At 39.1% G+C, this 281,794-nt stretch overlaps 2 protein-coding genes across 3 annotated transcripts; one reads left to right on the forward strand and one right to left on the reverse strand.

Annotated features, from left to right (window-relative positions):
• Window positions 1-12,742: 12,742 nt before the first annotated feature.
• GRM1 (glutamate metabotropic receptor 1) lies at window positions 12,743-193,903 on the reverse strand. Its single transcript, XM_036379625.2, is given in 10 exon segments — window positions 12,743-16,094; window positions 16,096-16,528; window positions 43,851-44,781; window positions 50,193-50,319; window positions 52,205-52,373; window positions 58,558-58,804; window positions 82,285-82,520; window positions 158,689-158,938; window positions 191,130-192,027; window positions 193,552-193,903. Coding segments are annotated over 9 exon segments (3,558 nt in total). The 5' UTR covers window positions 191,893-192,027; window positions 193,552-193,903; the 3' UTR covers window positions 12,743-15,692.
• A 19,625-nt stretch (window positions 193,904-213,528) lies between these two features.
• SHPRH (SNF2 histone linker PHD RING helicase) lies at window positions 213,529-261,333 on the forward strand. 2 transcript variants are annotated; one of them, XM_036380541.1, is made up of 30 exons: window positions 213,529-213,629; window positions 216,031-216,700; window positions 217,121-217,250; window positions 223,217-223,435; window positions 223,754-223,832; window positions 224,614-224,764; window positions 226,063-226,168; window positions 226,633-226,889; window positions 228,245-228,940; window positions 231,397-231,648; window positions 232,428-232,506; window positions 234,407-234,570; window positions 234,661-234,917; window positions 237,669-237,790; window positions 240,282-240,370; window positions 242,118-242,207; window positions 242,781-242,888; window positions 243,390-243,532; window positions 245,732-245,905; window positions 246,222-246,284; window positions 247,303-247,528; window positions 248,412-248,555; window positions 249,753-249,854; window positions 250,635-250,706; window positions 252,440-252,628; window positions 256,081-256,173; window positions 256,719-256,805; window positions 257,250-257,428; window positions 259,290-259,370; window positions 260,583-261,333. In XM_036380541.1, the coding sequence occupies exons 2-30, from the start codon at window positions 216,062-216,064 to the stop codon at window positions 260,677-260,679; spliced, it is 5,088 nt and encodes a 1,695-aa protein (XP_036236434.1). In that variant the 5' UTR covers window positions 213,529-213,629; window positions 216,031-216,061; the 3' UTR covers window positions 260,680-261,333. The 2 variants fall into 2 exon arrangements, with proteins under 2 accessions (XP_036236434.1, XP_036236435.1); XM_036380542.2 differs by lacking the exon at window positions 213,529-213,629 and adding an exon at window positions 214,244-214,320.
• The last annotated feature ends 20,461 nt before the right edge of the window (window positions 261,334-281,794 follow it).

The following is a 281,794-nucleotide window of genomic DNA, read 5'->3' on the forward strand; positions in this document are numbered from 1 at the left end:
TGGGTGTTTCAGCAGTTCTAAGCTAATCTCCAAAAGCAGCAACATCATCTCTCATTTTTGCAACACCCTCCTCTTCAGTCTAGGCTAGCCATTTGTCTTGTTCTCAACAGGTGTTTTAGATAATACCCTGTCAATCATGTCATTATAAATCCCAATCACCAAATGTTTACACAAAGATTATTAACATCCTACAGTTTCTCATGTCTCATAGTTTTTATTGGAATGTTTCCTTCTGCAAAACCCAGACAGGCACCCTGACCTCAGCACCAGCAGTGCAATCATAAATGTATAAATTGCAAACTGCTGCTGCAGATGGTGAGAGAGGTATATCAGATGCTGCCTTTGCTCTGACTGAAAATGTGGAGGAAGGAAACCCTGGCATAGTGGGAAGATACAGGGGCTTGGTGCAAGGCTTTGCCTGCAGATGATAAAGGAAACTCAAAGCTTTCAAACTACAGCTTTCATCAGGCACAGGCAGATGCAGATTAGCAGCCAAACCACTCTAAAATAAAGCACTCCTGTGGTTTCTTTATGCAAAATGATGGTAGCTCCTCAGTACTGAGGACTATTCCACGTGGACAATTTTAAATGTGCTGAATGCTCATCTTCCTCAGATTAAGCAAGATCCACAATTCTGAGCTGTTTTACCTGGAGAAACAAGGCTGTGTGCATTCATATTCTGGATAAATGTATGAAGCTTCACAATTAGATATTTTAATGGATCAGCCAGTGCTCTACTTGGCCTGGAGGCATGGAGAATTCTCTAGTTTAGTTATCCTCTCATGTAATTTTTCAAGTTACGATGTGTCCTGTGATATAAAAAAGTGGTGATGTATCTCTCTAGGCAAGACACTTAACTACTTATTACAGAATTCCTCCCTATCTCATGCGGAATTACAAGTGGCTGACTGGCATGGAGCTTTTAATGAAATATATATTCAGAAGAAAAACATATTGCTTTGTCAGTTCCAGGTTCCACCTACCTTCATTAAACCCTGTTCTTGCTCCTAGGTTCAGGAGAGAGACATTTAATAAACACTGAGGAGGTGTGAAGTTTATGGTCATGACCATGTGGCCATTTGCAAAGCTTCTGGGCTTGTTGCATGTTGCTACCAGAGACTGATTTTATTAGTTCCCACATTTACAGTCAGACTTGCTATTTAGCTTCTTGTTTATCAAGAGAAGAACCATTAGAACCATGTGCTTGATGGTGTCTTTAGAACTTTAGGACTGTGCCTTTGGACAGGATTCCTTTGCCAGAAATTTATGGTATTCATTCCCTTTTTGGGAAAAGAGGATTTTTCAGTGGTGTCGTAGTAGAACGGTACTGGAAACAGGGCAGTGGTAAAAGCAGCAGTTACCGTCAAGAAAAATTTAGCAAATAAATATTAATTAATAAATGAACTCAGAGCAAGTTTCCAGAATTATTAAAAACTAATAGCTGAAAAACATTATCACCTGTGTTTGCAGTCTCCCTGTTAGTGTGGGAGGAAATGTGTTGCAGGGTACATTGTGCCCTAAATTTAAAAGAAGCTGCAAATCTTTTTGGAAGAGATGCCTCCTGTGCTGTGGCAGTAAGGCAGGAGATGTGCTTGGAGCTTGGATCTTTTATAGAATTTCGCTCTGGCAAAGTTTCTGTGGACAAGGCAACAGTTACTGAAGGGATTGCCATATTCTCTGCAGGCTTCATGCTTGTGCCAGTTTGAATCATTTAATATTATTTGAATAGGTTTTTAGATGCATATTGAATGTGTGTGTGTGTGTGTGTGTGTGTATGAACAGATATTTTTATCTTACTGGAGATTTAATACTTTGGCAGTCATCTCTCAAGTGCTTGGGAGCACAGCCAAGATAATACTTTCTGAAATCTTTTTGAAGTTTTTCTTTTTTGAACCATGAAAATGCTTCATTTTTTTCACCTCAGATTTTTTTTTTTTTAAGAGGATACTGCTAGCTTTGTCAGCTTTGTCAGCCTCACATTATGTATCACCAACCACACTTTGTGAACAACCCCAGATGAAAAGAGGTCTGGCATTCAACTGCATGTGTACATTGGCATCCTATGGAGAGAATGTGCTCAAGGACTCCCTGTGGATGTCTGGAGTCTCAGTGCATCACTGTGGAATAATAAAATCCTGCCTTCTTCCTGATGTTATGAGACCACAGGGTCTGATCAATGACCTTTTATGAATTCCACTGACTATGAGTGATTTACCTGTATATTCCACTGACCCTGTAGGTGAGATACAGCAGTCAAAATGGATTCATACAAATGAATCTGGTTTTCTGTCTTCCGATAACAGAAACATTATTTATTTATTCAGAAATAATGAGCTCTGCATTCATGGAATCCTAAAATGTGCCAGATTCCCCATCTATAGGATAAAATCTGCAATTCAGAGAGAATCACAAAATGAGAGAAAAAGGGAAGGAGCATCCAAGCAAACAGATAAAACCACATCTACTGTTTCTTCCTGATTGCCCTCAGTACCACTTGCTGTGTACTTGGAAATTACATAAAATCCCATTTGATTTATTTATCTATTTATTTAACTTTCCTATTGGCTGATATGTACATTCCTTTTAAGTTCAGGTGAGTGAAAGGGGCAAGAGATGTACTCTTTTAAAGCTAATAGAATGTTTAATTAAAATTTTAAAAATCCCAATCTTTTTGACTCTTACTTCTTACATGTTGCTAAAGCTATGAGGAAATTGCCTAAGTAACGAGAGTTTACAACATTTTCTCTTTTTTCTCTCACTGTTTTTCTTCACTGAGATGCTTGTCTGTCTTATTGAACATGGGATTTCTTCTATTCCATTTTAGACACATAGTACTATTTGATTTTTCTTCCTTTTCAGATTACAGATTAGAAGGCTTTTTCCTTGCCATAGAGAAGTTCACTGAGTTTATTTTAGATGTGAGAAAAGAAGAAGTTGGCAATACCAATTACTTGTTATTTGTTAATCATCCATTAGAGACTATTATATCATGTTACATCTATCTGCTCTAGGTAAGCAGCATTCCTACCAATACTGTAGATTATGAAGTAAACTTTTTTGGTGTTCTCATATGTCTGTCATTTATTTCACCAAAACAGAGACACCAGAGATCTTATGGCTCCTCTATGGCTTCTTACATCATTCCCCAGCAGGTCCCTTCCACTGAAGTGACTGATGAAATACCAGGGCCCCACTGCACATACACAGAACTAAACCAAAGGGAAATGGATGGGAATGCTGTCAGGTGGAGCAGGCTGGATGTGCCTGCACATGGAACTAGCCATGGGGGAAAAGGAGCTTCATCAGTCTTTGCAGTATTTTTTACATCCTTCATTTTATGTCTTTCCCATTAAGCCCGAGCATGTGACACTATTAAAAGCTGCTGCAGAGTCCTTCTTGCTAAATTGCTAAAAACTGGCTTTTAACGGGACTGAATACAAAAACTAGCACTACTTAGCAAAGGAAGTTGCCAGATTTCTTAAATAAACTATAGAATAAGCAAAAAAGAAAAGAAAAGAAAAAAGCAAACCACCAAACTGATTGCCTCTTGATTAATTGTAGTGGCAACAAAAGCTCAAAATAGCACCATTTATATTGTCAAGTGATTCCCAGATGAATAACTTTTCTTTCATCATAATAGCACACTGTCACAATAAACGTCAGGGAAATGGATGCATCTAGATTTTCATCCAGAAAGACTGCTTGACAGTAGATTGGGACCGAAAAAGATATGCCACTGAGCAGGAATTACAGCAGGAAAGGAGCTTTCCTTTACTTCTGAATTTGGCTGATGGTCTACTCTAACATGTGTTGCTGAGGAATGCTACTTGGCATTAACTTAAAGCTTTAGAGCATCTCCTGCTGTAAGATTTTTCTTGAAGCTGCTGGAAACATCATTAAAGTATTTGGGCTGTGATTTTCCAAGAGTTCAACCAACCCGAATTTTAAATGTTCAAATAAAAGACTTCCTTTTGTTCACTTAAAAAAAAAATAACATCCAACATTTCTTTAACAAGCACTGAAATTCAGTCTGAGTTTACTATGGAGATTGGGCCTGAGCTGTGTCTGCCAGAGGGATATGAGGTACTTGGCATGGAGACTGGGAACTTCTCCCTGGAGCAGAGAAGTTCTAGGAGATCAGTGGGGAAGCAGACCCATCTGACACAAAGCACTTCTCCCAGGGTGAGCCAGAGATCCCAACACATGCTGTAAACTCCCTGGCAAAAGCACCCCACCATCCTGTAAGGCTGGGCTGTGGTGGGGTGAGGATCCCTTGTCACCACTCAGGTGCTGCAAGGACTGAGCAGTGAATCAACACAGCCCAAACCATGAACAGCAGCCATGAGGCTGGACCTGCTCTGCTGGTGAGTGCAAGCCCAGGCCATGTCACAGCTTGAAAAAGATGGTCAAAATGGTCAAAAGATGCTCCCCATATAAATAGTTTATGCTTAAATAGCATAACCTTGTTTTGTTCCTTTTGTATAGACAAGTGAAGACAGCTTTTAAAGATGGGAGCAAACACCATTTTCCTATGGGCTATTTTTCTATTCTGTAGCAGGATTAACTTGTTTTGGGAGTGAATCACGTTCATGTAGTAAATAAAAATTATGTGGTAAGTGAAAATCATGTAGTAAATGAAGAGGGGAATTGAAAGACATTAGACAACTATCTTTCATCAAGTTAAAACATTAGGCTTTATTTCCATCTCTGGGCAGCCATATGTGGTACCAAAATAGCAAAGCTGTGATCTTATTTATGACTTCCTTATAATATTATAATATTATGTAAATTGAAGTAGCTTAGCCAAAATGGGGACCCACAGTTAATGGTGTGACCCTTCTCTCTCTGTCTCAGTTTTATATGTATCTTTGTGTGACTAAGCCCCATGCCTCACAGGAGAGTTATGGCACAAAATTAGTTTGATTAATTTGAAAGAATTTGAATAAAGAAAGCTTACTCCCCTTCTCATCACATGTTGGTGGAAACCAACAAAGCATTGGGAATCTGCTCACTATCTGAGCACATTCTCTGCACTGCAAGAGAGGGAGAGATCCTGTAAATGACAGATGGTTATGTGGTGACAAAATTAAAGTCTTTGACCTAAGCCATGTCAAAAAAGAAATCTGAACTACAGAATAATAATCAGTCTTATTTTGGACATGCCCTGTTCCAGAATTCTAGATCTGGAACTAGATCATACCAAGGGACATTAGTGTAGGCTTTAATGTTCAAGATGAGTATAGATAAAAAATCGTAGGGTAGAAAGAGAAGAATCTCTTCTCTTTTTGCTCAGTGCCATCAGTCCTCATTTGTGCTACAGGATCCTTGCCTTGAAGCAATAGTTTGAAACATTTTTGCAGAAGAGTACCTAAAACCATTAGAAGTGAGACCAACAGGTCACGTTTTATATATATGTGCTTAATATCTGTAGCTGCAATTAATTTCAGGAGAAGATAAGAACTGAAACAGGCTAATTTTTTTTTTCTTTAAATGTCAAAATGAGAACTTACTGCTTAGCTTTAGGAAAATATTTGCAAATGTTGGTGTTAGTATACGATGTGTCAGCCTCCTCACCTGCCAAATGGGGAGGACAGTGCTACATCCCACACAAACACACTGCATTACAGACAGACTGAATCCATAACTATTTATGCTCTGTAAAGCTCTAGGAAAGGAGTGCTCGTAGCCTTCCAGATGCCTTTGAAGAGTTGGAGTGTCTTGTACTGGGATGAATAAAGACATGAATATCAGAGGCAGAAAGGACCTGGGGCGTAGCTGCTCAAGTGTAAACACATACTCTGTAAGATGCCATGCCATCAGTTTAAAAAATCTCAGAGGCAATTGTGACAGAAAATGCAGAGGTTCATGAGGCTTAAATCTCTCTTGACTAACTTCAGTGTTTCAGTTCAGGCATGGGAAGGTAAATTTGTTTAGTTCCTGTTTTCAAATTAAAGTTCTGATTATCGACAATTGAAAGGTGGATTCATGTCTCTTAATTACTGGATTAAAACCAGTAAGTACCTTTTCACCATGACTTGATGTGATTGTCAATGATGAAGACAAATGTAGTTCAATCGTTTTGCAAAGATATGGTGTAAAGTGTAATTTTTTATGGTTTTATGCAGAGCTTTCCTCTCAAAATAAAGGAAGTCCCCAGCCTTCTATTGAGGACTCTTTTTCTTTGTCTTAACCTTGACAACTGCATGTTAGCCACTCATGGCAGGTATGAGTTCCCTGCAAGAGAGAGAGATTTTGGAAAAGTTAGCAAAACTGGCCTGACTGGATGACTCAGCATCGGGCTTTAGCTGAACACATTGTGTGTTAGGCAACGTGGAAGGCCTGCATACTGAATCTTTACATGTAGTTGCTTTTGTAGAGAAGAAAACATGACCAAGTGTGTTTGGAAAAATACTCCTCACTGGAGAATCTTCTCCCTTTTCTTCTTGAGATCAGGTAGGACATAATGTGCCCCCCAGCTGATATGACACAATTTCTATACATACTCAATGGCCTGTAGGAGGCTAATTTTTTACATTATGGTAAACTAAAAAATAAAATTAATATTTCACTGCTTGAGTGAACCTTTCCTGGTCGGAAATAATACAGGTTTCCTTTGAATTACTCTACAGATGCAGTTATACTTTCAAATACGGATTAAAGGAGAAGATTACTTTTTATCAATATATCTCCTGTAACTTTAATATTAAGAGCTGGATCCTTATTCCTCTGTCTTGGTCATTTGACATTAATCATCCTCGTGAAACTTGGGTGTTAGAGTTCCACTTAAAAATTTTTAAAGGGTTCAGATTGTCTCAGAAAAGCAGAAGATGGAGAAATTCTTGTCATGGTGTTACTACAACAGGACTATGAGTATTTTAATTTCTTGATACTCATGCTAAGAATTACTCCTAGCCTTTGGCTGGACTGAGCCTAACACAGTGGTAGAAGAATAACTCGTAACATCTCAGCTATTAAGCCCAATAGCTCTTTTAAGAATTAGCTCTTCTTGCTGACAGATGCACTTGTTGCCTAATTGGGCTCCTTCTCTTCTGTGTTTTCGTTCTGTTGTCTTTGCCACTGTGACAGTGAGTACAAACTTGGAGAGAATCCACTGCTGACAGGGATGTCTGAGCTTGGGCCATAAGGAGCAAGATATAAAGGTATATTGGACAGCATGCAGCATGCACCACTTCTCTCATCCAGCCCAGTCAGTACTCTGGATTTTCATGATTTAGCCAGGATTTCATGGACATCAGAGTGAAACAACTCACAGAGGCCTTTCATGCAGCTCCTCTCCCTTTGTTTCTATCATGTGCTTTGTGTGGAATACTTGCATGGTTGGGAATTGCTCTCCCTTCCCAGCCAGGTCAGGGACAGCAGACCTACCCCTGCCACTTGTGCCCACAGGGACAAACACTTGTTCCCATTTCAGCTTGCATTTTGCTTAGAAGCCAGATGAAAATGCATCAGCAGAGACCTCTGGAGCAAGCAAACAAAACAGCCAGAGTCTTGCAACTCCCTACAGGCATCTTCCCCTGTGGAAGGAGAGAAACATGTGTGAAGAGCTAGGGCTGGAGCTCAGGAGGGTCTGAAGGTGAAGGGAGGCTGAGCCTTGGTGGGCTGTAGGCCATCCCAGACACAGCAGGAAGAAGTGCTACACTTACACAGACCCTGTGACCTGAGTCCCTTGAAGGAGGATGTCAAGGGGAAACTTCCCATCCTTGTCCTTTTCAAAGCTCTTTGTCCCAAACTGGTCCCACATAGATCTTGATTGTCTTGGTGAACAGCACCTGTAAAATTCCCTGTGGTCTCAAGGAGCCTGAGAGGGCTCCATGTGCCCTGTCTCTCATCCTCAGCCAGTGACAGTGTGGGCACCTTGTCTCCTGTGCATGTGGGGGACTCTCCTGTGGGACATGCCTGATCTCTGTAAATAAGTGTTCCCTGCCTTTAGCACCAAGAGGCCTTTGCATAAAGTGTTTGTCTCCCCTGTTTCTTCAGTCAGGCTTGCCCCTTTGTGTCACAGGTGACAAGCTGTTTGTGACAGCAAGATGGAGCACATAGATAAGGGAAAGTCCCAGCAACAGAGCAAGTAAATACTGCTTGCTGTGCTGTTTTTGCAAGCTGTGTGTTGTTCATGCTGCTATGAACAGAGGTGCTGGGGCTCAGAGAGCTCTAAATGCAGACAGGAAATACAAACACAAATGTCTAAAACAAGAACACTGTGCAAGAAAGCTTTTGCTACCCGGGTCCTGATCCTGCTTCCAGCACTGCCCCATGCCCAGCCTGCCATGGACAGGGTATGCCTCGCACAGAAGCTGATAACATCTACCTTAAAAAACAGCTTTAAGGAGAGAAAGGCTTTGAATGTTTTGTAAGTGCTGGGGAAAGGTCTGTGCACAGCAGCCACTGAAGATGATGATATCTACCTTAAACAAAACAACCCAGCACTAAGGAGGAAAAGGCTCTGAGTGTTTTTCAAATGGTGGTATTGCAATCTGACGACACAGCTTTATTCTGGAGCTGAGACTCAAAGCCTGGATTTTGCTGGGAAAATTAGTTCTCCTTAGACCTGCTAGCATTTCTGTCCTCCTGAGGATTAACTGTGTTGTAGACTGTAGTCTTTTTGATGATTTTTATGGCTGCAGCATCTAAGCTTGCCCCAGCTGATGTGACTGTTGTGCCTTCTCATTTTGTACTCTTTTTTATTCCTTAAGCTTTCACAGACATCACAAATCTTCCTTTAACACTGATCATGACATAACTGTAAATACAGAAAATGATTCAAAATTATTGAACTGCATGGTGCCACTTCCACAGTTATGCCATGTATGCTATAAAAAGAGGCTGAGTAAGAATGAGCTGGAGTAAACTGGCATTGAGATCAAGGTGAGAAAGAGAGTAAAAGGACTGTGAAAATTTTCTTTTATTTATACACCCTTCTCCTGTGTTCAGGCCTGAGTTGAAAGGAAAGACCAGCTGAGTTTTTAAACATATCTAAAGGTTTCTAAGCTCAGTTTTCTCTTGTGTCCATTGTAAGGGAACACAGTTCCCTTATGCAGCTTTGAAATACCCTTGAGTAGATGAACATCCCGAAGTCATTGAAAGAATCAAGAGCTGAACTGGGGTCAGAGCTGAGGGCCGGGCTGTGATGCACCACATTCATGCCTAGCAGTGTGACTTGTGCCAGATTGCCCCAGAAGAGCACAAAAAACACATTGGAGGGCATGCAGCATAGCCACCTCTCAAAAAGGGAAATGGAACTCAGAAGGAAAATCTCTTGGCACTGTTGGGGAGCTGCAGCCTGATGGGCACTTCCCCCTGTAGTTGTGCCAAGGCTGGTGCAAAGGCATCGCATCAAATGACAAGAACAATGAGCAACAGCAGCCTCAAAAGCAGAGATAAGAACAACATCTTCACAACTGCAAAATGGAGCTTGGGGTGGGAAATGAATCTTGAAGAAACTCAAAAGTTAACAGCACAGGTACTCAGCCAGCTTCTCAAGGAAAATGACATAATTCAGGACTTAACGCTGATTCACACACATTGAGGATCTTGGCACTGAGAGGCTTCAGTTTCTAAATTAGCATCACACAGATGCCCATGAAAATCCTGGCACAGTTAATAACCTTGCTAAGTATTCTAGGCATTATTTTTAAGCAGAAAAGAAAAAACATCAATCCAATGCCCCCCCCCCCCCCCCCCCAAAAAAAAAGAAACAAACCAGCAAAAAATCAAAATAATTACCAAGGTGCCTGCCAAATTAAAATACAGTTTAATTGTTCTGTTTAAGTGTTCAAACAAAACATGTATAACACATCCCAGGAAAACACACTCATTTTTGCTTCCTTCCCTAAATAAAAAGACATTGATTTGTCAGTGCATTTTCAAGTCTAAAAGATATATTAAAAAACTCATATAGCATACATTTTTGAAAACATTGCTCAGATTCAGCTTCCATGAGAGACATCGCTCCCAGCAGTGGTATTTAAGCATTTTGCCTTGATAATTTTGCAGTTTGTCTATTATAGTGTTACCTAACAAGAGTAGCTAAAGAATGAAGAGCCAACTCCTTATGTCTGTTGAGATGCAAACCCCAGGAGCTGTCAGGACTTTGTCAGAAGCCATAAGGGACACACTGCTGGCTCCACAGCACAGTCCTGCCTGCCTTTCTTGCGAGGTCAAGTTGTTGCCTTTCTTTTTGCTCCATCACTTTCCCTGTGTTATTGGGAACAGTGAAGGCCAGAGTGGGCCCTCAGTGCCACTCAGACCTCTGAGTGCCAGCAGCTCAGGGAGCAGCAGTGTGAAGGTCCCCCCAGGCACCTGCTCAGGGCTGTATGTACAGCACCGACAGGGCAGCACGGGCTGCTGAGCACGCGGAGAGCGATGGACCATCACAGCCTGGATTATGGCTGTGGGACTGACAGTCTGTTCAGCTGTGGGGCACACCTCACCAGGGGCTGCTGGAGGGCAGCTGGGGAAACAGCTCCTTTTAAACTATTGACTTATTTTGAGGCATTCCAAGGCACCGAACTTCCCCATCTCTAGGTGACACTTGCAAGGAAAATACGCTCTTGGTGCACTGCAAAGATACCCTGTGTTAGGAAAGCAGGGACCTGACCAGAGACTGGTCTGCCCTGAGCCAGTCCTTCAGGCACACCATCTTTCCAGGAGGGAGGTCCTGCAGATCTGTTCCTGGTTCAGCCTCAGAGCAGCACGGGGAGGTAGGAGTCCCACACACCATACTGTGGCGTAGGTGGGGGAATGGATCTCATGCCACCTACACATTGAACGGTGTGCAATAAATAAAGTGGGTGGATTAAATGTCATAGATACATACCACTCCTAAACTCTTATCTGTCTGCACTGGTATCTGTGCCAGCTGCTTCTCCACCTACCTAGAGGCCTTTTGGTTATGGAAACCCACAACTCACGACGATATTTTACTTCTGTAGAGATACATTGCTTACGCCCACAGTGAAACCAAGTAGAAAACAAATGCTCTTGCTTGGTGCCAAAGAGTGACCTGCTCTCTTGTGGGAGCCATCCTGTTTTGTGTGATTTACTAAGATCTGGAAGTTAAATTAAAGGCAAAGAATAGTTTGCTTGTTTTTTTAGTAGGATACAATTTACCTGTAGTACTGGAAATGGCAACCAGTCACTCCTGCTCTCTTCTACCATCTCTGCTTGGGAGCTTGCAGGGTTTGCCAAAATTTGAGTCCAGGTCCAGATATGGGGCCTGTGGTAGTACCACGCACTTGGCAGTGTGGCATTCCTTATCTTCTTCTTTGCTAATATCCCTGTTGGGAATCTTACACAGATAAAAATAGGCTACAGTGTCTGCTTCTCCTTCCCAATGATTTGCAGACAGATACTTGCCAAGTGTCTAGTGACTCATTTATTTGGTAAAAAAAAAACGACCACAACAATGCAATCTGCACTCTTTTCCCACTTCCATATAAGAAGCATTTTTAACAGTCACTCAGACCTTGTGTAGTATAGATATTAGCAGCCTGTTCCTGTTTTTGTCTAAAGAGTGATGGATACAAGCCCAGGGGCCAAATTTCCACTGCCTTTTTCTTTTGGTAGCCACTTACTCCATGCACAGTGTACCTGACACCAGTCTGGAGACCCAAGTCATTGAGTAGAGGTTGGGTGGAGGGGCATGGGCTGGGCTGGTGGAGCTGCCAACACTCTGTCCTTGACAGCAGGATGGAGACTAAATCTCAAGTGTGCTTTGCTGCTCCGTGGTTCTGGTCCAGCCATCCATTTAGCCAGTGAAAAATTGCTCTAGATTTTTTTTTCACCAGCTTGTGCAGCATTGCACTGGGTGCTCTAGAGGTGAGTAAGTGCTGTGTTTCTCTGAAGATGTTTTTGTAACTGAATACACTTGGCCAGCAGAACTCTTACTAAGACATAGACAGAAAAGATTTTGAAAACAAAAAGAAAAAGGGATAAAAAAAGAGAAAACCTCTATGAACAAAGAGACCAAACTTTTGGCACTTACCACAGAATGAAATGTTACTGTCTGTACTCCTACATTGCAGTAGTTGTAGGTGGACTGACTCCTCAGACACGGGCTCTTGCAAGGCCAGATCCAAACAAAGGAGCCACAGGCCTATTCACAAGTGTAAAGATAAAAAGATCTAGGTTTTCTATGTTTAGTGCCACTTGTTTCTGAAAAACCCAGCAGCCCTCCAAGAAGCATCTTGCTGAGGCACAGAGCAGTTCAGGAGACAGCCAAAAAGCCACAGTGCCTGTGAGTTGCAGAGCAGGAGTCCCAGTACTTTGCTCTATCCAGAAGCAGTAAAGGTAGGACACAAAATGCCAGGGTGGATCAATGCCTATCATTTATAGCTGTCAAGAAAACATATTGCAATTTCCCTGATGGGAGAAGCAGACATCTCAAAGACGATTTTTAGAGAAGGGCTGCTGTTTTCCCATGTCCTTGGGAAGCAAAGTTTTCTGTCATTTCCTATTGAATTCTCTTCTACTACTTGTCTGCCTGAATGCATAGTTACAGTGCTTCTGAATTTTATTAAGAAGCCAAAACACTGAGGATTATTACCTAAGCCAAAGTCCTCCAACCCTCCACCATCTCACCTTCATGACACAATTTAATCAATACCTACCTCATTTAAATATCCCACTGTCTCTTATTCATGATGCTGAAAAGCCCTGGAACAATGAACTACTATACATGACTACTTCCTACTCAAGAAACAAATAATTAAAAATTGTGGCATTCTATTTTTAAATAATAAATAGAAAATATTTATTTTACAGCATTTTCAAGATCATTTTGACAAAAAGGCAGTTTTCATCAAGCATTTGACAGACCAAAAGAAAGAACTTCTACAGAAAGCTTTGTAGCTCATACAGCTGCATACACAAGGTGAGTTCTTGCTCTTTAGATATATTTACGTATGTGTATGTTTCCAGTTTTAACAATTACAAACTAAAAGCTAATATACTGAATTTCAAGAAAACTCCTACTCATGATATAATTACATTGCAGTAATAAAATCAGTGCTTAATATGCTCAAAGCAGACAGATATGAAAACAGTATAGTACCTTGCCACATTGCCATCTCCTTGTCTATACAAATCTGCTGAATTTCTTTTTCTTATCTCTCTCAGATCTTCAAAGACTTGCTTCTTAGTATCTGTGCTACTGACAATGTATGTTTTTGGAAACAGCACAGCAGATCTTATACTACAATTGTTAGCAGATAGAATTCATTGCCAGTGCAGTGATCAGAAAAGATGGCATTTTTCTCACTGCTTTAAGGAGTAATCAGCATTTTAAATAAAAGAAACAGCAACAGAAAATATCCCCCTAAAAGCCCCAAGCAGAGCAAAAAAATCAGCTGACTAACCCTCAGGTGTCTTCAATTCATTATAGAGACATCAGTATACTGACAAAAACTTGTCTTTGGGCAAAGTCATTTCATGCTTTCCACATCAGGACAATGATAGCAATTGGCCACAAGTAATATTGAAAGGACCAAATATTGTGAAAAGAGGATGAGAAAAAAAGACTGTCTCTGGTTTTGAATATGAGCCAAACATTCCAAAACCAATACTGCATAATTAGGGAAAAACTATGAGATTTGGATCTTCAGAGATGAATTGATAACAAGAGGGACTTTTTAAAATTCAAGTGAAAAGAAAAAAAAATACTCGAATTATGATTAATTCAGAAAAGCTCTGGTAGAATATTCAAAAGAAACATGGTTAAAATCAAGGTTTGCAACTATATTAACAGGAAGACATTCCTTTAAAATATTTTTTGAAATAAAGTGTGGAACTGTGGGACAGATCATCGTCCTCAGCTGAATTCAGCAGCACTAGCAAAGATCATAGCAGCTAAAATCCTGATCTGTGTATGTATAATAAGCACATTTATAAATAGGTAATCATCATTATAATTAAGTTCAGATCGCAGCAATTAGACCTGGACTTTTATCACGCCAGTCATTTGGGAGCTTTAGATTAGGACCATCTCTAGGAAACACATGAAAGATAGAGGAGGAAGAGGAATAAATGACAGAACTACAAATGCCTGGAAGTGACCTTTAAGCTATATCGTATATTAAACACAAGAAGTGAATGCATAAGAAAAGAACATGCAACCAAACATCATCAAGGGTTTAAAAGAACTGTCAATAGCAAAACCTGGGAATTTATGCACACATTAAGCACTGATGAAATTTCCTGTCCTGACATGATTTCATTTTAAATTATCTGAAGCAGTGAAATAGTTGGTTTACTTTTCCTGTGTCTCACCTGCAAGTTCTAAAACAGCTTTCTTTTTGGTTTTTTTTTTTTTTTTTTTTTGTTAGCCACACTTGCTGCAAAACATGTAAAATAACAAGTTCTCAATGCACTGGTTATTAATATCATATATCTACTTCATAAAATATCTGCAAAACAAAGCACCCTATTATAAGGGTAACGACTGTCTCAGCTTGTATATGAAAAAAAGGATGTGTTAGCACAGCATACAAACCTTCAAAGATCTATCGAATATTTGTACCAACGCGATATAAAAACATGATTTAAACATAAAAATATTCATAGTATATAAGACAATCTTCCAGTGGTAGTTATTGGACGTTACTCTTCACACACACCGTACCCACGCATACAGATACACAAACGTACCCTCACTCTCCTGCCTGGAGGCTCCATAACCCCCAGCGTGGAATTGCCCTTTCTCCAGACTAACAGTTGTTGCTCTAAGTAAACAGCTATTTCTCAATGCATTTGTTTCCAAAGTAACACAAAGGAATGATGCAATGGCATGGCAAAATATGTTGTTTTATGAAAAGATAGTCAATAAATATTGTTCTGCTACAGGAAATGTTGTGTAACAGTTTAGCCACGTGGTTTACAACCTTTTACAAAAGGGCAGTTTTTCTAAGTCCTTATCATGTTACAAGTACTATGGCAAGGCTTTCTTCAGAAACCTCTTGAGTCTTAACTTGATCATATTTCTTGCTCTGTTCACAATCAGCATTAAAAGAAGCCCAAATCCCCCAAAAAGCAGCCTAGTATGAAGAACAAATCGTTCAGATAGGAGTCAGTAAGATCCATGTGCTTTCACATTGTCTCATCTCCTCTCCCCAAAATAAAGTTCCACAGTTATACTACCTGTAGAAACCAGGAAAAAAGTATTTATGCATATATGTCTCATATACAAGTAGCTTTGTTCCCCCGCACCACACTCTGCCCTTACGGCTCCTGGGGGTGTTACTCCCATAGCAGACAAACAGCAGTCATGAGGTGTGCTAATGACTTCTCCAGGTCACACTTACCAGAGTCCTTTTCAAGCATTGCCAAGAAAGGGTGTGACGAAGTGTGATTATATTTTTTTTCCTGCGTGTTTATTCTTTTTATTTTTTTTTTTTTTTGCTATAGAAGTTGTTCCTTTAGTTTGTGCTTTGTTGTGGTTTCCTAACATTTTCCCAAAGTACTTTTATTTTAAAAGATAGATAATCTTGAGCCCTCAGAATGATTTTTTTATTATCTTTTTGTTTCATTTTAGTTATTTAAGTGCAGGATGAAATTTTTGCCCTGCCATTTGTCACTTTGTTCTCTGCTCTCTCTCCTGCAGCCCTGGGAGGCTTGTCTCCACAAGTCCTCCCAGTGGGCAGCTGCCAAAGTCCTTCCTGTCTTGTCTCTTGCAGCATCTAGAGGGTGGATGAGCTTTGCTTATAATCCCTCAGGATGACAGAGGCGTAGGTCACATCTGGGGGTGTGCAGAGCACCGACTCTGACACGGGGGAGCTGGGCACGGAGCTGCCCGAAGCCACTGAATCCCGGAAAGGGGATGGGGGCGTCAGCGCCGGAGAGTCTTCGAGAGTCAGTTTGCTGGTTGCCGGCTCCTCGTCCTCCTCCTCCTCTGTGCTCTTCTCATACACATATCCCTGAATGAGCTTTACCTTCTCACTCTCGGCTTCCTCAGCTGGGGGAGACAGGGGCTCCTGGCTGAAGGCAGCCACCTGGAAAGGCTGCAGGGGCGGCTGCTGCGGTGGCGGGGGTGGGCAGGGGGGCTGCATGCCGTTCCCTGAGCCGGGAGTGGGGAGGACAGCAGTTGAAGTCAGGGATGCCGGTGGCAAACTTGTTGACCACTCCTTGCAGCTGGTTCATGAGAGACTGTGGCTGCAGGGGCAGGGTCTTGGGGGACTGCTCAGGTAAGAAGAGTTGAGTTTCCTCTGCCGTGGCCTGCAGCGGGGGGGTCGTTGCCACCCGCCTGTGCACTACCATGGAAGGGCTGTTGGACTGGTTGAGGTGAACGGGCTCTCTGTCTTCTTCCTCCACCACATTGTACAGAGTCTTAGTGCTGATGTCAGTAAAAGTCAGACTTTGGCCGTGGCAGTCTTTAGTGAGGGGTTTGATCACCGCTGTCTGATTGCACCCTGTCTCCTGGTTCTTCACATGCACTGAGAGTCTGTGCCACGTATGTTCCCCCTTTGGATCTTGTCTTCCACCTGGTTCAGACCATGACACAGACTTTCCATTAGAACTATGAATAAAATAAAGATGGTTTATTTGCATTTACATTACGAAGACACAGGCAGTATAACAAACAAGCCTACAAAAATACTAATTGCTTTGCCTCATTAGTAAGCCTCCCCCTCCAGTTTTTCATGTCCTCCCAGAAATACTACATGAGAAAACAACACTACGATTTTCATCCAAAAGTGATGTTGGTTATCCATCCTACAGCCAACCTGGAAAGGCTAGCCTGCGGGAAGGGCTCTGGGAGAGCCATCTGCGGTTTGAGGACTTGAGCTGTCATTTGGTATCTAGGTTTGCTCACCATTTTGCAGGGGAGAAGAAAAAAAACACAGGAAAAAGGTCACAGGAAAAGATTTAATTAAGCCTGATTTGCAGCTATTAGGAAATATTTTCAAGCTGTTGGAAGAAAAACAATCCACAGTCATAGCCTTTGGCAAACTGAGTAGAGAGATAAATTGTTTCTAACCCCCTCTTTCCCTTTTATTCCCTCTTCCCCTTAGAAACAGATTAGCTAACAGAGAAATGAAGGACTCCCAGGGCTTCTATCAGGTGGGAGGTAAATGCACTTCTTCCCGGGTGACTGTTTATTTACAATCCAGGCTAAAATTCTGGGACTGAAAACAGTTGGTTTGTGTGGGAGGAAGAACCAGCAGCAGCATGACCATGGTGAGTCAAATCCTCTTACTCCTCATAGGGGCTGTGTCCCACCAAAACGCTGGGCAGTTTGGCTGAGTGAAGATCTGAGGGTCAGGTCCCACTCTGAGGAGCTGTACCCTTGAAGTGAGCAGCGCTCAAAGCTAAGTGGCAGCTTGTGAGCAGCTGGTGGGACAGGGAGCTGAGCAGTGCTTTAGAGAACCAAGCAACTGTTTAATTGCAGGTCAGGCAGTAGAGATGGTTCACAAAATCTAAAATACATCATCTGGGTGCAAACCAGAGATGGAGAGAAATTCTGACATGATTTATTCAAATCAACCTTATCTCGGGGTTTCATCCCTCAGGGACCAGAAGCAAACAAAGAATTACATTTCAGACCCTGAGACTGTCATGCAGATGGGAGACAAAGTGAGTGGGAGGCTGGCACAGCAGCCTCACCTCCTGCTACTGCATACACTAGAGGAGATCGTTTCCCCTACAGTATTGCAGTATTGTTGTAAGCATTTTGCTTCCCTTGCTCAGACTCTCATGGTTCTCTTTTTTAAGGAGTAAATAATTGCCACTTGTATTTTATAAAAAAAAACCCCCATATTGACTGACTTTGTCATAGCTGGAAGAGACTGGTACAAGACATACAGCGTTGTAAATCTGTCAAAACAGAAAAGAAATATACATGACAATGTGTCATTTTTCTGTCAAGCAGTAAGTACTCCTGGAGGAAAAAAAAAAGAATTTTAGGTGGATCCAAGCTGGGAAACTCAACTCCAACTCCAGACTCCAAATGCTGGACTTGTGACTCACCACCTCTGTTGGAACTGGGGCATATGAAAGGGCCAAACTAAAAAATTCATAACTCCCCAAAGCGTGTAGTTGGTTGGACCTGGAGTTGTTTTGATTTAGAGCTTTAACCTAAGAGATAAGAAAGTCATGTTCACAACTGAAGAAGGAAACATCTATATTATAGTGATCAATGAAAAGATAAGAATGAAGGCTTAAAACTATTCCTGTTTTGATCAAATAAGCTATGGTATTACTTTTTTTTTCTTTTTAATGTGCTATAAAGATAAGCAAATGAGTGTAACTCTTGGGTGTGAAAGTTTTTTAAAGTAATGTTTAACATGCCAAGAACTGCAAACTCTTCACACAGAAACACATTTGGTCTACTTTAACTTCAAAACAAGTATCTTCTTCTAGTGAGGAAAATAAGTCAAGCGCTCTTGTATTTTGCTGATGCTGTAGCTTACAATAACTGCAAACAAAAAAAATGTTATGATTATCTGCTGCCTTTTGTGCTAAGTCCACTTCTGCATCACTTATTTCTTCACATCTAGTTCTGGTGCATCACCTCACTTTTGAATCCTTCCTCACACCATCTGTTTTTTCCCTATCTCATTTTATTTCCAAGATTTTGTATTTTACATCAAAGGCAAGCACAGCTATTTCAAGGAGCTCACTACCTCTATCTTCAAGTCTTGCTCCTATTTACTTCATTTCCTTCTCCCTCACTCTCAAATTCTGCTCTTACTTCTTTCTTCTGTAGCACTCTCCATAGTCTCAAGTCAATGGCCATGCTTAAACTGTGCTGGGACTGCAATGTCCAAATGTGAGCTGACCATTTCATCTAAATTTGTCTGGTAGCAACTTGCTCGCCAGGGAGAGCTGGTCCTGCTTGCCTCTGCTTGCCAGACCTTACTGCTCATGGGTCCAATGGCCTCATGACAAAGTGCTTTAGGGCTGCAGTGGCTCTCTGTGGGATCCATTTGACAAGATCCATGGATTATTTGCCTCAGATTATTGTTCCAGCTCTTTCTCTCTAGTTCCTCTGTCCAGGCACTGCTAGCCTGTTAATGAGTCACATTTTGAGATGGAGTCCCAAGACTGCCATAGAAATACCTGGGCTCTGTCTTGCTGGATGGCTGGCAGGGGGTCACATCGAGTTTGACACTTTCAGGAAGAATTAATCATTAAAATGCAAGAAGAGCACTTGTTATGCTGGAACAAAGAGCAGCCATCTTGAATATCATTAATTCACATTTAGACAAAAACAAAGACGGGTCTGGAGAAGCTCAGACCTGAACTGAGTCTCTGTGAGAGAAGGAGCTGTCTCACTTGTGCAAAGCAATGATGACAATCCTGACTGTGTGGTCATCACTTGCTAAGTGATTGCCATCTCCTTTTTTGAAGGAAACACCCATTGGAGAAGGCCAAGATCAAAATAATCTGCCTGGGTTAATGGTAGAAGGGATGGTTTAACGCAAAAAGGCAAGAGAGGGTACCAAGCCAGGTCACAGTGGGGGTATTGAAAACCTGATGTTCATTGGCACAGTGACGAGACGGCACCAAGTGGTGGTTTCTTCATTTTATCAGTAGGGTAATTACCCAGTTCATGTCCACCATGTGTTCATTTATCTTTCCTAACTCTGTCCTTTCTCCTGACAATTTCTCATAGGATTTAGACTTCACACTTTCTGCACAGAAGTGAACTTCTTGGAGTCTCAAGGGATCGTAAGGTTTGTACTTGAGTATACCCACTGTAACACTCCACTTACTATTTCTCCAAATCCTCCCACCTAGTCTACATGTACAGGCAGATTCCTGGGTATCCTATCAGCACATAGGGTGGGTTTGCTTTTGCTTATAGGCAAGAACATGCTTTGAATTTAGATGCTTTTTCTCAATTTTCACCACAACTTTATCTATGTGTTTTGTATTTTAGGGGAAATAGAAGTAAGTATATTTTTGGTGTGAGTTATTAATTTCATGAGCAGAGGTTTTGCTATTTTTGGTAATTCAAAATTTTGCTTCTAATGCATGCATTGATCTTTATAACATACTCTCTGTATGACTCTGGGGCACTTTCAGCTTTCTTTCTTTATTGTAGACACTAAACAAGATGCAAAACAACTTCAGATCCTAATAGTTACTTCCTGAAATTCTTTGAAAGAACTGATGCACCCAAGTCTGAGACTATGGTTCAAAATGGTTCAAAATGCCTGCCCAACAGGAGGACATGCCTATAACTTGTTAGACAGCTCACTGTTCATAGTTAAGTATCTCCAGATGACCAAAATCTGGTCCCTCCTTGTGACCAGGAGTTCCCCAGACCCAAGTCCAATCTCAGGCCAAGAACAGCGTCCTGCTCTTGTCAGTTCCTGGAGGATCTGACCTTTCTGGCTTTCTTGGAGCAGTGTCAAGTCTGAGTAGTCCACAACAGTTGGCTTCTCTCCATACTTCAGGATTCTGAGGATGACTTATGTTAGATGTTGGATAGAAAAGGTTTCTTTACATCTCAGAGGCCGAATGCTTCTGAGATGAAAAATTATTGTCACATTGGTCTAAGGTAAGTTAGACCTCTGATCCTTTTACCAGAAAAGTTGTAACCTGATATCAAGCATAGAGAATTAAATCACCTTTGAGTCCTGTGGGCCTGAAACTTTGTCTCCTTTTTTTTTTTTCCTTGAATGTTTTATGCATAACAACCCCTAACTGATAGCACATGAAATAGTTAAGCACGGTAGTATGTTTTCTGAGGAGGTTAACTCCAGGAACCCACAGGCTGGAAAATGGCTTCAGGTCTGGCTTCAGATGCAGTCAGGCAAAGTGTTTGTGAAAGAGCCCTTCCTGTTAAAACAGGAAGGGACATTCCTTGATCTGTTAAGAGTTTATACCCTGTTTTGTCCTTTCAGGATGCCAGAGTTGTGGTCTGCTACCTTCTTCAAGTGGCCATGAGCTGAGGAAGAACCTTAATTAAGATTCTTAATCTTGCTGAGATGAGTGATGCAGTCATTTGAGCCAGCTTGGTGGTGTTAGACAAGACACAGAGCACAGATTTAATATATTTGGCTGTTTGTGTTTTTTTAAACAACAATGGTAATTACCCAGAGGAAGAGGAGAATATTATGGGAGAAATAATAAACATTACCCGTCTTTCATTGCCAGCCCAATGTTTTGGCCCAACCTACCTCCTTGTAGTCACTGTGGTAACTGAAATGCCACAGCCAGTAGGAAGCACTGGGATAACCTGGCAGTCCCTTCTATTACAATAAAATTTTAGGAATGAACATAAAACGTGAACTGAGAAGCCTATCAACTTTGTCAGGAAAAATTAAGTCTGAAACAAATCCTGAACTGTCTTACCAGCAGCCAGAGGAGGTCAGTGTCAGGTACTGCCCAGTGACCAAATGCTGCACCTCCCTTCAGAGGGCCCAGGTACAGCCATTGGCAGCTGGCTCTGGAGCGTAGCACATGCAGAGCTGTCCCTGAGCACTGACACAGAGGTGACCAGCATTTGGAGGCATTGGTGTGCAGAACAAAAAGAAATGCCCTGTTCAAAAGCTTTGCATTGGACAAAACCTTTCTCATCCCTACACAGCACTTGCTGATGGATGCCATCCTAGGGAAGCCAGTGGAGGAATTTCTGCCCTGCCCAGAGAGAGGCAGTCAGTAAACTACAAACTTTCTCCAGCCCTGCAGTCAGGTAAGTGGTAATGAGCTTGACTAAAGCTCTGTCCCACTGCTGCCTCACAGTTCCCAGGGCCTAAGCTAACAAGCTGAAAATTTAAGGCTAATACCTGCACTACAGCACACTGCAGGTGCTTTGTTGGTATCCCCAAGGTCTCTTCTGTTATTGTCTCCATTTCAGTAAGGCCACTGGGGCATGAAATGTGATTAAGGGAGTGAGCAGGTTTTAATCCAGGGTAGTGATACCTCCCTGCACTGAGCAGCCACTCTCAGAGCTGCCACAGCCAGCTCTGCTGCTCATTAGCAAAGCAATCCGTGCTGGTCTGTGTGTGCCTGCAAGTCTAACCTCTAGAGCACTGGTTCTAGGGACCCATCTCTTAAACCAGGGTTGGTAAAATTTCTCGGCACTCTCTCATCAGTGAGGGAGCCATCACCAACCACAGTCCCTATCTGGTGTATACTCAGGATTTTTGCCTCATATAATCACATAAATGAAAAAAGAAATCACAAACCAATTTCAGCCTTAGCTCATTTACACTATAATCTCTATCTTGGTGACAAGAGGAACTTAAAACTGTTCTCACAGCATGGCTCCAATGCTTTTGTTAGTGCTGTGTAATTAGAGCAATGTTTAACCTCCCACTTGTGTTTCTGGAAATTTAAATTACTTAACTAACTTTTACTTGTTGCTCCCCTCCTCCCTTTACCTGCCTGCCCTTGTCCCTCCCTCCCCCTTTTTTTTTTGGACAAAATTGCCTTGAGCATTGGACACAATATTCTATGTTAATTAGAGCACTGCTTTAAATGTACGATGCAAACAGCTACAAAAAATACAGGAAAACATAATGATGTCATACTGTCTTGCCAGGGCAGAACCTGATGATACTTAGAGATGTTGTGAGTGAGCTCAAGTCCAGAGCTGCCTTTCCAACTCTCTGTCTGGCCACTGGTTTATGTAAAACTAAATGTAACCAAATAATTTCCTTCATAAGCTACTCTAATGCAGAAGTTAAGCATTACTTTATCTGAGTTGCAAATAGGCTTTCTAATGTAGATTCACCCTATTGATAATTGGGATATTTTTCTCTTTTTTAAATTGAAATCTTAATATTATACAGTCTGTAATGTGGATGCAGTAGCTGTGCCTAGGCTGAGTACCCTGTGATGAGATCCTGGTTTCCATCCACAGGGTCTCCAGGTTGGGATCAGACCCTCGGGCAGGATCAGAGGTTGACAGCCCCCCTCACCTCTCTGCTCTGGTCACCCAGACGGGGAAAGCTGGAACCAGGGCTGGGGTCACTCACTTTACATTTGTGCTACCATAGAAGTGGGTTGCTGCTAGGCTTATACCTGGCCCTAAGGGTAGGGAATTACTTCCAAATCAAACAGCTCAGATGTAGCCAAATGTCCCAAAATAAGTAGATTTATTTACTTTGAGACGTAACAATAATTTTTATGTACATAAGCTTTTGTAGAGTTGTGAATATGGGGAGAGTGGGAGGTGGTGAGAGAAATGGTCAGTGCATTGCTTCAGTGTAGTTGAAGTCCCACAAGTTCAGCATGTATCACAAATCTACCTAGCTCAACAGAGGTGTGAGACTATTACGCTGATAATGTGTATGAAGGTCTGACTACTCATGATAATTACTACTAGAAATTTGTAGTCTCATCTGAAATAAAGAAGCTGTGTCATATTTCAGTCATCCAATATTAGTGAAAAAAATTTCTTCTCCTGTGCGTTCATTAGGTGCTTTGGAAAAAAAAATCAAATAACTACTAAAGTGTTGCTTTGAGAAAACAATCTAATAAATAATAGAGAGTTCAGGATAATAAACAATTTGTCAGAAACAGCAAGAAAATTCATCCAGTGCTCAAGAAATGAAGATGAGAAACCTGCAAATCAAAGTGAAATTAAAAAGTGTTCTTAGTAGTTAATAGCTTTTGAATCTGTTTATTTCGTTCTTATTAAGAAGTAAAGCCCACTGAATATTCAGAATGAATTAATCCTACTGAATCGTTTTTGTAATTTTTTTAAAGATAATAAAGTTAATGCATGGGAAAACATGGTGTAAGTCATCATAGGTCCTCAGGAATCAGCGGAGAAGCTCATTTGGGTTATCTGAAGGTGTGTTTCATGCTGCAAATTCAAATAAATGTTTATGACAGTGCAGCCAATGCCAATGCCTGACCTGAAGCATTTATTCTTACAGGCTCAGAAGGGAGCACAGTTGATAGAACCTGAAAACTGAAAAGTACAAGGTTTTGAGCTAAGGAACCTACAAAGAAAATGCTACAATTAAGTTCATTTACAAAAAGTGTAGGTGGGTGCAACTAAGGCAAAATAATCTGTAGGACTGGGAGGCTGTGAAGATCAACAACCTTCAAAAAATATTACATCAAAAGAAATGCCATGGAGTTGCTGTTGAATAAGAAATACTAATTAATGAACTTGAATAGAATAAAACCACAAAAATTGCCCATGAATTCTGTATTCCCCACTGAAAAGCACCACACCATGGTGCAGAGATCAGCAGATCTTTCCTATGAATGCAGTTTAATAGTAACTAGGACAGTTGGAGGTTTTTCCTTGCTTTCTGTAATCCTCTGTGGTTCTGATGGAAAATTATTTGGGCCACAATGTTTTTTATCAAAAAGATATTGACAAGCTGAAAGCTGTATAGTGAACAGCAATAATAAAACACTGGGGACATAAGACAGAGTGCATGAGATAAAACTAAAATATGTGAATATATTCTGGATTTTTTCAAGCATCTTGAAGGCAGTAACACCAAGGCTGAAAAGTATTTCACATGGCATAGAGATGCCCAACTGAGAGCTCTAAATGAAGCTAAAAAAGGGCCAAATTATACTGCATGGCCAGAATATTTCCTAGTCTATAGCTATATCAGAAAAGGAGCAATTCCTTATGAACAGAAAAACCTGTTTCCCTGGATATTTCCTGTCAAAAAGTGTGCAACCCTTGCAGGGGTAGTGGTCAATGATGTCATTCTTCCACAATAACTTGTCAAACTCTCTGGTATACTTGAGAATAAAATAAATTCCCAACAGTTTAAACGGGGCTTAAAGAGCCATCATAATTGCCTTAACATGCCAGCATTTTGAGTGCTTGACCCTGTGGCAAACTTAGCCAAGTTGCCACAGGAAGCTTAGTCATGAGGCCTCCTGTATGTAGTGTACAGCTCTCCCTAATATGCTGCAGTAGATAAAGCAGCCTGTAAAGCCTGTGGGTTTTTGGGTGTATCTGAAAGTTTCCATGGTAACAAATGTGCAGCTTCAAAAGAAAAAAGCCCTGAAACTCCAAGCTAATACTTCTGGGTTTAATATGATAATAAAATGTTATGATTCTATATTTTGATGATTCTGCATTTCTAACCATCTACAACATTGCACAGAGAATGAAGATGAAGATTGGTGAAAAAAATGATGCTAAGTATTATATGCATCAAAACACAGGACAGTTTCAAGAGTTTACATCTACTTGCTTGTAGGTGGGAGCTAAGGGAAACCATAGCACATGTGTTGATTTCCAGCATGTTGGGGTGATGAAGCAGGGCCTCCTAAGGAAATTCTGGACTTACAAATTGCTGGAGTTCTGGTGGATGAGACTGAGGCTTGAGACCAGGTGGTGGTGATGGGCAGCTGGTGATATGATGGACAATTGTCTACTGCTCAGACTGGGCTGTATGGCCACAGGGAGCTCAGACTGCAGATGGAGGACGTGCCCTTCCTTGAGCCATAGTGCAGCCCTGCCAGGCCTCTGAACACATCAGTCCTGGCTGGAGGGAGGGGGAAGCCTGAGGGGCAGAGGCAGGCAGAAAAGCCAAAATAGCAAGCTTCATGCTCAGCAGATCTGAAAAACTCCCCTGCTTCTTGAAGGTGTTCTTATCTGGGCAGCTACCACAAGCATTTGCAGACCCATTGACAGGTTGTAGTCCCACCAGAGGTGTTTCTCAGGAGCAGATAAGGATATTTTTTCAAAACTGAAAAAAAAATATCCAAGCAAAGTGGTCATGCAAAAAGCAGGAGGTTCAGCTTTCCCTATGCTCAGGAGTTTCACACCTTGTGTTCATGCTTTTTTGAATAGAATCTGTTGTTGCAATTGCTTTTACGTCCTAATGGTATGCCTGTGTTGGACTCCCATTTGAATTTCCAGACAGACAATTGGTGATCTGTACCCTGAGAATCTGCAGCACTTGTTCCAGTTCAGAAAAAAAGAGGCATATTGTTCTGACTAGAAGATAGAAACAAATAGTTTGTGCTGCTCCTTACACTGCCTATGTACAGTTTGCTTTTCAGGGCGCCAAATCTGGTTGCTGCACAAGCCCCATAAAAGCCATCACAACTGCTCCAAATGTATGATGCATTTGTGGATTTCTTCTGATCTGCAAATCAGAGAGGCAGGTTGGATTGAATTAACATCGTTGCTACATGCCCACAGATTGCATAGACTCTCAGAGACATACACATACTCAGAGCAGTGCAACAGCATCTCTGGTTGCAGCGGGGAGCACTGCCCAAAATGCTGTGTCAGTGGATCACAAGCATCCTTCCACCGAGTCACTGCACAATCTTCCCTGGGGCAGGGAGCAAGACTGTTACACATCTGCTGCTTATCAGATGGAAAAGAGCATAGATCTGGGAGAAATGAGGTGAAGTCTTTCTGTTTTTGCAACAGCTTGCTTGTTTTCTGCACCGTGTTTGTGTTTGCTCAGAGAGGGCAGTATTTGCACTTCTTGCTTCTGAAGAGCAGAACTTCGCTATTGTTTGCTGAATGCAGAATCTGAACATCTTTCAGAAATTACAACAGAAAAAAGATTCACTGCTGTTATTTTGAGATGCTGTTTGTTTCTATACAAAATCCTGCTGGTTTTATTTACATGTGCCTTTTTGTGATTTCCCTGTTTTCTGCAAATCCCACCAAAATAAATGTTTTCTGTGCTCCCTCAGCTGGGTCTGCAGCCTCAGTTTGTTAACAAGCATGGGTTAGCAAGAGCTGTGCACAGCAGAGGTGTCTTGCCATGTAAAGCACACAGGATAATGTCATCTCTATGCAAAACTACAAAAAGGAGAAAAATGTTGGCTGAATGGAAAAAAGAAGATAAAATTAGTACAAGAAAGAGGACATATTTGCAAAGTTGTAGGCATTTAGAAATAAATGTAAAAGGTTCAAAAAAATCATTTAATGTCCTCTTCATCACATCTGGACAATGTTTAAAGTATTGTGTGAAACAAAGGGACATAAGCAAATTTCCCATATTTAATGGCATGCACCACATTTGTCCCATCATTAGACATGATAAACCAATGAGAAAAAGAAAGCAAGGGGTAAAACCACTCTTTGTCATGCAGCTTCTCTTACACATTCACTGCAGGGATTTTTCAAAGCTGCACATGTGCCGACGGACACTGGCTGGTGGGCGAGAATTCTGGCTGCCTCTTCCTGAAGATTGAAAAGAAAAACATACCCAGTGAGTGGCTATACACATGTGCACACATGGTGGCTATACCACTCAATAGGTGCCTGTCCCTGACCTATGTCTCTGGGATTTCCCATCTTTCATCCTCTTGTCACCTCAACTTCCACATAGCTATCTCCTTGGCTCCAGCACAATACTGGTTAAAACAGATTTCCATGATGTTCATTCTGCTTCCTGTGCTGAGCCTTGATGCACTTTACATACCAGATGGCAAGGGCTGCTGTGCATCTAGCTGTCAGAGGAACTTCTCCCCTGGTATTCTCAACTTAGGATGAAATGATGAAAAAAGGAGCATCTGCCCCTCACATCTTATTTACAAAAGAATTACCAGACGTTTTTGTTGGTGGAGTTTTTAATATACACTCAGCTGCTGCTTTTTCCTCTGTCTCTCTTCCCCTAATATGTTTTTCTAAATGTTTCTTTTACTTTGGAATTCTGGCTGAATAGTCACTAGCTTTCATTATATGTGATTTCACTGCTGTGCTTCTTTTTTTTTAAAGGAAGCATTGGGTTTATTGAGGTAGACACAAAATGAATAGTCTCCTAAGCACTCTATCTGCAATGGTAATTTAATACAGAATTGCAGATTGCAGTTTGGGCTGTTAATATAGGATGATTTCTATTTAATTTTTTTTTCTTCCTTGCCCTGTCAAGCAGATGCAAATTCTCATTTGTCTTCCCCAGTATCAATAAAAATAATATACACACAAGCACGTGCTTTGACAAAAATCTCAGGTATTTTTGCAACTGAAATGTATCACTGAATTTCTGAAAAAAAAAAAACCAAAACAAACCAAAAATCATTGTATTGCAAATAAAATGCAAATAGAAATTCAGCATTTCTCCCCATCAAACAGTCATAGTGCATGCTTGCCAGACCAGACTTCTGTGTACCTCCAAATGACAGATTCATGGATGGTGTGTGCATGTAATACGTACTCAGCACATGAGCCCAACAAGCCATTCCTCTCACCATGTAGGAAAGCACAGGAGCACAGCATGATGTACACAGAACACATGCATACCCATTTGGAAGCAGTAGATGCCTTGAGATGACTTCTGAACTATTATGAATAAAACACAAATAAGACATTCTGCTGAGCAATTTTGCCAACCTGATTACTTTGAAGCCTCTAGAAAAATTTAATTCCTTACCAGGTTGTAATGGAATCACTGAGATTTGGAAATTTAAATGTGATCATGACTAGGAACATATCTAGCATGCTCTCTCCTCCACCCTATTAAAGTCGCAGGGATTATTAGGCTTCTGATTGGACAGAATATTCAGCATTTCTACAGTCTTCCATTTTTCTTAATCAATTGAGAGAATAAGAGCTTTCTACTTCCTGTGCTTTTTGTTCAGTCACAGGAGCTGATTTTACAAAACAAGTAGTGACACACAGTTGATTATCTGAGAGAAAAACCCAGAGCTAAATGTGCTTCACACACGTTTTGCTATGCACTCAACGGAGGGCACACAGCCACAGACAGCCCTGCTAGGACCATGGAAAAGGTTTTGTTTCAGAACATGGCTTGGAACTTGGATCCCTCTGAGCCAACAGGCTTTGGCAGCCATCATTCCTCAGCTGCTGCCATTTGCTGTCACTTATGGGTTACTTAGCTGCACCCCCTTTGTGCTTCTTCTTACTCATCTATATCCCTGTAGTGAGCTCAGAGCAGTTTGCTCTCCAAGCTTTGGGCATTTGTTGGTCTTTTTATGAAATCCTCCTAAAGTGAAAGGAAGAAAGAAGCCTGCTTCTTCAAGCAGTTCAAAATGCCTCAAAATATGTTCAAAATACAGCAAACTTCTCTCTTACTGGGATTGCAGTTGTGCTGCTCAGCTAAAATCAGACACAGACATTGCATCTAATAGAGTTTGCAACCCCCAGATGCCTGGCCAGGTTTGCATTCTGGAAATTGGTTTGCATTGTTGTTGTTAAAATGCTGCCAAGCTCCATCAAAGCAGTGGTCTGACTTTTGATCAAGGTCAAGGGTGATCCCCACACGGTGATGCACAGCATATACCTAGCAGAAATCACCTAAATCTCAGGGTTCATGCTTCAGTAGAATTTGAATTTACAGTGAAATTTATATTTATAAAATGGGAAATGTAGTACATGTGTTGATAATATTTTAGTTAATTATTTTCCAATTATAAAATCAATGACAAGTGTGTAAATATTAATAAACACTTTTGATGCATTGAATAAGAAATATCCTTGTAGGCTTTCTTTTATCTTCCTAGTAGTGTGTGCTAATATTACAGAGCTGTGAGTCAGAATTAATGCCCACATCTATACACCTTTATTTTTTTTTCTTTTATTTTTAATGATGGCAATGTATCCCTGCGTCTTTCTCCTAGCCTTGCAGCCAGTAACAGCACTTATACATTTCTCTGGTTATAAAACATTAGATACTCTACCGATCTTTACAATATGAGGATTAATGAGTCATTTTGGGGGCAATCTTCTCAAGGGTAATTCCTGCTGAGTAGTTATCTGTATCCTGAGCCCAGAGGCAGGATGGATCTTCTGTACATTTGAACAAGGAGCTGGCATACCATCATGAAAGTGTCTGAGTTGCTTTATAAGGAACCCCTGGGTGCAATAAAAGGGAGTCTGGCAGAGGAAGCAGGGTGGCAGTGCAGAGGGTCCCTGAAAGAAGTGGCTTAATTGCTTTACTTTATGTTCTTTGAAGCAGAAAAATGCTTCTGGCTAGTCATTCAGAACAGGGTAGGTAACAAGCCTGTTGAAATCTGCAGTGAGGAATATAAAGCATCAGAGGGAAGAGTCAGTCTTGCCACCATTTTTCCTCTTAAGTGTAAATGAATCATCCCACGAGGCAAACAGCTGTGTCAGGTCTATAGGAAGTGTAAATTCCTATCTGCAATGTTTTATATCTGTGCAGCTGTGAAACTAGAAACATTCATCTTCTGCTCTGGAATTATCCCCTCTGTTCAATCAGACTCTCGAAACAGAATGAATCTATCTGGTGCCCAAGAAAACTGAGATGCAGTACACTGTGCTACTTATCATTTGAAGTTGTGGTCAGAGATCCCCCTCCCTTGGTGTACTTCAAGCTGTAAAAAATCTTTCTCATTCCCCATGTGAAAAAAGTACAGAATAGCATATCACCAGAATTTGCACAATCGCATTTGAAACAACTGACCATCAGCAACATCAGGAAAAAAAGTAAAGTGGGGAGGATATTCAAGGGAAGTTGAGTGATAGCCCTGAATAAACTCGTTTTTAAGAACTTATATATAACCCCTAGCTTTAGTACAGGAAAGGAGAAACCTTGTACCATAAACTCTTGGCACACTGCCTCACATTCAAGAGTGGTTCCTGCTCCAACACTCAGACTGGCTGCCCTCTGCACTCCCAAGGAATATCTCAGCAACACCAGAAACTTTCTGGCCTGCATTTCACCTCCTCAGTGCTCCAGCAGTGTGCAAGGTGACTGAGAAGGTAAGCAAACCTCACGTGATGAACCAGACCACTGAAGTGTTCAACTAAACTCTCATCCCAGAGCCTCATGCTTCTCCAGTTCTAGCATCTTCCTAGGAAGAAGCATGTTCCTCTTCAGATGTTTGTGTCTTTGAAAGATCAGGTTTCATGTAAAGTTGTCATGGCTGGATTAAAAGATATCTACAAAAAAAGAAGCAAGGTCAGGTCCTTTTCCTGTAGGATGAGAAGCTGAATTTTCAATGCCTTTCGTATGACCTAGGACCTGATAAAAGATTTCTAAGCCAATAGAAGTTGGGAAGATGGAGAGATTCTTGGTACAATTTAATTTTTTAAACACAGGGCCTGAATTCCAGTCTAAGTGATGTCTGGAAATAATTGCTCTGGGTTTAAAATTAATTATGCTAATCAATGGCATAGCGACAAGTTTTGGAGAGAAATGAAGAGCTGTGGAGCAAAGAGCAGTACAAGTTTATAGGGTTATTCACCCTCACCCAGCAGAGTGAGGTATATGGGTAATTATCACCCACAGAGGACTGAGAAGCAGGAGGGATTTCATAGCACATGCTTTCTGTTGAGGTGTGAGCATCTGCTGAAAAGGACAGAAGGGTCAAGATCACCAAGGAGAACATAATCTCAGAAGGATGCTCAGAAAGGCCTGGCACTGAGCTGGATAGTGAAGATGGAGCATAGGCTGTGTGTACTTCAGGTCACCCCAGGGCAGCAGGAGCCAGCTGTGTGCTGGGGGGGTGCTCTGGCCCTCCCCAGTTTTCCCTTCTGCTGCTCCACCTTCTCCTCTGTGTCAGCACAACCCTTGGTGCAATTATTCAATCATCTGGCAGGGAATGACAGGGACAACTAATCTAGGTCACAATCACGCCAGAAAAAGAAAGGAGAAAAAAATCCTCTCTTATTTCCCAATTTGATTTCACAGCATGGCTGTCCAGATTCTTGTCCCTGCATTGGCAAAGTGATGGCATAGGATAAAGGAAGGCTTTGAGTGTCAGTTCTGGCTTAGGGCAGCTTAAAGCATTTGTGGATTTACAGGCTATGATAGCCCAAAGTAGCTGCATGAAAATCTCTTGGTTGTCTGGGATGGTGGCAGGAGAGATTTTTGAGATAACTTATATAACACTAAGGATTAAGAAATGTATACAGCCTTATGTTTCAGAGGATATGGGAAAGCAAAGGAGGAAGGACTGCTCCCTGGCTGGGGAGCACAGAGGTGCCTGGGGCCACACTTTGTGCTCCACCAGAGCCTGTAGCGCCCAGGCACACGAGCTGTGACTGCCCACCCACGCAGTCCCTGCTGAGCCCACAAAGGAAGCTGCCAGCTGGGCACGGGAGCCCGCGGCTCAGCGGGGCTGGTGCCACCCGCACCCTCATCTGCTCGCCGGGCACCGTCTGCACGGGGCTGTGCTGCCCTGGCTGCACTTTCAGGTGTAGCTCCCTGCCAGTCTCTGTCAGCCTGCCCGAGGTAGATAATCCCTCTGTAGGGGTTTCCACAGACTGTGGGATTTGCTTTCTTTGGTTTGATTGTTTTTTTCCTGGGTGTGTTGGCTGTCTGGTTATTCAACTTGTCGGGGGCTTTGAGATGCAAAAAATATGAGAAATGTGAAATAAGACCCAATTTCCAGACAATCCTTTCTCTGGGAAGGCAGGGCTTGCAAGCCAGCCAAAACAGGCTGAATGGAACCATCTGAAATTTGGGTTGTGCCAGGAAAATAAATGGCCAGAAGATAACATTAAAAAAAATCCATTCAAGTAGAGGGGAAGACTAACAAGAACTCTAAGTAAGTGTGTGAAGATCTGGCTTTAATGCACCAAGGATGAGGAAAGATGAATAGTGTTGGGTCAAGAGAAGGAGGATCTACTAACTAGAAGGTGGCTTGTAGATAGTTATTTAAACTGAACCTGGGATTCTCTGGGGCTGATCAGACTGAAATTGCAAACACCAGCAAACAATTTACTAGCAAGGAGTTGCTCTAATCAGATCAAGGGGCACTTGTTTTGATAGAGTTTATGATCAGCTTTGACATCTCTGGCTGTGGTGCTGCAGCACAGCTGTGCTAAACTAATAATTTGCTGCTGAAGGGGACAACTCTCACCCTTGTTCCCCAAACCATGGGCATCAGGCACAGTTTCGCTGGTGCTGACATTAGTGTCTATCTGACCTTGAAATCTGGCTCGAGGAATCCAGCAGACAGTAATTCATTTTCTTTTCTTTTTTCCTCTTTGTAAGGATAGTTTTATAGGGTGGAAGAAAGCCACATCCTGCACACCACAAAAGTAGAACCAGAGAGAGCAGAGAAGGGGAAACAGCTTAAGAAGAGATAAACTGAAGCACTAAGCTAGAAATGGTAAATTATCTATAATGAGCTAACAAGAAACCTGGTTTTAGTTGTCAAGTGGGCTTGAAAGTGACAAATTGTGTGATTGCTTTCAGCCTGCACAATTGTTTGCTGTTTACAGTGATAATAACTTTTAACCTGTGCTTCTCAGGTGTGGGAGGCTGAATGCCAGAGCACATATATGCTCTGAAGAATTAGTTGACTTGTTATTTCAAAATTAAATAGTCTCTTAACAACTTTAGTGTGGAGGCAGATGTTATATTGATACAATATATTTTCAACCCACACTGAAGGTGGTTTCTTAGAGTCCTTTGGCACAGGAGAGAACCTAGCTTCTCATGCTGGCCATGTTTATTACTGACTCTTTGACAGTCTATTTCTTCTGTGTGGTGGAGTCTGTTCTACAGCTATATCTTGGTCTGAAAACCCTAAAAGAGATCTGACAAGGAATGACAATAACATTCAGAGTCCTTGAAGCACAGAGGTAAGAACACACAGAAGAGAGGGCAATGTGCTCAGATCTCTGCTCTGGGTGTGAATAGTTTTCAGTGTGTTTGGGACAGAGGAAAAACAGAAGACAAGCAAAAAAAAGCATCACTCCATACTAGCTAAAAAAAAAAAAAAAAAACCAAAACAAAACCAAAAACAAAGCAAAAAAGAAGTCAAGCAGAAAGCCAAGAAAGAGATTTTTAAATTTGTCACTCTTCCCTTTACGAACTCTTAAAACCCCAAGAACAAAAATATAAGAAAGCAAGTTGCCCATTACACATGTCTGAGGGATAGATATTTAGCAAAGACTGCATCCAGATTTTGGACTGAGTAGTGCACCAGAAGTTAGTCCTTGCTTTGCCATATCCATAATATCCATTTGGAGGTATTTGTAAATGAACATGTCTGAATGTGCAGATTTTATTTCTAAGAGGGTGTAGAACCATACTCACCTACATTCCCTTAACAGAGACAGACTACCTTCTCTCTCTGGGGATAGGATTCATTTGTGAATTACAGAGTCTGGCTAAAAATCAGATGCTTTTTTGGCATGTGATCATAATATCTGCAGTTTTTCTTGTGGTGTTTTGCTTTGTGGGGCATCCCTGAACAAAGGGGTGAGCACATCACAAGAAGGGATAAACTCGGTGGACAAGCCAGAATGCAAAATGTCTTTCACACCAGTGAAAGAGAAGACATGCAAATTTTTTCCCCTTCTTGGGCTCCTATGTGCCTCTTATGTGCCCCTAAGCAAGGAAAAGGATTAAATAAATAAGCAGTACTTCTGCATTTTCCATTAGTAACTTTGCACTGAATTGCTGGGATGAATCAAAAGTATTTTTCAGATGTCTTAACTTGAGGAAAAAACAAACTCCAGTATTAACTGTATATAGATGTGTATAATACTTCTGCTGTTTTACAGTCTTGTTCTTATTTATAAAGAATATCAGGGATCCACATGATACCCTTCAGTACCCAAATTTTTTCACCCCTAAACTAGCTCAATGATGTATGAAATCACAAGGCGGCTCAGAGACCCCTGCAGAATAAATGCTTGCAGAACAGCCTGCATGTTTATTCTAGCAAGTATTTTTACATGAATTATCACATGTTTGTGCAATGTCACAGCTCTCTCTTAGTTTCTGCTGAGGTGAGGTGAGCACCAGTGGCATAGGCTGAAACATCACACTTTGAGAATAGAAAGGAGGTAAATTGCATTCTTCTCTTAAAAATTTTCCATTTCAATTTTACATTTCAGAGCAACACTCACACACAACATGGGTGTGGAGATTGGTTTTTTTCAATAAGGGTGTGCTTATGAGAGTTGGAATCTGATTTCTATATGAAATATAAAGAACTATCCAGGGGTTTAGGTGCTTAACTGGATGTAACCTTCAACACCTATTTATGTATCTGACACTCTTTAAAGGTGAAGTTTTCTTCCTTATTTCTCTCACAGAGACAATTGTAACCAAAACAACGTGTGAGTGTGGTGCTAAGCAGATAAGCAACACTTGCTTATCCCTACATGGGAACACAATTGTTTGTATCACTCACTAATGAGTTGATGCACTTTTGCAGCATCTTAACTGGATATGAATAATGTATACAAGTACCAAAATACAAGGAAATGTAATAAGTGATCCAGTCAAGCATGAAATTAAATTACGAGTGGTGTCCTTATTCCTGTGGTTTATGCCAAGATAGATACTAGCTTTCCCCAGGATTTCTGTAGTGCTGCCTTTGCTTCCCCTCAGTCAGGAAGCAGAGATTGTGGTAGATAACTGCAAAGCTCCCCTCTGATGTGACTCTGTATCTTTCTGTCATTGTGCTTAAGTATTAAGATTCATTAAACAAAGCTGCCTGGTGCTACTGCAGTGCCCCCAAGCAGAAAAACATTTTGTGATTCAGCATCTTGAGAGCTGTAAAACAAGAGGAGGAGTAATAAAGTGAAGTTCTCCAGCAGTCCTTTGGCAGGAACCAGGATGGACTTGGGGACTGTGCCTTAGATATATGTCCTGTCAAAATCTCCTGGGAGAACAAAGTTGTGCCCATCCCTGAAAAGACTGTGGTAAAACTGCGATAGACTGGGAACTTCTGACAAAAGGAGGAAACTGCATAGTACCTTACACAACAGCCCTCTCATTTAAAGTACCCTGGACATAAAATGTGACTCTGGTGATAAAGGAGCAGAAGTCTGGATGGGAGCTCAGGGTGTAGGCAATGTATCCTGTAAATTTATTCAGTATATGGGTTTTTCTTAGGGGGGTTTATCCCCGCTCTTCTTTCTGGGAAGTCACTGCAGAACTTCATAGCTTTTTCCAAGTTATTTCTCCCAAATGTAGTCTCAGGCAGCTTCTGTTTGGCTGTGCAAGCAAGCCCAGAGGACTGAAATTAAATTGCCAGGCCTTTTGGTTTTGCAAACATCCCAATCATAGCATGTCTTTTTGTCCACTTCTTCTCCTCATTTTGTTTTAGGAATGGCATGTAATCAGCTATGCATGAGCTGGGACCCTCTTCAGCTGGTATAATTTGCAAGGAAACCTTTTACAGTGCTTTATGCAGCTATGCCCCTTATTTCTCATTAGAAGGATTAAAAAACCCACTATCACCAGACTGGTTATTTTGCACTGGTTGTTTTGTAGATAGACACATTGTCTATCTACACCCAGATAGACAATTTGGTGTATAATTTGATATATGCATATGCCATGCCTGGTTTTTAAATAAGTATGGGTTTTAGTAGTTATTTAAATGAGAAAGTCTTTTGTCCCTTATTCTGTATTTTATTTTTGGTCTATGGGCCAGAACTAGAATATATGTGCATCATAATCCAATGCAAATTCAAGGCTATGGAAGACAATATTAGATATAATTAATAGATCAAATTTAACAGAGAAACCCTGCAGCAGGCTGGAAAAGATTGTTATTGGAATATTAAGTTTCACACTCCCCCATTATTTTTTCTTTCTTCCCAGTTCTTTAACTGTGGTCCTAAGAGTCTCTTTGGAACCATGTAACTGTCCTTTGGGAGTTTTAAATCAATCTGGGAGTTTCACTTAAATCAATATACTGACAAGGACAGAACAGCTTGACTGGGTTTGTTGTATTTTCTTACATGAAATTCACATCACATTCACAAGAGAACTGGGTAAGAGCTGTTACAGTGCTACGTGTCTGCAAAATCTTTCATGGTTTAAGACCAGTAAAGAGCCCAGCATAGCCAGCAAACATACCAGCTGCTGAGAGAGAGATGTTTGGCATTAAAACCTACAGCTATCCTTTGTGAGCATGCAAGAGGCTTTCCCAAAAAGGCACTGCAACCTCAGAAAAGGGTGGAGGACTACACTAAATATAGAAGCTGGGTAAATGTTAGGGAGGGCTGAAATAGGAAGATGAATCAGGCCAGGCCAGGGTGCCCCCTGCCTTCCCTGTGACAGCTGGGTCACCAGGAGCCCTTCTAGAGCTGCCACATCTGCAACAACCTGTGAAGGAAGCAGACTCCTCCTGAGTGTGATGCAAAGGTGAACCAAATGTTCAGTGGTTTTGGAGCCCTATGCCCTGGTTGGGAGCTGGGAGCCTCAAAGCCATGGACCAGGACAGCACCTTGTGCCCCATGGTGCCTTTGCCCCAAAAACAGGGTGTGGCTGTCAGCATTTTATTGGAGACTAATGGAGAGATCAGATATACAGCAACGAATTGTTTAAATAAACAACCTTCTCTGTCCTGTACAATTTTGCCAATTTATTTTTTCTTTTCAATCTCTGTGTAAACTTCTCACTGGCAGAAGCTCACATCTTTTCTGCTGTTACAAAATTCTCTTTCATAATATGCCATTTCCCTCTGGGGTAAGCTTCAGTAGGATGGCTGTGCAGGCAAAGCAGGCTTAAGGGTCTTCTTGAAAATCCCTTGGAATATGGTGTTTTCCAAGGCCTGTAATGGTAAAAATTAGGGTCTGTCTTATTGTGTCTGCAATACTAGTGCAGGACACAAGAAGTTTACCCGCTGCATCAGGTTTCTAAATTGCAAAGCAAGGTAGTCTACCATCTCCTATCAGATTCAGCAATTGTCTCTATACTGGTTTGGCACTGTTGTAGGAAGGTAAAACTACATGAGATGCTAATTTGTGTAAGAAGCATTTAAAGATAATTCTTGTGTGCTGCAGGCTAGATGACACGCTTCAGGACCAAAGAAAATACTTCTCACCTTGGACCTGTCCTGAAGCACAGGATTTAATATATCACTTTTACAAGAGAAGGTACAATGGCAACCAGTTTTTATTAATCCTGCTTGCACTTTCCACTAAACCTACTCAGAAGTTTTGATACATTTTAGCCAGACTGAGTGAAAAATTACCTCTGTGGCTGTTGCCAGGTTAAAATAGATTGGTTTGTTTCCATTTCACCTACTTTAGCCTGTAGAGATCAGGACAAAAGGCATTGTTTTACTTACATTGCAAGTGCTTTCATGTATTCTGTTCACACTTTTCTCTCTCCCTCCTTGCCTCTGTAACCCCTGCTTAAAGACAGAATATTGACTGTGCAGAATAATAGCATGATAGTGAGAAGATGGAGTACTCCTGAACACTATTTCTGTGACAGGGCTGTTAGGTTGGATTAAGTGACAGTCTGTAAAATATCTACATTTGAGCAACTGCAGCAGAGCATGCTGAACATTTACTCTCTGGAAGCTACAAGCCTTGCCATGCTTCGTTGTGCACTTTCCTCCTCCCACACCATAAAAACCAGCAAAACAAAATCTTCTGGACATACTTGTGCTAAGATTCCCCTCACCACGTGTCTGTGGGAAGCTTTGAAAATGAAGGAGGTGAAGAGCCCAAAAGCCTTTATGGACTGTGAATGGCCAAGGGAAATGAGCCCAGAAAAGCACGGCTTGTAAGTACAGTTTGCTCAAGATGAAATGGCAACTCAGCAAGTCAATGTAAAGAGAAACATCAACTTCATAATACCTGGAGATAATTTTGTAACTGGCAAGACAAAAAAGCAGGTGGTTCCCTAAGCCATGTTAAGGAAGAGACATGTTACTAGACGTCAGTGAGAACCATGATTCTCAGTTAAAAAACTCTGTAGGAAGCCAGCACACAGGAAGAAAGGATAAAGGGAGGCAGAAGAAGTTACTAGGGGATGTTGGGTTGTCTGCAAATTTTTGTTGGAATAAAATAAATACATTTGAGATTTCTGTGGCCCAGGTGACTGGATGCCTGTGACAGCAGTCTAGAAGCATGGACTGCTGAAATGTGTGAAAAAGATAAATTACATGTTTAGAAGTACTTTAAATCAGCTATTCATTCCTAAAGGCAGACAGCTGGATGAAAAATAATTAAATGTAAATATACTAAAATTATAAGGTGTTGCAGTGTGATGTAATACCCTGTTTCAGCTATCCCAGTTCCTCCCTCAGGTGTGCCAACAACCTCTCCCTTCCCCTCCCCCTTGCCCCCTTGCTAAGTGCTGTCCGTCAATCTTAACGTTCCAGCAAGGGCATCGTTTGATTGGCAAAGTTCTAAAGATGCCTCTTTGAGCATCTGGCAACATTGGGCTATCCAGGTGTCACTTGTCCCCTGAGACTTCCCCCCTCCCACCTGGTTGGTGGCATACCTACCCCTTCCCTCCCCCTCTCCCCGGGCTTAAAAGACACGGCGACCACATGGTTTGTTGTTCTGTTGGAGCTGTTGCTGGATTCAGAGGTCTGTGTGCTACGAATAAAGCTCTGGATCAAAACCCTCCAGCAGGACCCATCTCCTTTTCCTTCACTTCACCTAAAGCCTTTCCACCAGAGGTAAACCTGAGTTCCTGCTTGCCTGGACTTGTTCCAAGTGCCAGCTGAAACATCCAGCAGCCAAAGGTGTCTCTGAGGTGAAACCACCACAGCTGCCACCCCTGGTCAAGCAGCAAGGGTCAGACGAGCCCAGGCACCTTCCATCTGCCAATATCGGGATCTAACTCCAATAATAAGGGAAAAGCAGATAGCCTATGCATTAATGTGGAGTCCTGGCCATTCAGTAAGTCTTGCTAGTTGGCTTCCTTTTAACTCAGATTTTGCTACATAATGTATATCAACAACTAAATCCTTACTAACTCTGATTCAAATTGCACTAAAATTGTGTCCAGACCTGGGGTCTCAACCATAAATTTTAAAATAACTTAGATGTGAAGACTGAGGGAGCAGATGAGCATCACTGCCAGACCTGGAACTTATTATCCAAAGACAAAAAATGAGCTTTCTCTCTGTGGCAACCCCCTACAGCACTCCTGGAGAAGTCATTTCCTGAACCCTCATCAGAATCAGCATCTGAAGTGTCACTGTTTTGTTTTTTTCTTCATCTAGTACAGAAGGGAGCATTCAGGCACTGTAGAAGTGTCTTTCTCTTCAAGCTCATTGACCTCCTCATAGACCAAAATAACTTTTGAGACCGAGAAGAAGGATAAAAATCTTAGCAAGATCCATACACAAATGTTTCCCTCTCACATCTGGAAAAAATAAAAAATAGATGCAAAAGGCTCTCCTAACAAATGCTGCTATGCCATCATCCTGTAACAGCCAGGATCTTGTAATACCTTCAAGCAGCAAAAGAAGAATAAATGTCCCCACAAAGCTTCAGTACAAGCAGCAGATATCCCTCTCTCTTCATCTCTCCTGATGGAGCTGCTCCATTTTTTTATACATATTTAAGTATTCATTTGACAAGAGGGAAAGAATGACAGTTGCTTGGTACTGAGGACACTCACAAGGGATCCCTCAGACCCAGATTCAAGCTCTCTCACAGAATTATACCAAGTATTTCCCAGGGGTCTGCACCACAATATTTTTATCTCTGTTCCAAAGTACTGCTGGACAAGTACACACAGAAAAGAGACTTGCCCTGGACAGTGCACAATCCAGTTATAAATCATCTACCTGGGAAATGAAGGAGATACTCTTAGCCTAAGTGAGCACTTTAACTATTGGGGTAAGATTCCCTCATAATTTCCCAATGTCTTCCTCTCTCCTTGGGGAAAAAATGTCCCCCCGGCCCAGGGTAAATACTTATCAGCAAAGACCAATTCTATGAAGTGTTTTGAAGGGCCAGAATTTTCTGGAAGTTTCTGGTAGTAGAATTTTCCACTGGAAAATTCCCAACCAGCTCTATGGAAAACAGTGCTGGTTGTAATTGCTCCTTGTTTAACTCAACCAAAGTAAGAGCAAGATCAAACCCCCAAGACTGCACATAACATCTTGAGAGTGCAACAGATCAGTAAAGGCAGTGTGCTCTGTTATTTATGTGAACACCAGTGTTACTAAGAAATTTATTTTCACTGAAACTGTTGGCAATGCAGCTGGGAGAGATATTTTTCAAGATTACTTTTTTGACCACTATGTCAGCACCAGAGGCAGCTGAAGGGTTTGAATTGATTAATTGATCCTGTGTTAGGAGACTTCCCTGGGGTCTGTCTTAATTCTTTTGCTCTACTTTAGGAAGGAGAAAGTAAGAATGTCTCATCTTGCTCTAGTCTCCAAGCTATACTAGTTAAACTAACAGCACAACATTGCATGAAAATGCTTTATGAAGGCTTATATAAGTTTTATCTGTCTTTGTAAATGTAAAACAGTTTCCATTTTTAAAACTAATTAAATTTAACTCTGTATCTCCACACCAATTTAATTTAGATTGATGCCACTTTTCTGTTTAGGAATTGGAATTCAATAGATTAAGCAGAGAAGAGATTTGATACAGACAGGAAAAGAGATGAAAACTGAAAAGCAGAAAAAGAAAAACAAACTAGGAAGAGGAAGAAGGCATAACAAGAAGATAGATTAATACATCTAGAAGAGAAATCTTCTGAGTGCGGAACTGCTGGCCTCTTATAGACAGAAAAATGTGGCCACAGTGAGACACTACTGAAGATTCTAGAAACAGAGCAACATACTTACAGAATTACTGAAAACATCACAAATAAATCCCAGATTTTGGTGTTTGACAAACAAACCAAACATAAAAGAAACCCACCCAAACCAAACAAAATCAAAACCATCAACAAACAAACCAAACCAAACCACAAACAAAACCATTGAAAATCAGTCTGAGATCATTCCTGTGGGCATTGAGCATGTACCAGCAGCTTTAGGTCCTGTTTCAGGAAGGACCTGATTACACATTTGAGTTACCTAAGTGCTCCCAAGGCTGCAGCAAATTCTACTTTTTCCTTCTTGATTTCCACAGCGACTCACTTTTTTATTTGTGTTGTCACAGTGTCCTCAGAAACTTTGCAATGGACTCAGCTAGGAGCTAAAAAACCCATCCAAAGCCCTGAAATTACTTCTTGTTTTGCCTTGTGACTTTATTTCCAAAGCTTCATGTTTATCTATTAAACTTCTTTCAGTTCTGCATGCCCATGAACAAAGCTGTCCTTTTCCATCAGCAATCCCAGGGTGCCTCTGCACCTGAGCTGGTTTAGGTGAACAACATGCAGTAACTGCACAAGAGCTTTAGGACAGAGGTGGGAATTTGGCTGTATAAAAGACACAGATGCTTAACCTGAGGGGAAAAAAGGCATATTAGCTAGGTATTGAGCTTTTAGTTTAGAAAAGCAACTTAAAACTCTGTAGACCTTTTTTTGCTTCATAACACTCATGCAGGCTTAACATAGAGGTCAAGAAAATCTTACTAAAATGATGTAACAAATAGCTAAAAAACTCAGGTAAGCCCTGTTGAGTTTTAAAGGTGACAATGATGAGGAAGAAGCTTAACTTTTGAACAAGATATAATATTCTCTCATAATAAGATCCGTATTCTAAGTATATCACATTTGGATCTTTTAAATTACTTTTTTTTTTTTAAATAAAGGTAGAAGAAGAATAAGCAGAACAGAGAATTAGTTATTAAGTCTGTCATGACCTAAAATATTCAAAAGTCCTCTTTTTTTGACAGGCATAACTTAAAGAAACCAACACTGTTAGCCAAAAACCACACTGCAGGGACACCACACTAGTTTCTTACAGATGTCTGAGTCCCTAGATAACTATAACTAAATAACTACCATAGAGTCAGAGGAAGGTGGATCAGGCTCCATCTTTCTATTTGCATGAAATTCATGCTCTTGGGCTACAGAGAGTTTTGGCCACCTCCCTGTAGGTGGTGGCTGTTAGGGCTGCTCCCTGCTCTCTCTCTGGCTAGCTCAGGAGTCAGCAGCCTTGCCTTGATGTGGCCTCTGTGGCACACTGAGCTGTGTATTTGGGTCCCTTATGTCTCCATTCCCTTCCCTTCTGACCCCCTGTCTAGCAAAAAAAAAAATAATTTAAAAAAATGTACTGAAGTAGCATAAAGACAAAATTGATCACAGCATGGGTTTTCTACAGCATTACCTCTATCACCAGGACAGATCAAAATGGTTCTTATGAAAACTGAATCAAAACCAACCTGAGTGACTCAGAAAACTACAGATCCCAAAAAACTGGAAATTAACTGAATTTTCGTTCTATTGGAAAGCTCAGAAATGTAGGTTTCACTGGTGCTTTTTAATTTTTTTTTTTAATTGAGACAAAAAACATCTAAGCTCATATGTACCCCTATAGTGCTTCTTTAAAGATTAAAAAACAGTAAGATAATAAAGAATGCAAATTTTCAGACGGCTCCTCACAGGGAGATGCTGTTTGAAGTAACAGTTCTACCTCCTGCTCTGCTGCATCTGGGTTGCTTTTAATTATTAGCAAGGAAAATAACGAGTTCCACAGATGTGAATGCAAGTTCATTTTCACCATCAGTTGACTTCTGCAACTTTCACACCAACGCTGAGTTTGAGAACATGGAGAGATTTACACAAATGATGAGTAAGAGTATTGCTCATAATGCTGAGTATTAAATAGAGCACAGGGATAGTATGGAGGATGGTTTTGAATCACAGTCATGAGGACTGTCACAATACACTACCTTAAAAACTTATGTTCAGTCCTCAGCTTTCACACACATTCCAGTGGCCTTAGGCAAGTACATGTGATTTAAAATCATTTAGACAGAGATTTCTTTTCTAAAAGGCTAAAGTAGCACTTCAGTTTGAACATAGTGCAGAGAAACTGCACATCAGGGCGTGAGATCCCTGCACACATGCACATGTGACAGGAAGATGCAAGAAGCTTCTATGGAGCTTGGTCACTCTGCCACTGCCTGACCTGCCCCAGCAGTACAGGGAGCTGAGCACAGGGCTCCTTCAGAGTAGGAGAGAAGATAATGAGCAACGTACCAATATCCATCTGAGGCTTAGAAATAAAGGGTCATTTCCACCTTCTCTGCTACACATGAAATGAAAAACTATTACATACCTTACTATTCAGCAGACTACAGTCAACCAAGAGAGGATGGCAAAGAGAGGGACATATATAGATAGATGTGTACCTGCAGTCAATCCACTTACTTTGGATTTCCAGCCCCTGGCTTCTTTCTCCGGAATATGTTGAGGAAAGTGTTGGACTTGCAAGGTGCCTTGCCATCCCCGACATGCATACGCACCACATCTGAGGTGGTGAAGGCACTGCGGACGTTCCTCTCGGGCTTGGCTATAATGATATACATCTTGGGAGTGAACATGCACCCCAGAGCCACTGTCACGCTCAGGCTCACTGCGAAACAGGTGGTGATGATCTTGTAGTTGCTCCCAAAATAGATGGGCACAAAGGCCAGCCAGATGATACAAGTGGTGTACATGGTGAATGCAATGTACTTGGCCTCATTGAAATTGGCAGGCACGTTGCGAGTCTTGAAGGCGTAGTACGTGCAGCTCATGATGAGGAGTCCATTGTAGCCCACAGGAGCCACGACGCCCAGGTTGCTGGTGTTGCAGATAAGGTAAACTTCCTTAATGCTGGGGTAGGAGAGGATGGGCATGGGGGGCTCCAGGATGATCAGCGTGATCACCAGTGTCAGCTGCACACTGATCAGGATGGAAGCGATGACCACCTGGGCCCAGGCGCTCATGAAGCGGGGCTTGCGGGTGCAGATCTTCTTCTTGCTGCCCGCCAGGATGCGCGCAATGCGGTTGGTTTTGGTCACCAGGGCGGAATAGCACATGGCGGAGGAGAGGCCCACCAGGAGGCGCTGGAGGTAGCAGGAGGTCGTGGTGGGTTTAGCTATAAGGGTGAAAGGGCAGACGTAACCCAGAAAGATGCCAGCCAGGATTATATAGCAGAGCTCGCGGCTGGAGGACTTGACAACAGGGGTGTCTCTGTAGAGCACAAAGATAAGGGTGACAAACATGGTGACCAGGATCCCCAGGCAGGAAAAGACCACAGCCACAATAGACTCTATATTGCTCCACTGGAGATACTTTACAGGGATGGGTTCGCAGCCTGCAGTGTACAGAAGAGAAACAGAGTGTTAGAAAGGCAGCTCCTGGAAGAACCTTTTTTTGCTGGATCTCAGTATAACCCAAGCATTAGCATATGTCTATGTGATGTGGATTATTAAAACCGTTTTACAAAGGAGTGAACTGCATGAAGGAAAAGTTTGGATTAATATGTTCAAAAAACAGCCATCCATTTTAGGTGTCCCAAACATTTTCTCACGATGCTGCAACAGGAAATTAGATTTGGAAATATCTGCTTTTAGAGGTACCTGATTACAAGCACAGAAGACCAAAGGTACAGCTGGGAACAGAACACAGACAAAGTCACCATCATCTCTTCATTTCAGCAGGGAAAGCATTGTTGCAAACAGGTAGGTTTTTTTACCTTCTCAGATTAACTTATTCAATCATTACCACAATCACTATAGTTTGATCTACTCCATTTTTTTTGAGAGTGATTTTATAAATACCATAAATTAATCAGAGGTCTGTGGATGGAAAAGTGGTAATAAAGCCAAAATTTTAACAGAACTATATCATAGATACTACACCTTAGCACACTTCTGCTTTTTTTCCTCTTCACAGTATCTCATTCTTATTTTGTCATTGTTTTCCCTCTAAATAATATAATTTAATTCTCTTGGAAGAGTCAAACCCACAGAATATGCATGCCTTTAGATAAAAACTGGAAAGACTCTCCTTTCTAACTAGTACAGATGTGCAAATATGTGAATCTAAGACAGATACTTAACTGCTCTCTCCCACACTCAAGTTAAAAGGAATCTCTGGATATCTTCCTCACTGTGCTGAAGTTATACCAGCAATAAACACTACAGAGAAAATAAAATCCTTGTGTAACAAGATGTTATGGTTGAGAGGCTGTTATGGACATCTTTCATTATGGCATTTTCTAATTTCTGTTCTTGACTTAGTAGTTCTAAAATGCTTTTAACATGTTCCTTTATCCCAAGGGAAGTATCCACAGCCTCTTCTACTTCTTGTTTCTGTCCTCCTCCAGTTTCCCTTTGACACAACTCAACTTTTCTGCCTTTCCCCAACTCTCAAGTATCTTTCCTCCCAGTCCCTCACCATCCCTGTCTCTGTTCACCTAACAGTTCAGGTTTTTTAGCCACCTCTCCACCCAGATATCTTCATTACAAACTGCTGCTCCAGCTTTTCTGGTCCTGGACTGGCTGCTCACAAACTCTGCCTGAGTTCTTGGACATGGCCCAAAAGAGCAGGGAATAGATGGTAATGCCAGCAAGCTTGTGAGAGAAGCATATTTTCCTCTAATTTTTGCTGCTAGATCTTAACAGGGGCCCTGATGTTGTGATGGGCAAAAGTTGTGCTCAGTCCCTTCCTCCTGAGTGTGGAGTGTATTTGCAGAAACCATCTATGAAAAAAAAGTTTCTGAGTCCCACAGTTTTGCCTAATTTATATGCATCTTCCATATGGTGACAAAAAGTACCACTAGATATTTCTACTCTAATGTAGATACCTGTATTGTAATGTAAAGTCCTTCCTTCCAAATAATTGAGAAGTAAGACAAGGTATGGATGAGGGTTGAACAGTTTTACTGTAACCTCATTTTGAGAAACAGGAGAGAATTTATTTTTTTGTTTAAATTAAAAAAAAAAATTAGCCCAAGGCAAAGTCCTGACATGGAAAATTTCTGCTTGAACTTTTAATGTCTGCCAATGTCATGTGAACTGAAAGAAGGTTTTGTAATTCTGTCCACTTTGTCTCCAAGCTGACTTAACTACAGGTGCTGTTCTTACATATGCCCGTAACATGAAAAACATTAGAGATTATAGCACTGGCTACCAGAGGTCTTATTTTATAAAGAAAATATTATAAAACAAAGAGAAAATTTTATAAAGAAAATTAATTTGCTCAATATGGTCTGTTCAAGACTCAGGAAATCCGTACTTCTAACCAATACTCTTGTGGTGAAATAGGAAGGAGAACCTCTTTATTAGAAGTGTGAACCTTTGGCCATTGGCTTTAGCAGCCCTGACTGGAAGCTGGCTCCTCTATGATTTAATAAAAGACTAAGGATCAGAAGCTCCTGCTCATTGATTAGTACATGTGAAGCTCTTCTCATACAAGAATCTGGTCAGTCATTGTTGGAAGGGTTAAGTTTTAATATGGACTTTAAGCTTAACAACATAAAGACATACTCATATTACTCCATTTTAAACTATATTTTCAGGGGCTTAACCCAGATCCAACATGGTAGTTAAGCCTATCATTTACTCTAAGCTTATCCCATGTAAGATTTGCTTAGAAATGTTTCATTAAACCAGTGTAATTCCTGTGTACCAGCAAGCCCAAGAACCACATATTGTACAAACTGCAAAAAGTTCCCTAGGCTGCTTATTACCAGCTAACAGTTGTTGGTTGTCAGCACCTGTGAAGGTGGGTCATTTCCCAGCTAGGAGAAAGTGGGCTCTGGACCCCCACTGAGACTGGGGGAGGACACTCAGGAAATTGTGCATGCATTTACAAAACAAAACAAAACAGCCCCCTCAACAATTAAACCAAACCACAAAAAAATCAGAGCAAAAGCTTCACAGTTAAAATTTTCTGGTAAAAGCTATCTGGTAGTTTTCATGTACTATTTTCCCTGCATTTTGACTGTGAATAATTTCCAAGATCAGAAGGCTAATAATTTTTTTTTTTTTTATTACTATAATCATAGCACAAGGACGATAAGAGATACTATGATCTTTTGTGAGGTCATTAACCCATCCCAGGGAACTGTTGGCTCCAAAACCTTATGATTCTTTTCATAAGACTATAAAACTTCATTTCCTATCTTGTTTTATTGCTTATTTAAGATGATTTATGTAAACTGAGTTTACTAGTTTGACATTCATCCATCTTATATTCTGGTACTATAAAAGATTTCTCTTGGCACAAGGTCTAAGGTACTGGCTTTAGTGACTATTTCTCAGGTCAGGTTTTCATCATCTATGGTGAGAAATCCTTTGTGTCCACTGAGTCCATTTCACTGCATTCATATTTAAGGGAAGCAATCTAAAAAAATTGTGTACATTTAAAAATAAAATTAAAATGTCATGAAATGATTGCTGAGCCACAGAGACTGATTTCAAATGGAGAAAATGAGCACCTTGAAAAGCATGTCTTACAAAATAGGTTAGTATGTGCATCACATTTCTTAAAAGGATTAAGGATTTTAGAGCCTCCATCTGGGATGGAAAATGAGTCTAAAGCCACATACATGTTTAGCATTTAAGATTTAAGGCAAAGGGAAAAACAATCTGCACTGTGATATGTTACCGCCTGTGTCTAGATGCTATGGTGACTGTCAGGGTATGAATACAACACATAAAATCAAGCTATAAAAACACATTTGATGGGAGTCCTGGCAAGAAAAGAGAATTCCAGATTAAATCATACCAATGGTGACTCCCACAAGGTTCAAGAGACAGAGTTTATCTAGATAAATCCCCTTCTTCTAAAGATTAGGATAGCATCAGCTTCCTTTCACAGCTTTGTACTTTGTAGTATAGTTCAAGTAAATCAATTTTAGGGGTTAAAAAAGAAGGTTTTTTTCTTCAATTAGACAGACTGAAGAAGCTGTGCGGGAGCAGACTGCCATTTCAATGTTCTCTAGGAAATAAGTCGATGGCTATGCTGTCATTTGGCTGAGGTTACTGTGATTTCAGAACAGCAGCAGTCCAGTCTCCTTGCTGAGAAGAAACACAAATCAGCAGGTCATCTACTGATTTCATTAAAAGTTAATAGATTGCAACATGCCCTGGAGACTTTTTCCAGCACTGATTCTTTCCGCAGCTCTTTTCAGCAGTGCCTGTCATTTTGACATGACCCCTTTTGAGCAACTCTGAGCAGCTGGTAGCTCTGAACCATATTCTTTCAAGTGCATATTGATCTCTCACCAGGTTTTTGTTCTGGCTTCTTTTTAATCAATAGATCCCTTTTTCTTCCCTGAAGAGTAGGTACAAGCAATTCTGTGAACCTCCAAGACCAGCAAAACCTGATTGTGTATGGATATGTCCTAGGAGCAGGAATTAAATATGGGCTTTTCAAATAGTCAGGCCATGTATGAAAGGTTCTGTGGATTTTTTTGTGTTTATTAATACCAGATGTGTTTCTGTGATTTAGGCCCTTACAGAATATATTTTTCATTAACTCCTCTCCTTACAACCCCCTGACCTGAAACCTGAAGAGTCTGAGAAGATTTCTGTATCCTGACAAATCTGTTTGTTTAGCTGCATACCAGAGCACGGGCAGAGCAGGGTGGTGGGAGTGGAAGGTATGGAAAATAGACATTTACACACACACATCTGGGACACAACCATAACTTATTTTCCATGGAAAACCAAGTCAGACAATGGGTCACATTTACCCGTCTCTTGTGATTAATACTGTATTTTTACCTGGAGAAGTAGATAGTTTCCCTCTCAAAATACATGCTCTGAGAGCTCATTTGGCTTCAATTACTAGCTTGAAGTATCTTATAGAAGAAAATAACTGAAGTTTGAGGATTTTGTCTATGTGCTAAAAGTTGCAGCAATATCTGTCAGCCAGTCATGGTAAAGACGTGTTAAGTTGCACATTTGATCTTTGGCTAGGTGTTTAGATTGTTTCTGTGACTAGAAATAATGTCCTGCTGAATGCTGACATCCAAGATTTGCAGAGGTGACATGGGGCAGAGGTGACTCTAATCTTTCATAGTGATACAAAGCAAATGTTAAGGTCACGGTGATGCTTCTCAATGTGTTGTAGCTTTTTTTGGGGGATAGTGGCTGCTGCAAAGCCCAGAGCAGAAGTGGAGGTTGACCTTGATAGGTAAAAAATAAACAGAAGGGTGCCAAAGCATGCAACTCATTTAAGGCATATACACAAGGGCAACTTAACTTATTCCAGACAGCTTTTCTCAGGATTTTGTTAAAATTCCTCTTGCTGGTGGGTCCAGTGAGAACGATCTTTATACCAAACAAGAGTCCAGTAATCAGTTACTGAAGGTCCTGAAATCCCAGATAAAGTGCTACTAATTGCATGGTAAAATGGTCAGAGAAGAGTATCAAGTCAATATGACAAGAATGCACTGAACTCTTGCGACAGTCACTGCTAAATTGCAGCAAATGCTGCTGAGGTCACTAGAGTCTAAACAGCTTTATAAATACTTGTGCTGAATGAAGGAAAGGAACAGACAGACTATAACATTTCTTTTTGGCAGAAATTTTGCTGTCTTTATTGTCTCTGCTGTTGCACTAAGCTGAAAGACAGTCACCCTAAACTGCAGTGGAACATGTGTCCAAATATGTACCTTTAATATCTCTGCGTGCTGCCACCTTACTGTCCAGCACACAGCACTCTCCTCTTGTCCTGCAGGAAAAGAATGTGTTTGGAGGGACACACGCCTACCTGTCAGGTCAGCATTTGGCCACCAGCCGAGCTCACAGGCTTTACAGGTGAATTCATCCTGAACAAATTCATTCTCCTTGCAAGCAGTGCAAATCCAGCAGCAGCTCACTTCTCCTTTCCTGATCACCTGCAATACAAAATACATCCTCGGTTCTGATCCTCTATCAGAAAACAAAGAGGCACACACCCTCACCCCCCAGCAAACACATTACACAATACAGTGTTTAAAACAAGACAGGATTCCTGGGTATGGCACATTTCAAACAGCTAGAAAACACCAATCATGACTTTGTATCGATCCCTGTATTAAAATCTGTGCTAAGGATTTCAAGGATAACCTCTAGGGCCAATTTTATTTTGTTTTGAGGAGAGCTGTTCTGAGTTAAAAGTACAAAACCATTTTCCCTCTCTACAGAGGCATGGTGAATGTCATATTTTCAATCAAACTTGAGGTTTAATCTGTGAGATGGCAGAGGTCAGGACAAGCAGCTCAGCCCATGCTTAATATCTATTGCATAGTAAAAAGCAGTAAACAAATTCAAAGGTTAGAATCAGGAGAAATAATGCATATAAATACATGTCTATACAGGTACACACAAGCACATTCACATAAACATACATTCCAATTGATTTGGAAGTCTCCTTGGGGTTCATAACACAAGTGAAAATAGAAATTAAAATAAGAACAAATTACAAAACATCCTGCTAAAAGGATCTATTGGGTTTTAGCAGAAAAAAAAAAAAAGCAAGCAGTGACCAACCTCATGCTTCACAGCAGCTCTTTTAGGGACAAATGTCCCTGAAAACTTTCTTTCTTTGCTGTGAGGGCTGCTAAATGTCATGATCCAATGCTGAAAAGATTATTTCTTTGTCTTGATTCCTAGTTTCATTACCCTGAGGCTGAAAGAAAGATTAAGGATATCTCTGGCTCCTAGGGCTCTGACAAAAACTCTGTCCTTGTTTGCCAGGAAGGAGGAATCCAGTCTTTTCTTCCAGGTCTTCCTATCCATCTATATGCAGAGATGAGTACAGTAATGAAATGCAAAATTTTGTTTTATTGAATACTAGCTTTCTGGGCTTTTTTTTTGTTTGTTTGTTTAACATTTCCTCATGCAGTCTGTGGAGAGAGTCCAATAGGCTTCAAGAAGAGCTGAAGCTGGCATTTTTTATGCATAGTGTTTACATATACACACATACACAAACTGCACAACCTCAAAAACAGAAAAAAGATGTTTTGGAGGGTGGTAAATACCAATAATGTTTCTCCTCCAAGATGTTGGATTTTGTCACTGTGCCTTTGCCAAATCATCAGTTGCTTATTCTTTAGAGTAGCAATATAGAAATAAAAAGCAGCAAATGTGCTTATTAAATGAAAATAGAAAGGGAAGTCTACTCTAAGGAGATTTTGCTGAATGGCTTCATGCCATTTTAAACGTAATGCATCCATACCATTCTGAGAGTGGTGAAACACGTCTTTATATCATCCAGACATGACTGGTAACAAATTATTTGTAGCCTGATGCAAGTGCTACTGTTTGGTGAAAACAGAGTTATTTCATTTGTGTTTCCATACATCCTGTTGTGAACATGAGATATAAATAGGCAGGGGGCTTGTTGGAATTTTTTTTCAACTTTTCCTTGCAGGTGTAACTGCTGGAACAAAATACTGGACTCCTGTGGGTCACAATATTTTCAAGATCAGCCCCCAGGTGAATCACAGCCACTGAATGTTGTAGGCAATGACTAAGTGAAAATCTTTCTCACATAAGGTGAAACTCAAATTCTGTCACACTAGAAGATTCTGCATCTGTACAAAGGGTAATTTTAGAAAACATAGGCCTGTATATGCTGTTGTTAAAGAAAGATATTAGTCTAGGATTCTATCATTTTGGCATTCCTGAAGGAAAGGAAGTCCTACCCATTGGCTGGAAAGGAGCTTGCTTGGGTTTAGGTAAAAAACACTGACTGGATATTCCTATTTCTACAGCAGAAAGTAAGTGTCTGAGGCACACCTTGATCTGGCCCTTCAGGCAAGGCTCGCTGCACACTGACCGGACCATTCCGCTCTTATTCATCTGAATCCTGTAGTCATCAATGTTGAGCACGCCCTCGTGCCAGGTCCCAACGAGGACATAGTCGTAGCGGTTGGGCTCTATGTACTGCAGGTTCATGATGTCATATCTGCAAGGAAAAAAACAATGAGTCACTGTTCTGCAACATAAAGGACATAAATTTACCTTGCTCTTCTTCTTCTGCCTCTAAATATTCAAGTTATCCCCTAATTCCAGGGACTTGTGTTTCACAAAAACCCAAAATCCTTTAGGATTTGCAGCAGAATCACAGGAAGCGTCAGCTCCGATTTGCACACAAATGCTGATTGCCTGCCTTGCTTGCATAAAATTATGGCTAAAAAGTTGCATGTCCAGGAAGAACTGTACACCAAAGACAGTAAACTCTGCTGAAGATGCATGTGTAGGCAATGTCTGGGTGCTGCTAGTTCAAATAATTTGTGAAAACTTCTTTAACCTTCACTTTGTGTCTCCGTGCAGGCTGGTTGTAAAATATAGCCCTTGCTGGGAGCTCTTAAGCAGAAATGCTCAGACCAATCAAATTGGTTTGCCGTAACTTAGCTGTAAGCCCTAAGTTCGACCATTCATTTCATGCAGCCCAGTGATCCTGTCAGGAAAAGTTAGCACCTCAGTCTCAACATTTACTTTCTCACCCTAGGCAAGGAGGAAAGCACTTCCCAAGGCTAAGGTAAGGGAAGCATAAAAAACTGCTACAATAAACATCCAGCCTGCCCCATTGCCTTCAGTGTGTTGGACCTGAGGTGTGTGCATCCCTTCTTGATATTTATTATATTCATTCTTTCACCCACAGAATGTAACTTGATTCTTAGTAGAAAATAAGCAAGAATGGAAGAATGAATGTTGGAGCGTGTACAGAGAGGAAGAACCACAAAAGAGGCTAAACCCACATCCTGGTCTCTTAAGATGGGAAGGGGGAGGACTTTGTTTAATAAATGACAAGAGAAAGAGCACTGAGAACAAGAAATCAGCATTAAAGCGAAAATAAAGCATCTTATATTTTCCAAGCCTGGGATCTACTGCCTTGCTCTTCTGTACTTGGATTATCTCAGTCTCCAGAGAAAAAAAATCTTTTGTTTATAAACGGGCATTGCTAATCTGTACATGTGTTAAGAATGAAAGGTAAGGTAAGCAACGTACAAGCCATAAATAAAATTGGGATGTTTGGTTGTGAGCAAAGAGAGACATCCTTTTGTTTCTTTTCCATTTTGAGGTTCAAATATGCAAAATTTCAACTCTCTCTGCACTTCACAGAGGGAAGAGGTGCTAGATTTATTCTCTAGAGTAGAACAGAGTAATTTTCTTAACTAAGTCTTTGTTGAAGATGATTTAAAGAAATGCATATTTACAGCTGTAATTAGACCTCAGTTTTGCAAATACGCGTGCTCAGATAATGCCAGTGCCACTGCAGAGCTCCATTGAATCATGTGTGAAAAGGACCCCTGCCACTGAGTTCAATGGAGCTCCAAGCAGGAGGCAGCTCCATTGGCTGGGAATTGGGCACTAATCAAGGCATTGCTTAGGAAACGGGTAAATTTCAAATTCATTGGAGAACAATTGCTTCTCATATCCCAGCTCTAACACTAAAGGAAGCGCCTAAAAAAAGAAATGCTGTTTCCAGGCTTGTGAAGAATCAGGATAACAAGAAGCAGTGAAAGTCAGGCATTTCATAATGGATGCTCAACAGACAAGAGTAAAGCTCAGTAGAAATGTGCATTCCTCTTCCTAGCAAGGAAAATGTACTTGGATTTCAGTTTGACCTTATATTAAACTGATACAAAATCAGTTACTCTGGGCTGGAAAATTAATTCAGGAAGGGGAATAAAAGATTGCTAAAACCTCACATTCCCTTAATGGAATTTTTGAGTCCACATACTTTTTTCATTTTTACAAAAACACATTGCAAGGCACAGAGTGACATTAATGCAATATCAATTAAGAGGTTCTCCTGTGTTCTTGTAAACTATTCCCTTTCCTATAGGTTACCTGTCAAAGAATAAAGTATGTAGATTAAAAGCTCTTACACAGCCTTGCGTTATGACAAGTTGTAGTACAATGTTTGCAGCTTTGATATGCAGCTTGAATTTTAAGTAGAAAAATGTGGTCTAGCAAATACACTTGGTATATGGAGATGTGCTTAAGTTCTTTATCCTTTCCTTCTTTCTTAATGAAAAATCTGTGCTTCGGGCAAAGACAAATTCAGTGCTGGAATACCTCTTCCCATCCCCTTTCTCACATACATACAACTTGAACAACTTTGGGCTGTGTCCATGCTAATAATTATTACCCCAAAAGAAGATTTGACAAGAGTTGTGAGGCTCTCAGAGAGTGAGACTTCTTGGAGGCAGTTGTATTTCACACACATGGCAGCATTTAAAGAAGCCATTGAAACATCCAGCAGGAAAAAAATTAATCCTTCTTTTAACATAAGAGCAAGCTCTCTGGTATATTGGGAAATGATGTGACCCAGTAGGTGGCGTCTTATGAGCAAGTTACTTGTAAGGCAAACCAGAATATAAATCAGCTGGTCACAGGCACACTCTTATTCCGGTTAATCTGAGATAGCTGAAGTTACCTTTTCCCACAGCCATAATACCTGACTGATACTTATGTTTGCTATCCTGAAAGACAGGAGGGAAAAGAGATGCTGAGCAATGCTGGGATGTAAATGGATGAAATAACCACCCATTAATCCAAATTCTGAAATAAAAATGCATATTTGAAAAAAAAAATTGTTTACATGCAAGTTTGAAGGCCTTGCATAAGGCAAAATTTGATTATTCATTCAAAGCACTGGGGTAGGTAGCGTTTTCATGACTGAAGCCTGAACAGCTGTTGGAAATTTTGAACTAAATAGACTTACATGGTTCTAAGTCCAAGTCTAGTTAAGATGAAATGTTAGTTAGGTGAAACTTTTGTCTTAGTTTGTGAACCTCAGCATTTCTCCATATATCAAAGGTTCATTGTTGAGGCTGAAAGTTCTCCTGCCTGTTGTCACAAAGCATTTTATGGTCAGAGGTCTATGGAAATCATTTGCTCTAGAGGGGAAAGGAGGAAAGGTTCTTCATACCAACCACAAGATAAAAGGAGGCAATTACCTAAAACAGACCAAAGCTAAAAGATATGTCTTATTCCAGAGAAGGATGTTGTGTTGACTATTGCATCCTTCACACCTTCTCCAGCCATTTCTGGAAATTTGAGTGATGTGATTGCTACAGAGGAAGTAAATGGGAGATACGCAATGAAAGTAAAAAGTGCAGTAAATTTACCAGCATGTTCTTAATGACAGTATAGAGAGCACAGACAGCTGAGTTTCCAGAGTTATATCCATGGCATTTTTTCCCAGAGGCAGTGCAGCCAGCTAAATGCTGCATTTGTGCCCTTCCAATAAAAGTTTCCTTTGTATTTCTGCATAAGAGATATTCAAAGAAAAGATTCTTCACAGAAGAAATACACACTTTGTGTTTTCCAATCTCATTTTGATAAAAACCTTGAAAGAATGAATTGAGCCTGAGACAGAAAAAGAGTTGTGTCTAAACAAATGGTTAAGGCTTCATGAAGCTGTATGGGTTTCAAAACAGAAGATTATGGGAGTACCACACTAACATAATTATAGGCAACTCTATCTTCTCTGCTCATCATGATGACAATTAAGATTTTGTGGGAGTCAACTGCTCAAAGAACCTCACAGATTTTGAAAATTATGAGAAAGTTTGCTGCCTTCTAAGAGGAATATTATTTCACCTTGGGAAGTTGATTTGTTCACATGATTTGAGGACAAGATGTGTAAAAACATTTTACACATTTGTGTGACATTCTTGCACTTGCATAGAGAAGCCAAAAAACAAAGAAATTTCATAGCAGACTGACTTTGCTATATTTAGGTTTTGTATGTGGTCCATTTTGCTAAGGTACAAAAACTCCTGGGAATTGACACTGTGCTATGGTCTGTTCACTGATGCATGAAGAGACTTTCCACACAAAGCTGTGGAAGCACTACAGCCATCTGAAGCTACAGATGAGTCTGTTAAACTGCTGTTGCCATACAAGGATTTGACAGACTGTGCAGGTCACAGTTCATATACACACAGCAATTCTCTGATACCATATTGCCCATGTTATAAATGCCACAGATTGATTCAAGGATTACAGAATGAATAACAAAAAGGTTAATTGAATTTCCTTGCCCAAACTTGCTAGCTGCAACTGTGAAAATATAAATGAGGATCAATAACAAAAAAATCCCTACCTAAAAAAAACCTATCAAATTCTAAGTAGGCCAGGGAATCAAGAAAAATGAACCTTGCTATAGACAAAAATGATGGATGGAATAAATTCTATCATTCTGGCATACTCAGAGGAATATCCTGGTATAAACTCTCCTATGTTTTAAATTCAGCAACTGTTCAATCTAATTTTATGCTTGGTACAGATGAGAGTTGTGGAAATGCTCTTGGGTGACAAAATAATAAATCAGAATTAGGCTAAAATTGGAAAATTACATCTAAACATCAAACCAAATAGCTAACAGACAGAAAACGTAGCATGTGCAAAGCTGGAGTAATGCTTTTATGGACACGAATAGTGTTCAAAAAGCATAAAGCTACACTAAGCAGTAATTTCTCTGTATTATCTAAATTATAAGTGCAAAGACTTGATTTATGCATTTATGATGATAAGTATGTGGTCAAATGTAAGGGAATTTCTTGCTTTACTTTCAAAGTCTAACCTCAACTCATCTGTATCTTCAACTAAAAAATTCTGAAGTCAATGCTCAACAAGACCAAACTGACTAGTTTTTTGTCACTAATTAAATGTAACAAACTGTTTAAATGTATATATGTTGTCATTATATTGCAAAGGTCCCATATTGCTGTCTCCTTCGTGCAAGCATTTCATACCTCCTTGACATTTCCTATGGGCAGCTCCTCTAAGCACTGACTCTTCCTTCTTCTCACAGAAGCCAATGGACTCCAGCTCCCCCTCAACCAGCCAATCCACTCTTTTAAACCACTCTTCTTTTTATTGGTTACAGCTGTGGCCTGTTAAAGTCAGGCCTGCTCCTAATCTTTAATAATTGGCCCAGCTGCAACTCTTTAGGGGTAAGATTACTTTCTATACAACCTTTATTTTCTTATATTCTATCCCCCTACCTATATACTGTTTAAATATGAAAATAGAAAAAAAAAAAAACAATCTAGAAAATGGCAAAATATTGGCCAGTTTTGCTAATAAAACCTAGTAATAGAGATAAGAGTTGTTTTAAGACCACTGTGTCTTATGAATACTCATTGGAGGCATGGAAAGACATGAAAACTCTTGTTTGCTCCAGAGCCCTTCTTTGTGTGGTGCTGGCACTCAGATGCACTTATGCAATAAGCCCAAAGATGGAGTGAGAGAGCCTTTTATAGCACTTCAACAACTCAGTAGGAAAACAAACTTCAGTGAAGCAATCCCTGGGTAGGTTTCAATTAATAATGGACTTTGTACTTCAGCAGCTGAATTAAATGTATTTGTAAAAAAGAAAACAAAGAAAAAAAATCCCTGTGTTAAAATGGAACGCACAAAACTAAATGAAAGGAAAGATCTCTGCCAGTTCGCTACCATAAGAGAAACAAAGGTGACATCCAAGTCCACAAAGGTGCTGCCTTACCCACTGCTGGGGTACATCCTGTGTCTGCTGGGGAGGCTAAACAATAGCAGCTGCCACAGCTGGGACCAGACCCCAAATGAGTGAAACACAGAAACTTCTGCCAAAAGCCCCCTATTATTTGTCCTGCTCTACACAGACCTATCTTTAAATTCAGGGACTGATCTGATTCTATTTGGAGTGAAACAGCTTAAGGAGATCATAAAGGATCTTACCAATCAACACTAGTCTCTCGCAAGGTTTCAGCAGAGCTCCAGTTGAAATAGATGAGCTCTACAGCCCTCTATTCAAAACCATGTCAGGTAAATTCTTTATTAAATTCCAATCATTTGTAATAGGCTTTATACATGCTAAAACCCTGGTACTGAGACCCAATAGTACCTTGCACACCAGAAGTCTGTGAGTTAGAAGGTTTTTCATCTCCTGTAACACCAGAAATTTATAAGCTCTACTGTAGTTCCTGTCCCAATACAAGATACCATGTGTTACCAGTTATTCCAGGCTATTGGAAAGAATGGTCCATGCTTTATGCTTCAGGAAAAAAAGCCAAAGAAATCTACATCACCAAGCACAGTAACATTCCCACTTCCCACCCTCTGGTTTAATAGTTGAGATGAAACCTCTTTACCTTCCAGGGGCATCTCCCTTTTCATCAAACCAAACTTCTTCTCCAGAAACACCAATGAATGAGGATTTGAGGAGGAACTCCAGGAGCTTGCTGCCATCAATTGGCTTCATAGCATCACACAGTCCAACGTGTCCGGGGCAAAGGGAATGATGCATGTTCTGCAGCCCATAAGCCATAGCATATATTGCATTGATGACAAATCCCATTTTACTGTCCTGCACATAATTTTCTTCTAAGCTCTCGTTGCCTACAATGGTAAGAAAAAAAGGGTTGTTATAAAGATCAAATTACATGAAAATATGAAATAACAACGATATATAAAAGGGATTTCCTTCTTTCTCTTACTAAGCTTTAGAGGTATAAACAAGGTGCCAGTCAGGGATTTTTAAATAAACAAACAAACAAACAAACAAATAAATAAAATACATAAATACATAAATAAATAAAACACATGCCCACCACCACCCCAGAGATCTTGAATTCATTAAAAGTGAAATGCTTCATGAGAAATCAACTATTTAATCAAGTTGTCATCTTTTGATTCTCTTTTGTCATTTTTTTTAATTTTTCCTTGTCATTACACAATATTATTTATTTTAGGAAAGGTTAATCAAGAAGATAGATTTCCACTGAAATAATTTTAAAGTGATTTCTTTGAAAAATTGACTTTTTGTTACATTTGAAGTTTTTATTTTTAATCTCCTGTTTTTGAGGGTCAAGACAGCAATGTCCCTTTCAGTGTTAATAACTAAACAATGTAAATCAACATCACTTCTCCAGTTACCAGAAACAGTCCTTTTAGTTAAAAGTGGTACTAGATATGCCAGTATGGGGTTGCAAAAAAAAGTCAGCCAAAGTTTGAAACACTAAGTTTTTGTGCAACTGCAGCAGGAGCAGACACTGAAGTCCCCTTCCTCTGATCAGAAACAACATGGCAGCAGTGGTTTTCTCCCCACATAGGTTTTCCCTCTGATCTGCAGCTGGGCCAGCACTGTCAGAAGGCGCTATTCTTGGACTGCACTTCACATCAGAGACCCTGCTGGGTCCTGGGCTGCTCCCTGCTTGCCTCCTGCTAGCTGAGCTGCTGCAGGGCACTGCCAGTGCTGACCCCACGGGACTGCAGACCTGTGCTGTGGGGCCCAAGGCAGCTTGGAAGTAAGAAACCTTCCAGTTTTGCTTGTTTCCCCTTGAGTCATTCAACAACAATATGCTCCAGACTGCAAGTTGCTTTTATCTGCAGGCCTCCCACGTTACTCGATGTTTAACAGGCAGTGGCAATCCAGCCTCTGTTATTTTGTCTCAGGAACACCTTGTGTACACCAGGGAAGTAGGATGTGTGAGAGACTAGCTGTTAACTGGGACTTCTTGAATCCAGGCTGGAGAAGATGTTTGCCATTTTAATATGATGGAAGGAGGTAAAAATCTGCAAGTTCACCAAAACTTTCAAATTGAAAAATAGTTCCTTACCCCAATGCAGCTATTATATGTCTTTCAAATCAAACCATGAAGACTGTCCTTACATTTATCATTGGAAAAGGCTCTGATTTGGTAGGTCTTTTCAGCTTGCTTGCCCTAAAACTCAGAAATTTCAGTTGAGAATTCATAGGACAGCAGAGAGTGCAAATGCAGGCATGTCTATCTTGCTTTCCCTGGGTTGCATTGCAGCTGGGCAAGAAAATTTTGCCTCAGTAACTATTTCACATATGAGCTTAACATAGCAAACAGACATGATGGTGAATTTAAAAAGCTTTGTGAATATAGCATAATCTGACTGAATGAGTTCATGTGCTCCTCACTACCATACATTCACCACCAGCATCACCAAGCAAGGAGCAGCTTGAAAGAAAGCAGAAAAAAATTCTTTCCAGAGGCAATGTATCTGTAGCTTTCTTTGTGAGAAAAGGTTCACAGCTCCCATTCAAATCACATGAAACAAACACCACTCAGATTCATGTTGAGAAACACAGAAAAAATAAAAAATTCTTGTATGCAAGATGACAGAACATTCACCCAGGGAAGCAGAGAGCATGCCAGTGCTTGTGCACCCTCACTTATGTACAGCATGTCCTGACATTTGTATGCCTGTATATGCTAATATATAGTCTCAAAAATTTATCTGCCAGGGTGTTCTATCAGCTGATTAGTCCCATAGGACTAGCAGACAGTGAATTTATCACTGATTCTGCTTTCTTCTAGCTAGAAAATGAAATTGTTCTCAGTCCCTAAGTGAATGAGACTCAGGAAGAACCTGGGCTTGGCACAGCATTCCTCTTGTGAAGCTTCTAAGCAGCGAGTTATGGAAGAGGTCACAAAAATCAGATAGTGCACAGCACCCACTATTTACCCTTTCCTACATGAAATTTTATCTCAGATCTTCCTCATTTTTTAAAACTAGTTTAAAAAAAGAAGCATAAACATCAGTAATGCTGGCAGGAGATAATGATAGCATCCATGTGTTTCCTGAGGCAAGCCTTCATGTGGGTGATGGAGGTAGAAAACGAAATGTAAAAGGATTTGCCAATGTTTAAAAACAGGCCACTCCCTTAAGTATGTATTGACTCAGTAAAACATGCTTTGGATTATCATATTTCAATATGATATGCACACCTCCAAAGAGAATAAATAGTTGTTGATTGAAGAATTTCCTTTTGACTATTTTGGAATGAAAACCTAAATTAAGGTTGCAAGCATATAGTCTGACACTACAGAGGTGACTGCCTCAATGTCACCTATAGAAATAATTGTATTGTAGTGGAAAGCAACATGTAAATTTTCTGAATGAATTGTCTCCAGATCAGTAATATAAAAATCCTTATATGTAAATAAGATATTTTTCAGTAAGTCCAGAATGAGAAGTCATGTTTTCCCTAAACTTAACTTCCCAGAGTCAAAATCCACTCTATTTCATTTTCATCATTATAAATTATTGATACATTTATGCATTTGAATTTGTAAAATTCACTTAGGACAATTAGTTAGAAATGTGTGGGGTTTTAAAACAAAAGAAATCATGTAATTGTGTTCAGCCAGAGATAAAACAGTGTTCAATTAAGTTTTCATAGGGCAAGTTTATATAAATGCAAAAGTATAACAATATTTGTCATTGGCCATCTCTATAAAGTTGTATTTTTCCTCAGTAAGTCTTTGAAATATAACAAAAAGCAAAGCAGAACCCTGAACAGTGAAACTTCTTTTTTTTTCTTTGTTTCTCAGCCCTTGGAAGAAAATATCATTGATCTGCAGAGACTAATAGAAAAATATTTTGTTAGCTTTCTTACTTTTTTTTTTAATTTTAGAGACCTTAGCTTTCACTAAGCAAAGAAAAGCTGTAAGTCATAAGTCCTGTGAATATTGGATTAATTGAAGTCACTCAAATTAGACCATTAATTTTTGAATGACCTTGAAGAATTCAGGTGTCCTAAATATCATACTTAATTTTCTATTGGGCGTAATGCAAATCTTCCTTTAATAATTTAAGTTTAACAGCTTCTCAGTACTCTTGGTCATTTTTTTTATCACAGCTTTGATTTTAGTCTCTGTGTCTGTCAGTAAATCTTAGAGGATGAGGGCACGTACACACATACACTACTAACCAGAAAGGAAAAGAAGAAAAAAACAGCAAACAAATCCCAACAGAAAACCAAACACCACGTCCTAGCTGCACACTGCTGAAAAATCTCCCAATAGTGCTAAAAGGGATACTGAAGGACAGGTAGAGAAGGAAAAGAGTCCAAATTTTCATGAAAATCACTATTAATTTTTCCATTTACTGTAATGCATCTCACAGCTAAATAATCCCAGCTTCAGCTAAGTCCTTAGAAGGATGTGACTGTGAAGCAGCCATGAAATTAATTTAGTGCCTTTATTGTGAATTCAGTGTGGAGCTAACAGTGCTCTCGAGAACAGAGAGTGTATTTTGCGAATCCCACTTAAAAAACTGAAATAAAGAAAAAATGGGCTATTGGAACTATGGAAAGCCATGAGTAACTATCATGTAAAAGTAAAGATAGGAGGTGTCTCTTCTCTTGATATTCAATATAAAACTCAGCACCAAATATTACTTGTTTGCAGTCCTCAGAAAGGTTAGGGCAGGAGGGAATTTGTGATGGAATAAATGTAAAAACATTTTGGTTGGGGAATCTAGCCAGTTGGCAAATTTTGAGCAAACATAGACATTTGATAAAGAACACAGTCTGTTCATAGATGACTCTTGATTAGCTTAAAAAGCCAAAATCTCTTCAGCAAAATTGTTATAAAGGACAATATTTCATCTGGAATAGGCAGACAGTTTTATCATTTGCTATGGTCATCTGCTGAATATTTAGGGTGAAATAAAAAAGTTACCAGCTGTCATAAAAACTATCTTCATTTCTGGTGATCCTGACAGAGGTATGATGGTATTAAAAATTGTATAGACTGCTTTCTCAATTTCCAGTTGTCCTTTACAGGACTGCCATGCTTCATAGGAAGGCCAAATGAGATTTTTGCTTTGTTGTAAGTTACAACATGGGTGATGGCTGCATTGAATATGAGTGCTAATTTATGCAAAAAATAAATAAATCTGGAAGGACAATTGGGGCAAAATTTTATTGGGAAAATGAAATGAAACAAAATGAAATGAAATGAAATGAGATGAAAAAATCTGCCATACTTCGGTTGCATAACCCAAATATGGATTATGCAAGTATAACAAGGAGTAAAGAGAGCACCCCTCCAAAAATACTGGGTATGAACTGGTAGAGCAGCACTCAGGCTGCTAGCAAACATCCATATCCATTGGACAAATTGTGGAGGCAGGTTTCTTATTCTCCCCTTCAGTCCCAACAAACACTGCCTTTACCATGGGGTGGCCAAACACTGGAAGAGGCTTCCTACAGAGGTGGCCAATGCTTCAAGCCTGTCAGCAGTTGGAGCCATTTGAACAAAGCCCTTAACAATCTGCTTTAACTCTGGTCAGCCTCCACAGAGTTGAAATTAAAAAGCTCCATTGAAACCAAAGAACCCCCAGTGGCTCTGAGAAAATTTGCTCATCTTCCTCTGTGCAGGTTTGTGTGGAGAGGTGCTAGGGTAATAGCATGTCCTTGGAAAGCACTGGAAGTCACATATGTTGCAGTGTCTCATGCTAGAGAAGACCTGACAGACTTCAACCACAACAAATTTGTGTCATAGGATCTTGCAAGGAGCAGGGCAGAAGGTCAGTATTTTGACCTGACCAGTCATTTTAAATCTGGGACTCTAAAGGTAATAATTAAAGATTATTCTAGAAACCAAATGGCATGTTAATGGTGATGAAAAAACTTAGTTAATGGTGATTTTTGTAAAATTTTAGGGTATTTGGCTACTTAGAAAAGTTGGAACAGTTTTAGTTAGATGCTTAAATATTTAATTATGGTTTTATCTTTGTACACATAGGAAAGAAAATGTGCTCCAGATTGTGGTCCAGTTGGGCTTTGGCCCCTCTAATTTTCTCCCTGTATAACCTAATGAAATCCTTGTAGTCTTGCTGAGTTGTTTTCCCCTTTACTCAAATGCCATAAACTCTCCTTTACTATCTTGAGTTCCAGCCAAAGGTATTTGTTCAGACAGGTCAGTCTCCTTCCCTGGCTTATCTTTCTGCACATGGGAACATTCAATAATGGCTAATCCTCTAACAACCATGCCAAACTATGATGGTATAAAATATTTTTTCATTTGTTTTAACTCATTTGCCATTATTGATTCAGATGTTTTAGAAACACTGCCAGCTCACTCCCTCTTATATTCTATTTGTAACATCTTTTTACATTACCTAACTTCAAAGATAACAACAAAATTATTTAACAAATTTCACTTCAAGGCACTGCAAAATGAGTAACAGAGGTTATAATTTCTCTAGATATGATAAGTACAATGATGGTCTGCTTAAAACCTGTGCATCTTTTGTTTTTTTCTCTTTGTATCGCCTTTTTGATAAAAAATACATTCTGTTCATTACTCTTGTATGGCTGAATGAAATCTGCACATCTTAAGAATAAAAATGAACTTTTGTACCTGCTACTGTACTCACTATGTCCAAAACCAAGTCACAGGCTACAAGTCATTTATTCTATATGAAAGCATCCAAACACTTTTTCCAGCTCACAGTCAAATATGGAGTAACAAGAATTCCTGAAGTTTTATTTCCTATGTAACCGCCTGCTTTCCAGGCAGTTCAAGCTGTAGCTCACTACCTCTGAGGAAGAGGCCAGGATTTGGTGACTAGAACAAGCAATTGTGGATCAGGAGCACAGGTTCCACTTGTTGTGGGCTGTCTCAATGACTTTGCTGTCTCTATGTGCAAGATATAATGTGACCACCAATAATTTGTGGAAAAATTATCTGGGGGGAGCATATTTTCCCAGCCAAAATATGTTCAGAAAAAAACAAGGCTTTGCTTCGTTCTCAATTAAAAAGAACTTTTGCAATTTTCATGAGAGAGAATTGATAGGCTGAAAAATTTCACACAGACCATAAAATGTGTTTCATTCAACCTACCACAAATGATCCCATCATGGTAAGTTATTGTTTCTTTTATGGTTTCTATTCCCAGAAAAACAGTTACTATTCTGTTTTCAGACAGAACAGGATATGTGCAATGGTTACCACTTTACTTCTCACTTTGGTGTCTGTATTCTAGCAGCAGGGAAGCAAGTCCAAGAGGCAGCTAAATACAGTGAAAGAGAGGAGAGATCCCTTACAGGGATCCCATGCACAGAGGATAGAGCTATCAGAAAAGCACAAGATGAAACAGGTAACTCAATTGCCTTTGTATGTGAACTATTTGTTTGTCTGGACAGAGCTCCTGTATTTGTAAGGTAAGGCTGAGGAAGGATGAGTATATTTATATACATTAAGGAAAAGATCTTTCCTTAACGTCCCCCTGAGCATCATGTTGCCACTCTAAAGGAAGCAATGCATTTCTCTAGAACTGCAGGTTCTTCCCCCTTTTGGCAAGAGAGGAAGCAGAGCTTTCACAGGAGAAGCTAAAAGGAAAGAATATCTTACAAAATGCAGGTTCTACACCAGATTTTGAAACATGCTGATAAACATTTGACATCTTACAGTACTCATGAAGCAATAAATGAAGTACACGGGGTTTCAGACTTTGTTTTCAGAATGTCATTAAATCAGAAAGGTTTTGCTTCCATTCTTCAAATGGTTTTTATTTCCCCAAGCAAAGATATTAAATTCATGCAATTACATTTGATGTATTTTTCCCTGAAAAGCTAGGATACAATTACAGTTACCAGTTGAGACACCCTGCTATTTTCTTTCTGAGCATGGTAAAATCTATGAGACTCTCTGATACTACTGCTTTGTTACATCTGGTGAATGTTGCTTTTTAATTGGGATTACTGTATTTCAATTCTTCTATATAAAACTAGAGAGAAGAGAATAGAAACACCCATTTGAAAGCTGGGTATTCAGCAAAAGCTCCTCAAAAATTTGCACTAGAATTCTCTAAGGCATTAACAAGATGGTAACTGCAGCAGTATTTGTATGGAGGGTTTTTCTTTTTATCATTAGCAAAGTTATCCAAATCACTGATGAAATGTCTTCTCTTGAAATAAAGTTGATATTGAATTTAAAAGGATATGGGGGTTTTAGATTTATTTTTACCAGCATATCTTTTACAGATGTCAACTCCATGGCTAAAAGAAACCAGAATGTGAATTCAGCCATCAAGGTGCAGGTTCTCCCTCATTTCAGATATCTAACACCTAAACCTTTGAAGATTAGTACTCGTTTTATATATAGTATACACCACCAGTGTCTTCAATTTCCTTGCTGCTTTTGTGAGTATGCCACGTTATTCCCCAGTGCTCTAGAAGAAGTTCCTTTTGTCTCTTCCTGTGTGTCAGAAGAAGTGGGGAAAGATTTAATTAAATTTACTTTCTTGGTTCTCCATATCATGTTATGTAAGCACATTAGGGCTTTAAGAGCTTAGTGTCAAAGACTCTGGAACAAGTCTGGCATACACAAATACAACAGTGCCACAGTGAAGCTGAAACATTGTGAGGAGAAATGACTGTACTAGTCGCTGACTCACTCATTAGTCAGATGTAGAGCAAGTGTCAGAGTCTCTAAGCACAGGGCAGGAGAAAGGGGACCCAGCAGTGCTGCCAGCCCTATGCCAAGTCTGAATTCACCACATGACTTGGGAGAAAACAGAAGGAAACTGATCTAACTCCTCCTTCATCTCCCAGTCTACGGACTTTGCTAAACAGATACAAGAGTCTGAAGTTTGCTCCACCCTCTGCTCCTTCTGCCTCTTTGCATGGGCATTCAGACTCTCACACAACTATATGACTCCAGGAGCAGCAGCAAGTGACAATGCACATAGCTCATGCTTATACTGAGGAAAATGATGAAGATGTGTTGTAGTGTGCCTTTGTCCAGGAGAGTAGACAGTCTCCTTTCTGTGACCCAGAGAAGCCAAGCAGGGGATGAGAAGACTGTCACCTTCCTAGGGCTGTCCTGCCTTCAAAATCAAGTGAATGTGAGGCCTGGGCATGCCTGATGCCACAGGACAATGCAGGGATGAGCAGACAGGGCATGTCTGAGTGAGATATTACGTATTCACCAGCGCTTACAGCTGATGTGCAATGCTGCTGCCCCTGTCTGCCTTCAGGAGAGGCTGGAGGAAGACTGGAGGCCTTTGCAGTAATTGCCAGTATGGCTTTGTCACAACTGCATCAGTGGAGTGGGAAGCTGTGTTGGAGAAAAATATTCCTCTTCCCCTTCTCCATGAATCTGCATTTCCTACTCTGTCTCTTGTGTTGTTTAGCAGTGAAAGAAAGGACTTGAAGGCAAATATAATGCATCACCTGAGGGCTATGCTAACAGCACATCTGTCTGCATGCCAGGAGCCCCAGGAGAGTGCTGTCTCTTCCTTCATTAGGCTGCCCCTGGCAAGGTGTAGCTTTCCAACACCACGGGCTTTGCAGTCTACACAGATTGTTCCCGTGTGTTTAAAACTCCTGTCACTGAGAGCTGAAGAAACTGATCACAGAGTTGAAAAGTTGCAAGATGTAAGTCCACAAAAGCAAGAGGGAAAGGAGAAAGAAACTAGGTAACAGAGAAATTCCACAAGTTCATGTACAGGGGGACATGCTGTTAAGTGCAGGTCTGGAGAAACTGACTTAGAGCAGATGGCTTGACAGAAGCTCATCAGCCTAATAAAGCTTCTGTAAGGGATGACATGGCCTGAAGCCTCTGAGTTTCTTCCCATTAGGATAAAGTTCCTCATAAGAAATTTTTCTTACCAAAAAATATAGGATTTATCACCCTATGAGGATGATATGCTGAGATTCCTTCTTCTCTAAACAAGCCTGCAAGCTGACATTTGAAACCCCTTCTGTATACATCCATTGCTATGGACTGTTAAAGGTTTGGCAGGACATTTTTGCATTACTTCCCCTTGTTCCTAGCTTTCAGTGGAATGATCTTGATGAAATAGTTCTGCAGCAAGGACTGGTTTTTAGTGAAATAGAAATAGAAGGATCTACAAAGTATAGCTCAGTGCAACGTGAAAAAACTCAGCCCACTTCAAAGAATAATAAAAAAAAAGATCCATAGTTGTGATGTTTGTGTGTGCACTTCAATGAAATCAGCTTGAGAAGTACAATTCACAGAATGTTCGACAGTGAAGCAAGATAACAAAAACCTACCAAAAATGCTAAGTTTTGAAGTTATTGTTTGCCTCATTTTGGCTATTATCTTAATTCCTGTTGTTTGGAATTAAGACACTGGGAAACAACAAAAGAAAATAATTGCCCCTATTTAAAAGAAATCACTTCCTGTAAGCATCAGTACAAATGGTTTGAAAAGAAGCATGACTTTGTATTGATGTGCCATCCTTTTCGTGGCTGCAGTCATGTGCCAAACCAGAAGTATACTTAAAATGCCATAATGAAATAAAGTTATGGACATTCATTTTTCTGCACACTCTAATAAAAATGTTTGGAATCAACTCCATCATGAAGCAAGTACGCTGTAAAAATATTTCATCTACTTGCAGATCATAAAAATAATCAATATTCAGCCATTCTAGCTTATGGAAGTTCATCCCTGATTAAAATATTGTGATCACATATTGGAAGGCTCATGGAACTGACCAGGAAATCACATGGAAATACAGTGGCTTATGATGGTCAAATACTCAAACATGATACTCAAGGCTTTAAACTGGAAATCAATAAAATATTGATTCTGAACTTGGGATTCCATCAAGTCAGAAGCAGTTTAGGCTTAAAAGAAATCTACACTAATTCAGATAGTTAGGACATAACATTAAATTACATATTCATTCTAGAAAAAAAAAAACAACATAGAAGAGAATGTGATGTGATTGCAGCATCTTTTTTTTGAAACAGAGAGCAATTACTATGAGAGCTTGACAAATAATTATTATGATTGTTTTCCTCAAATGCTGGACTGTGTACAGTCTGCCTGTAAAATGACCACAATATGTTCTTTTACTTATTTGAAATTATTATTCACCTTCTGCAGCAACATATTATTTCTCAGTTCCTATTTTAATTGGAAATTAATATCTCATCCTATAATCAGGAATAAAATATGCCAGATGATCTTTTTCTTTGGTTGAATGTTTTGTATATGTAATCAACAAAGATGCTGATTTCAAATCCTAATATAGCATTTGATATCCATCTTGTTATTTCATTAACTGGCTAAAATTTAATGCCAACAAAGGCATTTGAACAGTCAGGCTCAGCCTTTGCATTTAAAGGACATAGGCAGCAGCACAGTTACTTTAATGGAAGATTCGCAAGCAGTGGAATGGAATGGAATGGAATGGAATGGAATGGAATGGAATGGAATGGAATGGAATGGAATGGAATGGAATGGAATGGAATGGCTTTTGATCTGTCTCAGCCTGTTCAGAGGCCGTATTCTCATCTGGTGTCATGGGTTTTGTTGGGTGGTTTTTTTGGGGTGGTGGTATACTTATTATTATTATTATTTTCTCTTATTTTCTTCTGTCCCCTTTCTTGGGAATATGAAAGCAGAGGATTTAATTTGTTGCTATTACTGTGTGTCACATAGCTACCTCTGTCAGTTAGAGCTCAACAATAAACTATCTCTGAGCCTCTCTCAAACTCTGCAGGGTCCCACAAGTGTCCATGCTCCCAAGGCCTCAGGCACCAATTTAATCCTAATATTATTTAATCTAGTTATTATCACAGAGACCTTGGATCTGCCTTCATCTTTTGCTTTCTTCACAGCCTTCTCCCAGTGCCATGTGGATCCTGACCAAGATTCCCTAAGAACAGGATTCCACAGAGACCATTTTCTACATGACCTGAACTCCTGGGGAGAAACAATTAAAAGAAAGAAATCCCAATCTTGAGTCTTCCCCTCTCCCTTAGGTAGCTACATAACCTTGCTGCCTTACTCGCACGCTCAATTAAAGACATATTTAGAACTACTATTCTTAGCAGATCAGTTATTTGGAACAAGCCTAGCAGATAATAAGTTGCTGCTATTCTTACATGAGACAGGAATGAACACACTTAAAATCAAATTCATTTGCAAATGTAAAAGAATGTGTACAGATTTTTATGCTATTTGGCTAGTTTTAATCAAGTTTTCACTCTTAATAAAAAGAAAAAAATTGAGTCAAATACTCTTGTAGATGTTCCATTGTAACACACTAGAATAGAAAAATAGAAAGTTCAGGAAATAGGACTGGTTATATTTCAGGTGTCATGCTTTTTATATGAAGCCTGAGACCTTATCTGAAAGAAGGAGATGGAACTCAGTAATTGTACTGCAGCTTTCAGAACATTATCCACCATGCAATACTTAAATTAAGAACCTGAATACATATTCAGGCACCTAATTAATTGACTTGATTAATGCCTGAACTTCTCTAGCTGCTGTTGACTTTCATAGAAATTATGGGAGAACAGTACCCTTAAAAATCAGGCCAATTTTTCTAGGTCTCAGAACATGCACTTGAGGAGCCTAATTTTGAGCATCTTCATCAGAAAATGCTGGTTCAGAGCTGAAAATAAGCAGCTTTCATATGAACCACAGAATGTATTACCCCCAAATGGGGCAAAGAAATTTACAAGAGGACTATTCTCAGTATATGTTAAATATATGGCACCAGTACAAAACCCAAAACAAAAGTCAGGGTCTTTAGATTGGAAAGTGGAAAAATATGATGATTGTAATAAAATACACATATTCATCTCTGCCCTATGTGGCATGGAGACAGAAAATGGAACAAATCACAAAATCTCTTCCCTCCATTGATATAGATTTGTAAATGTCTAAGTAGTGCCAGTTGTTGTCAGTGTATGGGCATGAGATTCTGAGGACTTCAAAAGTGTGAGTCAAAATCTCATGTTAATAGACCAAGTACTCCCCTTATGGTAGGACACAATCTAGCTGGCATAACTGATCTTTTCCTATCTTAAATTCCAGTGGTTCTGCATAAGTACAAAGAGTAGCCAGGAAAGACACCCACTATTTACTGTGGATATCTTTAAATCACTATTGATTTTAGAAGGGCTTCAGAATTGTCTGTACTACCCATCAGCCAGTACTACTGGTTTTTTTCTTTCTTTTAATGTTTTTTTTATTATTATTCTTAGAGTACAAACCTTCTTCCTCAGTTCTGTTTTTAATGCTAAGGTGCTATTAAAACCACCAGCATTAGCTGTCAGAATACAAATGAACACAAACACCAATGTGCTTTACTTCTGCAGAAATATAGCTTACTCCAAATTTCTCCTTTGCCAAGTTTGCTGTTGGTTTTGGGTTTTGTTTTGTCTTTAATAGTCCATATCCTCACAAAGACAGCCTCTGTGTGAAGGGCTGGATCCTGGAGCCACCTGAATATCCAATATGCAAGGACCAGGCTACACAGCAGTCCTGCAAACATGCAGATTCTTACAGAAAAGCTCCTGGCTTCCCAGGACCAAAGCCAGATGATGCAGCTGCTCTGGAGCTGCAAAGTGGTCTTGGCCACCCTAACCAGCTGGGCTATGTTATAAATTAGCAGAGTACACTCACAGTTTTTGGTGAAATTAAGCATCGTTTTGAAATGATTGTTAGGAGCATCCATGGGTTCCCTTTAAACCTTGCAAAATGTAATCATTTAATCACAAATACACAGATCAAAAAGACCTACTTTATTTTCCCTTCACCCAGACACCTGCCCAGGGCTGTGTTCAGTAACACAGAAATGATCCTTCTTAAAGCTAAACTAAGATTAGGAGTTTCTGAACAATGTCTGCAGAAGGACAATGCATCAATGACTAGCAGCAAAGTAGAGCTAAGCAAATCAGAAGATAAAATAAGTGGCCCTAATCTGTAGTCACATGTTGAATTCAACAGAAAAACAGAAGCAGAATTCTTTCTGATCTGAAAGAATTTTAAAAGCATCCATTTTAGCCCATCTCTTGTTTTCCTGGGTGTAGCCAAATGTGACACTGCAGAAAACACTCAGGTACTTGGGATCTCACAAGAAAACAGGCCCTGTAGTATGAATTTTTAGACAAAATAAGCCTAGAAAAAGCTGAAGATTAAGCTGGCCTCTGCAGAAAGTGAAGAGTTCACTGCCTAGCATGATATGTACAGTGCTACTGCTTCGAAGAAAACAGCTTTGCTTTCTCATTCCTACAGAGCTGAGCCTGAATCCAGAGCTAAATGGAAGCTTTGAACTTGTGGGTTCCTCCAAAGCTACTTTCTACTGTATGAATCTCAAAAATCTCAGCTGGAGGAAACATTTTGACATCATCTGGTCTAGTGCCTTGCTGTGCTACAGTGGATTTCTGGCTCAGCCAGCAACGCAGTGTCAAGGCAGTATCTTATCATTTTTCCCTAACTCTGTCCACACAAGCAGACTTCTGCACTTCCCCAGACATCCCAGGATGAATGGGAAAACAGAGATTTATTCTAGCAGCACTGCTTTTCAGACCACACACCTTCCATCAGATTATTCTCCCTGTGGATACCAACACAGCATATTCTGAATAGGAAATTCTGTGGTTTTCATGGTTTAGATTTTACCACTCAGGCTCATAATTTATTGTTCTTTATGCCACTACTTGCCCACAATCTTTTAAGAGGCACCCATTTATTTTAAGAACGCTACTGACTATTTTTCAGAAAATATCCTTGTGTGCGAAGAGTATCTCTAATCTGCAGCTAGACAGGTGTGAGTATGTGGGACTGTGCCTACTTGTGTTAGCCTCCACTGCTTCTCCTTTGCACCTGTATTTATGGGGTAACACGGCCAGTAATGACAACCTGTAAAATTGCAAGCTGAGTTTAAAACTTTCCACCTACAGGTAAATGAGAAAATGGAAGATATAATCTAATAAAAGACATGGAGGGCTGACAGAAAGCAGCTTGCTTTGTATTCAGATCAGTTACTTGTGCTATTTCATCTGACTGACTTCCTGGTTTGGTTAAAAGTTTATATCTCTTCTAATTGTTCTGATGCACAACCTGCACAAACAATTGATTTCTAGGAACAAGTCAATTTTTGTTTTAATTGTGTGCTCTTGTCCTCACTGTGCTCCTGATAAAAGTTTAAATCATCTGTGGCAATCTGAGCAGTCAGGAGTGGCCCTGTCTCTCTCTAGGCACAGGAGACCAAAGCCTGAAGGTGGCACAAGGGAGCATGATTCAGGTGTCCTCTTCCTTAGTAGCACCATCAGTTTATCCATATAATGGAGAAGGCTCAGTGTTACAAGCCCATGTGAGGACTTTTTAATCCCAGAAATGCAAACTTTTACTGTTAAAATTCAGAATGGAAAATGTAGGTCTAGATTCTGAAAACTTTTGTCATATGCTGCTGTAATATGCATGGTTCTGTAAACTGTCTTCTATGCTGTTTACAAAGGCACATGTATATTGTGCCTCTCCTTTATTTCATGATGATGTCATTTTTTTGTTATGGGTCCCAAAAGAAGAAAGATATTTATTTTTATTGTATACTTGTAGACAGCCTGGTTTAAAAGTGTTTTTGGAAATAGAAAATATAAGAAAAATATAACTGCTTTTTTTTTCCAAACATGGACACAAAAATGGAGAACGAAATGAACAAAAACCTGGCCATTATCTCTTTTCTGAATAATTCACATGATTTATCACAGTAAACACATTATTAATCCTCCTCATCTTTAATCCTTAAAAGCTGCCTGTAACATTGGGAAACAAAATGAAACTACAACTCTCCTGTCTTATCTGCTGTAAAAAAGACTTGACTAAGAAAAGTAGCAACTAGAATATTTTCAGACAAGTTGTCCCCAGTAGGCTTTGTTCTAGGTGCCAATGAAATTGCTATCAGTTTTGATCACTCCTGGGATCACTAGGATGTTCTGCCTCATACTGAGGAAAAAAGAGTGTGATACAGGACCTAAATATGTAATGAGAATGCAAAGCAGAGGTGAGCATGGTCAAGTCACAGGATACTTGATGTAAAATATATTTTGAAGAAATTATGGCATGTCAATAACTTGATTCCTTCTTCAAGAGCTTAAAAATATGTCTCCTATACACCACAAAGTTGATTTACCAGCAGTGGCTGACTTGGGAGAGTGTACACCAGGCTGTTGTCTTATAATTACTTTTTCTGAATTATGTAGTGGCAGTAATTCCTACTGTAGGTGCTTCTGCTGATGAAGAATCTTATGGGAGAGGTGCTCCATGGGGGAGCCCAGCAGATGTTGAGATAAAAAGAATGTTCTTAGAGAAACACCTGCACACTTGTCTGACACAGCAGGATGAGCCCTAATAAAGTCTGCTGGATCTAATTTGTTCATCTCTGGAAACAATTCAGATCAGCTCTCACTGGAAATGCATTCTCTCCTTCAGAAAAGTGTAGAAAAATCAAGTAGACATCTGGAGTGCATTGTCCACTGAGATGAGAAAAGGAGAACCTCATGTCATCTCATATAAATTTATTAAAAGTAGGGTGGGTCTTGAGAAAAAAGTTCTTGATTTAGAGAAGCTCTGAACTCCATTACTGGTGGCCTGGATGTAATCTGAAAGATGCATTGGCCAAGTACAACTGTGTCTCAGGATGGGAATAGGCAGCCATCAGTCTTCTGTCTCCCCATCTGGTGCAATAAATGCAATCAAGGAGAACATCACAAACAAAAACAGAAAAACAAACATCATGACATGAGTAGGGGTCCTGTAGATCTTCTAAAAAATGTGTTATTATCCTTGTCCTTTTTCAGCCAAAATCATTGGGAGGGGCTGTAGCCAAGACTGTAATGTTATTTGATATCATCTTACATCATTGCCAAGGTGAGGGAAAGCAACTTTCTCTTCTGTTCCCCTCCCATGGGAGAAAAGGTGGTGTGGTGGGGAAGAGTTGGTTGGTATTTGTTGCAGTTTTTCATGTAAATCATCTCTTTGTTCCTTTGTCTTATACCTTCCATTGCTATCATTGTACTGCTGTTGTTCGCTTTCTTATTTCATTTTTGTTTCCAGTAAATTTTTTCTTATCTTGAACCATGACTTTCACCTTTTGTGCCTCTAATTCTCAACTCCATTCCTGGACCAAGAAGGGGAAGGGGTGAATAAGTGAGTGGCATCTGGTTTGGGAGAGTCTTGGTGGGGGCACTGAACTGGGGAGTACCATTTTTAAACCACAGATATCCTATGTCAGGAAAAAACCCAAAACTTTTCACTAAAATTATAAGAACTGTGAGTATGAATAGGATAAAACTAGTTACTTTTTAATGAGTAGGTGATAATGGTGGCAAACACTTAGGGATGCTTTTCAGAGAAATCTTAACTAGAGGCTAACAACCCCACCTGACTTCAGAACCAATTGTTGAAATGATTGGATAATATTCCACAGATATAAATACGCTATTTGAGCTGGTATGTCCATGTAACACTGCACTGCTTTTTGTATTGCTGTGTGGGTCACTAATACCTAAACCACCTCTGCCCTGTGTTCCACATCTCTTTCAGATTATGGCCATACCAAATGTAGCCCAAGGTCTTTACAGTCACAAAATAATCTATATTCACTGACATTTACATCTCAAGAAGTATGACTCTGTTTTATTCATATCAAAGCATAAATTCCTCTTCTAGAATATTTAGCCTTCTTCCCAAGCTTCTTCTACTATCATTATGTTCTGTGCATGATTTAATATGTTACGAAAATTTGTGGTGGTCTTTCAGAACTGGCCAGGTGTGCTGAAAGCTTATGTCTGCTGCAGAGAGGAGATGGGAAAAGATACACCTTCTTAGGTCCAATTTTGACACAAGAATATGGTGGACATACAGATTTGTGGCAGGAGTGATGGCAAGCAGCATCCTGTAAGCAGGATGGTAACAACAGCACAACCAGTGACTGAGGCATGTGATTATGTAACCACTACCACCATCCTTAACTTGGCACTCATCAGGCTGCACCTAGAACCCTGCATGTGGTTTGTGAATCCCTAGTACAGAAAGACACTGTTAACCTGGAGTACCTGCAGCAGAGAGCCATCAGGATGACCTGGAGCTGCCATCCTTGCCTTTGAGGGCAGGCTGAAGGGCCTGGGCTTGTTCAGCCTGAAGAAGAGATGGCTGCAGGGGAACCTTACAACAGCACCTCATACTCATGGGGTGGTTGTGAAGAAGAGAGGGGCAGGTTTTTCATATTGAGGCCTGGTGGAAGAATAAGAGCTGATAGGCATATCTTGAAACGAGAGAGGTTTAGACTCTTTCTTTAGATCTGAGGCCAAACTTTTTCACAGTCAAGTAGTGGAACAGGTTGCCCAGACACACTGCCAACTGGAGGTTTTCAAGGCCTGATCAACCTGGTCTGTACTGATGACTTACCATGCTTTTACAGGGAGTCAGACTACAGTCTTCCTGAGCTACCTTCTACACTGAGTGATCCTATGATCCTTGTGACTCTGGATGCACTCAGACTGATTGCTTGCAGTTCTCTTGGGCCAAGACAGGAATTAGCAGATAAAGAAATCCTTATGGCATGACCAAAGTATGAGTAAGCATCCTGAAGGGAACTTGGACTATGACTTCCTTTGGAACAAAAAATGTCTACATTTCTTGTTCTTATCTGCAACAAATACATTCACTGACAAATAACCCTTCATCACAAAGATCAATTGAATCGATGAATGAATCATGAATTGCCCACTTTGTTCCACTTTGCTCTATTGAAAAATGTTTGTGCTGATTGCCTGCCAATGTATTTTGTTGTCCCGGCAGATGAACTGCTGTGAGCATAATCTGTTATTTGCATCAGTTCCATTACCAATTTCATAACTGTCTCTTGTGGTGCAGAGGAGGACTCAGCCCACCTGGTTTACATAAACTCCAGCCACTGTATTATCTGCCAGGAGGAGGATAAGGCATTTTGTAAAAGAGCTTTCAGACATCCCTACAAGTGTTTGCACTGCACTGAGTTTTATATAATTTCTGTGTGAGTATGACTTGTATTTAATTTTGACCTATGTGGGCTCACCACATGCAACAGAGAAAGATCAGCCAGTGTATTTTTGTGTGGAAAGTAAACCCCCACCTTCGTTTGGGCTATCAGATCTGGGAAAACATCCTACAAGTCTGTTGGAAAAATATCTGAACTCTGTTGACTGGCATACACAGTCTATCATCTGTGTACAATCTACAAAATGCAGAAAAGGCTGTTTTTTAATGAACTGAGATAAGTAGGGACTGTTCCTTGGGGCAGTGCCTAAGGCTGTGTGCTAAGGGAACTTTCTGTCAGGTCCATCCTGAGTCAGATACTGTCTTAGTACCTCAAATTCAGAAACAGCCTTTTTTATTACAGTTAAAACACTCTGTTCTGTTCTGACTTCTTATCTGAAGGGCATGAAGAATGGTGTGAATTTCTGAATTCTGCTGTGTGTCAGGGGTCCATGCAGAGTTGTAAGATGTTTCCTACAGAGTGTAGCAGCTACATGGGATACATTACAAGTACCTTAGGGGCACAGACAATTTAAGAACAACTTTGTACTGGAAGTGGTTATGGCCTGCTAGATATCCAGAAAACTCTAGGAGAATATCCACATACACAAATGTGTGTTTTCTGCTGTGGTACATTGACTTCAGCTGGCTAGCAGGTGCCCACCAAGAATTTTCTCACTCCTCCTCCTCAGCAGGACAGGGGAGAAAAATACATTAAATAAAAATTAAAACAGCATGGGTAAAAATAAAGGTAGTTTCATTAAAAAACCCCAAAGACCTTGTGTGGTAGAAAAGGAGAATGTATTCTCTAACTATGTCAGCAGATGATGTCCAGTTTCTTCCCGGGAAATAGGGCCTCAATGTGTTGCTTTGCAAGACAAATGCCTTAATAACAAACACTCTCCCACCTTCTCATCCTTTATTGCTGACCATAACATCATATGATGTGGAAATTTTAGTCAGTTTGGGTCAACTGGTTTTTCCCCCTCCTGCTGTCTTGCTCACTCCCAGCCTACCAGACTCTGAGGGTGGGGGTGTGGGGTGGGAGAGAGCTTCAATGCTGTGTGAACGCTGCTCAGCAGTGCCCGAAAAAGCTGTGTGCTACCAACACTCTTCTAGCTACCAATACAAAGTACAGCACTCTGAGGGCTGATGTGGGGAAAGTTAAGCCAATCTCAGCCAGATCCAATACATCTACATGTAATAAAATTTCTATACTTGAATCCTATTGAGGAAGAATATTGCCTATAGCAGCAGGAGAAAGAGGGAAGGAGAGAGGGATAGGGAAAGGCATTCTGTTACAAGAGGCGCTTGGCTAAAACATTGCAAAGAATGAGTCAAAAAGAGCTCCCACTCATTTGGCTGCCACCCAAGTGGGAAAAGTAAGTTGTTAAATTTTTGCAAGAAGGGATGATCTAAATGAGCAGTAACTGCAATAGTCTTGATGGATTTCTTCTCTTCCCAAGAATTTTTTTGCTACTATTACTTAGTTCTAGTAATCCAGATGAGCTATTGTGAAATTGCAGCAAACTGTTAGGCATCCTACAGCCTTCACGGAGTAGAGCACACTCGGACTTGCTTCTTTCCAATAGCGCTTAGAGCAGATATACTTTTTTTTTCTTTTCCCCAAAATATGCATGTGCATTCAGGGCTCAGTGCAATATGAGAATTTCTGAAGGACAGCATCAGTCTTCTCAGAGACTGAATGAGGGAATTCCAGCAGTAATTCCTGTCATCAGAGAAGGGAGATTTCTAGGAACTAGCTTTCCCTTGCTTCATAGGGAGTATGCAATCCTGAGCTAATGCTGACTCAACAGTAATAGGGTGTGAGAAATTGCAGATGCAGCAGCTGTAATTGCTCGAGGAGAACTCCTTGCCTATCCATGAATGATAAAAATTGAACCTCACATGCCAGTGGCAATTTTCAATAAATTACTCAGTAAACTGATTAGATTGTATGCGAGTAAATTATAATGGGCAGGCAGTAACTGAAAAATCTCAACAGATACAAACTTTGCTTTAATCTCCTTTTCAAAATATAGGTTGAAATATTGTGAATATATTTTAATAAGGTATTCAAAGAACAACACTGTCTTTTCTATTTTTTTTCTTGCTTCTGTCTGCTCCTAGGAAACCCCTTACTCTGTAAATACAATTACACTATGCTTGCCTATCACAAGAACTTTTGCACATAGTTCTTTTTTTCATGATATAGTTTCCTGAGATGTTAGCTCTCTAGACATGGAAAACAAACTTGAGCAGTATTGCCTTCAATAATTGCTGTCTGTGTTAAAGTATGGGTGTGCTTTGTTCTGAGTAAGGACTAACAGAGCACTTCTGTAGTACAAAAGAGGTCATGACCCAGAGATAGTCACAACACCTGTTAATAATGTGCATGGACCCCTGGGACCACAGAGGACTTAACTTTTTCCATGATGCATGGCCCTACGTTCCTTTTCATAGGAATATTGAGGTTGGAGAAAAAGCTCTTAGACATACTGGAGATAAGGTGCTTGATACCAGTACTAGTTACTGATTGTTTTCCTAGGGTGATACAGGAGTGGCAGCAGTACTTAAATTTGTAGTACCACAAAAATTCACATCATCTATTGGCACTTTTAATGGGTTTCAAATAATAGTGCTTATTGTTTATTGAGCATCATGGATTTTCTCCTTCAAATTTGTGTACATAGATACTTTGTGAAGAAGGAGAGAGGCTAGAGACTCCTTTTTTTAACAGAGAGTTTGTGAAAAGTCCTGCCTCCAAATCTGTGAGAGATGAAGAAGGCGGTTTCTTGGCACTGTCATACTAGACCTCCTTGGAGAGAGTGTCTCCACCAAACAGCTTTGAAGCTGCTAGTATTTAAAGTGACATTCTTAACCTTCCAGAAATGTCAGATAAAGATATGTTCACAGAAAGCTTTGATGGTGCCAGACAGTCAGCAGTCAGATCTGTGTAGTTAAGTAAAAATAAGTATTGTATTGCCCACAGATTTGCTGGGGACATGGAGATCCTTTGATTCTGTAGGTATGTCATTATTGGGAAAGATACATTGTGATGCTTCCCTTTGGTGACTTGAGACATTTACGGATTATTTTAGTTGTGTGTGATAAGCCTGAGGGTTGTCTGTGGCACACCACCAAATTTAAGTGCTGATTGCTTTTCAGCAAAGCCTAAGAAGTATTGCATATTTTGAGGTTTCATGCAAAAATTGACAGCTTTCTAGAGGAGGGAAAGATATCTGAAGGCCTGACTTGACACTATTAACTGTCAGAGTCTACCAATGTAGATAAATGATTTTGTGTTTCACTAGTATTGTCAGAATTTAGTGGTCCCTGACACCTTGAGAACCCAGAACACTGGGCAGGCATGTGATGATACCTCTTCAGAACTCCTCCAATGTCCAGAGACTTCAAACCTGGGATATCCTGAAAAGTTTGGAGTAAGACATTTTTTTAATAAAATTGCCTCCACTACTTTTCTTCCATTATATTCTTTTCGGTTTTTTGGCTTAAGTACAATTTTAGGGTCTACAGCAATCACTGTCTGAAAGCTCACCTACATATTCTGTGCAGAAATACCCCACGTTCATCATTTTGAAGTCACCATCTGGGGAGTTCCTTTGCTTTTGAGCCACCAGATAAAAGGTGACTTTTATCACCTTTTAGTGATATCAAGTTTTTAGTTTCATAACCAAAGAGAGGCTGGATAACAAACTACCCATGTTTATAACAGCTGCTGAGATGTCTTGAAATGGAACCTTTGTTCATCAGCATAAAATTTATTTGTGTAAATGGAATGAACAAAACCATGCAATTTTAAATTTCTTTTCTTACAAAAGAAGTCTGTGCATTTGCACTGTGCATAAATCACTCAACTCTCCTTAGCAATTTTTGCCCCTGTTGGCCTATAACAACTTCTTTGTCTGAGTTGAAGCATTTCTAAAGCAGACTAAATATTTACACAAAAAAAAATCAACATTTTGTAAAGTCTAAAGTTAGTAACTTATCGAGGAAAAATTATCACTATAAACTCAATATGGATTTAGCCTGTCTGGCCTGCTATTAGTCCCTCAGCACCCAGACAGGCCAGCCTGGCTGCCAGTCAGCACATCAGGCCTGTTTAAAGTCAGTTGGTGATGTGCCTCAATGGTGAATAGAACAGGGGAGAAACAAAAGGTACTGTGGAAGTCCTTATTAGGAAGTATTTCTGATGGAAAAGGGAAGAACTAGAAACTATGGGAATGCAGCTCAGAGAGCATGAGACCAACTGAGATTTCTGCTGGGCGATACAGGAGGTCAAAATGTAAAGAATATGAAAGAAATGGATGAAAAGTAAGGCTTCATTAGTTTTCTTTCTAAGGAAATAACTTCCTTACCATCAAGTATATATTTTCAACTACAAATTAAATATTTGCAAACTACAAACAAAATATTTGCAAGAATAATTCAGGAAATATTTCATAGAAATGTAATTATCTCTCACTTAATTTACTAATAAATTTAATCTTACTGAAATATTTTAGCTCATTTTCTCAGATTCTGAATGGAAGAGAAAAATTATCTATGCAGAGGCACACTTCTCTTGCTATGAGGTAAGACTTACTTCCATGTGTAAAACACGTTTTTTATGTGAATGCTATATAGTAGAAACAAACTGTGTATGTTTTAATAGGTTAAAAAGAAAAAAAAAGGTAAAGCAGATGACGGACAAATTTAAAATTAATAAATTTTCTCTAAAATTGGTTTTCTGCTGTAATATTTTCTGTGAATTTCCTGCTTCCTCAGTTATCAGAAAAGCTGATTCTGAGGAAAGAAAGTATAAATTCGTTCATATTTTTGTTGAAATTTCATATCTCTATTTTTTACAAGCCATATTACAGACTTGGGCACTCAGACTTAGCATAGCCCTAAAACATAAAATGGTAGCAAGTCGCTCTATAACAGAGCAGAACTAAATTGAGAGAAGGCTGTGCAACAAGCACCAGATATACTCCCACTAGAGCTGGGATTATTATCTGTACAATTTGAGGTCACCATCTTTCTTTTCACAAATTAAACAAAAAAAACCCAAACCCTCAACAACAAACATTTAGTGAAAAACCAACCAACCAACCAACCAAAAAAAAACAACCTCAAAAAACCAAACAAAAAGCCAATAAAACAACAAGAAGAAAAACCCAAACCAAGAACCAAGGAAATTTTTTTTGCCAGAGCACAGATTCAAAAACTGGAAAAAAATATTTGAAATGTTTGACAAGTTACCAGTGCAATTCTTCTGGAAGTTGAGATTCTCTAGCGGGTGCCCTGGGATGCGGCACTGGAATCTGTGCTGCCAGAACTCGGGAAACCAGGGGTTGCGGGTGTTGGTGTCCAGCCGCAGCTTCAGGTAGTAATCATCGAATGCCAGCACCTCAGGAGACTGCAGCTTGATAGTGATGCCTCCATTTGCTTCGGGTTCATAGCCTTCAATGACCTCATCTCTGTCTGCCCAGCCGTCACTGAAAAGAGGCAAAAAGACGCTTATTACACAAAGACAGAAAGCTGGTTTTGGAAAAGCTACCAGCCAAAGGCAGGCCGGCACCCTTGGAAGGAAGTGATTAATGGGGAATCTAAAGATGTAAAATCCAGGCAGAAAAAGCAGAGTGATAGCGACTTGTAATGAACAGTCTGACTGATTTCGTGCAGAGTCCTCATTAACTCATCCAGAATAATGAGGTTTTATCCTTGTCCTTCTGGAAAGGTTATTTAGGCATAGCTTGTGCTGTGATATCCCTGTGACTGAAGAGATTCTGCCTAATTTCTGCTGTCCTGTAAGAGGTGGAAACTGAGAAAATTATTGTTGTTGAAAAGGAAAACAAGCTAGAATCCTGATTTTTTTTTTTTCAAAATAGACCTCAGCATGCATGGATCATACAGGTGGAAGAGCAATTCAAATCAAACATGACATGAGAATTGCATTCTGTTGGAAGAGAATGAAGTAAGACTACTTGACCAAAACAGAAAGAAAACCAAATGCTATCCTCCCACTGCATGGGATTTGTGATAAAATTGCTTTTTTCCCCCCCCACATCCTTCTTCTTTTTGTTTTTTTGGGGTTTTTTTAATATTTTCTTTTTTATTAAGAAAAATGGCTTTCTGCTTTACTTCCCTGTTTTTCATATATGAGATGCTTTTTAAAACCTGAAGATAAAGCTCTTTCTTGACAACATTATTTCATGGAAAGTCTATCTTAACAGGTTTGAATAAAGTCCATTGGGCTTAGCATCTGAGCTTCAGTTTAGTTCTTTAGTTTTTTTCTCTCCTTCTTTAGGAGCCCATTGATTTAGTGTCATTCTGCAGTTCTTATTAGCATCCCCTAAGAACAGTGCTTTTACAGTCTAATTTAAGTGCAAATATAAGTCTGACATTGCTTAATCTTAAAATGCTGGGCATGTAATGAGAGAAATAGATTATTCTGGCACTTCAGATCCAGGTCTATTGCATTCAGAATCAAATCAGCTGCACTGCTTCTGTGAATAGCAGACAGATGAAGCACTTCCAGTAGCAAAGAGCTCAAGAGGAAAAATGCAATTCACCACTGAGAGAAGTCTCAGATTCACCCAAAAGAGAGTTGCATCCTGAATTCCAGACAGACTGAAAGAACATCTTTGTTAGAAGCCTTTTACACTCAGCCTTGAGAAGAGTGTTGTGGTGCAGACCATTACCAGTTGAGGGCATTTATGAGACACTCAGCACAGGTGTGCCTGGATCACCACAAAAGAAAATACAGATGATTTGAAGTAGCAAGCTCTGTCACAGTCCTGGTCAAACAGTTGTAAAGTGACTATGTACTGGACATATGTGAGCTTTTGGTCCTCAGCCACCAGACTAAACAGCTGCATGGTTTAGTTGGCATTCACATTAACTGCTGCATTTCTGCTCTAAGAACCCAGAAAGGAAATGGCAATTTTCCATGAAAATACAGGAAAACCCACGTAGTAAATTCTTTCCGCATCTGAAACGCAGCACATGCCTCTATTATGGAAGTTATTTGAGACATGCAGCATCTGGCAGTGCAGAGTAATCAATGCATTCCTTTCAACCTAGTCTCAGTATCTCAAAATCTCAAAATGCCATACTTTGAGATGGCACTCTGTGGCATCTTCGAGGCAGGATTTCTCCTCTGTTTCCTCCTTTGCCAAGGCCTTGCAGTAGAACCACCCAAAATTTCTGAGTTTACAAACTGCTGACAAATATCTTCATACAGCATGAGATACACGCGTGTGCTTGTTGCATTTCAAACACAGTATAAAAGCAAAGAGCTGGGGGAGATGCAGGGTGTGGGTCACAGGTGGGAGACAGATTTTGGAAGTGTCCCAAAGGGACTCTCTCTGTCAAGCTGAACCTGTCAGAAGGTGCTGGTCATTTCTTCCCACAGCCTGAGGTGCAGGTTACTCAGTGTCTTGTACCAATACAGCCCAAGTGACACCCACCTGGCTCAGCCTTGGCCTGACAGCTGCACTTGAATTGCCTCAGGGGTGCACAGAGTTAAAAACCTATCATTTGTCCATCCCTGCTCCCTGCCCCAGCAGACTGCCTGAAATTCTGGAGAGGGAAAGATGCCATGGTTCAGCTTCTCTGCATCACCTCACTCTCCACTTGTCCATATGCTGAAGACAAACAACAAAATGTACCATGCTCCCCTGATTACTTCGTGACAGACCATGGTCTAGGTAATCCTAGTCTAGATAACCTCTACAAAGGTAAAACCAAGAAAATTAACTTTCTGTATTTCGCATAATTCAAGATGGAAATTTTCACCAGAGAGGAGAAAAAGGCACAATACTTATTTTTTCTTATGTGGGGGAAAAGTAAGAAAGAGATCACTCTTACAGTATGAGTAATTAGCTCCTAATTACTTAATTAACTCACTATTTGTCACAATGTTTTTGGCTTTCAACAGTAGACTCAAGCAGAAACATTAGCAAGACATAGGAATTAAGTAAATTGAGCAGTTTTTTACAAGACCTTGTTGAAATGAGGTAGTTTTGCTACTGCTTGGATTCCTACCAGCCAAAAAATAGCTATTTACTTTCCTCTCCCCTTCCCCAATATGTTTAGCTTGGAAAATGGCCACATAAATTCTGAAGACAAAAATGGAGCAAATCTCCCAAACAAGAGAAAGTGTATTTTGAGTTCTCTGAGGACAGCTCATTGAAAAGTTCCCCTAAACTGGAACACAGATTGTCACCTAATGTTTCTTTGTCTCTTTCTGGCTCCAAATATTTTTTATTCTCTTTTCAACTTCCTCAAATTGTTAAATCTGTCTGCTAAGTCTCATCCTCAGCAAAATGTGAAGAAAAATCATTGGAATCAGAGAAAAAATGGTTCATGGGTATTGAAGCTCATATGGGAGCTTAGTTCTACTTTCAGTAAAATCAAGGAAGCAAAGCAGAGTCCTCTGGTTTCTTAGGGGATCCATGCCATCCTGGCAGCTGCAGGCTGACTGAGGTGAAATTTGCTCGAAGTGGGATGTGCAGCCCTCCCTGCAGCTGTGGGAGGATTATTAGAGATCCAAGATCCTGTTATAACACCTTTCTGGATTCCTTTCTGCTGTTTATACACATTTTGAAAAGATTGTCTGGAAGCACTGCACCCCTGGTGTCATATGAATAAATGGATAGTGGTCTAGAAGATAGTGGGGAAAGAAATTATATTTTTATTGCTTGGTGACAGCATGATACTGATGGTCAGATGACAGTGACAGAATCACAAGACCAATAGTTGAGTAGTTGAGTCAACAAAAAAAATGAAATTTCATTTTAAATAGGAAGCACATATTATTCTTTTGTTGTCAGAACAAGTACATTCCACCTACTATCCTCCTTTCATCCTGCTGAATAGCAAGTAGCACTACACATAGCACTTTGCTAGCCTGTTTTTCTGTGCCTTTGCTACAGATTTCAGGAGGTGGCCCAATATCCATTACCCAAACTGCCATCCCTGGTAAGTGTCCATGTGTGTGACAATCTAGCCTTGAAAGGTGCTGGGTGCCTTGTGCAACTGTTGATCTGAAGCTCTGTGAGGGAGTTTCAAGAGTGATGACAGAAACAGTGAGGGAGGGAAAAGCATGTGGGTGTCAAACTAGCAACCTCTTTTTGCTCTTAGGAGAGAAAGAACAACTTTTGTTGTGGTTTTCTGGTGTTCATCACAGTAAAAACGGTCACTGATACTCCGCAAGCTGCTCTTGGTCCAAGTCCCAGTCTGGTGGCTGACATTAATAATACCAAATCCAAATTTCAATGTTCACTCACAAACAAAAATCAAGTGGAAAGGGAAAAAGCTCAAAGCTACCCCAGAGGATCAGAAGTCCTAGTTACCACTAGCACTGATGAGATTTGAAGAAAGAAAGCTTTTTTTTTTTTCCAATCAGTTTACTGTTCTGTTAATATGTGACAATGGACATCACTGAATTGTGGCTTAAGCATCTTAGCCTCTCTATATTTTCTGAACTGCAGTCACATATATTCTTGTGACTGAAACACTGGGAGAAATGGAATGGATTTCCAATTTCCTCTCCTCTTCCAAACATGAATACTGTCAGCTGCTTTTCACAAGGGCTGATGAGACAACCAGCAATCAGCCTTTCTATTTTCATCTCTTCAGGGCTTAACTCTTAAGTGATGCAGCAGCAGCTCTTCTCTGCTTCTCAGCACAGTGCTCAGAGAGTTACTCATCCAGATGCTTTTTCCAAACAGGAAAACCCACAAAAGTAAACACACTATTGTTTATGAGGACTGCTTTCCCTGTGATTATTGTCCAGTTAGCATCTTTTCACAGGTAAAGAAAATGAAACATATTTGTTAGTCAGGGATACTGACTGGCAATTTGATCCCTGCACCCTTGAATTGTTTGATCTGACTGACCAAAGCTATAGAGGACAATTGATTTAGAGTCCTCTGACTGGAGAGCTGCAACTCCCTTTTGAATTAGCTGAGGTTATGTTTTTTTAAGTTTTTTTTCATTATATTTTCTTTCTCTATGGACAAGTTATAGAAGAGAAGAAATTAAGAGCAGGAAGCCCTTTTAAATGCTAAATGAATTATTTCTGCAATAATCCTTCTGCCTACAGCAGATATTCTTGTCATTATAAAACCAAATAAGTCAATCATATTAACACGATTTCTATCTCTTTAGTTTCAAGTATTCAACCTTCACAGCAGCTCCCTGCAGTTATCCCATTCAAACAGGGTGGCAGGGAACTACGTAACTGTCACACAGAAGGCTCAGAATCTACATTAGTGCCTTGCCTCCTTTCCACAAAACTAAAGTCCATGGCAGTACACCTCCCCTGTCATGTTGATATATGTCCCTGCAGAGCCCAGTGCTGAGTGCCTTCTTGCCACACTCTCAAGGTTGCCAGCTGGCCTGCTGATCTGTCAAACCACACCACTCAGAGAATTCAACATTCAATCAAGTGCCAAGACATTTTGTTGATATGTTAATAGCTGTATTTTTAAAAACAAATCTTATATGCTGGCTTATATACATATGTTTTTAAAAGGCTGGACATTTTCATTGCAAATACTTTTTGCAAAACCATTCTTCTGTGGTGCAGTCAGACACTTTTTTAGAGGCTCAGACACTGCTTACGTAGAGGTATTTCAAAATGCTACAAAACCCAAAATAGTGCTAAGGAGCATTTAAATAATTTGTTATTTGATTCTGGCAAATACCAGTGGTCTCAATTTCTAGAGCTGGTCAGACATGGAAGCCTGCAAATTTCACTTTCTCCTTTTACAGAAGTCTTTTCTGACAGCATCCCACTGGAAAAGTCTGCACACCTTCTCCTGTCTGCATGCAAGCACTGTATAACTCCTTTTCTTTACTGGCAGAATGGATGGAAACAGCGCTCAGCATAAGGCCAGCCCAAAAAGTAGCAGTGTGGCAAGTGGAATAATTTCATAGGAAAAAGAAAAAAAAACCAGTGTTGCCACTTGCTATGATCACAGGTGGTAGAATCAGGCCCAGAGTTACTCATGAACAGCTCTGTAGCTGACTGCTCAGCTGCCTTCTTCTGGGAATAGATTTTTTTAAAAGAATCCTTTATTTCACCAGCCTGATGTGAAGAAAAAACACAACTACCTTATTGTGAAGGAGGATGAGCCTATTTTTTGGCAATAGGAGCACTACCAAAGATACTCAGTGTCTGTGTAAAACATGCCTTAAACAGAAGGTGCCATGTAAAGGAAATTGAGACTGTCCAATACTCACAAGTCAGCAACTCAGAAAGTGACTTTCCTCCTTAGGCATGTGCATTGTCAGTCAATCCCAGCAGTCAGCAATGTCAGCTAAAGGGCGCTGATCATTATTGCTAATGAGTATTGTTGCAAACATGGGAAACAAAAGGTCATTTTTTGCACTTACTCATTTAGCTAATTCACCAGAATGACACACTTGCATTGAAGAGTGTGAGACCTTTCTTTAGTTGCCAACCAGGAATTTTTTAAAAAGCATAGTTTTACTTTCACCTGTGTTATAATCCTAGCAATCTTAGGAAATTAACCCCATGGCTACAGATAAGCCTGTATGTCACTGCTGACAAGAGCAGGCTGAAAGGCTGTGTTTTGTCAGTCTGTAACCTGAGCCCTGCTGGCAACTGACTGACCTCCTCAAAACCAGAAGAATCAAGTTCACTAAATTTTCTCAGCTGAAAGGAAGACAAATAGGTGATAACATACAATCATAGAACGGCTTGGATTGTAAGGGACCTTAAAAGTCATCTAGTTCCAGCCCTCCTGCCATGGGCAGGGACACCTTTCACTAGACTAGGTTATTCAAAGCCACAACCAGTCTAGCCTGAAAGATTTTGAGGAATAGGGTATCCCCAGGTTCTCTGGGAAACCTGTGTCAGTGTCTCACCACTTTCATAATAAATAACTTACTCCTAATATCCTATCTAAACCCACCCTTTTTCAGTTTAAAACCAATCCTTCCTGTCCTATCACTACAAGCCCTTGCAAAAATTTTCTCTACATTTTCTTGCAGGCCCTCTTTAGGTGCTGAAAGGTGCAAGAGGCTCTGAAGTCTTCTCCAGGTTTAATAACTCTCAACCCGTCTTCATAGGGGTGGAGCTCCATCCCTCTGATCATCTTGGTGGCCTCCCCTGAACTTGCTCCAACAGGTCCAAAACCTTCTGGGTCCCCAGAGCTGGACACAGTACTCCAGGTGAGGTCTCACAAAAGCAGAAAGCTGGAAAAGTCTCCTCTGATGTAGGCCTCAATATAGTCCAGTAGTTTGGCTCCTGCATGTAGAGATGGAGATAGGTAGGAGTCATCACCTTCCCTAGCTCCCTGTCTTTCTCAACCAGCGTCATACTTTGGGATTCATATCTGTTTCCTTTTTCCACAAACTCTGCTGGGGTCAAATGTATCCTGAATTCCAGCCTTTAGATTTCTCCAGTTTGCTCACCTCCATAGGTCACTCTTGACTAAAATGAGCTGAAAGCATGGGAATATCAGTTCTGCACACTAGAAGCATAAGAAGAAAGCACTGAAGCTCCTTCTGGGAAAGCTTTAGAAAGCAAAAAGTAATCAGAAGACTGCTGCCTTGATGTCATGCACACATAAAAGAAGGTACAAGAGGAGCATTTGGTGCCAGACTGCACAGATTTTAGACTGAGACTGAAGAGCATGTCAAGGATCAGAATGACTGAAGAAGAGACTGTTATGATTTACCAGTTAACCCTGCTCCATTTGAGACAGCTCTGTGTACCCATTATGGTTTCAATTCTAATGTCCTACAGGAGGCGCTATTTCTTGAGAGAAATTGAGATAAGAAACTTTAAAAGTTTAAAAGTAATTCCAAGGCCATTTCCTGGAAGTGATTTGCCACATTTCTTAGTAAAATTTCTGTCCTTGTCAGGTTCTGCTTCGTGACATTGCACACAACAGTTTTCACTTCCCATTCATGATTACTGAAAGCTCACAGTCAGAGTAGCACATTAGCTATTATATTTCACACAAACAAAAAATGTTGGTAGGGCTTGAATCTTTTATTTAATCAATCAGATTTTTTTTTTGAATGAATGACACTCTGTAAAGAGCCTAAAGTTGGTAAATGATAGTTCACAATGTTTCAAATTATCATCATTCACTTTCATGTGAATGTTCAAAGTTTTTGCACTGTTCATTTAAGAATGTAGATTATAACCTTGTGGACCATGATGGATTGTATTTTGCAAATATGTATTTACAAAGGTTTTAATTATCATATGTTGTGAATATATTTGCATGCAATTTGCATAATGTAATTTCACTGCCTATCATGCAGGCAATATCTTGGAGAGTCTTTACTGTGAAGACTCTTGATACGTTTGGCATTTTTAAATGTAGTTGCTGCTTTTATGCAGGAAAGGTTTTACTGTTCTCAAGGGTGCACAATGCTGTATATCTTGGAAAATCAGCAACCATTCATGCATTCCCTAACGCAACGGCTGATTTTTCAAAAGGGATGCACATGCTTTCACCACAGACTGACAAGTGGATTAAATCCTTGCTCTGCATGTTTGAAATTCATAACATGAGGCATCATGAAAGCACGGTATCTTTTCCAAATGGAAGCATATGTGTAGAGAAGAATATCTAATTTTAAACAAACACACACAAATTGGAAACTTTAATCTTAGCATCGTGCCTCATCTAAGGTGCTCCTGGGCTTCAATATCACAGAAATACAGAACCACAGAATAAGCTGAATTGGAAGGGACCCACAAGAGTCATCAAAGTCCAACTCCTGATCCTTCACAGGACACTCCAAGAGTCACACCATGTGCCTGAGAGCATTGTCCAAACACTTGAATTCTGTCAGTCTGGTGCTGTGACCACTTCACCCAGAAAGTGTTTGGGCACGCACTGGAACAGGTGCCCCAGGGAAGAATCTTTTCCTGGTATCCAACCTAAACCTCCCCTGACAGAACTTCAGTCACATCCAGTGAAATCCAAGATTTTTAACATCTTATTAATACACATAATTGTAAAAACAGATGTTTAGCCCTGTGCATCTCTGTACCAGTTCCTGGTGATTTTTTGCATCCCCTTGCTGCTGCTTTGCTTTGATATATGTGCAAGAATACTCCACCAAAAAATGAACATGGATAGTAAGGATATGATGGTCATTCCTGCTATAAAGAGCCCGACTGTAATCCCTTTTCAGGATGGATAGTTAGGAAGAAATATTCCTGCTGGTTCTTCCAACCAGCCTGAAAGTTAGAGACTGAAGTCTTTTCTGTGCAACCATGTAAAGGCATCAAAGGGAATGGAGTCATTCATGCCTCTACTCCGGCCAACTACAGTCTTGGGGCTGGATCCGAAGGACTGGAAAAAGAGAGCACATATGGAGGGGAACAGACTCGAGATACATGGAAATATATGTGTATATATATAAATACAGGAAAGTGATCAGGTAAACACAAGTCCCTCTTTGCTCCATGTCACTCCATCAGATCTTGCTGGGTGCTTGAATATTAATTTTTTGCACTTTTGAAAATCCTAAATCATAGATGTCTTCCCTAACCACAAGCATAAAAAGTGGAAGCATAGTTCCTTTCTTCCCTCCTTGCTTTGTTTTTTCTTGCCAAGGAACAGGAAAATAGAGAAACATCTTAGAATCCCATTTCCATACAAATCATACTTTCAAAATAGCATGAATTGCAGCCTTTAGATCTCTCCATGATAGCTGTTTACTTTCACAGGATAAAAATCCAAATTTTCCATTTAGGGTTTATATTTTTAGCTGATTCCCTCAAGCCATCACTTACTGTAACCATCTCATATTACAAGGGTTAAGAGAAATACACAGAATTTATAGGCCTTTTCTCAATATAAATCAAATTTCAAATATGAAGACCTAAAGAGTACATCACATATCTTACATTAGCTTTCTCCATGGTTTGCATGTAAACTATTTTTCATAGCTGCACAAGGTTTCTGGAATGCCTTTTCCACACTCATTCTTTGTTTAGGAATTGCTTTTTTCTTTGCTAGCCCTTTAATGAAGCTGTGTCTGCAGAGGACCTGGCAGCTGTCAGTGAGAGCCCATTATCCATTCGTACCAACATGTACTAAAATGGACTTTGAAAATCAGATTGAATAAAATGAAGAACAAAAGAAGTATGATTGAACCCATGATAAAAATCACAAAGCCCATGAAGATATTAATCAAAGTTATCACATCTCCCTAAATGACTGTTTTTACCAAAACTATTTTAAATTTATCTTCATCTTCCATTCTCTCTTTTTCACATTCTGTGCATAATTGAACATCCAGATTACTATGAATGATTATGAATAATGTAATCTCCACTCAAATATTTATAAGTCATTCATTTGAAATAACATATTGATATGGGAAATATCAAATTCATATTATGCTAGTGAGACTCCTAAGCACCTAAACCATTCCAGTGAGAGAATCAAGTAATACTTTAAGGCTTGAATAAATAAACGCAGAATAAATAAAATTATTAGACTTCAATAACCTACTAGCACAGTATTGTATTGTGTCAGTAAAGAAAAGCTCATGAACTGCTAGGAGACCAAGAAACCAATGAATTATTTGAATAATTAATTCACCTGAAAATTAACCAATTGTTTAATGAACAATTGCTGAACATTAAACACGTGTAATAACTTGAATTTCTTTTATAATACACTTTGTTCAGACAATTCTATTATATTTGACCTGAAGCAAATGTTACAGAGCATTTAAAAATGTATAAAAATATTGTTGATTTACCTTTCTGCAATTACTGATGTCTTAAAGTTGTAAGTGTCTATTCCTGTATCTATATACTTATGAAATAAGAAATTTAAGAACACGCCTATGCTTGTCTAAACCAAATTTAGTTCAACACTGCCTGGCTAACCTCTATGCCTTAGAGTCCCTGCTGCAGCAAGCAGAGCTAGAGTAGGACAGTAGCAGTCTTTTAGGCACTTAGGTCTCACGTATCCAGTCCCTATTAAAACCAAAAAGGTTCTAAATATAACTGGAAATTATCAGATATCTTTCTCAGAGGAACCACTGAAACATGACGTCTTGTTTAAATGCACTTATTAAAGACTAGATCACAAGTTTATCATTCAGATTGTTCAAGTGGTATTCCTTCCATTTGTTGTGCTGGCATCACTTGGAAAGCTAAGGTTGCAGATACTCACTGGCATTAGGAAAAGGTTCACACAGGCTCCTGCTAGCATGCAGAAGGATGTTATAATATATCCCACAGTAACCTCATTTTGTAGCATGTGGGACATGGAATAGCCATAGTGAGGTGCAATTTAAAAGCTGAGTTTGCATGCAGCAATACCTGCCTACCCTCCTGACTATCTAGGGATAGGAAAAGGTGGCTATTAAAGCATTTGCTTTAAAAAAAAAAAAATTAATATGCAGACTTACTCAAGTGTAAATGTAAGTGAAGATCCACTAAAAGTCATAGGTTTCATTTTAAGTTATGCTAATCAGAAATTTATATTGAAGATTTTATTTAAAAATATTTAAAACCTATTATTGGCTATAAGGATTAATGAAAATCATGAACAGCTGTATATTTAGAAAGAGTAGAATGATGTGCCAAAATCTTGCTCACACTAGATGTATCTGTACTTTAACATGCTTAAAACTACAGGAGTAAGAGAGTTTCATATATTTTTTATATGGCCAAGCCAAAGTGAAATTAAGTAAATGTGCATTGAGGAAACTACTGACATTTCATTAGACTAAATAAAATACAGAAATGCATCAAAGTCACATCTGAGAAGGCCTCCATTCTTCAAAGTGCCTAATTTACCCAATCACCAAATTAATGCACAATATAATCAGACTCATTTCAAAATGGACAAAACAAATATTAATTCTTGTTAGTTCTGTACTGGAGATTGAGAAAGCTTTTTTTTTTCCTTCTAAATCCCAAGTTGTATGTGAGTGAATTGGAAGATTTCTTCAGGGAAATATGTCTGGGTATCTTTTCTGATATCAGATATTTTCCTGATGGAAACTTGTCTCAATGACCATCTGTCCCAAAAAAGATGGAGGTTTTGCTTCTTATGTAGAAGCTATGTATGTTTGTACTCTTTAGTTATGCAGTCATGGAATAATTTATGTTGAACGAGATCCCTGGAGATCTTATAGCTTGGGAAGATCTATGGTCCACGCAATATCCCTTTAAGTAATTTGTCTCATTCCTGTCATTTTCTTTGGATCATTAGAGTCATGTAACTTGGGAGACAACAAATCTGCTACTATAAATTAAGTTTTACACTTTTACTTACGAAGATTAAGCTTCTTTTGTATTTCATTAATCTATTGACCCCAGAGTAATCAAAGTGTTCCTAGGATCAAATTCTATTAATTAGTGATGATGTTACAACTTAGTAACGGAAAACTGAAGCAACCTTCTTAAAAATAGTACCTGACTTTGTCTGGCTTTTGAACAAAGGTGCAACTGTGAAAGATTAACCTGACTTTCCTCCTACAAGATAAAATGAGAGCTCTATCCTCTTCCTTTCGTGAATCTAGCCAGAGAAGAAGAATGTGCATGGAGCAACAGAAAACACGTACTTGTCGGCTGCTTCATGCAGTATTGGAATATGCAAAGAAAATCTGAAAGGCAATGTGCAGAAACTTGTCTTGAGTAAAAAGGCTGCATTTATGGACAAGGAAAAGTGTGAGAGTAAAAGCCAAATGGAATCAAGTAAAGGCTACTGTCAGGATACTGCATGGGCCAGCTGCTCCTTGAGGGCTGGGGAGATGGGAGCTGAGGGGAGCCCTAGGCAGGGCCATGCCAGCCAGGGCTCAGTCCAGCTGTGTCAAGGCCAGGAGAGCCAGGGACACCCAGGTGCCATGGCCAGGTTCAGCATCCATTTGGCTTTCACCCTTTTGAATGATTTTTAAAATCTCTTAAATAGAGATAGGAAACAATGCCTGCTTAATGTTTCTGTCCCACAAGTACAACTGCTACAATCATCACAAACATGCAACATGTCCAGGCAGAAGAGTGAATGACCCTCAAGACAACAAACTGGACCATTGCCATTTCCTGAAGGTAAGAAAGAAAAGGAAATTCAAAACCATGGAGAAGGTGACAAGTCCCCAGTGCTGTTATTTCCTTTTACTCTATGGCTGAATGATATGCAAAAGGTTTAGAATCGATCTCAAAGAAACCACTCACAAATCTACTCTACCACTATCAACAAGCTCTGAAAGCAAAATTTTAAATCCATGTTTATACATGAAAATAAGAAAAAAAACAGTTACTTCTAGGGAAGCATTCAAAATAAAAAATACTTGCTGGTATTCATCCATTGAAATACCAACAAAACCTACAGAATTTAAGGTTAAGTCACATGCAAGTTAAGAGAAAAGAAACAAAAAAAAAACCCAAGCAGAACAATAACAATAAGAAAAACAAAATCCCTAACAGAATAATGTGAGGGGGAGAAGGAAAATAGCCTTTTCAATAAAATTACTCCTGCAGGACTCTGTTGTAAGAACAGCAGTCTGAAACTTTGAATACAAGGACTGTTCCTCACAAAAAGGTAGAAGGGATAAAGAAGGAAAAATTGATTAAAGCAGAGAGAGCCAGATAAAGAGCTCTAGATTTTCTGTATTTTGTCCTGTGAGTCGTAAGTAAGGGAAGACTGCACAGTTGGTACTACCTCAGGAGAAACCTGGGATGTGATTAAAAGCTAGACAGGCAGAGTATTTTCATCTGCTCCCTGCTGTCTTAGAAAGGACAAATGTTTGAGTTTCCCAAGACCCCTTTGACCTTTTACTGGTGGCCACCTGTGCTTAGTTCTATACCTTCCTCTCTATTTGATTTCAGGTGCATTAAAACTCCTTCTTTCCCATCTCAGTGAGAACTAAAGCGTGGGGAATTTTAATGGGCCCAGTCAGGAAGAATGGGCACAAAGGACAGTTCTATAGAAGCCTGAGCCTTGATGGACCAGCAATTCTACATGGAGCTAATTACTTATCCCTTGTGAATACCATGGGGTTGATTCTGGATCCTCTAACTATGGTCTGGCAACACCTACTTATCTGAGGGATACAAAAGGAATAATAAATGAGATTGCTCAGGATTAGTAAACTTCAGTCAGTCAGAGAAATGAAGGAATATGAGGGCAATATCAGGATCACTTCAATCATGGTGCTTTTCAGAAAGTCCATGGCAGGCGGAGCACACAACAGTAAGGAAAGAATGCAGGTATGTCAGTATTTTGAGGGTTTTAAAGAAGAGTGTATAAATACAGATGTATAAAGCCATTGGCAAGAAAATAATTTTCTGAGTGAATTAAAAGAGAGAAGCCAGAGAGGGAAAGGAAATGTAGTAAATTCCTACATTGCAGTCAATGTAATTTGAAATATAAATACTTCATAACCTACCCAATACATATTAATCATATTTCCAGTTGTAGGAAAGGAAAAATATTTAACCTAATGATCCATTTGACAATACTAATGGAAACAATACTAATGGAAAGTATTGATACGGTATCTTTATGAAATAACATGTTGTTTTTACTTAAGAGGGAATAAAAATATAAATACTCACCACATTAACCATTACTGAAAATCAAAAACTGTTTATTAATTAATTAGTCTTTTTTTTTAATTGTGCAGTGAACTTCCCTCTGCAGTTGTTATTGGGGGAAGAAGGAGGAGATGAGACAACTCTGTAGATGTGAAACCTATGTATCATCTATATAGCAACCACAGATAAAAGCTAAAAGGGAATTTACATGAATGGGAATGAACTCTGTTTGCCAATCAGTTTTCACCTGTCCTCTAAGTCTTCTTTGTTGTCAAATAGGGCCACACACTCTGTCCTGGACAGTGACACCCACTATGACCAAGCAATTCTTTACAACCCCACCCTTTGCTCTCTCTCATTTGCTTGTCTGTTATTTCCCCAGTTATTCTTCCTTTCTACACTACACAACCTTCACCCTTTCACACTATATAATGGAAGTCTTCCATGAAAGCCTCTAGATATTGCTATGATTTAAGTGACAGAGGAACAGCCACTATTTTGTGCACGAGAGGCAGTATCTCTGCGTGGACAGCCAGTGATCGCACACTGAAAACTACATTTTAATCGCTACTGAAATGCCACTAAGTAGAAGGATGCTGCATCAGTTGAAAGAATTAGCTGTAAAAGACTGGCATTGTATTAGTGGGAACTATTCAGTTTTAGCAAAGGAAAAACAGAACTATCCCTGGAAGTCTGAACTAGTACAAGAAATGAAATTACTATAAAAATGTTATTTAGTTCCATCAGACATCCCATAATCAAGTTTAACTGTGCTACAAGACACAGAAATACCACTAAACTATAAATTCATGTTTGTATTCTGAGTAGCTATTTCAAAAAAGAAATCTGTTTTACAAAATTAGAGCTTGAGCCAGTATTTGTCACAGAGCTGCTTGAGCTGTCTAAAATGTAAGTAATAGAACACAATAACACTCTTACTGTGAATTCAATTATGACTTGGAAACTATAATTTTGCATAGAAAACAGAAGGGAAACAGAAACTATATCTTGATTATAGAAGTAAAATATCACTCCCAAAAAAATGATAGCATTCTGTTATAGTCTAGTCAGGTACATATACGTTATATATGTTATTTATGTGCACCACATAATTCTGCTAGTCAAGAAAACAGGAAGGCAATAAACAATTCTGGGGAAAAATAATGTAATTAACAGACAATTAAAGTAATATTTACTAGGTCAGGTTTTACTACCTTGTCAGGGAAATCTCTACCTTAGGACTCAAAACCAGTGGACATAAAGGGATTCCAGCTTAGGTCTGTGTTGTCTGATATCCAAAGAGATCAGAGGAATGACTTTTTTATGCATCTGTCTAATCAATGTCCAGAAATAGCAAAGATTATTTTTCAGGGCAGGTTTTACAGAGAAGTAGGTGGTGGGAATTGGTTTGATAAGACAACATTCTATAATGCTGTATTCAGGAAATCCTTAGAGAAGCTCATACCAGCATTCATTTGACAGCCTTCTCTGTAAAAAAATCTTTTTTCTCTTTAAAGAAAATAGAAGACACAAAGCTTAGTAAGCACAGATTTGATTTCCTCCTTCTTTTTTTCTATTTGTTTTTTTTTTTCTTGAAATCAAGAGTCTAGTTCACCATGCCTAGAGTTTTTTTTATATTGAAACCGAAGCTCATTCAAAACCAACGAGCCCATTCAACAATAACGGAAATAGAAACTGCTGCTCCATTATCCTCTCTGACACCACCTTTACTACATACCATCTCATCACCATAAACCAACTAACATTAGCCCACATTGGTCATTAGCTGCTTTGCAAAGAACCTTCTGTGTAATCAGTTATAAACAGAAAAAAACAATACCAAAAAAAATTAATTCTTTTCACTGCCTCAGAAAAAGAGGTGAGGAAAACTACCTATCGTACAATGTTGTCATTATATTACAAGAGTTCTAACATCATTATGCTGCAAGGGTTCCATATTACTAGCTTTGTACCTCCTTGATGTTTCTTGCACATAGCTCTTCTAGGCACTGACTCTTCCTTGTCATCACAGTAGGCAACTAACTCCATTCCCACCAATCCACTCTTTTATAACACTCTTCTTATTGGCTACAGGTGTGGCCTGTTAACATCAGGCCTGCTCCTAATCTTTAGTAATTGGCTCAGTTGCAACTCTTTAGGGGGTAAGATTACATTCTACACCACCTCCGTTTACCCATACTGTGTCCCCCTACAATACAACAGTAATTTATTCTGTGTCCCAACTTCTGTGTCCCAACTTAAACACAGTACCCAAAACCAAGATGCTTCACCCTCAGAAGTGTTGCTGTGTTGAAGCATTTATTATTGACTGTTCACATCGTCTTCAAATAGGTTGTTGTAGGGGGATACAGTATGGGTAAATGAAGGTGGTATAGAATGTAATCTTACCCCCTTAAGAGTTGCAGCTGAGCCAATTACTAAAGATTAGGAGCAGGCCTGATGTTAACAGTCCACAGCTGTAGCCAATAAGAAGAAGAGTGTTATAAAAGAGTAGATTGGTAGGCATGGGAGTCAGTTGGCTACTGTAAGGACAAGGAAGAGTCAGTGTCTGGAGGAGCTACCTGCAAGAAGCATCAAGGAGGTACAAAACTCTAGTAATATGGAACCCTTGTAATGTAATGGTATTGGAACTTTTATAATATAATGACAACAAGTTATCCATCTGTTTTTTACGTTACAAATAAACCAAGCACCTGATGATTGCAGGCTATACAATTGTAAGACATGTAAAAATTGTGATATATTAATATACATAGTGTTTTCAGAGACTATTTAGAACCTTTATTGTTTATGCATTTCCTTCATTGAGGTGTTCTTTGAGATTATGAGAGTTAAGTAATTGCTTTATATAAAATGAAATTGAAGATTCTTGTGTTGATGTACACCTTCAGTAACTAAAATAGAGCAGTAATACTAGAGAATTCAAAAAATTAAAAAAAAAAAAGGCTGCTCTGTCCCACCCCTCCAAGCACAGTGATGCATAGTTAGTAAGCTAGGTGCACATGTAACACTAGGGCTAGGAGAAACCCTTGTATTTCATTCCACAGTTTGCTCAAGTTAATTTCCCAGAAAATCTATTCACTAATATCAGAAAGTACTTATGCAAGATATACCTGCTGCATGGTACTCCACTGACAATATTAAGTAATTCAAAATCTATCTTAACTTTGCGTCTTCATAGTACAAAACTCCTAGAGTCTTTTGACTGATCCTACAGACAGGTTTGTAGCCCAGAAAGATGGACACCAGCTACTCCTTTGTGTGAGACTACATTCCTAGCTATTTAACTTCTTAATGTTTTCTCTTCTGGGTACTGAAACAGCCACTGCTATCCTGGCATTACAGAAAAAAACCAGCTTACAGCATCCTGAAAATATCTGGGATAATTATGGGTATAATGTCTGAGTTAAAAAAGAGTAAAGAGTAATCTTTTTTTTCCCAAGTTGAACAGAAAACAAAGGGTTTATGTTCTCTTGATTCAAAAAGTCTTTGAAACAAAGAGTGCATCTGAGATCTGATATCTAAAATAAGATGGAACAAAATAAAAGGAGATGGAAATATTATTAGCGATTGGGTTCATGCTTCACACTACTGGGACTTGCTCACTGCTGTATGATGGAAAGTTTGAAAATTTACTTCTAGTTTCAAACTTCACATCTACATAGCAATACACCCAGAATTCATCTCCCCCTTTTACATGTACTTGTCAGAATTTTATACATATAACAGTCTTCTTCAGCATGATTTTACGTTAATTTCTTTACATGCAAAACATAAATTTTAATCCTTCTTCTGCCTGTTTACATCCTTGGCATTATTTGCCTCATTTCTTTCTCTTATCTCAGCAGCTATATGTGCAATGTCCTTTAATACTTTTGCCTGTGTATCTCATCTTCATTTGTCTTGAGAAAGATTAAAGCAGGAGCTAATTTAGTCATTTTAAGCTCATTTCCTATCTTTATTTATGAGTTTACTTCCTTCCTGCTATTTATTTTTTTCTCGTTGTATTTGTATAAGTCTCTCCAATTTTTCTTAACAAACCAGCTATCTCCTTTTATATAGGTTGCAATTTCTTTTCTTCACATATGGTTCTTGTTTGGTTTACTATTATATCCCTCCACTTGGCAGAAAACAGGAATGCTCAAATAGCCAGGCTGAAAAAATCATATTCTTCTTTATTGATATATATTGCTTATATACCTTTTTCAAACGTTGTTCTTGTAATTTATACTGCAAGTTCCTTGAAGAAAAAGAAAAATGATCTGCCTTTGGAAATTCATTATATAATTTGAAATAATGCAAATCAGAAGCAGGGCTTTTAATACATATCTGATTTAATCTTTGGGCATATATATATTACTTACTACTTGAGGGGATAAGAACCCTTTCTTTCAGTAAGCAATCTTTCAAACCCCTTTTAGCCTTTAGAGAATCTAATAATTTTAATATTGCTATTTCTCTATATGGTTATGTATGTGTTTCAACACATATTCCTGTGTGCCTGTACTTAATGAAAAATATCAAAAACTGGTTATCTATTTACTGTAGTAATTTCTTTCTTTACAGACCCTCTGCTCCCCAGCTACACAGAGATCTCACTGCTCAGCTCAGCTCTGTTCCTGTTAGCTTTCCCAAAATCTGTCTTGGACTTGGCAGGAAAATCACCATGCCTCAGCATGTGCCACCACACATGCCTCTCCTGTGTTCAAATGGATTTGCTCTCATATGGGAGGTGGCTAAAGGACATTACCTCTGTTAGTGCATCTCCAAAACACCACATGCCACAGCCAAAGCTGCAGACTTTAACCCAGCTCAGTTCCCATTCTGTCAACTCAAAATGTATGTTAAACTCTCACCATAAGTGCAGAAAGGTCTGGGCTCATAGGGGAAGGTGGAAAAGACCTGAATGTTTGCATCTTAGAACTTTTGCATACCTGTTTGAAGAAGAATTGCACATGGGAACTGGAAGATCACTACCTTAAATGCCTGGGGTTTGTGAATCCAGGTCTTTGCCAGTGTTAATGGCCTCAAAAAATGATTTGGAATATTTCTGCTTCAGAACTTTGATCGAAGAGATGAAAACAACCCATTAGGATAGTGCTGTGCTCAGGAGGAAGCCCAAAGCCTCTCACAGTCAATTTCTCTTTCCTACGAGAGACAGAAAGCAAGCTTGTGGGGCTTTGCGGAGTTGTTGGCTACTTGGCATTTTCACAGCACTTAGGCAGTGCGATTCAGAGATTAAGAGAAATTGGGAGGTCAGAAGGTAGTGGCAAGGGAGACAATCTTGGGTGAAGTGATGACCCAAATAAAGTCCATTTCTGTTTACCTTATCTCTAGCTAAGAGTTTGTGCCCTTGTGTATGCCTAGTTGTGGACAACACAGTCCCTTTATAAATGACAACAAAAATGGAGTACATCTGGCTGTTCTGGCTTCTGCCATGAAGCTGGCAAGGTGTGCGAGACCAAGTAAGCAGCAGCCATCAGTGACAGTTACCAAGATTATTATTATTATTATTAGGACCTGGAAGCACAGGGCATTGGTTACGTTGGCCTCCTCAACTGAGGACTGGCATCTCCAGCTCTGATGAGGTTGGCTGCTGGGCAGATGTGTGTATAGCACAAAGTTAAATCAGTGGAACTCCAATATATTATAGGACTAACAGCATCTTGTCAGTGTGTCTAATGGAACATGTGTTGCTTATCTGATATGACTTTTGTCTGGGTTATTCTTACACGTGTATTTCCAAGCCTTCCCTGTGCATAAGAAGTCCTGTTGCTTTCCAAATTTGCATCTGTTCCCAAGGTCTGGGTATGTAACTTTGAAGATGCTTGTATGGACTTTGAAGTAGGGACAGAATCTTTGGGTCAGTTTGTAACAGCAGAATATGAGGGGCACTCCAAACAATGGAATCAGAAACAAAAATACCTAATGGAAAATTCAGTACAATTGAGATCTTATCATGTGAAGCTGAAGACCTCAACTGAAAACAAAAATTGAAACAATTCACTTAAAATAAGTAGGAAGAAATAATTTTGCCCAAACTCTGTTTAAAACCTGCTGTAGCCAACATGAGATGCAGAGGTTGTATGTCATGAAAGAGTCCAGAAAGGGTAATGTAGAAGACCAGCTGTCCTTAATGGCCATGGATCCTGTTGGTTCACAGATCTCTAAGCTAGAAACAGAAACTCAACCATTTAGTTAGCAACTGACAGGAGATATTAGAAATGGACTCTCAATAGGTACCATTAACACAGAAAGAAAATCTGCCTTATCTGTTTGTGTTTAGATCTAAGAGAACTAAATAGATTGAAAAAAAGTTTAATGAATTGAGGCATTATTCTTTCACTAATTTAAATGTATATCTGCTTTGCTTTTACAAGTCTTCCTCAATAAGAGGAATTCAAGGCAAGCCACATTCGATGCACTACACAGGAGGAAGTAGTTTCATGGGCTTCCTTTGGCTTAAAATGTATTCCTGAGAATTTTCACTAAGTGCTACATATTTCTTGAAGGAACTGAATCTATTGAAATGCACAGAGATGATGTTCTGACTTTTGAGAGTACAGCAACAGAACATCACAAAAGACTAAGAAGTGTGTTTGACAGGGCTATGAAATAGGACCCAAATTATTCAATAAATGTAAAGCTTCAGGCTCCAGAGATATTTGAAAGAAGCCCTAAAGAAGGCAGTCAATTCCTAGGTATTCTAGACTTCAAAGAAGAAAAGACAAATGAGTGTGCAAAGTGGGAGGGATGGTAAAATCTGTGGGAAAATTCATGCCAAGCTTGACAGTCTTTATTAGTAGTTGTCAAGCACTTAGAAAGAAGAGCACAATAGCATTCAAGCTTGGACAGAGACTTTCAAAGTTATAGGGTTAATAAAGTTCCTGTTTTTAATTATTTTGATAACAGTACACAGACCTAGGTATTTTCAGATGTTTTGGAAAATTGAAGGATAGGATGCTTACAGAACAGGCTGAATACAGGGCACCTATGATATCAGAATGCCCCTATGCTTTAGCAGAGGAAGAGGATAGGTGAAAGAAATTTTACATATTCACTTACAGAAAGCTGCCTATAGCAAGAACTAGTCACATGACATTGGTGCTCAGCAAAGGTGTCACTGGTTAAATATAACTGCAAAATAGAATGGGGTTGTTCTGACTGCAATTATACTGTTTGAAAATATATAATGAATCTGGAATAATGCAGATAGAGACAAGATGAATTCTCACAAATAAAGGTGTATTGTTGCATGTTGGAATAGTAAAAAAAACCCAAACACTATTTCAGGAGCTATATTGCTGAACTATTATTTGTGTTACTATAAGGCTATATGAAGAAATTTGTTGCAATTTTTTCATGGGAAGAAGTAAATCTGTATTTGCCAGATATGTCCTAGAAACTGCTAGATCTTGTCCTGGTCTACCACCTGATAGGCAGAAATCTCCCCAGCACCCATGTACAGCAAAGCTGCATTGGTTTGATTGACCAAGCTTTGTGGATGTGTTGTAATTGACAGGGATCAGGCAGCTGTGGAAATGTGAGTCTGGTTGGATTCAAACAACTCTACAATTATTATACAGTCAGTTCTCATTCAAAAATACTGGGAGATGAAAAATTCCCATAATCTGTGCAATCATTTTAACTTTTTACCCAACATGTAAGCTGATTTCTCATGTTGCTGGGACTAGAGTCAATCAGAAGCAACTGAAACTAATAGAGTTAGAGTACCATGTACTAGAAAAAATTGTATCAGAACTTATATTTATGTCCAAAATTGGATTTGTTTTAAATTTAGAGTTCCAAACGCTTCTTGACATGAAGCTTTACATGAAACAATGCACCAGGATGGTATTAGCTCGCTGCATTCAGCATTAACCTGCTGTCTAGTCTGTCTCAGCTCAGGTTAACCCAGATCCAAGGGGTGTAGTGGGATAGAATATAAGAAAATAAAGATAGTGTAGAAAGTAATCTTACCCCTAAGGAGTTGCAGCTGGGCCAATTATCAAAGATTAGGAGCAGGCCCAATGAGAAGAAGAGTGCTATAAAGGAGTGGGGTGGCTGCTTGAGAAGGGAACTGGAGTCACTTGGCTGCTTTGTGAAGAAGAGTCAGTGCTCTGAGGAGCTGCCCCTGAGAAAACACCAAGAAGGTATGAAACTTCTGCAATAGGAGACAACAGTATGGAACCCCTGCAATAAGATGACAACAAAAGGGTAGCACAATGCAGGACACTGGTGTTAGAAGGCACAAAAGAAACACAGGGCCGGATTATAAGGGCTACTGATAGTCTGCTCTTTGGGCCCTATCAAGCTTTTAAAAGTCCTTTCTTTCCCATATGCATAAAATTTCCTTTGTGGAGAATATATGCTTAGGTAACCCAGAGGATACTGTGGCGATGCAAATATGTGTAGAAGAGGTGAGATAAAATGATGTATCTTGAGAAAATGTATATCCCTATCCTAAGAGCTACATCATTTCTTGAAGTAGAAAGGAATAAAACTGAGGTGATAAAACCAGCAAGAACTCATAATTTAAAAGAATGTGTTGTCTTTAAAAACCAAGAGAAGAATCTAGGTCAGTGTTACTTGCAGCATAATGGAAAATAGCAGCCAGACACACAAAAAAGGAAAGAGGGGAATAAAGGTTTATTGGGCAGTGTCAGGACAATTAAATGTCGAAAAACACCCAGTCTTCATAAAAGATCAGTGATAAAAATACCACCCCATAAAAGTTGAAAATAGCAGAACAACCTTACAGGAATAAATGTCCCATTTTTATGAATGTGACCTATAGGATGAATTACTAAAATCTTAGCATGGGTAACAGAAAATTAGAAGGACAGCATGTAGATATAAGTTGAGTATGTACTAGACTAATAACCTTAAAATATGTGACTGAGGAAACTCACAGAATAAGCCGTAATCCATTTAAAAAGCTTTAGATGTAAAAGGACAGTAGTAACAGGTAGAATATCCATAGTGATGCTATATTTAAAGACAGATGACATATACAGCAAATTAAGAGAAAGTAACTCTTCCAACAGTTTTTACCCTTATGAAATAAAATTCAAAGGCAGTTTGTGACACTTGAAGATATCCAGTGAAGGTTGTAATGAAGCATGCAAAAGGAAGCATACTAAAAAAAAGTCAAGTGAGGTAGTGGATCAAAACCAAATTAACTTCATTTCATGAATTCATCATTTGAGCCATTCCATAGCTGTACTTCCATACCTTTCAGAGATGTGCATATTTCTTCTAATCCAAGGCTTTTATACTCCTCTAGAGTGAGACAACCTAATCATTTCCATTCTCTATTTCAGCTGAATCTTTGAAAGCTTTTTTATACATGAAAGACTCTGCCTAATTTACTTCTGCTGCTTTTCAGGGGATGGTGCTGAGTTCACTGTCTTAGAGGTGTCTGTGGTCCTATCAGAAAACCAAAAGTTTTTCCTGCAAACTGTCAGGAGTTTGAAAAGACTAATCAAACTTCCAGTTGTTGTGATGAGGAGGCAAAGCCTTGTACTTTTTAACTGAAGATGAACACAGATTACCGAGACTAAATCCAGAATTAAGGAATTTAAACCTTGGTTTATTTATGTTTTCTCAACAGAGACAGGAAGATAAAACACCCTCTGAGAAAAGAAAAAATTACAGTGTGTAAGGATCTACTGTGCTTTGACCTGAACTAAGAAGCATTACCTGAGGTTAAAAGGTACTGCATAGGTACCTAAATCTAGTCAATGAAATGTGAAATTGAAGAGAAAACATGCTTCAGATGAAGAGATTCCTGAAGGACACATTAGAACAGTCTGGAGTAAGTACGGAATGTGTGCATGTTAACAGTTACATATGTCTAGTGAAATGAATTTAAAACACATAGATCACCCACACATGCTGCGGCACCATATGATTATTCATTTACTCATCTTTAAATGGAACTAACTTCCCAGAAAGCAAAAGTGTGAGGTCTTGTTGGAGACAGCTTTAGAGTTCCTTCTATCCTCTTCTTTCATTTATTGCCAGATAAAGTCTTATGCTGAACCCTCTTCTGAACTGTAGTAATCACTTTGCTGAGGGGCGCAGGGAATCACTGAGTTTTCAAGACTGCACTAATTTGCTGTCAAGGCTAAAGCCCTGTCTGACACATCAAGGACCAAGCAGCAAATAGCTGACATACACGGCAGCTCACTAAAACCTCTGTTAGCTGTATGAAAAAAAGCCCCCAAATTTTGGAAAGATGCTGGCAGTAGAGTTTGAGGGTACAGGTATACAGTACTTCCTTGGATTAAAGTCTACCAAAATAATGTAAACATTATTATTATTAATGTAAATATTATTAAAGCCCTACTGAAGGAAAAGAGACGTCCCAGAATCTATTCGCATGTTTGTTTGAAAATATAGCAAAAGGAGTGCTCTTTTCTTACAAATTATAAGCAGATTTGCAGAGACATGCAAATAATACTTCAGTTAAACTTACTAACCACTTCCATTTGAGAATGATAAAAATATGTAACAGTCATTTAAACTGAACTACTTTACCAGCTACTACTCAAAAATCAACTGCAAATGCATCTTTGAACTGCTTGTGTAGAAAAAAAACCTGTCTGTATCTAAGATGGTAGCACAGCACAGCTGAGAAACTGTTATTTTGCAAAAAAAAAGACAATACAGAAAACATATACTGGTCTAAGGTGATGAAGGCCAGTCAGCAACTTGGAGCACAACCATGCAAGACCTGCTTCTTGTGCCTGGAAGTTTTTAAGGGGAATATGACATTCATATCAAGCCAAGGTGAAGATTTTAAAATTGTGCTAATGTGTTGAGACAGCCAAGTATCACTGAGATTTTTCAGACATTGCCATTTTGTATAAAGAGGGTTTTGTAAACAAAATGACCACAAAGACCACATCAAGACAAATTTGCCTGGATCTTTCCTTGAAAAAAACAGTGGTGTTAACTGACTCAGGGTGCCATTTTAAACCACCAGGAATCTTGCATTCAACTCTACATTTCACAGAGATTAGTAAAATAGGACTGGTAGACCCAAGTCTACCAAGATTAGACTAATAATATGTGAAGAAGAAATCTTGCATAGACAGAGATTCTGGAGGAAAAGCCTCACATATACTTAGAAATTGGTTAGGTTATTTCTGTTTTAATATTGTAAAACTACGGGACACCCACAACTTAACAAAATGAAAGCTTGCCATCTGAAACCATCATAATAAACACAGGATGTGACAGAGTTAGAGAAATTGTGACATTAATGCTAATTTTAATGCTGCATAACTCAACCTGATAGCATCATCAAGGAGCAAAGGAGAGGGACATAACATATTATAGTGTTCTTGGCAAGCTGCAAATTAGAGCAGGGATCTCAGAACCTGAGACTCATCCAACCTATTTCAATACACAAAACACAAAGGATGCAAATAAACCATAATAATAGTGGATTATAAAAATAATGGTCTATAGATATATCAAAAAGATACAACCTGTGAACAGGGAAAACAGGTGATTTAAGTAATTTTTCATCACATTAAGTACTCAAGGAAAAAAGGATCCAAAGAAAAGCCATATTGTCCTTTCCAGACTATAAAAATTCATTTTCAATTTACAGAAAAAAACCCAACATCCTTTATGCTTTGACACTTTTGTTTGTCTTTGATGGTCATTTCAACAAGGGTTTATGAAAAAATGTATTTTCCGTTCACCATGCTTGCCTGGGTATGAGTGCCTGGGCATTTCATGTACTGTGGTGCATGCATAGATATGCAGTAGCCACTATGTATGAAGATATCTAATGAGTGGAACATTATATAAAACATTTGTAAAAGCATTTACTGAATTTATCAAGCTGTAATCACAGCAAAGTTCCTGTGATTACACATTTCAAATGGCTTCCTGTCTGCACCAACTTAAAAATTCACCTGATCACATGTGCATTAGTACTAAGAACCACACTTTACTTAACCCTTTGCTTTTTATTCAGACTGATTTCTGACACTTAAAAACCAATTTTGCTTTCTCTCTGAATCAGCCACTGGTAATCTCCCAGTCATCAAGGTGTCACTTTGAGCAAGTTTAAATCAAAAATATGGCAAATTGTACAGATAAATAAATGGAATAAAATGAATAAATTGAATAAATTGAATAAAAAATGAGTAAATAAACTAACACAAGAGACCAGGCTTGAGATAAGAAAACCCTACTGAATTGGTCACCACTGAAGAATACAGATTGTTTGAATTATCTCACACTTTTGAAACCCACTGGTAACAGCTTCCAATGAACATTTTTGCCTAGCTGGCACATCCCAAACATTTACCAAAACTTGGGCTGATATTGCTGTTTATTACTAAAATTGCCTGTGACTTCCTAGGGTAAGATTTTGTTCACAGTAATTTGTAACTTGGAAAAATACCTGTCTCTTTGCCTACTGTTTACCTCAGGCTCTCTTTTTCTATTGATATTTTTTTAAAATATCCAGAACAATTTTGTAATTCCTGTTATCACAGCTGCAGCAAAAGATTGTTTTGCCTCTGTAAAAATTCTCGTGATCTTCCTTTGAAAAGTTCATGCAGACTCCATCTTGAAATTTGGGAGGGAATACAGAATTTTTATTAGACTGTCTTTTGAAAATGCACATTTAGTCAATGCTCATCTCCCTTTTAAGTGTTCAGAGCCCAGGGAAAGGCACTTGATCAACCTTCTGCTCAAAAGAGGATAAGCTCGGAGGTTAGACCAGGCTGAGATCCATGATAAAAAGTGTTGGAATCAGGGTCAGAGCAAAGAGATCAAACAGGAGAGTCCTGTGGCAGCTTGAAAATCTCCTTTGCCCCAAAGGTCACTTCCAAAAGTTTTTACCTAGATGGTATTGTTGCTTGTAGAGATTGCTGGTATAGATACCTGAGACCTACACTTCATTTTCCCAGAAAAAGAATTATTACAAGAACAGCAAAATCAAGACATCTAAAGACAAAATGGTGACTTTTCCAATGGTTAGGCACAGGCAAAAATATTCATTTTTCATTTATGTCTGAAATTTAACACTATGAAATCCTCCCCTCTCAGACCTCTGATTTTTTAGGCTGCCAAAAACACCAAAATTCTTATATCAAATAAACTTAAAATACTGTTAAAATTGAAATAATTTGTTTCAGTATTGGGTTAACATTTTCATTCTTTTTCTTTTCTAACATGGTTCATTTTTTAAATGCAAATTCCTCTCAGATAGAGGACAGAATTTTCATTTATAAAAATCTGAATTAAAATATTTCAGTTTTTCATAGAGAAAATATTTCAGCTAGGAAAGTAAAAAAAAAATTATTTTTATGTCTTCAAAACAAACATCTAATATTGTTCACTCTCAAATTTCTGTATATTTTTGGTTCCTTCAAAATGTCAGTTACATTATTAAAAATTAGAAAAAACTTTTCACTACCACTTATGCATTTTCTTGCACAGCTTCAGAATATGGATTTCTTAACAATGAACTTAACTTCAGAACACACTTGCAAGATGGGAGAAGAGGGTTAGTTATTTCTTTTCACAGAAACTGAACTGAGACATGAGAGAAAACTAGTAAGTATAAACTAATTTGGGAATCTAATAAGGACACCTACTAACCAGTCTTTCAGACTACTACTCCAGAAATATTTTATTTAATCGATTCTGTATGTGTTTTACATTAATTTTTATGACAGATTAATACACTCAGCAGTTTTGCAAATCATACCTCAAGGCTCTAAAGCCTGGCCACCGTCTAAAACCTTGTGCTACATGACTTTGTCAGCATTACACAGAAATGTGATGTAAGCAGGGTGTTGTGGCAGAGACAGGTTTTTTTTTAAAAAAATTATCATAAATGGGGATGTTAAACTGTTTTATCATAGACACTTTCTCCTTAGGAAGGGACCCATCAGGATCATGAAGCCAAATTCCTGGCCCCACACAGTGCCATCTCCAGGAGTGACACCATGTGTCCCAGTCCATTCTTGAACTCAGGTTCAAGAACTCAGGACAGGCTGGTGCTGTGACCACTTCCCTGGGGAGCCTGTTCCAGTGCCCAAACACCTTCTGGGTGAAGAACTTTTCCTGATATTCATCCTAAACCTCCTTCCCCTGACACAACTTCAGGCCATTCCCTCAGGTCACTGGTCCCCACAGAGAAGAGATCAGTGCCTGTCCCTCTTCTTCCCTGCACGAGGAGATTGCTGGCTGCAGTCAGGTCTCCCCTCAGTCTCCTCTTCTCCAGGCTAGGCAGACCAAGTGACCTCAGGTGCTCCTCACATGGCTTCAATTCCAATCCTTCAACATCTTTGCTGCCCTCCTTTGACACTCTCTAATAGTTTAATATCTTCTTTATGTTGTGGCACCCAAAATTGCCCCCAGCATCCGAGGTGAGGCTTCCCCAGTGCAGAGCAGAACAGGACAAACCCCTCCCTTGCCTGGCTGTGATGATGTGCCTGATGTGCCCCAGGACAAGTTTGACCCTCCTGGCTGCCAGGGCAGAGCTGACTCAGATTCAACTTGCCATAGACCAGGACTCCCAGGTCCCTTTATGAGGTGCTGCTCTTCAGTCTTTCATTCTCCAGTTTGTACACACAACCAGGGTTGCTCCATCCCAGGTGCAGAATCTGACACCTGCCCTTGTTAAACTACATATAGCTGGTGATTGCCCAGCCTTTCAATTTTTTGAGGTCTCTGCCTTTAAGAGAGTAAACAACTTCCAATTTAGTGTCATTGGCAAGCTTAGTATTCCTTCAAGTCCTGCATCCAAGTAATGAAAAGAACTGAAAAAAACTAAGAGATTTTGAAGCACACAGGGCCAATGATGGAGCCCTGTATAACCCTACTGGTGACAGGTCACCAGTCTGATGTCACCTCACGCACTGTAACCCTTTAAACCTTACACATGAGCCAGTTGTTCACCCACTGTGTAACTTGGTTTTCCAGATGTGTGCTGGACAGTTTGCCCAGAAGGAGAGATATTGAGAGATTGTATCAAAAGCTTTACTGAAATCCAAATAGATTATATCAACTGGCTTCCCTGGATCAACCAGGTGGGTTACCCTTATTGTAGGAAGAAATCAGGTTCAACAAGCAGGACTTTCTTCTCACGAAGGCATGCTGGTTATGACCCTTGGCTGAGCTGTTTTCCTCCAGGTGTTTTTCAGTGCTTCCCACAATAATCCTTTCCATGATTTTAACAGACGTGACTGAAGTGAGACTGACAGGCCTGTAGTTTCTGGGATCCTCCTTCTTGTCCTTCTTGAAAACTGGGACAACATTCACAAGCTTCCAGTCAACTAGACCTCTCTGGGCTCCCAAGATCACTCAAAAATCATTGACAGAGTCTCTGTGATGGCATTACCTAGGTTCTTGAGGATTGTCTGATGAATCTTATGAGACCCCATTGATTTGTAGGGATCCAGCTGGAGTAGCAGATCCCAAAAAATTTGAGAGTTGCCTGCAACTTGATCATTCTTGCAGTCTTGGTCCTTCAGCTTGATCCTCCTTGTCCTCTTGCCCTGTGATTTGTTTATTATATGTGTGATATTTCAGTATTCCCTGAGGCAGAGTTACTCCAAATGGCAGTTGCCTTCTGACACAGCCTTGCCTGTACCCAGAGGAGGTCTGCAGCACGTACTGGATAAAGCAGTGTCTTATGGAGAAGGAACCTTACAGTTAATTAATTAAGGAGTGCTTCATGACATTCTTAAATGCCAAGTGATTTACTTCATAACTTTAGGAATAAAGTCAAGAAGCAGTTCTCTGTGTGCGAATGCATATCCTCATCACAAATGTCTTCTTCCTCCAATTATTTATTCTCTTTTTAAGAATGTATTTTCCCAGCAATCTCTTGCAAAAGAATATAAGCTGTATGTTATCTCCTCTCGTGAAATGATATCAGGCAAGAAATAAATTAAGGATCTGAACACAAGTTTGATGATACATGCATCATTCTATTCCTCCAAAGTTATGTTCCAGATCCTTTTCATGCTATCATTATTTTTATACCAACAAGGGTCCTCCTAACAAGAAATTAGGCCAAGTACATGCAGACTGGCATAAATAAGTATACAACATTGAACATGTAGATTTTGTCCCATATTTCATGGTGAAAGCATTTGATCTGTACATATAAAAATTTGGTGAACAACATGAATTTTGAGAGATCAGAAAAATAAATGGAAAGCCTGTGTTCAATTAAAATGTCTATCAGGACAAAATAATGATGATATCTGTTATTTTCTCAAGTTTTCTCTTCAATGAAATGTCTCCAGGAGTGCCAACAGGTACTGACGTGCTTGGGGAAAGGTAAAGGGCATAGCTAATCCCTACCCTAGACAGATAGCATCTGCCCACTGACTAGCAAGCAGTCTTGGGTTTGGTTTCAATTTATTTTGGTATTTATTGGGCCGAGAGATGGCTCCATGCCAGCATTTTTAACTGAGTATTCTTACATATAAGTGTATTGATTCGGTCTTGTGTAACGTTGTCATATGCTGCCTTATAAAGGTTCTTTCCAGCCTTGAACACATAGACCGCCTCCAGGTCCCTACAGGAAGAGAGGTTCTACCTAAATACATATTCCCTTAGTGCCCTCTTCAGTGTTTCACCTCACTGAAGGACATCTATTATTTTCAGTTCTATTCATATTTTTTTAATTCTTTCCTTGTACATGAGACATTTTCAAATCTTTCAACACTGCAGTGTGGAAGAAAAGTTCAGTGCTGACTGCCACAATTGACAAGAATAAGCTTGAAAGTATAAGTGAAATTAAATGGGAAAACAGTACTGTGCAAAACCAAAATGCTGGTCTTAAGCTCAGGAGATTTAGTTTTGTGTTCTGAGTTAGACATCAAAATTCTCAAGAAATCTTTTTTTTCCTGAAAATCCACCTAGTTTAGGAAAATGTTGGTTCTTATAATCCATATGAGAAATGCATTATAAAGAAATTATTGCTTAGTGTAGAGGAATTACAAAAAGAATTGCATTGGGTTTTATTTGTTTTCCTCTTTTGACTTCCTTTTTCATGGTTGAGATTTGATTATCATTTAAAAAATAAGCAAATGTTTTGTTCAAAGTGCAGTAAGGGAGAAAAAAGGAAACACTATTTTAATCTTTATGTAGCTTACAGGGGTCTTTTAATCACCTTAGAGCTGACAGTACAATTGGGGCCTATCTCATTCAGATCAAATCTGACTACTGTAGATGTTAATGAACAGATTCTTTTTTTTAATAGGACATATCTATTGGAATAGTCCATGAGATTAGGAAGTTTGCTTTCAGATTTTTCTGTACAGCATCTGCTGACACCCTACCCCTATTTTCTGCTGCTTTGTCCTTAATTTTTTCAATGAACGAGTAAAATATTTGCTGTAGTAAATGACAGCAAAACTGATGTCATGCCTCAGCTGAAAAACTTGTATGATCATTTGGAAAACTCATACCGAATAATTAATAATTAGCAATGTCCAGAAATAATATCCTGATTCTTGTATTGACTGCTACAGGCTGTTAGCATGACATTGTTGCTATGTACTTCCACCTCCTCAGCACAAATTTAAAGTCTCTAGGCTTCACTCAGTCATATTGTGAAAAGAATATTGAATTCCACAGCTCCTTTCCTCAATAGAGGGATATTTAGGGAAAGGATCTAGCCGGAAATTACAACTGATAAATACACACCTCGGACTTGCTTATGGCTATGATAAAGAAACAGATTCTCAGGTAAGATGTGTAAGTGAAATAATTAAAAACCCACAGAATTTATTGTGCTTTTTTTCTGTTTGTTATCAGTCAAAAAAAATCCAAGGAGTTTCTGCAAGTTAAATGGTGACTGTGCCAGTTTCCAGACATGATATTCAGCTTCAGAACTTTTTCCTAAGCAAAAATATTGACCCTATCCAACAGTACATTCAATGCCTAGCACTGAAAATATTCACATATTTTTTATATATATTTAGGAAACACTTGAAGTGGATAAAAGTCAGGGGAGGATATGATTATCAGGCTAAAATGCTTATGTTTCACTCAGAACAGAGTTTAAGTTTTTGTTCTTTCACAGTGACCTTTTCTTTTTCACATGGTAATGACCACAAACCCACTCCTGCTAACAAGAGTAACAATATCCAGTACTTTGAGTAGCCTATTATCTGGCAAATAGGGTTCATCCTACATTTACCATTCAGTCTACAGGGGCAGATTTTCAAAAGCCACATAGAAAATAAAGAGAAATTAAGCAATTGTACTTCAATTAAATTCAGCAGGAGTCAAGGAGCTAATGTCTTGGACACAGCTTTAAAAATGTTGAGATGAGCACCAACTGACTGGGCAGCACTGGTATCTGGCAAAGGATCTGGATTTCAAGGTTTTTTAGACAGCATGAGCTCTCACAACACAAATTAGAATGGGCCAAACTGGAGTTAAGCCACTGCAATGGCCATCCCACAAAATTTGCTCTCAGGATGACCCCCACTACGGGAACTCTTTCCTCTATGAACTGCCCTTGCCACTCAGCAATCAAATGACTAAATCATGTTACACTGCTGTAGTCTTTGTAAGGCAGAATCATTTGATGAATGTGATAAATGTACAGAATTTTCTAGCACATTAAAATGATTTCTGGATAATACCAGTACAGAGAAATTTATTGCTAGCCATTCTTTCTTTATCTGGGAAAAGAATAAACTGAAGTCCCAGCAACAGAGTGATTTCCAGGGAGGACTTAGCCTTGAGATCTGTTGTTACATGAAAAACTGGAGATCACTTCTTTTTGTGCAGGAGAGAGAAGGCTGAGGCATCTGCTTCTGCTTGGACACATCAAAAACTGATCTGGTCCTACAGCTGTAGGGATATTTCTCCTCCCTTGGAATACTCTCACTGTATATGCTGGCAAACACTATAATGCACAAAGAACAAAAAATAGCGAGTAATGATGAAATTCTAGAGCAGGACCAAAATACACCTTACACAAGGTTTGAAAATGCCATATACCAAAAATAAATCATTCATCTGGGTGAAGTCCTGCAATATAATTATATTATAGAGAATAAGTTTGCCTAACCTATCTGCAGCAAAGGAACTTAATCTATTAGCTGTTTTAAAACATTCATCATAGAAATGCTAGAAGTATTCTATTTCAATTATGAAATATTTGGCTTAAATAGCCAGTTCCTAGACAAATCTCATGGACAGAATATCTAATTAGATATCTCTTTTGGACAGATGTTCTCCCCTACTTTATACAAATCATGATTTTTTAAAATTGATTAGCAATAACCCACAGTAGAGGAAATCTGAACTGGACAGTAACATATAATCATGAGCAAATGTTAAAGAGCATGACGATGTTGGATTGGATTCAATTTTGCATGACTTTCTCTATTCACTTGAGAGAGGTTTGGATCAGCCTGAGCAGCAACCTAGAACTGATGAATAGAAAGTGATATTCAGATTACATAGCTACTGGTAAAGTGCAGGGAATGAAGTAAAAGAAAACAAAACCAAGCAAAGTTGGAAATTAGGATAAAAATATCTACCAAAAACTGTAGCTTAAAAAAGGATGTATTTATGTCACATTCCATCTTTTGAGAACTGTTGAATGAAAAAAATAAAAGCTGAATAGTAAACCTGAGAGGAGATCTGCTGAATGATCGTGTATCATAGCTGCAACTGGAATCTGACCCTGTATCAACAAATTTAAGAGTTAAAAAAATTAGAATATGTGTATATTTCTAAGAAACCCAGTTGCAGAATTTTCTCCAAGTCTAGTTTGTATTATTACAGGAAATTTTCAACATATTGCAAACTGAATATTAAAACATCTTTGAATTTAATTTGAGGCTGTATTGGTACCTGGTATTGGTCTAATCTCACAAATAACCTCCTCAGAGACAGGCTTTTACAGCCCTTCAGGAACTCGCTGATTTCAGTGGTTTCTCTGCTACCTATTCAATAGATCACTATTGCGTTACAAGCTCAGGTCTGTGCTCAGCAGAATATTTAAGAGCACACTTAAATCCATACTTACTCATCAGAGCACTCAACTATAAGCACATACTCAAACCCCTCCAGTATCAATATCACTTAAATATTTTACAGACTATGGGTAGATATTTTAACTGGGACACTGGCTGGGTGTGCCAGCACATATACACTTCCTTTCTCTTCTCCAGCAAGGAATATGGAATATTTGTTGTGACTTACACTACTATTAAATTGCTGGATGTGGTTAAAAAATTGTCAAATTGCATTTGACCTGACACATCGATATTTTTACCTTTAAAAACATTTGTTGGAAACATAAGTCTTATACACCATTTCTGTGATATTTTTCAAAAGACTCAAGTTTGATAAAGTTTGTTGTTGTATTGCTGTGTTGGACAAATTTGATAGAAACAGATGGAAAGATAACCCACCTATTTTCACTGCCCACTTCAAAACAAACACCAACTCTCAAAAATTTTTGAGACAAATGTACACGGAAATATTTTATAATTAATAAAACCTGAATGTTTTAAGCTGATTTAATAATAATTTACACTTTTTTAAGCTAGAGTAATTGTTTTGAAACTGCAGAATATCTGGACCTGTAAATAAAGTACAATTAGGATTGTTAGCCTGAAAGTGTTTCCTATGTCTTGATAGTTACTAAATTAAAAAAAGATGAAATATTGCATTTTAGTTTTTCATGTGACCTCTTTTAAATAGACTGCTAAATAAAAAATTACCCACAAATTGTCTTTAAAATAAGCTTTATCCCTCAAATCTAGAAGTTGAAAGAGGACTGCATTATTTCTACTTGTAAGGGAAGTGGAAGATGCATAGCATACTGCAAAATTTTCAAAACAAATAATCCACAAATCACTAAAAATGAAAGATATTATAATTCTGTTATAAATTAAAACCAACTGTTGAAGAAAGTAAAATAACTATCCTTTGTGCATAATAAATGTCAAAAGTAATTATCCTCTTGTATGCAACCAGCTGAAGTCTCTAGAAAAATTAGTTGTGTCAGTCACAGCCCAAAACAAATACCAATTTTATCTCTCTTTGAACTAAAACCTTTCCCATTAAAGAGTTGGCATTCCTAAAATCCAGTTTGGCATTTCAAGTCTCTTTTAAATTCTGTACATTTAGAATTGTTAGCGTTTGGATTGTGTTTTGATAATCTGACAGCTGCAATAGTATTTGGAGTAGTAAATTGTACACACAGAACTACAAGTTGCCTGATACTACTACAACCCCCTAACACAAATATCTGGGACATTTGAAATAGCTAGGAAGAAAACCATTTTGAAACAACTAAGGCCCATAACTAGTTAAAATAGGTTGAAGTTCTCATATTCTTGTCTATACTGCTAGTGCTGTAGCAAGCTGGTGTGACAGTCTCATCTGAGTGAGACATATGGGGTCTGTACTGAAGGCACTTAGCAGCAGCCAGAAGAAAACCCCACCACCATCTCAATGTATGTTCCTCTGTGGGTATCTGCAATTGCTGTTTCACATTCCACAGAACAAAAGGGTAACTTTGGGTGAAATATTTACAAAATATTGTGATGATGGAAAAAACTTTTCCGTTTTATTTTTTTTAGGTTAGTAGATTGCATTTACACATAAGGGCAGCAGACTTTGCACAGTGTTTTCAAAACAATAAGCATTATGCAGACTGTGAAGAATAAAATGCCTATGATTAGCTTCTTACATCTGCAAGCTTAAATGGAGTTAATAATCAGCTTTGCAGTCTGCAGGTATAGTTGAAAAGGCATGAAGAAATCTGTATTCTAGCCAATATTGTACTTACAGAAGAACAGAAAACCTGAGTTTACCTTAAATAATGTTAATAGCAAAAGCAGTTTGAAGTTCAGGCTCTGTTCTCTGAAGCAGTAGCCAGGTGTTTATGAAGGCCACCAAAGCTAACAGTAATACTCCAGTCCTTATGGTACCTTACCAGAACTGTAGAAAAACTAATCACTATTACAAATAGTTTCGGTGGTTGAGTAATTTGATAATAACATTTGGTTTAATGTCAAAAAGACAGACCCTATCTTCATGTTATTTTTAATGTAGAACTGGCAACACTGAAGGCCTTTTAAAAAACCAAAACACTATTCAAATTTATTTTCAGCTTTCTATAAATGTGTCATTATAGAAAAAGTAATGTCACAGGAACAAAGGAAACACATTTTTATAAAATTAATACTAATCTATTTGTCTTAACTATGTCACGTAACTTCCCAGAAGACATTTCTTAAATTTTTTGTAAATATTGTTATAAAATATAGGAAGAAAATAAATATTTCATGAAGGAAATTCTTAGAGGCTGTCCTTAATTCCAAGCCTTTGCATTAGCAAGACTGTACAGTTGGTCAAGGTGCCATTCAAAAGTTTTTAATCACTGAGTTGTCCTCTTCACCACTGAGTTCAGCCAGCCCTAACACAGGTTGCCTGGAGTTTCCATCATTGCAGATACTCAAAAGCCATCTGGATGGTCCTGGGCAATCAACTTTGGGTGGCACTGCTTGAGCAAGGGATTTGAACCAATTGACCTCCAGTGGTCAGACCTTCCAACCTCAGGCACTCTGCAATTCTGCGCCAACTATAAATTTATCATCTTTCCTATTCTCTTCCTTAACTGTGAATATTCCACTAAGCTTTCCTGAAAAGTTATTGGACAAAACCCTAGTCATACAATACAAATTCATTTTTTGGGTACTACTTTATGTCCCCCTTCTTCCCCTGAACAGAAGGCAGGGGAAGCCTACAGACACTATGAAGAACGTGGGACACTCAAACCCTTAAATGGCTTTTGTGCTGCTGTCACTGGCAGGCAAGCAAGCACAGTGCTTTCGGGTGCTTGAAGGGAACTCACTGACAGATTGCCAGGTAAGCTCAAATATTTTATCAGGCCAATGTCTTGATCCATCCCATTGTTATTTGCTGTGCATAGAAAAAGTCATTTGGAGAAGGCATCAAAGACAGGCTTTAAAATTCTGTGCAAAATGCAGTTCAACTGGAAGTGACTGCAAGAACAAAAATCTTCATGGTTGCTGACACAAACTCAAGGAGACACCAATACAGAAATGTGCTTTTGCTTCTTGTATTCTACAGACCAAAACCTGTCTAAAAAAAAAAAAAAAGAGTTCAATGAGCTATGTCCATCTGGTCCCTCCTGCCCAAGGTATTGTTAATCTTAAAATATGCCAAATGGAGGCCATGAGCCTCTCAGCTCCAATACTGAGCCACATGGCAAAAGTGATCCAACAAAGCACTAAAATCTGTGCAGGTCTGTGTGCCTTTCTCTCGTGGAAAAGGGAGCAAAGTGAAGTGAATAAAATGAAATTAAGGGATTAGCACTCAGCAGCCAAGGACCCCTACAATCTTTGTATTTAATTGTCTTTTTCCTGGTAGTATGAACGCACTCAAAAGGCATTCAAAACCATTATCTTTAGAGAGCTCACTTCTCAGTAAGCCCTGCATGGCTAAGAATCCGTCAGGAGCCGTAATAAACTCCCTCCCAACTCAAATGTACCTCTAGAATGCAACAGACAGGTTTATACACAAAAGCACTATACAGCACTATACAGAACTATACAGTTTGAAAGAGAAAACTAAGAAGGAAACTTACAATTAATGACAAAATTCCAAAGGAGGATTGATAGAGCTATGCAAAATGTTGTGATTCACACAGAGGCTCGAAGAAGAGTTTGTGGGTTCTGTACAGGCTTATTCCACTCTGCATAGGATAGCAGAGAAATGGAAAATTTGGTTTATAAATCTATGAAACTTAAAATTTTACCTGAACCTAAAGCTCTATCCTGAAACATCTTCACATTCCAGGGCTCAGGTGAGTGCTCTCCTTGTGGTTGACTCTGAAGTGGTGGCAATGCCTAGAATTGACCTTAACAACTCTCCTTAGTCCTTCTGATTTGACTCTTGGAAAAGCAAAATCCAACATAATAACATTTGTTGCTCATATTGTGATGTCTCAGTGATGCACAGATTTGAATCACTAGAATTACAGGACTGGATACAGCAATTTTGTACATGCACCTCTATCTTAACAATTTCTGTGTTAGAGCACATGTGTTCTTTGGCAGTTCCACAGTCTGACACTCTTCTCACGTAATTCACATATCTGTTTGTATTTCCATTGAAAACTTCACCAAAAAAATTTCACATACCAAAAAAGCACGTGAAGCAGTGGGAGAAGCCATTCCCTACCCCAGGTTGCCCCCAGCCATCTCCCTGGTAGCAGCCTAGAACATGAAAGGTGTTTAGATTCTCTCTTGGGGAAAAATGTGTGCACCTATACCCATAGAAACAGTTGTGATTCACACCATTCCTTGAGGATCAGGGTGAAATTTTCTTCTCAGTGTTTGATTGGAAAATTATCAACAATTCTTCTGCATTCCTTCTCAAACTTGTGGTAAACAAGTGCATTTCAGAAGAAAAAACAATCCTCCTTCGTTTACCTGAATGTAAGGTTACCTACCTAACCTAGTAGATTGCTCCATTCTGAATATCACTGTAAAAAAGACATTTGGTGGTACCAAAAACATTTTGAGCACTAGAATAGTGGGTCTTCTGTATGTCTGTTATTTCAATTTTATTTTATTTTGGGGGCTGGAAAGGGAAGGTTCTTTGCTGTTCAGAGTTTAGTGCAAAACTGTAAATGTAGGTTGCCTGGCAACTGCTTTTAAAGAGTGTTATTTGCTCTCCAAGAGACAAGCTGTTATTTCTTGCCTTTTAAAACAAAAACATAAAAGAAGAAAAAATTGAATAAAAAGAAAAAAAAGAGGAAAAAGGTAATTTCTTCACCAGCTATTAATATAAATGGCTCCTTTATATGCATACAGTGGCGACATGCAAGGTCTTCGTCCTCCCCACCACATGATTTCCAACATGTAGCAAAGAGGAACCTGTAGCAAAGAAGTCGTTTTCTACAAGCGCAGCCAAGTGGAACTGACATCTCATACTAACTCAGAAAAATAAATTACATGCAAGACAATGCATCTCACAGTGGGGGAAAAAGCTATTAGATGCCAAGGTCAAAGCAGCTCAAAATTTTCTTTTTTAGAAGTTCTTGCCAGCAGCCTCTTGGGGAAAAACTGTACAGATCCCTGTGCATATCCCCCCATCCAGCTGTTTAATCCTCTGTTTAGAAGAGGCTGTGATGGGGCAGAGGCTCAGCAACACCAAGCCCACAGAACTCACAGAGCAGAATTAGGGAAAGCCAGCTGAAAGAGACAGGATCACTGGGCTCACTGGGGAGGACACCCCCCATCTAGAAAGCTTTCACACCTTTTCAAGAACTGAAGCCCAGAAAAACAAACTAGCAATGGCTGCTCAAGAAAAAAATGCAATGGGTCCATAAATTCCACCACTTCTATCAGCCTCCCTTTTCTTCCTTATTGAGTATGCAAATCTTAAAGCAGTTGCTTTTACTGAATTTTGCGTGGTTTGGTTTTGTGAAACTTATGTCACGTCATTAATATCAGCTATTATTTAGCTGCAAAAAGACAGCTTACAAAAACACATTGAAGAATACAGAAAGTGATTCAAATTTATTTGGTATGTACAGTTAGGGTTGCAACTTCACATGACAGAATGTGTGGCTTATAAAACAAGCATACTTATCTTGGAGGAAAATTTATACAGGGCAGAGATCCAATTCAGACTACAGAGGCTAAACATTTCCAAAGAGAGCATTTAAGGTACACATATGTCCTCAACAGTCCTTTAGCTCAAGGAATATATATTTTTTTTTTTTTTATTTTTTTATTTTCCACTCTAAGCAAGTAAGTCAACTATCTTAGGGGTAAGAGTCAACTATATGAATGTCTCTGCAGAACAAATAGAAAGGAGAAGAATTGGTAATAAAAATTAATCTGAGTAAATACAGTAGAAAACTTTACAATTGCAGGCCACAAATCAAATATACTGTCAAGATGGACAATGCAGCAGTTTAATATTTTTCTAATACTGACAGATGAACAGAGGTTAATAATAATCTGGTTTCTATCAAGAGTACCTTGCAGATGGTGAAAGTTCCCAAGTCAAAACAACAGCTAGGTAGTCTTCAGAAATATTAATTCTCCTGAAAGCATTATATGACTAGAGTTAGCAGGTTTCATTTCATTGGCCTGGAAGCCTTTGTGCCCAGTGCATTTCAATACCTGCTAGCTGGCAAAAAAAAAAAAAAAAAAAAAAAAAAAGACAGAGACTTATGTATAAATCGATTAAGAGGCCAAAACTCACCAATTAGGCCTGCTTAGTTTTCTTCTTCAAGCATGCCAATTGTGTTGCACCAGAAAAAATTTGTATTCAAGTGATGGACCTATATCTCTTTCAAGTCCAAGCCTGAGCTACAGCAGCACAACTCTCTGAGTGCATGTGGATTTAACTTTTCTTACCTTTTTTTAAAGTAATTTTCGTGTGTAAAAATACAGTTCTAGCTGTAATTGCTTAAGAATTTTGCAGTTTCTTTGATGATCACCAAAACAGTTTCTGATTTCAATATCTTATATTCTCATTTTCAGATGACATTTTAGGATAAAATTTGCTTCTGCAGAGGGGAACTAAGATATGTTCACCTCAGAAAATGTATTAAGTGAAATCCCTTTCCTGGTGTGGTTCCAACACTAAAAACCACTATCATCTTTTCTGATATAAAAACTGTTCTTAAATGAATGGCCCTAGGAATCTGTATCTAGATTCTGTTTGAAAAAAATATAAAGAATGCTTAACAGCACTATGGAAATGAAACACATGTAGAAAATGCAACTTTATTCTGAAAGGGTGGAAATTATTTTTTCTTTTGCTTTTCATTCAGAAATTACTTTTAGTAACTCGCTCTACAGACAAATGCGACTCGTGACTTCAAGAGAGAGCAGAGAAGGTAAATTCCTGGAGTTATACAGCTGTGATCCTATTCAATTTTGTCATTGCCCCAGCAGTGGAACCAGCAGTAGCAGCACTACAAAACACTTTTCATGGACACTGTTAATAGAGCAGAACCTGTAATCATCTTGGCCAACTTTTAATTTGTTGGGTGTTGTGCAAGACCTTAATGATTGTAGCAGACATTAGGAAAATGGGGTGCCAGATACATTTTAGATGGGCAACTGAGGAGCTTGGCTCTGCCAGACCTCTCAACACAGCAATGGAAAAGTTGTAACCATGTCTCAATTCAATTTTCATTTAATCTAAAACAATATACAGGGGAATATGGTGAGAAGTAATGAGCTTTTTTTGCTTCTGTAGAAGTCATAATTGGCTGCAATAAAGCCCAAAATGTTTCTCCAGTGTGGTCCTAGTGCCAGTCAACCGGGTACTAAGCACCTTAGTCCCCAGATATGCATTTTCCCCAGGAAACTTTCAATATCATTCAGAAGCATGTAATATGTGCAGTGGTTACTTTTTCAAGAAGCAATCTATTGACTCATTTCAGGCTGCAATTATTGTCAGAGTCAGCTTGAACAAGTTAAACTTTTTTTCCCAGAGCTGGAATTAGAGTAAATATGCATCTCTTTAGACTGCTCAGCCCTTTATAGCCCATGTGCAATATAATAAGGGCAAGATTCAGAGTAATGATAGTGGTCATTCAAATTCTGTACTGCAGAAGAACAGAAAAAAGGAATGAAAACCATAAAAAGACTGATTTCGAGTTCTAAATTTAGTATCTGAGCATTGTCAACTGTGGTGTAACCATCTCTATTGGGTGGTTGAAGGTCCTTGATTCCCAAGCCATTAGACTAGGAATGGACAATCTGGTCTTCTCAGAGGACACCTACTTTGGGCCTCTCAAGGCAGGCAGCAGCAACGTGGTTGGCAGAATCTGATTAAGTAGGGGCATTGCTCACTTTGCACATTAACTCAGTGCTAAAGCTGTTAACACAGACAGAAACTTGGGTTCACATTCTTTGTCTAAGCAATTTGAAAGGCCCATATTTCTTCCCAGGTGTCTCAAGGCATTGGTCAATCTAAAGGGAACTCTTAATTTTTTTTGCAGCAATTAGGCTGAAGTGTAGAAAAGAAGCTAAAAGAAGAACATGCAATGGAGTCCATTTCTGTAGCTTGGAAGCAGGCTACAAGGTCAGGGGGAAGATTGTAGCTTTCACTCACTGTTTCCTGGATTGTTTACACATTTGCACATCTTTTTTCTTTCTTTTTCTATTTTTTTTTTCCCAAAAAATGACTGAAACGAGCCAGAAAATTCTTAGAACTATTCAGCATGGTACATTCCAATTGCATATTCACTAAAGTGGAACAAGAAAATCAGGAAAATGATGGAACTCTCTGAGACACCTTTTCAGGAGGTAGAAAATATATCTGGATATAAGATTTATTTTTTGTCAGAACTTTAACCAAAAAGTATTACAGAATGGTGGTCACTTGATGTTCCATAACATAGGTATGAACTCTGGTTTGGTGCTTTTTGCATTCTCATTGAGGGAGTGTTTTTTGTCTGCTTAAAAAAACTGCAATCACCTCTCAAACAGCATCCCAAATCAACATTTGGGGCTTCCATTGATCTAAGCATTGCAGCTAAATTGTAGCAATAAAATTACAAAAGACCATTTTTGACATTATAATGTGACATCAATACGCACTACATGTGGAAACATTAACATTTACATAAAAATATTAATTACTTTCATTTAACTTAGCCTTCTTTCAATCAGAGGCACATCTATTAGCAAACAGACTCTGCATTAGCTCAGCAATTCCATCTGAGGTTTAAATAAAGAACTTGCATTTTGATACTCTTTTGATATTTGGATAACATTCAGACTTTATATTAGATTTTTTAGTGAAGTGCGATCCTTGCCTGTAAACTAGCTGTAAAATTTATCCTTCCAGTAACAGCCAATACTGAACACAGGTTTGTACTTCAGTAAAAACTGAAAGGTAGGAATTAGCATTCTCTCTTGATAATGAAAAATTACATGTGTTGAAAAAAGATTCTTGAGCCAACAAAATGAATGAGTAATGCAGTGGGGAGGGAGAGGCCTGAGCTGATCTGACCCATTGAAATGGGCCAGCTCTGTTTGTCTTGTCAAATTAAGCTGTTTCCAGTCTCCCAGGCTAGTGTTTCATCAGACCACAGAAAGATACTGGCACAGGAACACTTTCTCCACAACAGATAAGACTTCTAAGGGCTAGACCAGACTGGGCAGCACTCCTAGAGGAAATTTTTCCTTCTCCCTCTCTCTTTCATGAATGTTTTTTTTCTTTTCTGCAGTCCTCCTTTCTACATCAGAAACTTCCACTGGTTTTCTAACATGAAATGAGCTGTGTGAATCCTCTCCAGCCTTCCTATAGTAACGTGAATAACAGTGTGATTGAGTAAAAGCACCTAGGTTTGGAAAGTATATTTAAAGAAATTTAAATCAAAATTAAAAACTCAGCAAACTACAAGCCACTGATCAGCCTGAAGCATCCTTCACAAAAAACAGTTAATGCAATTTTTCTGTCCCTGCCTGGAAAAAGTAGTTGCTGAAGTGCTCAGAGAAAGAGAATTTCTCCTGTTTCAGGCCCCCACTGTAAAGCTAATTACTTGAAATACTGTTAGATGATACAGCAAAAGGACCATATTAGTTTTTCTTTACTGTACTTTTTGCCTTTTCAGGATGAGCCATTAGAAAACATTCTACTTCTCTTTCTCTTTTCAAGGATTTCTCCTGATGACAGGAACATTTACATGAAAATACAGAACAGGCACTGACTGACACTGTGTTGAAGCTCGTAAAACTATCAAATTACGTTAGGTTAGAAAAAATGTCATTGGCATACAGGAACATAGCATGCTCACTAAAGCTTCTGCATTATTAAGTTTGAATATTTACTTAAAACTAATTAAAGATAGTGTAACAGCCTGATCAAAAATAGGGAGCTCAGTTTGGGGTTTTTTAGATAAAGAGAAACTACAATTTAATTAAACTACTATGACAGGTGATAGCTGATTAGTTTTGCCACACCTCACATTTCTAATGGAGACAGGTTTGAGATTAAGCTGAAAAATGTATTCCAGTAATGAGTTATTTCCCATTTTGTGTTATTACATCATGTAAACAAATACACCTATATATATGGACATTATAATGTGAGTCAAATTTAAAAATAATGGATCAAATTCTAATAAAAGTCTCAACTTTTTTGAACTACTTATAGTCAAGATGTAGGATGGCTGAATCTCAAAACTTCTTACAGGAATGATTTGCAAATCTCACAGCAACAAACAATTCCTATTTCAGGAAGGCTGAGATTGGTATGTAAAATTCAGGATGCAATGAGAGAAAGGCTTGTCCAATATTTTGCATAGATGTAAAAGGAACTGGAGCAATACAGGTACAGCCTACTGACCACAAACCATTTGAACCAGACAGAGTGGCTGAGGCACTCTTGGAGGGTGAAGGCACAGGTACCAGTAGTATTCTTTCCTTGGGAAGGTGGATGAAATCACCTTTAAATGACATTTTAAAGTTGCTTCCAGCTAAAAATGAAGAATTTTTTTGAGAATGCAGGGATATAAATTTGGGACCAAGCATTTATGAACTGATACAGAGCACTCTAATAACATAAAGAAAGAATGAGAGCTGCCTCTCTCATCCAGTGAGCCCCAGTCAATTCAGGGAGCAGGTGGCTATATCAGTAAGGGGATGTAATGCACAGATGTGTGTGAAAAGTGTCATTTACTGAGAGACGCAGCATCAAACACTGAATGGCACTACCTCCTGGCACTGTGGAAACTGGTAAAAACCAGACAAATGGCAGGTGTCTTATATGGAAATATAAAGAGGAGTGCAGATATGAAGGGGAAAAAAAAGATATTTTAAAAAATAATTTGGGAACTTTTGGGAAATGTCACATATTATGAACATTTGATGTGCATGGTTTTTCCTTACTTTAGAGCATTACAAGAGAGAAAAATAAGAACATTTACCTGAAAAAACAAAATCTTCATGCAATACAGACCATAAGAATAAAATAACATATCAATGTTGCTGTAAGTGTTTTAACTCAAAATTCTGAAACACTCATAAGCTGAAGCAATTTACATTGGTATAATAATCTTTAATTTACCAACTGGGTTAGCTCTGCTCTAAGTTACAACAACACTGATGTATCTGACTGCACAGAGAAAATTGTGGCACAGGTCAAAAAGTCCAATCTCTAGATGATCCATTTTTCTTCAGAGCAGGGCAGACTTGTAGGATATTAATGTGCCGATGAACATTTCCAACTACAGAAAACTTACATAATTTGAATTTTTGCTCCAATTCACTAAACCTTTGAACTGGAATTTCTAGGATAACATGCCCCTTGAAGAAAGACAAAGGCTCAGCATTCTAAGAATAGATATTCACAGTGAGGGAGAACATATATCAGTATCTCCCCTTGTATCTCATGGAGACAAATGCATAAAGACTCTGCTAAAAGACAAGCAATATCTTTAGCTGAAACTGTTAAAATTATACAGATAATTCATGCTTTAGCTATCTAATACTAAAGACACATTTAGCTCTAGCCTCAAAATCACAGTTCACTTAACAGTTGGCTGTGGTGCTTAGGCAGAAAAATGTTTGTTTAACTCGCTGAAGCAATTATGAGGACTAAATTAAAATATCAGTACTAGGAATAATAAGCTTCTTACCTATTTTCTTCTTAAGGTAAGAGCAGCTGCACTGGATTTTATCCAGGGAAAACACCCAGTTTCAAATAAAAACTATGTGGAAGAAAGTAGAAAGCATGAAATGAACTGTAAGGGGTGAAATACTAATGGCATTTGAGCTGCCTGGTCTAGTGGAAGGTGTTGGGAGAAGGTAGCAGGAGAGACTGGATGAGATAATCTTTAGGGTTCCCTTCTAGCCCAAACCATTCTATGATTTTATGATTACATTTTATTCTGTGTCTTGGTCAGGGACATGCTGTACGAAGCAGTTCTTGGGACTTTGAGAGGCCAAAGCAATGTTATAATTCAGACTTTGAGAACAAAACGTATTTACAATTTCAACATTTCTTTGCTGCCCTAGTCCCCAGTCTATGTTTATTTTCTACCCTCACTTTTATTTTTCTACTCACACACCATTCCAAAGGATTCATTTCGCATCTGCTCACAAAGCTGAAGTCCTGATCCACCTGCTGCTTAACTTTTTTATTTAGGTCTGTTTTCACAAAAGCCCTTGGCTTGGAAATTGTGCAGGTCAAATCACAGCATTCTCAGGATACAGAAAATAAGGCAGCTCTCTCCCTATGCTGTGAGTTAGATAAACAAAATAATTTTGCAGATATCTCTGTAATTTTACAGAACATTTTCTCTGTGTGTCATCCCCTTTCTTCTAGGTACCTGTGAAATAATTGCTGGGGTTTTTATAATAAGACCTCTATACTGAAGATCATGTCATTATATTTGAACTTTGCCATTTCTGCTTGTGTTTTTTTTCCTCAGACTTATGCAATAATGGAAGTGCTGAGATAATAATAAAGAAAAGTTCTGAATCATAATGGCGGGTGTAGAGGGCATTAGTTCCTGCATTCAATATTAAGAGAAAAAAACCAATGCAGAACTAGACAAAGCAGCTGGAGAGCCAAGGCAGGGCTAGGGAAAGGTACTGAAAAGCCAAGCTGGAGGAAACCACTTAGACCCCGGATTAAAGCAGAAGACCTGTGGAAATGAGGCAAGTGCAAAGCAGAGACCAAAGGCAGAACAGGCAATATCAGGAAGTTAAGGCTGAAAGTGGAAGCACGGAAGGAGGGCAGATATACTGCAGTGGACAGAGGAAGGTTTGTGTACCACCTCGCATCAGAGGCGCTCAGATCTCCTGCTTTGTGAGAGTCAACAGAAATACAAAAACACCAGCGAAGATCTCACACTTCTCTTCCCACCATGAAAGAAAACAGAGTTCTTTGAATAAGGACAGAAAATCTGTTCAAATAGGGGCCAAACATCACTTACAGTAACCAAGAAAGCTAAGAGTACCACTGATTAATTAGCAAATGAATTTTCTAGAAATAAGTATACAAATAAAGGGTGGATCTGGAAGGGTCAAACAGACTTAGATCATAAACACCAAGATTTTTCATAATAGATTTATGGAAAGGTCTGATAAAAAGATACTAATTTTTCAGAACCAGAAGTGTAGGGATACAACAGTGAGCAACTCCTACCAGAAGGACTGAAACTTTGTCTTAGTCTCTGCTTGAAAATGAGGGCTTGCAGATCCAGTCCAGCAGAAACCATATCAGGCAGCAAGGTCAAATGGGGAAACCCATGACTTGGGGAGAGAAGGTAGAATTTCTACCAGAAATATTACTCAACTCTTCTATACAAATTCAGCAGAAAAATATTCAATCAACTTGATGATAAATTGATAAAGCAAGATAAAATTTGCTTGAAATTTTGATTGGCTCATTTCATTTGTCCATTGACTTTTGGAGAAAAATTATAGCTCCTTCCATAATTTAGAGATGCACCAAGTCCTTTCTTTCAAGCCTAGCCAGCTGAGAAGAATATTAAGCAGTAACTATTGCATCCTGTGTTTGGCTTGTACATAATTCAAGAATTCCACTCTACAGTGTCAGACAGGTACAGGTATGCCAATGATTCAGTTTAATTAATTATTTTTAGCAAAAGATGTACCAGTATCTCCCAAAGTTCACAACTAATATCACAAAGTTTTACAAGTTGACTACAAAAAAAAATATTTTCAGTCATTTTCTACACTGTACATTCTTGAAAAGAACAGAGTTTGGCAACAAAGTCTTTTCTTTATTCCTTCCTCTTCTTTCAAATTATTGAGTGTGGTTCCTGTTTTGACCAGTCAGGTATGAGTTCTTTTCTTCTTTGTAGCAAATTGTTAAAGAAGGTGGCAAAATTATTCATACTAGCAATTAGATGACTCAATGTTTATCTTTACCCAGTATTTGCAATAAGGTAATATGCATTTTAGCTGGTTGCTGGGTGATGACATCATAGCTGTCCCATTGCAGTTGCTATAGAAACACAACTGGGCTTTTTACAGGCCAGGCAACAGAAAAGCTGTGGAGATTTGCTTGTTTCTAGTTTTGATACATGACTTGTCAGCCAAAGTATAAGATCCTATCACTATGTACCTGATGGAAAACAGAAGTATCCAAGGGTCATCTATGTCCTAAGAAGAGTGGATTTAGTAAGGTCACTACTAAGTGATCAGTTTTTCTGCAATTCAATACATATAAAACAGATCATGATGCCAGCTAGGGAAGGCTGTACTCTGAAGAGAGCTGAGTACATGTGGGTACCCTCACACTGACATAAAACAGCAAGTCCAAGTTGTAGTGTTTATACCTCTCCATCACCTGTACATTTGGATGATACCAGCTACATGCATATTTTCCAATTGCTTAGAAAAGCCTAAGTGAGCATTAAAGGCAGATAGACTCCTGTTTAAATCTCACACAAAAGTGAAAATACTGAAGAGATCTTTGTGGATTTGAGTCTGCACTAGATCCTGCATTCTATAAAACTCACATTGCATAATCTCTGGGGTTATAATCTCTAAGCATGCCTCATTTTCTGAGTGTGCAAGGTTTGGTATTTGCAGTTCAGAGAGAAGACTCAAAGATACTACAAGACCAGGGTCGACCCCTTCCAAAATATGATCATAAATTAAATCACATTTTATACTTTCATGGTTTCATCACAGTTATAAAAGAAGACAATTGTACAGATTTCAGAATTTAGTTTTAACTTATGTAGGTTTCAAATTTAGAAACACAGAAGTTCTCTTTCAAGGAAAAAAATGCTCTACAAAATTAGTAGTGTGGTTTTTGATTTGGTATTTCATAAGAAGCAGTTATTTCAAAGTTGTTTTGAAAGGAGAAACTAAGACTCCATGTTTTCCTAGAAGGTCTGAAAATGTGACTTCACCACTGCAAGTCTCAAAAAATCTTTCAGAAACACTTTTATTCAAATCAATGCAACCTATATTCCATGCATCATACAAGATGCTCCATAATCTTAAAAGAGATGCACTGGTTGTGATTCAGTCTCACAGCACAAAACCTTGATATATGTCTATGTGGAGGCGTGTTTACTTACATGCCTATAAGCAAGTTAGGTGCCAAAGTTGCAATTATAAAGAAAATTTAATCAAATGCAGGCAACAGAGACTAGATGATGTTTCAGGTAGCATGTGTCTGTTTTAGGGGACTGGACTGGTTTAAAGATTGTCTTACTTACTCTGAAGTAGCTGTAGTGAGATCTCAGTCACATAATACACTTGGACATCTAACTGAGACACTTCCATTTAGATGTCTTAATTTGTAGATAAATCTCAACTATGTATCCAAAAAAAGGGTATAATCATTACAGATTAGAATAACACAATAAAGGGGGCAGTTGTAAAGGCAGAGAGCAAACACAGGTGCTTAGGAGCAAACACTCCTACAGTAAACACAGGTGTTGTGTTTGGGTGCTATTCCTCTCTTCCATAGTAATAGCATACTGTTATGCTTTCATCTGGAAACCCAAAACTTGGCTTTGAGTACATGAAACTCCAGGCTCATATGGAAAAGGAGGTAAAAGAGTCTTGGTGTGGTCTCCTACAAAGGCATGAACATTTTCTCAGGAGTAGCTTTACTTGGCAAAGTATCTAACTTAATTATGCCATTAAAAATTTTTTCTCATGTGATAAATGAGCTAGGAGAGACTTACTGTCCTTACAGCACTTTCCTCTCTAACAGCACTGACCAGCTTAGTTCAGCCTCAAGGGTATTTATAGAAACATAGGATCATAAAATATGGTGATTTGGAAGGAACCTATCAGGGTCATGGAGTCCAACTCCTGGCCCTATGTAAGACACCCCAAGAATCACACCCGATGCCCAAGAATGGTGTCCAAATTCTTCTTGAACTCTGTCAGGTTTGGAGTTGTGACCACTTCACTGGGGAGCCTGTTCCAGTGCCCAAACACCCTTTGGGTTAAAAGCCTCTTCCTGATAGCCAACCTAAACCCACTCTGACAGCTTCATGCCATTTCCTTGGGTCCTGTCACTGGTCCCCACAGAGAAAAGATCAATGCCTGCCCCTCTTCTTCTCCTCACAAGGAAGTTGCAGACTGCAGTGAGGTCTCCCCTCAGTCTCCTCCAGGCTGAACAGACCAAGTGACCTCAGCTGCTCCTCACATGGCTTCACCTCCAACCCTTCACCATCCTCATGGCCCTCCTTTGGATGCTCTCTAATTGTTTAATGTCTTCTGTATATTGTGGCACCCAAAATTGCCCCCAGCATCCAAGGTGAGGCTTCCCCAGTGCATAGCAGAGCAGGACAATCCCCTTCTTTGCCCAGCTGTGATGCTGTGCCTGATGTGCCCCAGGACAAGTCTGGCTCTCCTGGCTGCCAGGGCAGAGCTGACTCAGGTTCAACCTGCCCTAGACCAGGACCCCTGGGTCACTTTCCACAGTGCTCTCTCCAGCCTCTCATTCCCTGGTCTACACATACAACCAGGGCTGCTCCATCCCAGGTGCAGAATCAGGCACTTGCCCTTGTTAAATTTCATACACTTCCACAGTTTAATTCAGTTTAAAAAGAAGCAACAGTGGAAAACCAAGCACATGAATTTTAAACTTTACCATAACTATATTCAAATCCACCTTTTCCTAGAATAAATATTAAGCATATTTTCCAAGAGAATTTTTTTTGGTTTTGAGGAAGAAACATGGTTCCAAAGCAGACATTGCTTTTTATCTGCGTTTTTATCTCTTTTTATCAGAAATGGATCAAAAACCCATAGGAATTATTCATTAATTACAAACAACAACCAACCTAGCACATCTGTACTATCTTTTTTTAGTTCAGCAGTGTTGAAAGGCTACATTTCCTTTTATAGTACTTTTTAGCCACCCCACATTGAGACAGAATTTTTTATAATTTAATTTTCCTTTCTTTTTTACATTAATACAAGTAACACCTGTTGGCTAATTGTCTAGCAAACACTTCTATGGTGAAAATTAACAATATAAGCACTTTTGGTTAGACACCAAAAGTGATACATTTTTTCAAATTAAAACATTTTTGGAAATCCCAAGTGACTACCTAAGGAAGATTTAGAGAAAATGCCAACTCACATGTAATTGCAGTGGTAGCATCTCTGTGCAACCATGCATTTATTATGGAATTTAAGCAATGCTATCTCCCAAAATGAATAACACCGAATGGCTTACAGGCAACAGTGAAAAATAATTCATTCTCCTTTAAAAAACCTCTTGCAAAACATATTTCCTCTCTGGTTTAATTAAAGCCATATGAATGTCAGTCTTTCCTTTTTATTTGTTCACATCATTTATTTAATGCTGAAATCTTTTATTTATATGAGGTTGTGCAGGTAATTTATTTATAGCAGACATCATTTAACTGGACTAGCAGTGAATTGTGCATGAGAACACCTGTGTCCCTAGAGAACTCATCTGCTGTGATTCAGATCCCATCAAAATGCAATCAGCCTTTGAGCTGTGACCTTAGTCATGGCACTTAGATTTTCCTTTTTATAAAGGGTTAAGAGGGTTCCAATACAGAGGATGCCACCAGTTATACCATGTTTCCTAGATGAGTGTTGCCCATTTGTTGTTTGCAAGTTGTAGGTGTCAATGCTCATCTCTTACACTAAAAATTTTGTCAAGGAGAAAAGGAACGCAACTTATATGCAAACGCAAGAATTTATTGGCAGCTAATTAGTCTTAAAAACCTGACCCATTATTTTTAACCTAGTTGCAAAGATACTAAAATTTTATTACATATATATATGGTATAAAATTTAGTATGATGTATTGCTTACATATAATTATACACAATTAAAATTATATATATCCAAACTTTCATGTCTTTGATGTTTTGTTGACCTTCTTAAGGTCAAAATTTGGTGGGAGCAGGGGCAGGGAAATGAAGGGATGCAGGAGAGAGAAGAAAAGAAGGAGAATCTGCAGCATCCAGAGAATTTTTTCCAGGAGAATAGCAATTTGGATAGTTCCTTCTCCCTCACTTAGAGTAATTTTTAGGTTTGATAACACATTCTGCAGACATTGTTTTTTCTTCACTGTTCAGCAAGACCACAGAGCCAAGCAATTTGCTGTTTGTTTGGTTTTGATTTTTTTTTTCTTTTAACTACTCTTGGTAAATCTGTTTCTTGTATAACAAACTTGCCAATGTTTCATTCCTCTGCTGGTCACTGGAGAGCTGCTTACAGCCCAGAGTCTCCAGTATAAATCTACCAGTGTTTTTAAGCCCTGAGTGTCACACTGTGTCTTTACTTCTCTGTGCTGCAGTTCACTGTAGCCTTACAGGTCATTCATTCCACACAGAATTAACATTATTTATTGTGTACTACTTGCAGAAAAGCAATAATCATCACAACTACACAATATAGAGAGCTAAACAAACACCAAAAAAAGCAGGTGATAGTCACCTGGTCATTAGACAAGTAGTGCTGCAAGCTAAAACAAATCTCCAGATAGGCCAAAATAGAGCCTAAGGGAAAATCTGTGGCCTATTACAAGCAAAAATGTCCTCAAATTTACTGGGCTACAAGGTTACATATGTCATTTGAAAAGATAAAAATAAACTTAGCTGGTGGTTTCTAGGATAGAAAAAAAAATCAGTGACAGATTTCTACAGCAAAAGTGCATCTGGAATCTACTTCTGAACACCATATGTGAGAGAAAGCTGACAGTAACGTGCTTGAAGTTAAGTCCATTGTGGTTGAATTATGCATCCATGTAAGATCCAGGAAATTTTGTAAGTCACCTACATACTGATACACATAAGGATGCATTTGTATGTCTAGTTGACTGTATTGTACTTTAGAGTAATAAGATGCACATGTATAATATTTTCAAGCCCATCCCAGTCTTTCCCTAGCCCTTTTGACCCACCTGTTTAGCTGAAAAATACAACAGACCAAATCCCAAAGGAAAAACCTGGAAAAGGATTTTTGAACCTTGGCTTCAGAAATCTCAAAGACAACTTGCTCTTCTAGTCTTCTATTTGGTCCCATACAGTCATCACAAACCCAGAGCTTTTAATTTCACTGCCGCTTGAATGACATTCAAGATTCCATTGGGATGGTGCTGTGCAGGCCCAGAATTCAGACTCAATGATCCATGTGGGTCCTTTCCAGCTCAGTTGAGTCTGTGATTTTGGGATTCTACTGTGTGACAGGCAAAATTTTTCATGCAAAGCTTATCTTGATTGCTGCACATTGACACCATCCTGTGATTTCTTCCATATACGAGTACTTCCTTCCTGCCCTTTTAACTACCTTCCATCTACATCCAGATCTATTTTCATTGTTTACTTATAAAATTTTAACACAAGCCCACACTATGCTAGGTCTGTGATTAAAATATTTATGGATGTTGCACAGGTGTCCTGGGAACCAAAAAAGGAAGCTGTGATTTGTATATCCACCAGGTTGCTAAGCAAAGAAGCATCTTTTCCTTTACAGACTGGATGACTGCAGGAGATTTAGGGAAGATGCAATCTTTATGGAAAGGAAACCCACAGGTCATCAAGTAAAAATAACTTAAAATAAGTTTAATGAAAGCTTACTGTTTGAAAACAAGGAGGGTCTGGGAAAAAAGATTTAAAAAAGTGTCCACTGCAAAACCCCCAGCTCATTAGATCTAAAACTCCCAACTCATTAGACCATATTGTTCCTTACTTTATTCACACCACATGAAATGATCAGTTTATTTTCACACGTGGTATTGCCCTTCATAATACAGGATTTCACAAGATTTGATCTTATAAAAAGTGAATAGGAAGCCAAAATTACTGAAAGGAAAAGTCCTTCATATCCAAGACAGACATGTCTAGCAGGTTTCAGCTTCCAACCAGACTGTTGGTATGGCAACAAAAGACATTCATAGTTCAAAGACAGAATTGATAATGTGAGATATATTGCATATTCACTTTCAAAAATACATTTTGAAGCCTGTTATTTGATTAATTTTAAAGACAGATCCTCTTTGGTATATATATCCCAAGTCAAATAGATCTGATAAAATTCTTCCAAAAATTACTATAAATAATTACCACTCCCTCAAAAGCAGTAGGAAAAGACATAGTTTACTGATCAGTCCCACATAATTTAAGTTGCTCATATTTGTGAACAGAATTTATATCTTTTTCTTCTTCTCTGTCTGGCACAGTTTCTGAAATTTCACTGCGGGGGATTCTGACATTAAAGTAACAACATATCAGGTACAACAAAAACACTGATACCTTATAAGTGCAAGTATATAATTTCAAGTAAGTTCAAGTATATAATTTTCAATAATTTCAAAAACAAGAATGGTATTAATGAAAACCAGCCCTTAACTCAAATAGTATCTGTTGTGGTATAGTATCCATCATAGTATCTGCAAAATCCTTTTTATATAATAAAGCAAGAGGCTCATCTAGATGTTCTGAGAGAAACAGAGAAACGATACATAGGGCAGTCATCTTCAGGCTCCATTCATCTATCTAGATTAGTCACTCTGTCTTAAACATGCTGAACAAGAAGATGCCAAAAATGTCATCAAGGCATCATTTAGGCCTCTGACACTGAAGAACATTGAGGATTTTATTGTAGCAAGAGTACATACTGATAGATGCTAGGAAGTTGGGCTCATTTTCATAATACAAAATTAAAAGACACATCTCTGATGTGCTCCACATGTAGATCTTAGCCCACAGCACCCATCAGTCCTGAGCAAAGGACATCCATCACCCTGATTGGCTGGAACTATAGTGTCCCATCTTTAATAATTTTCCAAAAGGCTAGTACGACAAAGGTCCCTATCTTTTCTTGTTAATATATGAGAGCAGTTGGAAATATAAAACACCAAATACCACATCTGAGTTCTGCTGACAGAATGGCCAGACATTTAAATCTATGAGGTGTATTTATCACATATGCTAGTTAAAAAGAATCCCAGAATTTTTGACTACACTCTTTACTGAAGCAACTAAATACTCATACATGGTTGTTTTTTGTTTTTTTTTTTTCTTTACTGCAAGCTACTTTTACTTTTTACATTTGTATTATTAGAGCCATAAAAGGTAACCTCGTGCAAATCACACATCACACTATGTCCTCTCCAGCTTGTATTTGTGCAATGTGAAGATGTCTTCACAGATAAGTCACTAAAGCATATTGGATCAAATTCACAGGCAGTGTGAATTTTCTTCCTAGGTTACTCTACTAATGGAAACACTCCAAGAAAACTGGCAAAAGATGTTGTTTGTTGGCAAGATAACCCAGTGTGTGAAGGCAATGCATCTTCAGAGAAAATAAACAAATCAACAACAGCCATTTCATCACTTTCAGAATTCATTAGCTCAAAGGAATATAATTTCAATTCCTGTACAGGCTCAGTATAGCAGAATGTGTGCATGAATGTATGTGTTACACCAGCTTTCTGGTAGATTCACTTGGCACTACTCTCTGCAATTCAGCCAAAAGCTTAACTAAAATTCTCTGATACAAAATCCCTTTCTTAAATAACATTTAAACTTTTTTTATGCCATAGTGTGTGGATAAAATTTCTGAGCAGCCAACAAAGGTAATATTTTTTATTTTGAACCAAATTTACTTTGGCCAAGACTATTACTGTATTTGACTTCACTTTGTATCAGTCTGTATATAAAGCAATCAATCTTCTTCAGATTTCAGAGGTCTTACTAAGGTCTTTAAATACTAACAATAAAAAAGAAATAGCTAACTTTTTGTAAGAGTTAAAAGTGTTTTCAACAGTGTTTATATATACAAGTATATAATACAAAGCTGGAAAGCTGAAGAAATAGTAAACTCCATGTGAAATGCTAATTGTTTAACATTAAAGGACAATATAACTTTAATCTTTTCTTACATCCTCCTTTTACACCAGAACTCACTGTATTTTTCAGGTCACTGAAATGAATACTTTTCCTAATGGTTATTCAGCACTAAGTTATTTATACCAATTTGTTTCAGTAACAAATGAATTCCAAAGCACCACAACTAACAAAGCACTTATGCACTGTCTATCTGGTTTCTGCATTTCTACACAGACCCCCAGTGAATAACCACTGACCCCCAACTTGGCGCTTTCTTCCTTTGATCTCAGACTCAGCAGGAGTCCCTCTGGCCGCATCCGTGCTGGCTGCCTGGCCAAGAAGCAGAAGGGGTAACTTGAGTTCCTGTGGAGTTAAAGAGCTCTGCTTTGGGGTTTCCCCTCTGCACAGATGTCAGCTGTGGTAAGACTGATACAAATTTTAATTCTGAAGAACTTTACTTGTCTACCAAATCTGTTTGAAATTGGCCAAGATTCTTAATACTTATTCTTTTTTATACTTATTTTTTCCTGTAGAAGTCAAGATAAGTGAAAGTGAATTTTGACCAGATTCCTTCCCTTTCACATTCATTTTCAGAACTAAAATTTTAATAGCTAAGAATTCAGATGCTCAGCCCTTCCAGATTTAGCCTTGCCAGTAGAAAGTGTGATTGTCCATAAAGTAAAAGTTATATTACATTATTAAAGAGTGCACTCAGAAGTTTTCTTCTCTTTCCCCCCTCTTTTTTCCCTTGTGAAAGAGAATCATGTGTTAAATTTAAAAGCATTCCAGCAAGACTGTGAAATAAGAAATTCAGCAAGCTTAAAAATTAAATCATTCTTGCTAATGAAATGTCCCAGATTCCTAAGCTTCCCTAGGACACAGCCAATTCCTATTAATATTATTATTAGTAATAATATTTAATGACAGCTGGATGATAGACATCTTTTCTTTTTGCATCTTTCACCATTGTAGCCTTTATGAGAAATTTTTTACATGGTATTTCTTATTACTGACTGATGGTACATTTCTTGCCAATACCAGATACTTCAATTCAGAACCAAGTTTTATATCTATACTTTTTTCTTCAAAGCCACAAGTTCTTCCTTTGATGAGAGGGAGTTTTTAATTAAAATAATCAAACAAAAAATACCCATATAATGGTTGAGAAACACTTAAACATGTATGTTAGAGACAGTCATCTCAGTGCTTTTAAATAACTGCTTTTTAAAAAATCAATATCCAGAAGAACTGGATAGTTTATGGAAAAAAAAAATAATGAGATGTGAAGATTTCTACCAGTATTTAGTTCCATCCATACAACTTAAAATAAAAAATTACTGAGATCACCATATCAATGAGTGTCTGTTATTGAATGTTTACTGATGAGAATCCAGTTTCTCAGGGAAAAAAGCAGTCCCATTGGAATACAAATGTAGCTGACATATCGTTTGGTATCACTATTCAGGAGACAAAGGCAGTTGTCCTCTTTCATTTGTAACATTGTGGTTTTGGGTGTTGCACTAGATCTGCTCAGCCTGTAAAGGATGTAGATTTCTGCTGATTTCCCTCTAGTATATTATAAAGAAACTAAAGTCCCTTTTTTCCTCTGAAATAATTTTAAAACTTAGTAATACATTCCAATTAGATAGCACACATTTGTCCCTTGTGATCTTCCTTATGTAACCAAAGTATCATTTGACTTTCAGCATATTTTTACTTCAGGACAATGGAGGAAACATACAGTCACAATCAGTATTCCTAGATAATACCTGGATATGTAGATCTAATCTATAGAACAACAGTAAAGCATCAACACATTAATTCTCAAAACCCTCCTGCAGAGAAACAAAGACAAGAAAGCATTAGACTGTCCATTTCACAGACTACAAAAAGACCAGCTATTTGCAGGGGTCATCTGTTCAGGGCAACAAAATAGAAATAATAGTGATAAACCAGCATTTTCTTGCTATCAAGCTTTTGATAAAGATTGCACTTTCCCTTCTTCAAACTGAAAACAACATACACTCCCCAGTTTGCACTCAGAAAAATTAGTCAAAGAGAAGTAGCAGCACAATCTGTACAACTCTGAGTTTTAAATAGGCCAATAATGTAGCCCGTGGCCTGATACAACTACAGATATTGAACAGTATTGTTTCAAAGCATGCTGGAAAAAACAAAGAACAGGTATTTGTGCTGATGGGAATAGGGATGAAATACAACACTTGTTTCTGTTCTCATAATAACTCCTACTTCATGATTTTGGTCATCAATCTTAATTGACTCTAGATCTTCCAAAATCCAGCTCTGTTAGAAATGTCTAGCAGTGATTCAAAAACTTTCAGTGCTAATTCAGCAGCAGCTGACCACAAACACAAAATTCAGGATTCAGATAGTTTGTCTCAGCTCTCAGTCTGATCTGAAATAAGAGAAATCATGGTTGCCACAGACTTTTAACCTTTTAAACAAGTACAAGCCACAGAGTGGGAACATACCCCCCAAAAAATCTCTAAAGAATATGTATTCTGATACATTAAAAGGTTAAAAAAAAGCCATTTGATTGCATATGTTGTCCACAAGTGCTCTACTCTGCCATAAACAAAACACTTGCCAGACTGCAAGGCATAAATATACTTTCTTATGAATCTAACATTCTTTTAGCCAGGCCTGATCACTGTCAGCAGCTGTTCCAGAAATTTGGTTTGCAAAGCATGCTAAATATTCATTACTTCACCATAGCCTATTTTGATGAGCCTGTGTCTGTATCTCCAGCATAGTATTGCAATCCCTCCCTCACCACATACACTGAGACACCAAACAGATTCTCTAGGCTCAGCAAGCCTTGCATCAGATCCTGCTTCTACCTGATGGTCTGGTGAAAAGGGAAAGCAAGGGAACTGATGCAGAATAATTGCAGCTGCACAAGAAACCGATAGTTATGTAAATCTCCGTGCTTGAGACTCTGACAGACTCACTCCATTATTAGAACATGTTAATAAGCATATGCTCTCTGATTTTCTCTCTGCTCCTCTTCTTGGCACACAGGAAAAAGAACATGAAAATAAGTGTTAATTCACCTAATAAATTAACATGTACCCAGTGGGAAAGGCATTGTTTGGATATTTTTGGGTAGAGTAACTTTATATTACATAAACTTTAGTCTAGCCTCATAGCTATGTTAAATAACCAACCAATGAGGATGTTGTATCAATATCAATTGTAATATGTTGATGAACAGAGTTTTTAATTTTGATATAACTGTGGAGCATGTCAGTTGGTAATTAAGAAAGTGCTTAGCAAGATTTTCTTATTTGCCTTGAATTCCAAGAAAGACAGAAGGTGTCTGATGAGAGACCAAGAAGGAAGAAGATGGAAGAAAGGAAATTTAGTAGATGAGAACCTAGGGAAAAAACTTGTCCCTAGGGATGTTGAGCAGTTCAGAAAACTCTCCTGCACCACTAAAATCCAGGCTAGTGAGACACTGATTAATGGCAAAAGAAGGAATGAGAAGTGCTGGCTTCCCTTCTCAAGAATTATTCAGAAGTCTTTGTAAGCCAGCCATATGTACCCATCAAATATATCTTTTGGCTCTAGCAGTACAAAGGGCACTGTGCATTTTATCCTGCAGAGAAACCCAAGGCAGGGACAGGAGACCTTGCCTGAGAGATGTGGGACCTGGAAAGACTCTACCTGGAACCTCAGCCACTGACACTTGAAATGGCATTAGCAGATTTTATGCAGATGGCAGACTGGAATATACAATTGATCATTGAGAGAATTTTTCTATTAAAAATAGCAGAAAAAAACCCAATGTTCAGTGTTCTACAGATCTTAAATGGCAAAATTGGTAGCAAAATTGAGGGACCCTTCAGAAACAGGTGCTATTAACTACAGAGAGATGATGACGATAACATGCTGTCTTTGTTGGAAATATCAGCCTTTGTTCCTCAAAACACAGGGCTGCTATTTAAATGTTAGTTGCAGCCAAGGTTCCGTTTCTGCCGTATGTCAGAGCAGAAGATTACTTAATTACATACTTCTATGAAAGAAAATCACTGATTCACATCTGTCTTTGTTTTAAAATATATCCCCCTTTCAGCCAGCTGTATCAATTGCATTAAGTATGCCTAGTCTGAGTGCTGGTGTAAATTAAATGTACATAATCTAATTTTGCAATAAAAACAATAGATTCAGGAAAATTAGTCTTATTTGAAGATGAAAAGTTAAAATTCTCTTCTTAATTTGCAATATGTATTTATACCAAACTGATTGTGGATCTAAAGACAAATTGCTGTTCTATTATCACAAATATAATACAGTCCTTAACGTCAGCATAGATAAAAACCCAATCATAAATCTAAGTCCTGTTTTCCCTCTAAAATAGCCCAAAAATTCCCTCTGACATTCATTCCCTTTGAGAAACTTCAACTACTAATTTGTAGAAGAATTTTTTTATTATTTTTCCATATAAAATACCTAGCACTTAAATAATTTTTAGTTGAAGAAAAGCTCAATACAGTGCATCAGTGACAGGTTCTATGTCTACAGGGTGTCAAGATTCAGGAGAAATCTGGTTTACAACAAAAGAGAAACCAGAGGTTTTGTGCCTCTCAACCAAAACCACAACCCAAAAAGGAGTCCAGATGTATCAAGGTAGTTGCCCAAGGATCCAGAGACTGACCAAGCTCTCAAGAGATTCACTCTCTTGAGGCTCTGTGACAACAAAAGAGCCTCCAGCACTGCTGGCCCCAGCTATGAACCAGCTTCCTGAATCACCACCCTGAGGTCAAGTGGTTCCCACACCAACAGTACCACAAAAGACTGGAGACAGCTTCAGGCCTTTCTCTCCCTAAAAAGGGAAGCCACAAGGACTCTTCAGGTTTAGTTGAAGAGCCCCAGTTTCAACTAGTTTTCCAGGGATTGTCAAGTACAGCTCCACGTCCTAGCAATGTTAGTCCCATCTCACAACTGAATGTAAAGTTAACCAAAACAAAAATGCCTCAACACCACAAATCTACCTTCTTGTTATGTACAAGCAAGGAGTCCGGATGCTACTTCTAACAAAGAAATGCATGTAAATTATAGAAACACATATTTCCCAAACTTAAATTCATTTTGTGAAGGGGTATAAAAATAGGAAGCATACAACTTGAGAAATGGCAAGGAAGCACCTAACTAAATGGACCTTTTTCACTTCTGAATGTTTGGTTGGGTATTTTATTGACATAAATTTATCTGCTGGTTAACAAATATTTTGGTGTACAGACATGCCTTTGTCTTCTCAAAACATCATGAGCTTTTTTGGCTAACAGATATGCTCAAGAAATTATAGGAGAAACCATGGAGGTTCAATTAAAGATTAGCTCTTTGAGCATGAGACAAAACAAAGAAAGAATTTAAAGAAAACATTAAATATAGCATAGAGTGAGTAAATGAATAATAAGATGCAACAGACTCTTGCAACAAGGAAATCACGCATGCCAGCTGTATGAAGTATGTGGCTATAAAGACAATATAAAAATAAAGATTAGACCAAAACCATATTCTGTCTTTAAAAATCCCAAATAGGTCACCTATTTATTAGAACAAACTGTTATCTCAATTACACTGAATTTAGAAACAAAATTACAAATAATCTCTTACTGCACACCTAGAAAAGGACCAAGGCACTAATGCAGGTAAAAGAAGCACAAAAAATGCTGGTTTTCAATTTCTTCAACACTTTGTCACTGCTATAAAATTATATCACTTTCTTCCATGACTACAGCTAACATTTTATTCTATACAAACTTATAAATACATCTATTGGCTTTTTTAATCAAGTAACTTCTTTGACCTTTATGAGTGCAAGTCGCAGCTCGTTTCTGAATCTTCTTCCCTTCTGTGCTGTAGGCATCTTAATTATCATGATTTGAGTCAAGCTAAAGATATATTGACAATAACTTTGCTCATTCTTTGCTACCCTACTATATGTTACTCTGCGCCACTTTTTAAACTGTAATATAATCTTACTGCTTACATTTTTTACTAGTAAATTGCTATTTAGTAGTCCAGAATAAAATGTCAAATCATAAGCACATACTGTTGGAATAATAATTTAAAACCAGAGCCTAATTCATATTTGCTGCCTTTTTTAAGCAAATCCATCCAGAACAAGAATGTTGTCCCTGCCCTTGCCCATATAACCTCAGTAAGAAATGTGAGGACAAAAGTGGGAAGCCTACATGGGAGGAACCTCTACATATCCCAGAGGACCAAAGTGTCCAAGATACAAAAATCCCTACACCAGAAGGTGACCTACAGCTCTCATTTACTTTAACAGGGATCCCTCTATTAACCAGGGTAAGAGAAATGAGATTATTGTCTCTTTACTGAAAAAATTCCCTCCTTTCTCAGCAACAGAAGGCATGGTGCCAGAACAGGATCATTTTCTGTCCTGAAAGGCAGAAGTATTTAATGAAAAAATGATTTTTTTCTTTCTGTATAGATGCTTTCTAACCTCCTTATCTGATGCTGGAGTTCCTGGACTTTTGAATGACTTTGCATATGTCTTATCCCTGTAGCAAATGGAGTAGGGAAGCAGGGAGACAGGGGGATGGACAGACAGGAAGGTGCCTTTAGAGGTCAATTTGGCCATGCGTAGAGAGCTCAGCATGACTGCTCTCCTTGCTCTGGTACTGCAGGAAGATCCTAACCTTTAAAAGGAGGACTGTGAAGCTGGGAGAGCTCCTCTTTGGGTGTCTCCTCCTTTTTCTGGTGGAGCATTGCATATATCATGGAGTTTCTGTGCTGCAGCGCATGTTTGCAGCTATTTCCTAGGGACATGTTTAGGGAGTGTTGATTCTGTGCTCTCATGCACATATTTTTATGAGTGTTGATAAGAGAAGCCAGAAGCTAAGCTGCATACCTTATACCCTATCTCCTAAGGCCAATCTCAGACAGAAGCTTTGTATTTTCACAGCGCTGCTCCATGTTATTACAGAACACTCCCTTTTGGCATTTTGGACAAAGACATCTTCTAGATAGCTTTGCCAAAGATCAACAGTTTCCTTAAGGATAAAAGGAAAGCTGACATTACATAAGGATTTTGAAGCTAAGTAATTCTATGGGGAGCCAAAAAACCAGATGATGGTTATCAGGAGCAGCATATTCCATGATGCTGTGAATGCATGTAGCACTCTCCCATGCTCCTGAGAACTTCCGTCCACATAACTTACATTGCATTTGTGTAGGTCACAGAAGAAAAAAATGGAGGATTGTATTATTATCATTATCCATAGGAGCAGGATGGAGTCTCAGACTAGTGAAAACAGCAATAGATTTTGATCTGTGGAGCCACTATCAGCCAGGATTTCAAAAGCATAAGTAAAACTAAAAAAATGGATGAATAATACATCTGCTGGAAATTACACTTGTGAGGAGATCAAAATTGTTTACCAATTTGGAAATGATGGAGGGTTAAATGTTATGACAATTTATTTTGACATTTTCTAGAAGAAATCATTTCAGCGTTTTCAAAATAGGAGCATTCTGACTTTCTATTTTGAAATAGCATATTTATTCTGAAATTGACACAAGATTGCTCTAGATTTAGGAAGAAATGTTTGGGTTGGCAAAGAATAAAATTCTTCTCCCTGCTGAAAAAAGGCAACAAACTATTAAAGTCATTAAAAATTGTTTCAGGTTGCTATAAGCATTGCCTCCAGAATGCTTAGTTCAGCCACTAAACTTTCAAAAAGATGATAAAATCGATCATTTGTACAGATCTTTGAAAATCCAGCAGGGAGAAAAGCAGCTGGAGATGCATACCTTTCAAAGACCAAGGAAGGCCCTGAGGTTTGTTTTTCCTGGGCTACCACCTACTGCAACATAAACTGGTTTTGTTATGTAATAAAGCCAAGAAAACAGATACATATAATTTGGAGCACTGCATATCTGCTTTTCTGTCTGTACGTCTGCCCCTATCATTTAACTCTTCATATACTCCATAATGATCAGTAGACCTGACTCCTTCAAGAGGGATGCAAATCACTCCCTGCCTCAAGGGGAGACTTCAGTTACACAGCAAGGTTCCTTCTGCTTCTCAGTCTGAAAATTTCTGGCAGTTTCATTTAATGGATCCCAAAGCTCCATATTAAGTTACATACAACATGTAATAACACAGAAAATACAAGAGTTGATGTCTCATTTTTATGTTAAATTTAATTTATCCTTGGAGCGTCTCCACTATTTCAGCATTTACTGTGCTGCAGATTTAGGCATTAACAATGTATGAAGTTTATTTTAGAGGCTGCCAGGAGGAGAGAGTTGGAGAATTTGGATAGGTAAGGAGCAGGTATATGAAGATCTGTTTGTCTAGGGACTCAAATGGATTTGAGGTTAACAGGAAAAGTAAATTTTAGTCTGGTAGAAGACCTTGCAAGGAAACAACCACATTCTTTAGTGGAAAATGAAATCTCAAAATCATTGATTACAAGGAACTCTGAATATTACAAAGGGATCACAAATCCAGTTTTCTCTAATCCAAGGACTCTGGCTTAAGGAAAGCTTCAATTTTTAAAAGATGAAGAACTAGATTTGACTTTCATTGCCTTAAGCCAGGAAAAGGAGACTTTAGGTATGTCTCCATCACCTTGCAGAATCTGTTTCTGGAGCTTTGTCGGAGAAATGGAAGCTTTTATCAGTGTGCCTATACAGTCTGAAAGAACCACAGCACCTTAATAAACACTTTCTTCTCCAGGCTCCCAGTCAACCTATTTCCATGGTTATCAGGACTTGAGGAACACCTGCTCCTGCTGATATTGAGCACCTCCACCTTAGCTGTGGGGCCATGCCCTCATGCAACATCAAAATAACATTTTTGGAAGCACACATAATTTATCTTCCTCTTCTGCTTGGTGTTTGGTCTTTCCTGCACATTCTTTGCTCAAATATTTTTATTCAGCTTTAAATATTATTACTGTTTGCATGAGTAGCAGGAGTATTTAGAAAACTCAGTTATGAGCCAAGGTTACCCCTTCTTTGTATGGCATTTCACTGACCTAAAATATTGTCCTTTCCCCAGAGTGTTTGTAGCATGCAGGACTTTAAAAGCAGTGCATTTAGTTAGAAAATGACATGAGGACAAACATAATGCTTTGCCTAACATAAATTATGAAAATTAGTCAAGGTAGACTCATATTCCCTGATCCATTAGAAAGACTTGATTTAATTAAAAGCCAGCAGGTGTAAAGTACAAAGACATTCTCTTATATTCATACTAATATTGGGAACTCATGGGCACCACTTAGTTTTTCTCAAAGTTAATAGGAAGTTCTAAACAAGAACAACATCTGGAATTTCTATACCAAGGATGAAAATTACAAGAAATATCAATCACCTGGTTTGAAAACAAAATAGCCAGACAACATTCTAGGAGATATATTGCTTCACAAAGGAAAAAAGAAAGAGTAGAAGTAAAAGATCTTAATTTGAATCACAGGCACTGAATGCTTACCACTGACAAACACAATCCTACAATGTATGGATATTTCTCTTTTTTACAGGTAAGATCTTCATATCAGGAAGATATTCTTATTTCACACTTGCTTTAGGAGCCCAGAGTGTCACTCATTATTCACAGCAGCATGAAAACAGAATTCAGCCCCTGATATTTTAGTGGAGAGGTTCAGTTCAGTCCACCACTTTTTCTGTTTGGAATCACGATTCTGCTTTTTCATGTATCTTAACATACCTCAGTCTAGATCAGAAAAAAATAATCATTGCCTGTAACCAAATCTCTATCACACTCCATCACTGTCTTACATAAAGACTTCTATAACTCATCCTCCCCCACTTCCACATTCTATTTGCCTCCCTATAATGGATGTTTTTCTTTCTTGCATTTTAGTGCTACCTCTTCTCCTTTCTTAGCCTTTTATCTTTCCTTCTTCTTAATTCTCCTCATATCTCTCTAAAACTGCAATTGTTACCCTGCTGGAATAGCTGGTTGTACAATTACTTGATTAAAGTCTCCCCATCTAAGAAATATTCCCATAAACATAATGGCAAACAGATAAAAGAAATCAGTCATACTTGGACATAGACCTCTCGATGTGCTCTATCATCTTCTATTTTTATTAAACTTAGAGACAATGGAGAGTGTCTTGTAAATGCTGCAAGCTCCCCATTGCCATTCAAGGTTCATTTAAAATACAGTGTAATCACCCAGCTGAGACAATTCCTTTGAGATGCAAGCAGATTAACACTTCTAGTCTTGTTCTTTAGGTATTCCACTGGAAACCAGTCTGGGCACTGGCCTTAGCAGTGGTGCTTTCAATAGACTTCAGCATTTGGTTCGTTTGCTTACATTATGCTACCTCTTAGTGAGTCCCCACATGCACTCAGCTTGCAACTCTGAGAATGATCAGCTGTCAACCTCCAAAGTCAGAGCACTGGCCTAGTTTCTCTCCCTTATACCTTTGCCTCTCCTCTGAACTTAGTTTTAAAATACCAGGGATAGCTTATGAGTCCAGATTCAAGGCAATTACAGCATTTCAGGTCTTTAAAGGCAACAGTGGTTAATACGATACCAAATTCATCTTGTATTTTTAATAGCAATAATAATGCAAAGTCCCATCAAGAACAATTGAAAACAACAAAAGGAGCAGTCTTACACAGCTGCACAGCTACTTTTGAGTGGGAGGGCCTTTTTTTTTGACTGCTTGTTGCACATCTACAAACAAAAAGAGGCTACATCATTCCTAAATTGGTAGGTTTATTTAATTATAGCTTTAGGTGTAGGGTGCTCATCTGCCTAACACAAGAGTCCTGAAATTAACCTGTTCCTCAAGCATCTCCTTCATATGAGTAAGATTTTCAAGAGCAAGTTTTGCTTATCTCCATTTCTGATTAGGGAAATGCTAAAACTCTTCATGACTTAACAGAAAGGAAATTACACCAGCACTATGGACTTTTTACTACACAAAATAGCAGGTGCTTGAGGGTTCAAGAAAGTCCAGACTCAGGTAAATGGGGGAGAAAGACCAAGAAAGGATGGATGAAGATGCAAGGAACAAAATACAGTATGCAAGGAACTGAAGAATGCAAGTAATATATAACAATAAGGAAGCGGCTAAAAGTGTATATTCAGAGGTACACCAAAGGAAGAGTAGAGAAAATTTATACATTATAAATGGCAACTCATAATGATTCACCCTGCTGTGAGAAATAAGCAGAAATCATAACTGGAGTCACATTCGCATTCTTATTTCTGCATACAGAATTGCTTAAATCTGACCTATTATGCAGCTTTCCTGATCCTCATGTTGACATGCAAGAGATGATTTTAAGCCTCATCTTAGCAATGAAAAGAAGGAATTGAGTTTGATTCTGCAAAGCAGAAGAAAGGAGCTCACTCCATTTCTATTAAGCGAAACAACGGTAGTGTATTTTTCTTTCTAGCTCTGACTTGCATTACATCCTTCCAGTATTACCCTCAAAGAGGGCCAGGAAGAAAAAACCCCTTAAAACTGACTCTCCACAGAATGAATAAATAAAACCAAATCACCAGCATGTAAAATAACTGTATGAGCCCTAGGTATCAAAGCTTACCCACAAATAGCTCATAGTGAATAATGCATGCGGTTTAAAGTCGGTTAAAATAAGTGCCAGGTCACTTATCAGGCAGCAGTGAATTTGCAAGACTTTGAAGCAAAATTCTTCTTTTGATTCTCCCTCTCTGAGGTACAAATAACTGAACTAAGATGCAGATAAGTAAAGACTGGAACGATATGTGGCCAAGAGCTTGCCAGTCTAAGTCCACAGTCTTTTAGTCCTATAGCAGAACAGGCTGGTGGTGCTGAAAAGGCAATAGTGAAACATGAAAGAGCCAGCTTTGACTTTGTGAAACAAGTTCTTGACATCATTGGGTCCTAAAGCCTGACTATGCCTCAGAAACTGAAAGGATTTTTCTTGGCTGAAAAATTCAGCAGAAAACCAACAGACTAAGAATCTATCAACATGGGTCAATTGCCTGTAGTCACTTTAATTTCTGCTTTTGAGACATAATGTATTTGGCTGCCAGATTACAACATTAGCATGACCTAAAATTTTCACAGTGCATGTTCATGAGGATGCTTCAGGACTAGCCTCCCTTCAGGTGAATTCAGCTCCTCAGACTGCTGAAAGTTGTGCACATTTTCCAGCCTTGGAAATGTACCAGGGTTCTCCAGCAGAGGCCATTAGGGTAAGGGCATTTGTAAAAGGAAGGAAAAAAATTAATGAAAAACAGGCAGTATATAAATTATAAGGCCTTTCTCCACAGTATCATACCCTGCTCTTTATTTTGCCTTCTCTGCTTAATGAGCCAAAGGTTTAAACAAGCACTAAGTTTCTGCACTGAAAGTGCAGCCAACTGATTAGTCAAAGGAGCTCTAAAGCTGTTCCTTCCCTCCTTTCCAAAATGCAGGAGAAAGGTGCTTAAATTGCAACATAAATTATTTTCCCCTTGGTGTGCTTGTGCCTGTCAAAATAAGTGTTGTTTGTATGGGTACAGCTCAGGCAATTACCATCATCTTCAATCAATAATTTAACCCTATTATCAATATTCTTCTAGTGACCCAAAAACTGGAACTGTTACTAACAGTTGATGATATATATTCCAATATTGCAAGAGAAAAATCTATTTTTATACCAAGATATATCAAGAAACAAGAAAATAATTATTCTTAAATAATAATTCATAAAAATTATTATGATGATTCCAGATAAGATTAATCTTCAATTTCTGTTTTTCCTCTTAAAAAAAAGGTGATTAATTTGCTCCTTAGAATTAAGAAAATAAACCTTACAAAAAATGATAGAGTTTTATATTTTGAGCGAGGGTTTTGCTCATGTTTTTTATCAGAACTTCTATAAGTTTCAGTTCTGTTTGCACACTAAAAGGAACTGAAAGTAAACTAGAAATTTGAAAGGTCACAGTATTAGGGTCTTATTTTAACTGTTGCGAGAAAAACAAACTTTGCTTTGGTTCTTAACCATTTATGAAGAACCTCAGCCTCACAGAGACGTGTCTGACAAAGTCTGGCCCTACATAAATTATGCAAAGACCCTTGAAAGAACATCATTCAATATGATTCCTTCACATAAAAGTACAACATCATTTTCCAGATGAGCAGCAGCCATCCAGCTCCTGTTTTCTGCAGGGGCATGATAAAACATATACTGCCTAATAAATAAACCCTTAACACACAGCACTACTTAATAACTCAATTATCTAACATCCACACTAGTTCATAGACAACAAGCAGACCTTGAAATTTTGCACATTTTCAGGGTTGGAAACCTTTGCAGAAAACTTCAAGGTAAATTATTTCTGTCAAGGTTGGTCTTTCCTTGCATTCACTTGGACATTACTAGCTTAGATACCTCTTCCTGCAGAACCCATGCCAAGACAATTTGAAAACACTGAACTTTGCTTTCCTTTCCTAAGGAAGAAGCATAAACTGTGCTAGAATCCCAGAAGTTTTAAGAAATCTAGAAATGTGAGGGTTTTTTCCCCACAAATTTTACCATCATAAAATTCAAGCATAACATTTGGTAATTTTATTAAGACAGTTAGTTGTATGTTTTTGTTTCCTCTCCTATTCCAGTGACTTAAGGAAGTAAAAGATACAATTCCTTTGCTTTGATAATCAATTCCATTACATCTTCAGAAGAAAAAAACCACTAGTCCTTTACTTTCTCTCATTTAGGTACATTAATGGCTACCATTAAACAGTGTATATTGCTTTAAAACAGGTATTAACATCCTGTTTGTCAAGCCAGAAAGCTTTCATATCACTTTAAAAAACTGAGTAAGTATTTGCTTTATTAAAACATCTTAACTCATAAATTGGTATTTTAATAATCATTTGCAAAACACCAATATCTTACCTACAACTTCTGTACATTTCATCCTCATTTAAAGCGCTGAGTGCATACACAGAAATAGCTAAGGGTTACTACATGTTTTTAAAACTAATTCTGGATGCCCATATGAAAGAGGTTTAGTTACATACAAAACCTAGTTTAACTCACATCACATAGAAGCAAGAAGTAAAAAGACAAAAGAGCAACCCCCATATTTTAAAAATTGCCCCCTGCAATACATAAATCCCACTTACCATAAAAAATATGCATTCTTCTTGTATTCTTTGGTCTCTTTAAAAGTGAGCATTGCTTCTTTTATTAAGACTCAAAATGCAGTTCTGCTCAAATATACTGCTTGGCAGTATAATAATTGGCACTTAATATGCAATCCCATTTTAACATGGATTTATGTTATTGTAGTTTAGAGGGTAAACAAAATATGCTTGCTCAGTCTTCTTGCATTGTGCAATTCTGTTTTCATCCACACAGATTACAAATTCTTGTCATAGTAAACAGGTGATAGACTGCAACTACCAAATGAACCATGAATAAGGTATAAAATTTTCTAGGGATATGCTCTGAGGTCTCAGACTTTAAAGTTAGCAGTGGATCCCATTACAAACCTGGATAATATTCAAGAAATGGTTAGATGTTGCCAGGTGGGACTATCTTAATTGACAGTACTTTGCTAAAATGTCAACTTCAGTTAGACTCTGAAAGGATTGAAAAATTATAATGACTTATTTCATCATTTCACAGAAGTTACCTCAATTTTAATCCATGAATTTGAATCCAAACCTAGCTAAACTTCTGATTATATCTAAACATTTATTTAAACACAGTCTTCCATTAACCTGGAGTGTCAACAACAGAAACATTAAAAGTAGTCATTCTAAACATCTTTGGTCATGGAGGTACCAGGAAGAAAAAATAGTCCCCTTTTCTGCAGCAAAATGTATGGAAAGTAAACCTTTGGGTCTGAAATTACTATTTTTCTTTTTATTTTCAGCATGACAATTGTCTTGTCATCTTTACTTTGTACTTTCAAACCTCTGAGTTTTACCACCCAGACTGCCCTTTCAAAGAAAAGCACATGGAATATGAATGGTTTGGGTTCAATCATATATATTTGGCAGTGTTAAATTACTACCAGTTTTCTTAACACGTTCCCATTCATAACAAGTTGGCATAAAACAGTATTATGAGCAACACTCTACCATATCTACTATTTTTATTAGTTTTATAAGGTCCAAAGCTATCCTAGATAATCTGTGCTAGCACAAGGCAGGGGTTTTCCCCCATTGACAACATATTGTTGGTTCTTACTGATTTCTTTGTAATCTCTTAAGTACCTAAAAATAGCCATTTTTATTCTTAATGAATTAAACACATTGGCCCTGCAAAACATTTCAGCTCCTTTAGGAGAATGCGGACATTTGTCATTGATTTTTCATAAATATGGGGCAGCCCAAGTGATGAAGACATGGTGCGTTGGAGAGCAGAGTACAGCATCTTTCTTTCAGCTAGTCAAATTTAAAAGAACAATCATATCCTCTTGATGGTCATCTCCCTTATGAAGAATATTCCATCAACAGTTGAACATTCTCAGTCATTTGATAAGTAATGCATGAGCCAGGGACTCATCAGGGAGCAAGAGGCAGGCAGTCTTCTAAGCCACATATGTGAGGTGGTATTTGTGATACTCTTATGTTATTTGTGATGTCAGAGCTGAATGAAAGAGAAATACATCATGCTTTTGGCACTGCAAGCTATGTCATCTGTAAGCTTGGTCAGCAGCCAAATGCTCACCCAGCCACTTGCCAGCCACCCTACTGAACAGAACAAAGGTAGAAAACAGAGAGAAAAAAATCTCACAAGTTAAAATACAGAAAGGGAGATTACCATCACAGGCAGAAAACTCATCTTGGGGCAAATTAAAATAATTTCTTGCCAATTAAATATATTCAAACAGAGAGAAACTTTAGTCACTTCCTTCTCCTGCTTCCTTGCAGAAAGCCCAGCTTCCTGACCAGATTCTTCCTCCTCCCTCACTAAATGATGTTATGGACCTGTCAACTTCTGCTACCACTTTTTGACAGCTGGGGTGATTATTCTGCATAGGGTTTGGGTGCCTGCCTTAGCCATGGTGTCCTCAAGAGCAGAGGCTCTCCTTCCTCTGCTGTGATGGAGCTAAAAAAGGCTCAATAATCTCAGTGCTAAGGAACTGAGGGGTCTGATTGGGGTAGGCAAAGCGTTCCTCTGTCAAATGATGTCAAATGCTGTACCAATTCAGTGAGATTACATGCGTGTTCTGCCATAAAATCCCAGGCCTTGGAAGGTGATAACTGCCCTAGGCATCTGCCAAAATCCTCCCACACACCCTGCTGCCCAGGGATTAACCACATCAGGTCACATTTCTCTGTCAACTCACCAACAAATTGTATACTCTTGCACTTGGATGCAATCAAGTTCCACACATCCAGAAATATCAGATAATAGGACCAAAGAGTTTAGAGTGATAATGCTTAGTCAATATTTTAGAAAGTATGAATTTAAATGCCAAAACCATTATTTATATTGGCTTTTGAAGGGGGAGCAGTCAGAAAAAACTTCACCACAGTAGGTACTCTGAAAGCTCCATCATCCTATGCTAAATGAGTTTTATTAGATACATAGAAAGAACAGACTTGCCCTTCAAAATGGGTTGACAGAGAATCCAACCGTACCTTCACTGCTAAGCATTCAAACTTTGAGAGATTGATCTACTGACACTTAAAATTTATAGTTCTACAACAGCCCATTCAGCAGCTGTTGTAGAACATTGGAGACTGTAAAGCATCAGAAAGCCTACAGAAGTAAAGCAGTACCTAGTCCTTTACAAAGGAGTGTACTGAAAACCAGCATGTGCACTAATATAACCCTTCCTTTGTAAAGTTCTTTGTACTTCTACACAGACCATTGAGTGTAGGAGTTTGAGAACAAATTGTGAAAGAGCATTTTAATTTCCAACTATTCATCTAAAAATGTCTCTTCTCCAATGAGCTCAGAGCATCTCTTAAAACTGGTTATTTCATTTGTTTATCATCTGCTTTGCATTACCCATATAGATTCTGAAAAGTCAGTTACACACCTTTTCTTGATGCATAATCTCAAGGGATATTTAGGAGATTCATCAATCTTGCAAAATTCTCACAAAATCTAGCTGATGCTTATGAAGTAATATAAAACCCAGTGGCCTGCATAAACCTGATTAGACACATGAGATTGAGCATCTTCCTACATAATCTCTTCACATCAAAACTAATTTCTGCTAAAAGAGCTATCACCTGAACTCCCTTAAGAGTACAGTTAAATTTTTTGCATAATTTTTGCCTTTGCTTACTCCAATTCTATTCTATTATTTCTTTTTATACAAAAAGCCATGACCAAGTTTTGCCTTCTTTCCCTTTCATTATCAGTCTCTTTCAAAATTTATCATCATCATTTTGTAGTTTAATAAATTTTCTTACTCATTCTCTGCTGCATTTCAACACTATCAATTTCAGAATATCTGCCATTCTGCCTCAGGCAGTATTGTAACCTCATCTATTGTACTGTTTTAATTCCAGCTCCCTCCAGATTCAGAGAGAGGAATTCCCTTCTCACTAAAATAACAGACTCCCACTTCCAGTAGTAAAGGAGACTGAACTTGGGATTAAACAGAAGTCAAATTTAGTTCCCAGATCTCTTTCTGATAGCATGAATTTAGTTAAGCTAAGTTGTTCCTGTCTACTTTGACAAATAGCAGTATTGAAGATGTAGCAGGAAGAGAACTATTTAGCCGGGTGTTCCTTTGCAAAGGCTCCCTCTTTTACAGAGAATCAGAGCAGAGTGTGGGGTTGATAAAATGCGGCTGATAATAAACCTGTGGGTAAACTAAAGGCTTTGTTTAGCTTATTATTGAAAAAAAAACTCTTGATTTCTCATTCACTCTCACTTCCTTCAATTAAAAGAATGTTCTTAAAAGGCTCTTAGTTTTTTGCTTAGCTGAGTACTTGAATAAAAAAGACTGAATAGCACATCAAAGTAACATTAATGTGTGCCTTGGTTCCTGTTTGTATATAGATGACCAAATTCATAGCACTGCAGTTCCACTGCAACTTACTTATTCACAAGTTTGCTAATTTGCCATTTTTTAAAATCACTTAATTAAGACAATTCAAAGAAAATTTCTTTTCTTTTAGTTCTGCAAGCACATAAGAACATGTGCAAGCCCTATAATACTTTTTATTTCAACCAGCTGTTGTGCACAATCTAGACTATGCAAAGCAATAACCAGCCTGCTTTACAACTGACAGAACCCATTCAGCCCTAAAAAGGAGTTTCCCATACTCAACTACCAGCATGAAGGAGGGGTATGTGAAAATCTACCTGAAAAATACGTAGTGATTTCCAAAGAAATTCCATTATTCCATTTAATAGGTGGTCATTTCTGACAAAAAGCTCAGAACTACACTATTGAACAAATTCTAAGAAAAACAACTGAATTTATGGACCAGTGTTATGTTTGGGGGCTCAAAGTCAAAATTTAAAGCTTAAATATTCCACATATCCAAGGAGTAGAGGATTGAGTGGTTTAATAGGAAACCAAGGTTTGTGGCTTAATGTAGGAAGTTTAATTTATTTGGTTCTCAGTATGATCAGCATCAAGAGGGAGCAACAAAATCAGTGAACAATGAGACACTGGTTTCTTTGTGACAATACACAAAGAAAGCACAGCACTGCCCAAAGCTTCAGGGTGTTTGCTAAAAGACCAGGGATGCTGTCACTGAGACTAATTTTATTATATTCAGTTTCTTCTATTCACTGAAAACCCGTACATAAAATGTGTCACTCCCAAAGCCTTCCATTATTCATTTCAACTGATGCAAACTAAATGATGCACTTGAACTAAATGTGCACTTGCATGTGCACAATCTGGAACACACCATTTTCAATACAGTCTTTCTCTTTGTTTTATTTTAGTGCTGACAGTTGTCCAAATGTGCTACATCCTATTTTCACAACCTTCTGGAGATACTCTAGAACTTCAGCTTCAAAAAGATAGCAAACAAGGACTGCAACAAAAAATTGATGAGATTGACTTAATGTTTTCAGTCTATTCCTTAGGCCAGAGTAGGTATCTGACTTGTAGAAATCATAACTGTGGGTTTTGAGGAGCAATACAGTCAGGGGAAGACAATATCCCAGCAGAGACCAAAAGGAGAGGATCTCAGTCACAAACGCAGACACAAAGACTTTAGGGAAAGAATGGGACAAATAGAAGTCAGGATCAAATGACAGTAGAAGCTAAGTAGGCATGGAAACAACTGACAAAGGCCTTGAAATAATTAATTTAAACATTCCTTCAAGGAATGTTAAAATTACAAATAAAGAAACAGAGAGTAAATAGAAGGAATTAAAGCAGACATTATCAATCCAACATGGAAGACAGAAAATATCCATCCTCATCATTTGAGCAATGTTCAAGACAGAAAAATGGACAAAGACATTGCAGAAATCAATGTGAAAGTCAAAGAAGCCTCAAAATAAGAAATATCACAAAAAATTAAATTGTGGATAAAATGCATGATAGAACTAAATGTACTATATTTCAGTGATTACCTAGAAAGATAAACTCTAGTAGAGCAAAGCAACCATTCTCATTTTGATAAAAGCAGCCTTTTTCTCTCCAATACACACCTGCACTGTTACTCTGGTGATATAAAAACATACATACATACTCATTTAGCCATCAGCAATTCTGACATTTTAAAAACCAAACCAGTCTGCATAATATCAGTGCCCCAGCTTTCAATAGCAAAGATCACAGCAAAGTGTACAACTGAGAATGCAAGGTTATAATCATGAGACTGGAAAAATGTTCCAGTAATCAAAAACACTTGGTAATTGAAGTTTCAGATTATGAGGGGTCATCGTTACTCAAACACATAAAATTTTGTCACATGCCACAGATCATATACTGAAATCAGAATTCTTCACTCCCTACTTCAGGTCTAAAAATATGTCCATGAAACATTCGTCTAGAGTGTGCAAAAGCACAAGACCAGTAATGTCATATATCCATATTAAAAGTTATTAATTAATATTTAGTTCAGCAAAAGCTATCACCACTGATCAAGCTGGCACACATCATCATATCTCCTTCCTGAGAATCTGCTCTACCATCTTGCCACTTTTCATGCAAGACAATTAAATATGGAAATCACTGGTAGCCTAAGCTGCACAGCTCTGAAATCAAAGGTCTGCGTACAGGACAAGAGGGAGAGGACAGGCAGAGAAAGCATGCTCAGAGCCTTACCTTCCAATGAGCAGGAACTCTCCGAGCACCCCCAGGCGGCGCATGGCGATGAGGATGCCCCTGACGGTCATTCCCTCGCAGAAGCACACCACCACTCTGGCCTTGGGCAACCTCTCCCGCAGCTTGCGCAGCAGGCGGTCAAAGCTCTTCTCACCGGCGTTGCTGTAGATCTTGTCAGAGTGAGCAATGCAGAGACCCTCTTGGGCAGCCAACTCTTTGAAGGCTTCCATTCCACTTTCCCCATAATTTCCTATAAAAAAAAATATATCATGCATTTAACCAATTGAATTGTGATGAGAAAGTGATAGTTTCCCCCTCCAAAATCAAGCAGCATTAGCAGAAGGAAGAGCAAAAGAGATCCACCAAAGTGAACATCCTCAGAGTTCAGTGGAGCAACAGGATATCCATGTATCAGTAGGGCTTAACAGAACTGGAGACTGCAGTTCTGGGAGGGGCTACTTACATTGACTTACAACAGAGAGTAAAGGGGATATTAAACAAGGAATGGATAGGTAGAAAAGGGGACAGAATGGACAGTAAGAGTGAAGTTTATTGACATTTCTATGGCATAACCCACAGGCGAGCTAATTTAGCAAAACAGTAACAGCAGAAAAGGGGAAAAAGGATTTAATTCTAACATGCAGTCCATGTTCACAAAAGTGAACATGAATGGTGGATGCACATTTAAAACATGCTGATCTGGTAACATTTTCAAAGTCTAATTTGACTAAGCAATTTTTATGACAGCTAAAATTTAGGCTTGATGATGTGTCTCATAGAATAGGAGACTTTCTAACTGAAAGAACTTCAGAAATAACCCTTTCCAAGGCAGAAATACTTAAACTGTGTGGTCCAAACTATGTATAAAACCTGATTCTCAAATTCACATCTATTTATACATTCAGCAAGCCAAAACAACAGTTTTACAAAACTCAGAGGGCCTTCTGCTATGGAAACAGGTGAAACCCCAAGTTTTCTTTGAATATTTTATGCCTGACATGAGCACAGGACTTATGATGAACACCCATCATGTAAGAGGAACAGATGGATTAAAAAAACCCCATATCTATTAACAGTAACAAGAAATGGTTCAAAAAGAGAATAATTAATTTGATGTTATCCATATCCATAATGTTTCTTTCATCTAATGAGGGAGTAAAATCAGATATGCTGATCACTTCTAGACCCCAATCTTTTCAAGCAAGTGGTGATTGAAGAGGTCCCACTTCCCTGTTTCTAGCAACTGTTTGAAACAGCAAATTGCAAAGAGGGGGACTTCTGAATAAGGCTAAATTTCTTAAAAAAACAAAAAAAATAAAACTCCTCAAAAGTGTAGTCATCAGAAAGAAAATGTAGCAGGAGACAGTTCAGGCATTCTGTCTAAACCCAGTAGAAATGTGTGCATTTTTCCAAAAACATGGATCATTTGCCACAGATCAACACTATGCAGACACACTATGACAGTCATTGTCATACTAAGTTGCAGACAAACCTGACAGGTCTAGTGTCAAACACACAACTGAAGTTCCCCGGCCCTTTGCACTGAGCTGCCCTAGTTTCTCATAAATTCCAAGTGCAGCAGAATGGCCTCTTTTCTAGCCTGTGACTCAACATCATACTCAGCAATCAGGTCAATTCTGCTTTTTTTTCTGTGAGCCAGAGGTACTCCTGAGCAGCAGTCCTACATGGATGTGGGGAGGAGAGGAAGATCTATGCCTGGTGGGAACGCAACACCAAGCAGCCCAATCCCACAACCCTGTACTTGGGTAAACCCTGTGGCCTTGTCATATGCTGAGAACAACCCAGATGGAGCCATTTCCAGGTATTTATAGGCCCAGACCTGCACTCACCAAAGGACTTACTCCAAGGCAGTACAGTTTGAGCCGTGCTGCTTTGATGACTTGCCTCAAGTTCCAGACTGAGGCAGGACAACCTCACCCCTGACTTGTCATTAGCGAGAACTTTATGTTTCAGCAGGATATATTTCCCAATTTCATGTGGAACTTTGTTCAACAGAGGCTCCTTTGAAACCAGTAAGGTTATTCCTAAAGTCCTATCTAAGGAGGGACAGGAGACTAAACTGAATGCTATTAGATATTTAGGCAGTGCATATTAAAAAAATATATATGTAGCAGGTTTCTTACCCAAACTTTAAAGAAGGGTTCTGTCATACATCAGTAAAGCACTAATTTTGCTGTAGTTCAAGTTAATGGTTGCAAGAAATGAAAAAATAAATCCATTTGGATTGATTTTTCTCAACTTTAATTTTGATGAAATCACAATTATCTCAAACATAGTTTAACCCATACTAACAGTACATCAGCCTACCAAAACATATGCTAAGAGAAAGATTGGTGTCTATAAATTCAGTAAGTGTGATAGAGAGTCTAGAAGGGAAAAGCTAATTAAGATCAAGAACAACATGAATACCAGATGAAATAGGCAAAAAGCAAGGCAGAAAATCTGCAGCTCTAAAGGAAAGATTTCCAATCCTTATATGAAAGTAGCATAACAGCTGTCCAGTAGCAGCACAAAGTCTGATGTTTTAGTGGAGCTTGCTCAGCTCACAAAAGCATTATGTAAAGCAGGTTTCTGCAACAGCCAGAGGTGAGACTTGGTGACCCTGGAGGTTATCTTAAAATCTGTTTGCCATGCTCCCAGAGCAAGACAACATGCTGCACATCTTTCCCCTCCAGGGAAAAAGATCAGAGAGAAAAAGAATGTGTGACATAAGCTACACAGATTGTTCAATGCACTCAGCTACCGAGGTACGGACAATGTAAGGGTGTGTATGGAATAGAAAACACCAGTTAATTCTGTGCAATAGCCAAGAACACAGCCATCTGTACCAGCTTGGTGGGTACATCCATTTCAATACACACTCAGACAGCTGAGAGGGGAAACCTGTAATGAAAGAAATCTCTTCGTGATTGTAGTCATTGAAGAGTTACATCAGGGCCCCAGGCTAAGACCTTTCTTCCTTTGAAAGAGCCATTGAATAAAAGATCTAATCTTATCTGAAACTACCTTTTGCTACCAGGATCAGCTGTAAAAGGCAAAATAATTATTATTGTGATTTTCTTTCTGACCTCTACTCAAAACTAGGTGAGACAGTAACATACTTTGAGCCCTACAATTGGGGCTCAAACAGCCTTTGCCATTTTTTAACCTTTTTTATGGTCTGTTCAACTTGTACCCCAATCAAAAAATCACACATTTTCCCTATATGCTTCATTCAGTCTTTACAGCAGTATAATGGTAAATTCTAAACCTGATATGACTACAATTTTACCAAGAGGATTTTTATAACACTTTTCTTTCGGGGCCAAAGGAAGCTTTGCTTCACCTCTGAGGAAAGTCAAGATAAGGCCATTTCTGAGAGGGATCCGCATATCTAAAGATACTGCTGAGAGTTACATATAGTGGTAATTATTCTCACTCATTGCATTACATGCCTTAAATATCTTAATAAAAAACATTAGGATGCTTTAGTAAAAATCAGAGATGTTATCTTGATCAATAGAAGGCATACAAAAGAAGAAACTAACAAAAAATTCAGCCTCATAAATTGCTCCTGTGAGCCAGTAAGTATTACATTTGTGCAACAGCTATACTGAAACAAGCACTCTTTGGTTGTATTAACACTTTAGTAGTGTGGGGAGAAGAACCCATGAGTTCCATCTACAAGGTTTATGTTCTTTTTCTTTATTACAGCTGTTTGGCAAATTTGTCCCCATTCTCTTTATCAAGAGAACCATTTGGTTTTCATTTATGAAATGAAGCAGAAACAGCTCAGCAGTGAGGTGCTTATGAGAATCCTGGAGACTGCTTTCTTAAGGGATGCATAGAATGTCTGTGTGGGTCTTCCCAAGCCATATAACTGTTGTGTTTTCAGGGGGCTTGAAAACAAAAAAAAGGTATCCCACTTAATCTCTATATTTGAATGAAATCAGCCATTGATTTATTTGGGCAATAACATAAGGAAATATGAATCATTCATATTTGAACTGAACGTTTCCTTGAAATATAGGCTAATCACCATTTAAAAGAAAATCTTAAAGACCATAATGCTGAAGAGAAAGACTGTTCTTTCTTGCTCTGCTTTAAGTGTCATTAGGAAATACCAACTACTCTTTTAAGACCCATTTAGAGAGACACCTACAAAACTGACAAAACCCGCAGCAGAGAACTCTGCCTGGAAGAATGCTCCAATGCACTTTAAATGACAAAAGGTAGGGAGCAAGAGTTACTTCACCCACCTCAGCCATGAGTGATCTCTTCAGGTGAGGTCACCTGTTGCTCACCACTAGGAACTTATTTGCTGCATTTATTCCTCTAAACCATGACAACCACTGTGGAGGTATAGAATGTAAGAAAATAAAGATAGTGCAGAAGGTATCTCACACGTGAGGAGTTGCAGCTGTACTGATCACCAAAGATTAGGAACAGGCCTGCCCTTAACAGGCCACAGCTGTGTCCAATAAGAAGACGAGTGCTACAAAAGAGTGGGTTAGCTGGGTGAGGGGAGAGTTGGGTGGGGTTTGATGGCTGTGATGAAGAAAGAGGCAATGCTGTGAGGTGCTGCCAATGAGAAACCACCAAGAAGGTATGGGACTTTTGCAATAAGATGACAACAAACCACAACCTGGATCAAAAGTGAACACGCAAAAACTCCCATATCCCCTGCAAGCACACAACAAGGGTAATAATGCACCAAATAATAAAACCACAAATTCCAGTTTGACTGCAGGGTGCTACAGAGGCAAGTCATATTGCAAGAAAGTTCCCCTTTTCAAATTAACAAGTGAGAAACTATTTATTGTCTTCTTCTTTCCTCTCTTAGTGTTATGATCTGGCTTTTTTCACCTCTCCCAAGCTTGTAAACACCTTGCTGGAGGTATGAAGTCTGTTTCATTTTTCAGTATTGATTTACTGCAATACATCTCTTTACTCAACTAATTAACTACTTTTTGGCAGAGGAAAAAAGATAAGAACAAGAGGACTGCATGACATACCAGCAAGTAATAGCTTTTTAAAATCTTCACTGCTGCAAAGGCAAATGACTTGGGAAGAGCAAAGTAAGGACATGATCTGATTGTCAAGTTAGTCTCTGACATATTGCAGTAAGTAATTTGTAAAAACTAGTGATAATATTAGATAAGACAGTAGTCAATACTATGCAGTAGTCAAATACAAATTTGAAAAGACAGGAAAGTTTGGGACCACTGAACAGGAAAGAAAAATAGGCAGAAAGAGCATCAGTTTTCTCTCCTGTAATATGGTATACCTCCCTACACCACAGAAGCATCTTTGAATAGGGTCAGTAAACAAGAGAAAATTGAGTTCTCTACTTTTAATGGATTTGTTACAAGTACCATATTAAATAATCATGTGTATACTGTTAGTTGATTACAAACTAAAAAATTTTCACCATCAGATTTAAGCTAGTATGTTAGTAACAAGTTGGGAGCACGTACAGAATCATCTAACTTTCAGAATCTGAAATGACAAGTAGTCACTTTATAAGCTGTAATAATTCAACCACTCACATCAATTTGTCCACACCTTTGATTGGGAGAGTTACAAATAAAAGTCCGTATTTATTCCCTGAAGGTACCTAACTGACAAAAAGCTCCAAAAAATTGTGGAAATGGATCTGCCAGTGTACGTTATTGTGGTCTATCCCAAACATAAATGCTGTGTTCATAGAAAGCAGTCTTGCTGGCACACAGCTTCCTGGGCCATCAAACTGACACTATGCAGCCTCTGCCAGACTTCTTTATCACTGGGAAAAAGGCAAGGATCCAACACTTCCATGTTTCTTTCCTTGGAATATCTTTTTCAAGGCTATCCCACTGATGTCAGGAGGGGCTGAATTTTTACCAGTTATAAGTTATTCCAGGTAGGATTTGTTTTTTCTTTTTCAGTGAACTCTTTACACCTAATGTTGACTTTGCTACCTAAAGTCCTTTACCACACAATTTCTTTTCAGAGTTCAGATAGAAAATTACGTTGAGAAAGCTTCCTTTGCTCAGTAAATTTCACCTCAGGTATTTTTAAGGGACAACTTCAAAGAAAGTAGTCTATGAGGGTACATCACAAACCCTAAAGTACTGGCTATTTTACAAAAAGTAGAATTCTGTGTGGATGTGGGCTCTGATACTGTTACCAGTCAGGACAAAACAGCAGAGAAAACATCAAAATTACAAACTTCACTTGACCTAAAATCTCAGTCAAACTGCAAAGCCTAAAAGGAAAACAGCTACCACTTCCCTCATTCTAAGTGGTTTACAGAGGAAGGAACAACCCAAAAGCTGCTTTATAAAGAATGCTGAAGAGGGTATTTCAGTTTCTCTAGGTATAGTGGCTTTGAAGAGAGAAAGAAGTCCTGCAAACTTAGGTCCCTAAGGACCTAATACAGGTTGAACATCACTGCTACTCACTAGAGGTTTTCCCCTGTCCTGAAGACCAGCTGGATTGGTTACTGCCTCCTACCCCTTCGATTGGGTCCAGCTGCCCATCTCCTCAGTTCTGAAGTTGCTTTTAGCCTGCTACCATGCATCAGTATCAAAGTCCTCCTTACCACCATCATCTTGCCTTCCAGACCAGCCCATGGCTCTCTGGAAGTCAGTGTTTCCCTTACATTTCCCTAGATGTTTATCTTTGACATTGTCAAAAGGACTTTGTATTGGATGGAGGCCTTACCATCTTTTAGCTAAGGAGAAGAAAACTCATTATTTGAAACTGAAACTACACTGCAAGCACTCTGTCTTCATTTAAGCTTAGGAAAGTTTTTTTATTCTTTCCAAGGAACTGCACTCTAGCCTTACAAAGGCCAGAAGGATATGTTAAATGAATGAACTGAGTCATCTTTAGTACACTACAGATCTCAGCCATCTGTGCTTACAGCCTGTTTCCTTCAGGCCCTTCTAGAAATGCAGAAAGTGAGCTGTTAAGGCCAGACTATCTTTTTTTCATTTCCTAGTTTTTCCCAACCAAAATTGAGTACAAGGGATTTTTTTAAAGAAAAGCTGAAATGATGAATTAGATGATTATTACATCCATTAAACAATACACTATGCCTAACATAATTAGAGAAATGAGATTATATTTCAAACAAGAAAATTTACATAATTTTATTAAATTCTAGGTTAGTTCTTGTCACTAATTACAAAGTACATTTTGCCAATAGCTCACCACAGTGATGTGTTGCCTCAGTAAAGAAGACACAGAAAAAGGTACAATTCTGCCACTCAGTAAAGTGGTTATATTTAAGCCTTCATCCTGAAAGCAGCAGGTGCAATATCTTGAACAACTACTTGATATTCTTGTCAGAAATACAGCCACAGGTGAAGTCAGCCTGAAGTAATGAAACTACTAATGCTAAATGACACTTCCCTAATAAGACAAATGTCAAAATGTGGTGTCATGCCGGTTTTTCCCTAAATGTATTCAAAGCATACACCCAGTGATTATTTATTATGTATCTATCGAGGAGTTTGAGAGGTTTATATTCTAATGAAGCTATTTCAGTTCCAAACCTAGCCGACACACACTACTTTTAACAAATTTGCTTGCTGAACTTCATCTTTCTGTTCATGACTTATCAGCAAGGGGCTTCCAGTTTTCTTCATAAAATATTAAAATTAATCTAGTAATGCCTAGCATTAACTGTTGGTTAGTTCTCTTGGTTTGAATCAGTAGAAAAAAGTCTCACACTTTTTTGTGTGTGTTTCTTGATGAGTCTGGGGAAAGTAGAAGTAAGAATAAAGTTTCAACTCCTATAATAATGTCTTTTTGGTTTAAGCTTGCTGTGAATATTACACTTAGTAAAATAATTTACAAAAGTAGTTATAACAAGGATACCCAAAAGTGACATCAAAGTAGGAGAAAAATATTCCCTTTTTTTAATATGAGCAGAAATTTCAAGAAGAAAGAAAGAAGTAGTTCTGCTCATGCTTTGGCAGTTTTGCAATTAGATTAGCTCACATCAAGCACAAGATTTAAAACCTTGAGCAATCAAAAATCATGCATAAGAGTACCCTATATGGGGGTTTGAACATAAAAGAATTAATGAAAATTTTAAATCATATTTCTAGTGGTTATCTGCTTTCTGAACCTGAGGACACATAGCAATCAGTTTCTGACCTTTCCTTAAAATTTTGAGAGTTAAAGATGGCTATTTTGTTTTAGTGACTCAAGATACTTACAAATTACATGTTTTTATGCGCTGGCACTTAGAAGTTCAAGCATCATGAAATGCTCCATAAAGAGTCAGCAATACTATGACCACTTCTCAATAACATGCACTATCAATAACTTCAGCAGGTATCTGGAAAGGATGCTAGAAATGAGGTTATTTTCTGAGGAGTATTTTGTACTCATTTTCTTAGGAAGGAGAAGTTAGTGTTTGGACCTACTCCCACTGAAGTGAGATTTCAGTGGTAAAACTATTGGATATTTATTAATTTTTAAGAGAGACAAACAAACTATTAAATTTCATTCTTCACTGGCTGTTAACACTCATCATTGAAAAAGAAGTCCAAAAAGCTACTGAACTACAACCCCAAAGCTAAAAGTTCATGACCTTTAAGGCAATTTTAGTTTACATATAATTGTTATACACTGATACATTCTGTTCATGTGAGTCTCAGCTCTAGATGTGAATTATATTACATCTGGAATAATATATAACTGATAAATTTTAGTCTTTTGTCTAAAAAACTATACCTAATCTTATCTTATCCATCCCAAGAGAAACTGTGTTATCTAATGGGAATAGAATCCTGCAGGTTTTACAAACCAGAAGATAAATTTTTTGATGTATGCTTTATCAAATCTCTGAATACTGTAGACTTGTTATTCAGAAGAATATTATGCTATTTTAGAAATAATTGTGGTTTAAATTAAATATGTTTAAGAAAAACAGTGACTGCCTTGGTGTACAAGTCTATTAAAGGTTGAAACATAATTTCATAACATTATGTGAAATAAATTCAAAACAAAAAACAAATCCAAATCCTGAGTTTGAAAGGTACTCTCAGTTATAAAGTTGAGGAGAGATAATCATACCAGCATTTCCAATTGAGTTCATAACTGCAAGGATTGACACAAGATAAATGTTTGAGTTACACAGTGTTAAATGTCATCATGTGTGCTGCTGAATGGTGAAACATTTGAAATACCTTTTCCCAAAGGCTATCGCAGTATCTGCATATGAAAAGGTGATTTAATGTTGGGAATACAGGCAGAGCTAGTACAAGAAATTAATGTAAAAGCTGAATTACCACAAGTAAAGAACAAATTAGTAGTTTACTTTACACAGCTCCCACAGAGGTAGTATAAAAGAACGAACTCTGGAAGGGCAGTCCTGAGAGGTAGAAAAAAATGGCCACATGCAAGTAGGAGAAAGTGATAAGCCTGAACATGTGAGATAGTGAGATACTGCACCTGTGCAGCTCTGCAAGGCTGCACCCCAGGGATGACACCTTGGACAGGTTGAGTCCTCCCATACTCCCACCCATGTCCACATTCAAGAATGCTCTCAGGTCACCTCCTGTGCTCCAGCACCTAATGGGGGAGGCCTCAGGACTGGCAGGAGGCCCTTGCAGCACTCCTGATGCAGTTCTGAAAGCATCCTCGAGGAGATGAGGGCAGTGCTGCTACACAGACCTGTAAAATTGCTTGATGGAGGGAAAACAAAAGGACGTTTTTCTGGGCTAAAAAATAGCAAAAAAAAAAAAAAGACAAATCATGGATAAAGGTGAAAATACTGGGTTTTTTTCCAAACATTGCAGACTCTGAAGTCTTGCCTACTCTACAGCCAGGGCTTACAGATAGATCCTGAGGAATGGCTTCTAGGTACTCACAAGTTGTGCTGCCATCCAGAAGGTCCCAGGACCCTTCTGTTCTCAGCTCAAAACAACCTAAACCCAGGCATGTCATTCCATCATGGCTTCAGCTGCTCTGTCCTCAAATAAATGTTCCTGGTAAAATGCGCTGAGGGCAAGGAGCGGCCCTCAGTCAAAGGCCCATAAAATGCCTGCAGGCCCCGATTTACCAGGGAAGCTGGACAAGCCCTGCTCGCTCCCACCACCTTGTCTTTTCCCAAACTGTTCCTCTGAGGGCCAAAGCCCACAGAGAAACTGGGCACCAGCAAGGTGGCCAAGGGGAGCTGGCACTGGTGCCGTGCCCTGGGACAGGGCAGAGCCAGCAAAGCAGCCATGCTGGCCCTGGATGGGGCTGTGGCAGCCTGGCACCTGAGCCATCCTTGATCCCAAGGCAGGCTGATGGCAGGGCAGGCTCCTCTGCCCCACCAGGTCCTGGTTATTGGGAGGGGAAGCCAGGATGAGAAGGAGAAGGAGAGCAAGGGGAGGCATGACCACAGATGGAGCAGTGGCAGGTGCGACAGGGAGGAGAGAGGCTGAGGCTGTGCCTGCACTGAGCACATCCAAAAGCAGCAGCTACTGAGGGCAAGGCAGCCGTGCTTGCACAGCTGGCTGAGTACAAGCTCTCCAGGAGCAGTGTCAGCCACTGCCAAAGCAGGCTGTGAGGTGGCAGAGTGAAATGCAGATTTGGGTGGCCTGCTGGCCTCAGCTTTGGCACCCCACTGGCAGTGAAGAAGCAAAGCTTTTGGCCTTGACAGTGCCAAAGGGCAGCATTGACATAGCTGGCTCTGATCTCACATCTCAGAGCCAGGAAAAATACATCTGCAGCTGTTCAGATGTGAGCTTCATGGCAAAAACATTATGGGGGACTCCTCAGCCATTCCATGTGGTTGCTCCAGCATTGGGAAACAGCACAGCCCCCTGTGTGCCAGGAATTTTGATGAAGGTATTCATCAAAGAGTGATTTTCATTGTATTCAATATTTCTGCTGTGACTGAATCAATAAATGATTGACATAGATGCCTCTTGATCTTATGACAGCCTGTGTGGTAGGTCTGATCTGCACACTAAAATATTCCATATATTTCTTGACAGCAACAAATTTTTTTTTGACAACAAAGTATATAGCAGTTCAACAGATGTACTTCTACCACCAGGAGTGTCAGAAAATCCATCCCTAAAGCACTGACTGGGCACCATGGGCATATAGAAGAGACTTAAAAATCATAATTGCCTTAAACACCATCCAAGATCACTAACAAGATCACCAAAGGACTTCGGGCAAACTGCATTAAGAGGCTGCTACCATCAATGCCCATCCTCTCACCATCACTGTCATCACCATTCCACCCCAAATATGCCTCCTGGATTTGGGGAATTTAGACTGTGAGCTTACCTGATGGGAACTTGAGATAAAAGAAAGGTGACACTATTGTTCAATTATCTTTGGTCTGAGGAGAAGTAAACAAGGCTGAAGGAGAAGAATGTGTCCCTAAGGAAAGCCAGACCCAGCAGCTGTGCTGAAAATCAACTCTGGCTGGGTTTGGGGCAGGCAGGTCATAGTCCACAGACTCATTTACTGAGGCCAGGTTTGCACACTCTCCCTGCCAGCCAAGGGGGAGGAGAAGAGTTTTTGTGTATGACGGCAAAACCTCCCATACAGAGGGGTTGAACACCCATCACCAGATGCTACAAGCCAGATAAGAAGCAGATCCTGCAGAGTCTTCCCTCATACAAACTGGTTCAGTTGTAAAACTCCTCCAGCCACTGGGAATGTCACATTCACACAGGACATTCACATGAGAGGCAGGTGTCTTGTTTTAAAAAGGGTCATAAACCATCAAAGACCCTAGAAGCACTCACCAGACTCATTCCTAAGGCCTTCAACAGGTCCAGAGTGTGTTGCAGAAGACAGTGTAAAAGTCCCCAATGCAAAGAAGGTGCTTGGCATGTTCCCATGGATATCTGAATGTACTGTATATTTCGTGGGACCCCCATCATCAAGAGAACCAGAAAAGGACAAATGGGACACTGCTGGATCCACAAGGGTGGTGAATATCTTTCTACCTAATCTTCTCTCTGTCACTTTTTTTTCGTTCTCTCTCCCACCTTTCTTCTGCTTTTCCTATTTCTTTCTCTCTCTCTTTGATCCAAAAGCACAAGACACTACAAGTTCCATTTTGGCATTGTATAACCTGACATCACTAACCTGCCTCTGGTATGAAATAGCATGGTGTTCTGTGACAAGATGTAAGCAAGAATGAGTGAGAAGATACTGAATATTTCAGATGTATAGAATGTTTTCAGGCCAAATATCATCAGCTTCTTGTATCTAATCCAAATATAAATGAGTGAATTGGTGCTGATAGAAAACATGTGAGATAAAAACTAAACAATTATTCAGTTTCTATTATATTGGATGCTTCATAATTTCTTTCTTTGTTCCTTTCTTTTATTTTATTTTTTCAGAAAAAAAAAGTTCACTTTCTCTTCCAATTAAAGTAATTACCATTAACCTTCAGTAATACAAATTGTTGTTAAGCAGAGGTGTTAGGTCAGCCAAGTGTTAAAAGAAAAGAAAACCAAAAGAACAGAGAGGGCCCTTATGACAGCAAGCTCATAAAAGTTTCATAAAAATGTTAAATAGATGGAGAGGAAAAATAGGTCTTCTTAGAGAAAAAAAATCAGCAGTGCAAAGGCCAATGCAAATTCTGTATACCACTGAGGTTTCACACAAACTCTTTCTCTCTCCAGCAAAGCATTTCTAGAACTTAAAATAAGATCTGTCTAATATAGAAGTCTCACATCATCTTCTTTCCTCCATAATATTTGTTAGATTTGATGACTGTTAGTACGGAACCAAGATTTCATCAAAATAGCGTGGAAAATACTAATGCTTCTCCTGCTATTGTGGAAAGAAAATAATGATTCTTCTTAAGATGTAACTAAGAGATATACAAGTCACATGGTACTTTGGATGGCACTGATATGTCCCTTTTATTAATTGTAAATGTTTTCCCTTTTTTTTCCATGCAATTGAATCGTTTGTTTGTATGGTTTGCATGCACTTGTCCTTTGAGGAACTGATAATGACACTGTGATCTTATAGGACACCTTTAATGAAATGAGGTTTGTCTTACTCTATTCTGAAGAGCACTCTCCTGTTAGTCTCTATGATTAATTGGATTAAAAGAGTGATGTTTCTGTATGTAATTGAATAAAGAAACAAACCCACAGCTGCTTGGAATAGGGAATTTTGGGGCATCTGTGAGTGTGCACTACATGAGAGCAGAGATGCTCAAGGACTGGGTAGATCCCACTTACATGACAGGGATTCCCTCAGAAGGTGCAGAATGCATTAAACAGTTTCCTTTTCCGTAGTGTTTCTCTGTTTCTAAAACGCTGGTACATTTTCACCATCTATGTGTTCAAAAATAGTGAACAGTGGTTTTGTTTAAAATATGGTCTGAATGCAAATTTTTCTCTGTCTCCTTTGAGACTGTTTGAGCCTCAGAAGGTAATACTGAAATTAGCCATTGCTCATTTCCTTTGGTATCATCAGGATTCAGTTCAAGACTTCCTGATTGCACAGATAAAACATCAGTGGGGAAGGGAGAGAGAAAAGACTGTCAGTCTAAAACCATACACAAATTGTTGTCACAGATTTCAGCCTACTTCCTTCAGGGATTCAGTTAAAATCCCTCTAGGATGGTTACCCAGATAAGAAGATAAGAGACTCTTTCATGTATGCAACATGAACCAATTCCATGAGCAATGCATTGCAACTCATTCCAAGCTGTTGCTCTCGCACTTGGAGAGCAAAGGATGTCCCTAAAGGTGGTCTGGGCTGACTATTTGAGTAACAAAATGGCCTCTCTCCCACTGTCACTGCAGCTCTTTCCCAGGTGCAGGGCAGAGGGGAGGATGTGAATGTGCTTTTGATGTGTCTGGGAGGGTGAATACAAATGCAGAAGGCTGCTCTTGGAATGTCAGCCTGACGACAGGAATTACTGGCACAACCACGAGCAAGCCCTTTCCTGCAAAATCATTGGCAACAACAAACTTCAAAATTATGGACAGAACTTGTATTAGCTTAAAGTACATTTGTTAGACTTCTCTACAGTCCTCCCTCCTACATAACAACAATTGAGTTTCATGTTTTATGCGTACCAGATCTTGTGTCTAAGATTAGCTCTTCCTCAAAAACATATCTCACATTGCTATGGTATTTCCAAATGAACTACAATCTTACCCTATACATCTGTCCAGGTTTTAATGTAATCAGAAAAGCATATGGTTATGCATATTAACATACTATGAGAAGGAGATGCGTCAGGCAGACCTCAATTTTCAGCTTTGATAACCTGACTATTTATAACCTGTTGGAAAGCACATTAAATGACAGAGCGAGGACAAAAAAACTACTGTTTTGAGGATGCAGATTTAACTTATTGAATCTGGGTTTACATGCATATATAAGTGCAAAAACAGAAGAAGGAGTTGGGACTTACATTTCTGACAATTTAAAAAATGCTGTTGCAACTTGATGCAGGGGGAGGCCAAAGGATGAAGGTTGTGTAAGTTTGGAGATTTTAATAAATATAAGCAACACTACTCTCTTCTCATTTTTGCCTCTCATGATTCAAACATTCCTCTCTCTATTCTTTGGGTGCCTGTTGCCTGTTGCAAGGGGACCGCATTTCCAGCAGATACAGCAGTACAGCAGGGCCATGTTTAAAAGTACAAAGGCATACTTGACAAAACCCACTCATAGACTTTTGGGCATCTAAGAGATAAGCCAATTATCTTTTGAGATTAATTAAAAGAACTCTTAATGTACAGAGTGGAAAAATCTAACTGTATAAAAAATCCCCAGAAATTGTTACTGAACTTTGGAAAATCATAAAATACATCTTATTTACGAGTGAAAGAGCAAAGGCAAGGTTACCAAAGAATCAGAAAAGACAAATGGCCCTGTAAAAAAAGCTTTTAAAGTCTGCTAAAGGTCAGCTGAAGTGAAAGATATATCTTCCACTTCATCAAGATATATCTAAAAATGAAATGTGTTCATTTTTCTGACCCCTGTATGGACCATTCACTTAAGAGCTGGACACAATCCTTGTGTGTGCCTTCCAACTCTGAATATTCTGTGATTCTGTGAAAAGGCTTTACTCTACAACAATAACAAAGGCTGATGACCACTGGCTTTTTGCATAAGGATTTCCATTTTTACTTAAATAGTTTGTCTGCCCTAATCTTAGGTTAGTGCTTTCTGAGAAATTTCAAGCTCCTATTAAATTGAAAACAAATATTTCCATGGTGCCTCTTTAAAAGAAATTTAAATTTATCTGATTTTTTATATATCTACTGATTTTTTTTTTCAAAAACAGAGGCTCAAGCAAATGACTGCTGAAAAAAATGAGGGTTTCAAGCTTATACAGTGCCTCTGAGAATTCTCACAGTATAGAATGACAGTATTTTCAAACTGTCTTATTCCATCTTCTTTAGCTAACAAAGTAGACATATCAAAACTAATAAGACATGCTAAAAATAAAATGGAGAGATTAGAGAGGAAACAAAATAGGATCTGATTTAAAAAATGTAAATCACTAGACTCAACTAGGGATAAGTTTAACTTCTTATTTAAAGACGATATTTGAAGATAGTACTTTTAATGCATTTCCTGACGCTTTACTGCAATTATAAAAAAAAGTAAAACCAGGCAAACTTTATTTAATGAATTAACATACAGAAATCTTCTGAAATAATCTATTGCATAGCAGTTTGCAGCCAAAGGAACTGAATGTGATTATCCTTTTTGTTAACAAAGATTTTTTCATTGCTCAGTTGTGAGGGGAAAGCAAATGCTCTCAGAAAGACAACTGAGTAGCAGCTAGGTTCTCAGTGGGGCTGGGACCAAGTTTGGTAGCACACTCCAAGTACACCTGCCTGAGAGAATCACCTCTCTTCATGTAAGCCTTAATTGACCTCTGAAGTAGTGCAGTGGTCTGGCAGCATTGTGTCCTGTACTGCTTCCCAAAATAGTTGTGGCTGATGCTGTCCTTGTAACCACTTCCACTCAGTGAGCATTAGAGAAGCCTCATTGTAACATCTAAAGAAAAGCTCAGGAATGGCAGAGCTTTTAGCTGGACTAAAACCCTGGTGTGATGATTTTCACTTGGCACTTCTCAGCCAAAGAGTAGAGTTTATCTCAATAACCAGCAAACAATCAAGAGTAAAAATGACATCTGAAAAACCTCTGCAATATCTTGTTGGAACACTCACTAGCAGCCTTGCTGTCAACGCTACAACCCAAAGAAAGCTGTAAGTGAAGTCTTATAGGAAAGTGATTTTTCAGGAGTTCCACTCCAGCACTCAGTCTTCTGTTAAGTCTCATCAGCAGCTTAATAATATTTGCATTTCCAATTAAAAAATCCAACCTGAGACAGAAAATGCTGTTAACAACATCATACTTGAAAGTGCCTGGGAATAGAGGTTAGATGGGACAGTTTTCCTTGGCAATATTAATCAGATTAATTGCTTCATTTTTCTTGCAATCTAAGAAGGTAATGATTTTGTTATTTTTGTAAGTATGTGTCTGCCTATAACAAAAAGTATTGATGATCAAAGATAAATGGATTTAAGAAAAAAGAAATCCAAATCTGAGTTATCTATTACATTGACATCATAGTGCTAGGAAAAAAAGATGAAACATTACTTCCTGAATTGCATCCACTTTATTCACATTTTGTTACAGTTGTCAGTTCTGTCAGAATATCATCTGTCTGAATGAATTAATGCAAAATTTAGTACTTCACTTTTAACAAAAAATAAGATCGTAATGGCATTTCAATTTTCCTTCATCCTCTTGTTAGCACTTGATAAATGCAGTCTCACAGGCACTGCTGCTCATCTGACATGATGCTTGCAATTTTAATTTAACAAATCTGAAGAAAATGCAAAGGCAGAAAACTTTCAGGTTTTCTTAAAATTTCTTGAGATTTTCTGCAAACTATTTTTTCCTTGACAACTTAATCTGCGTGGATTAATAGGGGCTTTTTCTCCCCTCCACCCCCCCCCCAAGCAATGTTTTATTCTGAGTGGGCATTCATATTAACAGAGGTTGAAGAACATAAAATACAATCTCAATGAAAAACATCTGAAGTACTTCTGTATATTCATGTGTGTATACAGAGCAAGAGACAGACAAGCTGGTTTTGTCTCTTACCAATGGGATGCTGTGAAGTAGTTTTTTTTAACCACAAATGAGCATTTTTCTTTCTTTTCTCATAGAGTTATGTCAGAACACAACACTTGGAATAGACACTTCCCCTGAGAAAACTGCTGTGCTTACCATCCTTGAGAAACAAAATACCATTGCTCCTTCAATGCAAAACCCAACTGCAGGTTGTGCCAACTAAAGGCACAACAATGACTCAAGAACCAAATGTTGGCTGGACAATCTTTCTGAGCGAGACCATTAGAGATTTTCCATCTTCTGAGCACACAGCATCACCAGCCATCTGCTACACAGGGAGCTTTGTAACTGGAGCTGACTCAAAGTTAGTCAAAAGCATTAGCAGATGACAGGAGGGGCCCTGGGATTTAGGGACAGGTGAAAGCTTTGGGGCAGCAGGTTGGTTGCTCTCGGCAGATCCTAAAATGTGGATCCGAAAACTGGGCAGCAAAGTTGGGCCTTCCTTTGCCTCTCCCAGTAATCCCTCCCAGCCACTTTCTCTGCTTATCTCAAATTGGCCTCCTTCTTACAGAAAAAAATGAAATTATGCCATTTGACTGGTGATATTGCAGTCCAAAAGGTAAGAGAGAAGCTTTAGAAGTGAGAAACTTCGGAAAAGAAAGAAAAAAAGGGACGATGATGATGGGTCAGTGCTAGAAGGGATTCTGAAGAACAGAATCTTTTAATAAGTTTTTATTTTATGCATTTTGGGAAAGAGACAGATAATGTATACATACCGGAAGATGGTGACGGTGTTGATGGTGATGATGAATGGTAATGTCCCTTCCCAACTCAGAAGGAAATCAAGTGGCAGCTCCAAAAAGTCAGGCATTTTTAAATGGATGTGTTCAGATAACTTCTGATAGAATTTGCTGATGAGCCTCTAAACTACTAGAAACTATTTTTGATAGCTGTTGAAAGTTCTGAAGTGCCAGAGGTCTGCAACAAAGGCAGTGCTGTGCAATATTTAAAAGGATACGTGAGTTAACCTGAGTAATTACAGGTCTGTCAGCCTGACATCCATTTTGGAAAAAATAATAGGTTATTCTGTCAGCTGACATGGAATTTGTGTACAAAGAAATTAAGGGAATGGGGCAATGTAAGGGTTGCCAATCATTTTGTGTATGTGGAAACTAGGTGTCTCCAATTCATTTATCCAAATCATCTCTTATAATTGAATTTATAATCTTGGTTATCAAGAGTAATATAGCCAATGCAATGTTATTTAATTTCCACAGGACAGCTATGTTCATTTTGCATGACATTTTGGCTATGAACCTGGAATGATAAGAAATGTACTGCAGACATAAAATAGATTAAAGTCTGGCTGGTAGGTTTCAACATACACTTGCAGTAAAGGAACACTAATTGATTGGGTGTCTCTTTATTGTGTCCCATAAGGATCTGTCCTTAGATTTTACAAGTTAACATTAAGCAGTGACCTGGAAAAACAAAAAATACAAAAGCATTACCAATAGTATTTGCGAATGACATCAAGATTGGGAGACAAGTTACCAATGCAGTCTGATCTAGGTTAGTCAGGAAACTGAACACAAAGAAATATGCAGTTAAATACACACATATATTTGAGCTGTCAAGAACTAACAACTCTGCACTTAAGGGATATTGGAGTCCATCATAGGATGCAATTACTGGCATGGTAATTATAACAGATAATCCCTGAAGGTAATGCTGTGGCTAAAAAAAATAGAATTGGGGTTTAGTTATGCAAATAACTGTGGTACTGTGGTAACTGAGATTATACCACCTTACCTCTAATTCACAGCATTATGACTGCTTCTGCACTGATATCCAGCATTACAAGATAATGGAAAAATGGTGAAATCTCAAAGAGTAGTCATCAAGATCATGAAAGACAGAAAGATGTGACTTTGAGTGAACTATACAGAGTCTCCTTCTCAGATCAAAAACAAATGAACAAACAAACAAACTCCAAAGCAACAGTAAAGTAAAGCAAAAGTAAAGCATTCAGTGGGTTTTAATTGTAGAAGGAATTATATTCTAGAACAACATTTTAAGACAACCATTGGTATTAAGGAACTTACCACGCTGGATTTCAAAATGAGTTAACTGTACACGTACAATTATACAATGTAAGGCATCCTTCAAGAAAATGTCTGGAGAGTTGTATGATTTTTAAGTTGAATTTTGTCTTGTGAAACTTCTGCTCAAGTGGCACTAAGGCTAGACCTCTGTCTATACTCTGTATTCCTAAAATATATCTCCTATTTCAAAACAGTTAAAGTTCTCATAGCACCACAACTTCTATAACCCTTGGGAACATCTTAAAAATGGAAAAACTTTCCAACCTAAGTGCATGAAATGTCATTTATCTGTAATATATTCCTATATCTCACAAGTAAAGTTGGTCACACAGGTATCCAGGCTACTTAAGCACAAAGCATGCAACGTAGGAATTGTCCATAAGAGTGCTCTAGGCTGTAAATCAAGATTAAATAACTTTACACTTCTAAGTCCTTACATGGTTAGGGTTTGAAATGTTAATGCCATTATCTCTAAGGTATTAGTTGTGAAAGTTTCAGTGTGATGTTACAAACTCAATGAGGCCTCAGCAGACATGAAAGTTCAAATCAAGCAGTTCTGCTTTTAGAGCACTTATCAGAGAAGTGGGCAACATAGCTTCAATTTCAACCTGAGAGAGTAAGAAAATACATCTTTCACATAGGAGAGTGGCTTAATCACTGAATAAGGTGTTTCTTGACCTGGATTCTACTGGATCTGGCTGCAATGGAGTGAACTTTCCTCATAGCAGTCTGTATGGGCCATGAGTTGGATTTGCAGCTGATTGGATTCACTGTTGTTCTATCTATTTTCTCTCCTTGTCCCCTCTGTACAGAGTGGGGAGTGAGTGAGTGAGCGGCTGTGTGGGTGGCTGGCTGCTGGTTCCTTATTGCCTCCACAGGGAATAACAAACACATAAATAGTTCTTGCAAAATACAGCAGTGCCACATTTGACAGTAATGCTTCAAAAAATGGTCTTCTCCTCTTCTCAGGGAAAGGTTGATCCATAACCTCTTCAGTTAGTGTGATCAGTGAGATAACATTTATAATAACAACTCCTATCATGTGTCCTTTCTTGGCTCTTAAGAGTGCCCCAGGATAAAACATTTTCTTAATGTTGAAATAATTTCAGTTGTCCTTTTCCATAATAAATAAATTTGCATGAATGAATCACTTATCTCTAAAGCCAAGGTGCAACCAATCACCAGTTCAAAGTGTGTTAGGCTAAGAGAAAACATTTCTTGTTTTGTTGTGTTCTTTTCATTTAACTGTGACATGTATTTAGATCCCTCTTTTCTACTGGGTCTTATCCTAATTGGCAGGGAGCACAACTTCTTGCTATATACAGAACTTAAATGCTCTGAGTGAAATCAAAGTTGCAGAAGTTAAGGGTAAAGCATCTGTGCCTGCAGGTGTGCTCTGCCCTGTCCCTCTTTTATTAAAATGTATGCTTTTGCCTATTGGTGCTCCTGACTACAGTATAGAGAAAACCCTATTCCCTTTATTCTAAATAACAATGGACTTTGTCACCACAAAGATCATTAGTAGCAGCATAAAGTTTCCCTGAGACTGAAATTCAAATTTACATTACCATGGAGCAATTCTTTATAGATATTAACACTTTTAGAATGTATCCCTGAAATCTTCCTACACAAAAATAAGGCAAACTGAAACAATTGTGTTTCTGTTTGGAAGATGTACAGGCTTTCTCTTAGGTTCTGTGTTTTATAACCCTCTTTCCTCATATAAATGTACAGTTTGCTTATATGCATGTATATTTGCCTTGAAATTATAATATATAATATAAATATATTATATTATATTATATTGTATAATAATTAAAACCAAACTTCTTCCTACACAAATCAGTGGCAAATCTTCAGTGGACATCAATGAAATCACATTGAAAGTTATTCGTATATTAAAATTATCTAGAGGGAAAAAAAACCAATGATGATCTAATTGTAATGACTACAAAGCTTTTTTTCAAATTCTTTGCCTGTCTGAAAACTAAGCTCGCAGCTCAGCTCAGGCATTTAGTTTTTTCAGTCTAAAGAAAATGCACTTGCTATTGGTTGGGGGCATGATCATACATTTTCTGTGGTTCAGAGATGCTTATGCCTTGTTTTCCAAGCCACAAAAATCTGGTGGATTATGTTAAAAACATGAAAAGAGCAGCACTGAAGATGAGTGATTTTGCAGTACTTGTGCGCTTTTCCAGAAGGCACTACATTCTGACAACAATAAAAAGCCAGCTGAGCTTTTCAGAGATTGTTCTAAGTATCAATAGGGATTCTGAGATACTAGCCTGGGAGAGGGAGTCCTTGGAAAAACTAGGAGGCAGCATACAGAAAGGTACTGGCTATGATTATTATGGGATGGGATGATGAGACCTCGAGTCAGAGGCAGAGACAGTTAGAAGATTCCTGTAGGATATTTTCCTTTATCTAAGGTGCTGATTTGGCAAAAGCAACTGATTCAACAAAAACCCTATCATATCAACAAATTTCCCCCCAAAACAAGGCAGCCCAGTGCCGTTTCATGGTCACTTCCAGTCACTTTCTGCATGCTGCTGTTAGAAAATGAAACCTGCATCCTAAGAAATGAAGCACAGATAGGGCTTATTCCAGATATTATCTAAATCTTTTTTTAATTTCTGTTTCACAAAGCATTGTGTGTTCCAAATTTTAAATTAGTATTTGTTAGAGGCTAGACAAATTAAGATAGCATCTTTGAGAGTTAAAGTTTGTAGAAGTAGAAGAAGCCTGGCAACACCAAAAAAGCCTTTTACATCAGAAATCTTTGTGTGGCAGAGACACAGAAGTAGTTTCTTTCTTTTTCTGCTCTGTGTGTTATTTTCCTGCATGCATTATGATAAAAGAGCTGCCTAAGCTTGAGAATTTAAGTACATTCCAATTAGCACTCTGAGATTATTCATTATAACAGAGAGAGAGGAAAAAAATCCAGGTGACGTTTACTATAGTGTAATCCAATAGAACAAATGTAATAGTAATTAAAGCAAAACAAACAAAATACTTAAAAATAAATAATAGCTTTTACATGGGCAAATGCAATTAAGTTTCAACATTCAGTTAGCTGCCTAATTACCTTGATCTTCTATTCATAAAATTAGAAAATAATTACAAATTAAAAACCCAACCTAATCAGTTACTTCAGTACTCCACTTTAAATTTAGAAAGACAGCAGCAACTAGCTTTTACTGTAATTTCAAAACAGCACAGCCAAAATCTTGCCTTTTTTCTCCAGTGGGTTGCAGCCTGTCTTCATTTAACCCACTCATCAATTTTCATAATCCCTTGATATGCACAGTTCTAAACCCTTTGGTTTCCCCCTAGACTAACCCACTGCAGAGTCCCTTACAAGGCTTATAAATGTCTGCTTTATCAGTAGAAAATCTGTCTTCAGTGTGAGATAAGCACACCTGGCCTCATCCTGTAAGGCACTGGGCACTGTTGTGATCCCATCTACCCCAAGAAACTGTATTGACTAGTGTATGGTTTGCTCTTACCCTCCATAATCCAAGTGCATAAAGTTAAGAGAGCATTCACTTGACATTTGGGATCAAGCAAGGGCATTCTGCACCTTACAGGATCATCACACAGTATCATCACAGCTAAATTTCAGTCAATAGCTCCTATTGACTTCATTACAGTCAAACACAACTCTGAATACAGATGTTTTACCAGAACATTGAAGACAATTTTATTATTCATTTGTCCTCAGGATATGAACTATAAAAAGCAGTTCTGTGACTCCGGATATGGTACCGGTGCATTCCTGTTTCTCACTTCACAGACAACAACACATCTGTGACAAAGGTGGAATGCATTATTTCACATATATTTGGACTCAGTAGAAAAGTCAGAAGTAGTTGTGACAAGGACAAAGGATTTTACAAACATGTCTATACTCTAAGTTGCCTTGGAAAAGGACATTAAGATGTTCATTGCATGAAGGGATTGTGTCATAACATGTTGGTTGGGATCTGAAACAACCAGAAAATATTGATGTCCATATTACATCTGTTAAAATTAAAACAGATAATCAGAAATTCAGCACTGAATTAATTTCTAGAAAAACTGCTGGGTAAGAATGTTAATTAACCTAGCTATCAAGTTCTAGCTTTCTTTCATAGTGTTTTTCAATTTTTTCATTTACTTTGCATGGGCTGTCACATTAATTAAATCATTTTAGGTACAAAGCAATATTATAATTGGTGAGACCTCTGGAAAATGTCATTGCATCTTTTTAGAAAACTTTCAGTTTTCTTCAGTCACACAGGCCAACATCTGTGTCATAGGTAAGAGAATAAGTGAAATATAAATTCCACATGCAAATAGAAATTTCCCCCAAGCAAACAAAACCAGTAGGAACCGGGGCTCTGTAGTCTAAGAGCAAAATGCATTACAGGCAGGCACCAACTGCTGATGAGAGGACAAATACTGACTTAAAATACTGCATGTAAACTGAAAGAGTGGGCTGAATTTGACTGATGGGATTATTTTGTCCTAAGTTTCTCTTCCTCTACAGTGAGTATCCACAGCACAGAATACTTTGTTAGGATACAGTTCCTAGGCAGCTGAATAAACAAAATATTAAGCTACTCTTTTCTCACCTCCTTACATAATTAAAACTATTCACAAATGAACAAGATTTAATGACAAAAGAATTGTCTGCTCTTATTATCTGTCCATACCACCTATCAAATTCCAGCCCATACATTTGCTCCGGATCCAGCTGTGCTGTCCCCAGTGACATGCATTTCAAATAAAACTGTTCCAGAATATCTGCAGCTAATTTTGATTAGACAACATCAAAAGTTTGAACTTTCCTAAGTCATTTATCTCAGTGATTAATCAGCAACACAAGTAAAAACATTGGTCTTTTTCTAATTGGAATTTGTTGGCTTACCAGCAATCAGTGCATTTAACCATTAGGATGCAGAGCTTTGTTTGCCTGGGGGAAAAGAAGCATTTTTGTCACATAAAACTGCATCTCCTTTTGAAAAAACAGACAGATTAAGCTTTTCAATATTTTAATATTGATTTTTAAAGGTTGACAACAGAACTGAACAAATACCAACATTAAAAGTAATAATCCTTAGACTGAGGTGAAGTTCCCACTTTCTCAAGGGTGACATTAGCTTTTGGGTTGGGACTTTTTTTATACATAGTTCCTCTATAATCATAAAGTGTACTAGGACTTCTTTCAAGGACACAATTCTCCTGTGTAAGCTGCACTTGATGGTCACCCTTGACTTGCTGAGATCAGTGTGCTGAGTTTAAATTTATGGGACATCTGTTTTTCTGACATTGCCCAGTGCTTTTTCAATGAAAATATTCTGTAAGACTGGTTCAGTGCCTGAAAAGAAATCTAAGATACTTGGTCTGCACTTCCAATCTGTAACTACCAAGTTTGCATTTTCATCAGGGAATAAAATCAGGTTTGGCTGAGAAGAGCTATTCTTCATAGCATCACACTGATTTGTTTTAATTTAATTACAGTTTTTTGTCAGCTGAAGTCTGCATCACCATCCTACTATTATTCTGGGGATTGCTCTCTTGGTAGCCAGAACTGTCTGGCATAGCTCATTTGTCTTTTGTGTTTGGATTTTTGGTATAACTCAATACTGTCCATTTTTGGCTGCTCTATAATATATTGAAATCAATATTTGTTGACTCACTCAACTTCAGAGCATCAGTTTTGCACATTAGTGTCTCAATGCCACTTTTACTACATCCTTATCCTAGCCTTTTTCAGCATGCCAGCATTGAAGGACACAACTAGGGCATGGTTAGGGGCATATGTTTCATAGAGTATTGTTTATCTCTTTCTGAGTTTGGTGACAAATCCATAAGGAACTCCTGGAGAACCTTCCTTCGTAATGACATTTCCAGGTTGGCACTATGTGGGAATGGAAATTTTATATTTTCACATATCAGTTTTCATTTTTAACTGAATTTATGGAGAGTAGAGAGGCATAGACAGTAATCCAGTGAACAACAGACATGATATTTCTGCAGACTTCAGATATTTCTTCACAAAGCTAATTGGTAGGAACGATGACAAAACAGTGTTAAGGTACAAATAAATAAATATGTCATATCAGGGAAAAACTAACACAACTTTTCAGAAAATCCCCACATATCTCAGAAGCTAAATACCTTCTTTTTGGAGCAGGTAATCGTATGAGTAATACTATACTAAGAGTACTTAGGATTTAAGAAAGCTTTTGATGAGGTCTCTTATTAAAGTCTCTGACAGAAATAGAGGTAGTACAGGATACAACAGAAGGTCTTGGATTAATAATTGGTTAACAGATAGGAACCAAAGTGTAGGAAATAAAATTTGTGTTAATAAAGTAAGGGTATCACACGAGGATAACCCTGTGTATAACAGCCTCTAAAATAAGCCTTAACATTTACAAAGAAGATTTTGTGGTAATTTTAAGGTATTTTCTGACAACATTCATTCAGTGCATGGTGAGAATTAAAAAAGTAATGGACAATTGGAAGTTTATCAGGAGAGGTCTGAGAGCAATACTGAAATTTTTACCTCATGAGGGAGTTTAACCACGCTGTACCCTTACCCTGAATACTGAATGTAGCTTTGCTTGCCCACATTTCATATTGAAATTAGAAGTACAGAATAATGATCAGGATTAACAAATGATGAATAGTTTTGTATGAACTTCTGAAGGTAATGCAGTTATCAAAAAATAGTTTTAAGGAAACATTTCTTCACACAAGATAGAATTAATTTATAAGATTGAGGGAGAACTTCTTTATAGGGAGTGCTACTGAGCACTGGAACAGGCTGACCAGAAAGATTGTGGAATCTCCTCTCCAGGAGATATATAAATAAAAGCCATCTGGACAAAATCCTGAGTAACGTGCTTTAGTGGACCCTGCTTGAGCAGGGAGGCTGGATTAGATGATCTCTGGTGGTCTGTCCCAACCTTAACCATTTTGTGATTCTGTGAAACTCTAGAGACCAAAGTATAAATGATACAAAATGGGATTGGACAAACTCCTAAAGGAAACTTTCATGGGTGGCTGGTAGCCCTAGGACTTGGGAACTTGCTACAGACTGGAACTGTGGAGATATGCTCTGTCCTGCTCTTGTTTCTTTTCATATTCAGCCTCTCTCTCAACAGCCAACTTTTTGCTGGCAAACCAGATTTAGAAATTGTACTTTAAGATGTACATTAATAGCAATAATAGTAATAATAGTGTTTGAGAAAACACTATTGAAAAATTAGAGCTGACCTGCTAATCTGAGCTGGTTACACACTGGAGGGCATTTGTGCCTTGCACGCCTCTCTCCAACCATGTCTGGTGATAACCCTCAGCATTCCTTAGATACCTATGGGTGAAAGGACAATTATTTCAGGTGCAATCATGTCCAATGACTTCATGGCCCTCCAGTTCAGACTGCAGGCACACATGTTAATTACTGCCATCTGTGACAGTGGTTTATCCAGCAAGCACTTCTGCCACCCAGAAGATAAAGTGAAATCCCTGTATTGTTTCACGTGGGTCAGGGAGCCACAGTTAGTAATGACTTTGTTCAGCATTTTTCTGGGCTGCATGTGGCAGGTGCAATGCTTCTGGTCTCTCACTACTGCTACCAGCTCACTGATGTATCAGGCCCCTAAAGAATCTTTCTCAGTGGGTGACACTGCTTTAGTTATAATTTTACTCCATTTTACTCTATAATTTTAGCTTTTTGTTTTCTGTCTAAGAAACCTCAGTGCAAGCACCTCCATGTTAAGAACCTAAGTTTCAAAGGTATATTTTAGAGGCATTTGGACATAGCTTTTTGAGAAAGCTAAGGTCATTCAACATTTTTAAAAGTCTTCAATGAGACAAGAAACCTGCAGGAGTTAACAAGGATTGTAGGACATAAAAATCTGATAGCAAGGACATAATGCAGAAAAAAATAAAGCACAAATGAACACATTGTGCTGACTGATAGATATGAACTCTAGCAGTATTGCTGAGAAGGCAGGCACAGGAGTTCGATGAACCTTTTGAGCTGATATAACTCATGCAGCTGCCAGTTGTGTAGTTGAAAAGCTATACTATTTGTGAATTTAGGAGTAATGCAAAGCAATATATTTTCAAGAAGGAATTTCTCTTGATCTCTATGGTGTTTGTCACCAACCATAATTTTTCCAATGTTAATCTATGAAAATTATTCTCCCAGCACCTTCTAATTAATACAATTAATGGGATCCATCCAATGTAGGAATACTTGTTTTGAAACTAATTTCTGCTTTCCTTGGGATATATGTCTTTCCTTTTTTTCATGTCACAAAGCCTCTGAAGATGATTAGTGAAGCAAGTTAAACATAAAAAAAAATAGATTGAAATCTGCATTTATGAACACACATCTCAGCCCAATTCATACCACTACATGAGCTTAACCTATAAGAGCATTTTTGTAATTGTTGTTATCTATAGAAATATTTGCACTCTCTAGAATTCCAAACATTTGAACTGGAACTCCTTAATCTGTTGCCTGACAATAATTTTATCAAAAAGTATTTATCATTGAGTGACACCATAGAAGTAATAATAAAATATCATCAGAAACACCTTTGAGAAATTAAACACAATTTTATGAAATTCATTCCTTTGAGCTATTTGATCAATATAGCCCCACTTATCTTTAAACAGAAGTGTTATCTTCCACCATATCTAAAGCTACTTTAGTAGGTTCTACTGAATGAACTTGTAAAAAATTCACAATTTTCTCGTGAAATTTGCAATAAAGTGCATGACTCGATCCTTTCCATCCTCTTTCCAACACATATAACCATGTTTATGAGTTTCCTGTACAATGGATAGTATGCAGCGGTCAGGTTATCAAAAATCATTGTGAAGATAATATACTTACCATCTACTTTGATCTGAAAATCTTTACAATTGTGCCATCTGCTTCATCATAATTCATTTTAAGCCTTATACTCAAGAAAAACGAACTGCCTGGCAATACAAATCTGACAAAATTTAATCAAGACCAGAAACATCTCACTGTTCTCTAAAATTAATTTCTAAACAGTCCAAATTTGGTGCAATTATCTTAATCATTCCATTTCCAAAGTTTCTTCTGCAAAGTCTGCATGTTAATCTGTTGGAATGGAAACCTTGTTTATAAGGGGGTATTTGTACAATAAAGTGTAAGCATGGTCCATAAATTGCAAACAGCATTCAAATGAATGCTCACATACATTTTAAAATGCTCAGTACATTCTATAAGGCTAACAGGTAGGCAATGATTGAAATGTAGTCCAGGTAGAGGCACTAAGTATTTCTATTAGCTTATTCAGAAGTGGGGTACTTGGAAGATGAGGTGATAAAAGGACATTTACACCATCATCTCTCCTGCTCCCTGTACAAGAGGAACAGGAAAAGTGAGGAATTTGGTGGAGACTTCATGCTGATCACTAGCCGGGGTGCAGTTGTCTTGTGGGTTTTGGAAGTCAGTGTAACCTACAGCAATCTCATAACCATGCTGCACTTTCTCATGGCAACGCCAGGAATTCATTTTCTCTGCATTCAGCATGGAAGTAGCACAGCAGTGGTGCGCACTATCTCTTGCCTTGTTCTGGGGGCAGCCCGGGGGCTCTTCCCCAGGAAAGGAAGAAAGTGTCCCCTGTAATTCTTCACAGTGCTACCAAAGCACCAGTGGCTGCCTCGTCTAAGCTGAGAATCCTTGACTCTGAGGTTATCTTGCTAAAGACCAGAATATCTCACTTGGAAAGTTACCCTGGGCAAGTGCCACCCCTTCCGCCCTTATCACGCTAACGATTGTGCCTAATTTTAACCAATGTGCTTTTTGATGCCTTTGATTTCCATAGGAAGTTTGGGCTCAAAGTTAAGCATCCATTTAGGTGTATTTCAAGATAAGAATGACTTTCAAGCCTAAAATTTCAGATGTAGACATGCCAAAACTACAATATTGAATTATCTTTGAGGAAAACTTAAAAAAATAATAGCCTGGAAAATTCTTTGCAACTACTATATGGTCATACAGCCTTACACTGACAGATGCACAGATTTGTTACAGCATTTAACGACTGTTGCCCACTCTGGGAAAAAATTTACTCTCATATGGGCAACTATGCTTGACTGATACATAATAAAATAACTAAACCTCTTTCTTCTTTAATGTGGAGTCTTATATGCAAATTTTAATCTAAGATAAGCAATGTATTAAATGGACCTTTGAAAATAGATTTTATTGACTGAGAAGTTTTTACCCAGATAATGTTTATTCTTCTTAATAAACAACTGTGTAAAAAACCCCAACAGGTCTGGCACATTTCCATGCAGCTTCATGTACCTACCAGAGTGTGGAGACTGAGTGTAGTTAAAAGTCATCATCAGTAATTAATTATCATTTTGTCACATGAAGGATAAATTTTCATGTCAAATGCAAACTACTTAAAGACATCCTCCTATATGGATGACCTCTTTATGTTCTTATGGCATGTACAGGTTTCATGTAAAGAAACTTGGGCAACAAATTGTGTGCTATTTATTTCTGATTATCATTAAAGCTATAATTGTGTACCCAGGTATTGGTTTGGGCATTCAGCCAGCTTCAGGTAGGCTGCAGGAGCAGAGGAAGGGTAAGCAGAGGAGCTGGATGGTTCAGGCTGGGAAAGGGCTCATGTGTCTGGGGAGTTTCCATGGCCCTGCCCTGGCTCAGTGAGGACTGAGGAGTGTGCCTTGCTGGCACAGGCAGTCAGTCAGCTCAGTGGTCTCACTGCATCCCCTTGTGGCTGGGCGCCTACAAGAGCTAAACATTGTCCATTCCCATGAGAACCAGAGGTCAGGTAGGAAGAAAGCAGCATTCCTGCCCTGGAAAGGGGGACAAACTGGATCTTGGAAGGGAAAGCAATTAACTTCTTCACAATGCCAACCTGTGCATTTCCTAGAAACATGCCCTTTCCTCAGAGTCTCTGCTGAAGAGATTCTCCAACCAGTGATACCCCATAATTCCTCCCAGCACATTGTGCAGCCCACCATAAAGACTGTGTAGAGGCCTATGAGTAATTGTGGAGGAGGAATGTTTCTGACTACACTTTATCCCCCTATTTCCAAACATAGCATGGATGGAGCAGCTCTGCTCAGACTATTATTCAGAGTGGCTTTGTGTTGTCTTTGAAGAATAATTTCACTTTTAACAATACAGTGAATGTATGGGATTTGAAACAACAGAAATGCAACCATTTACACCGATTTTCATGAATACTAACTTCACTTTAAATAGAAGGAAAAAAAGTCTTTGGAATCTACCCAACAGCAATTGGATAGGGTAAATAACTTGTCTGTCTGGAAAGAAATGTGAAGTTACAGCTTGTTACATAATTTCAGTGACATTTTTTGCTTTAATTTAACAATAAATTAATGGCAGACACAGATTAATAACAAAAAAGCAAATCTGAATCTCAAGCTGCATGATCTGTGAAATTGTGACCTTTCCTAAGAGAAGGGTTGCCCTGTGGGCTACCCCTATTTTCAAAAGTATCAGTTCAGAAGTCTAAAAATATCTTGCAACAATTATTTTTCATCAGTCAGTAACATTATAAAAATAGGTATCTAATTAAAATTTCTCACAATCAGTGACTGAAGTTGCTGCTTACAATGATCTTTTTTTTAAAATGAACCTTCAGAGGGTGTTGTCTGTTCCAAAAGAGATAAGGTCCACTAATGTTAACAGGAGTGAGACAGAGATGCAGCCAGTCCTTTGAGGTAACTCTTCAGGCACAGTGAGTTAGCAGAGCACCCCAGAGTGCCTTGAAGGGAGAGATGGCTATTTAGATCAACAAAGGATTTACCCCTTTCATGTTTATTTGTCATCCTGGCCTTCCACAGGATCTAATCATATCTGTCAACAATAGAAAATCTTAATAGCTCATGTTGAAGTCTTGCTAGCAGCTCATTTTCTCATCTGAACAGGGCATAAATGAACTGCAAATGTCAGGTCATTGCTTCATGCTCTCACTTGTCCCCCAGCCCCCTCAAATTGCAGCATTTTCTGGTTTTGTGTCCAGATCAATCCAGTTCCCTTCTAAATGTTGTAAATATGTAACCCTTCCTGGAGATTCCTTTTCTTTTTTTTTTTTTTTTTTGTCACAATATATGTTCTTACCTCATTTTATTTAGTCATCTCTGTGCGAATGAAAGGTGTGGAGTCAGCTTAGTAAGCGCAGGGAATCATAAAAATCAAATCCATGCAGGACGTACACTCAGATAAACAGAATAGTTGCAAGGCTATAGCAATAATGTGGGCAGATTTGCAATTTTATACTTAGAAATCCCATTTTGAGGACCACAACTGGACTACAGAAATATCACAATAATATATCACAAGTTGATTTTCTATCAAATGCAATTACTGCTGCAATTTATGTTGGTCCACCTAGCCTGGCTATAAACCAATGTCTCTTCTTTAAAAAAAACTGCTATTATCGCTATTTTTCTTTTGATATTTAAAATAAGAAGACCTGTTGACTATGAACAGATTGTGTGGAGCGATAGCTTTGACTATTGCTCAAGCTGCAGACAAGATGCATGAGCCTCTGCCTGCCCTTTCCCACAGCGCCTGGCTTTGCAGGGACTACCTGGACAGGGGAGGAATTTTCAGGTTTCTTTCCTCACTATTCGCAGAGCCAGGAAATCAGTTCACACGCAGCAAAGCCAGCAGCTAATCCTGAGGAGTCAGGATTAGTCACCTCGGAGTCCCCGCCGAGCCCTGATCCCGTTTTGTCAAACTCTCGGCGATGGAAGCGACCGGGAGCATCAGCCCCACGGGCTCACGGGCCCCACGGACCTACCCCGGCCCCGTCGGAGGGGCGAGGCCCCCCGCCCCGCATGCAGCTGCTCACATCTGTTAACTTTTATTTACAAACACGCGAACCGCCCTGTGTGCGAACAGGGACAGCGCCGGGGAGACGCCCGATCCCTTGCGGGCGCTCCTGCGCCGCCGAGCCCTCTTCCCGCTGCCCGCAGCCGGGGCCCCTCCGCCCCCCGGAACGCACCCCCGCACCCCTCCCGCTTCTCCACGTTCGCCGCACGGTGCCCGCGGGTGGCAGCGGCCGGCGCTCCCCCGGGAAGGAGCCGCACCCCCGGGCCGGGTGCCGGCGGGTGACCCGGCACAGGCGCGTCCTTGCGGAGCCGCCGCGGAGCGCGCAGAGCCCCGGGGCCGGCCCGGGAAGGCGGGGGCTGCCCCATACCCACCTTCCGTGTGCACGGCGGAGACGTAGGTCCAGTTGTACCGCTTGACGATGTCAAGCATGGCCCTGGCCTGCAGCGTGTCGGAGGGGACCACCCTGAGGAAGTACTTGTACAGCGTTTTGTCGCTCAGGTCGATGCTGGTGGCAGAGTAGGCGATCTGGGGGATGTCGAAGAGCTGGAGCAGATTTTGGACTTGGATAGCAACTGAGCTGGAGCCGGGGCCGATGACCCCCGCGATGGGCTTTTTCACTCTGGTCTGGGGCTGGGTCTGCGAGTCGGAAATGCAGCGGGTGCCTCCATCCCTGTCATCCCTGATGGAGATGAGAGAGTCCCGAATGAACTCAATGCTCTGCTCCAGGGCCACGGAGGAGTGCCAGCAGGAGTCTCGGATCTCGCTGCCCAGGGTGATGTTAGGTAGCAGGACCGGGTCTGCGTTAATTTTATCCAAAGTGTGAAACATGGCTTCGACTCTCTGGATGCCGTATTGCTCCCGGATTTCCCCGCACTTCCTCTCGGGCACTTTCTCAGCTGGTGGCTGGTGATGGACAGAAAAGAGGGCCCCAATGATGACATCCCCGTCCATCCGAGCCACCGACCGCTGTGAGGAGGCTGCAGAGAGAAGAACCCTCCGACCCCCACTCTTGGGCAGCACGTCCATCTCCAGCAGCAGAGCAGGGAAAAAGACCAGCAGCACACCAATCATTTTGTTGCACGATGTCATCCAGACCCAGGTTACAAATTTCATGGGCTCCTCTTGCCTGCACATGGTTTAAGAACATGTAGGAAATGGCATCTGCTTCTCCCCGACGATGGCCAGGTTGCTCCAAATACCATCACAGCAAAGCCTCACAGCATCACTCTTGAAGGTGCCAAGACTGCCGTCATCCTAGTGACTTTTAACCTGGTGGCATAGAAAGAGGGGATAAAATGGGCTAACCAGGAAATTGATGTCAAACCTGAGCTCGATAAAGCAGCCCTGCACAGCTAGAGATGTCTGCTTTCTCAAAAGCCCAGGGCAATGTGCTCCGATAAGACGCTCAACAAGAAGTTTCAAGAGGGATTAAATAATGTACTTTTTGCCTTGGTATGCGATCATGCATACTCACATATGTTGAGTTTCTACAATCCTTTTTGCGTCTGCATTTCAAGCCAAGGCAGCTACTTCCCACATCTCCAGCCAGCACACACACCCCCTCTGCCCCCGGGAAGTTTTAAAAGTTTCTATGGGTAGGAAGCTCATCAGAGAAGAGCCCTAGCCCGGCCCCAGCGGCCCCAGCCCTGAAAGCAGAGTGACAAGCGCTCCTTTCTTTGCATTCTGATTACCTGAAGGCATCTTTCTCAGTTTAGACATTTCCTTTCTCCATCCATAACGTGAGCAAAAAGAGAAAGCGAGTGGTCTGCCCTGCCAGCCACGGGAAATGTCATTTAAAGGTCAGGGAAGAGAGGAAGAAAAAAAAGCACTCTACAGTTTAGATTAACTTTTCCTTGTGTAGGGGGCAAAAACTGTAATCCAGTCAGGGGCACACACATGAAGGCAGGGGAAAATACATATTAGTTACTAAGGCAACCGCGGGCAAAGCCCCGATGTGCCTTACCAGCACGCCTGCCGTGCAGAGAGGCTTCGGGCGGGGAGCGGCGGCGAGCCCGGCGGCAGGGCTTGGCGGCTGGGAACGCCGTGCTGGGAGGGGAGATGGAACCACCGCCCGGGAGCGCGGCCGAGCCTCGTCCCTGTTGCTCGAGGAGCAGTCAGCACCCGAGACAGCGCCCGCAGCCGGGGCAGCCGCGGACCGCGGGCCCCAGCCCCGCTGCACCCCCGTCCGCCGCCTCCCTGTCCGGGTGTCCCCTGCCCGCAGCCTCCTGTGTCGCTGTCCCGACACCCCGCTGCCCCGGCGCTCCAGTGTCCCAGTGTCCCGCTGTCCCGGGCCCGCCACCGCCGGCTCGGCCGCCCGCCAGCACTGCGGGGCGCTTCCCCAAAACTTCTGCCCCCCGCCAGGCGCTGCTGCCGCGCTGTCCCCGGATGCACACGCACGGTGGCTGGCACACACACACGCCCCGCTCGCACACACACACTCACACTCACACACCCGCACACCCCTCCCGGCGCCCGGAGCCCGCCGCGGCACGCACCGCCCCGCGCTGGCCGCCGCTCCGTCCCTCCCCGCCGGGGCCAGGGGTGCCGGGGCCGGCGGGGCTGCGTGTCCGCCGAACGGCGCGGGGGGCTGGGGACGGTCCCGAGGAAGGCGACGCTCCGAAGGGAGCCGCCGTCCTGCTGCGGGTCCGCACCCGCGGGCGGGCAGAGCCGCCCGGAGCCGGCTCCCGCGGGCAGCCCCGCAGCCCCGGGGCCATCTGCCCGCCCTGCCTGCCCCGCGGGCCGGCCCGCGGCTGAGCCCCGCGCTCCGCTCGGAGGGTCACCCCTGAGACGTACCTGGCCGGGCGAGGCAGCGGCTCCCTGCCTGCTGGGAGCGGGCATTGGCGGCTCTCCGGCCGCCCCGAGCTGGCGCGCTGGCGGCGGGGCGACGGCTGTGGGCTGGGCGCGGGTGCCCTCTGTCTTCAGCACCGCTCCACCGCAAGGAAAAAAACAGGTCATCCCGGGCTCATCCATTATCTCATACAGAAGGTTCAGTCATTTTCTCCCCGTCCTTAATTTTTTCGGCTATTGTCTTGTAAACGAGTAAGAAAACATCACCCGGAGCACGCTGCGGCTGTAGGGGAGGCGTTGGCTTTCACCTCCCGTGGCTCTTAATTCATTATCTCCCCGCCTCAATTAGCAAGAACGAGTGTTAAAGCAAGAGGCTGCTGCTAGAAGGGGACCCAGACCACGCTCGGGAGACCTGAGACAATGAAATGTGCTGTTCGGCCTCACGGGCAGGGCTTCGCTATTTAAATAAATATTTATATTTGGGGAAAAAAAAAAAAAAAACCAAACCAGAAAAAATACACTGCAACAAGGTAAATCACCTGTAAAGATAGAGGCATAAAAGGCATTGAAATTGCAGTTTTCAGGTCAAGATGAACCTAAATGAAGCACGTGAGAGGCATGCCAGATTAAAATAATACCAGATTGAATAATCATAATTCAGACGACCTGCTTGCATCCCTAACACAGGTCTCGGGTGTTTTACTTGACTGTATGAAAGTTAAAGTTAGATTACCTCCCCGCTGGGAACTCTATAGATATTTGCCCTACTTTTGAAAGAAAGAGGCAAGGACAAACATTTAACTATTGCTCATTCAGAGATGGGTTTGCAGTGAGTGCTGCCTCAGGGGTGTCTTCTCCTTGTGTCAATATCTGAGCTGATTTTATTGTCACACAGCTAGTTATCTGCACTGTGTTTATCCACGAGCTGTGTTTATTATGGAGGACCCAGCCCAGGGGGTTGCTGGTGCCCTCTTTCCCTGCAGGTGATGTTTTCCAAGGATCAGGGTCAGAAGGGCTGCCTGTCCTCTGCCTGTGGGCATGAAGCTTCCCCAAGGCCAGCCTAGGGCAGTTCTGCCAGGGCCAGATCTGGAGAGACATTCAGATGTGCACAAAAGGGGGAACAAATTCCCTTTCACCCATGTTTTAATGATTAAACTTTAGTTTCTGCCCTTGACACAATGAGCCTGCAGCACGCCAACAAATTATTCCAATGGTTAAGTTTTGGGTTGCTTCTCTGGCTTTGGCAAGGGAAGCATTTGCAAATGCTCCCACTGGTTCTTCCTGACATACAGCACCCTGTAGCCTTCATCCCCCGTAACCTGGCACTCAGAAAGACAGCAGGTCTTTATGCTGAGGCTTGTGCAGAGCTGTCACACAGAGCTGTTTTCCCTCAGTGATGGTCTGAGTTTTGCTGAGACTGGAAAGCAGGTCACTGGGTCCTGGTGCCCAGCCATGGCTGCAAATGCTGCCTCTCCCACCCCTGCAGCAGCAGGTGGGAGTAGATGGAAATGGGCAGAAGTCTGGGGCTCATATGAAGACATCTGGGATATTTTTAGGAAAGGCCAGGGAAAGACAGCTCTGGAATTGCAGTGGCTTTGATTTCCCCTTCCCTAATGGGGAAAGCAAAGGTTTTGCCCAAGGGGAAGTAGCCCATGTCCCCAGTCCTACCACCTTCACAAATTTCTTAACAGATGGTCCCTTTATCATCTGGTAACCATCCTTGAGGCACTACATGGGACTGCATTTTTTGCACAGATATGAGCGGCCATCAAGAAGGGAATCAGGACAAAACCAGAGCAAGGCTGGAGCTGTCTTGTAAGCAGCAATTCCTTTCCAAGGGAAATTGCCTGCTGTTGAATATTTTTTCTCTGTGAAATGAAGGACAAGTGAATAATTTTCATGTTCCCGTGTTATACAATTTAAAAATCACTTGGAGGTTGATTGAAATATTCTGTTTTGATGGCATCCAAAGTGTTTTGTTCTGTTTTCTTTTGAAACATTTTATACAACGCAGAACAGTTTTTTACTTCAGATACAATCAATCATTAACATAAAATGGATGTTCCAATATTTCTTCCAAAAAAAATTTATTTTTTTCTGCGCCTATTTCATCAGAATTATCTCTTTTAACAGAAAATGTTCTACTGGAAAAGTTCTGTACAGCTCTTATGAGAAAGGCCAGTGTATTGTAGAAAATGGTTTGAAAGGAGGTTTGTTTGGAGTAGCAATGGCTGAATCCTGGAAACCTGGTTTGTTGAAATCCCACTTTTGGTTTCCCTAAAAGGGCTACTCCCTCCTCTACTTCCTACCAAGAGAAACAAGCCAGATTGACTGCGTAGCTGTACAGACTCTCCAACTAAATTATTGGGGAGATTTAAAGCTATTCTGCAAGGATCAATGCTGCTAAAGTTATACATTTTATTCTGCCTTGGAAACAAGCAGAAAGCTCATGTGTTTCTGTCTGAAATAAATTGAAACATATATATATATATCAGCTATCTGATAAATTGTCTCCAGTCCTTTTTATTCTGCTCACTTACCTGCTTTCTTTTCATGATTTAGAAATGTCACCTGCTATATACAAACAGTGTGCATGCAAAACATGCATAGGTAGCCCACTGCTGTAGATACTGAATTGTTTGCTTGTGACCAAAGATTTGGAATAATCATCTAGCAGCCTTGTTCAGATAAAACAGGGATTTAATCTTACTAATATATTCATTATTTTTTGAATTTTCTCCTTTTCTCTTAGCAAAATAAATATTTCTCATAGGTTTTTGTTTAAAACACATACCAGCTACAGCATTGGTTTTTACCTCCTTTCTTGTATTTAGGCTTTCAAGTTGCCCTATCTGTAATAAATAAAGCAACAGCATTTTTAAGTTTTGATTGCTTACACTTATCTGCTGCCACAGCTAAGAAATGAACATAAATGGATCGATGTCCGTATATACGGAGCTTTGTAAAGGTCTGATTGTTCAGCTGTTCCTGTACTAGTAGATTCATTAAAATTAAATAGGATTAACCCATGAAATTTAGGACTCACTTCTGAAATACTTAGAAATTCACAATAGCTTCTACACAAACCTATGACTGTATGGGCTTACTCTCCTTTTTTTTTTTTTTTTTTTTTTTTTTTTTTTTTTTTTTTTTTCTTTTGAGAGAGGAATAGACACTCATTGAAACCCAAGGATTCCCAGAAATTTGAAAGTTAACATTGGTAGTCATCCAACACCCTCTTGCCCACTGTCTCAAGTCACACTACTGTCAGCATATTTTACAGATTTAGGTTATTTAACATCCTTTACAAAAGTTCCTCCACTGGGGCTTTCTCAGGAGGAAAGTGTCTGTCTGGTTATGATTTCAGATGTCTTTCAAACAAATATGAGATCCAAATCAATGCAAAATTCAGTATTCAGAGATGTCTTGTAAATTTTTTACACTCTCTGAGGATTATAGACTCCATGAAGTGATAAATAGAGCAGATTTATTCAGACATTCAGCAGTTTTCATCTCTGGCTAGCAGAGCTAGTTAATAAGCTACAAGTAATTCTTTCTATATTTAAAAATAAGTAACTGATTGCTTTTATAACTCAATATTAAAAAACTTTCAGCAGCAGTGCTTCATGCCGGCTGCTAAGGAGAGAGACTGGAAGAACGTGGTCCAGAAAACAAAGGGCCTGATCTTTCCTGTGCAGAAATTCACCTCACAAAGGGTTCCCTTGCCATAAGCCTGTGCCCTCCAAGCAGTGGCTTGCGATAGTCAAAGGCAGCTGGTTTCCATTCCTTGCAGAGAGGGCACATCTCAAATCTTGAAGGTTTCTTGGGCATTTGCTCTTGTGAAACCCAAAGACAAATTTTGGTGTCATGGCAATGGGGACACTCCCAAATAGTGAATAAGAAGTCAGCTGAATGTCTCCTTTGCTAAACAACATGACTGTTTAGTCCCGGATAATGTTTGAAATCATTCCTGTATTTATTTTCTATCTGCAAAAATGTACTTAGGGTGCCCCCTAGGCCAAAATGCTCCACAATGTTTACAACATCCACTTACATCAATTCTATCCAGTTAGATTAATTTTGATAAAACTCCATTGCCATGAAATCCCCTGATTTCCCTGAAATTCCCCCCTGAGAAACAACATGAGTAAATAGATAAATTTCTGCTGGGACTTGCATCCCAACAAGCTTACGCTACATCAGGCCAAAAAGAAAAGTGCATTTCAAAGTCAAAGGTCCACAGTTCCTGAGCATGAGACTGTCCATTTAAAATCCACAGACTTCTAATTTAATTTGGAAATGTCAGTCTGAATCATTCTGGCTGAACTCACCAGGCAGGGACTTATATAAGTGTGAAGGGAGAGACAGTACCTTGGATATATGGGATTTAATACAAATTAACGAGACAGGTCTACTTAATTAGATTGTAACTAACAGGACAAGTAATTTAACAAGAAGTCACCATCCCTTATGGAGACAGATTTGGTACTCTGTGGGAAATATGGCAGCTGAAGCATCCGCTAGCCAACTTTTCCAGTGATTTTCAAGGACAGCTCCTTGTAAAGCCATCTGCAGGAATTCAGTCTGGTACCAGTGAAAACTGGTAACACCTACACATGGAAAGGAAGTCCTTGCTGTGTGGATGAGGGAAAGGTGTTTCTGCTCTCTCCTGCCATCTCAGCTTTCAGGCTGCAGCCGAGGGTAAGAAAGACCTTATGCTGCAGATTGCAGTCACAAATGGCACCAGTGACTTGTGAAGATGGAAAGTTTACTCCAACTGTGTACAATGTAACAACACAGCTCTGGCTGCTCTGAGACAAACTGCAACCAGCTAGTAATTTCTGAAATTTTCCCCATGACTACAGTAAGCACTGAAGAAAACAGCTTTGTGTTTACTGGCTGTTGTGCCCTTCATTTCTCCACACAGAACCCTTATAAACATTCTGTAAAACAAAAATAAGGACAAAAATATTAAAAATCACAAATATCAGAGATGGAAAAGGCTAGCAGTCTTTTCAAAGTGAGAATCTTTTACACATGACTAAATAATCAGGGGAAGTTTTAGAAATATCAGTTTAACAACAATGTGTGATAAATACCTGACATACGTTAAAGAACCTTTCCAGTGCTTTAAAAAATTTAGAAGACAAAAAAGAGTGCAAATTAACATGTTGAATACCTCTGGATGTTAATTTTTCCGTTTGCAGTCTGTTGCTGTTTATGTAACAGTGTATACAGGATACTTTATCAGCTTCCCTAAATACCGATTTTTAAAGTCTGCAATAGCAAATAAAATAAGGAGGGATGGAATACCTTAAAGATTAGTAGGATTTTGTGGTGACCTTTAACTGAAATGATCTCATTTTCTGCACTGCACCTCCTTTATGCATTTGCAATTGTTCAGGATGGATGGAAAGGATGCCTAAAATCACTGCCAGCAGACTGGTCAGCTTTATTCACTTTTTTCTTGCTATACCTTGTTGTAAATGAACACAGAGATGTCAGCTGGGGGAACTTCCAGCCTATTGTTCTAGTTTCACAATCATTATTTTCATTATTTTTCTAAATGCATGCAATGTGACAGAATGGCACATCACTGTGTAGTAACTCAATAAAATAACGTAAATCCGTGCTTGTTTTAGCTGGGATAGAGTTAATTTTCTTTGCAGTAGCTGATGCAGGGCTGTGGCTTGGATTTGTGCTGGAAACAATGCAGAGATAACAGAGAGGTAACACAGAGATGTCTTTGTTACTGCTGCACTCATACAGAACCAAGGCCTTTTCTGTCTCTCACCCCTCTCCACCAGCAAGGACACTTGGGGGTGCACATGGATTTTGGAGGGGACACAGCTGGGACAGCCAACCCCGAGTGACCAAAGGGATAATTCAAACCATGCAACATCATGCTCAGCATATAGAGCCAGAGGAAGAGGGAGGAAGGAGGGGGCATTTGGAGCAATGCTGTTTTTCTTCCCAAGTGACTGCTTCATCTCATGGAGCTCTGCTTTTCTGGGGATGCCTGGACACCTATCTGCCCATGGGAAGCAGGGAATGAATTCCTTGTTTTGCTTTGCTTCTGTGAATGGCTTTTGCTTTCCTATTAAATTGTCTTCATCTTAACCCACGAGTTTTCTTATAAAATGCCATGTAATACTGTATTTATTTGCAGTTTATAGCTGTTACTTAAAGCAAGACATACACAACAAGAATCTGATACCCAGAAATAGAATGAGGATATGGTGTACAAACTACACTCCTCCAACTATTTGCAAATTACTTGATACATTTGTTCAAAATCTTGATGCAGAAAAGCACTGTTCCTACAAAATGAGAGGATAGTTCACAGCACTATAAAAAATAGTTCTCACTAATGCTTACACATTTTCTGACATCTTCTGTGCTATAACAAAAAAAGAGAACAGTATCAGATGACATATGTTTCTTTAAGTACTTATTTATCGTCATCATAAGGAGTTGCCTTGATGACAGAAATTGCACAGACTTTATCATTTTGACTTTCCATCCAAGCAATGCATTTCTGGAAGCATTTCATTACTTCAGGATCTATTAGAATTATTGTTGTAGCTCTCTTTCCCCTCATTTCCCTGACAGTATGCTGCTGTGGCTTTGATGACACATTAATTGCTTTTTGTCTGTGATTTCCTTCTGATGAAGTGGCTGCACTGTCTCACTGGCCACCTGTCACTGCAGGGATGTCAAGACCTTGATCCTCACTGGGTTACCTGGCTCCTCAGCTTGTTGCTATGACTGATTAGTCCTTGGGGCGCTTCAAATCCCAGCATCCTGGTTCCTCCAGAATCAGACATTCTCAGTCTTGTCCACCAATGCAACTTTTTTTGACCTAACCATGGATTTATCACAAAAATTGCATTTATTAAGGCTGGAAAGCAAACATCAAGTGTAACACAACCACGGGTGATAAAATGTTTGAAGTCCAGCTGATCCAGCAGCTTGAATTCATTGCCTGTCCTCAGGAAGTACATTCAAATGTTTTTTATCTTGAATTTCTATCAGCTAGTTGCCTTTTGTCATCCTTTCTCAAAGTAGGCAACATTTCATTTATATCTCTCATCCACTTTTGATTAATGGCTCACATTTGGTTCATGGATTAGATCACAGAGCTCCAACCATCATACTTGGATGTTTGCTCTCCTGATTATCTACCTTAACCACTATAAAATTTTTGGCTCTACCTGAGCAAAACAAGCTTACAAGGCATTAACAGATTCTGATTTTCTATAAATATTGAAGTAACAATGTTCTGAAATACCAGACCCTCTCATACACTTTGAATTGGACATTAAGAATGCACCTAAAAAAAAATTTTCTTTAAAAAAATCTTACTTACTATTTGTAGATGTGGGGCTCAATTGAAAATGATCAAAAAGGAAGGTCAGGAGCAGTGAAGAAAACTCAAAGAGAAGAGTTTTACTCAATTAAAGAAGACTTTTATCCTCATTGTCTGAGGAAATATAGCCAGCATGTTAACTGTGCCTATTGCCTCCACAGCCCTTCCTGATAAAATACCAAAAATATTTAGAAGATTATTAAGGAAAAAAATTCACTGAAATTTGGAAAGGTCTCAAAGGTTAATACATTTGTCCAAACTTTTGAATGTCAGTAGTCAAGTAAAAGAAGTAGACCAACAAAAATACCCACACTAGGAGAGAGACAGGTAAAATTCTTCACTCTGAGGGAAGTGAGGCACAGATATAGGTTGTCCAGAGAAGCTGTGGAAAACGTATTTCAGGAAATGCTTAAGATTAAGTTGAATGAAGCTTTGAGCAACTTGGTCTAATGGAACATGTCCTGGCCTAGGGCAGGGGGCTTGAAACTAGAAGGTCTTTAAGGACCCTTCCAACCCAAACCATACAATGATTCTATGAAATAACCAGCAGTTGCAAGCAGGTGCCCAGGCAGCCCAGCTCTGGGCCAGCTGCAGGAAGGGGTGTCTATGTCCTGGGGAGGTACAACTGAGTCCTCACGAGAGATGACTTTCAGGGGTGGAGGTTGGAGGAATCATTAGGCAGGCTGATGATACATGCCTGATTACAAGGTTTGTGTAGGAAAGTGGGGTCCTCACAAAACCCCTATTTCCCTCATATATGTAAATCATGTAGATTTACAGGTAAACCATGTAGATTATTAACTGTAACTCACAAGGTGATTCTTGAATCTTGTTTAGCAATGACCAGATGAAGGTACAGAAAGAATACATGGCTGAGTAGCTGCATTGCCATACTGTAAATAATAGTCATAGGCAATCAACTTTTGCTTCAATAAATTAGAGAACTCACTAAAGAGAAAATAAATATGTCTAAATAGCAGTTAGTTGCATTGTTTAGAGATGTCCACATATACAGGATGATTCTATGTAAACAGTGTGTCCTTGTGGTTTTCAAGTTTTCTGTACAAGTCTGTTGCAAAAGCACATACTAATTTCATGGCATAGTCTTTATTTTTATTCTAGAGGATGTTTTCTCAATAAATATAGTATGTTCTTGTTTTCATAACATATGCCTGGTTTTGTTTCCTCTTTTCTTAGCAACAGCTTCTAAAAAGACTCCTTCCATCACTACTGCACTTTTTATTTAGCTGCAAACCATAAGTCCCCAATAAATTAACCCAAACCAGCTCAACCAATTTGGCAGCTACTGTCACTGCAGTAATAGACAGTTATTGATTTCCATGTCTTTATTTAAATTCAACTAATGCTTGTGCTGCAGTTTATGCTGTATCTCAGTTCCTATTGTGTTTCTGATTTCTAAATGGTACTTGCACTTACTTTATCTTTTCTTCAGCTGGCTTTTATTTTTCTCTAAATTCCAACCACTGTCAACAGGGGATACAAATCTGTACCTCTCTCTTTCTTCTTGCTCTCCTTTACCAGACAATGTAATATGCACCACTCAAATAGCACATTTTCAATCAATTTTCTAAATCATCCTAAAATTTGATTCTTCAGCCCAAACCCACATGAAAAATCTTTGTGTGCTTTCATTTTGTGACTACATGTACATAGACTGATGACACACGTATAGGATTTAATCCCAAAGAATATTTGCACATATACTTAACTCCACTCTCATTTATCATAGCTTTTAAGTTTTTACCCTCATTTTTTCTTTTAGAAATTGAGAAGGAGGGTAAGGAGAGGAATCCAGGATTATGTGGTGAGAAGACTGCCTTCAGCTTTGGTAATGTACTCTGTTTTTAGTTTTGTTCATTCATTTCTAATATAGTAAAATTTAAAATTACAGTAAAACTAAAAAAATAAGTCTACCCAGTAAAAATTCAGAGGAAGTACTATTCTGTGAAGTGAGAACCACACCTGTTTTCAGCTATACCTTCCACCTCTGCATATACTTTCTAGTTCAAAACCCTCACAACTGATGAAAGAGAAATCTTGGCCCATTAGGTGTCAAAGGAAGACCTGATGCTGCAAGACCAGAGTTCACAGTGGCTCCTTGAGGCTGCAGGGTATGTGTGAGAGTGTGGAAGATCTCTAAGGAGTGTTAAAAAAGTCTCTTAACATTTCACGGTTGTAAATTGTACTTTTTAGAATGCTTAGATTAAACTGCTTGATCTCCTTTTCCGATTTAACTATCTTGGTTGAAGATATGAAATGTGGGTGAGAGGAAGATGTTATTCAGTTGGATGCTATTTTTAATTTCATAGTGTAGATAATGTATTCAGAAACGTTTGCTTTGAAGGCAATCTGCATTCAGTGCTGGTAAGGAGTATCAAATCTTTACACATTTTATGGGATGATTCTGATTGGATGCAGTTCTTACTCTGTGGACAGAAGTGTACAATACCTACAGTAATTATGGTAATTGTGTATTGGAAGTCAGCTATTCAGTAGAAAGCTATTTGTTTAGCATATAATAGTTCAGGCCTGTGAGAAGTATCTGCAGCTGAAGGACAAACAATAAAGACTGCTTGGGAGCAGGTTGTTCTTATGTTACCTCACTTTAATATCTTGAAGATCACTCAAATTGAAGTTTTCTTGCTCCAAACAACACTAATGTCACCAGAACCCCTCAGAAATGCAAGGTATATATGGGGAACTGTCACCCTGTTTTTTTAAGATTTTCTAAGCTTTCTGATGTTGACATTCTTGTAGTAAACTTTCTCATACACTTCCTGTAAATAACTCATTGTTTTGCATTCCTTTATAGAAGAAGAGAGAGTTGATAGACTGTTGGTTTGACCAGTGTCATTCGAGAGGTGTCACTGTCACCCTCCAATCCGCTGTCACTTTTGTAAAACTATAAATATCAGAGCCAGAAAATAAACTTCTCTTTCTTCCTTCACCTTGAGAACAGTGGTGTGCTTGTGTTCTTTCCTGTCCTATAGCGACAGGGAACAATCAGCTTGGCTCCTCAAGAAACAACCTTGCCTGGGCAGAAGCAGATGTGAAAGGGGCATATTGCCTAGGAAAGGTGGCACCAAAACATCAAACCACACCAAACTTTCATCAGGCAAACCCAACCCAAAGAAAAATTTTGACTGAGTTCAATCATGCCAAACTGCACAAGCTTTCAAGTAACAAGAAGTTGAAACAAAATATCTGTGAGGATTTACTTGGTGTAGATGCTACCTCTATTTCCCTTCTCAAATGATGCTGGGTTTTGGCTTGAGAGCAAGGAGCAAAACTTTTGAAACAAGACCAGCAGCTGCAATAATTCTTCTGGAGTTACCAGGCTAGCACAGCAAAACAAAAGTTGGCATCGAGGGTTACTTTTGGTGGATAGCTCATAAATAATGGTGAGTGGCTGGTTCTCTGCAAATAAGCTAACCTTTCTGCACTACCAGAGATGTGTCTTCAGGTCTTCTGACATCACACTTTTCAACAATGCCCTGATATGTGCCCAGAGCAGGACCAACCCCAGGGCAGCAGCAAGTACAGGGAGCTCACCTGACTCTTCTCCTTTCTAGGATCCCAGCAGCAGCAGCATGTGGCACTGCCATACTTCTAACCACTTGGGTGAAAACTGGATAATGCAGGTATCTCCCACCAGGTTAATCTTTTCTGGAAGGCTTCCTGAAAAGTGTGGTTTCCAAGTAGAAGTGAAAGGAAAAGCCACCCTTGGCCTAGGTGCCCTCACTGCTCTCCCTGTGGATCAGATATTGTAGGGCTCCCAGGGAGCTGGTGGTGGTGGAAGACCTCAGCAGGTGTCTGCCAGGGCAGAGCCTGGCAGCCAGGACCCATCCCATCTCCTCAGCCCAGCAGGGATGACCAGGATGAGTCAGTCTGGGCTGGCAGCAACATACCAACTTGTGCTTTGGGCAGGAGCCAGAACTGTTGCAAAATTGATCAGCCATAAACAAGATGCTTACCAAGCCAGGAGATAAGCATTCCTTGTTTTGCTGATATCTCTACACACAACATTGTAGTATTGTTATTTATATCCTATAACATCTTAATCATTTATCACTTTCCATCTGTTCTCCAGACCCAGGATTTCATCAGCTAGGAACATCTGCAGGTCCATAAGCATCCCAGGAGAGTATTTTTGCAAAATTTTTGTATTATGTTCCTGTTGCCTAGAGAAACAAACCATAGTTAATGAAAAGTAATACTTTGTTGGAAAAAAGGGAAAATATTTATTTTGTTCTGACCTCATTACTTTCTCTTGCAATCATATTTCAAATAAAAGCCTGTTCTCTCATCTCTCAATAGCTTCCAATTACCTCCTCAATTAAAAAGGTTTATTTTTACTCAAGGAGGGTCATGAGATGTAATATTTCATTGTTTCATTGTGTGACAAGGTGGGTTTTTTGTCCCCTGGGACAGTGCTCAGTGATGCACAGTAATTTCTGCTGACTCATTTCCCCAGTCAGAGAATGTGGATGCCACCAAGCCCAGCTAGGAAGCATGGACCCTCCTGTGGTACACAGATGGGGCCATGTGTAGGACAATGCCTTGAACAAAACCAGTCAAAAAAGAAAACCCCGCAGAGCACAGAAAGCAGGAAGGAGATTGGATTGAAGCGTGGTTTATTATTGACATTTGTGTACAAACTTTGGAACTGTAGGGCTACATTACAGGTTATGCATCTACCCTAGTGAAAGCACAGCAGACAGAATTATTTTTTGTTGTTTTGTAGCTAGAACAAAATCCATACATCTGGGTTTGCCTGGATGTGGAAAGGCAAAGTAGAGAGTAATAACAATAAAATATCTACAGTTTCTGGAGATTAAAGAAAAATATTAAAATTTGATTACATGTTTCTGCAATTTGAAGTGGCAAATATGTATAGGAGTACTAAAGTGTATACAGATATGTATAGAAGTACCAAAATATAAATACAAATATGTATAGAAGTACCAAAATACTTAAATTGCTTGTACCACTTGTGCTGGTGATAAAACCACAAACCAGAGCTGCACATTTACATGGGCAATTCCATCAGCCCCCATTAGGTTGGGCTCCCTGGGGTACTATGTAGGAAAACAAACTAAAATACACATTTGATGTCCCAGACTAACTTCTTATTGCTCATTGCATTTCAAAATTTTAGGCCAAGGACAGGCAACAAAAATATAGTTTGATTAATAAGCCTCAGTGTACACACATTTAGAAATACAATGACATTTATATCCAGAGAAAACATCCTTTCTCATTAGCTAAGGTTGTTGCCTTAGTGAGTTAATGCCCAGGCCAAAGCAAAATCTCCTCTCAGGGATGATTCAGGTGCCTACTAGAGACTTGTTCCAGGGACCCACATGACAGAGGGTCTAAAGGCTTCTGCTGTCTTAACATTTCTCTCTGAACAGCAGCATCAGCCAAGTACCACCACACTCGGCCTTCTCCCGTTCCAGATTTACTGTACCTTTCAGGGAATAGTTACAAGGGACCAGGTGCCAGTGGCAGCAGAAAGCAGCCAGCTCTGCTGCCCAGCTGAGATCTGTCTCTCTGTAATTCCCCTGTGGCTCAGTGTCACATGGTCTCCACCTCCCCGGGACACTGCAGAGAGAAACTTCCCTCTGTCTCCCACAGAAATGCTGCCTGGCACTTACAGAACCCAGGTAAGGTGCAGCTCCCCCGAGGCACCGGGCAGTTTGGTGACAGCTTTGGGGCATCTCCTCGGCTCTTCCATGCCCTGTGCATTCCATGAGTCAGCACTGCCTGCTCCTGCAGCCCAGAGCCAGAGCAAATGCACAGGCTGCCCTCTCTGAAACTGCTGCTTTTTCTGACTCAGGTAGTCACCCAAGCGGGCTCAAAGGTGAATTTTGGACAGACAATTTAATATAATACTCCTCTGAAGAGAATGATTATTAACCCCCTGCAATGAAGCCACATCAATATTTATGTGCTTGTTTTAACATCAAACCTTGTCAGACTCAAAGAAAACATCTGTGGAGGCAGATTTTCATTGGTGTTAAACAAATACATTGATTTCTGGCTTGAGAAGTGCAGATCTTTCTGTACTTCTAAGTTGATAAATCAAAGAAATAACAATCCTGATGAAGTTCAAATATTCTTTGACAGAAACTACCAAGGCCGCTTATCACTTCTTTATGAGAAAAGAGGCCAAAATAAAATAGTTCCAGAAGATTTCTAGACTAAACAGTTTCATTTTTGTTTCAAATTCGATTTTATTTGCCTTTTTCCTAAAGTATAAAATATAGGTAAGAATTCTGCAAGCAGTTTTGTTTTGTTTGTTTTTTATATTACAGAGCATGTTATGAATTCAAATCTTCTCTTGCCAGAGTGTGAAAATCAGCATTTTTCACTGCCAACAAATATATCTCTAATAGATAACGTCTGAAATATCTCTTTGTTGTGAGCATCCTTCAGCTCTCTTTCAAACCATTGTGCCCTGTATTATGTTACAAACATCTATATTTTGATCCTAAATTTCCAAATGCTTTTACTGATTTTATTTTAAAGATTTTATTTATTTAATTCCAGTTTTATTAGAAGGTTTGGTTTTTCTCAGGAACTGCAAACTTTTCCTTTATGTATTTTTGTTACATTAAAAAAGGCTTATAAAAGGAATATTAAAGCAATGAAAACACCTTATTTAGGTATATATTTAAATAACTCCAAGAACTGGATTCCAAATCCTACATAGTAACTCTAGATGATGTCCTAGATGCAATGACATGGTTATTTTTTTTCCTGCTCTATATTTAGATAGTCTTTTTAACTGTCCTTTTCTCTTGGAAAAAGGGAAATGGGCTTAACTCCCACCAGTAACAGATCAGCTGCTGCTGTCAGTCCTGAGATCAGGTGTATCACCTGGTTTTCACAAAAGCAGCGCGTAGCTCAGCTGAGTGGCAGATGGACCAGGGTGTACAAGAATTGTGCACACACGTGAGCTGAGACAGATGGCCTGCAGTGTGCAGTTCTGTGGGGTGCAGGTAGGTTCCCCCAGGAAATGCTGTGCTAAGAGACAGAAGGGCACAAGTGATATGTTGAACTTCTCTGTTTTGAGGAAACAGAAAAGAGTGGAAGCCCTGAAGAAGTGAAAAAGGGGAAGTTTGCCATCATAGCTCCATGGTGTTTTTCTTATGCTGCGTTCTTAGCTTACTAGCTTACATGATGGTTTCTGGCACACAATAACATGCTGCTCTTTGTAGCTCTCCAAAAAATATTTAAATCCTCCACTCTTTTGTCCCAAGCAGCATTATGCACTGTGGATGATGGCAATTATATGATAACACTTTCCAAGTCCCACTATGACAGTTATACTATTTTCTATTATATATACACCAAACACTCTGGTAGTTAGGTAGAGCTTAACCTACGAAAATAATTTCCTACCAGGCCACAGAATACTGCTCACAATTTTATTAATCTGGAATAGACTGGAACAATATTATGCCTCCACTGGGGTCCATCTTGCCATTTCTGTCACATGGTGATTTTTATCAAAGGAGCTGAATAGATTTCTCCTAGTAGTTAACCACCAGAGTAACACATGGGTTTGTTGAGGCATAGCTTAGCGTACAGCCATTGTAGTGCAGGGAATAGAGTCTATCTGCCCTCAGGTTCATTCATTTGCTACAAACATTCACATTTCCTGCCAGAACCAATTTGGAGGCACACAATTTTGATTTTCTTTAGGAGGTTTCTGCTTGCCTGTGCAACTAAAAGAGAACTTTTAAATACCATAACAACTAGCATGCTGTTCTCTCCAGCCTCTCTCAAAAAAGAAACCCTTTGCAAAGGAGCACGTCTCCTGATTTTATTTGCTTACTCGTTCTGGGCTTTAACAGTTGCTACTGAAAGCATAGGGGAATTTTTATTCATAGGCAAGGGAGGCTATGTTCTCAACTGTGGTCAAAAAAAAATCACACGGTCTTATTTTATGTCATATTCTCTTCTCTTTGTACTGCTCCTCTTTATTTTGTTAGATTAAATGGCAATTATCTTCCTTAATGCACTGAAGTTCTTTAGAACAGTAGAAAAATTACCAGGTGCTAATCCCTAGGATCCTTAGTCATTAGCTGCTGAATAGAAACAGGGATTTTTCCACCTGCTCTCAACCCTTATTTCAAAAGATAGGTTTGTAAGTAGCTAGACAGAAAAGCAAAACTCCTTCAGACAAAATATGGACACAGTGGGTGGAGACCCCTTTGTATCCTCCTAAGAAATGCCTCAAACACTGCAGTGGAGCCACAACAGGCAAGATAACAGTCAAGTGTTCCATGAGATACGTCACAAGATATGTAGCCAAGAGATTTCCATGAGATATGCGAATGCTGTGCTGAGGGAGAGGATGATCCTTTTCCTTGCAGCCAAGCGGAAGAGGGAGTGCTGCTAAGGTGTCATGGCTCTGCTCTGCCCTTTCACTAGACCCACAGTCTTTGTCATCCTTCTCTTTGTTCCTTGTTGTCATCTTATTGCAGGGGTTCCATACTGTTGTCTCCTATTACAGAAGTTTCATACCTTCTTGGTGTTTTCTCAGGGGCAGCTCCTCAGAGCACTGACTCTTTCTCCTTCCCAAAGCAGCCAACTGACTCCAGTTCCCTTCTCAAGGGGCCACCCCACTCCTTTATAGCACTCTTCTTCTCATTGGTTACAGCTGTGGCCTATTAAAGTCAGGCCTGTTCCTAATCTTTGATAATTGGCCCAGCTGCAACTCCTTAGGGGTAAGATTACTATCTTTCTTTTCTTATATTCTATCCCACTACAGTTCCTAAGTATAAATTGTTACTTTTACATATAAATTGGTTGCCCTGCCCCCATTTATGATGGCAGCATGGTCTCACCTCCACTTCTTCCAAAAGTAAAAACTGGCATTTGAAATCCTTCATAACAGAGGCTGAGAATACAACCACCTTACAGACAAATCAACAGGCCTGCTCCTCTTTCTTCCCCAAAGCAGGGACAGGTCTTTGGTAAGACTTGTACCTCTGACTCTGCTGGAGTGTACTTCAGAACTAGTGCTCCCGACACTCAAAGATCTCCATTGCTCTTAGAGATCTCCAAGATCTCTCTTGCTCTATGATCTATACTGCAGGACAGATGATCTCTCTCTTCCCCCGTCTTTTTTCTTTTCTCTCTCTACTTTTCATCCTCCTCTTTCTCATATGATACTGCAAGGTTTACCAACGTAGTGTTTTGCTAGCTGTGTGCCTTCATCGTTGCGTTAACAAATTTTTCTTCAAATAAAATCATTACTTGTTAAAGGATCTCTAGTGTTGTTTCAGTGCACATCTACCCAAGGGTATTTTCGAATCTGAGTCACTTTCCTCTTCTTCTTGAGTTGAAAAGTTCTAAGGAGTACTGAGTCTTGACCCAATAAGTGGGCAGGGAGAGCTGGGAAGTGACTTCTCAGCTTTAAGCGAGGAGGGGTTTGAGCAGTGCCAAGACAATGGTGACCTAGGAAAGGTCAGAATGTGACTGTTACCCTGTCTGGAGTTATCTCTTCCTTCCCTCAGAAGGAGGATCATGCCAAGGTTGTTTATCCTGAGAACTAGGAAAGATACTTCTTACCAAACAAGGGTGAGAGAAAAAGAGAGGCTCAGACAGATATTTTTAAGTACAGCATGCACCCTCTTGGGGCCATTGTGTTTTCCCCCTCCTCTGAAAGCAGAAATGTTACTCTCTTGCTTACTAGTTTTCACGACATATAGATGAGAAAATAAAGTTCAATTTCACAAATGCTTTATATTCTAAATCTCCAAAAACCATCATCACTACCAAAGAAAGCAAAAGTCCCAATCCAGGAGAGGAAATTGTTAATGGAAGACACGGACAATATAGAAATAGAAGAGCTAACTAAAGGGCAAGATTCATTAAGAGATCCATGACCCCGTCAACAGCCCTGTAAATGAGTCTGTGAACAGATCTCACTGAGTCACGAATTATTGTTCACTATTCTTACAAGAGTTCTGGAAGTGTATGATTTTCTTTCCTGTTTCCCTTTGCTGGTGGAGTCCAACTTCACCAAGTGGAGGAGGGTGAGCAGCAGTCACTTGTGGGACTTTCTCACAGCATCAGATCATCAACAGCAGCTGCAGCACACTCACATGAGGAGTCACACCTTTGAGGTCCCACGTGGGGAGCATCTACATTACCACAGACTCACAGCATGCCCCCCACCTCAGTAAATGTGATGGAAGTTGTCCTTTGGCTGCCTTCACTCCTGCCATCAAGAGAGCCAGTTCACAACGAAAAAATTTGGTATTCACATCTTGCAACACAAACCTTGATGTCACACCTTTAAAAGTAGCTGCCTGCCCTACCTATCCATATGTATAGGGATGCACACCAGTAGTAGGAGTGAAACAGGATAGCTTAATGAATTCCTAGCAAAGTGCATCACTCCAGCTGCTCACTGTCCCACAGACTGGCATCCTGGCCTGTATCAGCACTGGTGTGACCAGCAGGAACAGGGAAGTGATTCTCTCCTGTACTTGTGAGGCCACACCTCGAGTTCTGTGTTTCGTTTAGGCCTCTCTCTTCAAAAAGGACATTGAGGTGATGGAGTATGTCCAGAGAAGGGCAATGGAGCTGGGGAAGGGTCTGGAGCACAAGTCTGATGAGGAGCAGCTGAGGGAGCTGGGGGCATTTATACTGGAGAAAAGGAGGCTCAGGGAGGATCTTAGTGCTCTCTACAACTCCCTGAAAAAAGATTGTAGCAAGGTGGAGGTCAGCGTCTTTTCCCAACAACCAGCAACAGGATGAGAGGACATGGCCCCAAGCTGCACCAGGGGAGGTTCAGGTTGGAGCAATTTCTTCCCAGAAAGAGCGATCATACATTGAAATAGACTGCTCACAAGAAGGTTGTGGAGTCACTGTCCCTGGAGGTGTTTAAAGGAATGACTGGATGTGACACATAGTGCCATGATCTAGTTGACAAGGTGATCAGTCAGAGGTTGGACTTGATCTCAGAGGTCTTCTTCAACCTAAATGATTCTATCTACCACCTTCTTTCTGTCTTCCATTTCATCTCTGTTCTGCAGCAATTTCCTGTTGTAACATAGGACCAAGTGATGCTTTTTGAGCTAATTTTAATTTAGGAATGTGAAATTAAACATTGCGAATTAAAACAGCCAAACCACATAAGGCTGGTGTAAGGGCCAACACTCCAAAGCTACTGCACACCATGGTTCTGAGCAGCTCTTCTGAGCCCACCCTTTCAGAAAGGCTGAGAATGGCAGAAAATCAACACAGGCAAGTAAGGAATTAATTTGGAAAAACTAATATGAAAAAATGGTTGAACTGTTACAAGAGAGAACCCCGCCTTGTTGCTGTAAAGGGCTCTCTATTTGCGTATTTACAACTGTCTCCAATTATCAGTCTGTGCATTTCACAGAATTACAGGATCACTTGGGTTGGAAAAGACCTCTGAGATCATAGAGTCCAACCTTGGACTGAATACCTTGTCAGCTATACCATTACACTAAGTGCCATGTCCAGTCTTTCCTTGAACACCTCCAGGGACAGTGGCTCCACCACCTCCCTGGGCAGCACATTCCAGTGTTAAATTGCTCTTTATATGAAAAAATTCCTCCCATTGACAAACCTAACCCTCCCTTGGCACAGCTTGAGGCTATGTCCTTTCATCCTGTGGCTGGCTGGCTGATAGAAGAGGCCAAGCCCCACCTGGCTACAGGCTCCTTTCAGGGAGCTGTAGAGGGTGCTAAGGTGCCCCCTGATCCTCCTTTTCTCCTCGCTAAACACTCCCAGCCCCCTCAGCCACTCCTCCTAGGACTTGTGCTTCAGACCCTTCAGCAACTTCACCAGCTTCCTTCTGTAGTTTTTACTGCAGTGATATCTGTTGTTAAAAATTAATTGGCCTGATTCTGCCTTTTCGCAGCGCTAACAGCCCAGAAATTCGCTCTTTCCATCGCTTTTGTCAGATGCCTGAACAGTCCTCTCTCTTCTGCCAAGTGTTTCATGCACAAAATCACAGAGTGGGTCACAACGGAAGGGAGCACAGGGCTCCATCTGATCCAGCCTCCCTGCTCGGGCAGGATCATCCCAGAGCGCACGGCCCGGGATTGCGACCAGACGGTTCTCGGCTATCTCCAGCGAGGGAGACTCCTCAGCCTCTCCGGACAATCTGTCCCAGTGCACGGCCGCCTGCACAGTGAAATTCTTCCCCGGTTCAGGTGGAACTTCCCGCGCATTCCCAGGACCCCACCGCGTTCTCACGCACCCCCCCCGCCAGGGCCCACCCGTCAGCACCACCCTGTATGGGCACGCCCACCTGGGTGACGTCACAACACAGCATTCACCCCACCCTCAGCCACGCCCCACTGAGGGCACCGTCGCTTTAGCCCCGCCCCCTCGACCGCGGTGCACCCAACTGCGCCTGCGCGGCTCCCCGGCCTTCCCTTCGCTGTGTTCCGCTGACATCAGGGAGGGGCGGGGCAAACGCCACGGTTCCCGAAGCCCATTGGCTGCCGCTCGGGACAGCGCGGGTGCTCGTGCTCCCCCGTACCCGCCTGCCCCTCCACCCGCCCTGTCCGGGGGCTCCGTCCGGCACTGCCAGGGGCGGTGCGGTCTCGCGCCCCCGGACCCGCCCCCGCGCCGCGGGGGCCCCGCCCGAGCCGGGAGGAGCTGCGGCCGCGGGGGCAGCAGCGTCACCGCTCCGGTACGTCCGCGGCTCCTCGCCCCGCTCCCCTCACCCTGCGCCCCCGGGGCTGCCCCCCGTCCTCCGCTACGGCCGTGAGCGGCCGCTCCTCCTGCCGCGATAGTCCTTAGGTGTGCGGCGGCCTTGCCGCGGGCCCCCGGCGGGGCCGGGCAGCCCGAGGCCTGTGCGAGTGGCCGCGGGTGGCGGGGTATGCCGCGGGCCCGCTGCGCGGTGACCGGGGGGCGGCGGTGAGTCACCGCAGCAGCGCAGAGCCCGCCGGTGGCCGGCATCGCGGTGGTGCAGTGCCGGCTGCCGAGGGTTTCGTATTCCGCTGCTGGGCTCGCCTTCCCGAGCTTCCAGTCGCTTTCCTCCTTCGAGACAGCGAGAGCTGCCCGCGTCCCTGCGGCGGAGCGCGGTGCGGGGGGCCCCGGCCGCGGCCCTGGCCCTGGGGTCGGCGGGTGCTCGGTGCGGCGGTGGAGCCGCGGTCCGCGGGGCTCCTCTGCGGACGACCCCGGCCGCTTCCCCTGCCCCGTGCGCGGCTGCCGCTTCCCCTCGTAGACAAGTGCGTGTTGTGGCCGCTGGAGCTATGGGCCGACCCCGCTCGCACAGAGCGGTTCCCGTCCCGCTTGTCCCTCAGAGTGCCATGCCCAAGCTGGCGTGGTCGTGCAGGCCCGGATGCCGCAGGGAGCCTTCTGCCTCGGGGTTAAGTACGGTGTGTGCTCGCCGTCGGGATTTGCTTCGAGTGCTGTCAGCATCGCACCGTGTGCATGAGCATTGTTTTGAAAAACTCGCCCTTCCTTCCCTGAAGTCTGTTGTGTAATTGTGGGAGACTATAATTCTGTACAAGTGCCTGAAAGGAGGCTGTAGCCAGGTGGAAGGCGGCCTCTTCTCCCGAACAACTGTGACAAGATGAGAAGAAATGGCCTTGGGCTGCGCCAGGGAATGTTTAGATTGAACCTTTGGAAGGTTTTTTCACAGAAGGGGTGATTAGACGTTGGAATGGGCTGCCCGGGGAGGTGGTAGAGTCACCATCCCTGAAGGTGTTTAAGGCAAGATTGGATGTGGCGCTGTGTGCTGCGATCTAGTTGACAGGGCGGTGTTCAGTCACAGGTTGGACTCGATGATCTCAGCGGTCTTTTCCAACCTAATTGAGTCTGTGGTTTTGTGTTTGAGTTTCAAACAGAGGAAAATTTGTATATTCCACGATATTTCCTTTGGCTTTCATGAATTATCAGTTAGCGTTTGTTTGGGGTTTTTTTTGGTTTTTTCCAAGACCCTTACAAAATTATTCAGTAACAGGAATTCTGTTCTGTTCCAGCATAAACCTCTTTAACATTAGGATATGGTGTACTGGATTTAGTAGCTTACAATATTTTCTCTTCCTACATTTCTTTAAAAGTTGTATGCACAAGCTGAGTTGACACAGATATCTATACTCACAAAGTGTAATATAAAGTCACAGACCTATTGCTATGTTCAGGCTCCTTGTAAAAAATCTTCTGAAAAAAGTTCCTACTTGCTTGAGTATTTAATTATGAGCATGTGGTTTTGGCTATGTAGTTATTAGTTTCCCAGATGGATCCAATATTCTATATTTTTCTTCTTGATATATACCATTTAGCAGTTGTACATTATTTTCTTGTATTTTATCCATAAAGTCTATTCTGTGCCTGGGTCAGTTAAGGAGTTGGATGTCCGTCTTGACTCAGGTTTGCAGTTAGTCAGTATCAGTAAGACTCTACATTTAGTTTGCTGATTGGTCCCCCTGAAATGCACAATAACTAACTAAGGGCTCTTCTGCAAGCAGTTTGTATATCCAGGGCCCAGGATGCACAGTTTCCTGGGAGAATTATTCAATACTAGGAGGAAGGTCACTGGGGACTTTGAAGGACAGAACTTGATAGCTTGGTCTCTAAACCATATTCTATGTAGTAGCATCTTCAGACTAGCCCTCTGTCAAGTTTAAGTTTCAGCTCTTTGTAGGCTTTGAAAGAAAAGAGGAATTTTATGTGTATTTACCCCACTCCCGCCCCCAGATCTCCTGTACTTCTACACTTTTGTTTGCGGAGGTTTGTTTTGGTTTTTTTTGCTGTCTTCCTCCACCCCCATCTTTGAAGGATTCCCCTGCTTCTTGGTTTATATCTATTCCACAAGATTCTGAGTAAGAGTTCTGAAATTAAGCAGTCTTGTTGATCTTTGTCTGTAGCTGTCTGGCAAACTTGTAAGATCTAGTATGAGACCATGCTTCATGTCCAGCTTTGTGTGATGGCACAGGAATAGGAGGCCCTCTAAAGCTAATACTTCTGAACAGTTTGAGTGCATAGTGCATATATTTGTGTCCCAGAATTTTGCACAGTGAAATTCTAGTGTGGCCATTTGATTTTGTAATGCCTGTTGTTGACTGATTTACTTCACCTTGCAGATACTGAAAGCACTGTTGAGAAAACGGCAAAATGAGTGGTCGTCGGAAACGTGCACCTCCATCCAAAGTCGATGAGGAGAAGAAAAAAAAGCTCTGCTGGAATATGCATGAAGACCGGAGAAATGAGATGGTGGCTTTAGATGATGAAGTAACTAATGAGGACCATATTCCAGTTCCAAGCACTTCTGCATCCTTCATTGTTATAAACGATGATAGCACTGATGAAGATCTTGTACAGAAAGAAGGCAGTGGCTCAAAATCTGTTAAGTTTTTGACAGTTAATGATGAAGAAGACTCTTATTCCATCTTGACTCCTGTGTCTGTACAGCTAAATATTATAGTCTTGCCATACCGTGCAGATAGGTCTTGGAAGGCTTTGTTGGGAGAATTTGCTCTTCATCTGCCTTCTGAGCAAATTCTAACTGATGAATTCCATGACAGGAGCTTTACTCTAATGAGAGGAGACTCTGATGATGAGCTGCAGGTCTGTGTTCATGAAAGAAGTGAAGACGAGCACAGTAATGAGACAAAAGAGTACCTGGGCGCTTATGAACAACGTATTCTTGTGGAAGCAACTTTAAGTGGTGAAATATTGGAAGATTTGCGATGGTTGCAAAAGAAAAAGATAATTGGACTTTATCAAAGACCTGGAGAGGCTCAGGCTTTAAAGGTATGCATTCATTATACTTCTTTTGAATTTTGGAGGTTCTTTTTTTTTTTTTTTTTTTTTTGAAATATAAAATAAAAATATCTGAACAAAGTCTGGCAGCTACTATGTATTTATAATGTGCTGAAAATGTATCACTTCTACATGCTTTTGTAATGTTTTCAGTGTGGTTTTTCCTGTAAATATATTTTTATTTTTTCACCATTAGCAATGTATTACCTGAAGGAATCACAGAAGATTTTAGTTGTGTTTCCTCTACATGGTGTTTTTAGTAGATTTATTATATCTGTCTGTACCTGCTAATTTTCGAGCCACTGTTATTATTTTTTGTGCTCTTCTGTTTATAATATTCTTGTCAATTAAATTAATTGTTATTTTAATTTAATTGTTAATTAAATTGTTAACTGTATAACCTTTTCACAGGTTGGAATTTACCTTCTTGAGTCTGGGCTAAGTAAACCAGAATTTCTCAGTGATGGAGGTGGAAGACCCAAAAAAGCTAATCAGATTATTCAAAAACTCATGGAAAAGTTCTACAGTTTTTTAATTCCAGGTAATGCAATAAAGTTGATTGTTGATGAACAGAAACAGTTTTGTCTTCTGTAGTAGTTGTAAATGTAAGGGAAAATAGTAGTTATTCCTGCCATCTAGAGCAACTCTTCTTTTCCTGGCAGCATTATTAGGTAATTTACCCAATACCATTATCTGCCCATTAATCATATGCTAATTCGTTTATGCTGAAATCAGAGGTGATAATTCTTCTCTACAGATACTGAAGCATAGAGATGTTTTGAGTCCTCACTTTTTTGGAAGTAAATACAGTTTTCCCTGTTCCATGGGGGTAGTTTGAACAGATCTACAGTATCTTCTCCGAATCATACAGGAACAGTGTAAAAGAGCCAGGAATTAAATTTGGAAAACTTGTTCCCAGGTTGGGGCCTATCACGCAACTGCGGCAATAGATTTCTGTTTGATTTATATTGTAAAGCAGTTACAATGTAAAATACTACAAAATGCAGCTTTACAACAGTTTTGAGAATATACCACTGCAGATTGAGAAACATGGGCCTCCCTATCATTTTAGAATTAAAGGTATATTTGCCAGATTACACTTACTAGTAATACAGATTTATAGGATGATAAACAATGGCTTTATGTTGTGGTGTCTTAGGAAACTTGTGGAAAAAAACAAACAACCCAACCAACCTTTGTCTCATTCCTGAGTGTAGAGTTGATTCAAAATTTTGACTGAAGACTGATTCAGTAACTGTCGTATACATAGTTTGTGTTGTGGCAAAAGCCTAGCACCCTCCCCAAATAGCACTGCACCTAATTAGAAGAGGCAGAGTTGTATAAAAATCAGGCAACTCAGGCTAAAGAGAAGCTAAAAGGAAGAGGTAACAAAATAAAATCTGAACATCCTTACCTGCTGCGAAGAACAAATGTGCAGCTGTTAGGACTGACGTGAGGTGTACCAAGGGATGGGCCAGTATAACTCACTAAGTGGGGAAGGTACTGCACATAAGAAATCATCCTTCCAAAAACTGAATCTGACTGACACAAATATGCCAGTTTAGGTTTGAAAGCATGACAAATCAGATCCAAGAAGAGATCTGAAGAAAAAATAGTTTAAGGTCTAGAAATGAATAGTAGTGGTTTTAAATCTGTTAGGAGAAACACATTATCATAAATACATTAGAAGCAGAACAGTTGCCAGGGAATTCATAGACTTGAGATCTCTAAGGTATATGATAGAGTGCTGAAATAAATGTAATGCTATAGCAGAAAGCACAAATTTTTCTTCTGCATATTTTCTCATTGTGGAAGAGTTGGGGAAAGAGATTGTGTAGAAAATTACTGGTGACTTACTTTAAGGTCCAAACTAATTTTCTGCTGGAACCTGGGACATTTGTCCTCAGTACACTAAAGGATGTGTTTATAGGGACTACCTGGTTCAGTGTAGCTTACAGGTGAAGAGGTACTTTCTGAAAGGCAAGACATGCCCCTCAAATTTTCTGGGGCAGGAATGTGGTCCTGAGAAGTTGGATTGTTGTGCCTTAACTTTTCATGAGCCATGCAAGCAGCTCAGGTTTGTAAAGGAGCTGTGTTGCCAGCTGGTAAAGATTTGGACTGTTTTTGAGCATGTACGTTTTTATGTGCTGTAAAATAATAATGGAGTCTTGATTTCATGCCAGTGAATGCCGTGTAAGTGAGGAAGTAAAATAGCTGGCACGGAGAACAGAAATAAATGATTGCCAATCACCAGTCAAGTCCTACAAAGGCATGTGCACCTTAATGTATTACTAACTCTTTGAGAAAAAGAATGATTGGTGAAGTGGTATCAACAATGTTTAAATGTATTATTCAGCGTAACAGAGATGAAGAACAACTGAAAGCTTGCAAGCAGACTAGGCCATGGAGTTTCAGTAGTAATTCAGTAGATGAATAGAAAACAATGCAGAAGAAAAAAATTACGGCCTCTTTGCTAACTGTTGCAAGCAGGGTTGCGGTTCAGTAGGTAGGTGTATAGCTCAGTAAATGCATCAATTTAATGTTCAGTGTAAGTGAAACCAAATCAATAGTAAAGAATTATCCTGAAAGTGTTAGAGAACAAAACATGATCACTAAACCACTAATGTAAGTCCATAGTGTGCATTATGCTCTGCTCTGAATTCAGAAAAAGCATGTCACAGAAATGAAAAATATTTGTGAAGGAGGACCCCAGGTGATTATGCAATGGGAAAGTAGTTTCATTTCCTAACAGTTTTTGAACATGAACTTACTGATGTGGCATAAAATAATATAGCCTTGATTCTGTCCAGATAAATGCATTTCTCTTAAATGTTTCTAATAACTTAGTTTAAATTCCACCTGTTTTTAAACAGAATTAGTTGAGGTTTTGTAAAATTACCCCTAAGTATATATTTTAACATTTATCAATATCCATCTAAAGTTAAATCTATACAATAACATTCTAAGATGAAGCTTCTTGTTCCTCCCACTGATGAGCAAATTCTCATGCTGATGGTGTTGTGCTCAAGGATTTACACAAATAACGCATATGACCTCTCTACTGCTACATTTAATTTTAATATATTTTTTCTCACTGTACTCAGTGAGGATATCACCACTCATTCTGGTGATATCCTTGTGGTTTTGAGACTTTGTGGCAGGAAGTTCGTCTGTCTTATGGCAAGCATAGCCATAGGTGCATTAAATAATCTGAAAAAAACACGATAAAATGTTTAATATGGAATCCTTGAATCATTTAGGTTTTAACCCAGCACTGCCAAGTCAATCACTCTACCATGTTCCTAAGTGCCACATTTACAAGTCTTTTAAATATTTCCAGTGATGGTGACTCAACCACCTCCCTGGCCAGCCCGTTCTTGTGCTTGACAGCCCTCTATGGGAAGAAATTTTTCCCTGTTACCCAATCTAACCTTCCCCTCATGGAACTTGAGGCCATTTGTTCTTGTTCAGTTACTTGGGAGAAGAGACCAGCGCCCATCTCACTACAACCTCCTTTCAGGTAGTTGTAGAGAGGACTAAGGTCTCCCCCTCATCTATTTTTGTCCAAATGACCCCAACTCCCTCAGCTGCTCCTCATAAGAGTTGTGTTCCAGATCCATTACCAGCTTTATTGCTCTGCTCTGGATGTGCTCCAGCACTTCCATGTCTTTCTTGTCATGTGGTGAGGGACCCAAAATTTAATACAGTAATCTCACAACATCCTTGTAGTCGTCCTGAACTGCCAGCCCTTTCTTCCAAAGGTCATAAACTGTGTTTTCCCTGAGTCTCAGCCAAATCTGCCTGCTCAGGCAGATGTTCTCTGCCATCTTACCTTTTCATCATTTACCATTTACCCTCAGTTTTCTTAAGAATAAATTCTTTGTACAAATATGGTTTTGGTAGTTGTTTATTTACTACCATATGTGAGGCAACAAGTTTTCCATTAATCTAGGCTGTTTCATTAGTGCAGACATTGTTATACTGCAGTCTGGAGAAGGAAAGATCCTACCGCAGATGCAGTAGCAGAACCGTAGTTCAGTCATTGAAGGAATTAAATAGAGTACTTGAAAAGCATCAGAGAAACTGAATTTTTAGATAGTACAATGCCATCTGTTTCCCAAATGTAAAAAAGATTAAGATGAGACCTCTGTAACTGAATTACATTTTGAAATAGTTGAAAGCATAATTAAATATTCACTGTTTAATAAGTAACTGAGAGGGATAAACTTCCCTGGCATCCTTTTCAAAATCCCCGTGGTACGTAGAACCATTTAATATTGAAAAAGAAATCTCTGGAAGAATCAACAAAACAAGAAAGGTGTGTACAAAAAAATCCAATTGCATTAAAAAAAATTTTGCTTTAAATTATATTGCAGTCTTTGCTCTCCTGTACAATTCTGGATAGACTTAGTTTTTGTAGAAGTCAATTTAGTACGCTTAAAAATGTGAGATTTGAAGACTGTTATTTTAGCATGTATAATGATAGGTGTCATTATATATCACATTCTTTGATCAAAGTTATACTTTGCAAATACTCTAATTTTCTGTTCTTTTCCTAAAGTGAGGGGTATGTGTTAAAGGATCCCTTCGAATGGTTTCTTTAATATATAATGCTGATTGCTTTCTAATATATAAAGCTGAATGCTTTCTTGGTGCTTTTTATTTGGCTGGATCATTAATAACTCCACATGTGCACTCTGATTGCCTTCTTTACATTACAAGTCATATGTATAGTTTTCATGAATATGTAGAAACTTAATGTCTTTCAGTATTCTCACTTCCCTTGACAAGCTCTGGGATTGTTCCTTTGATTTAAAAGGATTAGGGGAAGGCACTGATGGCTGCCATATATAGGCGTATAATTTCCTCCTTTTGTTTTGGAAATCATTCTTCACCTTCATCATCCATTTGAATGAAGGAAAGCTTTTGCTTTTCAAGAAAGAGCATCCTAATACCAGCTTCTGAGCCTTATGATAAAATTAAGCTTTCTGGTTTCTGCCAGGTACATCTCTTCCTTGTTAGCCCAAGGCATCAGAATTAAAATCTGATTTAAGTGTGTCAGCCATTTGCTGCTTTATTAAAATGTTAAATATACTTTAAGGTTACTTTGTGCTGCAAATGATAGCCATGACTTGCTTCCAATTTTGATGGTGGCTTTTTTTGTTGTTTTTGTTGTTGTTTGTTTGTTTGTTTTTAACACAAAAATTCTGCAGAGTGAGTTTATCTCCAGTGCTAGCTAAGGTTAGAACCGGTCTGTATTTTTTTGATACTGATGTTTTAATTTTAGGCCTAAAACACTGTTAAAACTTGGCCTCCAAGTCTTTCATTCTCTCATACCTGTTTTCTAGAACTCCAGCCCTTGAAGTTTTCATGAATTTTTGTTCTACATTGTTTAAGTTCTGCGTATGCCCATATATCCAAATTCTGTGAAAAATCCATAAGCACAAGGCCTTCTTTCTTATAGGGTAGAAAAGAAGGGTAGGCCTTCTGTCCCAGAGGGTGATTACTTCTCTTGAGGTGGGTTTTTAATTCTGAAAGCATGTCTGAATTTTTGCAGTGATGCAAGTGGTGAGAGTTATATTTTGTCCTGCTGCTACAATTGTCTGAATTTTTGCAGTGATGCAAGTGGTGAGAGTTATATTTTGTCCTGCTGCTACAATTTTCTTAACCAGATGAATAGGTTAAGGTTAACTTTTTTCATTTCAATAAGGTCATTTATTAATATTTAAATCAGAAGCATGAGATAATTGTGATTCTGTAACAATTGGAATTTTTTAGTGGAAAGTCTATATTAAATAAATAAGTTCTGGTCATTCTATACCTATATTCTAAAGAAAGAGCTTTGCTGATTATGTGTACATCTGTGCTCACCACAGCATGTTAACTTTTGGGTGTCCTGGTTCCAGTTTGGGCAGAGTTCATTTTCTTCTTAGTAGCTGATGAGTGCCGTGTGTTTGGGTTCACTGTGACAATAATGTTTGTAATGCAATGATTTGTTACTTCTTGCTGAGTGGTGCTTGCCCCAAGTCAAGGACTTTTCAGTCCTTGCTCTACAGGTGCACAAGAAGGGAGGGAGCATGGCCAGGACAGCCAAAGGGATATTCCACACCATAGAACAACATCCTCAGTTTATAAACTAGTGGGAGTTGGCTGGGAGCCACCAGTTGCCACTTGGGGATGGGCTGGAAATTGATCAGTGAGAGGTGAGCAATTGTATTGTGCATCACTTGTTCCTTGGGTTCTTTTAATCTCTCTCTTTTTTCCTTTTCATTGCTATTACTATTATTATTACTGTTGTCATTGTTGCAATGTTTTTCTTTATTTTACTTATTAAACTGCTCGTTGTTTGCTACTGCTGCTAGCTGAGTCAGATGCAGTCATGGCATATGTTTAAATGACACTTTGCTTATTTTTATGTATGTAAACTAAATATGTTGCTGCAAAATTTACTGAAATGTTGTCCCAAGTTGATTGATGATGCATGTCTTGAATTATTTGTGTATGCAGACGAGCTGGAGGAAGATGAGGAAGAATCCGACACAGAACTAGAGCGACAAAATATTGAAGAGCTTTATGACTTTGTACGGCACACCCATCAGCAGGATATCCAGTTACTGAGAAAGGATGTGCAGCATCCTGCATTGATTCCCATTCTGAGGCCATACCAAAGTGAGGCTGTGAACTGGATGCTTCACCGAGAGAACCACACCAGTACTCCAAGTAGTGGCAAGTATATGGATCTGAAAAACTTGCACAATTGTGGAAAGTTTTGCATTGTCAGCAGTAATGTTTCCTTGCTGTTTGATTAGAAGCTTTGTGAGTTATTTCATTGGTATTTTTATAAAAGCTGTTGTTTGGTCATACACTAAATAATAAGCTAGGTTTTGCTGAGCAGCCATTGATGTATAATGTTGGTCATGAAGCTCTGTAGAGATGGACGTCAGCTTTTTTCCTCTTAATGTCAAAAAAAAGGCTGAATAATTCTAAAGAGTGTGCTGTTAATAGAGAAACTTCATCATAGTAAAGTGAACACTTTCTCCGTAGAAAACGTGCTGCACTTCTTATGGCGGGAGGTGATCACTCTGGATGGAAAAAAAATCTACTATAATCCATTTACTGGCTGGTACGTTTTTATAGTTACTCTTTCTGAGGACATCTCAGGGTTGTGCTTTGTGAAAACCGTGTTGGCAGCTCTATCCTGCAGGATATAAGATATTCCATAACTTGTTTTTCAGTTAGCAACTAAAGAATTAGAACAGTGATATCTTTAATTTGAAAAAAAGAACAAACTCAAGTATGTAACGCACAGATAAATATGTAGATCTCAAGTTGAAGATGTAATTATTAAAGCTTTTCTTAAAAGACAATAATTTAATGGTTTAATATTAATTTTTTTTTAATTTAGAGTATTGGAGACTTTGATCTTCTTCAATGTTTTCAAAGTCCAAAGCAAGGCAGCAGTATAAAGCTTTTTATTAATGCTCGGTATTGCATTACTAAGCCTGTTTCTCTTTTATCATTAACTTGGTCAGAATAGAACCTCTTGATTGCTAGTTTGCTTTTTATTTTTCCCTATGTTACTTTCAGATCTTTTCCACATGTGAATAAAAAAATATTTCAATTTTTTTGAGGCTAATGCTATGATATGCTAACGTTAGCAAGGCAAGGCCTATTAAGAGGTGAAAAAAATCTAAAAATTCTGGCATGTGTATTTGTCTTGATCTGGTTCATACACGCAAAAAGCTTGCTAGTTTTTGTTTATCTCAGCTTAACTAATAAAAGATAATGCCTCACCTTACAAACTTTGCCTTGCTGAAGCTATGCTGTCTGTCCCTGAATGCATCCTTCTCTGTCACAACATTCTGTAGTAACTGACTTTCACTGGGAATGTACTTGAATTTTAGCATTATCCGTGAGTATCCAACTGCTGGACCCCAGTGGCCTGGAGGTATTTTGGCAGATGAGATGGGTCTTGGAAAAACAGTGGAAGTGTTGGCTCTTATTCTGAATCATACTGGACCAGAGATTAAACAAGATGATCTGACATTACCTGAGGTAAGGAAACCAGGTTGAGAGTTATTATTAAGAAAATGCTATTCAGAATGAATGCAAGTGCACTTTTCATTGCTTTAGAAGTCCATATTCAAAGCTCTATTACTGTGAAAGTTTTTCCCTTCATAGGACATGATACATGGCAGCATTAATGGTGGAACAGTTTGCATGTTGATCCTTTGCCATTGTTCAATGGTTTTATCAGGCAATTGTACTGTTACTATAGTTTGGACAGGCTCAGGAGTATATAAATAATTTAATTTAGTTTACTATGTTGGAGGCCATTCTCCTTCACTTCATTGTATTGATGGGTGTCAAACATCCATTAGTGTTCTGTGCTAAAATAGGGACAGTTTACATTCTGGGTAAAGATTTCTGCTCTCCCTCTGTTTCATATAATAAATGAGCTTATTTAGCAACAGTTTTCCATCTTTTCACTTTCCTCATCATGCATACTGTGAAAATTTGGCACATCCACTAAACCCAAAAATTTTTTCTGAAGGGAAAGGACCATTATTCTTAAGTAAACTCTTACCACTTTGTGAGTTTCACCCCTTGGAAATCATGGCAGCCAGTTTCATTGCACATTTATCATACTGATCTCCTGCCTGCTTGTCATTTTATCAATTAAAAGGACTCAATTCTTTTATTAGGAGAGAATAAGAGATATAAGGAAAGAATAAGATGATTCTTAAATATATAAGAGGGTCAGCACCAAGTAGTGCAAACAGAGGAGTAAAAGCACTAAAGTGCCTGGACACCAGCTGATAACAATAGGTAGAAACCAGAGCTTTTGGAGGGCTGAGTTACTGAAACTGTTTCATGATGTAAGTAGTTGGGACAGATGTCAGCTAACATATAAGAGTAAAGTTTTGGGAGGTAATCCCTAAAAGGAGAAACATACTTTTTATACAGCTGACTAGGGGTCTTCCTCTATATTGCTTACTTCCTTTTGTTTTTCTAACTATATATTAAATATATATTTTCCTCCCCCATCAGGAACCTAGCTCACTTACATCTATAGGTTCCTTCAACTTAATGCTAAAGCAGTGGAGGACCCAAGAGGGTTTCAGAGCTGCTTTTTGTGTTTCAGTTAGGGTGCTGAACACTGTTTGCCAAGAAACTGAAATGAATGATGTGTCACTCTGTAGATTAAAAAAGAGCTATCTGAGCAAATTGGTGAGATCAGAACATATATTTGTAGCAGCTCATGCTAACTTTCAAATATGAGGAGATTAATGAAGGTCAAAGTGACTGTGAAGAGACATGAGCTAATAACTATTTAATGTTGTCTGCATTAGGGTAAGCTTGTGAACTTCTTTGTTCCACCTCAACCTTTAGAGGGAAATAAAAAGAAAAAAACAAAGGAAATGGATCCTAAATTAAAGGAAAAAATACAGTATCCCAGTAAGTATTTCTGATGAGTTTTAAAATACATTTTGCTTTTAGCGTTGTGTTATATTGGCCACTGACTATGAGTTCAAGGCTACTCTTCTTCAGAATGAAGTTATTCTTTTGCTGAGCTCTGTCGTGTAGGATTGCATGCTACAAACAGTTAAAAGTAAAGCTACTAACTCAGAACTCTGCTACAGAGCTCCATGCAACTAGAGGTCTTTGTAAAGAGTTTATGCATTTAAATGAAATAAGTTGTCTTTTTTTATGCCTCAGTAAGAAAATTGGGTGATTTATTTCTATTGCTATCCAACATTGTTTTAGAATCATTGCAAAACAGCAATCTGTAGAGCTGTGTCAAGTAAAAGCTTGTCAAAACTGCTGCCTATGTGCATTTTTTAGATGAGCACTATGTTTAGAGTTACCTTAATACACATTCTGTGAGGTAACTTAAATTTTTGTTTTGATTCTTCATACAGGCTTACGAGTAATGATATTAGCAGCTGTAAAGGAAATTAATGTGAAGAAAGGAGCATCCATAATTGCAATATTTAAGTACATCAGTTCTATATATAGATATGATACGCAGAGAAATAGACGGCTTCTCAAAAGAACTCTAGAAAAACTAATTGCCGAACAGGTGGTAGAACAAGTTAAAGGGCATGGTCTGGCTGGGTCCTTCAAGCTGGGGAAGAATTACAAGGAACAGAAGAAGCGAGAAAGAGCCAAAGAGCAGGTAAAACATGCTGCTGTAGTTATTTCAAAGAATGTTGCAAAAGCTGTTTTTTTTTCTGCCAATTGCATGCTACTCTCAGCTGTACTGTCTATGTACACGAGCTCAGTGACACTGATTTAGTGGTAAAAATGAAGAAAACTGCAGCAATTGCTTCGACACTTATAAATAAAGAAGCAGAAATCATAAGTAGATAAAATTTGGGGCTAAAATAATAACTACATCTGTCACAAGTCTTCTAAAATAGTGTTACTGGGAGTTGTATTGTTCTTACTGTGAAGTTGTTTTTTAAACACTGGTAAACATTAACCAAATCCTCAAACTGGAAATTAATATAAACCCTTAATATCAATGTACTGATGTGTTTATATGTCATTAAAAAAAAGGGTGAGGAGAAAGTTGTTTGGGTTGGAAGGGACTTTAAAACTCACCTAATTCCAAACCCCCTTGCCGTGGAGACACCTTCCACTAGACTAGGTTTCTCAAAGCCCCATCCAACCTGGCCTTGAACACTTCCAGGGTTGGGGCATCATTGTCTCTGGGCAACCTCTTCCAGTGTCTCACCACCTCACAATGAAGAATTTCTTCCTAATATCTAAACCTATTATCTTTCATTAAAAACTATCCCCCCCTTGTCCTGTCACTACGTGCTCTTGTAAATAGTCCCGTTAAAGCTTCTCATAGCTTTTGGTTAGGTACTGGAAGGCCGTAATTTAGCCTGAAGCCTTCTCTTCTCCAGGCTGGACAATTCCAACTCTCTTAGCCTTTTCTCACAGGGGAGGTGCTCTAGCCCTCTGATCATCTTCGTGGCCCTCCTCTAGACGTACTCCAACAGTTCCACATCCTCCTTATATTGGGTGTCCCAAAGCTGGATTGCAGTACTCCAGGTGGGGTCTCACAAGAATGAATAGCTAGGCAGGATCCCTTCCTGGCCCTGCTGCCCACGCTGCTTTGGATACCGTCCAGGATACGATTGTCTTTCTGGGCTGCAAGTGCACATTGCTGCATCGTGTCCAGCCTCTCACCCACCAGTACTCCCAAATCCTTCTCAGCAGGGCTGCTCTCAATCTGTTCATCCAAGCCATGTGCAGCACCTTGCACTTGGTCTTGTTAAACTGCATGAGATTCCCATGGACCCACTCCTCAAGTTTGTCGAGGTCCCTTTGGACGGCATCCCGTCCTTCAGGTGTGTCAGCTGTACTGCTCAACTTGGTGTCATCTGCAAATTTGCTGAGGGTGCACTCAATCCCTCTGGCTATGTCATTAATGAAGACATTAGGTAGCACCGGTAACTGTTAAATGTCACTGGACAAGCCAGAATGTAAAGTCTGACATTTTTGGTTAATTTTACTTTGTAGGTAGCAAGGACTTCAGAAAACACTCAGAAGAAGCAATTGATTGATGCTAAAACTCAAACCAAAGAATCAAGAAACAGTGATGAAACATCTGAAAATGTCTTTGAAACTGCTTCACATGAGAATATCGCCATGGAAGAACATGATTACTGTACAAGTAGTAAAAATAACAGGAAATCTGAAGCAGATCATGAGAACTCTGTAGAAGAGAAGAATGTTAAGCAAGAAACTGTGGTCCCAAAATCTCCTGATGTTCATGGCAACCACTTTGTCTCCAGTGACATGAGCAGTCGTCCTGATGTTGATGTTTCTAAAACTACAGCTGTTATCCAGCAGGAAGTCCCAAAGGTCCAGTCCTCACATTCCCAAGAACGTGCTGGCAGTAACGTACAACATACCAGTTCCATATTTCCATTTAATACCTCTGAATATCGTTTTGAATGCATCTGTGGTGAGCTTGGATTGGCTGACTACAAAGCTCGTGTGCAGTGCCTGAAATGTTACCTGTGGCAGCATGCAGAATGCGTAAACTACAAAGAGGAGAACCTGAAGAGCAGGCCCTTCTACTGTCCCCATTGCCTTGTGGCAATGAAACCAGTTCCTACAAGAGCGACTCTGATAATTTCTCCAAGTTCTATTTGCCACCAGTGGGTAGATGAGATCAATAGGCATGTAAGATCATCATCTCTTCGAGTTCTGGTAAGATTATAGAGCTTCATATTCTGGAGAGTTATTTTATCAAGGCTTGGGGCTTGCATCACTCAAAGTTCAGAGGTCTTTGTCCTCTCTGCCAGAGCTCTATGCTTCTTGCTGCTAGACCAATGCTTTGGCATTATGTGGTGCATTGCTGTCCCAGAAAGACAGTCTGCAGTTAGTCCTTTTTTTCTCTGTTTTAGCTGGTCACTGGGAGATAAACCAGTGGAGTAGATTGTATAGCGGCTGAAAGCAAATTTCTGTGTGGTTGCAGCAACATGTAGTTTCTGAGAGGGAAGGCTGTTTGAAAGACTACCAAGGAACTTAAGAAGGCCTATGGGTGTTTTGAGTGTTGTCTCACTGTACACGTGCACTTAAGCAATTCTCAGACTGTTTCTCCTCCTTTTGTTCTAGATAAAAAATGTTTCCATAGGTAAAGCCTGTAGCTTTGCATTTCTGGATCTCAGGCTTTATAGAAGAAGTCTTCGGCATTGGTGTTTACTGAAAACAATACTGGTACAACTGTTGTGTCGATAACATCTACCAAATTTATTAGGATGTTGCTTATTTGGAGACCATGTATTGTCCTTTTACTTGATTTCTAATAACCCTGCCACTAGAACAAATCTAATTATACTTAGGGTAATAATCACCATGCAGGTTTTTAAAAAATACTGATATCACAGTATTCAAAAGTCTTTTATTACCGATGCAGCCAAGTTTTTTCCTTCATATTTTTAGCAGTCAGGAGCCTTTGTAATGATCAAGAGCTTTGAAAACCATCAATCACTTGTATTTTGAACAAAGTAGTAGCAGATATGATATAACTTGGTATTCAGAGATATATCTGGTACCTTTGGCTATTACACATAGTTGCCCAACATATAAATGAATTCTAGGCCTCCAGTGCTATTTGTGTGAGTAGTCCAATTAGATTTAATGCAGGAATTAACAAATGTGTAAAACTCACATGGTTTTCCTAGGGCCCAGTCTACGTTTAATACCAGCTTTAATGAAAATTAGCAGAAATAGATGTACATGGTGACAACAAAATAGTTTAAATACTGATTGTCAGTACTTTAAACTGTGTGGCATCTTCCATTCTGCAAGATTGTTTTCATTTTCTTCTAACTGCCAACTGTGAGACTTGTTTTCAGTGTTGCTTCAAAATGAAAATTTGGTGTTTTATTTCCTGTTGAGGTAAAATGAAAGTAATGGACGTGTTTCAAAGAATCAGTTTCCCATGTTAACAACTTTTGCATTGCATGTGACGTGTTTTTTACTCTTCAACTGCTTACAACCCATGGGAAATTCTAATGGTTTTATGTAATAGAACGAGAAATTAAAATTTATCAGTAAGCCTTGCTTTGTGGTAGATTGTCTTCCTGCTGCTGTGAAAACAATCAAAACTTGGCCAAGTTATAAATCTGCAGAAAATCTATTCATAAGTACTTGAAGAAATTATTAGACTTTGGCAGTTTGTTTCTTCATGGTTGCTTCAGAGAGCGTGCTCTTTTTGGTTAATTTGTTTCTTTTTTCTTCCCCTTCCAAGCTCCCCTTCTCTCTTTTGTTTCATGTGCAGTGAGCTGAGTTACTCTGTTGTCCCACTCTGGAGCTCAATAGAAAGAAATTATCTGCAGGTGTTTCTTTCAGTTGACAGAAACACTGTTGCCATATGCACCAACGTAGAGGAAGATTATTACTGGGAGAAAAAGTAGGGTTAAGACTGAAATTAACAGTGAAATCATGTGCTGATCATAAAGGGGTAAAGAGCAGTTATTTTAACTTTTGTATGTTTCTAAAGGGATTTGGCTCAACATTATGAGGGAGATAAGAAAAGTACTTCTGATAATAGAACAAATGTCAATATGAAGCGTTTCTGCTAGTGCACAGGGACTGTATTTTACCTAGGGTATTTTTTTTCATCTCTTAAACCTCTGTAGGTAAAACTTACTCAGAGTATAATTTCTGGTTTTTTATATTTTGATGCATATTTCTGTCTTTGCCTAATCATCCATTAGATTTTAGTGAGTAAAGTTTTCGGAAGAAAGGTAATGATCTACAATAAAGGAGAGGAGAAGACTGAACATGTAACAGTAACTTGTATAACGTTGTTCCATACAACATTACGGAATACTTAATCTTCACACAACTGTTAAAACAAATAACTGTTGTAGAAAATAATGAAGTCCTCTCTCCTTCAAAGGAGGAAATAAATGTTTTGCAAAGTCATAAAAATTTGACAAATTTTGCATCCATGACTCTATTGTATTTATTATTAGGTTACTTAGATGAATTTCCCACCATACTATTAGATGATTACACATTTTATGAGTAGTTTCTTTTTATATGAGCAACACTGCTAAAAGCTTGCACATATTAAGCTGTACTGATATATTAGCATTTTTATCATTCTTACCTCCCTTCTTTGCTCTTGTGCTGTTGCCTGTGAATCCCTGTAGGTGTACCAAGGCGTGAAGAAGCACGGCTTTTTGCAGCCGCACATGCTGGCGGAGCAGGAGGTGGTTATCACCACCTACGACGTCCTGCGCTCCGAGCTGAACTACGTGGACATTCCCCACAGCAACAGCAAGGACGGGCGCCGCTTCAGGAACCAGAAGCGCTACATGGCCATCCCCAGCCCCTTGGTGGCAGTGGAGTGGTGGAGGATCTGCCTCGATGAGGCGCAAATGGTTGAATGCACCACTGCAAAGGTATGACATTCCTGGTCATGCATTCATTTAACTTGAAAAAATAAGAGAGTCTCTCCTTCCCCCCTCTTAATGTTCAGAGTACACTCATGTAGTTTGTCCTTGTCCCTTGTTCTTCAGAAGTGAATTTTCTGTTGGGGATACTTACCATTGAATCATTCTCCTGTTGGAATTTTGGAAGATTGTGAAGTATATCCAGCTCAAAAAATACTTAGCATAATCTATACTGACAGTTTAAAGAACTAGGTCATCATGTTGTATATGGTGTTTGATAGTTTTCAACAAGACACTAGCCTTGTTCAGTGATGTGGCTCAGAGGCATAGATATGTCCTTTGGGTCTAGAAGCTAAAATAGTCAGCAGTCTGTCTGCAAACTCAAGGGATACAGTCTGCAGGAGGGATTATTTTAATTAGTCTTTGTCCAGTTTTTTAGCCCAACACAGGAAGACAAAAATGCTACTTACATAATGCCTTACAGGCTTTAATGTTTAGAATTTTTTAAACATACAGTTTATTTTGCTATTTGTTTGCCTTCTGTGAGCCCTTAATTGCACTTAATTGCTTGGAAGAGGACCTGGCTTTTGTCAGCTTTCAGTTACCTTCTAAAAAGATCAAAAATATTATATATGTTTTTATAATATATTGCACCAATGCTGCTTCTAGATCTAAGGGTACCTGCTGAAAAGATGTTCAGACTTCTCAAAAATAAGATCCACATGTTGTCAGACTGTGTTCCACTCTGTTTTTCCTTTCCTATCATTGGCTCTGTGTCCTTTCGTTAGGCTGCTGAGATGGCACTCCGTTTGAGTGGAGTCAATCGCTGGTGTGTCAGTGGCACTCCTGTGCAGCGAGGATTAGAAGGTGAGATTTTATGTAGTGGTGTAATCTCTGGGCTTTCCTTATGCTGATAACTAGGTGAGGCTTTGAAGCAGTTAAAATGTCTGCTAGTTTTGTTCTGAATTCACTAGGTACTCTAACTTTGTAAGCCATAAACTTTAAGCATAATAATAAAGCCATCAATACATGTATCAATATACAAATCGAAGAGCTGAAATCTTTTTGGCTCCCTGAGAAGCTGTGTGTCTAATAGCTGACTCAAGTGTGTTCTTCAGTTTTCACTTAGTGGAGTGGAAAAATATTAAACCTTCTTTACAACAGATAGTCTGCTCTGGTTACAGAATCCTGTGAACTGTCAAATACAGCAAGCAAAGCTGTATTTGCTTTTTGCATAGCTCTGTATGAACTACTGTGGGTATCCGCTGCTTTGAATATAAATTCTACAAATCATGCTAAACCTTATGAAACCATCTCCAGTCCTTATGTAAGGACTTAATGACTTGCAATGTGTGGAGTAGGTAGCTGTATGTTAGCAGGTGACATTTATCTTGTCTTTTTTTGTGTGGTGCTCAGTTTCTGTAGACAGGCTTCAGACAGAGACAGAATAAAAGAAAGGGAGCTGACTAACTGCTTTGTCTCCCTGTGTTCTCTGATGGATTTTGGAATATATGGTACACATTGGGGCAATGTGTTTAAAAGTGGATAAATCAGTGTAAGCATTTGTGGACTGTTGTTTGGATACTTAGTTGTAAAAATCAATATATCAGATTAATTCATAATGGAATTTTGAATTAAATTTATAAATACATGTAATAGTTGCGAGAATACAGTGTTAATAAAGCAAAGCTGCAGGAAGAAATGATTGATTTTAGTATCGTGATGAAAAAACTCCTTCAAGGCCCTGTGTGTGATAGTGTTGATTTAATACATATCTGAAATATCATACAGTTCATAATACATGTTGACAGACTCTAAGGCAGCCCTCATCACTTCAGGGATGAAAACTGCTGACTCATTTCAATCTGTGCCACTGCTGCTGTAATGTGGTGGGATAGGAGCTCTGGGTAAACAATTGCTTCTTGCTCAGAAATGATTTCCAGGATTTTTCTTCTTCTGGTCTATGATGTATTTGGTGAATGTCTTGATGTTTTCAGCTGAATACTGAATTATGATAAAGCTAACAGAATAAGGAATGTAGCCACCAGATTTTCAAGAACTAGAAGATATCATCACATATCTCTGTTTCTGCAGTATCCCCATGCAGCATTTAAATGTGTGCTTCTGTGTTTTTCCAGTAAAATTAAGACAGATGTTTAAAGTCAGTACATCCTTAAATTTCATTCCAAAAAGTGACAGGTTTCTGAATTAGGCAGAATTAGCAAGATGTATTCTCTCAATTAGCAAGAAAACAATTGAAGTGTCTTTTGTTAATTTCTTATGCATTAGTAGAGAAGTGAAAATTCTTCTGAATTGCAGCCCCTTCTAGGATTGTGGGCAGCAGACAGTTGGTGCACAGCAGGCTCTGGAGTAATGATGCTGAGCAATATTGGTTTAGAAAAACCTGGCAAACCCAGTTAACCATATGCAATCATGTAATTTCTGCCTCTTGTCTCTGCTCTGAATAGGCTTAAATTCTTTGCTTTCTTCTGCTAAGCTTGAAATTAGGAAAGTGTCTCACAAACAGCTAAATTCTCTCAAGTTGTGTGGAAATCAAAAACGAGCTAAAGGAGAGAACGCCCACCTTCTACCACCCAGTCCCCTGCCTCAAATTAAATATTTTGCTGAAGGAATGACTGGAAAACATGTGCAAAAGATAAAGGCCAGAATGGAGATGGTTTATGCTTCATAGGCTTTGTACGACAGTTAAATTTTTTTGAGACATATTGCAAAGTATTAAAACACAAACACTTTCTTTTCTTGGCAGATTTGTATGGATTAGTCCTTTTCCTTGGAGTTGATCCTTACTGGGTCAAACATTGGTGGGACCAGCTACTATATCGACCTTATTGCAGGAAAAATCCTCGGCCTCTCTACAGTCTAATTGCCAAGATCATGTGGAGATCAGCAAAGAAGGATGTGCTTGACCAAGTAAATCAAAGTTTTGAGTTTTAGAATTCCTGAACATCATTTATCATTAGTTTTATTTGCAGATTACTTACTTTTTTTTTTTAATTTCAGATTCAAATCCCCCCTCAGACAGAAAATATACACTGGCTTCACTTCTCTCCTGTGGAGAGACACTTCTATCATCGCCAGCACGAGGTGTGCTGCCAGGATGCATTGGCAAAACTCAGGAAGATTTCAGACTGGACTCTTAAGCTTAGCAGCCTAGATAGAAGGACTGTGACTTCTATTCTATACCCTTTGCTACGGCTCAGGCAGGCCTGCTGTCACCCACAAGCTGTTCGGGGAGAGTTCTTGCCACTACAGAAAAGGTGAATTTCTGGCATTTCTTAAATGGCCTACTTTATCCAAAGCAGAACTCTGATTGTCTCCAGCAATGCAAGTTCTTGTACAGTCCTCAAATAAGCCTAATTTAAGCTTCTTGAGTTAAATGTGTGACTGTGGCACACCAGGGTAATCTGACCTCAGAAGCTGAACAGGCACAGTGGGTTCATTTGTGTAATTCTTGTGTTAAAGAGCATAGTACTGAAGGCATTTGATTCTCCAGTGGCATTCTAACCTTACTACGACTAGAGTGTTGCAGGTAACAGATTGAGTATGAAACAAACCAGATTCTTTTTTTGTTTATATAAATAAGCCCACTGCTTTTTTTTTGTCTTGTGCAAAGCTCACATTCATGAATGAGAACAATGAAAGAATTGAATCAACAGAATGGAATAATTCTTTAGTTCAAAGAAAATGTTAATTTGAGGTTGCAGAATTTGTAAATATAGACCCAAACTTGAAAGCTGTACAAATGCTCTTTTATTTGCATGCTTTCAAGATCGTCTTCCCCCATAAGTGCTCTGCAACTACCAGTTTGGTCTCAACTTTTGTTAGACCAAAAAAACCCATATTGCCACTCCTGTTGTGAAATGTAGCTGCTACCTTTTCAGTCAGTTAGAAGGAGATTGTGAAAGAGCAGGCTGTTTCAATTCCAACTTCTCAGACTGGTGTCTATGTTTCTTTCTTAAACTACAGATAGGGAAGAACTTCAACTTTTAGCACTGCCGGTGTTATTGATACTGTTTCCTATTCCATCCATTCTATTCAGTCTCTTTCAATCGTTATTAGAAGTTTTGTGTTCTTCTCCTTGCTCTGTTATACAGGGCACCTGCAGTGCCTAAGCAGCTGAAGCTGACTTTGCACCTACTTGAGCAGAGACCAGTAGTTAGCCACTGTGCTGTAGCACTTACTGTGGCAGTCTGCTAATGTGGAAGCAAGGGACTCAAACGTAGGAGAAATCAATATTCCCACCCATCATACAAGATTATTTACATTAAAATGAGCCAGTGTAGTATAAATGAAATATATGTAAACTGAGCAGAGTATGGTGGGAACAGCTTTGTACTGTGTTGCTTTTGGTGGAATGGTTGCACAGTGACAGCTGCATAGTAACTGATGGAAAAGCCAGCAATGAAAATTAAATCTTTCTTAAAATCATGTGTCCAGAGAAAAGTCAATTTTCAGCACTGTTTACGTACCTTTTTTTTGTGACCCAAACTTGACTGCAGCAGTGGACATTTCCAGAATAGAGAGAAGATTTAGTCCCTGTCTTTGGTTATATGTAGGAGAATAATGAAGCAATTCTCTGCTAGGACCTTTGAATAACAGAAATTTCCTGAAATAAGAAAGTTGATGCTGGAGCTTATAGATAAGAGACACGGGCCTGGATTAAAAAACTGAGTTTGGAGCATATTCTGTTCTATGATAGATGACCTTTTTCTCCCAGCTGTGTAGTGAAGGCAGTAAATGAGATCTACTCAGAAAAAAAAAAAGCTCTCAAAAGGGATTTTTCTAGATTTTCCTAATTAACTTGAGTAAAAACCTGTTTGCCTTACTTGGTAGTCTCAGGCTGTGTATCTAATTGCATATTTTATATGTACATCCTTCTGCTGTAACAATTTATGTTGGAACTCCTGATGGAGGTAAGTAGCAGTGGTGGAAGTATCAGCATATGTTATGTGTATTTACTATTTCCTTTGCAGAATTCAGTAATTATGAATAGTGCTTATATTGATTTAAAGCTGATTCTGGTGTAACACTGTACTATAAAACCAAGAATCAGTTTCTGCAACTGGAATAATGTTGCAAGGAAGGTAAAATGAAGGCCTAGGGAAGGGCATCCTTCCAGCATAATTGGAGCCCAGTCTGTGCAAGAGTTCAGTACTCTGTTCCACAGTGCTGAACACCAAATAGTAAATGCTTCTCCTGAAGGTGAATGAGGCTGAGGAGCAGGGTTTCAGTGGAGGGGAGTGGTGTCTGGTCTAACAGCAGCAATTGGTATTTGAAGCAGCCTCAGGTCATCTGTTGTAGGCTGTTGCTATTGTTTACTCTCCTGTCTCTTCATATCAGTCCTCTGATTCTTTAACCTGTGGCTTTACTCCAGAGTACCCTTCAAGCTTCCTTCTTGCATCCTCCTCATTTCTGTTCCCGCTCCACTCTATTCTCTTCATTTCTGGTATTTTTATGTGAAGCTAATTCTCTTCTAGTAGAATTCCTCTCATAATCTGCAGATATGACAAATGTAGAAAAGGAAGTTTAGAATGATTTTTGCTAGTCTTCTCTGTTCACATTTCACAGGTTTTCTTCTTTACATTGACACTTCATGTGTTTTGTGTTTAGATTGGTAGCAGAGGGTAGAAGTGTAGTCTGTCATAGCTGTTTTCATCTGAACAGCTTTTGTCAAAATGAGGTCTATGTTGCTTGTTTGCAGTTCACCACTAACAGAAGGAGAACAATATTTTGCCCCATGAAGGATTATTTTATCAAATTCAAATTTTCTTCTTGCTCCTTATTTCTTGGTGTTCCAGGAGATGGCAACCTCTGGACACATTCAAGTTAGGGTAGAGCTCTAGCAGGAAGAAAATCTGACAGCTATAGGTTTTTTAATAAGTAAAGAAGTCTCAAAAAAAACCCCGTTGGATGCATGTAATGATCTGCTATGCTGCTCAGCATGACCCCCTTACTTTTCCAGTACTGTGATTTTGTTTCAAATTCAAGCCATTTGCTCTCCTTTTCAGCACCATGACCATGGAGGAGCTGCTGGCCTCTCTGCAAAAGAAGTGTCGAACAGAGTGTGAAGAAGCTCACCGACAGTTGGTGTGTGCTCTCAATGGCTTAGCTGGTATCCATATCATTAAAGGTAAGGCCAAAGGACCACAGCATATTCTTTACTCCTTTCAGCACAGGAGTAAAGGATATGCTTCATCTCTGTTGGGAGATTAAAAGAAGTCATACTTGTGTAATTGTACTTAACCTGCTTTTGTTTTATCAGTACTGCTTTCTGGGCTTCCCTTGTGCCCCAGCCATGCAAACTGCTATGCTGACTGCTAAGATTCCTTTTGCTGCTCCTGCTGCTAGACAGCTCTGTCAATGTCGATTTTGTCTAAATTACAAGGCAGAAAAAGTTTTGAATGGAAAACAAAAATAATTATATGAATCTTGAGTGTCCCACAAAACAAAAATTAATTACTCCATTATGAATGTGTAAAAATGCCACTTTTCCTAGTTCTTCTAAAGTTGACAGGCTGTTTGAATTTTTCCAGCTCATGTCCAAGTCTTTCTTCAAAGAGAACAGGCAAACTGCCTTTTCTCTTACTTTCTCTTAGAGTCCTCACAGAAGGACTATATTCAGATTCTTTAGTCTGTAGTTAGTGGATTTGAAATACTTTGTTACAATTGCAGCATGGAGATAAGTGTTTCTGATACAGTTAAGTGCTTAAAAAGAGTTACATACAGAGGTAATGCTTCTAAAATGCACTAGTAGCAAAAATTATGTTTGGCCTATTTTGGAAACCAGATTGATAAAAATTTCGCCTGATGAGAAACAAAAGCAGGACAAAAGAGGCAAAGTTCTGGTCTGTAACTCCTCCCCCAGTATTACCCTTACACTCAGTCTTCTTTTTCAGGAAGGGGGAAGCACACCTTACATAAAAGTGAGGCCATGAATTTAATCTTAGTATAATTGAAAACTTATAGGTCTATAATTGGTCCAAATGTATTGCTACAGGCAAAGAAAAGAGTAACAATCACTCTTATTTGTTTCTACTTGTTCTGCTTTTCTGCTTACTTTTCTACTTAGGCTCATCTGGACCCTGAGGTCAATGGTTTGGTAGATGTGGTGGCAGTGCAATTGCCAGTTGTCACTGCCTTCATCAGTAGGAATAAGATGTTTGTGTTGATGGTTTCTTCCTCACACAAGAGTCCAGTGAGGGTCATTTTTATGTTTGCTAGCATGTTTGCATCTTTCTCTTTCTTCATTGGTCTGCAGCTCCATGAAAACGCTGAATTTAGTGGACATGATACCTTTTATGAATGTTACATACTCTTTCTTTGTTCTCTTTGTTGCCCCTAAACCCAGTTTTGTCCAGCTCTAAGTCTGCATTTCTTTGACTGTGGGTGAGTTGTTTATAGCCATGGCTTTCTTATTCGCTGCCAAGCCTGTGCACCATCTCTTAGCATCCCATGGCTGTACTGTACACTGCATCCTATATCTTTACTTGTCGATAGCCTCTGCTATTGTTGCTAGGCCTATTTCCCTACACTACATCATTGTGGTAGTTGTAAATATCTCATTCTACATGGAATAACTGCCCATTACTGCTGTCTATATAAAGCTGTGTTTGTACCACACAAAAATAAACAAAAGTTTAAAAATATACTAAAAATTAGTCATAGACCTAGTGAATTACAGAAATTGCTATCACAGCTAAGCCAAGTAAAAGGTTCAGGCAGGGCAAGAAAAATTCAAGGGAGGCCTCACAAGGTTCCAACTAGCAAATTCAGCACATAACTTTTGGCCGTTTCTAGTAACTGCAATCCTGTATGGTGGAACTACACCCTTACAAATGCAACTCTTTCAATGTAAGAAGCAGCAAATCTTGTTGACATAGAATTGTTACACTTCCATATAGATAGGATGATTTTTTCTTTTACTCTCTTATCTGTCTTTATGCATTTCTTTTCTCTGTGCTTCTCCATGTTTTGAGAGTTTTTAAGAGTATTACTGGCTAAGTTAATTTCCATCAGTTGAGAAAAGCAAATAAAGATGGATTTATTTTTTCACTGCTTTTCCATACACAACTTCAATTTTATATTTCTTTTTAATTGTTATAAGCTATTTTCTGAGGAATGACTGTGATGCTGGCAGCTTACATCAGTAGTTATGCTTCCTGCATGTACCTAATCATTTCTACGTTTCTGAAGTATGACACAACTTTCATGGTTTTCACTGGGAGAGTGAATAATGCATTTGCAGTGCAAATTTAGCGATGCATCACTGCAGTGAGTTGGAAATGATTTTTTTAAGTGCAACATGAGATTTTTTTTTTAATTTATGCAACCATGAATATATATTTTAAGATTAACAGGTTTACAGATCTTACAGTCACAAAAGATATTTAATTTGAAAACTGTATAAGTCTTTGTAGAATATCATATTCTACTTTTTACCAATTTTTTGGGGGGAGGAATGACCAGGAAAAAATTGCTTGAAGACAGGCACTTAATATAGAGACTCTCTGAGAACATCTTAGTATGTTACAAGTAATGTAACACTTGTAAGGTCATAGCTGTTTGTATATTTAAAAACCAACACAATGTGTCTGTGTTTTTGCTACTCTTTTTTAATTCAGGAGAATATGCATTGGCTGCGGAGCTGTACAGAGAAGTACTAAGATCATCTGAAGAGCACAAAGAAAAGCTCAAAACAGATTCCTTGCAAGTGAGTGAGCATTGAAATGTAAAAAGACGTAGTTAAGAACTGGAATACTTTAGAATACTTTAATTCAACAGGTCAGTCTTTTCTTCATCCCAGTGGTATGCTGAAGTACTTTTTCAGCCTGCTGTAATGATAACAATCTTTGATCACAATCTTTAGATAGGAATCTGTCCCATGACCGTCATGTTTCCTTTTTTTTTGACAAAAAAAAAAAAGCTACTGTGTTTGTAAAAACCTGCTTGTGAGTTTTCTTGATGTCCCTGAAGCAGTGTATGATCTCCACCTGCTGTTCTGCAGTACAGTTAACAAGCTGAATTCCCAGTCTGGTGCATGTGACTGTGACTGCTCATGTTAAGTGTTATATTACATCCTACAATTACAGAATGCAGGGTTTGCACTGAGAGTGATATTAATGTGCCAAATGATAGAGAATAATAAAATATTTGCACTGCAGAAGATAAAAGGGCATCAAAACAGAAAAGAAATGAAGTGACTTTTCTCTTTGGGCATTTGACTTCATGTCTTTTGAATACTATTTAAAAATATGAATATATTTTCCTGGTTAAAAAGTCATAATTCTCTAAGTAACATATTTATTGTTCTTCAAGATCTATCAGTTCTTAATTGACCAAAATTTTCTTCAGCATAACAAGAGATTTTAAATGTTAGTGATACATAGATAAGTGATCAGTTGTCTGTTTCTTTACTTGCTTCTATGAGCAAATTATTATTTGATTGTGTGGCATGTGGTCACCTGATGCCTCTGTTGTGCTTCTTTGATTCTTCCTTTTCCTTTGTGACTTCCTGGTGGCTTTTTTGGCCTAGCATAGATGTGTTAGCCTAAACTTGTTAAGCTGCACGTAGGTTGTTATTCAATTGTTCTACTGGATTGTACAATCCAATTAAGCTTTTTTCCCCCCTTGAAATATATGCTGACTACTGTTGTCTTAGTGTAATAAAATTTTACTTCTGTTAAGTCTTCTCAGTTATGTAGGATTAGCTCTTTAGGATAATGGCAAATCACTGCTGGCCAGTCCTCTTGAGTGACTGAAATAGTAATAAGGCAGAAGAGAACACAGGATGTGAGAAAGGCACAAGTTTAGGATAGTGGAAGTTATTACTATGAGTTTGTGGGAGCTGTGCAGGGTGTGTAATATTATTGGTCTGGTCTGAGGAGCAAAGGGTGAAGCCAGAGAAGAGGAGCAGAGTTTCCTTATACTAAGAATCAAATTTATTTTCCCTAAAAGTGTACCAAAAGGTCATGTGTTTTTCAGTATCTTTTATTTCAGTGAAATGAAAAATATGAAAAATTATTATAGCTCTTGGTATCTGGTCTTTTCCTTGCACTTTATTTTGCTTTAGATAGGCTAAATGGATACTCAGAATATTCCAAAAGACACCAAAGAAAGTGCCCTGAGATAATTAGTTTTTCATAATAGTCAAGGGCTGTTTTAATTAGGAGGGTGAGTATGGCACAGGATCTGATGACCTGGTATCACACTTGCCTGCTGATTTGCTTTTGAGATGTTAAAGAAGGTCTTTTTAATATTTAATTTCCTATCTCTGTGAAATGTGGAAAGGAATCTTTCTTTTCTTTATAAGATGCTTTCAGATTAGCAGAGAAAGCAAAACTGATTTTAAATTCATGCTAATTTCTTGCTGTAAGCTTTCATTGCTCTTTAGGTCTTTCCTGTCACGGATGTTCCAATGGATTTTTTTCATGATTGCTCTTGACTTTGTGTATATTTAGAGACTTCATTCTACACATAATTTGATGGAATTGTTGGCAAAGCACCCAGGAATTCCCCCAACTTTGCGTGATAGCCGACTTGCAGAAGAGGTAAACATCTTTTGTTTTCACATAAATGTGTAGAGCATGTTTTCATTTTTTGTCCCCTCAGCATTTTCTCTAACAAAAGAAACAACAATTCATTTCAAAAGAAATAGCTTTTGAGTTAACTACATGCATAAGCCATTCTTGTTATTTTATGAGTAAATTTTATATTTTGATTATATTTTATGAGTAAGTTCAATTGTCCTGTTCTCAGACTGTTCTGGGATCTTTTTATTGTTTGCTTATTCAACACAGATAAGTAGAAATACTGAGCTATATTCCAGTTCCCTTTTGTAATACATTGTATTCCTATTGTGTTGTTTGGGCTTAGCCAAAAGCAAGTTGCACAGTTAGCATCTTTATAGTGATTTGCCTTCTCACATGTTTTTTGTAGCTTACTAATAAATGCTGGATTCTAGAGGAAAAAAAAATATTGCTAAATATTGCTTACAAATGAGGGTGGGTAGCACATAGATAGGTAACCACTTGAAAGTCCTATGGTAGTTGGGGAGTTTTTATGTTTGCAGTATTCCTCACAGATATGATTTGTGCATAGTTAAGGCTCTTACTTCCATACAGGCAGAACAACTCCGACAGCATTATATGAGTAAATCCAATGCAGAAGTTGCAGAAGCCCATCAGGCCTTACAGCCAGTTCTTCAAACCATTCGGGAACTTCAAAGAAAGGCAGGTGCCTCTTAAATGTTTTGTCTGTGACTTTTGGCATTTTTAAAGAATATTTTTTTCATCTTTTTGTCCATAACTCTAGCTGTTTATCTTCTTTCACCAGTTAAAATTACATGGTCACATCAGTGTTGCTCTCTTAGTTTCACAGGGAACTTTGCTTTTTCTGATTAAATGATCTCTATCTCCTTTTAAGAGAGAGAGAAGGAAGAAACTTTGAGATCATAGTATTTCTGTGTGGCTGTTCTGTATAGATAATCTTGATGAATCTGATTCTACTGAAGGAATATAAAGGTGTGGAGAATGTAGACAGTTTCTTAGTCATGTTTTTACACGTCAACAGAAGACGGGATATTTTTTAATCACACTCTCATCCTCCACTTTTCATGGAATTAACCAGTCTGTATTTGACTGTGGACTAAAGATCAGTATATGCCTCTGTTGCAATGAGTAGATTGGTTTTCTGTTGAACGTTCAAGGATAAATCTCTTGTTTTTCATACAGATACATTCAGGTTCTCCTTGGTGGTTGGATGTCATCCAGACAGCAATACAGTATGCCATCGATGAGGAGCTTGTTCAACGTGTGCAAAACGAAATTACCTGCAACTACAAACAGGAGACAAGTAAACTCTCTATGGCAGAGAAGTAAGAGAATAACTGAAATAGGCTGTTAAATACAGATAAATCTACTCAGGTCTTCTTACTAGTCTGTGCTAGCTGTTGCAATTAGATAGCAGACATTTTTGCTTCAGAGCATCTGGACTGCAATTATGTTTCAAAACCAGTCCCTGAAAAAAGCACAACTAGATAGAGGACTTGGAAAGAAAAGCAGGAAAATAACTGTTTTCTCTTAGATAAGCATTCTTTGAAATGTTCTTCTGCATTATCTACTGTGGTTTTATAGTCTTCTGTACTCATGAAATTGCTGCGTAAGAAGAATTCAAACTTTATTACATTAAAATCAAGTAACCTGTAAAAGAAATTGGCTTGCTTAAATGGAAAGTAGACAGACAATATCAGAAAATCCTTGTGTAACACCATAAAATAGCATCACTCTTTTTCTGAGCAAAGAATTTGAAGTTGGTTTCATGTTCAAGACAACAGTATACCATTCAATTACAGAGTAATGAATTCAGAAGGGACATTCAGAGGTTGCTTAAATCAACCCCCATCTTAAGATCCAGACCCATGCTTGTTCAATCCAGTAAAGCTGCACAGCGATTTGACCTGTTTAGTATCTCCAAGGAGGGAGATTCAATAATCTCTCTGTGAAGCCTGTTCCAGTATTTGGCCTACTTGGTGGATAAAAAGACATTAAAATTGTTTTACCTATTTAATATTTCCTGTGTTGCATCATGTGTACATGGTCTCTTTTTCTTTTGCCAGGTGCCTTTGACAAAAGTTTGACTCAGTCTTCTCTGTATGTTCCTGTTAGATAAATACAGAAAGCAATAAGGTCTCCCCTTAATTTTAGGATTGAATAGACCCTTTTCTCCTAAGCCCCTCTTGTACGTTCTGGATGAAGGTCTGTAAGTTCATCACAGAAAAGGGAAACATAGGAAGGACAGTGCGCTGGTGGTCTAACTTCGGGCAATTTTCTCAGATACATGAACTTACGCTTTTAAATACAATCTTTCTGAATCATGTTTTAGTCAAATACATTTTTATTATATTTATGAAATATATAAATATATGTATATACATCTGTGTACAAGTTATAAAACCTGTGTATAAATTTAAATACTCAAGATGCACATATTTTAATTCCGTATGTAAAGATGTATCCTGCATTCTGACTATTCTGCCATCACGATTCCAAAAGGTTGAAATTTCTTCCTGATTGAAGTAAATATATCTTTTATTTTCAGTACTTACCTAATTCTATTGAATAATCTAAATAAAAACACGAAACCTCTTTTTTCTTCAGCACAAGAGGCAATGCACACTGATACACAAGATGTTCCCTCTGAACATCAGGAAATGCTTTTTTCTGTGAGGGTGACTGAGCACTGGAACAGGTAGCCCAGAGACGTTGTGGGGTCTCCATCCTTGAAATACTCAAAAGTTGTCTGGGCATGGTCTTGGGCAACCAGCTCTAGGTGACCCTGCCTGAGGAGAGCTTTTGAGCAAGACAACACCCTGAGGCCCCTTCCAACCTCAGCACTCTGTTAAGTCTGGATATGAATGTATTGCGTAAAGCCAAAGTCTTGTACATCAATGTCAGACCTTGTAGGAATGATGCACTTTCTTTCAGCAAGAGACTTCTGCTCTCAGGAAAAACACAATGTGACAAGTGCTTAACTTGTGTTTGTGTTTGTGGTCATTATTGCACCACCCTTCCAATCAGTGAAGACAGCTAGGGAGCTAGGTTTCAGAAGAATAGTTTACTGTTATGTCCATTTAATAAATTTAACTTTAAAGCTAACTTGCTGAATGAAGTGTATTTTTGTGATGTGTGCATGTGTCTGTTGTGAATTGCACAGATGCATTGAAAATAATTTTGTTGGCCAACAGACACAAGTAAGACTGTATGTGCAGTGGTTTCTATTTAGTACATCTGCATTGTGGACCAGAATGTTGCAGGTTGGTGTTCACTACTAGTATTTGGTCACCTCTCAAGTCTTGGAAAGAGTCTTTCTAAAGATAGCAGGCATCAGCTCTGGGGATACACTGGAGTGATTTCTGACAGCATTGCATGTAGCAGGAATAAGCATTTGCTTCTTTTTTATTAAAACTTTTTATGTTGTCCTAGATTGCTATTTAGCTACTTCTACTTTAAAATACTGAGTCAAGTTTGGATTATGTGTCTTGGTGTACAGTAATTTCTCTTTTTCTTTAAATCAGATTCCGTGACTGCAGAGGCCTTCAATACCTACTCACAACCCAGCTGGATGAAGTGAAGAAGTTCCAGAAGATTGTAAGAGAAGCAGTGAAAAACTTAGAAGGGCCTCCTTCTAAGCAAGTTATTGAGGCTGCCACTATCTGCCATTTGCGACCTGTTAGACTGCCACTTAACAAGTAGGTCTTGAAAACAGAAAATATACTTTAGATGTGTATTACTTAATTTTCCTTTATTTGAAATAACATACTGAAGCCTTTATTATGTACTCAGGAGCTGTATGCACACAGATATCACAGATCTATTTGTTAGCATCATGACCTTTGGTTTTATTTTTATAAAATCTTCTGTTGTTAGCTATATTAGTGTACATATGACTGTTATTTTGCTCTTTTTAAAGAACTTAGTGTAGTTTTTTATGTTGGAATAGGGGCTTATGATAATTTGGTTTCTGATGAAATTGAGTGCCTCTGTTTTCAATTTTCTGTATTGCAGCTGTGTCTTTTGTAAGGCTGATGAATTGTTCACAGAATATGAGTCAAAGCTCTTTATGCATAGGTAAGTTCATAGCTTTATAAATTTCTCACTGTTAGAAAAAGTGAAAGTTGGATTGGTTTATGTTGTCTGAAATAAGTATATGACCCAATGACAGAGACTTCTTGCTGATGGCTTTGATAGTAGTTCTATTAGGTTTCATTTTCTATGTAAATTTCATTTGAAGAAATGGTGTCCAAGGAATGAATACATGCCACTTTCTCTCAAGCCACTACAATATGACCGTACATCTGAAATGAAGTGGTGGCATGTTCAGGAAGCATGTGTATAAATACAAGTATGCTTATTTAACACATACTCCTATTTGTGCAAATATTTATTTGCAGTCCAGCTGCAAGTGGTATAATACCAACGTTACAATGTTACAATGAGAGATCTCAGACAGGATAAAGCTGAAAGAAGGGTGACACCTGCACAGGGTGTCAGAGAAGTGTGCATAGTGGGCGGTACTGAAAGACATAGATTACAGCTCTCTGCATGCTTTCTTTTGGACTTCTCTCATATCCCTCACAATGTCAAAATTGGATTGAAAAGTCTTGAGGTTACTGAGAAAACATTTTAAGAAGTCTTTACCAGTGGTAGTTCTGTTGCTTCATGACGGCTGGAATCAGGAAGAATGGATTATTTTAAAATTAGCATTATTTGTCAAGGAGAGAACTGAGAAGCTGTACTGTTCTTTACACAGCAAATTTTGCATCCAAGTTTAACTGTAATTCTTGCTTATATAAAAAGTCAGAAATTATTTGTTTTTAATGAATGTGACATTAATAACTACTGAAAGATGGTTTAGATATGTAAGCCTTTACAAAAGCTATAGATGACGTGGGGCTGACAGAATGGCCTGAGGATTGGTACCAAGGTCACTGTGTTCAAAGCAAGCTTTTGATTAGGTAATAAAACAGCTGTTTATATTTCCTTGGTTTGCATTATCCTTTAATCATATATAAGAAGGCTGAATAAGTACAGATGGATGTGGAATTACCAAATCAGTGCTAAGTGCTGTGCTTGGTTTGTTTTAAAGTGTTAAAGGCCAGATGGCAATATTCGAGGAGATGATAGAAGACCAAGAAGGGCTTGTCGATGACCGTTTGCCCACCACAAGCAGAGGGCTCTGGGCAACCAGTGAAACTGAGCGTGCTTTGAAAGCTCTTCTTTCCTTTGCCAAAGCTCATCGAATGGATGCTAGGGTAACTGAAGAAGGGAGCATATTCCTGGAACTCTTTGAAGCATGGAAAAAGGAATATAAGGTACAGTAAATTACATGGTGATCAAAATGTGTGGTCCATTTAATTTATTATAAACAAATTGTAGCTGAATATTAGCATATCTAAGTTGTATTCCAAAATTAGGGTTTGCCTACCAGCCTTTTCCACAGTGCTTATTACAGGATTTGATTTTAAATGATTTATATGTGAGCTAATAGTTTCTAAAAGCTATACTGGCTACTAATCAAATTACTAAGCAATGTAATTGCATCTATTAAGACAGCATAAAGATATAATTAAATGTGTTCATCTGTTTACTTGAATCAGAATGTAACAAGACTCAGCGAATCCAGCACTGGTCCATTCTGTAATTCAGGTTACCTTCAGTCTGGTGAAGATGGAACACAGTTTTTTCATGTGCCTGTATGTTAGGAAACAAAAGATGGGCCTAATATACCAATGAGAATGAAGACAGTGTTATGATTCCGTCTATTGTAACTTGGAAATACTGATTCAGTGGTCTGTACTACTCCGATATACACTGAGCTACAAGAATGATACTCTGTGAAATAACTATTTTTTTCATTCATCAGGGTTTTTTTTTTTTGTTTGTTTGTTTTTCAAGGCATTTTGTTTCTGAATTTTTAGTTGCATTAATTATTGTAACACTAATTGTTGTAGAAGAAACGAGCAACAGCTATTTCTAGTTGTTTATCCAGAAAGGCTGGAGAAGAGAGCAGGCAAAATAATGTCTATACTGCTTGTTTTCCATTTTAATCAGTTGTTGTTATGGCTGAATGCTGTAAAGAAATATTATCTCTTCCTCCAAAAAGATTCTCACATTTCATTTTACATTGTATGGCAGAGTCATGTAAGTGTAACTCAATTCAGTTCTGCTGTTCACTTGTTTGGGGTTTTCCTACAGTTACTTCATGAGTATTGGATGGTGCTTAGGGATCACGTGTCTGCTATTGATGAGCTGGCCATGGCGACAGAGCGACTGAGAGTGCGTCACCCTGATGAGCCAAAACCAAACCCACCAGTGCTCCACATCATAGAGCCACATGAGGTAGAGTACTGGGAAGGAAAGAATAGTTTCTTTTTGAAGGAACCTACCTCCTACAAAATTAAAATCTATATCTGGATCTATGTATAATGTCTATAATGTGTCTCTGTTTTCATTTCAGACAGGCTTGCTGGAGTATAGAATTTTTCTAGGTTGAGTACATGGGCCATTTTAAGCTTGAAACTGTTACTCTGATATATTTTGTTAGCCTTCTGACAGAGTGGCATATTTCCAAGAGACTGCTGCCCTTTCAGGAGCAGCAACTTCGTTTTTCTGCAGTTGCCCAGCTTTCCAAGCTGGGTGGAAAATTAAGTTGACCTGATTGCTTACCCGTATTGATACTTTTCACAAATATCTATATAAAACAGAAATAAGCACGTCAAAGAAAAATCTTTTTTTCAGTATTTTGAAATTTCTGAGCTAGCCCTGACTCTGTTTATGATGATAGAAAAAATGTTGGGTTGATTTAACCTTTTAATTTTTTTTTTGCACCAACAGAAGTGTATTTTCTATAAAAACATTTTGTGCTTTTTTTCTGTGAGATTGAGTTAGATAAAATTGCTTCTTTCTATAAGGAAATAAATTTCATCTCTGTATTAAAACAATTTTTAAAAAAGGAGCACTTTGCTTAACAAATGCCTGATAAAGTCTTAAGATTTATACATGTATGTGCAGGCATAAAAGAAACACCCATTTCTTTGGCCTTCATCCTTCAGGTGCCTGCCTCTTCTGCAGTATTGAACTTCTCCACTATCAGCTGTAATTAATCTAAAAAGAAGTCAGCTTGATGTTTCTGTCTATGTATATATAGTTTAAATCAAAATTGGACATTTCTAAGAAATATAAAGAAAATAATTGTCTCTTACACATTGTTTTTTAAACAAGCAGTTAATTCTGTTATATATATACACAATTGTAAGAAAAGAGATGATACATTGAAGGAACTTCAAAAGAAACTGCTGAAAATTTGGGTTATTTTAATTTAATTTTGTTTCTCTAAAGAACTAATAATGTAAATAAAACAATAAAAAGCAATTTTATGTGCATTCTGCATCTCAGCCCATTCATGGTGCTGTGTTCATACTGGGTACAGGAAATAAATAGATATTCTGAATTTCACAAAAAAAATTAATTTAAGCCTTATTGTAAAATTTAACCTTTTTTTCCCTTTTTAACACATATTTAATGTTGTTTTCTTAGGTGGAGCAAAATCGAGTGAAACTTCTGAACGACAAGGCAGTTGCCAAATCACAACTTCAAAAGAAATTAGGACAACTTCTGTACCTCACTAATCTGGAAAAAGTAAGATTAATGGTTCCTTGGTCTTTACCTTTCCCTGTGGAAGGGAAAAAACCTACCATTATTTTTATTTAAAACTTCCATCTTAAAGAAATTGTATTTTCTGCAAGGATTGATGACATTTTCAAATTCAGTGTGCTGTTCTTTGTGTTACTGTGTGCTCAAAAAATTATTTATTGCATTATATATTTTAGTTACTTGTTTAATTACGTACTTATTAAACTATAAACTAGTTTTAGATGTGTAAAGTTTTCATTAAAACTAACTGGGCCATGTTTAGTAGAAGCCTTATAAAATTATGTATGTCTCTGCATACCTTTGGTATTTTACTAAGAGCTTACCTGAAACAGAAGGATAATCACTTCTGGAGTTAAGTGAGCATTTAAAAAAAAAAAAAAAAAAGGAAAACAGACAACCTCCATGTATTATATGTTATTTTAATCATAGTGTGGTTTTGCAACCATGTGAAGCTGATAGAAAATATGTGGAGTTTCTTGTTTGAAACTTGTATTTTACCAGGATTTTTCAGAGCTGTTATAGAGCTGCAGATGCCATCAGGACTGCAGAATGAAAAGTGCTCCTTTTGCTTACCATAGGTTACATGTTTTTTAACTCCTCAAGGTGGACTTGAGTACATGGATATGTTTTAAATTTGCTCAGACCGTGTTTTGGTTTGATGTGGTTTCTTTTAAGGGTTTCATTATTCATTTTTTCTAGAAGTTTATTTTAAATATAGAATAACAAAACACAAAGTTGTTTTGGTTTTTTTTTTCTAACTTATAGTCTCAGGACAAAACTACTGGAGGAGTTAACCCAGAACCATGTCCAATCTGTGCACGCCAACTGGGAAGACAGGTAAGATACTTATTCAGCAGGTTTTACTTTTAGAACATCTTTAGCTGGAGCTGAGCCAGTTGTGTGTCAAATTGTCACGATCTGTTTTTAAATGGATGTTGTATTGAAACAGGGAAAATGAGCTGTTTCTGTAATGTACCAACCAGCCTTTCCCCTGAAATAACATCTTTCTCAGATGCAAGCACATCTCCTTCTTTTAGCTTTTGACATCTGCTTAAGTGCTCCAAAAATGTGAGTTCATGATTGTTTTATAAATCTGAAGTAATACTTCTGGCAGAAAGATTTATTTCCCATTTATAAGCTAACAGAAAGAGGAAGTAGGTAAACTTCTATTGTGTACTATTGTACTTTATTGTAATTGTTCTTATTGGTAGTATTTTTTTCTTCTAAAGAAAAGGATGTTACATATGCAAACATTAGCAAAATCCAACAGAATAAATCTGGCAATGTGGATTTCTTTCCCTGCTGAAGTGCAGAAGTTGAAATTCAAGTGAGACCTAATCTATATCATAAAGTACAAAGCCATAGTTTAAACTTGACTTACCATGCATTAGGGAAGAACATAAAAGGACTCGTTATGGTAAATCCAAATTGTCTCTTCCTTTTAGGGCAGCTATTTTAAGGAGGTTTAGCTTCTCTTTGCATTATAGATATGTGTAAGCATGAACTGCTGTCCTGCCATGTTTCCAAAGTCCCCTCTGTGTTCTTCTGCCAAGGGTACTACAGATTTTTACAGAGAACAGCTGTTAGTCCTGTTAACTGCCATTATTCTTTATCTCACAGCTGGAAGAGCTCACTGAAAGGGAAAATAATCTCTTAACTTTCTTTATCTTTTCTTAACAGCAAGACTGTTTCTTTAGATGATAGCAGTTTTCATGTTGCAAAGAACTTTTAAAATACTTCTCATTCTGTTTCTGCACAATTGAAAAAACCTAACAAAGCCTAAAAGACCTGCTTAAAATCAGTGGTTTAGTCAATCCCTTTGCTACTTGGTCCCATGAAAACTTCTAGTTATTCCTCTTGGAATGGCCTAAAGATCAGGCTAGTACAGTAGTTTTGAATTTCAAAACTACTGGTCTACAATTTGTTTCTCTGTTAAGGAAGTTTCCAGCTGTCACGTAGATGCTCTACGTTCACAAGGGGAGAACCACTTCTGCAATGCAATCCTGTTTCACATACATTCTGTAAAAAAGAGATTAAGACACTGTATAAAATCTTTTTTCTTAAGTCCAAAGATGCTGCCTTGGACTTACCAGTAGGGAAGAATTAAAGCATTTTTTCTATCACTTATTAAATAAGACCAATCTAGTATGAATGCACAGATAAAGAATTGTAGAAAAGGGAAATGAAAACATTTTCGTAATTTTTAAAAAGTATGTAAATGCTTAATCTGTGTTTACATATAAGGCATTAAGAATCATCTTTCATAGAAATGGAAGATTGTAATGTCTTTCCTGGAGTTCAAAACTGAGAAAATGCGAACAATGAACAATAAATTCAGAGACTTCCTTTAGATCATGAATGTCTCTGTGCTGGAAAACTTTAAAATTCAGGCTTTTTAGCAGCTGGAGTGTAACAATTGTAAAATCGTTCTTTAATCTGATGAGTATCATGAAAGTAGCGTAATTTCTCTATGAAAATATAATTTATCATAGATTGGTACACTGTTTTTCCTTTGCACTGGCCCAAAACTGAAGCTGTGTTGTGTTTGGGTTTTTTTGTTTCCTGCACAGTGGGCAGTGCTGACGTGTGGACACTGTTTCTGTAATGAGTGCATTGCAATCATCATCCAGCAGTACAGCGTTGGCACCCGCCGCAGCTCCATTAAATGTGCCATTTGCAGGCAGACCACATCTCATAAAGAAATATCTTATGTCTTCACTGCAGAAGCTGCAAATCAGGAGGATGATATTCCTGTAAAGGTGAGTTGTTTGTGCAGGAGCTCTGTGGCCCAAACTTCCAGCAGTGCATACTTCTTGTATTTTGTAGCATCTAGGCAGACAAGTGTACTATATAGTTTTATAAATAGTTTGTCCTAATGACAAAACCTCTAGACACAAACATGTAGGAATTCAATCCTGATTGCACTGTTGTATCTACTTTTTTTACTGAAGGAGAGTTTTCATTGGGTTGAAGAGACAGCATCTTCATGAGTCTTTAGCAATACTGACATACATGTAGTGCATAGGTACATGTTTGCACTGCATGAATGTCTTGTAGAATTGTCTTGTAGAAACCAAAAACCTGTGTTTAGTGCAATTGTGAAAAAAATAGAGGATTCTGGGCTAAAATGCAAAGATAAAATACATTGATAATACCTTGATTTAGATGGTACTGCTGTCTTTTAATAAAAATATTATTATGATACAGCTGGATTAAAAAATGATTGTAATGCTTGTCATTATTTTAATCTGATTAGTGTAGTTAAAAATAATAACTAGTTGTGCTGACAGACTTCCATGATACCTGTGCAAGTCTCCTTGAACCTTGCACAATTTCTAGGGTTGCTACCCTGTATTGAAGACAATGCTACCACATTCACAATAGTTATTTCAACCTCCCTGGACAAATGGAATTCCATTGTATGAGTAGATGATTCCTAACTCGAATTATTAAAGTAGTTGACAGTATGTGGCACCAGGGGGAGTAAATAGGCTGTATTTTTCAAGTGCTACTTCTTAGAACACAACTTCATGCAGGGCTTTTTACATATTAATTCCCTATATAGTTTAGAGACATCACCCTATTTCTAACAAAATTTCAAATATGTTTCATAAATTACATTAAAAAATAACCAGAATAACCAAATTTCATGAATAAGACACTGAAAGAACATATCATCTGCTATTCTGTGTAAAGAGTTGTAGTGTTTTCTTGAAGTATTTCTGCATCAAAAACTTTGAACAAACCAAAAATATGAATTCTGTGTGAATTTTCTTGCTCATTCTTAGTTAATGAAAAATTAAAAATTTACACTGCAGCTTCACTGTATTTACTATGTACACAAGCAACATGGTTAAAAATAAAAAATTCTACCTCATATTCCTTTAAAGGACAATTTATAAAGAATAACAAGCTTACTATGGTTTCTACAGAATACTGAGGTTAAGATCAGTATCACTCAGAATAGATATGAAAATTGTGTGATTTTTTTCAGTGTTCATATTTTAATTAGATCTTTCTCAATCCCTCTTAAAGTATTCACTACCTCTCTTTCTTTCTAACACTTTATTTTACTGATACTTACCATTTTAAGGTAATGCCTTAGATGCAAAGGACTGCTGTAAATGGAAGCTTTTTATACTGAGAGAGAGATTACTGGCATCCCTGCATGTTTTGGTTTTGTAAAAGCTTCCTGTGTCTGGTCAGTATAACAGTGGGTGTTGCCAGCCTGTCATTTGAGACAGAAATTGTTAGAGGGTAGTTTTGGTTCTAAAGTTTACTGTTCCATAATTCATTTGATTTAGCCAATTTCTTTATAAATAGTCATCTGAATATTTAACAAAATGACAGACTCATGGTGTAGGGGTAATGAATAGGATACCATTTTTTAAGACAGACTGAAAACAAGAGTGTTTCTGTCAGTTTCATCTCTCCATAGAGAAAAAAATGAGATCTTTGTGTATGCTGTGAGCCAAAGTTTTAGTCACTTGTAAGTTCAATATAATATAGTTTAACATAATGTAGACAAAGGGAAGAAGAACTTTATACAGTTATTTTGTTTAAAAAATAGAGCAGAAAGACTGTGCCCACTTTGAGCATTGTGCTGTTCTTTTCTGCACCACAGTTCCCCTTACTGATCTTGTATGAAGTCACCCTTGTGACACCTGAGTCACAGGAATCTGAAGGGTGGAAAAATCAACAGCAGAGGCTAATGCTGCTATCTGTTATAGCGGGGAAAAAAGAATCTGTGATAAGGTCTAAAAACAGTTTCTGAGAAAAAGACAACTAGAACATATGAGCCAGGATTGTCATCACTGAATCAGAGATGAACAGTATTGGAAAAGCCATAAATGACCCTGGAATTCTGTAGGAAGTCCTAAAGGCTAGGCTCAGATCTCCTTACTGTAGGTGTTTATGATTAGCAGGCAGTAGCCGTGGGGCTGCAAATGTGTCATCCTTTCAGACCTGCCAACATAAGCATTTCTAATTGTCCATCTGACTTTGCAAACAATCAGATGGACAGTCAGTGTCTACCAGGTGCAACAGAAATGATGTGGAAGAAAGCTGCTTAGTTTCTATGTCTGTGACATAGAGTTGGAATCACTGTGGAGGACCCTGGGCAATAAAACAGCACAGCTTACTGCAGCCTTTGGTAAAACAGTCTGCACAAAGTCTTTGACATGTTAGCTGCCTAATGTGTGAGTGATCAAGAGGCCAAGATTGCTTCCCAGCTTGTGCTGAGACTGCTGACATCCTTCCCAGCCAATTCTGCACACAGCATGACTTCAGTAAATTTGATCTGTCATTGTAGTGAGCCAACATAGTTAATTCAATGTTCAAAAGACAGGTGCAGACAGAAATAAAACAGTATTTGTCCTGCTGAATCTAGCACAGTTTGAAATGACAATGTGTGTAGTAAGAAAGTAAAGGCTACTTTAAAAAAGACATGAGGTAAAATTGCTGTAATAGAAAGTACATATTGAAGGAGATGGAAAAAGAATTCCATCTCATTGTATCCTCTTGCTGACCTAAGGGGACAGGGAAGAGTACATAAATCAAAATGGACAAGATGTAGAATAAAGTATTGGATTCATTAAGCACTGAAATACTTCTGAATGCAGACTAGAAAGATGTTTTCATTGCAGCTCACCATCATTCAATAATCAATTATATTTACAATTTTCATACTGTTTTAAATATAATTAACAAGCTTCATAGTACTGAATGTAAGTTTGGTGTTGCCAGAATGAGAAACAAAAGCAACATAAATAGCATTCAGATAGGTTTTTTTTCTTGGTCCATTTTCAAAAGGTGTGAAGGTAGGGAAATTTTAATGTGCATTTGAAAGATTCACTAAAGACTGTGCCACAAAGTTAAACTGCAGGAGGCCTTATGGGCACATTTGGTGCCACTGCACTGCCTGGGCTGTCTGCTTTGCCTCAGACAGAACCAGAGGGTGTGTGTGCATGGCACTTCATTCTCCATGTGCCGCTCATGCTGGTACACCCTGCTGATCCTAATGCAGTGGGTTATAAGGGAGAGGTAAAAGTAGTTCAGTGCTACTTCACCTGCCCCTCCTCAAGGCTGATCATTGTTAACTTTGTGTAAGATGTGTAAGAGACCTAATATAACATCATTTAATAAAGCAATGAATGTGGAAGGAGTTTTTTACTATCCTAATTTACTAATGTGCTTCTTTGACTTTTCAAAGGGAAGTCACTCCACCAAAGTGGAAGCTGTGGTCCGAACACTGAAGAAAATTCAATTTAAAGATCCAGGGGCTAAGTCCTTAGTTTTCTCAACGGTATTAATCACCATTTTCTGTCTTGTCTTTGCATGTGTCTTTTGAGTTTAAAGCGTTCATAATCTTTTCAGGAGCAAGTTTAGCTACCAAAATGTTGAATCACTCTGTACAACCACTTGATTGTTTTGAGGATTTGTAGGGCAAGTCTCGTAACTGGAACAAGAATAATGATCATAGTCAGCAGATGTGAAAGCTTGTTTCTTTAAAGGGCAAACACTTAGCTTTGTATGGAAGCAGTAAAAATTCTGGATAATTTTAAATGTGATGTCCAGATGTTTTTGATACATTGTAAAACTGTTTTTTCAATGGCTACCAATTTCTTTTATTCAAGTTATCTTTCTAATTACCTGTCTTGCTTAGTTTTATGAATGATTTGTTTCTAGCACAATTTTTTTTAAAAGAATTGCAAATCCTAGCAGTTTGAAAAGTTTTTAAATCTACTCTTTGTTAGGGAAGCTAATTACTATTTTTAGTTGTCATTGCTGTTTGTAATGTTGAGTTACTTTTATTGTGTTGTGTGGTTTTGTTTTTGTTTTTTTTTACAGTGGCAAGATGTGTTGGATATAATTTCAAAAGCTTTGTATGACAACAACATGGTTTTTTCTCAGATCAATGGAATTAGTAAATTTCAGGTACATAAAGGATATTTTTCTTAAATTATTTTCAGTGGGAAAATCATAGTTCATAGAGTTAATCTGATCCTTTTTACTTCGTTGCTTCATTTCAGAAACTAAAAAAGCAGCAAATTTGTGTGGCAGAAATTTTGATCTCCAGTTTATTAATTCTAAAAATTATAATCTCAAAAAGTCCTACTTTAAAGCATTTGGAGACAAACAGTACATTCACTTTTGAGAAAGATGCATTGGCATGGAAGTTAAGGATGTGACACACTGATCAGTGTTGCAAGAAGTTCATGCCTTCCAGAGACTGTCATGTATCTGTTTTGGGATGACAGACCTGCAAAGATTGTCGATCTGGAGCCTGTATTAGCTGCCATAATTTGTTGAAAATATAGTCTTGTCCCCCATGCACTGCATTGGAGCTTCTGTCACACTGCTGTGATGTTTGCCTTTTAGGAAAACCTGTCTGCATTTAAATATGATCCCAACATCAATATTTTGCTGCTGCCTCTTCACACTGGTTCCAATGGACTGAACATCATTGAAGCAACTCATGTTCTGCTCGTGGAGCCCATTCTGAATCCAGCACACGAGCTACAGGCTATTGGCAGAGTACATCGTATTGGCCAAACCAAGTAAGATTTACAGTTGTTCAAGGCTTTAGATATGGTCCAGAATAGATCTGAAAATACCTTGTTCAGCTGCTGCCCTATTTTATGTGTGCCATTGATGCCTTAGTTTTTAACTTTGGACTTCTGCTTGCAAAAATGTCCAGAAATGTCTTAGCTTTGCAGGTCTGAGCAACTCATCATTTATGTCATATATGGCTGCATTCAGGCATGGCCTTTCTAAGTTTCCTTGAGAGGCTCTTTCTAACTGGCCATTCTCAGCTCCAGATTAGGAGCTGCACAAATTGTTGGGGCTTTTTTGTTTCCTTGTTCCGGGGCTTTTTTTGGTTGGGTTTTTTTTCCTAAAAAAAAGTTATAGCGCATTCTCATTAGAACTGATAAGTTTGTATCTGTCTTTTTGAAGAAATTATTGACTTTGTATTTCTCTTGTTTGTTTCAGTGTGGTTGCTCTGACATAGGTAGTACTAAACACTTGAAAGAGGTTTTAGAAAGTTTGTCCTGAATGTATGAGATGTATGTGTTTTTCCTAAGGTCTTGTGACTTTATAAAAAAAAAAAAATTAAAGCCCAGTACATGAAGAAGAAAAATAGCTGCAGTCAATTCTGGAATAACAATAGTGTAGAATAGTGGGGGTTGTGTTCTGGAAATGAAAGCAAAGAGAGAGGAGGACTGAAGGAGCATGTATGTGAAAGAATGTTTATGAACAGGTGGATATTTATGTGTTTTGGTAAAGATTTTGAATTAACTGTGAGGGCATAGAATTATAACTGTGAGGGAAAGATTGATTGCAACAGCCCACACTGCAATTCTACATGATGCTGGCACGAAAGGTGCAGCAAAAACCTTGCAATAAAACCACCAAGAATACATTGTACTTTTTAAGAATTAAGATTTCAGCTAGGCTTATTTTTAAAAAGGGCTGTGTTCCAAGTGCACTGAGCATTAGGGAATACTCTCATTTAGTGTGACTGGTGCAACTATTACCAGTTCAGTTATTTATTTCTCTTTTTTGGGGGTAGACCTTTGCCTGTGAATCCAAAAGCATTTCCCCTGCATTCTTCTGTGAAATGTTGCCTGCCAAAGTTTCAACCTAAAACCTGAAAACCATCTAAGCATTTTCAAGGGTTCTTACCTTGAAAAATGTTTATACTGGGGAGCATGGGGTTTTTTTTTCATTTTTGTCTTTGGCTCTGACTTTTTTCCATTTCACTTTCTGGTGCCGGTCACTTTTCTAAATTACTGCTTTCTTTTTTGAAATTTTATTTCATAAATGGAATGAAAATTTATTTCATAAATGGAATTTTCATTTTGTGGTGTGCTTATTGACATTTTGGGTTTTATATTTTACCAGTGTTTACTGACTACAGTTACTGACTTCTTTAAAAAAATTGTTATGTTTTGCTGTCTTCAAAAATAATATTATTAAAACTCTGGGTATTAGGTTTAATTTTCATCACATTGAGCTCTTGTCTCTTGGAATAATTTGTGACAATGAAGTACAAACATTGTATATAACCAGAGGGCAAAACTCTTTTTTCCTTTGGGCTCTGGAGGAATGTTTCTAGTAAAGACACAAAAAGCAGAACTTTGCCCTGCATCTACATTAGGATTTTAGCTAACACAGCTTACATTCATTTAGTGTGTGATCAGTAAAGTGAAAGTGTGTTTACAGGGAAGCACTAAGCACTCTGAAATGTCAATGGGAGTTGCTAATTGCTTCTAACATTTATTTCTTAAAAACTAGAGGCATATTTTCAACACTTTTAATAGAATTAGGATGAGACAAAATATAGTTATAAACTTTGGCAGTAACAGTAAAACTTCTGCTCACTCATGGTGGCATTTTCTTGTTTTTAAACACATTCAGATCTACGATTGTTCATAGGTTCCTGATAAAAGCAACAATAGAAGAGAGAATGCAGACTATGCTGAAAACTGTAGATAGAAGGTATGTGTTGAAATTTTTTTAAATGTCATTATTGCACTGAAAATGAAAAGGTGGTTCTCCACCATACTTTTATTATGGTTAGGAATGTACATCTTATGTATAAATTTTAACTGTTCTTCAAACTGTTTTGATTGGCAAAACAGTTTTAAGACTTCAAAAGTTTTAACTTGCCTCCAGCAACTTGCAGCTTAAGGTATTTTAATTCTCTGGGAAATATGTTGGTTATGTTTTGTGTATTTTATTTCGTAAAAGCCCAAGTAATAAATTATGTATTATGGTATGATTTATCTTTTCAGTTTACCTATGTTCATTGGTATAAAAACATTGCAGTTGATGGAGTAGCACTAAGCCTGCCACTACAGCAACAATATGTTATAAACTCTAACACAGGACATGGGTTTTTTCTTCTATTATTTTATTTTTTTAATCCTACCAACCTCATCTGATGGTACTGTGTCACACTTCTTGGTTTCACAGTCCATGCAAACATTGCCCAGATGCTAAGTCATACATGAGGCTGCTGTGCAGACACAGAAAGCAGTTCTCACTGTGGTTTATCTTTCCAAAATCTACAAGCAGTGATGGATTGGAGTGGGACCAAAAATGCTATTTACATTCCTTATGCAGACAGTGTAAGAGGTTTGTACCTTTTAACCAGATGGTATGCACATGACAGATCTAGGAGGAGGCCTTTGTTTAAGGAAATATTCCCTGTTACAGATCATGAAACTAAAAATTACATGCACATCTTTGGCTGTAGTTATGGAAGATTTCAGTTTTAGCTCTTCAAGAATGATTTATTCTCCTTATCTGTGAAGTAGCACTACTTTTACACATAAAATTTGGATAAATGTACAGTGGTTGAATGATCCCATGAGGGCTAATGTTTTCAAAGTAATATTAAACCTCATGCTTGGAAGCTCAGGCAAATCCCTTAAATGTTAAGAGGTCAAAGTGAATTATCCCATGTTCTGTTGCCTTTGCAGTGTTTGGTGTTGACCACATTGGGGACAGTAGATGGACTTTTTATCTTACTTAGAATGTGCAGGAGCAGTAGCTGATGAGTGTTCCTGGACAGAAGGTGTACTTTCCTGCTGAGCTTCAAAGCTGAGCAGGTATTGACTCTGAACTGTGTGCTCTGTCTTCAGTGCACACAGCTCATTTCTTACACTGATTCTTTCTCTGATGCTCACATGCAATTTTTTCCTACAGCCACACAAGCTCTTCCATGAAACAGTCAGAAGCCTCAGTGTTGACAGTGGCAGATTTGGCTGACCTTTTTACAGAGGAAACTGAAGAACTTGAGTAAAAACATTGGTTTGACCTAATGAAATTGGAAAGTACCTGACCCAGTGAGCACCAGGATAAAATCCACTTGATCTGTTATTCCTGTAGACATCATCTAACATTTGTCCATAAGAGAGCAATCGGAAATTGAGAAGTCTTAATTTTTACTGATTTCTTCTTTGGTGATGTTCATAGCAGCACACACTTCTGATGGCACTGGATAAAAGTTGCACTTTGCACATTATACAAAAACTTGGATTTTTTTTTTCCCAAAGAGAATTTGAGCTGGATGCTGAAACTGAGATCTTGTACCCTTGGTTGAGAGGATTTTTACCATCAGGCTTGATCGACTATTAGCTCAGTCTGAGAACAAAACTATGGAGGTGGTTGGGTGGGAAAGGGAAGCAAAAAAATACAAATCTAATTTTTTTTTATTGTACAAAGAGTTGTTAGAAAGAATGACTGTAAATTAATATTCTTCTAGAAAAGACTTGTTAGATTTGATGCAGAGTTATTAAATGTCTTATTGTTAACACTTCAAATTACAAATGTTTACTAATAGTTTGGATATTTGTATTAGGCCTTTAGATATTCATAAAGACTTTTGACAGTTAAATATTTCATTGCTAATGCTTACTCACGGCAAAAAGATAATAATTAAATTATGCTTTTTGTATGTGTGTTGGTCTGGTAATCAGTTAAAGACTCGAACTTGCTGTACATTTTCTCACTTGAAGCTGTGACTAAGTTAATGCTCTGTTTGAAAAAACAAGAAAAGCATTTGCTACGGAATTTTCAAAACTTAATTGGTTACACTGCTGATCACTTCGTAATTATTTGGTGTCTCTATGCATTGTCTCACCGTGATCTTTTTTCTAGTTCTTCTCCTTAAAGATGCAGCAATTTTAGTATACAAAATACATTAAATTATGGTAGGCAGGCTAGTTATTAGGTTCCTGGTCTGACTTAGAAAAAGTGTGGAGAGAAATGGAACTTTTGTGAAGCTTCGTCTTTAGATATGCAAGAACACTCTACCCCACCTTTTTGACAGTAGATAGTTCGGAAAAGAAATCTAGGCTAACTTTCAGACTGCTGAAGGTAGGCACGATAAATTTTAAGCCTTTCGTCATTGGGTATGGATGTGCATTTATATAACATTAATTTCTGAAGGTATTACAAAAGCAAGCTCATTTGTGCAGTTGGTGTTAAACACAATTTTGTGTTTAGCAAGTGGGCAAATGTGTATGCATAAGCAACAGGCTACTTCCCTCAGTTTGCAGCAAGAGAAATGGAATGGATGGTGGGGTCTTTAGATAAGATTGATCAAGCAGTTTACACAGAAACTATGACATCTCCATCCTTGAACATACTGGGAACTCAAATAACCCTAAGCAACCTGATCCACCTTCGAAGCTGGTCCTGCTATGTGTGGTGTGTTGGACTAGATGACCTCCATGGATCCCTTCCAGCCCAAATTATTTTACAGTGTACTGGAGATCGTGCTGTACAGACACTCCAGGAACTCTGAGGACAGCAACATTCCAATTTCCTCATCAGCTTCAGATAATTTTGATATTATATGACACAATGTGACTGCACAAGGAGCTGCTATTCACTCTGAGAAAGGCTGTATCTGTGCTACAAACTGTGGAAGCACATAGTGTTTACATTCATAGCTCCCATTTTAATTAAATTGATGTGGGAAAAATAGTTGTCAGTGAATATGAAGACAGAAAAGCAAACTGAAAAATGTCAGTTATGAGAGGTTTCCCAGCCTCTTCATGTTTTTGGCTTGATGCCTTTTTCAGGCTTACTTAGAAAAAGAGGCCATACAAAGTTAAAAGGATAAAAGTGGATATATTTAATGAAGGGCCTTCAGGTACATTAAGGGTAGAAGAAGCCTCCCCAAGGCTGGGGATGATGGTCATGAATTTTCCAGACAGATACAAGTTTGATCTACTTGCATATCAGGAGGTTAATGCTCCAATTCCAGCTTCAGGTAATGAAGTCATATTCCCCCAGTCCACACAACCCCAATTCACTTTTCTTTATACTTTTCAGGCCTGAGGCTGTGGGGTGTCCTTGAGTTTTAGGCCTAGAGGAACTGCTTTGTCTGACCAAAATGTGAAGACAGTAGTTAACACTTTATATGGAGTTTAGAGTTATGCACTAATGCAGTACAGGATTTGAAAAATAGAAAGATTAAAATCTTAAGGCATCAGGCTTATTTATATAAATATGATGCTTTCATTGTTTATGTATAAATATGTGGCTTTTGAATTCCTAACCAAAAGCATAGCTTCTTATCAAGCACTGCGTGAGTCTTTAGTCTTGGCTTACCTTGTTTTATACTCATATAACAGCATAGGATGTTATATGAAACATAAAATCTGGTTCTAGGTGCTCTCCTGACTGCCCTGGAGCAACAGCAGCTACAGTTCTGGATATATTACATTAAAATCTGGCTTGAGTCGTGTTAAAGAACCTCTTGAAATTGGAGGGTTGAACCGTCAAAGTATATAGTCAGTGTCAGTAGTAAAATGAATTCTTCAAGTTTTACATAATATCAAATACAGAGACCAAATTTAATGCTTTTTTCCATTTTTTGTAGTATTTATTATCTTTTGTCAAAGGTTTTTCTTTCAGACATCTTAAGAGACTTCTCATGAAATGAATTTTTTTTTCTTTCCTGCTAAGGGTGTAGCTTGTACATCTGCAGTGCTTTTCTCTTATCAAAGCACAATAAGCTTGTTTTCATGGTACTGTCATGGTTTTGCCTTCTATCAAAACACTTTTGAAAGACAGTATCTTAGCTGAGAACAAAGTCTGCCCTTTCCTAGGACTTCCAGTATACTCATAGAAATTGGATTTTCCAGAGAAGATACAAACCTATAAATACTGACTGCAGTGTTTGCATAACATTTGTGTGTACCTACCAGAGGCATGTACCAGATTCTCATGTGTTCTCCTGCTAAAACATGTAAATATGATCCAGGTTAACAGTATTATTTACCTGGTGAAGTCAGTCCCTTAAAAAATGAGGCTTCACCTGTTTCCAAATACCTCAGAGCTGACTTTTAATCTCTTTCATTTCCATAACAAAGAATGTTAAGAGTTTTTTAAATTGTAGTTGGTGAGGACTTTGGGACAGGTTTTCTCACTGTATATAAAGTTCAGTGCCTTGTAGAACAGAGCTGTCATTTTGGTGTCTGTAAAAGCTTGATGCAAATAGTGAACTTCCTTGAACCACATAATATGATCATCTTGGAAACTGAGGTGTTAAACTTGTGTTGTTAAATTGAGCTCTGTGAATGTCACTGTGGATCTTTAAGAGAATTTGTAATTTAAGGTTCCTCCTTGCTCTCTAAATCAGCCTGTGCCTGGAATAGGTTTACATCTTAACCTGTTAAGTAACTTTTTAACATACTAATGAAAGTCCAGGATATATGACAATTTTCATTGTAGCATATTTCAGGTCAGGTACCACAGAAGAATATTTACCTCAGTCTTCTCTTGCATATTCAAGTTTCATATTTAGAACTGGATAGAGTTGATGCTTTTTGTGAGACAGGCCGTCCAAACCACACATCTACCAGTGTGTGCAGGTGTATTAGAGTTATCTGTGAGTGGCATCCTACAGAGATAAAAAATAATTGTGTCTGGTTAAACTCATTATTAGACATAAATCCTCTTGTAAAATTCTGTCTGGACTCTAGCTGGGGATCAGCTAACAGCTCCCTACCATTGTCTCTTCTGACACAGTGCTGTCCTCTTTCCATCCATTTTTGCAGTCCTTATGACTACATTACCTCTTTCAGGAGTCACAGATTTATTTGTTCCGTTGAAACTGTGCTTCAGTTAATTTGGAGGGAAAAAGGTCTCTATTGGTCAATCTTGCATTGACTCGTATAAGAAAAAATTAACCTTGAAATTTATTGCTCTCTCAAGGTAAGCAATCAGATGAGTTTCTAAGGAAAACCTAGAAATCTAGGGGTTTGTCTAGCTGTAAATAAAGCCTGTTTCTGAAGTGTAATCTAAAGACTTAATGCTTTAAATCTTTATGCTATGCTTTTCTCTAGACTGAAAAGCAAGCTACAAAGCCACTGTGCCTGTGCTTTTTTTCTTACTTTCTTGGTTGCCTGAGAGATCTTGAGAAGATTATCTCAAAGTGAGATCTTTACAAGATTATACGCTATAAATGTAGATTAAATGGATTTCTTAATGGAGGAAAAAATAAGGTGCAAGACATCTGTCTCTCCCTCTGTCTGTGTTTTTCTCTTTTAGTGTGTTGGTCATCTCATCCCACCCTCCACCCACTCCCAGCTTGCTCAGTTTGTTACAAAGAATGTTTGTGTTTGGTCAGTGGAAGTAGAGTAAAAGAGTTATAATCCATAAAATGGCTACAGTCAAACTAGCTTACTGTATCACAGGAAAAGTATCTGAGGTACTTTATACCTACAAGAGTCTACAATACTCTACAAGAGAATTGTAGCCTGCAGGCACACAGTTTGTGGTAACTGGGAGTGGGGCTGTGGCAGAGCCTCATCCCCAATGGGCCCGAGCTCTGAGAAGCAGGTGAGCAGCATTGAAGGCAATGAGACCTGGAGTGCCCAGGGGCACTGACCAATCACCAAAGGGAACAGAGGGCACACAGGTGCAATGCATCAACAGGAGGGTATAAAAGGTTGGGCTAAACAACAAGAAGGGTCAATGCTTGCAGCCTTCTCAAGTGATGTGGTGTTACTCTGTAAGAGCAGGTGCTTGAAGGCTTCTGAAGTGGTAAGGTGTTACTCTGTATGGGCTGATGCTTTCTGAAATTGTCTGATGATACTCTATTGTGGCGATCTCAATAGCAGCATATGCTGCAATAGTGGCCTGGTATAAATTCTTTTTTGTACTGATAATGTTTTTGTTCACCCCTATTCTTCACCACTGTAGAATCAGATACCGAATTTCAGTCTTTTAACTTTTGTATATCTGGTTTTATATTGTACAACTGGCACACAAAAAGGACCCCAGTAATCTACTTACTGAGTAAGATATGAGGCTTACTAGTTTTTACTTGCCGAGTCTCTAGTTTTGGAGTTCATGAAGTGCACCTGAGCCACTGTCACAAATCACAGTGAATCCACTGACTTCTCTCTTTAGAGCAGGAGGAGGGAATAGGCAACCACTGATTCACTGTAGTATTGGATTCAAGCCCTAAGTAGGCACTCTGTATTCTACAGTCATACAAAGTGTAAAGAGGACAGGTAGTTGAAATTGTAGCTTTCAAATATTGGTAAGGAATTAAGTCACCTGGTGTAGATGATATAGGGTTTCTAAGTACTACAGTAATTCTTGGACAATTGGATTGTGAGATACCTGTAAACCTCTGCTTTGGCTTTTTTCTGTGTACAAGATATCAGCCTTACAGTGCTCCCTTCCAAGTTCCTTTGCTTTGTGTATTTATAGAGCTTACACAAGCAAGTGCCCAGCCCCATTCATTGAACTGGACACCAACCAAATTTTATCAGTTGAGGAACAGGTGTCATTGTTTCCATGATATAACATCTCTTGGTTTGATAGTAACCTTCACATTGGGTAGAAACTACCTTTCCAAATTCCACCAAGTGTAAGGTCTGACTGCTTGTAGGGTGTCTCAAAATGTAAATTGTTGGTGTAGGCTGGCTTATATAGTTGTGGGGAGTTTTATGCTGCTTTTCCTTCTATCCTGTGGGAGCAAGTGAGCTAATGGGATTCATATTATGTTGTTATGAGTTGTCACTTCTTTATGCTAACAGATGATCTTCATTTGTCAGACTTTCTCTTGACTATGTCATTTGTTTAAGGAAGAAAATCTAGACTGCCTTTTCTTGTTACCTTGATGGAATTTTGGCTCATCACTCTTGGAGGCTCACAAGTGTGAGAACAGTGACTTTCTATTAGTGAATGCTGAAATTGTAAGGGACTACCTGTACTGGCTGAGTGTTCACAAGTCTGTGGAGCCTGATGGGATTCATCCCAGCATTCTGAAGAAGCTGGTATATGATATGGAAGAACCTTCTTGATCATCTACCAAGGGTCAGGGGAGGTCCCTGCTGACTGGAAGTCAGCTAATGTTCTTCCAGTTTACAAGAAGGACATGAGGGAGGACCCAGGAAACTACAGACTTCTAGACTAACCTCAATTATATTTATTATATCTAGTATTATTGAAATGTGTTGTTTCTCTTCTATCCTTCTACAAAATCTTAATGCACTAACGTAGGAGTTGTGGACATGATTATACCCGGTAACTGCTGCCCCCGTTGTTAGATCTTGTAAGCAGATCTGGTTAAAAGACATTCCATCCTACAATTCCTGCCACAGAGGTAGAAAGCTTGGAGCACTTCACCACCAACCAGAAAAGAGATGGAGAGGATATCTCTTAGACCAGGTGATCCATTCATATTTGCTGCTGTTGCACATGCTGCAGGGGAAGTGGAATCTATACTAGATGGAGTTGGAGGAGATGGGAGGAGGTTGAGGGAGAAAAATGAGGAATAGTTGTAAAATATTCCTCTGAGTGCCCTTCTGCTGATTTTTCTGTGGGAGGAATGAGTCACTGATACAAGCAATGAATAAACAAAGGGGTGAAAGATTGCAAGTATAGCCTATTCATTGGAGCTAAATGTTCATCTAAATGCAGTGGCACATTTCTGTGTTCCAGATTTGAGATATTAGTCACTTTCTTACTGAAAGTCCATGGGCTCTGAACACAAAGGCCTTTGCAGTGCTTGAACAAATGTTAATATTGAAAAGTTTTAGCCATTGGGATGTGTTTTAATTGCACCTAAGTCATAAGATTCCCTAGTCAAAAGTTTGTTGTGGATTTGTGAAGGATAGTGGTTCAAACTTGTAATATATACTTTTATAGATTAGCCTCCCTGAACCAAACAGGCAAGTTTTGCTTAATAGAGGCAAGGTAATTAATCTTGAGAATGTTTGCAGTGGGATGAGAGGCAGTAAGCCCAGCCCAGTCCTCTTGTGCAGGGAAACAAGTGCTGAGAAATCTTGCTGAAGGTTTGAGCCAGCTATGTCAAATGAAGGACATGCCATGGATATTTCTGGGGATTCTCTCCTTTTGTGTATTGTAATCTTCAAACATCTTGTAAGCATAGATTTCCTCTAAAGTTTCTAGAATTCTTAACATGCGCTTCATTCATAAACAAGCTACTACTGTTCGGTAGGGCTTTTCTTTTTTCCCCGTGGGGCATGTATTTCTTTTGTGTTACTTGTTCTTAACAAAGGTGAGTGACCCTGAATAATTTACAGCTCTTATTAAAAGCCTCTAGAATAGAATTAGAGGACACGAAGCACCAAAGCAAATGAGGTGGGGGAGGTTGTACCTCTGCTTACTCCACAGTTGCTGCTGCTGTAACACAGAGGACAAATGTGAGAGTAGGGGAATGGTAGAGAGGGGTGTCCAGCCCTGTCCTGGGGGATTTGATTCTAAAATAGAGAGGAAAGGTTTTCTGAAGAGTATTTAAGTTTCCACTCGCTCCACACTTCAGGAAACCTGTTGTTGGGCACAGGACACCTTTTGGCCATTTTTTGGGGCCCTTGATTCTATGGAGAGGTTTTAAAGTCCAAAGTTGCAACCCTGGACTTAAATCTATAATTACACACGTTTTGATAGAAAATGTTTTCTTTCCTATAACTACATATTAACAGATATTTTGTCAGGAATTTGCAAGCAGTTTCATGTCCTGTAATTTAATTGCTCAAGTAACAGAACACGGACACTTATCAGCTTTTGCAGCAGCAAGTTAGTGACTTTCAGAAGCCAGCCCACAGGAGAGAAAAGAACAGTGTTCAGTTATGTTCCAAAAGTGAAATTCCTGGATGATAAGCCAAGAAAAGAGTATTTTGATTACCTCTGTGTTTCATTGCTTTATACAGCTATTGTAATTTCAATGAAATTATTTATTTAGAAAGTAGCAAAGCTAAATTTTTATTTGAAAATTATCAGATATGGATAAATGTACAACTTTGTGTTCTCTTGGTCTCTGAGTTAACATTCCCGTCAATAGCTTTTCTTTTGCGCTCAGAGTTTGCTCTCAAAATTGCATCATAGTGTCTCTTGAGCTTTGCAGCTATTTCAAAGCCTTTTTGAACATAAATTTGTCTTAGATTAACCTGCTACTGAAATAATAACCTGCTACTGACTGATGTAACATTCATTACCTTTTCTTTCCATCTTCCTGGTTTGTGGAAGAATAGCTGGTGCCCCTTCTGAGAGACAGGGCTTAATCATTTGTGTTCCTATTCCTCAGTATGTGACTAGAGTTGTCTGATAGATGTTACCTGTTAAATATCAGTTGATAGGAATGCTCTGCAAATATGTAAATAATTGTTATTCAAAACTGCAATTACAATATGTGTAGAAGCACAGGGGTCCATAATTATTCTTTCCAGTGTGGTTGGTTGAAGCCAGCTCCAAAACTGCTGACTTCTGGAAACAGCTCACTGTTCCCTACAGCAGTTCTTCGTTACAGTCTCCTGCTCCATGGAGACCAAGCCTGTGACATCTCCTCGATGAAGTTATCTGTTGGATCAGTTGTATCATATTTTCCTTCCTAGAACTGTAAATCAGTCCTGGTCAATCCCAATATATACAAACTATTTTTAAGAGAGTGGTATAATTAGGAGACCTCTTTGGCCCTTTGGTATATTGCAGTTCATGTGTTACTGTTTATAATTCCTTTTAAGATTTTTCAAAATTTAATAAAATATTAAAAAATGTGCACTTACTTATACCTAGATAGAACCTAAAGAATGAAGAAAATAGCTGATACATTTCATAAAACCAAACTTCTTGACAAAGCATGAGAAACTATATTGAAAAAGGTATCTTAACTGAGTTCTAAGACAGCACTGCAGCAAGGCCTTATTTTTCCTGGCACTGCACAAGTGGGATCTAATCCAAAGTACAAATGATGATAGGATATTTTGTGTGGAGTTAAATGGTCTGTGGAGCAGTTATACAGGAGGGACAACCTGCCACCACACTGCACAGAAGCTGCAAAGGACATGAGGGGAGGACGTGCCCAAAGCCAGATGGCAGCGAAGTGGACGTGGAGCCACAGCCTCCCCCATTCCATGGGGGGAGCAGGCTCGCCCACCTGGGCCAGGGGCAGCCAGCACTGGCACAGTGCTGCTCCTGGGCTGCCTGCATGCCCAGGGCTGCTGGCACGCTGCTCCTGGAGCCATGCAGCACAAGCTGTCACGCACGGTGCCTGCTGGCACACAAGGGGATCCTGTTCCTGCTCTTACTGTGGTATTTATTGTCTATTGAGGCAGCTCACAGAGGCTCTTGTGAATTGCTGGGTTCCTTTCAGCACTCCCCTGCTACTGAGCGTTGTGTGCAGGCAGAGCAGGGTTGTCTTCCATGTCCCCCACACTTGGCTGACAGCTTTAGACAGCTGTCCTGCACTGAACAGCCAGGCAGTCTTCCTCAAGAGGTGTCAGTTCTATAATGTAGAAAAAAGTGTGACCTTGGGAAAAACACCACAGCTATTAACAGACCAGAGCATATTATGACCTGATATACTGAAGTACTCAGGTGTAAACAGGCAGGTGATAAATTTTTCCTATCAAAAAGGCAGTACATCCATCAAAACCACTGCAGCCATTGATCAGGGCTTTTATACATCTGTTACACTTTGGAACAACCAAATATCAAAGTGTGAAGAGTGTAAGAGGAAGGCACCAAGGTTCTTTGGGGTTGTTAAAAGTTGATTGCACAGAAAGTCCACAGTGGAGTCTGGTTGATTCAGTAGCTGGTGTGGGTGAGATGCAGGCTTCCATTACAGCGTGTTGTGGGGGAGCTCCTTATGGCATCACCTGTACCAGCACTCGCACTAATGAAGTACACTTACACCTTGCTGGAGAGAGAGACATCCCTTCTGCTCCAAATACTGTCATGTGATGTACAGGGTCAGAAAGGAAAGGTGGGATTTCAGTGGAATCACCCTGAAAACATCCATTTCATACTGAGGTTTGGCTGGGAAGGAGTTGGAAAGCCCCTCTGGCTTTGGGCAGGTGGGGATCTGTTACCCATGGCATATGACTGAGGCTGAGTCTGAATCTGGCTCCTGAATCCCTCCAGGCTGATATTGCACAGGATGGTCCCTGTGTCAATTCCACAAGCCCCTGCTGAGATGCCCTGTCTTAAGGAACTGTGAGTGGATGACTGGGACCTGTAATCCTCATCCAGGAAGGATGGGAACGGGGATGTGTGAAGTAGAACTGCAATAAGCAAAGTGGGAGTGCATGGGTAATGCCTGGGGGGAGAAACTTTCTTTCTAGCACACACAATAAGAAATTATTGCTACATCTAGTTTTCATGTGCTTAACTATACATGGTATTCTGAATAAGGAAGATGGTGTGTTAATAGGACAAAAATTTTTAGGCATGCATATGGAAAAGGGAAAGGGGAAATCTGGACCTCCAACAGTTAAAAGCCAAACAGAAGTGACAGCTGGAGTGAAAGATCAGAAGGCAAGGTGTGCCACTGGCCATTTCCAATGAGATGTTCAAACAAGTTGGTTCCTTTGGATATGTTTCAGTATCTAGGGACGTGTCTTGCTGTCAGTCAGTCCACTGTAAATCTGAAGCTTTATGGAGTTTTGTCGTGCTCGTGCCAGTGCAACTGAGAGTAAACTTTGGCTCTGGTTACATCCATCTAGAGCAAGCTGCAGCTTGCCTTTTCCAGAGATGAATTCCTGTTGCCTTCATAGAAGTTTTTCATGACTTGGGACATGTGGATTTGGTACAGTAATATTTAACATTGTGATGTTGCTGTAAACACTAGGATGTTTACAGAAAGGAGAGACAGATCAGACCCCTGCTAACTATTTCACAGGAGCATAGGGTTTCTTCCAAGAAAAATATTTGAGCTCTCTAGGGCAGCGTCTGCTCCCCACTTTCTGTTCTGCAGGAAAACCTACATTCAAGAAGATTAAAATTAGCCTCCATGGATTCCTGGAGTCAGCTTGAGAATTTCCTGTGTCTTGCAATTTCTAATTGCACTAATTCTTCTAAGTGTCAGTGAAATTGTAATGGGTGCTGAGCAATTGCCTCCCATCCCTTGGCAGTTCCAGCCTCAGTCTACCCTGAGCCAGGGTATGCATCATTTGATAATTACAGGCTCAGCCTTTGCTCCAAGAGAACAGTAAGTGAACTACTATGAAAATTGAGGATGAAGATGATGAATATTTAGAATGGAAAAGCTGTATTTTAGATGCACTTCCTTTGTGCATCAGACTTTCTGAGTTAGATACAACATATGGTTGCATTTTTGTTTCTCAGTTGAACCCCTTCTTAACTACAAATCATCCATTCAAAGCAGAAATTGATTTAGCCTTTTTTTCTACATCCTGCAGCTCACAAGCCACTCCAGCACGTAAAGTTAAAACAGACAGCCACTGAGGCAATTTGGATGACAATTAGTACATAAAAATCATCATAAGCTGCTTCAGTTACAGTAAAAACTGGTCCTAAACCAGCAGGAACTTCCTGTCTGCAGTGTGGGAAGAGCATTTGCAGAGCTCTGTGCCAGGGGTTAGCTGGCAGTGAGAGGGAACTGCTGCTGCCACCGAGGTGGAAGTAACTGGCTGCAGCTTCACATGCATTGGTCAAGTTGATGCTAAGCTGGTGACTCAGTGGTAAACAGAGAGCTGGAGCTCTCCCTGTGCAAACTCTGCAAACACAAGAAATAATCTTCTCTTCATTGTGCAAAATACCAGAGGCTGTACAAATAATTGGAAAGGTTGGATTGAAGGTATCACGGTTTTTTCACTGTAAAAATGCTCCCTGGCATGATCACCTTCATGGGATCTTAGCCCCAGCCTTGAACCAGAGATGTTCCTGAATTTCTGTCCCTCATTTACCAGAGTGGGAAGTTCAGTACTTCTTGTTGGTGCTGTTTTCAGCAACTCTACCAGCACAGCTTCACTTGGTCAGGAGCTGAGCCCCAGAGGATGTCACTCAAATTAACAGCTCTTGTGGCAGGAGATCATCTCTTCCACATCACCAACTGGGTTTGCTGTTATAGCAAAGTGAGGCTGAATATTGCCTGTCTACTATTATTGCAATACCCGGGATTTCCTTGTTACTTTTCCTAGAGAGTTCATATATACACTAAAGAAAGGGGAAGACACATCTGGACCTTCCTCTATCAGATCATTTTTCAGCTTGAGGTCTGCCCTCTCCACTGCCAGCAGGAGGAGATTGCTACAGTCTTCTGTGGGAGTGTCTGTGGGTCACTGCTCTGGTGTTTCAGGTGTTTTTCAGATCAGCTCCTCTGGCACTCAGCTGTGGTTGCTCTGCTGCCAGTGCAGCTGTAAATCAGAGTGAGCTGTGCATGGAAAAAGGGAATGTTCAGGCCTGATGCACACTGGTGTGGAGTCCTGTCAAGCCATCATTTGGTGTCAGAGTAGGCACCTCCAAAGCCACCTGGTTCCAGCAGCCTTACTGGGCAGCTCATCAAAATTCCCTTTTCACACTAAGGGGCAGGAAAGCCTCTTTGGTACACAGTCTGTGATAAACATTTCACTCTTCCCTACCCAAAGGTGTCAGTACCTCCCAGTCTCTCAGTGTCTATAATTGTACCCAGGTCAGCCTTTGGAAGCTGCTGTGTGAGGAGCACCAAGAGGGTCATTGCAAACAGGAACCTGAAAAGCAAGCTACACATGCCCTAATACAAACTCCACATTAGGCTTTGTTCCTTGCACTGATTGCTGAGGTCTGAGCATCTGAGAAGAAAAATAAAGGATGTTCTTTTCCATTCCTGCCCTTTTTTTTGGGAGACACAGTGTGCTAGGCACAGAGGTGAGGGAAGAGGTGCTTCAGTTCTTGCACACAACACATAAATATTCTGGATCTCCACCAGCCAATCCCCAGTTCTCTAGAATCTGTTTAGCAGCACTAATGAAATTTAAAATAAACACCTTGGATTGCATTTATGAAATTCAGGTGGGTTTTTTTGGGGGTTTTTTTGTTTGTATTTTTTTTTCCCCTAATCTCTTAACCATCCTCCAGGGTTGCTGTACTGGTTTCTAAATTGGAATTCCAGAGCCACTGACAACTGAGCCATGCCTTGATCCGCTGCTGGTCTCAACCTTAACTCCATGCTGTGGCTGTAAGGCCCCTTGGTAAAACTCCAAAAGGGGAACCTGTGGTATTACTAATACTGGAGCATAGGGTAGGCTTGGTTTCTTGTTCAGTTTTTACTCAGAAGAATTTTGTTGCTCTTTTTAAGAAGACACTGGCATAAAAAATGTTTGCATTTCTATGAATTAATGTGCTGTCCTCTATTAAAGAAATTGTGGGTGGGTGGCTTGTGTAAGAAAAAAGAAGGTGTCAAGCCCCGATAGTTGTTTAAATTATTTCCCAAAGGAAGTTTTTCAAGATTGCAATGTATTTCACAACTGAAGAATTGGCCTATGAAAAAGAAAAAAGAGTAACAGAATTGTTTTAATGATGGAGGTTGTTTGCTCTCATACATAAAAGATTTATTGAGTCTCTATTGCTACCAGTGGAAAAGGTGCTGGGCTGGTTCCTAATTTTAGTGATCATTAACTGCCCTGTGTGACAAGGTGTGGGGCAGTAATTACTGTTTTTCTGAAATATTGTTCCAGCAATCTCTGAGTCAGGGAACTGCTAAATTCGATTAGAGCATGATAACATTTCATGAAGGGGCTCTGAGTCATCCCCTCACACAACCAGGGATGAGAGTTTCCAGACTAAGTTTTGTCTCCTGAGATGCCCATCCCCACTGCATTAGTTTCCTAAAGGAAAGGGCTGCCAAGCAGGCAGGCCAGCAGACCCAGGGAAATGTCCCTAAGAGCTGCTGACTGCTCTCCTCCAGGGCTGCCTGTGGCTCTGAGAGCCAGGGACACGCAGACTTTACCTCTGGCCTCTGCAGAACAATGCATTCATTAAAGCCCATGCTTGGGGGAAAAGACTGACCTGAACACGAGTCAAAGAAAAGAAATGTTTTCCTAAAACTTAGATCTGTTCATGAGCTGGACTAGCTCTGTACTGCAGACAGCATCACACATAATTAGGGGCTCACCAGGCAATACCAGTAGGTGAAGTGCAAAGTTGTTACTTGGCTCAGGTTACTCTGCTGACTTGGGATTTCTAGGCAAAATACACCTTAAATACAATATTCAGCTCCTGTAAGTTTTCCCTGAGTCATGTTCCTTTGAGACTGCTAGTCTAAATGCCTCACATATCCCAGGGGCTAAGGTGCACTATGGGATTTATGGGAAAGCTGCAGTGAGTGGCAAGAGGTAGGTCACAGGGAAGAAAACAGCCTACAGGATGGAGTGGAAACATGAAGGGTTTGAGCAAGAATTTCACAGTTCTTTGTTCTATTGACTTAAAATAAGAATTATTCATTCTTAAATGTCAAAATATTTAATTTTTAAAATTTTTTATCAGCATTTTCAAAAATATATTTCATGGAAAATATATTTTCTATTCAGGATGTATAAAATGCTCAAAGTAATAGGAAATTAATAGACATAGACATTAATTAAATAGACCTTCTGACTTTTCTGCCTTTGCTGTACTTATTTCATTGTACTTTTTGTGACTGAGCCTCAGAATAGCTGTATTTCCACATAAATTTCAATCCAGCAATCTTTTGTAGAACTTTAGGTAAGAAGTAAATTTATGGTAAATGTGAATTAGGATGAATAGGATGAAGAATCAAACTGGCCTCAGCTGTATGAACTCAAATGGTTAATTTTAATGGTTAATTTATACAGAAATCATTGAAACCCTTGTCTATGCCAAGGACCTGAATGAGGTGGAGATTCCAAGTACCTTTCTTTTGAAAAGAATCCTCAAATTCTAGGAAGTATTAATCCACATGAAATAAATAGGGTATTTTTATGTCTTCATCTGATGGGCTTTTTCCCCTTGTAATCTGTGTAATTTCATTTCATCTCAGTGACAATTAAATATTCCTGTAGTCAGACTCACTGAATAAGGTAAAACTTACCAAATTTGGACAGCCAGATAATGTTAGACTTTGAATGCCATGGAGAAACGGCTCCTGCAGTACAGTGGGCTCTCTAGACTTGAATCTGAATTTAGATGACTCACTAGACATCCTTGTGTCAGAGGAAAGAGCAGAAATTTCAAACCATTTTCTCTTTATTTCTTTATAATTCTTTCAGTATTAAAGAAAATAGAATTTTTCTTTTTGGAAATTAGAAATAGTAGCGGTAGCTCAAGGAGACAACTCCAGGCCATCAGTGTAGTGAAAGACCAGAATGCTAGGAAAAAAAAAAGACAAAACAACATCTATCACATTCCTTTTGTAAATCCAGCTGCAAATCTCTTCTGATCATTGCAAGGACTTCACATGACACAAGACCTGTTTCCCATCAGGCATAAATCAGCAGAGCCTCAGGGAAGTCAGATGAGGAAGATCTTTCCTAAAGGCTCTTTCCTGAAATGATGAGAGGTTATTCCTGTCACTCAGTCATGGGCTTCTGAAGCATTGACAAGGAATCATCAGGCCTCTGTTACTGTCCCCTCCAGCAGTAGCTGGGAATCTTGCCTCATTCACTGTGAATTTTGATGGATAGCATGTAAAAAAAATATCAGGAGTCTTTAAGTACAAGAGAGTTTGCAATGAAACCTTGGTCTTATCATATTAATATTTTATTAATATTTCTACAAGAATAAAGGTTTGCTTTGCAATTCCCAGCCTGGAACGTTTTATCTGTCTCTTTTCTCTTATTTTCACATGAACAGATTACAGTCTTTACATCCTGTATCACAAGTGACATAAAATTACATTTGGCTCAGTTTATCATGTGAAAATCCTTTGTTTTTTGTCCTGTCTATTTGAGTCAAAGGAAAATGTGTTGATGGTTAAAAATCTTCTATTTTCTCACTTTACCATGTATTTTGCTGAGCTGTGAGAGACTTGCATTCCTATTTGTTGCCTGCCTATAGTCAGTGGTGCACAGTGACTTGCATTTCAGTGTGCAAGGACAGATACTGTGGAAAATAGCATGAACACAAGAGAATCCAGCTTTTCTTTGCATTCATCTGCTGGAAATGGGTAGGAAGCACCTACATGGTGTTTACTGTTGTGCTTTGACTTCTTACATAATGCTGAGCAATTTATTATTCTCTCAGACCATTAATCAAACCTAGTTGAAAAATTAATTTTTGTATGGTAAGAAGGCAGGTTTGGGGGCAGAAACATAGAATTTGAAGGTGAATTTGGCAATATGATCCAGTTAAACCAAAAAGGACAGGATTATAAGAATACTGAAATATTTGATATTTTAATTAATTGTTTCATGTTGGAAAAGAAATTATTTCAATGCCTTCAGAAAGAAATACATTTATATGGCTTTAAAATAATTTCTCATTTTGCAATTAACCTCTGGGAAAAGCTGAACATTTGAATTGGTTCAAAATGTTCCTGTTTGTTGGTCTGCTTGTTTTATCAGAGATAAACACCCATTTGATTTCCATCCAGATAATTTTTTGTTGTTGCTTGCTTTCTTAAGTTTGGCAGCTGATTCATAAAACGTGCTGAGACTGCAGCCCTGGGAAATGTCACCTGTTGTGTGTGTGGTTTAACCCCAGGTGCCGCGCAGCCTCAGGCAGACACTGGCTTCCTCCTCAGTGGGACAGGGGCCAGAATCAGCACAGTGACAAAACTCCTGGCTTGGGATACACCCAGCTGAAGGGGAAAACAAAAACTGCATGCATGAGCAAAGCAAAACAAGGAATCCTTTCCCTGCTTCCCATGGACAAGCAGGTGTTCAGCCATCCCCAGGAAAGCAGGGCTCCATCACACGGGTAGGTTACTTCAGAAAACAAAAACCATCACTTAGATGCCCCCTCCTTGCTCCTTCTTCCTCCAGCTCTATATGCTGAGCATGATCCCATATGGTTTGGAACAACCCTGTGGTCAGCTGGGGTTAGCTGTCCCAGCTGTGTCCCCTCCTGACTCCATGTGCACTCCCAGCCCCTGGCTGGTGAAGTGGGGTGAGAGGCAGAAAAGGCCTTGGCTCTGTGTAAGCCCTGCTCAGCAGTAATGAAAGCATCTCTGAGATACCAACACCGTTTACAGCAGAAATCCAAACCCTGCACCAGCTACTGTGAAGAAAGTTAATTCTCTCCAAGCCAAAACCATCACAGTAAGAAAATGTTTTGCAGCAAAAATCAAGCAGTAAAAGTGGAACAAGACTTATACTGGAACTCCCTAAATCAAACTCAGAGGACTTTATAATAGCTGCCTTCCAATTCAGATGATCAGACACAGGAGATTGGCCCCTTCCAATTTAACAGCAAAACTCTGCAAGAAAAAGCCCAGTGCTTTTGCCTGCATTATTTCAGGGCTGTCTATGGAGCCAAAATGGGAGCTCTACTCAGCTACCGAAGAAATTCTGGGTAAATGAGGATATAAATCTCCTCAACTCAGCATCCTCAATCAGTCTAGTTCCTAGATAGCCACTGGGTATCTGTGGGAGTACAGTTCACAGTTCCCCCTGCCATGGCTGAAAGCTTGATTCTAAGAAAATACCCAAGCCCCTATTTCACTATTTTGAACCTATGGTCTTTCTGCTGTATAGCACAGCTGTAATTAATAGCTCCTTGTTTATTTTATTCTTTAGAAATTAAATGTTTCTCTTTCAGAGCCTAGAGTATATGTACATAAAATTACCTGATGTTAATACATAACAAGTTGCTAAAAGTTATTATTTCATTCCAGATCCAGATTACACCTGAATTACAAATGTCAAATGTGATGGTTTTGAAAAGGGAAATGTTTATGTTCAGCATTAAAAACAATTTGGCCAAATGAGGAAGAAGAGTGGCAATATGTGCCATGGCCTGCTCTCAGAAAGAAACCTATTTTTCTCTAAATGTTGTGTTTATTTCTTCTGGTGCTGCAGATGGGAGGGCTTGAACTGCAGAATAGCACATGTTTGAGTATTAGGCACACAGTTCTATGCCTTCTCTGTCTTTTCTTCACACTATTGACCTGTCCTAGTTTCTTTTTATTCATTTGAACATCTGTGAAGCCTCCTGATGTTTCCAGAAAATTTTATGACCGTGAAGAATTTGTGTAAATTTAATGCACCATTTGAATAACTAATATCAGTAGTAAGATCTGAGTAACATGAGGCAATGAGAGCAACTATGCCTATTCTGCAAAACCGTAAATTTTCTTTAAAAGACTGACAGACACTAAGCAAGAAGCTGATGTTGCTCAAAGTCCATGGGAATAGATCTTTAGATAGACAAGAACAAAAACCTGCTATGTGTGCAGTTTCAGAACATACATTAAAGAAAGAATCTTACAACTATAAAGAAGGGTCAAATTCAGAAGATTTACTATTTACTACTTAAGATTTACTATTTACTATTCCAGAATGTTTTTTAAATATGTATTATAATTTGAGAAGAAAAATCCAGCAATGCACAACAGCTTTCTACACTTAGATTCCTTGGATTGATAGCCATAATTTGCAGTGTGAATTATTAAAATGTGCAAAAAATCATGACAAATAGATGTGCAGTTTGGGGAATTGAGAAGAACAACAGTTTCCCAGAAGCCAGGGTACTCTGCATGTGGAAGGAGGGGACATGTGAGTGAGACTGCCCGAATTCTAGGTTTTGAACACCTATTGCAGAAAATGTGTACTTTTGGCTTCAGTGCCTTACACAGTGTGAGTTTAATCATGTCTGGCACCAGCTGTTAGTTTGAAATTAGACTAATGAATGTTCATTTTCTCCTCTTAAGCTGCTCTGCTTTGAGAGCTAACAAAGGCTGTCTCCTTATGAATTTGCATGTCACCTCCCACCTCCACCCCGCTGTCATGGCACCAGCCTCTGTCAACCCCTCCACCACAAAGTTTTGCTTCCTCTCAGGTTTTCTAGAGCATCTACTTTCTGCCAAGCATTCAAAGAATCTGTTCCAGAGCCCCTGGGCTGGAAGGGACCCAGGGACCATGTGGTCCCAGCTTCTGCTGAAAGCTGGTGTTCATCCAGGACCTCATCAGCCCAAGCCTGGAGTGTTCCTTCCCCTAGACATTTGCACACTAATGCCTCTAGCTCTCCTTCACCTCCCTTTTAGGCCTTCACCAGCACCTCCAAGTGCTCACCACCCACCCCACAGTGGTCTGTGGCTGGGTGGAAGGCAGCCTGGGGCTAGTGAGCAATGTGCTCATTGTGCCAATGGGTCAGTGGGGCTGCCACCAGCTTACTTCCCAGGAAAGGGAAGAAGAGATGTGGCCCTTCTCCCCTCAGCACTGACAAAGTCTCCCCTCTCACCTGGGCATTCCTTTACACGTGACACATGGGGCACTTTATTGTCCCTGTAACTGCACCTCTATCCAATGTGGTTGAATGTGGGCTGTAGGCTCAGAAGCTGCCAGGACCATGCTGGCAAACAGAAGGTGTGGTGCTTCAGGGGACTCCCTGAAATGCACTGCAGTGCCCCCTCAGAGACACTAGGCTGATATAAGGGCAGGATTAGGGTGCCAGCAAAAGCAAGCCTGCAGCATGTGCCTAAGGCTCCCCTCAAACCACCCCATTCTGAAAGGCAGACTCTGGAGCAGAGCAATCTCATGCCTCAGTGCTAATGAAATAAACATAATTGCTTTTAACAGTGATTGCTTTTAATGGAGCTGTGCGTGCATGAAGATGGAAATGTTCCCTTTATGAAGGTTTGTACAAACAGCAGCTGCTGACAAGCCTCCTTGTCTCCTGATATTTCTTCATTAACCTTCAGACTTCTGCTGGTGCACATACTGTCTTCATGAATACAATACAGAGCAACATCTCCAGTATAACTACAAGAACCTTTATCAGTATTGTGTTTGCCTTCCAACACCCATCCTATTAGTTATATGTCACAATGGCCTGACAGGTAGAATAAAACTGCTGTTGACATCAGGTAATTCTATTTTTCCCTTTAACTGAAGCTAATAAACTGTCCTGTTTAAAGATGCAGTAAGAGAAAAATTAAAGTCTAGGAATGTTCCTCACCTTAAAAGAGTGCCTTTTCACATGGTCTCTGTCATAAAGAATGAGGCTGGCAGAATGGGTTCTGGTCTGCTTCAAACTGTAAGATCTCATTATTAACTTACATACATACAATGACTAACTGCAGCTGTGGCCTCTCCCTAGGCCACAGAGCCCTGCAAATTTTCAGTACACTTACTGGGATCCTACAGATAAAAGTCTCAGAGTCAGAAAGCTCTTGAGCTAATGTCTTAGTTTGCCACAGGGGTTGTGACCAACACCTAAAAACAGCTTCTCCCCTGAGGGGAGAACATTCATGGGATTGGCCAATTCTCCTTTTTGTGGGAACCTAGTGTCCTGTGGTTTTGAGTGAGGAATTTCTGGCTCACACTGGATTAATGTCAGAACCAACCTGCACCAACAATGTGGAGGGGACACGCTCCTCTATGGACCAAGGGCTGATCTGACAGTATGGGCAGCTCTGGGCCACCTTCAGCATTCCTGAAAAGTTCAGCGTAGCTTTTCACACCATGGATCCCAACTCAGCAGAGCACTGAGCTCATGCTCCAGTGCCTGTGCCTGCCCTAGTGACTTGAGTAGGATTTGAGTTTTAACTTCTGGCTTTGCTGAACTCAGTTTCATCTATCTATCTGGCAGAGAGTGGCATCAGAAGCACGATGTGTCTGGCACCACCAAAGTTAGGAAAATACACTGGCTTATGTTATTTCAAAAGCAGTAATTTTGTTTCTTAAAATAAGAGGCTATTTATTCAAAGACACAAGAAGGCAAATAAAAACAAGACCACCAAAATATGATAGATGTAAAGCATGCAAGAGTGATTTTTCAGTTCAGATGTGCTTTTTATGAACTGTTCATGGACTGTTTCACTGTAACTATTGATCTGAATAGCTCACAGAACAATTACACCAAATATAGAAGATGGTAATTTCTCTATAGATGCAAATTTGAGGATATATGAACTGTTACAGCATTTTTAACTCTGAAGGACAGCGTTTTTGTTAAAATCAGTTTGGTAAGTTATATGCTTCTATTTTGGTTGTGTGATAAGCTTTTGATTATATGGGGGGCCACAGAGGTGG

Source organism: Molothrus ater, chromosome 3, assembly GCF_012460135.2.
Source record: "Molothrus ater isolate BHLD 08-10-18 breed brown headed cowbird chromosome 3, BPBGC_Mater_1.1, whole genome shotgun sequence".
NCBI classification, from domain to species: domain Eukaryota; kingdom Metazoa; phylum Chordata; class Aves; order Passeriformes; family Icteridae; genus Molothrus; species Molothrus ater.

What these genes read in the sequence shown, in the direction of transcription:
- SHPRH (XM_036380541.1), top strand. Translation starts at nt 216,062, where the DNA reads ATGAGTGGTCGTCGGAAACGTGCACCTCCATCCAAAGTCGATGAGGAG. An exon ending in TTCTTGCCACTACAGAAAAG is followed by an intron (nt 234,918 to 237,668) that starts GTGAATTTCTGG and finishes TCTCCTTTTCAG; the next exon opens with CACCATGACCATGGAGGAGC. An exon ending in ACATCATAGAGCCACATGAG is followed by an intron (nt 248,556 to 249,752) that starts GTAGAGTACTGG and finishes TTGTTTTCTTAG; the next exon opens with GTGGAGCAAAATCGAGTGAA.